Source organism: Ammospiza nelsoni, chromosome 2, assembly GCF_027579445.1.
Source record: "Ammospiza nelsoni isolate bAmmNel1 chromosome 2, bAmmNel1.pri, whole genome shotgun sequence".
Classification (NCBI taxonomy): domain Eukaryota; kingdom Metazoa; phylum Chordata; class Aves; order Passeriformes; family Passerellidae; genus Ammospiza; species Ammospiza nelsoni.
In genome coordinates this window covers 28,504,454-28,752,817 of record NC_080634.1, presented here as the reverse complement: position 1 = coordinate 28,752,817, position 248,364 = coordinate 28,504,454, and the positions used below count along the sequence as shown (strand labels likewise).

The 248,364-nt window shown below is 43.0% G+C and overlaps 4 protein-coding genes across 5 annotated transcripts in view; 3 read left to right on the top strand and 1 right to left on the bottom strand.

Annotated features, from left to right (window-relative positions):
- Window positions 1-11,165: 11,165 nt before the first annotated feature.
- On the top strand, window positions 11,166-27,075 carry GPR156 (G protein-coupled receptor 156). Its single transcript, XM_059466354.1, has 10 exons — window positions 11,166-11,294; window positions 11,406-11,547; window positions 14,135-14,271; window positions 16,427-16,562; window positions 17,409-17,519; window positions 18,541-18,666; window positions 19,094-19,189; window positions 21,906-22,142; window positions 24,251-24,409; window positions 24,965-27,075. The coding sequence occupies exons 2-10, from the start codon at window positions 11,443-11,445 to the stop codon at window positions 26,159-26,161; spliced, it is 2,304 nt and encodes a 767-aa protein (XP_059322337.1). The 5' UTR covers window positions 11,166-11,294; window positions 11,406-11,442; the 3' UTR covers window positions 26,162-27,075.
- A 17,104-nt stretch (window positions 27,076-44,179) lies between these two features.
- On the top strand, window positions 44,180-194,147 carry GSK3B (glycogen synthase kinase 3 beta). 2 transcript variants are annotated; one of them, XM_059466948.1, is made up of 12 exons: window positions 44,180-45,406; window positions 99,984-100,177; window positions 124,976-125,059; window positions 137,555-137,665; window positions 140,550-140,680; window positions 142,482-142,588; window positions 151,783-151,880; window positions 162,740-162,835; window positions 173,041-173,079; window positions 175,418-175,604; window positions 181,263-181,361; window positions 188,329-194,147. In XM_059466948.1, exons 1-12 carry the CDS (start codon window positions 45,319-45,321, stop codon window positions 188,394-188,396), a joined length of 1,302 nt encoding a protein of 433 aa, XP_059322931.1. In that variant the 5' UTR covers window positions 44,180-45,318; the 3' UTR covers window positions 188,397-194,147. The 2 variants fall into 2 exon arrangements, with proteins under 2 accessions (XP_059322931.1, XP_059322932.1); XM_059466949.1 differs by lacking the exon at window positions 173,041-173,079 and having other exon boundaries at window positions 44,187-45,406.
- A 7,296-nt stretch (window positions 194,148-201,443) lies between these two features.
- CFAP91 (cilia and flagella associated protein 91) lies at window positions 201,444-231,623 on the bottom strand. Its single transcript, XM_059466406.1, has 18 exons — window positions 231,488-231,623; window positions 230,958-231,031; window positions 228,739-228,890; window positions 225,814-225,897; window positions 224,450-224,515; window positions 223,353-223,561; window positions 222,478-222,655; window positions 221,984-222,141; window positions 221,559-221,741; window positions 221,286-221,428; window positions 215,050-215,163; window positions 211,982-212,053; window positions 210,545-210,691; window positions 207,802-208,023; window positions 206,401-206,549; window positions 205,140-205,231; window positions 201,710-201,956; window positions 201,444-201,630 (listed from the first exon to the last, which is right to left on the bottom strand). The coding sequence occupies exons 3-17, from the start codon at window positions 228,864-228,866 to the stop codon at window positions 201,727-201,729; spliced, it is 2,175 nt and encodes a 724-aa protein (XP_059322389.1). The 5' UTR covers window positions 228,867-228,890; window positions 230,958-231,031; window positions 231,488-231,623; the 3' UTR covers window positions 201,444-201,630; window positions 201,710-201,726.
- Window positions 231,624-247,333: 15,710 nt separating this feature from the next.
- Window positions 247,334-248,364, top strand: part of LOC132069826 (cytochrome c oxidase copper chaperone) — a 2,407-nt gene continuing 1,376 nt past the window's right edge. Inside the window, exon 1 of the mRNA XM_059466282.1 lies at window positions 247,334-247,572. Within this exon, the coding sequence (XP_059322265.1) occupies window positions 247,454-247,572 (119 nt within the window). The 5' untranslated portion in view covers window positions 247,334-247,453. The remainder of the gene's footprint in view (window positions 247,573-248,364) is intronic.

Genomic DNA, 248,364 nt, shown 5'->3' with positions numbered 1-248,364 from the left:
TCATAGGTAGTCATACATGAATTTGGCTTTTCCAAGGCATTCATTTTCCCCAAGATGAAGCAAAAAACAAATGCAATTCATCCTAAAGAAAACTCAGGCAAATGTAGTGAAATTTGACTGCAATGTGAGTTGCTTAAGAAGAGTTTAGCAGATGACCAAAAGCTGCAGTTAAGGTAGAGGGTATTTTTTATGGTTCTCTGTGACACCCTGGTTGGGTGTGAATCCTTGAGGATGGACAAAGCATAAGTGTTAAATGGGCTAAAACCCTGAGCCAGACCCCAGAAGAGAAGTGTTATTGCTAATGACTGGCAAGCAGGGAGCGGGTCTCAGTCCACAAAAATCAGCTCCAAGCCCCCTTTTTTCAACAGTAAACCTGAAACAAGGATCCAACTGTTGTATACATCTTGGAGCAAATGATGTGGGCCAGACCTCCAAAATGAGGTGCTGGGTCCTAGGTGATCCCAGCTCCCACAAGGGATCCAGCAGCTGTAATGTGTAAGTAGCTCCATGCAGGATGAACAAGGTGCTAAGGATGAAGAGCCAGAGCAGCAGTGAAGGGGCATGAGCAGGTGGTTTATCCTTCTTACCAGGTAATGTTGTGATGGATACTGAATCCCTCCAGGGAGCTCTGAATTCAACTCCTCAACAGGATGTTTAAAAAGAGCAAGGGCTGAGAAAAGACATGGAAGACAGATGGAGAAAATTACATCCTGCCTCCCCTGGAAGTTTCAAATGAGTTCAGCTTTTGCTTTCCCTTCCTAGGACCCAGCCTTGGGCTGAGCCATGCTGCTGCTGGGCTCCAGCTATTCTCTGGCACGGGGTGATGTGTTCCCAACACGGGGTCACTCACTGTGCTTTAAGCACAGCAGGACCCTCGTCCCTGCAGAGTTTGTAACACAACTCACCCTAACTATGGGCTATCTGCTCTCATTTGTGCCTTTCCAGACCTCCATTCCTTCCTGCTCAGCCGCACAAATCCTTCTTTGGTGCACACCTGAAGTGCAGCAGCACTTTCCTGCCTCCAGACAAAACACCCAGGCATTTTTCCTGGACTCCCCAACATCCTGGCTGCAACTGCATGTTGTCTGACAATGCCAAGTGACACTCAGAAGGATGTCCCAGCTCTTGTAGGGCTGCAAAGCCAGCTGGGATGAGGCTGTGGTCCCACTTCTGCTGGGTGAGGAATAAGAGGTGATGCACATCTGTCTGTAACAGTTGCCAAGGAACTGTCCATACCCCCAGCGGGTTTTTTTTTTTGGTGTTTTTTTTTTTTTGTTTTTTTGGTTTGTTTGTTTTTTGGGGTTTTTTTTTGAGAGCAAAACTGAAGCCCGCACAAAGCGGCCATTTCTCATTATCACAGTTTACTAAGGGCTTAGTAACAAGCATGAGTCAGTGGGGCACCAGGAGTGAGTGCTCCCTGCTAGCTTTGGGAGGAACCAGAAATAAGTCACTTCACTCCTGCTCCTGTGTGAACAGTTGGGGTCTCACTCCTCTCCCCTCACTTCCTGCTAGGAGATGTTTCTCCTCATGGTCCTGGTTTCATGGAGGCAGAGACCAGATTGTTAAATTCAGCCTAAGAGCCCGCATGTTTTAGAAGAGATCAGATTTCCAGAGATACTGAAACATGGGGACCTTCATTATAGCCACTGTGAGCTGCAGATAATCTGCACCTCTTCAAATTGGAGGCCTGCTTTCAGTGCCAAAATTCAGAATAAATCCATGGGTCTCCATATTTCAAATTGCTGGACCTTCGTCGCCCAAGGCTTTCCAAGGGGCTTTTTCATTATGTGGCTCCTGCCTCCTTCACCTGCTCTGGATGTGACCCTTGGCCCCACTGAGCCTTCATCACCCATCACTGCCCAGGCTGGAAAACACTTTCTGGAGGGTGGTGTTAGACTCCCTGGGCAAGGTTTGTGCCTCTGTTTAGCCTCAGAGGAGGATGGGAAAAGGGAGTGGAGAGGTCCTGTGGCAGCTTCTCCTCTGGGACATCAGTGAAATCTAGTAAAGGGCAGTGGGAGCTGCTAGCAGAGCCAGAGGCTGCAGACTTGATGCTTTTACCAGGCTTGGGGAGTAACAGGTCATTGTTTATTTCTGAGGGTGTTGTGGGGCACAGCGTGACCAACAGTGTTGTGCAAACCTCTCCACTCCAAGACCACAGCTGCCCCTTGTCCACAGCTCTGCAGGTCTGGGAATGGGCAGGAGTGAAAAATGAGCACTGCTCACACCAAGGCCTAGCAGAGCTGGGTAAATGAGGTAAACAGAACGGTGTAAAGAGAGAAAACCTGCACGGCCCTACAGCTGTCTGCCAACAGCCCTTTCCAGCAGCACCCGGCACTTGGCTGCAGGCTGGGAGAGAAACTACGGTGCTGGAGTGAAGCTTTTGGCTTTCAGAGCCGGGGAAAAATTCCAGTAAAATGGAGTGAGTGTCTTGAGAAGAGAGAGCACAAAGTTGATGCGAGCGAGCTGCAGGACCGTGGGAGGCGAGACAGGGAATGGTGAGCGCGGGGATGCTGCCAGTGGCGGTGGGTCTGTCCGCAGGACACCGAGCGCTGCTCACACACACATACCTATCGCAGTAGTCACGCTGGCCGCCACTAGCCATGGGGCGGCACAAGCAGGTCACGGAGCACGAGGTTGGCCGCCCTCGCCTTTACTCACCTTCTCGGGCCGGTTTTGCCACAGGCGCGGGGCTTTGTGCTGCCTCAGCCGCCGGGAGCAGCCGAGCGAGCGAGGCGGCCCGTTCCCAGCCGGGCGCATCCCGGGACAGGGCCCGGAGAGGAGCGAACGGGCTGCGGCGGGAACAGGCCAGCCGGGGCTGTGCCGGGGGCCGCTCTCCCGGCTCCGGGGCGTTCTGGGCAGGGCTCGATGCCGCTCTCGGCTGGAGGAGCCGCCGGCGTGAAACGGGGTCCAGCCCTGCCGGGACAGCCCCGGCCCCCGGGCATTTTCCCCGCTGCCGAAAAGTTTTGTCCCGGGTCAGGCGGCAGCGGGGCCGGTGCCACCGCCCCGGCGGGAGGAGCGCGGCCGCCCGGGCCCCTCCCGCCGCCCGCCCCCGCCGAGTCGGGCCGGGCCGGGCGGAGCCGGGCGCTGAGGGGCCGAGCTCCGCATCCCGCGTCCCGCCGCGGCTGAGGGGCTGCTCCGGGCCGGGCGCGCCGCTCCCGCAGGTTCCCGGAGGTACCCACAGGTTGGCACCCCGGGTACGGGTGCTGTCCCCACAGGTGGGTCGGGGCTCCGCCGGCGCGGTGTGGGGAGAGAGGGGCCGGCAGCCGTGGCTGGGGCTGTGAGCGGGATGGATGGGTCGGGGCGCCCAGGTTACCTCCCGAGTCGCTTTCCTGCTTTGGTGGTTTTGCTGCCCTTTGTGCCCCGTTGCCCACAGCCGGCCGGAGCCCAGCGCGGCGGGGCCGGGGATGTGCCGGCAGCCCCCGAGTGCTCCCGCCCTGCACGGAGCCCTGCTCGGGCGCGATTCTGGGGATGCAGAGCTCCTCGTTCGCCCTTCGCTGGCTTGGCTGTGCCCGGAGTGCATCCCTGAGCTCGAAAGGGCGCGGGCTGGGGCCGGGGTTTTGTAGCTCCCCAGAAAACACCGTCCCAAAGATTCCAAGCAGCCCCCGGGAGGCGCCTGTGGGAGCGGGAACCTGCCAGCACCTGGCGATGGGAAAGGGCTGCCTTGCAGGGTGCAAAGATGTGAAGCTGCAGTGCTAAGTCAATTTGTGCTAACCAAACTGCTGTCACCTGGGCGAGCCGTGTGCCTTTCGGAGTTCAAAATAGGGGGGAGAAAAGTTGCAACCAACTTCACATTGCAGCAACCTGCTGGGCGGAGAGGGGGAGAAGGGACCCTGTGCCCTGGATTCACAGTGCTGCTAAGGGGTGAGACCTCCCCCAGGAAACACTCAGGACCAGCTTGTTTGCTTCTCCTTGGCTGCCAGAGTTGGGCATGACACAACTCCAGGGATTTGGTCACTTCTCGGGGAAGGGCGGCTCATGGACCCAGGGCTGGATTTTCCGCTGCCCCACAGGTGCTCTGCATCCTCGGAGGGGCGGGAGGAGGCCAAGGGAACCAGATCCCGGTAACCGGGAGCTGCCAGTGTTGAGTTGCAGCTGGCATTTCCAATGCAGCCTTGGCAGAGCTGCCACATCCCCTCACCCACCTGCTGCTCTCACTGCCGACCCTGTGCTGACACAGTTTACGTGCAGCCCTTTCCACACGGGTTTGGTGCTGCCTCCAGTCTCAGAGCTGCCCCTCTGCACCCCTGAGCAAGCCTCACTGCTGTCTGCAGGGAGCCGGGCTGGCAGACCTCGTGGAAACCTTGATGTGGCCCTGGCCCTTGGTGGGGGGCTTGTTTTGCCCAGCAAGGAGAGCAGAAGCCTGAGCAGGGCAGCGCTGGGTGCAGTTTGGCAGCCTGTGTGCCCGGGAGGGGAGCCAGAGGAGCCGTGGACATCTCTGCCTTTCAGAGCCTTAAGTCAAGTCTGTCTCCTAGGGGAAAATATTCCCTGCTGCTTGGTCATCAGGGGTAAGGTGAAAGAGCTGTAGTGCTCTGTTTTCCTGCCTCTTTAAGGACTAAATGTGTCACTTGATTTCCAAAATCCTGCCAGATTAAAAAGAAAAAAAAAGTAAAATAGAGAAAAAAAACCTGCTGACCTTGTTAGGGCTAGAAGCTGTCCCCGTGCTTGGGGCTTTGTGGCTTTGCAGCCTGGCCATCCTAGCCCTGTTTGTGAAAACACAGGTGTGCTAGGGCTGTGAGGGGATGGTGTCTGATTGCATGAAGGAGCAGCTGCAGCTTTCTGCCAGCTTTGGAAAGGGAGAGCTCTTGAAGGCATATGCTTAATGCGAAACATAACTTAATGGAAATATTCCTTCTGAGGTCTCTTCCTCCTCTGCATTTGATAGCTCGGCAGCAAACAGCTTCAGTGGGAGTGAGCTTCTGCTTTTAATTAAGTCACACACACCTCAACCACAAGGTAGATCTCCCTTGTAAATCACAATTCTAAATCATCAGGCTTTTTTGCCTCTTATTCATGCTGGCTCTCTAAAGGTGGTACAGTTAAGAGAGAAAAAAATCGCAGGCTACACCTTCCTGTAAGGCTGTTTAGCATGTTCCTGTTTGTTAGGCTGGTGCTGACACCCCGAAGGAGCTGGTGGAAGGAAGGGAGGGATGTTGGAGCCTCCAGCAGCAGTGCTTGGGGCTGAGCTGTGCCTTAGAGCAGCATATTGGGGCACATGCCTAAAGGAGAAGGGAGCAGCAGTTGATGGGAATGGCCTGGGAAAAGGCAGGTTTCTGAGGCAGGTGGATGCATGGGAGCAGCTAGAAAGGCAACAGAGGCACCAGGAATGGGCACAGAGCCCTGAGACCTGGCTGCACCAGTCACAGCACCTTGAATCAGCGTCCTGGTGGAAAAGTGTGAGTGTCACACAGCCACAGTGAGTCCTGCAGCCTCCTTGTCCTGTGACAGGGTGCCAGCCTCTCTGGGGCAGGGATGTGGGTGTGATCCCTGGCAGGCATTCAGGATTGACCAGCCTGGCAGACAGGGGGGCTCATGGTTTGACTGCTGCAACTACCAGGGCAAATTGTGAAGCAGATGCTTGGGGATATTTGCACTCCTCCAACATTGCTTCTCTTTGGCTGTGCCTGGCAGTGTGGCAGGCAGGCAGGAGCTGTGTTTCTGGGGGCATGGGATGTGGTGGCCACGCAGTTTGGCCCTGTAGCCAGCCCTGGCCACCTCTGCCTCTTTGTGGTGAAGGTGCAGTGCAACATGAAACTGGCTGTGTGTTTCTGGAGAGGTAACCCCTGCTATCCCACTTCCAGATCATCTGCCACATGCCCAGTGCTTGGGATGGAGACCTTCCTGACTCAGGGCTTGGGAATGAGCAGAGGGGTTGTCCATGGAGGCAGAGCAACACCTACAGGTGTGGTCTCACACTAATAAATGAATTGAAGTGAAGAAAACCCAGGATTTTTCCCAAAGTGGTGAAAAGCCTCTGTGTGTCCTTCTTGTCCATGCAGCACAGCTGCTGTGGGCAGAGGTTTGGGCATGGGAACAGCACTGCTCCTTCCTTCTCAGAGGGGTGCTTGGGGTATGCCCCCTGCCCATTTCTGTGCCCTCCTGGGCCCCAGGTGGTGAGGCTGCTGTCTGGCAGCAGAGATCCCACTGCCTCCCTCCCTGGCTGCAGGAAGGTGAGCTTCCACCTGGGGGTACCGTGCTGTCACTAAGGTTCGGCTGGAAGGACTTTGCCAGCGTTTCTGCTGTGGCCTGGCTCTGTGTGAGGAGGTGCCAGGCCACCTGGCCGAGCAGGGATGAGCTCAGCATGAGGGGCAGGGGGGTCCCCACCCCTGGGCTCCCAGCCACTCTGGGGAGGCAGAAACCTGCAGGTTTCTGCTCATTTCATCCACGTGCTGCTCAGCAGCTGCTGCAGCTGGACACGAGGGAGGGCTCAGATCTTTGAGTTGCTCCTTGGCACCTCCAAGGATTTGGTTTACCTCCCCATCAGCTCTGGTCTTATTGGCCTCATCTGTGGCATGCTCCCTGTGCTTCTTGGTATTCCCTCCTAATTTTCCTTCCTTTGAGCATCTCCAATCTATTCTGTCTCTGCTTCTCACATGCCTGTCATTGCATAGCAATTATGGTTAGAGAGTTAAAAGCCTTATCAGCTCCTTAGTGGGAGAAGTGTGAGTCAGCTCCTTGCAGGACTGTGTGGTGGTTCAAAAAAAGTAATGTGGTTTTTTGTTTTGGCTTTTTTTTTCTTTTTTTGTGCATGGAGGCTTCTTTAATTCAAAATGTAAACCACAGAACTGAAAAAAGACAGGTGGGTATTCAGCCTGCACTTATAAAGTTAAAAAGTCCAGAGTTAGAGCTAAATGTGCCAACCTTGTGCCATCCTCCCAAGCTGAGGGAGCTACAGTGGACAGACAAGCAGTAAGATCAACATTCAGAAGTTATTGTCTTCATGATATTGGGACATGCTTTCCAAAATGATAGGAGGCTTGAAAATCTCACCTAGCTTCAGTCAACACAAAATGTCAGGTTTCAGTCACACAGCGAGCTCCCCATGCACACAGAGTCAGAAGCACCTTGTCCTGCATCTCCCTTCTTTGTGTGCAGAGGGTCCTGCAGCTCCTGGTGGTTTTCCTCACTGGGCTTGCTGTCTGTCTTGAGTATGAAGATATCTGAAGGGCCTGGAAGTGACTCTGGAAATCCCAGGGACAGGAGCAGAATGAAGCACAAGCACAGGGCAGACCCTGAGAAGAAGGGTGACAGCTTTGTAACTCCCCAGTGTTCCTGGGGATTGAGCCTTTGTAACCCAGGTTTTAGGGTGATGTGATGAGTTTCTTGGTTTTCTTTCTTTTTCCTTTTGTGTTTGCAGGGAAAAGCATGAAAGTGTAGGTGCCAAAGTTTTAAATATAAATTTAAAATAATCTTCAGATATGCTGTGTGTTTTAACTCACAGTTTTTAAATAGCTTCGTTGCGGGTGGTGTTGCAGTAAGTCGGGCTTGTGACTTTTTTTGATCACCTTGGGGATGGCAATATTGCAGGTTTCTCAGGCCAGACTAGAAGCGATCTTGTTGGACAAGAAGAGCAGAAGGAAAAAGCAGGAGCCTGTCTTGGGAGCACCAGATTTTGAATTGCAAAACCCCATCCCGCGGTGTTCACGTTGCAGGAACAGTTATCCGGCTGATTTCCCACTGCGCAGCCCGGTGTCCTGTCAGTCCTGGCTGCTCCACACCAGCAGAGCTCCATGTCCCACCAGCACTGGCAGCAGCAGCACAGACCCATCGTGGGTGAGCCGAGCTCCCTGCTCCCTCCTGAGGCAGCAGGGGCGGCTCTGCCCTTTGCACATTGCTCCTTCTCCCCTGTTGTTCTGCTCTGCCTCTAGCCACACTGCCGCCTTCCCAAAAGTTCTTCTCAGCAGATGTTTCTCCAGATGTGCTCCCTGCAGAGGTGTGCATGTACCATTTCTCAGGTACATGTCAGGGCTGGTGTGACTGGACAGGGTTGCAGAGCCCATGAAGACTGGCACATTTCTGAATGTGATTGTTCTGTTGTCTGTGATTTGACATCTTTGGTTTTGCCCTTTTGATTCACCAAGCAGCGATGTCACCCTTGGGAAGAAGCCTCTCTTTCAACACTACATCAAAATGAACCTGTTGGGGTGAAAAGTTCATTCTGCCTGCTCTGGGTTTATACATGCTGTACCAATTTTTCATCTTCTTTAAAGTGTTTTTTCCCCTCTGTTTTTTTCCCAAAAGAAATGTTTTGAAAGGGAAGAAACTTTGAGAGAGTCAAGATGTGCATTTAGATGATATCAACTGCATCTATTTTGAGGGCTATTTATGTGTTAGTCTACAGTTACTAAGCATTGTTAGATACTGGACTCAGTGGTTTTTGAGGTGTTTTCCAACCTTAGTGATTCTATGATTCTGTGTCTGTCCCTTGAAGTGTTCAACAAACATGTGCTTAAGGACATGGTTTAGTGGAGGGGTGGCAGTGCTGGGTTAATTGTTGGACTTGATGATCTAAGAGCTCTTTTCCAACCTAAGTGATTTTATGCTAAGTATTCCTCGGTCTCGACAGATCTAAGGAAACAGGTTTTCCAGGCCTGGAGATCCAACCATTGAGGTGACCACAAATTGCTTTTATCCAAATACTGTTTCTAGCAGTCAGTGCTTCCCTTTTATCTGAGAAGATGACAGTGCTAATATTTTTCATGTGGTCCAGTCACTTGTTTCCTGTTGACTTTTGTCTTTTTGGATCATGTCTGTGTGCAAGACAGTGCTCCTCTGTGGCCAAACACTCTGCACCATGTCCCAGACAGCCAGCAGGTGCAGGGCACAGGGACCAAGGGCAGAGCAAGGCAAGCAGAGCTCTGAGGTCCTTCCAACCCGAGCCATTCTGTGATTCTGCTCTGGAAGTGATCTGTCAGAACTGGTTGGCATTTTAAGTCTTAAAAACACCCCCAAAAAACCCAACCCCATAAGTCTCTGCTCTCAACAGACCCTTTCATTTTAAGGATGTGGTGTTTTACCTGTGGTGTTGTCTGTCCTGACAAACATTGCCCAGCCTCACCCTGAGGTCAGTGACCCCCTAAATTGCTGATCCCCCTTGGATCCTCTCCAGGCTACAGAGAAGCATTCCTGCCAGCTCTCACAAGAGGCAGGAGCTGGGCTGGAAATGCCTGTTGCCTTTCAGCGACAACTGCACTGGTGCTTGCTTTGTTGCATACTAATGAACGCTAATTAGCCTCGGCTTGTTATCAACTTAGTGTGGGAGCCGTTTGCAGAATGCAGAGGTGGGGGCTGGGGAGACCCCAAGGGGCTTCTGCCCTCCTCCAAGGGGTGCCCTCCTGGGTGGATGAGGGCTCCTTGTGGTAACACCTCTGTTTGTGAGCCGCAGGAAGGCTGTGCCTGCTGGCCTCATGCCAGCCTTGGTAGGGGTCCACCTGCCAGGAGTGTTCCCCCTCTGACCTGGCAGAAGGTTACAAGGAGTTATAGAGGTTTTTGTCTGTAAACCCACCAGGGCATGGGGAGGAGCTGAGCCCCTTGGAGGCTGGGCAGTGCTCACCTTCAGGTTTTCTCAGCATCAAAGCTTCTGTGCCCCTCTCCTACCCCCATCCCCACCCAGTCCCTCCACACTGTCCATTGGTCTCTGAATTATTCAGCTGGAGCCTGTCTCCTCCTCTCCACTGCACTTCCAGCATTGTAGCAATCCTGGCATTCGGTGCAGCAGCTGGATATCTCCTGCACCCATGGCTCTTGTCCAGTCACTCAGCCTGAGCTATGGAGGGCATGAAAACTCCCAGAGGATGAGCCTGCTGCAGAGGGGAAACACCACCACAGTTTGCCACAAGCTAGAGAGAAGGAGGCTTGATGGAGCTGGGTGGCTTCAGCACTCTTGAAAAACACATCTTTACACACCATGTGTGTAAACCCTTCAGTCTGGCTGATGTGTGATACTGTGTTTGTAGGACACAGTGAGCTGATCTCATGCTGGGGGAAGTTCTGGCAGGGGCAGGACGGTGCCAGGACCTGCAGTACCTGAAGGCTTCTGCCAGCAGGAGAGCTGGGGTTATTGCTTCACAGCTGGGCCTGCTAATTTTGGACAAGTAGCCCACTTAGCTTCATGTGCTTGGGCTGGGACTTGTAAGCAACTACTCTGAAGCTGAAAAATCAGCTGAGAACAACACCTGTAGCTTTTCTGGCATTCGAATCCCAATTATGCTCTGTGACAAACATCAAGTTTCAGACCAGGTCCTGGTGACCATGCTTCTTTTTAATTTACTCTTTCTTTGCTCACATAATGACAGGAGTTTTTCCAAAGAAAGGGCTTGGAAGGAGAGGGCATCAAAGTGTCAGGAGCAGTGACAGGGAAGGTTGGCCAGGTACAGGGGATGCTCAGCCAGGGACCAGCACCCAGGAGCTTCATAGGAGTAATTTTTTCCTCCCACCTGTTGTTAGGAGCAAGTAGGGAGTGAGCTGTTGTGCCTCCTCCCCAGCTGCTAACGACGAGAGACTCACTTATGGTCGTGTGCTGGAAGCTAATTAAACCTGGTGACAATGGTAATTGAGTAAGGATGCTTGAGGATAAGTATGACCTCATGTCTAAAATGGTAATGAGGCCTATTAAAATCCACACCAAAAAGAGAAATGAAAGGGGGAACAGAGGCAAAGGTGGTGCAAAGGGAGCAGGAGCAGGCAGGGACAATACCTGGCAGCCAGAGCACCGGGAGGGAGGGAGGGCATGGAGGTGTCAGGCTTCTCCATCTCCTTAATAAACAGCCAGCTCTGCAGGTAGCCAGGCTGCATCTGGGGCCAAGTCAGCCAAAACACAGCGTTAAGCACCTTCCCCTCTGCTCTCCCAGGCCTGGGTGTAGGTCCTGGTAAGCAATGGCAGCACTTGTTGCTGTTTGTTGTCTTCACTGGCTGGTTCTCTGCTGGAAGAAAGGGATATTCCATGAAACCAGCAGTCACTGCCAGCACAAGGAGGGTACTTGCAAAATGACCCTGAAATTGCTCCAGTGCAGGGAAATGCACCGGCAAAGGAAAGATGCAGTGGGTTCAGGGTGCCATGCTCCTTCTTGGACCAGCACAGCACCTCATTTCAGCTCCCAGCTGGGATACAGGGGCTGGGGACCACTGTGACCCTCCACAGGTGTTGTTTTGCAGGGTGGTGTGGCTGTGCTGGGGGTGCCACCGTGCTCCGTGGGAGCCCTGGTCCTGAGCTGACTCTCCTTGCTGCAGAGGAACCCAAAGGACACTGGAGGGGGCACTCCCTGTCCTGGCTCCGGACGTGCATCACATCAGTTTGGGTAAGCTCAGCCCCAGGCTGTCCACAGACCCTCTCCTGCTGGCAGGGGGGATGTGGTGTGTGCCAAAGGTGTCTTCTCACTGGAGAAAGCCAATGCTCATCCTCCCAGCAGGGCAAAGGTGCGGCTGGATGACGGCTGAGGATGTGCTATGGAGCCGGGACTCAACTGCTCTGAGCTCTGCGATGGCAGCTCCAGCTTTGTCAGCCAGGAGCAGCAGCGGCGGGCCCTGCAGGAGCTCTGCACTGTGACAGTGGTATGTATGGATGCAGTGGGATGTACGGGTGCAGGGGAGTGCTCTGGGACAGGAGATTTGCTCTGCAGTAGAGTTGGGGGAGGGATGAAGAGGGGATTGCAGCTGCCAAGCGATCCCAGTCCAGCTGAAGGCAGCACACTGTCACCTGGTTGATAGAAAGACAAGACACACCAGTCTAGGTGACACCCAGCAGTTATCCAAAGGGGAGAAAGCATCCATGACAGCCAAGTCATGTCAAGCAGTCCTCCCATGTGTCAGCCAGCTGCTCAGGATTGGCCTGTGATGGCCCCGTCTCCCCTTGACCTTTCCTGTCCCCTGTAACTTCAAAGTGCTTTTCAAATATGAGTAGAGCAGGATTTAATTAAAAGTCATCCTCTGTAATAAACAGCACCTTCCCCCCTCCACCAGTAAGGCAGGGGTAGAAATGACACTGGGATGCACTCAGTGGCAGCTGGCACCACGTGGGGCTGCTGGATGGAGCAGTGAGCTTGGCCTGCTCGGCTCTCCATCACGTCCTGCACGGCCATGGGCCTTTAATTAAAAGACTGTAAGCTGCTTGGCTCCTCTGGCTCTGGCAGCCGGCTTACAATTAATATTCCCCCTGCCAGGACCAGGATTTACTGTGCTCAGCAGCCAGCAAAGCGCTCCATCAACTTCAAGTAGCATCAACATCCAGGGAAACAGCAGTCAGGTGGGAGGGTGTGTGGGAGAGAAAAAATGGAGATCATAGGGGTGTTTCTGATCCCTAGGTGGTTGCTGGGAATAGGGTGCAGCAATACTTTTGACAGCAGCCAGAGGTGAAAAGATTTTGTTGGTGGGTGCATCTGGGGGTGAAGTGCAGAAGCCCCAGGATGCTGAGTTTGCCCTGCTCACCTCAGTGGCAAAAGCCAGGTGTTACCCTTGGGCTCGAGCAGGCAGGACACTGAAATAGAATGGCTTTACAGCCTTGCACCAGCCCTGTCAGCTCCAGCCCTCATCTGTGCTTTTCACACAGAGAGTCCTGGTGTGAGCAGGGCACTGACCTGGCTGACCATCTTCACCATTTGGTGTGGTCTTCATTTCCCAGAGAGGCAGACTCCCCAGGGAATGGGAAGAGGAGGGTGGAAGCAGTTTTCAGGAGGGAGATGAGGATCCCCCCAGGGATCCCTCCACACTGCTGCAAAGGGAGGCTGGGATGTGCATGCAGCTGTATCCCAGCAGCAGCAGCAGCTCTCAGCTGGATGTCTCTCCCAGGCAGGGGTTTGCCTTTCCCAGTTGCCCTGTGACCAGCGTGGCTCCAGCATGTGAGCTGCCAGGAGCCTGCAGATCAGCTGTGCTCATGTGGCAGTGACACGTTTTTGTGTCAAGAATTATGTGGTGGCTTTAATTCTGCAAGCTGTGCGTTGTTCTTGCTCGCCCAGAGGAGATGAAGCCTGGCTGGGGAAGAGGGACATGAGGCATTGGCTCTGAACAAATGCCTTTCTTCTGCCTGAAGATTTATTTCTAGCAAGGTTGGAAGCAGAAACAGCTCAGACCTTGAAGTAAAAATTGGGAGTTTGGGGCAGTGTTAACTGTCATGAAAAGTAGTCTTCTGCAATAGAAATTGGATGCAGGAATACCTGAGAGAGGACTCAGCACCAGAGAAGTTAGTGAGGAGGTGTGTGATCCCAGCTCAAACCCCATTCTCCTCCCTCCCCCCTTAAAGGGGATGTGCCAGCACTTTTATTGAAGTGATGTTTTTTTTAAGGAAAAAGAAGTTGGTAACCCACACATGCACACCCTGTTGAAAATGCTGGAGCATTTTAGATCAGCAGCGGAAGTTGTTTCTTGTTTCACGTGGGATCATTTTATCCATTTTATGTTAATAAGGAGATAGCAGAGATTATTTTAAATGGAGATTTAAACCCATAGGGTGGTTTGTGTGTAAGGGGAGAGGTGCCTGCATCATACCCATTTCGGGAGTGTCCCTCCAAAGCCAGTTCTCAGCTGATGCCTGCCTGGGACCAAGTTCATTTCCATCCGGCAGGGAGACGGGTGGATTCCAGCTCAGTGTGTCACCACCTCTGAAAAACGCTGTCACGCTCCCTGTGCTGTGCTCCTGCACCGACTGGCAGCTCTGCTGCTGGCTCCCAGACATGTCCTCCAGCTGATCAGTTGTCTGCTGCAGGGAGGGGTAAGGGGGGAGCCAAGAGACATCTAAAGAAGCATGATAGCAACTGGGGCACCACGGGGTCTTCGTCCAAAGATTTCCTTCTAGAGGACAGTGGGGAACCAGTGTCCATGTTCCTGTGTTTCAGAGGGAGGGTTGCTTGGGATTTATGAATCACTTGTAGAGCTTCATTATGGATTTGGCTAGTTGGCATAAGAGGAGGGCTCTTGGACTGCCATGTCCTCCTGAACACTCAGCAAGTGACAGAGCACATGTTCTGTCCACACACATCTCAGTGGCCCTACCTGCAGGACTTGGTCTGGTGCCAGAGTGTCTTCTTACTGGGAGCTGTGGGTTCTGGCTGAGCAGGATAACTGTGGATCATGCTGGAGTAGGGACCTCCTTTGCTAAGAGCCCCAGCAATGTCCTCTTCTTCCTTATCCTTTTTGCTTCCTGCAGACATCGTTTGACCACAGTATGAAGAGCTCCCCATCCTTCTCTGCTGGTCTCCTGGGAGTTGTATGGACATTCCTGACTGGAGGAGTCCTGCTAGCACTCTTCTTTTTCATCTTCACTATTCGCTTCAGGAAAAACAGGTAAGGATATCCCTCTCCTCCTGGGAGGTTTCCCCTGAGCTGGAGTAGCAGTCAGGCTCTTTCAGGAGCAAGCTCTGTGCTGATGACCAGCTAAGGATCAGGAGGGTGTAAGCCTGAAGGAGCAGCACAGGGCAAGAAAGGGCAGTGCCAGGGATGTTTCAGTTTCTTCCATCACACAGTTTTGATTACTGGTAGAGACAGTCCTGTTTGGACTGCTTCTTTCCTTCCCAAGGCAGGGAGCTGTAGACAGGATGAAAGGAAATGGCCTCAGGAAATACATCAGGGGAGGTTCAGGTTGGGCACCAGCAATAATTTTTTCTCCAAAAAGGTTGTCAAGCATTGGAACAGACTGCCCAGGGAAGTGGTGGAATAACCATATATGGAAGTGTTCAAGACTGGATGTGGCACTTAGTGCTGTGGTTTAGTTCTCACAGTGGTGTTTGGTCAAAGGCTGCACTTGATGGTCTTGGAGGTCTTTTCCAACCTTAATGGAAAGTTCTATGACTGTATGGGTGCCCCCTGGCACAGACAGTGCTGCATGGTCTCATCCAGGTGCTACTCAATAAAACCATCAACAGGAGTGGGTAAAAGGAGAGCTCTATTCTACTCCACATGCTTGAGAGCATTGCTCTGAGCAGCACAGCCCCACAGCAAGGCCATCATACTCCCCACAGTGAGCCATGTCCTCCCTGCTGTTGGGCCACTCATACTTTGAAGATATTGATAACCCTTTTTGCTCTTGGTGGTTGCTCATATTGGTGGAGAACATGATCTCTGATTACTCAGAGAAGCTGGTGGTGAAGTGTAGACTTTTTTTGGTGCTGTTCAGTCTGCTTTGATAAAAAGTCCTGCTCCTCTGAAGGCAGCATAAATCCAGCAGAAGGCTTGGCAGTTCCTCATAGCTCAACCTGTCTCAGCCAGTGCTGATCCTTCCTCAGCCATTCTGGATGTCTCTGCCGCCTCTTTGCCACCTTCTCCTCAGCCTCATTGGCCCCTTGGTATTTCAGCTGGTTCCTCCTCCAGGGATACATCCCTCTCCCAGGCTTCACCAGGCGAAGCCTTTGGTCTCCATGTGCCACTGTTTCACACAGAGGTACATCTGAGTGCAGCCTGCACTGATGTTGTTGGACTTCTTTGGCGGCTTTAAGGAATTTAATGCTTCTGACAACCATGGTTGGGAGGGTCCTGCCCATAAGGGTTTGTGTTGAGAGTCCTGTGCCTGCTGCATGACCTGCATCCCAACTGCATCCCAGTCTGAAGCACTTCATTTACTGAGTGGTGTTGAGTTCAGTGGCCGCTTGAATTTATGTTCTCAGAACGTGCTGTAATGAATGTGTGTTATTTATTTACCCTGCGGTAAATAAATACTGGTCTGCCTCCTGAACCTGGCAAGGCAGAGGAGACCTTTCTCAGCTGCAGCTGACAGCATGAGCTGGTGAATATCTTTCTCCAAGGGCTGAGACATGATGAGGAAGGCAGGGAGGGAGAACCCCAGGCTTTGTGGCTGGAAGACAGCAGGAAGGAGCTCAAGGAGAGAGAAAAGTAATGACTTGGCAGCAGGTCGAAGGGCCAGAGCTGTTGGGAAGGGTGGCGGGAGGTGCAGCTTTCACTCAGTAGGCTGGCTGGAGAAGGGTGACAGGTCATAAGAGATCAGTGGGTTGATTCTCCCCTCCCTGAATACAGTTACCGGATTATGAGTGATGAGGTGAAATTACAGAGGGGAGACTGTAACCTGAACATTGCTGGCAGCTTCCTGTGCTGAGTGTGGAGATGCCTCCTCAGAGGAAGGAGCAGTGGGAAGGGCCTGTTCTGGAGGCACACGTAGCTCTTGCACCTAGAGCTTGCTGCTAGGCACTGTCACCCTGGGCTGTGTTGGTGTGGTTTTCCACCTCTGTCCCTCTGCAGCAGAAGTGTTGGCATAGGCTAAATGAATACTTGAAGGATTGTGAAGCACTCCAGCAAGAAAAGGGAGAGGGTGGGACCATGGAGTGATGGCTGAGCTTTAGGGGCAGTGGTGAACAGCACAGGCTGGGGGTGGACAGTGTGTCAGCATTCCTTGTGACTGTCATCATCACTGTAAGGGGACCTCACCCCAGTGCTGCCAGGTCATGATGCTCAGTAACTGTCACCAAATCCCCTGCTTTGTTTCCTGGAGGATTGTGAAGATGTCCAGCCCCAATCTCAACATTGTGACCCTGCTGGGCAGTGGCTTGACTTACACAAGTGCTTACCTCTTTGGGATTCAGGAGCAGAGCCTGCCATCTGGAGACTCAATGGAAAAGCTAATTCAGGTGAGCAGGGGCTTGGCTGGGATGGGCACCTTGACACATGTACAGGCCGGTTTGTATGTGCTCTCTCCCAGCCAGCTGTCACCTGTACACGCTCTGTCCCAGCCACAGCCTGTCACCACCACATTGCTCAGCTGGGCTGTGGCTTTCACATACACAAAAGGCAGTCAGACACTTTCTGTCTGAATGGGGCCTTTGCTGTTTTGCAAACCACATCTGCACCGAGGTCCCTGGGGACAGGTCCTGCAGGCAGGCAGGCAGGCTGCTGGGCTTGTACAAGTGCAGCAGGCAAAGGGCAGCACAAAGGGAGATGGGACCCTCCACACAGCCACCACTGCCTGACACAGCACAGGTGCTCTGGGTGAGTTTTTTGGCTGCAGAGCAGATCTTCATCAAAACACTCGCCTGTGTGATGAGCCCCCATGTGCTGGCCTGAGGCAGCCACCCTGCCAGACTGAGGAGTGGGCATGCACCCATGTGGGAGAGTGGGATGGGGCACACCCTGCATCCTGCTCAGCCACTGGCCTGAGGATAATTAACAGAGGTGTCAGCAAGTGATTTATGGGTGCTGGGACTTTCTGTGCCCCTGCTGCTCACAAGCTGCTTGTCTCTCCCTGCCTGCCCTTCCAGTGAGAGTCTCTAGGTAGGCAGCAGGCATGCCTACAGAGGAGTGTTTGCCTTTGAATTTATTTCACCCTGTAGACAGCTTTCTAGTATTTGATATCACCCTCCAGAAGTCAGAAGACTTCTGTCTTCTGCTGTCTCCTTCAGCCATCCTCGCTGCAGCCCAGGCTGGGAGGGGTGTGTGGTGTCCCTGAGCCCCTTTAGCCCCTTGCTGTGCCCCTGCAGGTGAGGCTGTGCCTGCTGTGTGTGGGGACCTCGCTGGTGTTCGGGCCTGTGCTGGGGAAGAGCTGGAGGCTCTACAAGGTGTTCACCCAGCGGGTGCCCGACAAGCGCGTGGTGAGTACCCGGCGCTGAGGCGGGAAGGACTTGCCATGGAGGGCAAACACCAGCAAGTCCCAAACCAGAGTGGGATAGCAGATGGAACTGGCACATGACAGGGATGGATGCCACAATCACAGGTCTGGTTTCACACCTGGCTGGGCATGGGCCCTTCATTTATTCCTGCACAGCGAGACAGGAGCTTTCCCACTCCACAGGCAAGTGGGTGCCCTGCCAGGCTGCCTCTTCCCTAGTGGAGTCCCAGCCCCATCACCAAGCAATGTTCTCATTTTACATTGGCCACATGCCTTTGTTACACTATGCACCAATGTTTGTGTTCAGGTCTATTTTCATCCCACAAAAACAATCAGCTGTTTTTGTGGGATGAAAATAAACCAGGTGTCCTCAAAAGCATCTGATCTAGGGCCATCCCCAGGTGGATCCGTTCTGCTCTTGAAGGCAAGAAGGGAGTGCTGGGCTCTCCTCTGCAGCACTTAAGGATGGGGATTCAGAAACTGGGAGGGAAATGGAAAATTTATGCACAAAACAGTGCATTTACAGCTTTCAGTGGTCACTTTCCAGCAGTGAAAAAAGTAGGTCTCAGATGAAAGATGGGACAAGAGGCTTTGCAGGGGAGCTGGGTATCACAAGGATTCCTGTTTCACACTGGGATCTGTGTTAAACTTGCGAAATGATGCTCGTACCAGGTCTGCCCTTTTTGTCTCTGCTGGGGATATGGTCATAAGGGATGATAGTCTTGTTTTGGAAGAACTGTTTTCTGTCATAGCATTTACCTGCTATCCACACCATGAGGCAGAGTTTATACCTGGTCTCAAGCCTGATTAGGTCCCCAGTAATTTGGGAGTTGAAGACAGAGATTTGTGGCCAACTCAAATGTCAGTGCTAGACACCTCTCTGGGCAAAGTAGTAGGATAGATGTGCCACTTGAAAGAAACAACAGAAAGGGACCCAAGGGGGATGGAGGTCATTGGTGACCATTCCTTCCCCATAGTAACTCTGACTTCTTGCATGTTTGCAGATTATCAAAGACCTGCAGCTGCTGGCCATGGTGGCAGCGCTGGTGCTGGCAGACACTGTCTTGCTCTTGACCTGGGTGTTCTCTGACCCAGTCCAGTGCTTCCGAAGCCTCAGCGTCTCCCTGCGGGTAAAAGGATGGGGAGGGCAGGGTGGGGTTTTGCTGTGTCGTACCTGAGCTCTGTGAACAGAGTTAGTGGGTGGCCAGGCATTTGGAGGTGGTCTTTGAGAAACAACAGAAAGAAAAACAAAGCAGAAAACCTTCTGGGCACTCTGGGTTTGGTTTATGTCTGGTCTATTAAAGAGGTAAGAGTGCACTGCAAAATTTCCAGGTCTGTGCAGATCACCTGCATGGCACAGGAGGGCCCCAAGGCATCTGCTTTAGACAAATGTTTAACCAGCCCTGTAGGCAGCAGAAGGCCAAAATCATCTTGCTTTAAGACTCTGCCCCTGCTAGCACCAGCTTTGGCCTCTCCTTTCAGAAATTTACATAGGAGACCAGCTTCTTCCCATTGGTCTGTGCCAGCCTTCACTTGTGCCTCTGCCTCACCTTGTAGGCCACAGAGAAAGGCATGACGTGCTCCGTGAGCCGGGTGCAGTCCTGTGCATCGCTCTATTCTGACCTTTGGCTCGTTCTCATTTTAGGCTTTAAGGTATGTACCCTCTTGAGAGCTTCTTGCATTGTATCTCACCTCCTCCCTGTCTTTCAGCCTAAACTGTCTCGCAGCATTTGTCATTTCGCTGCCCTCCCAAGCTACGTGCCCATTGCAGATCCCGGCTACTCCTGTTCATCTCATAAGCCTTCCTATTTCCAGCCCTTCCCATCTTGGGAAGGGTGAAAGCTCTGCTAGCTGCGTTCTCCTTGCTTCACCATCTCCTCTATGTACGCTGTGCACTTACAGTCTCTCAGGATCTCTCCCGGCACCCCTCTGAGCTTCATCTCACTTCTTGAAACTCAACATCTTCCTGGTCTTTATGTCAACACTCCTTCCCTAAAGACTCCAGTGAATGGCCACTGCTGAGGTGGCTCAGTCCCTGTGTCCTGTGACTTCAAACCAAGGAGGTGCTGATGACAAGTGCTTGGTCCCCACCTCTGCAGGATGCTTATCGGGTTAATTATACTTCTGAGGTGCACTTTCACTGGTGAATCTCTGCACATGGCCAGTCTTCTTCCAGCAGTGTTAGTTATACTGATGTAACTATGTTGAATAATTATCACTGTAATTATCTGCGGTCTCATGTGTCTCTGGTATGGCAGAGGCTGGACACATTTCAGAAAGCTGATGTTGATGAAGCTTGTGAGATCACAGCCTTTTTTTTGGAATGGCTTAATCTCTGCTTGCAGCACAGGCACTTTCTTTGTGATTCACTGTAATGTAATACTCACTGACCATCTACCCAGAATCATAGGAAAAAGAGCAGAAAGGGACCTCACAACACAGCCAAGTCCTTCTACACCTAATTTCAAAGTCCTTAAAAGCCCTCTGCTGTTAGGGAATGTAGGCATTACCTGGGCTTTCAGTGCTGTGTCTCCACCTCTGATTTTGTCTGCAGTTTGTGTTAGGGTTTAGAGAGGTAATGCCTCTGCCTACAGCCCTTACAAAATCCTTTTGGAAATAAAACATCCCCATAATCAGTTCCAGGTAATCTTTTTAATGTTGTGTTGAATCTGGCCCTGTTCCTTCCTGCTTACTGGGGGTCATGGAGTATTTCCTTGGTGATTTCTCTGGAGTTAGTCTGGATTTACACTAATGTGAGTGTAGGCTTTATCTCTGCATACATTGCACTTCTTAGTATCCACAGCATTAATGTGCTCAGCCCTTTGGGAAGACACTCAGTGTATTATCCTGGTTTTACTGGCACAGAGCAATGAACAGGAATGACTTGCCAAGGACATGCCTGGAATTAGAAGCAAAGTCCTCTGCTCAAGTTTAAAACAAACAAACAAACAAACCACTGAGAGTCCTAGTTTAGGAGACGCTGTGCTGTTGTCTGTGTCCCAGATAGACTGTATGAATTTAAATGGGACTTTTGTGCTGGTTTTTTCCTGCTCAGGGATTAGGGGTTGCCTTGCCTTTGGGCTGTTTGGAGGTGCCCCATGGTGGACACAGTTATGATCCAGTGCAGATTCCACAAAGCAGGGTCAGGCACCGGCCCAGTTCCCAGCAGTGCAGGTTTCACTCCTACAACCCCACCCTGAGACTTCTGCTGCTTTGAAGTTGGAAGTCTCACCAGACATCTGGACATGAATGTCCCTTGCTTGTGTCCCTCTAGGCCTTAGGCCTGGCAGTGGCCATCACAGTCACCAACCAGGCACAGCACAGAGGGGTTCACAAGGGTCTAAAAACCATCTGCATCTCGTGTCACAAAGCACTTCTTGATGCCCAAATAACAATGACTCTTAGTAAAAGGCTGACACTTCCTGGGTAGTACAGGAATAATATATGTCACATTCCCTGTATTCCAGGTCCTTGCAGGAGCTGGGACTTTGTTAGATGGTATTTCCAAATGATCCTGAAGGCAAACCATGCTCAGTTCTATGGAGGCAGGCAAAAATACTTGGTGTTTCCTGCTAATGTCACCTAGGGAAGGAGATACTTATCCTGCTGGGTAGTTTTATCCTGAGCACACTGGCAAAATGCATGCATGAGACCCTTGAGGAGGAGGGTGGTGAGACAGCCTTCTCTGAAACAGCTGCTCTATTCGGGGGGAGGGAGAGCCTCTGTAGAGGCACTTCTGTAGTGCCCTTCCCTGCTGCTGGAGTCAGGAAACAGCCAAGGGAAGGGAAAAGAATTGCACCTGGTAGTTTCCTGGATTATTGCTATTTAAAGAGGCACCAAGTACATCCTCTTCCCTCCAGTCTAAACCTCCATATCTCTTTGCCTTCTTTTTTGAATTCCTTCTGGATATCTTTGCTGCTCCTTCAGAGGTCTGCTATTGGTCCTTGATGGCACCCACTGCTGCATCCCTGCAGGGACCCCTGCTTCCTCTCTGTCTGCCTTTGCTTCTCCTGCTCCAGGCTGCCCAAGGGGTGGTTTTCACAATTTCTCCCAGCCATGCCCTGCTCTGTGGCAGCACCTGCTGACCTGTGACTCTTGGCTCTTCACACCCTTTAGTTGGGACCCCCCCCTGCCCACAGTGCCCTCACTGCTGCCCTGTGTCCCCAGCCCCTCCTGGCCTGCAGCAGCGTGCCAGGCGTTTGCCGCGGCGTCACCGCCGCACGCTGCAGGTCTGCATTACAGATCAAAGAGCATTAATTAGGATTGCGCTGAGCGCGATCTGAGCTCACCGGGCTTGGTGCGACACGGGGCTTGACACCATCAGCCTGTAATTTTCCACACTCTGGAAACCTCTTTTTTCTGTTTCCAGAGTATCCTCCTGCTGTATGGGACCTACTTGGCCGGTCTGACCGACAACGTCAGCTCCTCTCCAGTGAACCAGTCCTTGACACTCATCGTCGGGGTCAACCTGGTTTTCCTGGCTGCTGGTACCATCTGCTTAGTTCACCGTTTCTTCCGTGCTTGGCACAATCTGCTGTTTGGTTTTACCTCTGGAGGCATCTTTGTGTGTACAACCACCATCAACTGCTTCATCTTTGTCCCACAGGTATGCTGCCACCTCTGTCCTGTCACTTGGCTGGAAATAGGAGTTTTAGGAGTTTAACAACAGCAGCAGTGGGCCTCAATGCATTCACTTTCCCGCTTTTTTTCCCCAAATGTTTGGACTCACCTGTACAGCTCGTTCTCCAAGCCCCACCCCACCCTGGTGGTTCTGCTTCCCCAAGCAAGTTCTCTGAGTCTCAAAGAATCACAGAATTGTTTGTATTGGAAGAGACCTAAAGATCATCTGGTTCCAACACCCCTGGTGTGGGCAGAGAAGCTTCCACCAGACCAGGCTGCTCATAGTGCCATTCAGACTGACCTTAAATGTTTCCAGGGATTGGGCTATCCACAACTTCCCTGGGCAAGCCTGATCAAGGGTCTCATCACTATCATAGTGAAGAATTTCTTTCTTGTATCTAATCTAAACTACTCTCTTTTCAGTTTAAAGGCATTCTCCTTTGTCCTATCACTGTGCCCTTCTAAAATGTCCAGCTCCAGCTTTCTTGTTCCTTGTCCCCTTTATGTCCTGGGCACTGCTGAGCACTGCTGCTCAGAAACCCTCCTGCAGGAACGTGCCCCAGGTGACAGCCACGCAGACAGCACACATGAGGCGAGGCAGCCACTGGCCTCCTCCTCCCGCTCCATGCAGGTGGTGGGATGTGTCCTTGGTGCACTTGTCCTTCCCTCATGCCTCACATGCCCACTTGCACCAGGAGCTCCTGCTCCTGGCAGCAATGGAGCCTGGCACAGGCCATCCAGATGGCCCAGCCACTCTCAGAGACTTCCCCAGGGGAGGCTGTCCTCCTCTGCACTTTTGGAGAAGGAAGCTGGGCTTTGCCACAAGCCAGGAGGAGGAGGAGGTGTTTAAAGGAAGCCTTTTGTGGTGAGCTGAGGCACTTCTGCTTCCTGTGTCCTCCAGGAGCAGCCTGGTGTGCCTGGCCGCCACGTTAGTGGGAATAATGCTCCCATTGTTACAGGGAAGGGAAACAGTTATTTACTTAGTTGAATGTTTGGAGGGATGTTTGGGCTCAAGGACATGAGGTGAGAAAGGGAGGAAGAGGTGAAGCTGAGGAAGGCACATCTGTGCAAGGGAGGGCTCAAGGGATCTCAGCAATGTATATAAATATCGATGGGGGTGGAATAGGGAAGGGGGAGCGAGGCTCTTCTCACTGGTATCCACTGACAGGACAGGGGACAATGGGCACAAACTGAAACACAGGAAATTATATTTAAACATGAGGAAAAGGCTGGATTTTTTTCTGTGAAAGTTGTAAAGCACTGGAGCAGAATGCCCAGAGAGGCTGTGGAGTCTTCATCCTTGGAGATACTCAAGGCCCAGTTGGACACAGTCATGAGCAGGCTGCTCCCTCTGACATTGCTTGAGCAGGGCACTTGGGATGATTTCCAGAGGTCCCCTCCTGCCTCTTGGGGCAGAGCAGCCTTTGGGAGCAAGGATCCAAACCCCCTCTAGTGAGCTCCAGGCCTGCTGGAACACCAGGTCCCTTGGACTGAGGGTAGAGAAGCTGATGAGCTGTACTTTCACTCTGCCTGTACCATTTTTCTTTGGGACCCTGGGGCCATTGAACATTTTATTTAACTTGGATCTTTTAATTCATTACCTTGTTTTTCCTAATGGGTTTGCTTTTCTATAGCTCATCTGAGATCAATAAACAGCTGGAGCTGGGCTGCACAAGGCTTCCAGGCAGACACTAGATGAGAAAATAGATACTAAACATTGCTGGTTTTCAGCTTGTCACCAGTGATTCAGGGATAAGGGGGCAGGCATGACACTGTCTTTGTCTGTCATGGAGTCAGGGAGTGGGGAGAAGAGGGAGGGGGCTTTTACAGTGTGCTCAGCAGTCTCGGTGCAGCCAGGCACTGACCCTCTCCTGCATTAAAAGCTGGAGCCAGGAACAGGGTAGGGCTCAGATGGGTGGGAGGCTCCAAGTGACACTGCAGCCCCTCGCCCAGCCATCTCTGGCTGGCTGTCTCTGCTCCACCCTGCCTTTGTCTCCCCCTCTCCATCCCTTTGTCTCCTTCGCGCTTGAGCTGCGCCTGCCTCCCGCTGTGTCGGCCGGGGCTCTGTGGATAACACCCTCTTCTACTCCCCAGCTCAAGCAGTGGAAAGCCTTTGAAGAGGAAAGCCAAACCATGAGCCACATGGCAAAATATTTCACCAGCCCAAGCAGGAGCTGCCGCTCAGTGTACAGCGAGGAGCAGCTCTACCAGCTCATAGGGGAGAAAAACTCTATGAAGCGGCTGCTCACTGAGGTATGGGGCTCTGCCAGCCCCCCCTCGTCCAGCTTCCCCCCTTCCCTTTTGTGGGCTGAAGGCTTTGCAGGGTGGGAAGCCCTTTTTTACACCCCTGTCCACACTGGTGATCCCTCACCACCCTCTTCCTTTCTGAGGGGAAGAGCTGCTTTGTTTTGTTACACTCCAAAGCACCACAATTTCGGCATAATTTGAAGGGCTTAAAAAAATTCTGTAGGGAGGAGCACAAGAGAGCCTGGTTCCCACAGCCTTGTCAAACATGGTTAATTTAGAGGGGAGATGCTCTGTCTCAGGAAAGCCCCCAGGCTCCTGCTCTGTCACCTGCACTGCATGGGCAGGAACACCCCAGCCTGAAGAGCTGCCTGCCCAGTGAGCCCCTTCCCACACACACGTCTGGGGGGCTGCAGGGGAGGCTGAGGTCACACATGCTGCTGGTGTGGCTCTTGCCATGCAGAGAGGGGTGATTTGTTTTCTGGCAGTGCCTGCTTCCAAATTGGCAGCGTTTTCCTCCTCCCTGCCCGCCCCACACTTGACAGGCTTATTTGTTTGACACAGAAAAACGCCGTGATCGAAAGCCTGCAGGAGCAAGTGAGCAGCGCCAAGGAGAAGCTGATGAGGCTGATGTCTGCGGAGAGCGGCTGTGACCCCCGTGTGCTGCCAGCAGCTGCCTGCACCTGGAGCTCAGGGCAGCCTGGGGATGCACCAGGGGACTGCTGCCCCCCGGATCCAGGGAGGGATGGGTGGCAGCCCCCCTGCTTGCTGGGTACGTCACCTCCTGGCAGCAATGCTCAGGCCCTCCAGAAAGATGCAACCCAGGAGCCTGTTTGTACTCAGGTGCTGCTTTTTAATGGAGGGGATAGCATTGAACGTGGCCTGAAAGATCTCCAGGAGTGTGGGACACCTGCAGTGCAGGAGCAGCCTCCGGTGCAGCTGCCAGGCCAGGACAATTCAGCTGGTGTAGCCTGGGAGTCGTCCCCTAAAATCAGCTATGTAAACAGCGAGAAGCTGTGGGAAATCTTGCAAGAGTTAAGCCTGGATGGCAAAAACCACAGCCCAGCCTTATCTGCAGGATCCCCACTCAGCAACCGGGGCACCTCAGGCAAGCAGGGAGAAGCACGGGAGGGCCGGGAGGGTTACCCAGGCATCCACACAGCCCTCAGCCCCTACCTGGCAAGGCTTCAACGGAGGATCCCATTGCCCCCTGCCTCCACACGCTTCCCTGGACACGTATCCCCTCGTGCCAGCTGCAGGCTGAAGGAGGTGGGCAGCTGGGGCCGTGGGGAGTCAGCACAAAACTCCTTGGGAAAGGGAGGGGACACGGCTGGCAGAGAGCTCCTTCACGGCCCAGCACCATCCCCTGCAGCCATCCCGAGGGAGGCCAGCCTCCAGCCAGAGGGGTGGCAGGGATGGCCCAGGGTGCCTCAGGGATGCCAGCGTGCCTCACCGAGCATCCCGCGGGAGCGGCGGCGGCGGCAGGGCACGCCCAGGGGCCCCGCGGAGCCCTCCCTGCGCTCGCTGTACTATTACCCAGACTCTGACTCCAGCAGCAGCAGCAGCTCTGAGGAGGTGTTTCATGGCTGCCACCGACGCTGCTGCGAGGTTTGCTTCCAGAGCCCTCGTGGCTCCCTGGACAGCAGCAGCACGGACACGGACACAGAGCCCAGTGACTGTGAGGATCACCAGACAGAGCACCACGGCGGGCCCCAGCCTGTGGTGAATTTCAAAGAGGATCTGAAACCCACTTTCGTGTGACTGAGAGCACCCCTGCTCCAAAGGCAAGTGCCCTCCCAACCCCAAAACACTGCGTGTTCTCTGCAATGCTAAAGCCACACATCCCTCTGGGGAATGTGCCTTGTTCTGGAATGTGGGGATTTGCCCCATTCTGATCTGCAGTGTCAGCCGTGCCTGCAGCCTGAGTTTGGCTGAGAGGGGCTTGGCAGCACTCGGGGAGGTGGCAGTGGCCTTGTCCTGGCTGCTCTGGGCAGCAGCCTGTGTCCCACATGTAGCAGCAGTTCTGTCCATCCTGGTGCAGCAGTGCAGAAACCAGGTCTGGGGGTGTGTGAGAGCCCAAACTTCATCTCCTCAGAGAGCTTTCCCTGTGAGACCTGCATGATTTGCTCTGGCAGGGAGCAGCATCCTGCCTCAAAAACAACCATGGCTTCTTGCACACCTCTCCATATGGACTGACAGGAGACTCCTTCCCCTGAGGCTGCCCAGGCAGAGCATCCCCCTGGCATCACCCCAGCTGGGGATGGGAGACGGATGCCAAAAGCAGCTGCACGCGGCCCTGCACCTGGGGTGTGCTGCTTCCAGGCAAAACAAGGACTTTGGAAGGGGGGGTGCACAGCAAACTTTTGGGTTTTGGTGGGGTTTTTTTTTTTGTAGCATCTGAACAGGAAAATGGAGTCCAAAGGTGATGTCTGTGGAGGTGTCTTTGCATTTTGTGTTCTTCAGGTGCATCGTTGTAGGTGAGACTCAGGTCAGAGCTGAAGGGAAAGACAAGCTAGCCATTGTAAAGGAGGATCTGAAAAGGGGTTTCTTTTTTTACCTTGATTTCTAGATCTTGTGCCCTTCTGTCTATCTTTGTATGGACGATATAGTCTGGAATAAGGTTTGTTTAAGTTAATATGCTCTGTTTAATTTTTATCTTAGAAACACCAAGAACAGTAAATCCAGTGTGTGTGCCTTTTTGGGATATTTATCGTGGCATTTGAGCTTATCGTTGCTTCCACAGGAGTTCAGGATGCTGAGACCTGATGCCTAGTGCAATATAAACCTTCTGGAGAAGGGCTTGATTAAAAAAGCAGGTGTCAGAGGAATCCCAGAGCTGCTTTTGAACAAAGCATGTTAGCATTGTCTCCATAATGATGGTGAAATCCCTCACTTCTCTCTCTTCACTGGTGTCACCTTTTTTTTCCCCTGTTGCCTCTGCAGTTTTCCAAGCTTGCATGTAGGGCAAATCATCAAACTCAGTAATCTTATGAGGAACAATATTGCCACAGGCCCTGTTTGCTTTTAAAATGGAAACACCCCAGACAGAGAGACAGAGTGTAATCCTTTTTTTTTTTTTTTTATGGTCACTTTTTTGCTAATAGAAACCGTTCTCTTTCAGTTTTGTCTGAGCACTTGTGGCTCTGGCGTGGGAGAAGTGCACTGACTGTAGAGTCGCCTGCGTGTGCAGGGCGAACCCGGGGCCGGAGGCTCCCTGCAGTGGGACTCGGGATCTACTCGGGATCTCTGTGCCCGTGCCCTGCAGCCGCCTGCAGTTCTGCAGCGCTCGCAGCAGGTGCTGCTGCTGCCACGCCGGGCGTGCCGGCAAACACCAAGGACATCCACGGCATCGCCACGCTGGGACAAGGGGGGGAGACAAGCACGCTCCAGGGACCCTGTTAAATGTGGGTCAAAACCTCTCCCCACCCCCAAACGTGTTTAGAATAACACTTTGCTCTGGGGCTGGGAAACACTGCAGCGCAGTTAAAGGAAAAGATCAACCATGAACCCACCGGGAAGCGGCTGATATAAAAATTAACTTGAAATCCACTGGTGAATGCAGAAAAACTCTCCACAGAACTTTGAACCTAGGGTTTGTTTGGAAACTCACTGCTGGAATTTGAGGTCGTTGCTTTTCTGTGCAGTGACCAGCAGCTGCCACCTGAAAACTGCATAGCCCGTGAATGCACCTACTCAGAAGGCCAAGAGCCCTGTGGTTTGTGTCATAAATAGTGTGCCCAGCAGGACCAGGCAGTGATCATCCCCCTGTATTCAGCACTGCTGAGGTCACAGCTCCAATCTTGTGTTCAGTTTTGGGCCCTTTTCTTCTGACTGCTGTTAAGGGGAAGGGTCACGTCAGAGCCAGGATGAGATCTCTCTCCATGCCTGCTTGGTGGGCCTTGGCAAGAGGCAGGAAGGTAAGGAAGCCCTGAGGCTCTTGTGCCACAACCACCTGACATGGCTCAGTCTGCCTCTGTTACCCCCTCAGCTTGCCACTGCTTAGGAAATAAAAAATTGATTGTGATTCAGCTGCCAATTAAAATTAATAAAAGAGAGGAAAAAATATGAAAAGAGCTTTGTTAGCTATGGCAGAGAGGGATTATGACAGGCTCTCTGGCATGGGAGTGCTCACCATTGGTGTGGAGGTTTCCCCACTGCCTCCTGTTGGCATTAGCAGCTGGGATCTCTGGGAACTTCTTGCTCTGATCTTTGATACTCGGTACAGTTATGAGAAATAATGAGTATTTGAAAGTACTGCAGGAGAGAGAACCTTCTGATGTCCTTTCCCTAGAGTAACCAGACCGTGCAATCCCTGGACACAGTGGTGCCACATCTGTGTGGAGACACTCCTGTGGCACAGTGGGGAGCAGAAGTCAGGGGCCCTACAACTCCAAGTAGCCTGTAATGCAGGTTTTGAGGAGGCGAGGGAGCACCCACATCTGTACATGACCTCCACAGGTCTGGAAGAAGCTCCAGAAAAGTTTTCCTTGAGTCTGGCAGCCATGAGGGCTGTGGAGAAGTGCTCTCCTCCTGAGCAGTTTTGTTCTCCTGAGCCAAGAAACCAGGCCTATCTCTTCCCTTGTCTGGTTTTTCAGGGCTGTCCTCTTGGCCTCTGCCTCCAGCTCTGCACTGCTGAATTGCCAGCTGCTGCTGTTACCCCAAGGTCTGCGCTTGCAGCCACTTGAGAGGCACCAAACCCATCAGTGTAAGCTGCATCCTGATTGCTGGCCTTGTGCTCAGGCAGAAGTGCTTGGGGAACTCCATGGAGACGGAAAAAATACCATTGAAAGAATTGTGGATCCTGGCGTGACAGGAGAACTGTGGATGGCTCAGTGGTTGGTGTTCACTGCAGGGACTTTCTGCTGCATGACATGGTCATGCCCTATGGACCTGATCGATCCCTGCACACACCTGGCTGGGCAAGTGCAGGGGACACTGCCACATGCTCCCAAGAGTTTCTTTCTCTCATGGACACTGTGTATTGAAGCTGCTGGAGCACATTCACCTCTCAGTGTTTACAGTGGGGTTCTTTGCTTTCACACCCACACCACCACCTTTCCCCTGTGTAGAGGTGCATGAAGCTGAGCTGGTTTTCTTCTAACTCAGGCATCCGTAGCTGCGTGCTTTGAGCTGCCAGAGCACAACCATTTACGTAAGGTTTGTTGGGGTTTTTTTGTCCTGGAAATTCTTGCAGACAGGATGGGTACAAGGGACTTTGTCCTGCCAGGCAGCTAGATAAAGCACTCAGTGATTCAGCATTTACTGCACCCTACACAGATTCCTCTGTTATCATACCAGCAGGAATGTGGGGCTAGAAGGGATCTCCTAGTCATCATCATATTTCCCAGCAATGACAAACAGTGAGTCATAAAGTCCCTCTTGTTAATTTATCACAGTCCATCTTAAGTCATTGGGAATTTTCTTGGCAGGTTATTCAAGAACTTCATTTTGACAGAAGGAAACTTGTTTCTGATCTGCAGCCCACATTTTCTCATAGCCTATTTTTGTCTACTTGTTCTCATGCCAGTGCTATCTTCTAGCTAGTAGTTGTGCTTCCTTCCCTTCTCCAACCTACTCTCTTACATGCCGATGAAGAATGTGGCCTCTTCTTCCCAGGATCCCTGGTCTACTCAGAGAAGAGACTGTCTATTTTTAGTTCCCTCTAGCAGCTCATACCTAACCCTCTTTCAGTCTGCAGGAAGGCTTTGAGGAAGACCCCGGGTTTTATTGCTACCAGGTCATACCCTTCCCTTGGCAGCCATGTGAGCATGGCTGTGTACACTGTTCCCTGCCTCCAGCAGCACAGGAGGCCCAGGGTTCTGGGACAGAATCCTGCTCACCTTTGAAAAGAGAAAAGAAACACTCATTGGGAATTAGGACCTCAGAAAGGCAGGCCAGAAGCAGGCAAAATTCCAGAGGGCCATCAGGAAGCTGACATTTTCTCTGCAATGGCCCTGGGGTTCCCAGCACCCATCGGGTCCTAGATTTACCACCAGTATGTTAAAAATCTCACAGAAGGGCTGTTCATCCCTGTTTCCTTTCAACACACCTCCTGCAATTGCTGAGAGATGCACCTCTGTCTGGTGAGTCCAGAAACCATGAAGAGCTTTTATTTCTTGGAGTTTCCCATGGCTTAGAAAATCCATAAGGACCTGAGTTCCTTAGAAAGCCCCTGGTACCTCTCAAGGGGTTCACAGAAGGGGAAAATGAAAGCACACCCCTGTGCAGTGTCCTGATGACATGATCCAACATAGGAATAGCATGGATGTTTTATTGGAAAAGGTGAATATAATGAGCAAGGCACCCTTCTGGAGTGTGCACAGGCTTCCAGGCAATTGCATCTCGTATCTAACCCAAATGAGTCGGGTGATATTTCAAACCAAAGAGAACAGCAGGAATAATATTAGCTGATGCAATCGCACCTTGAATTTACAGCAGTGCTAGGCTGCAAATGCTAGTGCTGGATCCATGAACAGTAGGGTACTCTGCACATGATTGCAGCAAATTCAAACCCTGTTTGAAATCAGCTGGCTTTTGGTTGGGTATTTTTTAACTGTCCCCCAAACAGAGGTGGTGGATAAAGACTTCTTTTCCTCTGACAGGTGAATCTTACATTGATGGTGAACTACACTTTGGCAAGAATCAGTTAATTTCCTTGCTATTACAGCCTTTTTCATGCCAGTAACAGAAACACATTTAGAGCTCTCCTGCTTCTGCAGCCCATTTTTCACAGCCCTCCAATGGTGAGGCCTTTTTCCTAGCTCTGCAAATAAGTGATAGGAGCGTGCTGCAGTCAGTGGGGGAGCCAGGCTCTCCCTTCCCTGGAAGCCCAGCATTACTGGGTACCTGCTGTGCCTCAGTACACCGCCTTTGGGCTAAATACTCACTGCCTTCTCCTGGAAAAAAGCTCCCAGCCCCCACTGCCTTCAGCCACAGCTGCCTGAGGGTGTCTGAATTAAGCCTTTAAAGCAGACAAACCCAACAACAACAACAAAGTGTATCCAAGGATGACATGGGGTCTAATTTACTCAAGGAGTCAACAGCCTTGTCTCCTACTGACTGTTATGTCCATCTCAGAGAGAAAAACCATGGTCTCTTCTGTCTCTCACTGGCGTTCAAGTGTCACCTCCCTGAGTTGCATCAAGATTTCTTCACTATATGTTTATAAAACTGGATCTGAGTGTTTCACCAGCAAGGCCTGAGTGACCAGTAGGACCCATGAAAGAACAGGAAAACAGGAGCTGATGCTCCCAGGTGGGTCTTCCTTAAACAGCAGGTTTTGGATGGCAGTGAAAATCCCAAATGTCCTCTTGAAAAAGTGAGAGGCCAGAGGAGATGGAGAAGGAGTTCAGACAACAGTCTGGAGTATTAACAGGGGAGACCAATGTTTTTGCTGTTGAGTAGTTGCTATATGTGGGTGGTTTGTTCACAACAGCTGGTTCTAGTGAATTGAATAATATTTCTGTGCATGCTCATGCATATATTTGTGTCTTTACACAGAAGAAAAACATCCCACTTTCTCAGGATCATCCCACCATCTGGAAAAATTGGAATTTGACAATCATCAATTAGAAATAGAAAAGAACCCTGCTCCCCATCAGCAAGTATGCAATTTCTACCATGAGGCAAAGATTTTTCTAGATAATGACAGCATTAGAAACAACCCCACAAGCATGTGAGGTATGTCTGGTAAAGCACTTAAATAAAAAAATCATCCTGCAGCTTTCCACAGGGAAAAATGAGTGTCCTGCAACACAATCAGACCCTGGGCTGCAGGGGGGCCACACTCCTACAAGGAGAGATGACACCTCTATGCTGGACACAGCAGGGGCTATTTATTTTACAGAATTGGGCTATCCTCCCCCTGATCCAGACATCATCAATTTGCAGCAGCAGCAGCAGGAGGTAGGGTAGGTTTTGCACTGACCACCTACCTCCCAGTACAGCTGGAAATCGAGGAACAATATCATTTCCAATGTTATTCAGCAGATTTCCAGATCGGTGCCAAGCCCTGTGAGGCCAGCAGCTGAGCTACAGAGATTCTGTCTCTCCTTTTACAGGATTATTGTAAAATAATTTCTCTCTGTGACCAGTTTAGGCCGTTCTAATGCACAATCATAAATGAGACATTGACTTCTAAAGATCTTCCTTCCCTGAGGGTGGCAGATGAAAGAATGGGTCACAGCTTTGTTCTGCCACAACATGCCTGGAAGCGTTGACAGACACAGGGAAATTTCCACTGTCTCTTTGAATTTGCAAGTTTGCAACCTACCTGTGGAGTATAAAGGAAATGCTGGGCTGACCAAAACAGATGTAAGAAATCGATTTGCTCATGCCATTCAAGCAGCAAGAGCTGTGCTGCTGATGTCTTTGTCTGCGGGAAAGTGCACAATGACTTCCACTTTTGACATAAATCTTGTGGCTTTTTTTTTTCAGCAACTTAGCAAGCAAATGCCCAAGACCAGGATAAGAGAAATACCTTTAATAAACCTGAATATCATCTTTGTTAAAAAACCCTGATCAGTGTAAGGGAAGTTCATGACACTGTGCTGAAAAGGATATTGCTCAGACTAATTCAGCTGCTCAAGCAGATTGTTCCTTTAACACTGCCTATGACTTAAGCCCTCAGTATAATACCACTATTTTTATGACTCAGCAGTCACCAATTGAATACATTAATTCAGGGGATGTTCCAGTTAATGAGGAGTTTGTCCTGCAGCAAAAAGGCCTCCAATGAAGAATAAAATATTAGAGGCCCACAGTATGCAGCAATTAGCAGATTTTGATAATTGGTGAGAATGGAAATGAAAAAAACACAGGTGAAAAAAGGTGAAATACTTTATGATTGCATTATCTAACAATTAACATTCCTTTGCATAGGGGTGCATAATATCCCCTGCATATTAAGGCTGCACAGCATTTCCTGTAAAAATATCTTGGATTCACTCGCTTATAATTTTCAGAGTGATGAAAAGTTAAAATGAAAGTGATTCAGGACATTACCAAGAAGAATGCTAAAAAAAAAGCATTGGTCCCATTTCAAGCATGTCTTAGTTTTTTGTCAGAGACACACCATACAAACTGGAAATCTAGCTTTTATGGATCTTGACAAAAGCTATCCAAACTGGACCACACTTTATGACTTTGAAAAATCATAGACCACATAGGTCTGTGGAGGCTTATTAGCACTTACAGGACAAAAAGTCATCCCTGGGAAGTCCTGGCTGAGGATATTCTGTGTCCTTGCAGCTGCTGGAGCACCTGGGCTGTGCACAGGTGGTGGCTGAGCCCACCCCACCTGCCTGGTACTGCAGTGGGAGGCTGCACTGAGCTGAGAGCAAAGTGGGGTTTATCTCATGAAGTGATGACCACCACCACACTGGCTGTGGAGCAGCATGGCAGGAGAAGTGGTTGTGATAGCCAGATATGGGAGGAGAGAGAGAAATCTGAAGTATCTGCTGTGACTGGGGCTGGAGTAGCTGGGGGAGGAGGTGGTGTAAGAGGGAAAGATGCTGTGACTGGGGCAGAGGCAGGAATGGGGGGAGGCTGATTTTCTGAATTAACAATGAACAGCAATGAGAACAGAGAGAAGGATTAAGCCACCAAAGATTCAGGGTTTGGGAGCAGCTGTTGGGCAAAAAAGAAGGTGAGGAAGTAGCACAAGTAAAAAAAAAAGCATGATGACAGGACAAGCCAGGGGACTGGGAGGGAGACAGAGTTAGGGTGTGGGCATGACTTGAGGTGGGATTTAATTAGTGGAGGCAAGGGTGGGAAGCGAAAAGACCATAACTTGAAAGTGGTGGGAGAGGGAGCAGAAGAGGTAGCAAAGGAGCTGTTTGCTTTCAAGGGTCTGAAAAAAGAATAGGATGGGAGAGAACATGGATGGCAAGAAGCAAAAAGCTCCTGGCACATATCGTTCTCCAGAGTTTGGGATGGAACCAAAGCAACCTTAGATTTTTATCTTATCTGCTCCCATCATGTGGATCTGAAAGGCAAGTTTCTGGTGCTTCCCCTCCCACTGCCACCCTAACCTTTGTTAGCTGGAGAGGTCACAGTCACCTTGGTTTTCTCTGCCAGTCCCTGCAAGAGGTCTTTGTCAGGAGGCTCTTTCAAGGGCTGAATGTGCATATCATGGCATCCTTGCTAAGCTGGGTTGGCTTTAAAACAAACTGACCAGGATCCTAAAAAGCAGGACACTGTAGTCTGTGCCAAAGTGGCTCCAAAATCAAGCATTCAGAAGTTACAGAAAACTAGAATTAAAACAATGTGCACAAACCTAATTTGGCTTAATTTTGGCATGTATGACTGTGGAAAAGAGGCCTGGAAGGGACCTCAAGGAGCCATCTGGGGACTACAGTTCATCTCTTTCTTCCAAGGCAGGAACAATTATTCCTAGATGATTCTTGACAAATGTTTCTCTAATCTTCTTTTGTGAGACAGACATTAATTACAGGGTCACATATTTTTTTCTTAATGGCATCCTGCCTTAGTGCATAAAATATACTGGGACCATGCTGTGAAGGAGACTGGGAACACAGCTGGAGAAAGGACAGGCTCATGGTTCAGCTTGTGGACTGCTGCCCTGGAGAACTGTCTGTGCTTCAGAGTTCTTGGGTGGTCATGTAAATCTGACTTCTCCCAGACAGTCATTAATTGTGTTTTCTCCATTTTCTGGGTGCACGGTTTGAAAACACTGACTCTGATTTATTTGTCCATGCTTGGTGCCCTGTTTCCATACAGTCTTAGGGCTTTAATTTCATCACCACCACCCAGACTGCCCAGACCTTGAGGCATTGGTTCTCATAGACTGGGAAATAAAACCAAAGTTCTTGTGTGCCATACTCAGCGCTGACTGTCATATGTCACTCTTCTCCCACTTCTCATCTGACCCTGCCCTGTGCACTTTGTCAGGTTCCATCTCCCTGGACCTTCCTTACTCTGCTGAAATGTCACAGTCATGAAAGTGATTCCCAGATCCTCTATTTTTTTTTTTTTTATGGATAATTCTTCTGAGTATTTTTTAAGTTCAAGTTTCTCCACAACCACCTCATTCTCAGAGGTACATGCATTCAGGGCAATTAATTACACCAATAATTAATTACCTCAGGGAAAAATCAGCAAAACACACAAGAACCAAGAGCATTCAGGACACCAGGAGCTACTGTAGTGGCTCACAGAAGCATCACAGGAATGTGGAGGATGGAAGTGACCTCTGGAGATCATCTGGTTCAACCCCCTCTTATGCAAGGTGGGTCAGCTACACCTGGTGATCCAGGACTGGGTCCAGTCAGGTTTTGTACATTTCCACAGATGGAATCATAGAATGGTTTGAATTGGAAGGAACCTTAAAGATCACCTCGTTCCAACCCCCTTGTTGTGGCAGGGACACCTTCCACTAGACCAACATGCTCAATGCCCCATCCAACCTGGCTTTGAACACTTCCTCCACAGCTTCTCTGGGCAGCCTCTTTCAGTGCCTCAACACCCTCACAGTAAGGAATTGGATACATGGTAAAAATGAGACTCCATGACCTCTCCAGATCTCTGATGACTGGCAGAGGAGGATGTTTTCTGGTGTTCCAGTGGAGTTTCATGTTTCAAATAATGCCTATTGCTTCTTGTCCTGTCACCAGGCACCTATCTCCCTCTTCTTCATTCTCTCCCACTAGATATTTATACACATTGATGAGATTCCTGCTAAGCCTTTTGTTCCCTGGGATGAATAGGATGAACATTCCCAGCTCTCTGTCTTCCCTCACATGAGATGTGCTTCATTCCCTCAACCATCTTTGTGCCCTTTGCTGGAGTCATTGCAGCAATCCCTGTCTTGTACTGAGGAGGCCAGAACTGGGCTCCAGGTGAGGCTGACTAGATTCTCATTCCCCAGATGCTTCTTCTTGTCCTGTTGAAGGCAGGAGTGGCCTTTGGCTTTCTTCCAGGCCTCAGGAACCTCTCCTGATCAGTGTGATCTTTTAAAGAGTGGCCTTTAAATTACATTATCCAGTTTCCTCAGCACTTTTAGGCCCCTTGCTCAGGGGCCTGGGATTGCTAAAGGACACTGTCACCAGTAAGGCTTCCTCCTGGGCTACCTACTCCTGCTTCCACCTTTTGTGCATTTCCTTTTTATGTCAGAGTTTAGGCATGACCTCTTTGCTCATCCACACATGCCTCCTGCCACCATTGCTTGATTTTCTTCTTGTCTGGATGAACCACTCTTGAGCTTTAAGGAGATGATTAAACAGCTCAATCCTTGGTTTCTAGTTCAAGGTCTTGATCCTTATTATGGCCAGAGCAAGATGTTTCAGAGCATTTTATTTATGTTCCCACACATCCACACTTAGAGAGTGATTTGAACTCAGACAGCACGTTTCCAAACAGCACTCTTTACCAAAAAAAGGGATCAGTGTTATCCAGGTTCTTGCCCATCAGTGATACTGTGCATCACTGGCTTTCAGAGTCCAAGCAGAAATGTAACTGTCTTCCTGTCACCTCGTGGGAGGCTTCTTACTCCAGAGGCCACTCACCAGGCAGGTCTTTCTGGAGTTCTTCCATGGGTGTAGAGGAGAGACAGGCTCCTCTAGGGCAGTTTAAAAGCAGCCAAACTTGAGAATTAGAATAATCTCCTGGAGAAGTGTCTCATCTTCCAGTGACTAGCACAAACTTCTACTTTAAGTGCCTGAAATATACAATAATTGCTTAATTTAAAAATATTCCCTTCTACTGCTTTTGAAAGTGCCGCCTTTCTTGTTAATTGCATTGTGCCTTTGTTCCTCTGCTATGAGGCAAAGAGAATATCCTTTTGAACTCAGAATGGCATCATCAGCTTGATATGGCTTAAATCCAGTCCAATTAAAAATACAGAAATGTGGCACTTCCCTTAAGTCAGATGTCCTGAAATGACTCCTTTATAAAAAGGCGTTGTTAATTCTGCCAGGCCTTTTCTGCTTGCAGACTCTTTTCTTAGGGGTCATTTGCAGTGTCTCCTGCTCCAGTCACGATAACCTGCTTTAAGCTCACCCATTTCCTTTCTGTGTCCTTACATGCCTGCTCATTGTTGCCTGTTGAGTTCAACCTTGCTCACGCTGCTGGCTTGCAGCCTCTGCAGGGTCTGAGAGGAGTGCTCATCCAAGTCTTGCAGAACAGCATGTGAGCAATAGCGCTGGGCTAGATCAGGAGATAAGCTTTGCTGACCATTAGCAAAACAATGGACTGTACGGCTCAGTGCTGCTAAATACACAAAATAAACAGGCAGAGGAAAAAAATAGGTTCCTCGTAACAATCACGGTCACAAAATGTTCAGGAGGAAAGGAGATTCTGGAAAAGATTGGTTGGGCTTATTTTTTTAAGGAATGCAATTGTTTCCATTGATTTCTAGGGCTTTTTGGTGCTTTCATGCTACTGGTTTCTTGTTTCCAGCTGGTTAGATCTTGCTGCCTGATCCTGAATCCTGCCTTTTAAAAAGGCTTTTGAATTATGTCTATTAGGCTGAAGCAAAAGCAACATGGGTTGTTAGCCTGATCAAATTAGGTGTGCAGAGTGTAAAAGATTTTATGATGTCAAGCAGTCTACAGGGAATTAGGGGAAAGAGTCATGTTTTATGGGAAACACCCAGGACCTGTGTTTTAAAGACATAGCAGAGAGTCTTCTCTGTTCTGATTCCTGTGTCTACTTTTAAGTTTTGTGTTTGCAGACCCTCTGGCCTGTCCACATATTTGCTAACTTTTTATATTTGATAGCTCAGTTTCAGTGCCATCTTTTCCCAGATGTTTTAGAGATTTGAGAGAGAGCTTTCCATTTAAAAACAGCTGTCTCTCCATCTCAGGGCAAGGACAGCTGTCAACACCAGATGTACAATGCAAGATGCAGCAACAATTAGTAACCATTTGCCAGCCAAAGATGAAGGAAGTAGTGTGCGATGGTGATTAGTGAGCAGCCAGGGACAGGGATCATTAAATCAATTAGACTGCTTGGCAAAACCTCAATGAACTAAATGAAAATACTGTTACATTTTTGGCCACTTCATAATTAGCTGTGCATTTTCTCCCAGATTCTGAAGAGAATCACCACTTTTAATGCAAGACTGCAAACCAGAGACCCCAGTTCACAGGCGAGATGTACAACAGTACAAGGTCACTGCTGTAGCTGATGTATGAGCAAGGTTTGATGGCTCTATTCAACCATTTTGCTATGTGTTGTCTTCTGCAGAGCAATCATTTCTCTCGGCAAACATCTATAGCACGGCTTGCCTTGTGGATATCAAGAATAGCTCTTACCCACCAAGCACTATTGTCCACTTTCTCCCTCACAGAGCTGGCTGTCCTGGGGAGACCTGTACCCATGCAGTTATTCTCAGCCAGGGTAAAAACAGCTGCAACAGCAAGAGCTGGATGAGCATTTCACTGCAGTTAAGGATGGCAATTTTGTTCTGCAGAGAGTCCTTCCAGCAAGGACGGCATCCCAGACAGGCTTCACCAGGCCTATTGCTGCTTTCTTTGCTTCTTTGGTGGTGCAAACACCTATTCTCAACAGCCTCTTCTCCTCTTGGCACCTTGCATTTGCATGTGCAATGCTTTCTTTCCAAAAACTATTTCAATAGGAACCAGCGAATCCTCTTCCTGCGTTTGTGAGAAGGCACAATAAACCTCATCACCCTGGTGCAACATCCCCCAGCTGTCTGAAGGAGGAAGTGGAGAAAAATCTCCTTTGTTGGCTGTTGTGCCTGGTTCCTGGTACAACTTCTAGGTCACTGTGATGACTTGGAAAGCCAGCCTGGCTCTTTTTCCCTGCTCATGCCTCTTCCATATGTCTACCAAGATCCAGCTAAAAGAGTAGTCTTAATCCTGGGGCTGTAGTTAGGGCTGTCTATCCCTCCAGGGTTTTCTCAAAAGAACTGAAGGCCTCAGGATCAGGCTGGCTTTAACTCTCTTTACTTTAAAAGTCTCCTCAACAGCCAGTTTGGAAGTTGATTGGGGAAGCAGGGAAACTGTGAGAATGGGATAGTCACAGGGCCTTCCACCAAAACTGTAGTACAGAGAGAGCAAAGGGACATCAGTGTTGGGCTGCTTGACTGAATCTAATGTGAGTGAGATGATACACACAGGAGAGACCAACATTTTTTCTAGATTCGAACCCTTTCAGATTCCTGAGGAAATAGGCATAAATGATGCTTTCCAGAAAACAAGAATCTGGAAGACTTGTCAAAAGCTCATTAGACTGGTAGAGCTTCTCTGGCTCTGGACACTGTTGTTTTCCAGGGTTATCTATGAAAACAGCGTGGTCAGACAAATTCTGGGGCAAAGGCAACTGTCCAACTGAACAAGATGTTCTTCTGGCATGATGGGAAACCTGATGCCTTTGTCAAGAGCTAGTGGATAAAACCAACCTGAAACGTGTGCAGAACATCAGCAGGGAGAACTTAATTCCACAGAAGGATGCATTTGCCTGAGTCACTAACGTTTTCCACGTGTTGCAAGATTGCCATGAACCTGTATTTGATGTCCCTGCTCATTCACCTCCCCTACAAATTGGAATACAGAAGTTGTCTGTAGCTCCTGTTACACTGAACTGTTTGGATCATTTGGCTTTATTGGTTCTGGCAAAGTTACCTGGATCTTGCAAGGACTAGGAGCACCCACGCACACCCAGATCAGCAAAACATCAGCTGTGCTCTGAAGCAACTGTTGGTGATGACATATTTTGTGACAGGAAGTGATTACAACATAGTGGGTTCTCAGGATTAAAAATTTGTGTCCTGCTCAGAAACATACATGCAACTGCTATGTTCTAAACATGGATTCCTTTGGGTTTTGTTCTGGGAGAAAAATCAAAACCACTTTTCAGGATTTATTGTTTAATCATTAACGCCTGGGCAATCGGTAAATTTGTTACTGTTACAATCGCTGATTTTCCACTGGAAAAAAAAAAGCAAAGTTAAAGTTCAACCATAACTATTGAGCTTGCCCATGCCAATCAAACAAGAGACAAGCCATTATAATGTCTCACTAAATTTTTCTCTAAATTGCCTTGGCAATATCGAAAAGTTAGACACAAGACTGGTAGATCCATTACTATAATTTAGATTCTCTAGCATAGCAAGGCTCAAAACAGCCTTGAATCATTTCATCCTTATCAGACTAGCAAGAGGTAGGCCTGTCACCATGCCTTTGTGATGGAATGACCCAGCAAGAGCTGCAAGGTAAGCAAACAGAAAATCTTCCTGCTGATCACTTGAAAAGGAAGCAATGGAGAAAGAAAATAGCAGGAGTTCCTGTGCAGGAACCGTCTCCCAGTTCCTGTTGGAGCAGGCCTATTCAGTGTCTGATTAAAATGATTGAAGTTTATGGCTGATATATGAAATGCAAACAAATGAAAACCCCTATAAAAGCAAACAAAACCCCTCCCCTACTCTTGTCTCGAGCTCCTTAGAGCTTTGTTCTGCCCAGAAGTTGTACCAATTTCCCAATTCACTGCCACCTTATGGCATTTCAGAGAGATAACACCTCAGTGATTTCTCTTGGACACCTCACGTATTCAGGCAACCTTCCTGGGCACTTGCACATCACAGAGACACAGCAGGTGTAAAACTGCCCCATGCAGCCAGACTTGGAACAATATTGATGCTCAGGATGCTGGGTTACAATAGCTTGTGAAAACTCATCATTAAAACGTCAATTCTATTTATATTTGCAGATTCTAAAGGGAGGTCATTTCATCAGCCAAGGGGCCAAAAATAAATATGGACTTTGCAATGTTGTCAAAAGAGAATCTTTCAGTCTAAAAAAGCAACTAGCTCACTCATGACTCTCACAAATGGTTTTAATTGTCAGTCCATTTTTGAAATTGAGGATGAAAGCTTAATAGATGCCATTATTGTGTGTTTAGGGTTTTTCTGAGAGTAGTCTTAGTTAAGGAAAGAATCTATGAACAGACTAACAGAAATCGGAGGTGCTTTATGCTTTTTCATCCCCTCAAAGACATCATAATTTTACTTTAAAACACGGTTGTGGTGTGCTGGTGGATGAGGAGATACTACAACTTGAATGGACAGGCTTTGGAGACTTGGTTGCTTAATTATGAAATGGAAATATGCGCAGGACTGCCGAATATAAAATACTGCAGCTGGGATTTTTGTAATATGCATTCCCCCTGTGGATGGGTAGGCTTGGTATTCAGAAAAGTGTCATTAGTAGGAACCAAGTTGTGGTTTTGATACAGATTACTTTGGTATTGAGGAGGAAACAGGGTGATTTTAGAGAAGGGCTATACCAGGTAAAGGAGAACAAGCACAAACTTATTTTCTTGAAGTAGCTTGTTCTCTGTAAGGAAATGAAGTTGATTTCCCATTTTTACTATCAAGTTGCAGACTCATTACCAAGCTTTAAGGGACATTTTTCAAATGGGCACCATCAGTATAAATTATGCATTGGTCTGATTTTTATTTACCACTATCATGAGTAACAGCAAATGCTGAAAAGCAAAGAGCTCACCCTCCCCCACCTGCTGTTTTTCAGACTGCCAACTTTTTCAAGAAACAAAGCTCGGCTGTCTCTCCTAAGTCAGTTCTCCTGTTTATGTAGTAATTTGAAAGAACTTTGTCAGAAAATAAGAAAATGTGATTTGTGTTAGCATTTTGATGCCCAAAGCCAGAAAAAATAATGACTGGAATGCCTGGTGGTACATTTCAGGTACAAGAGAGCTGGCCACAGCCTGGTGGCATATGTACTGTGTTGTTTTATGTAAGAATGTTCTTCAGTGAGTTAACCCAATCTGTAACCCTAATTTTTAACAACTGCTCTGCAAACAGTAGAGACAATGTCATTTTCACTGTTGGCAGCTCATTGAAGCTGTGTCTAAGTAACATTTGACACAGTGGTGCTTCAGAGGGGGTTGGAACAATGAGTAGGGTAGGGTGGCTTGGGGTGGCTGCAGTACCACTCCTGTGCTGTGACTTCAGTGTCTCTTAGCCCTGGCTAGGGCACAGCACTCTCACCTGTCAGGCTCCCAGCTGTACAGAGGTAGATCCTGAAGAATCAAACCTTAAACAGTCCCATGGCCTTTGCAGTAGGTAAAACCACTCATCATTTATCAGGCAAGAAAAAAGGCTTCCAGCAAGCCAACCACCCCAGGGCGAGCAAAATGTTGAACAGGATCATTTTGAGAGACTGGGTTTGTTTTTGGCTCTGGAAAACACCTCTTGTAAAGGATAAATTTCAGTTGCCTTTGGCCAGGTCTTTGTTTGGTCACACAGCAGTGGTGTTCAGAACAGGGCTGCAAAAAAAGTAAACCTGGCAATATTTTGCTGCCTTAAAAGAAAACAGCAGTCTTAGTCTCTAACACTGGCAAAATATGTTCGTGCTAGTCCAAGTTATTTTGTTTGTGGTATAAACTATTCTGGCAGGAGCACTTCTTGTTTTTTTTAATGGCATAAGCAAGCGGTGCTCCATTTTTGCTGATGTCTGCCGAGTAATTTCACTGAGTTCACAGCAGGCAGCAGGGCTCCAGTGCTGCCTGTGCCAGAGCTGGGAGCTGCTGCCCCCAGGGATGCTCCAGAGCCCTGAACAAGGACAAGTTCTTCCAGAACAGTGCCTGAAACTCTGGCCAGGGCCAAGCTCAATCTATGGTGGCAGTGGGACCTAACGATGAGGGTGTTTAGTGCCTCAATACAAGCTGTGTTTCCTGTGAGGAAATTCTGCTGTTAACAGCTGAACCGGGAGGACTTTCTATGAGCCTTCATCTTCTTTCCCCTGCTTGGCCCACTTTGTGCAGAACGGGCTCCATGAAGCACATCCATGACTGTTCAACCTCTCCGTCTCCTGCTGGGAAGCTGCAGAGGGACTCTTCACAAGAACTTGTTGTGACCGGGCAAAGGGAATGGCTTCAAACTGGAACAGGGTAGGGTTACATTAGATACTTGGAAGAAATTCTTCACATGAGACACTGGAACAGGCTACACGGAGGAGTTATGAATGGCCCATCCCTGGAAATGTTCAAGGCCAGGTTGGATAGGCTTGGAGCAACCTGGTGTAGTGGAAGGTGTCTCTGCCTGTGGCAGGGGGGTGGGAACTGAAAGGTCTTGAAAGAGCCGTTCCAACCCAAATCGTTCTGTGATTCTGTGGCAGCACTGCGCGCGTCAGCGCCATTTCCTTCACGGCTCACTGAAGCAGACCCTCTGTGCCTGCCGGGTTTTGGGCACAAACCCCACACTTTCGGGTTTCCTCTCGCGCTGCCCCTTAACACTCTCCCAGCGGGACGGGCCAGGGGGGCGCGCCGGAGGGGCGGTGCCCCGCCGCACTGCGCATGCGCGCTGCCCTCCCCCGGCCCCCGCAGAGGTGAGCGACCGTGCCCCGTCGGGAGCGGGCGCGCCCGTGGCCCCGCGCCTCGCGATTGGCTCCCTGCAGGCAGCCTCATCGCCGCCAGCCAATCGCAGCCCACGGGCGCTCTTCGCCTCGGGCTGCGGCTTGAAGACGTCCCAGGGCTGGGTGACGGAGGCAGCGCGCCTCCTGATTGGCTCTCCCTCCTCGCCTCCACTCGGGTTGGCCCGGCGATGGCCGGAAGAGAGCCCTCCTTTCCATTGGCCGTCCGCCCGCGCTGCTAGGGCGGCGGCGGCGTGCTCCGATTGGGTCTCCGCTTTTCTTCGGGGAGAATCGGTCGCGCCCGCGGTGCTTCCGTGATTGGTTCCGGCCAGTTACAGGCATTCTTGTAACAGCCTCAGGATTGGCCCCGAAAAGGCTCGGGAGTTTCCGTAAAGGCCTCGGGCCGGGGGCTCGCGGGCGCGCCGGGCTCTTCGGTCGGGTATTCACAGACGGCGCTTACGGCTGCTCCGCAGCGTGGGGCGGCGGCGGGCACGGGCGGCTGCGCGGCTTTGGCGCACGCACAGAGCGCAGCGGCGGGAGCCCGGCACGCAGCGGAGGGAGCAGCGGGGACAAAGGGACTGATCGGCAGGAACAGGGAGGGGGGCCCGGCGGGAGACTTCAGCCGGGCGGACGAGTCCTATGTGCCTTGGGCGCCTGGGGAAGCAGCAGCAAAAGCGGCGACCGCCGCCAGCACTCTGAAGCCGGGCTGAGAAGGAGCAGGGAAACTGCCGCCGTCATGGCCCGTGCAATCGCCGCCGGCCGCCGCCCGCAGTGCAGCTTGTCCTGCCTGAGCCGCCGCCAGCTGCCCGTGCGGGCGCAATGAGCGGCCGCACCGCCGGAGCCGCCGCCGCCTCAGCGCCGCACTGAGCAGCAGCGTCAGCGAGCAGCGAGGCCGCCCGGCCGCCTCACCCCCCTCCGCGCGCCGCGGATCCCGCCGCCACCACCGGATCCTATTGCGACTCGTTGCCGCATCGCCTCCGCTCGGCGGTGCCCTGAATCCCTCCGCCAGGGAAAAAAATAGTCCCGTTGCCTGCCGCCTCCCTCAGAGGCGAGGGGGAAGGAGAGGAACGGGGAGGGGGGAAGGAAGAGAAGAAAGAAAAAGAAGAAAAGGGAAAAAAAAGAGATATAGCAAATAAAAGGAGAGAGACGCGGCGGCGGCGGGATCGGAGGAGCCGGGCCGCGAGCCTCCGCCCCATGTGACTGGCGCCCGGGGTGGGGGCAGCGAGGCCCAGCGAACCCCCCTCGCTCGGGAGCGGCGCCGGGGGGAGGCGGCTCTCGGACCCACCGGCGCGGCCGGGAAGGATGATCGTGTGAGGAGCGGGCGGCGTGAGGAGGAGCAGCAGGAAGCAGAAGAAGAAGCAGCCGCCGGGCGACAGAGACCGAGAGGGGAGGGGGCTTCCCCGGGGGGGGAAGGGGGGGTCCCGGCGTTTCATGTGGCGCGTCCCACCCGTCTCCTGCAGCTGAGCGAGCGAGGGAGCGGCAGACGGGCCCGCCGGGGCGAGGCGGAGGGCGAAGGCAGGAAGAGGAGAGAGGTGATCGCCGTTGGGGCAGAGCGGGAGAGAGACCATGTCCGGGCGGCCCAGGACCACCTCCTTCGCGGAGAGCTGCAAGCCGGTGCAGCAGCCCTCGGCCTTCGGCAGCATGAAAGTCAGCCGTGAGTATCCTGCTCCCCTCGGGTGGGGGGGTGAGGGCCGGGGAGGCTGCCCCCGCCCTTCGCCCGGGCGGGGAGCGGCGAAGGGAGCCTGGCCCCAGCCCCGGCCTCGGCAGCTCCTTTCTCTCCCCTTCCCCCCCCATTAACCTTGAATAGGCGCACGCCGCCGCTCCGTTCGGGGCCTGCTGGACGGAAAATCCCGGTGGGTTTGTCCTCGTCCTTAGCTCCCGGTCGCTGCCAGCGGCCTCTGGCTCATTAAAAAGCCATTTTTCCCCCTTTGTGAAACGGATTGGGAGCTCCGTAGTCTGTATTTCCTTTTCGTTCCCCCCCTCCTCCCACCGAAAGGAGGAAGCGAATTGCGGGCACACAGGTATGACCGTGACATTCACGTTCATTATGTGTTTTTTTGAGGGTTTTTTTTAAAGCACTCCTGGCTGTTAAGGGGAGAGAGCATGGAAGGTTTTTCCATGCACCCGTAGATCGGGTGTGAGCACCTTTTAGTCCAGCCCATTAAAAAAAAAAAGGAGGGGGAGGGGAGCTTACAAAAGGTGTCTCTAATATCCTCCAGGCTCTGGTAAAATGCTCAGAAGAAGGCATAAGAAAATGCTTATTTTGAAATAACTACTCCGTGGGCTCACATGTCAGGCTTGGCATTCTTTTCCCAATTTTCTGATCAGAAGAATATTTTTTTAAGAATGAGGCCTGTGCTTTATTCTGCACAGACATGTCAGAAATGCTTAATGTGTGCCCATTCTTCGTATTCTATCCGTCAGGGTTAACTGGTTTATGTGAATTAAAAATATGAATTAAACCTGAACAAATGTACATTGCTGATACAAAAAGGCCCAGTTCTGAGTTGCTATAGATCAGCTATGTGCTTATCATATGGAATTTCTTTACTGCTGATTTGAATATGTTCACATTAAGACCTGAATTGTTCTTCCATATTCATATGAACAGTGTAGTTTTCAGAGATATTTTCTTTTTTCTTACGGAAATGCAGGATGACATTTTATGGGACCAGGAATGCTCGATATGCGTTCCCATTCCATTGATCTATTTGATATTCGTGTAAAGCCACACCTGACATGGCTCTGTGGCTACATGCCTGTATCCATCGCAGGGGCTTGTATGTTTCATGCCAGAGCGCTGACAGAGTGTGAGCTTTTTGACAGATGAGAAATATTGGTAGGTTTTTTTGCACCGAAATGTCTTCCACTGTGGTTGAAGCCTTGAAGAGAGCATTTGGCTCAGGGGCTGTAGTCCCCTGCATGGTCAGTGTGCCAGCAGCCCTCCAAAAACCATGGGTGCAGGTAACCCGTATTAGCAGCACGACAGCATAGGTTTGATCAGGTCCAGCATTAGTATTTATTAGGGATTATTGATCTGTACGGAGGAGAACTGTGGGTGACTCCATTTTAATTTAGTGGCTCACTTTATGTGCCTGTGGAATGGAAAGCAGGTCTTGTTGATCAGTATTTCTGCAGGTGGCTGTCTAAACCGAGCGAGACCTCAACCTGTCATACTCAGCAACTGAATCTGCCTTATTCAGGCTCTGCAGCTTGATTCTTGAAAGGTCATTGATGCTCCTTTCCCGTTTATTTGAGGTCAAAGACTAGACAGATGCTTGCCTGTGAAGGGGGTGCTAACTGATGCAGACTAACAAGTTTGCAAATACGATTCAATCCCAAGTGTACAACACTGAGGGAGAAACAAAGGCCGTAACAGAAAGCGCATGCACTTGTGATAACCCCCCCAGTCGCTCTAGTCATGTGCTCCTGGTCCTTCTGCTGTCTGGAAAAAAATGTCAGAACAAAGCAAGAGAACCACGTTCAAAGATTCTGTGGGAAGTGTAGTTTGTATTTGCAGTTAATCCAGCCATGTAAGACAGCCTGGGAAGTTAACTTTTTTTCTTTGCTTTTTAAGTGAGAAAAATTCCAGGGTGTCAAAAAAGGTTTTATTTTTCTGGTTAGCCGAGTCTTGATAACATCTTATCACATGATGTAGCAAGCTGTGTATTGCCAGTGTGGAGTGCTTGTGTGGTGAACAGTTAGGTCGGCTCTTTTGTTTTGATATATATTTATAGGCTGATACTTAGTTACCTTCTGAGCCAGTTTGAGTTAAAGCCGGGACAAAAGAGTCCTTGTGAGGAAGATGAAAATTGATGGATTGGTATCTTCTGAGTGTGTCAGACATCTTCATTGCTTCTGTCTTGGTGTGGGTCTTTTGGAAGCAAAACCTGACTTGTTTGATGTCAGCCTTTTTGCTGTCATTTGTAAGGAGGGGTGAAATCAGATGATGAAGTCACTCTTGCTCTGGTGTTTGTTGCAGCCATTGCTTCTCCTGGCTGAGTGCTGCAACTGTTACCTAGGAAGGATTGATCTAAGGGATGAGAAAAGGATTCATAAAATACTGGAGGAGGGTTCATTGTTCCTTGTGCTTCCTGGGAGGAGCAGAACTAGAACCCTGCTGTCATTGCATTTCTTCCCAAGGTGTATGGGCAGGAAAGAGTGAGCAAGGATTTTTCACCTCTTTGCTGAGCAATTTGTTAGATTGAATATGTTCTCAGAAGTTGGTAACTGGGTGAAGCCTTGAATGGAAGGATGAGGGGTTACCAACAGCTGCTTCTCCTTTGGCTGTTGGGGAAAATGACTTCTCATGCATGCTGCTCTCATTGCTCTGTCAGGGATGTTACAAGGGTTTTAACATCTCTGCAACAGTAGGAACCCCATGGCTTTCATGTATCTCTTTCAAGCTGTACCTCTGTCTACTGAAATCTGACTATTTTTATTTCTCTATTTATATTTTTGTGGTCGTGAAATCACTCAACCATATGGATTTCTACCTTGAAATAGTTCTCAAATAGGGTATTCTTTGTGTGGGTTTGTATTGCTGGGTTTGCAGGCTTTCCCTGAACAAAAAAACCCATGTGTACTCCTTGTGTTAAGCCTGTCCCTCAAAAGGAGGGAGCTAAGCTTCCAGTTTTCCACTTGCTGATACTATCAACCTGCTCATTATAGTAGGAGAAGAGATAGGAGCTTGAAGTTTTTTTTTGTTCTTCACCTAGTTGCTCTTACACTGCTTACAGATGTACCTTGTTTCTCAAATGGGACAAAAATGATCCTGAAATACAAAGGGTAGTCATGCAGCACATGACTAAAAATATCAGTATAAAAATAGAAGTCTCAAAGTTTGCAGTTTGAGAATTTTCATCTAATGACTGTAGAATTGATTTTTTTTTCCTTCTCTGAGCTTCTGGGAAATAGAAGTGTTTCAAGTAACACCAAGTCCTTGCAGACAGCAGTACTTATTGTAACTCTAGCCAAATGTCTTGATGGTCTGCAGTAAATAATGGCTTGGCTAACACTTGCCATGAAGAGTTTTTGCTCCATGTGTGACTGTCATGGGTCTGTAATTGGTTAGGCAGGGTTTGTCAACTTGGAGGGTGAGGAAGGCAGTTTTATTTGCTTTAGCTAATTCTGATGTTGACCACATACTCTTGGTTGCAAAATCTAAAGGACAGTCTTGTATTAATTCATTTTGGACTCTGCAGAAGAATGTTTCAGTGGTGCCAAACTTGGGATTTGTTGAAGTTTTTCTTTTCTTCTTAGGTTCACTGGGTTTTTTCTGTATTGTAAAATCTCCTGAAAGCACAATAGCTTGGTAAGCCTATATTGCTGTGTATTGTTTGGACAGAGTGTGATGGCTCTTTAGAAATGGTTCATGGAGGAATAAAGTCTGTGAGTTTGTTGCTCTTTGGTGGTTATTCCACCAGCCACTACATAAAAGTGACGGTGTTTGAGGTAGCAGTGGTGTTTAGGTGGCAGTTTGGTTTAATGCTGTGTGGTGTCCAGGTGGGTGTGTGGGAAGAGCCTTGGATAAAGGGCACCCTGGGCACCTTCAGCAAGCAGGAATGAGTGGGGCTGTTGAAACTGGCAAAGCCATTGAGATAAAACCACCTGGTGTTTCTCAACCCAGCTAGGGTAGGGCCCTCTCTTGCTTTGATAGCAGTTTCTGCCTAATTGGTTTCTGAAACTGAAAGCTGCCCATCCTGCTTTCCTTGCTGGAGAGAGGAAAATCACTCCCTTCCAGAAGCCTGCTGAGCGTTATGTGTCTGCCTGTCGCTCATCCTAGCCCTGTCCAGCTTTCTGACTGCTGCTGGCTGAGCAGCTTTCCTCATTCCTAGATTGGAAAGAAATGCACTGAGGGGGGCAGCTAATGGACATGTGTGCCTGAGTGGAAAGTGTTTCATGTTACAGTGCCCCGAAGTTGTGCCTTGCAGTCTGAAAAGGAATAGAACTGTGTGCTGTACGTAATTCTGATGCTGACACACTCTTTCCTCTTCATTCATACCATTAGCTAGTTGAGCATTCCATTTTTGTTCTGCGCCTTGCTCTTCCCTACACTGCTTCTTGGAGGTGATCCCCTCTTGTATTACCCCTTGATTCACCTTGTGTGTTTCCTAGCAATGTTGGAACTGTCTTGTTCACCTGTTGCCACAGCTATGGCTTTTGAGTGTGCTCCTTGCTGTATGCATCCTGGCTCTGGAGGTTGTTGTGTCACCTCATCTGTCAGCTTGATAGGGCCTTGTAGGTATCACAAGCAGTGCCAGGGAGATGAGAAAAGCTGAAGACCACCCCACAGCCTGAAGAGTTTCCCTGTATTGCCCCAAAAGAGTTCTTTCATTTTCTTGTATTCTATCTTTAAGAGCTTGTTTAGATAAAATATAAAGGAATTTTCCAATACTGGTGTTCAGTTTACTCATCAGAGATCTTCACAGTGATATGAATCTGTGGGATATTGGCTGTTGCTGTTCCCTCAGCCCGTGCTCTGTCTTAAACTGGATGGGTGGCTGAAGAAGATTCTGAAGGTGTACAGGGTATCTGTGTGCAAAAAGCCTGCAGTTCAAGCTCAATGCTGTAATCACCTGTAGCATTTTCTGAAATGAATTAACGCTAAACCCCTTGGTTATTTGAACACAGTAGCTAAACTGTGCCAGGTGCTTGTAGAACACTTGAAGCCTCTTGGTTCAAGCTATTGGAGTGTTTTTGTTTTAAATGACTGAGTCCCATTTTAAATTGAAGTCTGTTACCTCTGAAAAGTCTGTTACCTCTGTTATCTACATTTCTGTAGATAACTCAAAACTTGAATATTTTTCTGAAGTTCTCTCTCTTTAGATTTTGTTAAAAAAATTTAAAAATCAACTTTACTCTGAGGACTTTTAGTCACCCATAGCTAGTGTGGGAAGTGCTAAAGTGGCTGTCTCCTGCAGCAACGATATGGCTGGTGGAGTTACTTGGCTGCTTTCTGAATTTAATGAGCATCAGCCTGGAGCAGCCTTGAAAGACAAACAAACTTTTAAAGTCAAGCAACTAGGAAATGGAAAATATTGAGAGTTTGATTGCTTCACAGAATATCCAAGTCCACTCAAAATTCAAAGATTTGTCTCTTCAGAACTTGTTTTAGAAAGCTGCACGCATAGGTACTGTTTTATTTATGTATGTTGAAAATAAATGCCAATTACGACATTTACAATGTGATGAATGAGGGTACTCTTTCAGCCATAAAGGCTCAAAACCCACAGTGTACAGGTCAGACCTCCTTTCTTCAACACCAGACACCCTCTTGTCACTTCCCATCCCACAGGGATTGTTTCCAAAGTGCTGCATGCTGCCGTTGGGGGAGGTGGAAGTTTGGAGGCATAATGGTCTGTGCCAGTTTATATTTTTTGAATTTATTTAAAATGTAACTGCTTGAGTGCACTGTAGCAGTCTGATCTTGAGGTGAGAAAGGTGTGAGATGTGGTAGCAAGATGCAAATCTGTGAGAAGTGGCTACAACATCATAGTTGTGCTCAGACAATTGTTCTGGTCAGTGCTGCTGGATCTCATTAAACAGAAGCCTGGAATGAATCTCTACCTGAAGCTTTTATAAACTTTTGGGTAATAACGATTTGCTTTCAGCACCTCTTCAGAATCCTTCCAGCCCCCATAGGTGATAGCTTACCATGCCACAGAGACAGAGTCATTATTTAGGTGTTTTCCATGAAAACAGTGCATGTTGGACTCAATCCTGTATCCTATAGGTGTTGCTGTTCTGTCAGGGTAGTAGGGGAGGTGACATGATGGTATTTCAATAGAAATCCGTGTTGGAGACCTTTCTGAAAGCAGTCCCGTATCACTGTGAGAGCTGTCAGAAATGTGGCTGCCCAGAAGTCATACTGCTGTGCCTCTACAAGAAGTGGACAGTGATTTTTCTTGTATGTTCAGTGCTATCACAGAATCTTTTCATTAGGTGCTCTTGCCACAGATGACTTGTCTGTTGTTCAGAAAAGGAAATAAAGCAAAGCAGTTCACTCTGTACTTTTATCTCTTGCAGACGGGAAGTATATCTAAGCATTTAAGGCAATTTGTGTTCTCACCTAGTCTGTCTTATAATGGAAGAAAGGAAAGTGGTAAGATAGCTTGTCAATGTCAAGAACTCAGTGCTTTTTTTTTTTTTTTTTTTTTTTTTTTTTTTTTTTTTGTAACAAAAGCCATACAGCAGCAGCTCCTTCTGAAGGGTTGGCTCCACTCCTTGCCAGGAGCTTTGCTGTGTCTCTGTGGCAGGGACTGTGTGTTTTCTGGCTTGGTTACATCAGCTGAGGGAGGGGCTGTGTACTGTGTATCAGTGCCAGTGCTTCCTGCACAGGTGAAAGGGGGCTGCCAGTTATTTTCTACGTTGGTTAATTTCTAGATGATTTCCAGGGTTTGTGTGTGAGTGATACAGAGTCAGGTCTCCTGAAGGATCAGTGATACAGGGCTGCAGTGGGCCTTGGTGCCTGCCATAGGAAATTCACTTCAGCTTGTGAATTTCTCTCAGAAGTGAGAACACACAGCTAAGAAAAATACACCTTTTTAGCTTTGTAATATGTCTGAATAGGGCTGAGTTTCTCTTTCTTTGAAGGGTATAATGACCAATGTAGCATTGGTGAAAGTATATTTGTGTCTGAAAATGTCTCTTAGACTTGATATGTCACAGAAATATGTAGTGATATAGTTACATTGCTTGACATGTCTTTTCAGGCATTTGGACTGAGATGGAGAAACATTTTAGTAGCCCAAGTGCCTGACAGTAGATGATCATAATAAGAGACCTGCTGATGAAAAGGGAAAGGGAGGATGCTGCTCATTGTTGCCACTGGATAAGCAATGCTGTGGAGGGTATATAGGACTTAGACATTCTGGCTCTGCACTGTGCTGTTGTACGTACATGAGGGTAAATGTTGGAGTGCAGCTGCAAAAATTGCCAGTCTTGGGTCAGAGCACTTAGAAGGAGAAAAGTTGGGTGTTGGCTCTGAAGTTGTAACCGGAAGGGAAGCAGCAGCTGAATTTTTCCAACCAAGGCAGACTTCTTACAGCCATATCATCTCTTTTGACTTTTTTAGTAGGAATGTAATTCTTGTCAGATACAAGCCCTGTAGCTCATAGTAATGTCTTTTGCCAGGAATGCAGGCAATTGTTTAATTTTCAGACAGGCCAAGAATATGTTTTGCAGAAAGATAAACTGTGACTGTTGCTGCAGAGAAGAATTTGGTTATTTTTTCTGTGTAGAAGGAGGAAAACTATTTAGTCACAGTTGATAGTGTCAGTCTGGTTTTTTGATTCACACCCTCCTGTAAACATTTACATGCAGCATACAACGCTACTTGCACCCCATCTCATCTGCTTAGTTGTTTTAAGTGTCTGTTTAAGAAAAGCAGCACAATGAATTGACCTGTGTGAGCAGGTTTCCTAGAGGGAGGAAGGGGGTCACAAATTCATCAGCCTAAATAAACTGAATATTTGGATGTTGACCAAGTAAATGTGAATAATTTGGCACGGATCTGTATCCCCATGAATGAAGCCCATAACCATAAATGTATTTCCTCAATTTATGGGGTTCAGTATCAGCATCAGAAAAAATGTTTTGTGCCTCACTTAGAGAACAAAGCTTTCAGGCAGAGCAACCTCTGTGCAGGTGAGTAGATGGAATGTTTTGTTTATTTATATCCACAATTGCTCAGTTGAAACCTAAAGAAGCAGAAAATGCTGTTGTCCTTGAGAAGAATGAATCTGTTGGCCATTTCACTTCTAATCTTGCCATCTTACTCATGATTGTGTGTGCTGCCTTGGGAGCCACTGGTATGTATAGTCATGCACCATAGCAGTTGCAAGTTAATTGTTCTTTTCTGTCTTCCTCAGAGAATAGAACCTTCCTAATCAAATTCCAGTTCTGGAGACTTTGGAATAGATTTACCAATATGTTTTAGTAACCACAATGGATTGCAGAGCTGATCTGAGTCTTGGGGAAATGTTTTAGAGGCCCATGGAAAGCTAGGTGATATTTTTTCTCTTTGTCTGGGTTTTCTAGTGAAACATCTATTAAATGTACTGGAGACAAAAGCATGAGGTTTGTGTGGAGTGGGAGAACTTTACTATTCTGGAAATTGTGGGCCCAAACTTCAGATGATACTGGTCAGTGAGAGGGCAGGGAAAGCTTTAATTGCAGCTCCCAGAATAAGGTGCTGTCAATTTTAGATTGAGCTCAACTTTAAACTTGCGGGCATGGGTTGGTTTGGGATTGTGTATAGGTTCTTATTCAGGTGTTGTGGGGATGGCAGTTGGGTTTGATGGATTCTTGAAGCTCACCAGCAGGAATGTCTGGATGTCATTCAAGCAATCAGAGCATGTTTCAGAAATGTATTGGGCTTAATGGAGGATCCTAGGGGAATCAATGCTGCCAAATCTGCAAGTCTCTTCTGTTTTGGGATAGATTCAACTTCAGTGGACTGAAGTTCCCTTCAGCTGGAGTAGCTGGCTTTCAGTGTCCATGAAAGCTGACAAGGTTCAAGCATGACAAGTGACATGGGATCTCTGGCAGCAGAACAGCAGCTGTTTTCCCAGGTGGCACATTTGAAATGCCAGTGGGGTTTTGGAGACAGGTACAGAGATGCATGAAGCAGCGAGCAGCATTCTCTATTTGGTGTCAGTGCCTTGGCTTTAAGCAATAGTTTGTGGATTTATTTTTTTTCTTAATAACCCAGACTATTTTTTCAGCGGTAATGTTTGAGCAGTTAATGATTGACTGTAAATATTTATTACAGTGGGCCAACCCTAAAAGGAAGTAGTGCAGAAATATTTATGCTGTGACTATAACTTTTAATAATTATGGTACTTCAGAAATATTTACTGAAACAATGACACTGTCTGCATTTCAAAATATCTGGTGAAAGCTTAATTTTTATTCTTGCATTGTGGCATAACTGCAAAACATAAATTTTTTCTACCGTTAATTTAAAACATATAGTATCTACATATGCTTTTTAGGTTTAATTTATTCTGACATTGTAGGGTGGAGTTTTTTGTTTATTTTGTCCTTTTTACTTTTAAGTGATTTTTTTCTTAAAAGTGGATTTATGAAGGAGTTCCTGGCAGACTATTTCAAAATCAATAGATTCTAACTGAGAAAAGTCATGTTAAGTTGTCCTCTAGCAGCTCCTGTTGCTCTATTACTTTTTATGTGTATTTGATTATAGAGAGACACACACATATGCATGGTCAGAAATATGACATGAAGAGGAGGAGATGATCTAGAGTTCTGAGATCTGGAATTTAAACCTAGGCTACGTGTGAAGGCTTCTGCTTTAAATCAGACTGCTCTACATATATGATTGCAAAAGTTTATCTTTACATGCGAAGGTGCTCATGGTATTCTTGTCTGAGTATCTGGGAAGACTGCTAAGGTGTATCTTTTAACTTGCTTGCTCTGGTTACTCACATTTCATGTACAATCTTCTGTGCTGTGGTGCTTTCACCTCTGCCAGTGTTCTTGTGCACTGCTGTGCTTCCAGTGGAGTTCTGAAGTTGTGGTGCCCTGGGCCTTGCTGCAGAAGTGAGCAGCCCTCAGCTAGTACTTTACAGGTACACCTTACACCCTTCAGACTTAAGATATGCCAGTAAGGGGGGGAAATGCCAAGGCTGCTAGGGGTGGCATCTGTGTCTGGTCTGCAAAATATTTTTCTGGGAAATATGCGGAAGAAGTGTATGGAAAGTGTATCAGTAGCCAGTTAAATTGTAGAACTGATGCAGGGTGTTTATGAAGTAAGGAGAACAAAAAGTTGATGGGAAGGACTTTGAGCTCTAGCTTTCTCAAAGACTGCTGTACACAGGCTATTCCAGTTTTGCTTTGAGACTACAGATGCAAGTTTTTATGACTGTATTTGAAAGTGCTGTGATTTCTAAGAATAGTAGAGAATAAAGGCAAGTACTTCCAAAAGTTCAGGTAATGTCCAGGATTTTGTCAGGAAAAGTGGTTAATGAAGGGATAGGGCATTTGTCTGTAGATGAAGAGGAGTAAGTAGCTTTCATCTGGCACTGAAGAGAGCAGATGTTCCTGAACTCCTGGAGGTTTGTTTGTTGAAATCCATTGGATTTCTCTGGACATCTCTTGTGCTTTTTACCTTTGATTTCTTGTTTTGTCTGTGTTAATATGGAACCATCTCATACTTAGGAAATCTTCAGTGAGTCAAATAATGCTAAATTGACCATTTTTGTTTCCTACAACTTCTTCAACCCAACTTGGAGTTATTCTGTGCACGGAAACGGCTTTTCCATATATATTGCTAGTATTTGTGCATAGGTGGAAAGTAAGTCATTAAACATTAAATATACAACTACCTCAAAATACCTTTCCCCCAGTCTAAAATGAAGATATAAAGAACTAGTGCAATAATTCTAACATTCTACCAGATTTGTAAATTGTATCTGGAATGTTCTCCCTTATGAAATGTACCTCTTTGGATGTCTGGGGGTAGACTATGTAGAGCGTAACTCTTCAAATGTGAAAAATTGAGTGAAACTGTAGTGACATTATTGGAAGCTGGGCGGTCTGACTTGAGAGTTGGTGTCCCTACTGAAGGTTCAAGAGTGAATTTCTTCTCTAGGACACAGAAGAGTAGGCTGGTGCAGTTATGAATCACTTTTGCTTCAACTTGGCACAGATTTAAGAAAAAAAATACTTCTTTTTGTTACTAGCATAAATAGCTGCAAGCCTCCAGAAGTTGTTAAAAGATGCCCTTTTAAAAAATTTGGTGCTCCTCAGATTCTTACAAAGTGACCCATCCCATGGCTGTTCTTTGAAGAAAAGGATATGTAGACCACATAAATGAAACCTCTTAAAAGGAAATCAGCCGTGGATTGTGCTGGTAAATGGAGTCAGCTATGTGGCATGAAAGTTCTTGTTTAAAAACACATCATCAGCTAAAACCTTCAGATGTCTACTTGTGCAGAATACTGTGATTTTTTTTTTTTTTCCTCCAGTAATTTTGTCACTGCATCATTTTCATTTCTTTGGCTTTATGCAGCTGAGAGCTCTTAGTTCCCTTTAAGTTAAACTGATGTTGGATATGGGTAACAACATGCAGTGCTGGAGAACTATTGTTAGGTAAAATTACTGAATGTGCTTAAAATAGGTGGCATTATATACATGTATAATTCAAGGCAAATGTCTGTATTCACACCTCCTGTTAATAGCTTGGATGTTATTCTTTTGGGTGTTTCCTTATGTCAGCTGTCAAAGACAGGAAAGTGGATTAGGCAATGCCTTGATCTGACCCAATATGTCTGTTCTTACAAATGACCTATCTTTATATTGTGTATGCTCACTTTCACAGTGTTAACTACTTTATATATCATGGCAGAAAATGACTTTTGTGTAAGAACAGGTCTGCAGCCATTATAAAATAAATGTTCTTTGAAGTCAGGATTCATGTCAAAGCGGAAGGATGTGCAGAATCAGACCTTCTGCACTTTTGTTTAGTGTAGTAATGTTTTGTGTGTGAGTGATCTAAGTAAAATTTCTAGACTTATGGATTGCACTATCAGAGGTGCTCCTAGGAGTAAGAAGCACGTGTTCAAAATTATCTTAACCAAGTGGTACCCTAAGTAGGATGAAATGTAGGATGTCATCTGTTCTTCAGTCAGGTTTGACTGTGCTGATAATGGGTTTGGGGGTAACTGGGACAGTAGGAGATCTGCAGAGAAGAATCTGGGGTCAGGTATTTGCACAGTGGCCATGAGTCAGCCAATGCTGAGAACCAGCAAATTTTTTACTGGATATATTGATGGCAGTGTCATGTAAAAGACATGGAGTTAGCCGTCTCACTTCTTGGCATGCCAGTGAGCCAAAGTACAGCATCTGGTTTTGGTATTGTACTGGGAGAAGAGTAGTTGCAGGCAAAGTAAAATGGTCAGAAGTCTAAAAAAAGTGCTTTAGAGGAACTTTCAGTTTCCCCTAAAGAAACTGAAGCGCTTTAGTGCTATTAGGGGAAAACTGAAAACCCTTTGGATGATAGTTTTTTTTGTTTTTTTTTTTTTAGAGGAGGTGGAAGGGAGATTTCTTTTGATAATGTCCTTTCAGTACATAAAAGATAGCTGGAAAGAAAAGACAAAACTTCCCAACTGGAGATGAAACTATTTGTAGGCTTAAATTGTAAGCAAACACTTCACTAAGCTAGTTAAGTCAACTCTTAAGAACAGGAGCACTGGAATAGATTAGGGAAGGCTGTCAGATTCCCTGTAGTGCCTGTTTGAAAAATGAAGATGCTTGCCAGGTAGTTTATATATAGAAGTTTGGAGAGGTTTTAATTAAGACAGCCTGTAGTCCCTTATGGTATTACTTTGTCATTCCAGTTATTTCTGCGTGGTCTTGGGAAGAATTTCAGTTACAGCACACTGATCCTCTTGCTTCTCCCCTTGGGATGAGGTAGCCTTGTGTTACTGGCAGCTTGCTGGCAGTGAGTGGATGTGGAGATAAGGATTTGTGAAACTGGTCACAGCTTTAACACTTAAAAGCAAGGTAGATTCTTGGAGAGGTCATCTAGTCCAGTCCCCCTGCAATGAGCAGGGGCATCTTCAGCCACATCAGATTGCTCAGAGTGCTGTCCAATCTGACTTCAGAAGTTTCTAGAAATGGGGTGCCCACCACCTTTCTGTTCCAGTGTTTCACCACCCTCACTGTTAAAAAAAAAAAAATTCTTCCTAATATCTTTCTAATATCTAGACTCATAGAGCTTCCTTAGTGTTGGAGTTTAGGTAAATATACTGTATTTGGAAAAGCAGTTGGGGAGTATTTTTAGTTAGAGGTTTAAATCTGCTCTGAATTTCATTTTTTTGTGCAAGCATTGTTGAAAGGAAAGCTTGCTCTTTGGTAGTCCTGTACTGCATTTGACAACCATAGCCTTTCTGTGGGAGATTTCTAGATCTTGCTTCATGTGGGTCCTGAGAAAAGCAGTGCTTTCCTTCAGGTTTTCATCCTGTGGTTCTTGCTTCAACACAAAAGAATTTTGCACAAGTCAAGAACTGCTCAGAGCTTCAGGCAGAGACCAGGACCACACTGCACCAGCTGCATAGGTACCAAGCTTATGTTAGGGATGTCTGTCTGCTCCAGACAACTTGGAGTGTATTGCTGTGTGTGTAATGCCAGTGCAAGAAGAATATTCATCCATTGATACATAACTACTGGCTGTTCACAGCAGTTGCTTTAGCTTTAATCTAATAAAGGGACAAGTGTTTGAAGATTGCGTGTAGAAACCAGATGTTGCATAGAACACAAACTAAGAAAGAAAACACATTCTTGGTCTTGTACATTTGTGGAGTGTAGATAGTTGTTACATTATTTTCATTTTATTAGCTCAAAATTCAAAGATTCAAAGAGGATCTTCAAGTGTTGCCTTTTGTCACTTTATTATCTAAATTTTTTAGGGATTTTAATTGACTTATATGTAGCTTTCTGGCAAGTAAGATGGATGTGTGAAACTGTTAAGTCTAGAATTGTCACATGAGAATCTATAAAGATACTTAAGAGCTGAAATGATCATCTATATTTTGGTAGATGGTTTCCCTTTTGATACAGAAGCTTTGACTAGAACTAAGGAAATGCTTTTTCTGTGCCTCGCAAAGCTATAGTCTTATTTTGTACACATGTGAAGTTACTGTGGAAGGTTGGAATCCTGAACTGTAAATACAACTGAATTGTAAAATTCTGTGGAGTCCTTGCTTCCACATTCCATATGATTTTGAATGTGAAAAAGTTAGTAGATGTCAAATTAATGGGTTTTTTTCCCTTTTATTCTGCTCAAAAAAAAAAAAAAGGTAGAAGAAATGACTCACTAAAGTCCTGCTAAGGTACAGTGGTAGTCCTAAATGCCTTCTATTTGTTCCATTTGAAATCTTTGGCTGATGGAAGGATTAGAAGGTTGGCTGTAAGCGAGGCTCTTGCTGGAGAGGGTCATGCTTCATTTCTAGGCAGTGCTTGGCTTAAGGCTGTGCTTTAGTGTTTGATCTGACTTCAACAGGCACAAAATAGTCCCATCTCTTAGATGGCTTAGACTGCCAGGGCGTACAGTTCTTTTTTTGTCTGCAGCTGTCATTATCTGAATGATGGAAGAGTTTACAACTTGTGTATTGTGGGAAGCTTGTTCCCCTTCCCTGTTGGTAGCTGTGAGAGACTGGGATGCTTCTGCTGACATTCTTCAGTGCTGTGACAGCAACAAGAAGTCAACAAAGTAACCTGGCATTAGAAGAGAGAGCAAGGAAAGAAGTAAGGTAGAGCCTAACCAAGTGGTCTTTTTGGGTTATGGGAACCATTCAGATTGAGGTTTCTGAAAATGAGGCTTCAAATTAAGTAACAACAACAAAATTAAATGCTTAAATCCCCTGTCTTCCCTGAACTTGGCTGTGGGCATTAGATGAGTATGAGGCTGTTGGTGAGCTAACTGAAATTTTAAGTTAATGCAGTTATTATTAAAGTGCCTTTCTCATGAAGAGGAAATGGAGAAAAGTACTCACTCCTTCCCTTCCATATTTGTAAAATACTAGTAACTTGTCTTCATGTTTAAAGTCTCCTTTGGTTTAAATGGTCACATGTCACTTTCTTGGTCCTTTACATTTCTTGCACTCAGTATCTGTTGAAAGTGCAGGCAACCAGAACTCTTGAATGGAGTTCTCTGGAAAATGTTGATTTTATTGTTTGCAATACCAGAGTTCAGCTGATGTTACATTCACAAAAAGGGTATTTTCTTGTGAGTTTCAGTTCTGTGCAAATCTGTTTTACAAATACAGTGGTGTTTCTTCGAGGGAAAAGAGTAAGTGGAACAGCAAGCTTGATAATAGGTCTGGTTTAAAGAATGCAGCAACACACCTTTGGTTTAAATAAAGAAAGCAGTGAGAATTTAAAGTTTCATATCCTACCAATGTTTTAAATACATTTTTTGAACAGAACTTTGTGGATACTGTCTTGGTGCCTTTTTAGAGATGGTGGTAGAAGCATATGTAAGTGGGCTAAGTTTCTAGATTTGGACTAAAATTCATGTGCAGATCAGTGGATCCAGCTGGGAAGTTTTTAATTAAGCATGCTAATTAAGTCATGTGGTGTACCCAAAAGCAGCACTTTATTACAGGGGAGAAGAACAGTTTTCTTGGAGGCGAATGAAGGAGAAACACTTCATTGAGCCACTCTTCTAACTCCTGCCAGTGGGAAGAAAATATGGTGTCTAAAGTCACTCAAAAAAATCTGACTACAGAAGCAAAATTTATACTCTTATTTTGCTGCATCTTGCCTTTTTCTGTTTTTAAACAGCCTTTACTATGGGACAAATTGTTTACTTTTGGCAGTCCAGGTGCCTTAGCAATAGCGTGCTGTGGAGAGCCCGTGTGCTGAAAGCCTGGACAAGGTTGTGCACAAGGATGCTGGTGTGAGTGGGACAGGTGAGCAGCACAGCTGTCAGGGGGATAAGGGATTGTGGTGGGTGTTCTGCAGAGGAGACAGGGAAGTGAGCAGAGTTGAGCTGCAGCTCAGGATACATGTGGAGAGCTAAACACCCACCTGATTACTTGAGCTTCACAAAAAGAGCGGTTCAGTCTGAAGCACGAGCTGGGATATCAGGGAAAGGCGAATTGGGAAGTGAAACTGATGATCTTTGTCTTAACTTTAGTAAAACAGTCACATGTAAATGGTATTTTCTTCTCTGTAAGTACTATGGGGGCAGAGTGAGCAAACATTAATTGCTGCTTTTACTTCTCTCAAGTACACTGCCTGTGTAAAAATAACAGCACTGAAGTTACCAAAGGATATATTTTCTAGTGAAATGTCTCTATTTTCTGTTCTCCCCACCCAGTGGAAAAGGTTTTTTAGAATGTTTTTCCTCAAGAAAAACTATGCATCTTAGACTTGTCTTGACTGAGTGCATACCCAGGGCTATACAATATAGCATCCTTCAGCAAGAAGTTGCTGGACTTGAGAACCTAAAAGATATTTTTTACTTTTCCAGTTATTGTAAGATATATGAGAAGTTAAAGCTGATAAGTTTTCATGATTATATAACACTAGCAACATAAATTCAAAAAACCAACCTCCGACGTGCTCAGGGGACGTTCTGGTGTATATGGAGACATCCTTTGTTGTGGCTTGAAGAGAAAGCCTTGGTTGCTCTTGTTAAAGAACAATTGTGTGCCTTCATCCAGACCACTAAAGTGACTGAAATAAAGCTAAAGTGAATAAATAGAAACATTCTAATGTAGTTATTCATGAACATGTATGAAATGTTTCTTTGTGGCTAGTAGTAACTAGAGCAGCCATGAAGCTTTATCAGATGTTGAATTGTCTTGACTTGCATTGAGTTCAGGAATTTTCTATACCAGCAGACTTATTTTCCAGTTTCCTGTTTAGGATTTGAGACCTCTACAAAAGCATTTTGTCTGTGGGATAGCATAAAATTTTCTCCTGAATTTTTTCCATTAGGAGAAAATAAATAAAATAAACTCTATCCTCTATTGGATTTGTCTGACTTGTTCAACTTTTCTGCCATTCTTGAAGAGACATTAATATTTTTTGCCATTGCCTCTAGCATATTGGCAATGCTCACAGATAATTTAGGGGAATCCCCTTCTCATTTTCAAGTCCATAACTACCAATGTTCTGCTTGTATGCCAGGTTAGGGATGAATGAGTATTATGCAAGGAACATGTATCACTTGAAGTTTAAGTTGCTTCTCACTGTCACTGTCCCTGTTTGTGCAGCCTGGTTGGAACTTGGATTATTTGACATTTAGAGGGGGGTTGGAAGTAGTGTCTGACATGAGAGACTGTACTGACTGGTACTGCATGTTAAAATGTGGTGGAAACCAGTTTGATTTGAAAGTATTACAGGCATGTCTTACCTTCTCAATTTTAAATTATTGCAGTTATTTTTCTGTGGAATTCCTGAGATAAATGGGGTTATCCTGTTAGAACAGCCTTCTGTAAGCCATCAGTGTGACACCTTAGACTTTTAAATTCGGTGTTTAGAGTATTTATGTATGAATTCACTGTATTGGAGAAAAATGGGGGACAATACTTAAAAGTCATAATGAAGTACTGATTTTTCATTGGTTTTTGGAAAGTACATGTCAGGCTTTCTGCAGAATATCTTTATCAAACTTGTAAGCCTTATAAATGAAGGCTGTTAGATAAATTTACTTGAGTTCTGTTTTAAACAAAATTTTATGTCTTAGTCTGATTTTTTTTTTTTTAGTCATTTTTTGTATGGTTTGTTTTGATTATTTTTTCTTCTTGTAAGTAATAAATTAAGTGTGCCTTTTGCTTTTAGTGAAACAATATATTGTAGGTGTGGACAGAAGAGTTCTTTCTCTGATCTTCTTGACATGTTTTATTAAAGAATTTCGTGAAGGGGAAAAGAATTGAAACCAAAACTGGTTTTGGTCAGAATGCCTCACTTATTTCCACTTACTGTTCTCACATCCCTGACCTACTAAAAGCAACACCTTTTCTAGAAAGCTGTTTTTCTCTCAAGGCATTAGGCAAAAATCTTGGACAATTAAGATTGTTAAGAGTGTTCAATGTGGTTGATTATGAAAATGATCAACCACATTGAACCTGTTTTCTAATGCTTCTGCAGGTGAGGAGGTTCAGCATGATAAATGCCGAGACAAGAGCAACAGAAATTAATTTTGGCAGGGTCTTAACTCTAATCAAGTAGTAAAACGTCAGTACAGTTTGTGCTGTTCCCAAGCATAGGTAGCCTTGATGAGCTTTCGTTTGGATCATGACTCAGTACACTTTTCTTTATTTCTAGTTCTGTTGGATTTGGATAAAAGTGCATGCAAGTGTCTGCTTATCATGTTGTATTTATTTTTAATGCAGTGTTGAGATGTGCCAGTTTGTGTTTTTATTAAGTATATTTTTTTCTCTCTGACTCTTCCTACCATGGTTCTTTTATATGCAACATTTTGGCTTAACTCATGGTTGTTGGTTTTATTGTGATTTTTCTTTCTCCAAGTGGCATTTCTTAAATGGATAAGCACAGCTTCAGAGGAATCATTCAAAGGAATTTCTGCTGCTGTTCAGTTCCTTTGGTAACGTGGACGTGTTGTCCTTGGATGGTTGAGCTCAGTGCCTCAGCCAGTCTGGTGACAGCGTTGTTGTTGTGGGACAGACCCTGCCTCTGATCCTACAGGATGCTACCAGATATGTAGCACTGAGCTCTTGTTGTAAATCTCCTTGTTCCATGAAAATAACATGCTTTTTTGCTCCTATAAAGTAGTCCAGAGTTGTGTGCACTTTGTTTGTAGCAGATAAAAAGAAACTGGGATACATAAAAATGAAGCACCTCTTTAATATGCTCTTTGAGGTTATTTCTGGTCTCCTGGTTATTGTGAAGCTTCAAGACTGCAGGCAGTGAAATTAATTGTATTTACAAGGTAATCACCTGGTCATTTGAAGTAGCTTGATCACTGCAGGGTTGAGAAGAAGTTTGCTCAGCTCTTGGCAGAGCCCTTTGAAAACTTCTATGAAACCTGGCAGGTCATGTCTTCTGGTTATTAGGTGTCAGCCTCTTCCAGTGCTGTCACATATGGTTTATAACTGCATGTAAACAGTCTTGAACTTCTGAATTCTGGCTTAAAGGCTTCTTGTTTGTTGTGGTTTTTCTTTTTTTTCCGTTTTTTTTTTTGGTGAAAACCAAAATGCTTAGCCTTTTTGATGTAGCACCATCTGGTTTAGTTGACCAAAGTACACCTGCAGGTGTAATCTGAGGTGCTGAGGCATTTAAGTTGCTGCATATATCTGAGGGTGATGTTCCACCTTGTAGTAAGGCTATAAAATAACCACATTTACTATGAAGGTGAGAAATTTTGCATCTGAATTTTGTGTGTGGCCAACTGTGGCTCTCCTTGGTTTCCTCTTGGCTGCTAGTACATTTCCTGCTGGTGGCTCCAGAAAGAGGAATTGAGATTATTTTGCCTGTGTCTATCTTTAAAATGTGAATTCAACTTAAATGATCATCTACACTCTAGGAATGGAACTGTTTATTTTGGTGTAATTTTGTAAGTATGCTTTGCTTTTTATTTGCTGACAAATGGGGCTCTCAATCTAATTTTTATGTAAGAAAATTGTTGCCAGAGAAATAAAAACTCTAATCTTATTGGTTGCTTTTTGAAAATATATTATTTTAGATAAGAATTTTATTTTTTGAATAATTTCCAGTAAGAATTAGCTAGCTGCTTGATCTTAGTCAGAAGCAGACAGAACATGTGGGCTGTATGTCCCTCTGCTCCCAAATCTTGGCCTTCATGTTTCTTTGTGTGTTCAAACTCATTGTTTTGCCTCCATACTTCTTCAGTATACACCCAAATTAGAGTTGTTGTTTTTGGCTGTGATTCAGGACTCAGAATTTACTGTTTTACAGAAAAAAATAACATGTTTCTACTCAGAATTCCTTGAAATATAATCTGGCTGCAGTCCATTGTTCTGAATATGAGGCTAAAACTGTACTTAAATAAAAATGCCTGCATTCAAAATCTCCTATTTTTCTCTCTTCCCAAAGGAAGTATAGTTAGATTGCTATAGCAAGCATTCTTCATTGTGGTACAGTACTACTAGAAAAAAACAGTGATTCTGAAAGTCAGTGATTATCTATAGGATAATAGATTTTTGTTTGATACATTGGTGTCTGAAGTGATGGCCACAGTTACTGTTCCAAGGGTTGAAGGGTTTCATGTCTTTCAGTATCAACTCAGAAAGAATGCAAATATATTTGAATTTTGTAAACTTTCTTAAACAACCATGCTCTGGGATCTCTGACTGATGTGGAATATTAGGCTTTTTGAGTCATCCCAGAGGACTCAATTACTTTAATATTTACGATTTATATCCAATTACTTTAATATTTACAATTTAAAAATCTCAGAACATGTAGTGTGCTTAGGGAAAGCCACTAATTTGTTGGGACAAGACTAGATTATTTACACAGCAGAGTGTTTGAATCCTTGTTTTAATGGTAAAAATTGCTGTACACTTAAATATCTGAAATAAGAAATGTATTTTTGTTCAAACTTCAAAAATATATTCAGTGTATTTGTCTTGTCTTTAGGACGCTTTATTCCAGCAAGAAGCATGGTGAATTTCCCTTACTTTGGACTATTGAAATGGTGGTGCACTGAATTTTCTGCTGTGGAAAGACTTGTGAAGAATGCATTTATTGCTTTTTAGGAGTTGTTTCTTGTGTTGTGGTAATAGCTCTAAAGATGGCAGCTTTGGAGTTACCAGAGTGTAAAACCATTTTCATTGAGCTTCTGTATGGCAACTACTTACCAAATCTAGTTGTTGATAAAATCTTGACTTCCATTCAAGTTCCTGCTTTGTCAGCTCTGTCTCGTGATTTAGTTCCTTGTATGTGGAAGTCTGAGATCCAAAAAAGGTAAAATGCACTTTTTCTTCAGAGAGTTGTGCTACGACAGGATGAGTCTTCAGTGTAAAATTGTATTTTCATTTCTAGGATTGCTGTACTGTAGCTGCAAGCCTTTGCAGGGCACTTGAGTCAAATTGTTGCTCATTGCCATGGAGCAGGTGCAAATGTGCTCCTTTTTGGCAGAAGTTAATGTTGCTTCACTGTGGCAGTACATACTTTGAAGCTGAAGGAGTTTATAAAAGTTGGAAGCTGTGTAGACACCGAACACCTTATTCATAAGTTGTTGAAATTCCTTTCTTCTGAAGAAGCTCTGGTCTCATGATTTTATTTTTTTCATACAACTGTGCTTTACTTTAGCAGTGGCAATGTTATTTCTTTGCTACAGGCAGAGGAAAAGTTGTTGGACTTAGAGATCTTTTGTCTAAACCAGCTGTTCCTGAATTTGGATCACCAAATGGATTGATCTGGGGTTGGCAGGGTGCTGTGTGCTGGGGAGGCTCCAGCTCCAGTAAATATCTGTATGGTTACATACTTTTTTCCTTTGTGGTAATGATGGGAACTACTATCCAGTGTTTTGCCTGAGTTTGTGGTAAAATCAGTTTGTGGTGTTGTGGTAGCTTTTTATATCTTCTAGCCTGATTTGATGTTATAGACGGGCAGTGTTGAAGTTTTCAGCTTCCCTGGCTGAGCATGTGCATTTCTGATGAGCAAGACACCAAGGTTTTCTGAGAGGCTGTGTTTTGTATGGCATTTCATCCTTCCATTCCATCTGGTGTACATTTTTATATTGGCTTTACAGAAATGGTGTGACAAATATGTGGGGTGTATATGGGGTCTTATCCTAAACTCAAGGTATACCAAAGTTGTTAAAATGATAGTTTTTAGAATTAAAAAAAATAGGTGATATTCTCTTTTTTACTGCTTTAGTTGACTTAAAACTGCAACGTTTGGTATAATGGCATTTTTATTTTAAAACAGGTGTTGGTTCCTCTTTTGGTTCATAATTTTTTTTGCTCCATGTGTTCACATGTGCATCTGTAAAACAGAAGATGCAATTTTGCTGTCTTTTGGGATGTTGAGGTTCCAAGTCACTTGTTACTACAATTCATGTTCTGCAGCCAGCAGTCCTGTACATTGTCTTCAGCTTATGGAAGAACCATGTTGGTGGAGAAACCTACATCTGTTCTTTTGCTCAGATCCTTAATGATGTGGTGTGCCATGTATTACAAGTCCTTTTGGTAGAAGTCTTAGATATGATATAGGTTGATGTCTGAATCAACAAAGACTGTGATTTGAAGAAGCAGTGAGGAGTTCTTTAATGAGTAGTTGTTCTGATTTGTTTAGACAACGTTCTACTTAACTATTAGCTTGTATCTTTTAGCTGTGATTATGAAGCCAACCTTTTCCTTGTTGTGTAGATAAAGCAGTTGCATTGACCTTGGCTGATCAGGTCAAGGTATATTTAAAGGTGAGTTGTGTATACATAATTTGAAGTGAGAATATCTGTGTATAATGTATCTTACTTTAATTGTACTTAATTTTCCTCAGCCCTGTGTAGATAAGACCTTGGTATGTTTTTTATATTATAATTTACTAGTTCAGTCAGCTGGTTATGTTGTTAATACACACCAGGAAGCAAATACTGCATAGGTACCTCACAAGGTATTGTGAGGCAGAATTCAGGCATTCAGAGTAAATTATGCAATGTATACAGAGCTCTTAAAGTCATCAGGTTGGACAAAATGAGTGGGGTAAATCAAATTATTAGGCGTAATGAGATAAGACATCAGTGTTCAGTGCATGCTTTTACTATAAGTTGACGACCAGCAAAGAATTGAAGGTACTACCAGGTGTTCTCATAACCTAATTTTCCCCCATAAACATTAATATATTTTTTCTCTTTTTTTCCCTGTTCTTTCTCTTTTTTCTTCTGTCTTCGAATTACCACTGGAGGTGAGGACAGGGCACTTTGACATTAATGAACTGACATTCAGCTGTAACCAAGTAAAGCTGTAGCTGCCTTGAATTGACCCTAACTGGTGACGTTATCATGTGTGAGTGAGCTCATAGGCACCACCACGCACTTCTAAGAATGTGCCACTGTGGAGTCATTCATAGTTCAGAGTCCTCTCTGTTGAATTTCACATCCTCCTACAAAATGTTTACAGGCAGAAGCAGCAGGGTAAGCAGACAGAAATAGAAAACCAAATTGTCAGTTCTGTAGATCTTGAACACTTTACTTGGAAACATGTTGGCTTAGCTTTTGTATGCCTACAGCAGCAGTCTGTTCTAACAATGTAAAGGTTAGGAAATTAATTGTTCTGCTTGCTGTCCTCCTGAGTAGGAGAAATTGACCTTTTTTTTTTGAGATTTTTTTTTTTTTTTGCTAAAGATTCCCTTGTCTCACTTAGAGCTATTTCTCATTCAGTGATGTGTTCATCTAGAGCATGTGTGAATGCTAATTTCCCAGGCTGTGTGTAGGTTGGTTCCTGCCTGTCTCTGAAGTATTTCTCCCAGAAAACCTTGAGCACTTGTGGGTTGGTGGCTTTGCTGTTGAAATCTGTTAGGTGGCAGTAGCATTAAGAAAATGAAAGTGGTCAGTCCTTAGCAGTTTGGAATTCTCCATAGGGTGTAGAATTGAGGTAGATTGGTCAAGTATCTCTTTAATGTAGATGGGTCTGCCTGAAGTCTGTTTTGCTTTGTTGCAAAAAAAAAAAAAAAAATTAAAGCCAAAGATTTCTACACCACTTAAGAGATTATGGCTTGGAAATAAGGTCTCATGCTAGATTACATTTATTTATAACCTCAGATGCTTTTGTAATATTTTTCTGTCACTACTTTCATTATGGCCTGTCATACTCAGATGTAGGTAGCAATTGGTGGCAGAGGTGTCCTCTGGTATAGAAACCCATATCTGGCTTGCAGTTATAATTCAGTTTGCAGTCTGAATGTCTACTTCATACACAAACAGGTGCAAACTCGGAGTGACCGTACTGCCCAAGACATGGCTCTCACTATTACCAATTTCTTAAGGGTGTGTTGTCAAGATATAAAAACTTGTGACGTGAGACGGGACAGGTAAAGAAATTTAAATCAAGTGTCAGTGGAAATAGCCCTGCAGTCCTTCAAAGCATAGGTTCAGAAGTTTGTGGGCAGAAGTTTTGTATGGAATACAGTTCTGAGCAGTTGTATTGAGTTTGTATGGATATGTTTTGGTAGCAGGGAGGCTGCAGGGGTGGCTTCGGTGAGAAGCTGCTAGAAGCTTCTCCCATGTCCAATAGAGCCAATGCCAGCTGGCTCCAGAACAGGCCAGCTGCTGGCCAAGGCCATCGCTGACGGTGACAGCAGTGATGACATTTTTAAGAAGGGGAAAAATGCCTATGCAATAGAAATGGTAGAGTGGAGTGAGAATCAGCCCTATCAGCCCTGCAGATCAAGATCAGTGCAGAAGGAGAGGCAGGAGGTGCTCCAGATGCCAGAGCAGAGATTGGCCTGAAGCTGGGGATGAAGACCGTGGTGAGGCAGATTATGCTGATTGAGGTCCATGGGAGAGCAGAGATCCACCTGCAGCCCATGGAGGAATTCATGCTGGAAAAGTGGATGCCCAAAGGAGGCTGTGGCCCTGTGGGAGTCCTGCATTGAAGGAGTTCCTGGCAGGACCTGTGGAGAGAGGAGCCCATGCTGGGGCAGGACTTGTGACCCGAGGGGCACCCACAGTGGAGCAGTTTGTGCAGAGCTGCAGCCTGTGGGCAGTAGTGGCATTGAAGAAGTTCATGGAAGACTATTTCCAGTGAGAGGGAGACCATGCTGGAACAGGGGAAGAGTGTGAGGCCTTCTTCCCTGAGGAGGAAGGAGCAGGCAGAGGCTGCAGGTGATGAACCAACTGCAGCCACCATTTCCTGTCTCCCTGCACTGCTGTCGGGAAGGAAGTAGAGAACATCAGGACGAAAGTTAAGCCTGTAAAGAAGGGAGGGTGGGGAGAAAGCGTTCATGAGATTCATTTTTATTTCTCATTATCTTGCTCTGGTTTGATTGGCAATAAATTAAACTGATTTTTTACCAAAATGAGTTTATTATATCTGTGACAGTAATGGGGGAGTAATCTCTCCCTGTCCTTATCTCAACCTGTCAGCTTTTAGTTATATTTTTTCTCTTCCATGTCTAGCTGAGAAAGGGGAGTGATGGAGCAGCTTTGGTAGGCACCTGGTATCCAGCTGGAGTCAACCCACCACAGCATTGGAAGTAGTGATGCCCCTTTTATAAGGATTTGCCTGGTCTTATTTATGTGCTGCAGCTTGGTGACCTTGGTTTCATCCTCTCCCAGGCAGAGAAGGCATGGACCTTGACTTGTCTGGAGCAGAGCATGTTTTTGCTGGTGCCTGGTGTGTGTATGCTGATCACTTGGCTCCCTGCTGTCAACCAGGATGAAAGAGCTGGGGAGTATTCCTGGTTTGCTGATTGACAGGGGATCCGAAATCTCAGATTCTGAGATCCAGAAATCTCAGAGATTTCTGCTCTATCAGACTAGGCTGACAATGACCAGTGAGGTCCAGGTGTTTGTGTGGTGGGGAGGAAAAAACAGATGGGCAAACTAGTGACTAAATGAGCTTAATTAGCTCAGGAAACCAGTTTTAAGAGCAGTGGGGTAACCAAGATTCTGAATCTACAGAAAAAAACCGGAGTAGAATACAAGATGCAGAAAAGTAGAGAGGAACTTTGCTTATAATTTGTCCCTTAAGGCAAAAGTTTAATTTTTATATCCAACATATCAATTTGCAAGTAGTATTTTAATCCCTGTCATTACACTGAGTGCCTTGCAAGCATTTCCTAATGAATCTAATGAATCTGTCATGGAACGTTGCTTCCTAAAGAAATTGTCAGCCAGAAAGACTGGCTCACTGTGTGAGGCTTTCAGTTCAGTCCTGAGGTCCTTCCCAGTTTTTACTTTTGCGATCTTTATCCCAGTTTTTTCTCTTGCTTTAAGTCACTGGACAGTTTTTCATTAATGGTGGAGAGACAAAAGTTGATTCATAGTACTTCTGTATGGCAATGCCTGTTGTGAGGTGAGCTCTAAACAAGTGCTTGGTTGCAGAGCTTCTGAAAACTTTGGATCTTGTCATCCTGACAGGGAAGAAAATAATGAGAACGGTGAAGAGCATCAGCAATATTTTACAGGTGAATAAAACATGGAAGCTGGGAGGTCTGGGTTGATTTGCTACCTCCTGCTATTGGTGTCCTGGGACCCTGAGCAAACTGTGTGTGCCTGGCTGCCATCCTGCTGACTCTGAGTTTTTAGGAAGTGGTGCCTATGCTGTGGAAAGCACTGGTGTGGTCACTGTGCCAGTGTAGAGAAACTTTATCTCACAAGCAGTTTCTTCTTCCATGTGAAACTGGCTCCACCCATGTAAAAATGCCTTTATCACCTTTTGATTTTATCCATGGTAGGGTTCTTACTATTCAGGCAATGCTGCTGTCTGATGCAGGCAAATAGTGTTTTGTCCAATGCCTCAACTCAAACAAGTGATTAATGGCCTTTTCCTATATTATCAGATATTCTGAGGCCAGTTACAGTTTATGAAGCCCTTGTGTATTACAGTGATAGGGACCCGAGGGTGTGGACACATGGGCAAGTCTTGCAGGTCAGCTGAGTGAAATGCTAAATTTCAATAGCTGTGTGTATTCATTCAGAGCCACAGCAAAAGAAAGTCAATAGAGAGTGAAACTATCTCAGGGCGTGATGGAAAGCTGTAGCACACTATTCTATAGTAAGTTCAGTCACATAATTTCTACATGGTGGGTTGTTTGCATGTCTATTTTCTGAAGGAGAGAGTCACAGTCCACCTGGGACTGTTCCTTCATAAGACTGGGAAGGAGTTGTAGCATGGATTGTAAGTGTTTTATATTTAGGACCCACTTTCTGTGGTAACGTGTGGGGGGAGTAAGAAGTAAGACAGGAGGATGCTGCCAGAATATAATCCATCCTGAGTTCACACTCCAGTTCTTCCCCTTGAGCTCAGAGGTACAGATTGCAGTGTACATAGGACTTCTCTGTACAGCCAAGGGAATGGTACCAAGGACTGCTTAAGATTTGTACAAATCTGCTTTTTCCAAAGGTCATAACGTAGCTGGAAAATAGTTCGTAAGTAGTATGTGATAAGTTATTTTTCTTTTTAGTTAAGTACTGAGGCACTGTAGTCCAGCATGCATTGTTCTATACAAGTTTGAAGTAATTTAGGTAGGAAGAGGTAGGGCAGCTTCATCTCAGTAGTTCTCAAAAGTAGTGACTAAACATCCTCTTCCTTTCTTTGCTCCTGAATCCCTGCTGAGTACAGTTACTTCATACTGTATATCTGTGGTCTCCTCCCCTCTTCTCTTCCACATTTGTTAGTTTTAGTCTGTTTATGGGAGAGAAGAAATCTTTTGAGTGTACTTCTGAGAAGTCTGGGTGATTTCCTTTCAAGCTAGAGGTCTTCCCTACTCAGATGTGCCAGTATAACTCAATCTGAACTGAATCAACAATCTGAGCTTGAAGCCTGACTGCTTTAGTCCCTTTCATCTATTCTGTGTTTTCAGTCTTGCCAAGCATGGTAGTTTTCCCTTTGTCTTCCTTGTCTAAATAACTATTTCTTACCAGTTGATTGAAAGTAATTTCATTACTCTATTTTAAAACTTTAATAAGGGATGTGGCATTTTTTTTCTCCTTTTTCTTTTGTAAGCATATTCTCATTTTCCTTTTTGGCATATTTGCTCTCTTATTTGTCCTTCATTGTTCTCATTCTGCCTTCCACAAAACATGTTTCTTTTTCTCTCCAGGTATCACTCCTTCTGTGGCTACTGAGATTTCCTTTGTTGACTTGGCATCTTGCACATCAGCTCCTGTTGTTACTAATGAAGTTTCCTTTCTTGTTTCTCTTTGTGGAGTGTGTGGGATGCCATTCTTTCAGTGCAGTCTGTTGTGTGATACATTGGCTGTAACTCTTGTTTTTGTCACTACTTGTTTACCACTTGCAGTAAAGATTGTGAGAAATGGTGTCTATCCTGACTTAAGGATGAGTCATATTCACACATAATAGAAGGCTGAACAAATGAATTTTGGTCACAGTATCTGTAACAAAACACCTGATGTGAAACTTCTGATAAAGTCAGTTTTGATGAGCCAGCTGCCACTGGAATCAGTGAATTATAATGAAATAAGTTACAACAACAAAATAATTAACTACTTCTCTATCAGCACCTTGCTCATGAGACAAGAGAGAGCCAGCACACTGTTCAGACTGTTCTTCTAAGCCTTTCTATTTTTCTGAGAAGTGGTGACCAAATAAGTTGATGCCCTCAAGAGGGCATTGAAATGACAAGCCTCTGTTGTAATGGTTTTTCTACTCACAGTGCACACCTCTGGTGTATTTTAGACCTAGAAATTACTTTTCTTAGAGAACTACTCAGGTCAGAGCCTATTTGAGTTTACCCCGAAAGTCTTCTAAATCAATGACATTATGTAACAGATTCTGAGCCACCTTCCCTGTTTTCTGTGCAGTGATTTTTCAGGAACAACACATAGTAGCAGTAACTGGTATGGTAGGTCAAAAAATTCCCTTATCTTAAAACCCTTTGAAGTAAATGATACATATTTATGTTTGAAGATTTTTCTCATGCTATCAAAATGCACTTCCACTAGTGGTCATATTCCTACTCCTTCTTATATGGTCTTCCTGGAGCTTAAATGACCTCACAGTGAGCTGGGTGAACTTGCTCATTCATCAGAAAGTTAATTCTGAGAGTAAACAGTTTTCTGCCGGGGTAGTGAGTTCAGTTGGCTTATTTTTGTAGCTATGATGACAAGGGATGGGACAGACTGTATGGCTGGGGGGAGAGGGAGGGCAGAAGGGTGTGTCCCTTCTGATGACAGCAAAGTAATAAGTATTAGGTCACCTTAGCAGCCTTGTGTAACCACACCCGTGACAGCATAGTTAGAGACTAAAGGCACTTGCATGTTTGTCCTGGAGGGCTGGCAGACATCCTTCCTTGAGTAGCACTTTCCTTCCTTAGATGGAAACCTGCAGTCAGATTCTCAGACACAGCTCTGTGTGCAGATCACTTGCCTCATATGATGGTGACAGTAGGTTAAAACTGCTTAGAGCTGGGCTTTATCAGGGCAGGGGCTGGAAGACACTACTGAAACAGTTTCTCATGTTGCAGTCATACTGATAGTTGATAAAACCAGAGACAGCAAAGAGTGGGGATTTTTTGCAAGTCAATGTCTATAGTTATGACTTGAAACAGCAAGGCCTCAGCTTCATTCATTTACATAACACTTTCTTCTTAGTGATTTTCGATGTGTTCTTACCACCCCTCTCTCCTCAACCAACAAACAAATGAGGGTGAAGTGCTTGCTTCAGGTACCAGTGAAGATTACACTTGGATTACAAATTGTGTCAACTATAAGGAAAGGAGGGGGATGGAAGATGGGTGCACTTGCCAAAGAAATCCTGGCAGTACCTACAGATCTCTGTTGGCATTACCATTGCTTTTTAAGATAATGGAATAGGTAAACAGGCTTCAGACAAGCCCTAGTATGTGGTGAGCTGTACTTGGCAGCTGTTACTTGTACCTGGAGCTTTTCATGGAAGAGTAGCTGTTCTGGCATACCAGTTGACTTGTTGAGTGTAGAAACTTGTAGTCAGGTTTTATATTTAGGGATTGTCTTAAATACAGACATGATGCCTAGTCAGATACTGCTGTCTGTATATGACCTAATTAAACTATGTGGTTTGTGTTTTGTGTGTACTAGTCATATTTTGTGACTAGTTTAAAGGTGGAATTAACAGCATTTCAAAGTCTGACAGATTTTTGGTGGAGCAATATTAAGTTAATTTTTTTATAACTGCAGATAATTCTTAGGAGTGATTTTTATGAAGGAAATGATTTTTGTGTTTAAGGGCATTCAGATCTTCAGCTTTTTGCTTTGCAAGGTGGATATCGAGCCTAACAGAGACCAGCTGGCATTTAAAATAATTCTATGCACATGAGGCATTCACCTCATGTGCTGAAACTTGTACTTCAGGGGAAGAATTGGAAAGCTCTTGCATAAAGCTTACATTCTTCAGCCTGTGCTAGTGGTGGTGTAGCATTCCTTCTAACTACACTCAGCTTGGAAAAATCAGTTGAAAGAAGCTGATTTCTTAAATTAAGCAAGCAGTTCCAGAAATGATGCTCAATCAGTTCTGCTGTTTGCCATCATGGAAGTAATCAGCTTCTCTCTTCCAGACTGGCATTTGGAGATATGGCAATCCAGTGAGAAGTGCGAAGCTGTCGGAGTTTAGATGCATTCACAGAAGTTAAGTGTTGTCTGTAAGCAGTAGCACTTGTTCCATGCAAGTAGCTGGAGAGGTAGTGCAGGGTGGTCTTCTTTCTTACTTCATGCTTCATTCTCCTGATATAAAGTGTGAATATTTCATGTTTGTGTGCTCTACATGTTGTTTGTATGGTGTTGAATGCTGTGATAAGTGGAAGGCGTATCTGCAGTTGTCATATGACACTCTTCTTCTGAGAACTTGTCTGTATTGTAAAGACATTTTTAGCAGCTGTGTGAATTACAGGATGAAATGAAAAATGTGTGTTAGTGAAGGGATACTTTAAGAAATAGTTTTAGAATTTGGTATCCCTCTTGGGAGAAGATAATGTGTTTTGCTGTACAAGAAATAGAAATGATTTGAGTTGCTTTGTTTCCTAAGTACAGAAATACAGTTTACCCAGTGCTTTCTAGTCCATCCTTTAAAAAGCATCTATGCCGAAGGCATTAAAAATGACACTCAGAAGCTGCTATAGTTGCTCCCATAAACTTGGATTAGGAGCTTTTAACTTCCCTATGAGTTCTGGAAACTTTACAAGCACTTGCTCAACTTTTGAAAGAAGAATATGTTGCAAAAAAGAGGTGTTCTCTTGAGGCATATACACATGCAAGTACCAAAGAGGTGCAGCGGGTGATGTACCTGGAGATCTCACCAAATGGAGAGGACACCAATCTTACCAACCTGAATGGGTTGTTGGCTGCCAGGTAGTTTGACTTTAGGGGTTGGAAGCACCTTTTAAAAGGTAGCCAGAGGGTAAAATTGACTTGGATTTTAATGTAATGACAGTCTAATAATTGACTTTGTGGAAGCAGTTTCCAGGTTGCTAGCTGGTGGCCTTCTGTCTGGTCCTGGCATCAGACTGGTTACTGCAGGTATGGTCTGTTACCTCTGGCTGGTGTGTTTCAGGAGTGCCAGAGCTGGTGAGGGGACAGCAACTTTGTGTGCCTCTTGGTCTGTATTTCTTTACAGTTTGGGAACTGATTTTTTGCATCCTGGCATTTTGGTGGGATGAGTTTAAATTGTGGGAGATTTTAAAGCGCAAAATGAACAATTATTGTCCCCATGCCACAGGATGTTTGTGATTGTTCAATGAATTTGCAGTAAAGCAGGGTAGATGTTGAGTAACTCTGCTGGGAAGAAGATCATGCTGTTTGCACAGAAGTTAGGGAGTATGAGTTGTGATGGGTTCTTTCCCAGGTGCAGGGTAGACACTCTGTAGACCAGCATTTGATTGTGCTCTTATCTGAGCAGCGGTGATTCGTACACAAATTAGGATTTGCCTTTAGTCACAGGGAGGCTGTGTAGCTGCAAAGAAGGCTGAAAGAAGGTCAGTGACTGTCACTCACCTCTTGAGATGGACTGGAGTATGTGGCTGGGTATGAGGAGACATGCACTTGCCCATTTGAGGGCATTGAAAGGAGCATACTAGAGGCTGGCTGTAACTCTGGGTCACAGATGGGGATGAAGCAGGACAGGAGAACAGCTGAAAGGAGCAAAATAGGTCTGAAGAGCAGCTGGAATAAATGGAGAAAGGATATGGGAATACAAATCAGGCAAGAGATATAATGAAACTGGGTAGAATAAGGTTTAGGTGGACATAACTAGTCTTGAACATTATGCAAGTTGGAAACATTCATTTTGGTTTAAGTTCAGTAAGCCCACCAGATTTGTGAAGCAAATATAATGCAGTTTTATAGGAGTTTGAATTTGTGCTTGCCCTCTGAGTAAACCAAAATGTGCTGAGCTTTAGTTGGGCATGTTTTGCAGTGAAACAATCAGAAGCTGCCTGTTGTGCCTACTGTTGTAATTGTCAACTGTTCAGAATTGTAACACTCCACAGGCTTGAGGTGGGACAAGGAAGTTTTTGTTTTTAAGGCTAAGCCTCTTTGTATTCCCCAGGGTTCTTGCTTAATTATGAATGTGGGTTGCTTTTAAGGGGAGCTGAGTTTATGGTATGATCAAGTAACTTCAGACTCTGTAAAAAGGAGTGCTGCCTATTCCAGGTGGTAGTAATAAACACAGGGCTTTGTAGCCTTTTTAACTTCAAGGGATTTTATCACTTTTTTTCTTATCTCTGTTAGTTAATTGACAGAATCCTAGTGTTTGTGTTAATTCCTGGGCTCCTTTGCTGTTATGTGTTGTTTCTACCCATTACAATAAGTAATTCTTGGTGTTTTCCTTTCTATTTTTGTTACTCTGATTTGTGTTTGGAAAAGCCCCCAGATTATCACTTAGAATATTTCTCCAAACAGTATGGTAAACTTACCTGAATAGGCGATTCTATAGATAGACTGCCATACAATTTAATCAACCATGGAAAGCCTTCCCAGTTCCTCCAGCTGAGTATGTTATGATAAAAATAGTACAGAAATTGATCATCTTGCTGATTTCTGTTCGATGGAAGAAGGCTGTTGGTCTTGTCATACAACAAAACTATGATTTCATTTGGACTTGTATTTTTTATACGACAAAGTTTTACACGACAAATATTTTTTATATTTTTTTATACTTACGTCACTTTATTTGAAAAAAAAACATTATTTAAGTGTTGGAGTTAATCACAAAAGTTACCCTGTTAAACTGTTAAAGGGTATGTGGTCAGGCATAAGTAACACCAGAAAAATAAAATGAGCTGAAGGCACACAAGCAGAAGATGTAGGTGGCCTCTGGTAACAGGTTCAGTGACTTTCATACTGTGATATCATAAACACTATGTTCAGGAAACTGCTTGCATTTGAGGAATAAAAATGTGCAATGTGTGTAGTAAAGCATTAACAAGTCAGCATTTAGTGTTAGTATGTGGAAAATCCTGAGTTACATACTTAGAATGGCTTGGATATATTGCAAAACTCCACAATCTTAACATTGTTCTCAACACTCATCCATCAAAACACTGAGGCTTTTAATGTCCTCTGAATTGGAAGAACTGTGTATCTTGTGGAGTAAACAAAAATTCATAATTTCTTCAAGGAACTTTTATTGTGATCAGTGATAAGGATTTAAATTGTGTGCATGTAGTGATTACAAATGGGCTTTTGAACAGTGTTTTCTGTCCATCATGCCTTTGCAACATGGCAGCTCCATCTGTACCTTTATTAAGGAGTTGGGAAGGTTGCATCCTGCTCCACAGGACTCTTAATATGGCTGACCTTCTTTTTATGCTTGGACTTGAAATACTCTTTCAGAAAGTTGTAAATCAAATTTTTGCAGCGGTGTTGGGGCAAAACAAATGAAATTGATACCCATTAGTAAATAATTTAGTGAATTTTAGTGTATTGTCATTTAGGAGTTTTCTTTTAAAGGTCAGGTTGACTTTTTCTTACTTTGGTTTGGTGTTTATTTTCCAACCCAAGGTGAGCAAAAACGTTAGAATGCATGCTTATCATAGTTATATGAAGTGTAATGTTTGAGAATTGTAGACCTCCAAGGTACCCTAGTTTAAATACATGGACAGAAACAGACTTATTTAAAAAACCCCACTTTTCCTAATTTAATTCTTTAGTAAAACAGAACTTGTTGCTTTTATACCTACTTGTTGTTAAATGTGTGGATGTGTTGTTAGAATGACAGTTGAAGCATTTAAGTGGGGATGAAACCCTTGGTGTTTAGTACCTTTGTAGTGTTTGGGGATTCACAAGTGCTGGTATTCCAAAGCAAGTGGTTGTTCTTTGTGGTTATAGAGCTTCAGGCTGAATTCTGTGTTGCCACTTAAATGGGCAATTTCTTTCACTAGAATCTAAAGACATTTGGGGAAAATCCCCAAATAATGTTTCCTACAGTTTCTCTGTTGTTGCCATGGGTGCTTATTCCTCACAGCCTGCAAAAGGAGTGAGAGAAAGCATGGTCTGGTAGAAGATTCTGCTGGTGGATGGTTTGGTCTCCACAGCTTCCTAAGGCCCTGGAAGGTGCCACTGAAACCCATTTCCAGCAGGGCTCAGGGTGCTGACCCAAGGCAAGAACTGCACTGGATTGCTTGGTCCTACAAGTGCAGCTGTTTTTGCATCCAGCATGGCTGATCAGAGCAGGTACTCATTCAAGGTGGGTCTGTGTTGCCAGGTCTCAGCTCAGTCCAGTGACTGACTGCTAGGTAAGAGTTTTAGTCTATGGAAGCTCTTGTCTCATGGGAAGGAGAGGTTGTCTGCTCCAGACCTATCTTCTATGTTATCCATCCCAGCATGGTGTGGTATTGAAAGCTGTTTTCAGACCATCTTGTAAAGAACAAGGTAAAAGTAATATTAAGGTGTACTGGTTGTGTACTGCTGCCCTGAAGCTCAGTCCAGAGGAGGAGACAGCTCTGCCCAGCTGCAGAGGACCCAGTAAATGAGGTTTGGGTCAGAAGAGCAGGCTGTAGATCTGTTCAGAAGCAGAAATGAGGATGAGAGCCTCACTATCACCCTGCTCTGTGGCACTCATTTCCAAGGCAGAGGGGAATACTAGTGAGGCTGCTTTGTTAGTACTTGAAACCAACCATGTGCAGGTGCTTGATGTGGCCTTGTCTCTTTTGAAGAAACTTCTGTAGCTGAGATACTGGCCTGTGACTCAGTGTTTTAAGCTTGTTATTTTTGTTCCTCCTAATTTAAGATTGAACTGGAGAGGATGGGCATTCATGAAGAATCAGACAGCCATTTAAAGGTATGTTTTACTCTGGGTAGAATTCCCTTGAGATGACATCAAGGAGCAGTAACTGTGGTTGGTCACACAGCTGGGAGCAGGCAGCCCACTTCTAACCTGGGCTGCCTTTGACGGTGAAACTCTGAGATGGAGCCTGTGGCACAGAGGTGTGTAGCTGTTTTGGAACCAAGCTTTTCTTGACTCTTAAGTATCCAGAGTAATGTGTAATTGAAATACCTAAGCTTTGTATCTTCCTTCTCATTCTCTATCCTGAAAACCAGGCTTCTCACCACACCTACTTTGGAATCTCTGCTTTTCTGAGGTCTGTCTCCTTGTAAGAATACAATGAAAATTAGATAATGAAATTGTATTTTAATAAGCTTTCCTGGTATATTAAGCCCATTTGAAATATTTCATTTTAACATTTTCTTTTCCAGTTTTGATTTAGAAGGTAAAAAGTACCATATGAGTCAGGTATTTGGTGTTTGTATGGCCAAAAATGCAGTCTTCAACTGTGACAGTCGCGTTGCTGTTTAGGGAGTACTAGTGAGCATGGCCGTTCTGTGACTCACTATCCTCCCACTTTTCTAGGATCCAGTCATCAGACTGGGAACATCAGAGGCTGCATCCTTGTCTGCTCCCTTTAGTGTCTGCTCACAATCCTGAGAGAACAGATTTCCAATGTTCTTTACTAGCTATGTTGAGCTTACCTACTTCCATCAAATATTTACTGCCATTCAAATAAGCTTTGAATGTTACACCCTCCCACCCCCATCATCTTGCACTCATATTGAAGAGCCCCAGCCTCTTCAGTCTTTTCTTCCAAGGCAGCTGCTCTGTCTTTAATCCTTTAGTTGACCATTTCTTTACCTTTTAAAATTTTGCTTTGCCCTGCTCATATGCTATTCTTGTCTCCACATCTTGGTTCTTAAGACTGCAGCTCACTAAATTTTTACATAGCAGCACAATTACTTTCGGCCTTGTTCTGAGCTCTTCCAGAACTGGTTATGTCCAATATATAGGTGGCATTTTAGTGCATATTGCACAGTGAGCCTGTAATTTCAGGGCTGTCAGTCATGACTTCAGGATCACTTCTTTGAATTGTAAACTCCAGCTATAAATTCAGTATGGAAGCCTAATGTGTTTTTTCCCCCCTTCTATTTATTTTCATAGATTTGTTTGCATTCTGCATTGAAGCTCATCTACCACACTTTACTTACTCAATTTAGTGAAGGCCTTCCAGAGTTCACAGTTAGTGCCATTGCAGCTGGCTGACCTGAAAAAGCTTAGCTTTATCTGCAGACTTGGAGGATTTCACTGTGCACTTCTATCTAGGTCAGTGAAGATGTTGAATAGGATGATTGCTAGCAATGCTGCCAGGTCAGTTCCACTATTGACTCTTCTCTGTAGTGGAAAGTTGACTATTAAGTCTCACCATGGCTTCCTAGTCTTTAGCCAGCTTTTTTGCCTATAATTGGATCTTTCCTCTATAGCCTTGACTTTTTGCCATAGGCTGTTAAAGGAGTAGTCTGAACTTTTTGGAAGTCCAAGTATGTGTTTTCCTTGGATTTCTTTTACCTGTTTGCTTGGAGTGCTGGCTGGTTTCCTCTTAGCCAAAGGCATATTCAACTCGTTTCAGCAGGTTGTTTGCTGTGCTCTTAATATTTGCAGTCTTGCCATGGATGGAGATTGCATTTACCCATCTGTACCCCTAGAGACTCTCACTGGAGAATTGTTTTGGAGAACCAGTTGTTGAAGAACTTGAGAAAAACTTGCAAGTAATGAGAAGTTTCCTCTCCTGACTCAGTGTGCCCAGAAGCATAGGTTTGGATAATAAGAAGTGAAAACTCAGTTATAATTAGAGCATTCCTGCAGATTTTTAACTACACTGTGTTACAGGGCAGATTAGACCCAAACTGGGCAGATGGCTTCATGTAAATATGTATGTGACTTACAGTTCTAGTACATTAATTCTGGTGAAATTAAAAAAAAAAATTGACACAATTGCTGAGCCATTCCTAGCACTTGTGTTACAGGTTTCTGATAGTGACAAGAATTATCTGTGTTAAGACTAACAAACCCCTTACCTCTTGCTGCCTTCTTTTTTTTTTTTTTTGTACAGATTTACATTAGTTTTCCTAGTTGGGAAGGCTGTCTGACCCGGACCTGTTCAATCCCCAATGCCAGTTTTTTTTTTTTTTCCACAGCTGTGCTGTGAAACCAGATAGTGAGATGATCCAGACTTGCAAATGTATTTTTTAATTAAAAAACATAGGTTGCTTTCCTTTTCTTCATTGGTATTTATAGCATAGTCACACAAACATTTTCATCAGCATGGTTTAGTGTGTGCTGGATTATGACAGAGGGGAGAGCTGTCAGTGTGTGGGAGACTTTTTAATCTGATTTTTTAGCTACCAGACAAAAGCAACATGCAACTGCAATATCAACCAGTAAGTTTCTATGTAAAACCCATCAAGTTAGGAGTGCTAATCCTGTTCTTTGTAAAAAGTTGCTTTGCAGTTGTGGCTGCTGTGACAACTGTGATATTATTTTCATGAAGTTCACTGCTACCCTTTTCTGGCAAAGTGTCATTGTTTAAGTGCAAATGTGTAATATGCAGTAAATGTTGACTTGTGGCCATAGGCTATGGTAATAGAATATTGAACTCCTGTAGCATTGCTTTGATCTAGAAAGACTTGTGTTGGTGACAGTGAGTCATTATTGAATCCTCATAGGAAATATGGAAGACAGAAAATTGCTCTTCTGCTTGAATTAACCTTTATGTTACATTCAAATTGCTCTCATTGATGCTGAAATAATAGAATGTGCAAGACCACACACGTGTGAAACTGCAATACATTGTACCAGTGTGTGATTACCTACTTGGAAGGGATGTTCTAGTGCCAAAGCTCAGCCATCATTTTGGAGGTGGGAATGATGGCTGTGAAACCCTGGAACTCAGCCTGTCTGTTGGAAGCTTACAGGTGTCTGTATATTCACTAATTTTTGTCATAACGGAAAAATCCTGTTAAATATTTTGTTTCTCATAATTGGACTGACTTCAGGTGATTTTTTGGAAGATGAATTGTCTGTGTTGTGTTGATCGTGGCCGCGGATTGAATGTGTTTTGTAGACAATGTTGCATTGATCTGTCCTGTGTGGGTTCTGTGGAGACTTCTGTATCTGGTGGGGTTAGTGGTAGGGGGATGGATTGTGAAATTTAAACGAGTAACTTAGAACTATTAAAAACCAGTGTGTATCTGATCTGCTATGCTGAAAACCACTGCAGCGGTATTCTCAGGATGTTTTTCTAATTTTGTGGAAATCTGTGAATGCTATCCTCGTTTGTTCTGGTGACTGATTTTTTTTTTTAGTGATGTTTCTTACATGAGCATGAAGACCTAAGATACTTTATGATTTTGTTCACAGTTTTCAAAGCCTGTGTTTGGAGAACGTGTTGCTATCTTAGCTGTAGATCTTTCTGTTTTAATATATCAAGGAAATAAAGAACTTCTTGGTTTTAAGAAATGGCTCTGTAGTTAATTTGATAGAGCTTTCTTGCATAAGACACATTGTGCTTCCAAGCCTTAAAGGCCACAGGTCTTGTAATTACCAAGGGCGTTTTCTCCTCTGGATACAATTTCTAATTCTGTGATAGAGTGCCCTGGCTTTCTACTCTGAAGGCCTCATTTTGTGTCTAGATTCTTTAGTGGTGTAGGGACCTTCTGAAGTACTTGGAATTGTGGAGAAAGCCAATTTTTATTCATCCTATACAAATATGATACCTCACGTCCATTTATTCATCTGATCCCAGTTTTCTGAGGAGTAATTCTGCTGCCCTGGCAAATGAGCTAATAGTAAAGGTTTATTGCCATCTGTCAATGGGATAGATGACAATAAACTAAAAACCCCATCTTTGAGTAGTGTCAATACTGCCATAATCTTTGGTGTTGGAAACGGTGAGAATTTGGGCTTGAATATTTCCCACCCATCTACTTCTGATGAATGCACACATTAACCGCCTCTGATAAGAGCAATACATATAAATATTGAAAGGTTTTCCTTTGTTGCTTTGTTTGTGATGCAGGCAGCAGGCACTACATCCAGTAGTTTGTATCTGCCATGTTAGCTGTCAGACTCTTGGGATGTGACAAACTAGAAGGAGCAGTATTTGGATTAAAAAGTAAACTGTATTTTCAGGTCCTCTTACAGAGAAAATAATTATTTTGCAAACATTTTCACTAATTACAAAATTATGTACCAACTCAATTACATGCTTCAAGGAAGATACTGGGAGAAGAGCTGGCTCTTTTAATTGCACACTGAATTGTAGGGCTGTTTGATTTTTATCAAGGATCCAAAAAGTGAAGTATTAGATGCTTCCTTAAATGCAAGTGTAAAGAAAAACAGAGTCCTGGGTTCATTTCTTGGCAGATAAAGGACAATTACTGATTTGATTGTTACAAAAACATGTTTTTTCAGAGAACGTTTCTACTAGAAGAAAAAAAAGAGTGTACTTCGTCATAACTTTATCTAAGCTGAAACACAACCAATTTTTTCTGCTTTTTGTTGGGTTTTGACATAGCTTTTTAAGATGATGAGTCTCATCTTGCCTTTGCCAAAATCCTGCTCCCATAAGTTTGATTTATGCATTTGTTATCTCTCCTACAGTGCCAGGCTGTAATGTCTTAATGAAATTTCATTGTGGGTTTGTGGTTCAGTGGCTGCTACTGTGGAAAATAATTTCTGTTCGAGACTTCCTGTCTCAGCCAAAATGCAAGCATTCAAGCATATTCTATATGCTCCTTTTCAAGAATTACTTTCTTCTCAATTCTTGCTCGCTGCTACTTGATCTTTATTTTATGTTGTTGTGACCCTCTCCTATTCCCAAATTCATGCTAAGTTTATTTAGTCTATTTAAAGACACCTGTTTAGATTATATTGTTTCTGTCCCAAGATGAATTTATGAGCAAGATGGAGACTAATCCCATGTAATAAAAAATGCCTGGATGTTGAGTAATATGCCTTAGCTGGCACATGCCTTAGCCATCCTGGTCTTTGAACAGAATTGTCACTACTTGCTACTGTAGATGTTGAGATAAAATTTCAGCTTTCTACTGGATAGTCTTGACACTGATATTATTTGGAGATGTCCCTTCTGCTTATGTCTATGTAGAAATGGTTGGTTGGCTCACTGTGTGTATTATCTTCAGATCCTGGGCTGGGTTTGCAAACTCAGGAAGAAAAATCCAGAGATGCTGCCTCTGGCTTAGGAAGTTCCCAAGCCACCTATAGCTGAGCTCTGGGAGAGTGCTGGGGTAGCTATCCCTGCAAGTTTGTCCTGTTTTATACTCTTCCTGAAATACTGTTTGCTGCTGTAAGACAAGGAAAAATGGAGTAGATGAAGCCATGTGCTTTCTTTTTCTTGATCAATATCATATTTGAGTATCTTTTTTTCTTTTTTTTTTTTAATATGAGTCCTTATAATAAAGGAATTGTGTTCCTCAAAGTGCTTTGTTACTGTCTTCTGAGGCAGGTAATGAAACCTTTGTCTGCAAGAATATTAGGTTGTTCCTCTGTATTTACTCTCCTCTGAGACAGATGTCTGTTATTGTGTTGCAAGTAGCCTCCTTACCTGGACCAAGGTAAAGCATTGCCATTATTCTCCAGCTGTAACAGCAGCAGAAAAATATTGGGCTCCATTTTTTCCTTCTAGAAAATGGAAATCTTTTGCATGCAGTCAGTCCTGGCTTCATAATACCTGGTTTATCTTGCCTGAGATTCCTAGGACGGTGTATGCAAGAAGACAAGGAAAAGCTAGCTGTGTTAAGACCTGTTTTGTCTTCCCTCCAAGACAGTCAAGCTTGTAATTAAGAGAACTTGCTGTACTGCTGGCAAAAAAAGCCTAGGTGCCTTCAAAACCTATGTAGGTTTGGACCAGCAGCCCTTGAGAAACTGCCCCTTCTGGATAGGTATGACTTTTGCAGATACATACACACACACACACACACACACATATATATATATATATATATATATATATATATATATATATATGTGGATAGATAGATAACAGAAATGTTCGTTGCCTTAAAAACTGTTCATGTTTTTTCAGGCTTTTTACTTAGTAGAATTTATTTTCTGCTTTGTGATGTCTTCAAGTGTGATACTGCCTTTGTCCAGTATGGAAAGCAACAGTATTTGGGAAAGGTCTGATTTTGTTACTTATTTTTCCTCTTACTGGCAAGATTGAAAGGAATCTTTCCTTAAAAAAGTGGTGCTCTCTTCCCCCTGTTTCCAGATACCTGTCTCTATTTTAGGATTTCAAGCCTCAGCAGTCTTCCTTAACAAACAATTACAGGAACAGTTCAAAAATTCCAGCTGTATGTGTATTTTTCCCTGAAAGCCTGTCTGCTCATATGCTGGCAGAAGGGAATTAAGTCCCCAGATGCCTGGGCTTGTTCTTAAGAGAAGTATTACTTTTGTTCATGTTTTTCTTTCTGGAGAAAACTTACTCCCATTTTAGAGGATTTTATTTTCCTAAAATCTGTATATTGCAATCAAATATTTGGAGACATCTTCTGTAGTTTGAATTATATTATTGTCCTTTCGCTGGGGCAAAAAATTGTATTGAAATAGGTGTACTGTTTCTGAGAGAAAAAGAATAAACTTCTTAGTAGGTTTAAGAAACCATAGGAGAAAATGATACTTTTTATTGTCTAAAACATGCATTTTAAGGCAATATAGTTACTCTCCAGAGTAGAAGTCTGTGCTGGTGTAATGTAACTTGGTTGTTGAGCTTTTTTTAACCATAATAGAAATGTCAGTAGTTTGACAGTATGAGCTTGTGTTTTGCTTTGAGAGTGCAGGGGATGTGGTGCCCAGGTGCTTCCCCTTTGGTTCACCCAAGCCCAGAGCTTGGCTGATCCAGCGTGCCCTTGGCACAGGCTGTCATGGCAGGGAATTACTCAGGCTGCTTCCATCTCCTCGCTCTGCCAGCCCTAGTGCTCACATGGCTTTGGGCAGGCCCTTGTGTTCCTCTGGAGGAGCTGGGATGCAGCTCTCCTTCAGAGGGCAGCCATTCGATACCTGGTTCCAGGGCAGTGTCAGGGCGCGGGGAGGGGCGGGAGGGCCAGGGTTGCCCCTCCTCCACAGCCTGCCGCTCTGCCGCGCCTCTGCTGTGGGTTTGTGTTGCACTCAGCGTGGCTTTCCTGGGAGTACAGGCAGTGAGGAACATGCTTGTACCCAGTCCTTCCTTTCCCCAGATCTAGCAACTGCCTGTCCTCAGGATGAGTCAGTTCAGCTTGCTGATTTGAGGTTTGCTTTATTTTGGAGATGGATTCGTTTGTCAGATCAGTAGGCTAAACTGACTCATCCTCAGGCTACAAGATTGCCAGATTTGCTATGGCAGGAACATAAAAGTGGGAAGTAAGACCATCTTTTTTTGGCAGTGGCCCCCACTTTGATCAGATTACGTACAATGTGAAAATAAGCTGTAGTTTCTCTTGTTACCTTAAATAGCTTTAGAGATGTCCAACACTTAGTTCTCTTGCTCTTCGTGCTCTACTATTTTTATTACTTTAAAAAATAAATAAATTTCAAAAGCAGGACTTGCCAGTGGTGAATAGCTTATGCATCTGGCTTCTACAATGCTGCCTCATCTATAATAATAGCTCCTTCACCAGGATAGCTACTCCTGCCATGGAAGATATCTGCATTGCACTGATGGCATGCCTGCAGTTTCTTAATGTTAATTGAGATAACGTTCTCCTTTAATTCAAAACCATCTTTAACCTAAATGGACTTGTTCCATTCCTGTGCTGCTCTGTGGCACAATCTGAAGCAGTAATTCAAGATGGGTGCAGAGGCTGTTGGAGTCTCTTAAAGATGGTCTGTGCTCTGCAGCATGGTTTGAACAGGGTAGCACAACGATTTTGCTTTCTGGAGAAGCAGTTGGCAATGGCCTCTTTCTGTCTTAGAATGGTGTTTAACCTCAGCTCACCATCATCGTAGGGATTCAGATTGGCTCCTACTAATTTTTGACATTTTATTTACTGTACTTCCTATCCAAAGTGGATGTTGGTTCTCAGCAGCTGGCAGTTCTCTTACTCCTCCTCCAGTCTTAAAAGATGGTCACCAAATGCATAACTAGCTTCATCTGTCTTTCTCTTTGAGATTTGGTTGCTGTCTCAGATTCCAAACAATCTGTTCCTCACTGTGATTTTGATCTGTCTCATTCTCTGTCTTGGACTCTGGGTCCAAGATGCTGTTTCTTGGTCATAGAGAGAATAGCATGACAAGTATGTGCTGTATTTTTGTGATGTGTTCAGTGAAGCAGAAGAGCAAGAAAACATGTCAGGTCCTAATTGGATGACATAATTATGGAGTACTTGACTGAAAGGAGAAATTGCAAAGGAAAGGAGAGTCCTCTAATACTCCAGAGAGCAGAAAAATATGTTAGAATCCATGGCTCTCACAAAGTGAGAGCTTCATCCTTTGCTCTGCCAGGAAAGCTTTGCAGGTTAAGTTGGCTGTTGCTGTTCACTGCCCCTGGATTTCCAAACCCACCTATGATACCCATTAATACAGAAATTACTCTTCATTTTTTAGACAAAAATTTCAAGGTTTAAGAGTGCACCTTTGTGATAAGGATTGTCTTCACAGTGTGGCAGAAGGCACCTGCCAGGGAGACTCCAGCAGATGAGGAACTGCTTGCTTTGTGCCCTCCTTTTTCCACAGTCTGGCAAGGCTTGCAGAGGCCACAGAACTACCCTGAGGCTCTGCTGGCCTGGGCTGCCTGCAGAAGTGGTGACAGCAAGTGTTTCACACCCCTGGAGAACTCACTTGTGGGTTCTCTCAGCTCAGTGTTAATATGCTTACAGTCGTGCTCCAAATCCTCTCCTGGATTCTCTGCTCTTGCTTCTGCTTCTCTGCACTTTTCAGTGCTAACATTTTGGAGGGTTGGGACATTTTGCATTTTTTTACCTGTGTTTTTGCTGTTCCTTACCTTTGCTTTATTTTCTTCTTTCTTTAGCCTATTTCCTTTTTGGCCATCCCTCCCAGCAGGGGCAGGAGCTGTCTCTTATTCCTGGTGCTGTGCCTAGCGCAGTGGGGTCCTAGTCACACTTCAGACTTAAGCACTGCTGTAATTACAGCTGAAAGACATTTTATTTAAACCTCCACTAGGAGAATTGAGACTCCCTTTAAGATGTATTAAGATGTTCTTAATTTGTGTGTGTGGTAGAGAGGGTCTTGGCAACTTGCAGCTACTGCAGGTGGCTTTCTGTGGGTTTTGCTTAATGGTGCGTTCTTTCAAATTGAAGCCTCTTGGTGGGTGCAATGACAGAATGAAAAGGAAAAAACAGTGGTGATGTCTGTTCTCAGGGGTCAGAGATGTGCTTGTCTCGGTGACATGTACATTTAACTGGATTGAAAAACTCAAACAAGTGCAGTTAGGGAGATGTGCAGCAAGTAGACAGCCTCTCTACTTAAGCAGTTTGCAAGAAACTGCTTCAGTGAGAAGTTTGCAGGTCATACCAGATATTTGGATGGGAAGCTTGTAGGGAATTCCCCAGATGAGGTGTTTATTATTTGGTATTCTTTGGGGGGTGGGAGTTCTGGAGTCTCTGACAGTGGTGTTAAAGTAGGTGTGTCAGTAGCCTAACAATGGATTCACCCCTCAGCCCTGCTGGAAGACACTGACAGGCTCGTTCAGGGTCAGCTGTTGAATGGCACTAACAAGTGGATAAACACGATATGTTTGTAACTCGGGGTTCTGCGTGTCAGGGCTCAGTTACAGGGGTTTATAAGGTACTCTGTGTCAGCTGAACTGCTATAGCTGTCTTTAGCAAATATTTGCTAAATCATGTCCCTGATGATGTAAGAGGAAAGAATAACTAAAGGGAACTTCAAATAAGAAATCCTAGTACTGTATGGGTTGAATTTGTCAGCTAGCAATTAACTCAGAGCTAAAAAGCAAAAGAGAATACTACTGAGGCTGCAGTCTTATGCTAAAATGGTGTCATTCTGTTTCTGTTCATTCCTTATCTCTGTTCTTGTCTCTTGTGCTGCATTTAACCTGTAAGCTTTTTGGGCTCAAATTACCAGGATCATAAAAACAAAATCTATTATGAATGCTTTGGTACTTGCTTCCTAATCTGTGGAATCACCTTATCTAAGTTTAAATTTTATTTATATAGCTAAATAGCTTTTGTGGGGTGGGTTCTTGTGCATGTGGGTGGAGAGAGAGGAGAACAGAAAGAGTGCCTACTAAAAATAACTTGTTAACAAGCATGAGACTGCTTATGAAACCCCACTGGCAGCCAGTGTTTAGATTACCTTAATTGTATGTTTCTGTGGTTTTTTTCCAAAGCAGAAATATAAGTGTAAGCATTCTTATGGATATATTTTGTTTAGTCACAGAAAAAAATTTTCTTTTTATGGTACTCCCCAAGGTAATTGTGCAGAATTTTTTCCCTACCTGAGTGTTATGTGCTGCTCTCTTTGTAAATGTATGGTTTTGGTCTATGTTTGCCATAACTGAAAGAGTGCTTGAAGCAAGCTCTGTGTTAGAGATGGGTAGCACAGACCTTAAATGTGCCTCAGAAAGGTGTGGGCACCACATTACACATTGGTAGGAGGGACAGCGTATAGCAAAATGAAGTTGTTTTTTTTCATGCACTGTGAGTAAACATCCCTTCTGGATTCAGCTGTTTGGTTTATAAATCAGTGGGGTGTTAACTTGCTGGGATTTCATGGTGGCCGATGTAAGCAGCTGATTGTTGGAATCCCATCTGCCACACTTGGATCCAGGGAGGTCATCTGATGGCCAGTGTGATAGGCATCTGGGCTAGATCAACAGGGCTCTTCCCATCCTTTTTCCTCTTGGGTTTTTTGTTTTGTTTTTTAAACTGTTCACTGTCAAGTTTATGCTGGAGTAGGGAAGCACAACTGCGTGGCCAATACCGTGCTGTGCTCACTTTGACTTCCGTGGTCAAGATACAAAAATCTGTAGAAAGTCAGTGCCTGAGAACTTCATGTGACCTTTCAGTGGACATTTTAACAAGCTTATCATGTGAATGTTCTGGAACCTGCTCGCTGCTCTGCTTATTCTTTAAATATTTGTCTGCAATCTTTAGCGTTAAGCTTTCAAAGAGAGTGAATTGAACACGCTCTCCAAAAGTCTGTGATTACCTCTAAAGAAAGACTTGAAGCCCCAATGGCATTTTGAATGTCTGAACTGGGATGCAGTAAATGCAGATGCTGTTCCAGCTACTCATCTTGATGTAATTTTATGTGTTTATTACATCAAATCTAAGCATATGAGTCATTCCATTACTTGTCACAGTCTGCTGGAAATACATTTAGTTTCTTTTTTTGTTTTTAGTGACACAATGACCTCAAAAATAGGTCAGTTGAGCTACTCAGTTTCATTTTTATAATAATGTTATATCACCTTTCTAAACAGTTGACTTTTTTTTGTAGTGATAGGATAGTTTATTTCACTAGACAGAAGTCAGTCGCTGGTATTCTGTTTACTTTTTGATCAGTTTTTCAGTTCTTTCTTGCATAAACTTCACCCTTAGTGCTTTGAATTTGCCATTTTAGAAACTGTTGAGCAAAATGTAGAGCTATGGTGTTTTGAGGTTAAGGTTTGGCCTTCTGCAAGATAAATTTTAAAAAAAAAACAAAATTACTTTTTCAAATGATTGACATGTAAAAAGCATTGTTACTTGGGACAAGTGGAATGAACAATTTTGCTTTTACTTCCTTCCTATGTGTCCAGCTAGAGGTGATGGCAACTTTGATTTCAGGCTGTTTTAGAAATCTTTTCACTTTGTGATCTTTGACTTGGTGGTTGTTGCTGAAATTTGTCCAGATAATTTGTCTTGGGATTGAGCTGAATTGAATTGACACATAATTAACTGTGCCTATAATTTAATCATTAGCAATAAAGCCAAAGAATGGCCTGCCAGTCTTCACATTTTCATTATTTATCACGTTATTGTGTTTTTGTTTAAATTGAATGCAGATTTTGGATTTTGACTGTTGTGGAAAGTGGAAGATTTAATATTGAGTTGTGACACCATTACATTAGTGCTAAGTTGAAAGAAATTATTTCTGTGGGTTTTAAGCTTTTGTGACCTTCTTAAGGCCCTAAGAGACATCACGTTAATTGTATGTATGCTTTCTTATTTCAAGCCTAGCAGTTGCAGTTCAGCAGTATTTTTTGTTTTAAAAAAAATTGTAGTCTAAAATAAAAAATCTGTGTTGCAAAAACAACCCTATCTTTCAGAGCTTTTAGTAAGGAAATAATTTTTTAAATTTTTTTTCCACCTACAGTTCTATCCCAAACTCTTGCAATTTCTGTTTCTAGTCATTATTTGCAGTATGTCCTCCACCTGCATATCAGAGCTCTCTCTAAAGTGTCTGTTCCTTCTTCCTTTTAGAGATAATCCTCCAGCTTTCTCTTTGACTTAAATTGTTTACACTCTTAAGTTTCACTCAAAGTAATGCATTTTTGCTGACCTTATGATGTCTGAGGCTTCTTTGTGAATCTCTAGTGTTTTGAATCATCACTGCTGAATTTCAGCTATCAGGATTGAGCATGCTATTCCAGTAGCTGTTCAGTGAGTGTGAAATAGCAAAGAGTTTTTGAGGTATTTTTGTCTGTCTGATGTACTTCTGCTTATACATCTAAGGATTACTTTAGGTCTCAGTAGCAGTGTGCGCTTCTGTCTGTGTTGGGATGTCCTGCGAGTCAGAGTTGATGACTCCACTCTGCGGATGACTTTATTTGACTTGGCTGCATGGCCTATGATCTTGGGTTCTGGATCCCGTTGCATAATTTGCTCCTGGGTTACTAAGGAAGGTCGGCTGCTTTTTCATGGATCTCTACCCTGTGCATAACTCTAAATCTTGTGTCTTAGTACTTCATGGCTTTTCTTTCAGGTTGTCAATAAAAACAGTAAGTGTGAGGGCAAAACGTAATGCTAGTGGCACCTCTTATTATATTTTATTTTGCAATTATGGGCTAGTGTATTATCATTTGATTAATAATAATTTTTCTTTCTGTATATGTGTTTCTTCATTAATTTGTGATGTGATGGCAAGTTAGAAACCCTACAGAAGTCACAGTACTTGTGCATCACTGTGTTTATCTTTTTTTTCATTCTAAATGAACCTGTAGTCTCTAACAATATGGAATCCAGCAGCTGGGTCTCTGAAGTACCTTACTGCTTCTTTATTCATTATTAATGTAACCGATGTGGTCCTTAAGCCAAAATTGTTGTCAAAAGAACAGGATTGTATGAATCATCCCATCCATCTTAGAAGTTCTCTGAGTGTTCTGATTCCTTTCAAAAATGACTCCTTAGTTAGCTCTTCCAAAATCCTTGGGTACAAATCATGAGATTCTTCTGATCTTAAGTAATGTCTAATGGCCACTCTTTTATTGCAGTATTCAGTTACAGTCAGGAAGTCAAGTGACGTTTTCGGTGCTAAAACAAGTGTGTGGGTATATAAATATTCAGTGAATGCATCTGCCTTATCTGGGTGATGATTGGCACACTTACAGGTTTTTATTCAATGCTTGACCTGAACTATTTTTGGAATTCCAAGGACTCCTTTTGTTCGGTGTAAATTGAAAAACCAAATGACACTGTGTTTTGTAAGACTCCTTTCTTTGATTCCCTGAGTTTTTCTGATTTGGTCTATGAATGTTCATTTCAAGAAAGCTGGAAAGGGACTTTTTACGAGGGCTTATAGTGATAGGGCAAGGGGTAATGGACTCAAACTGAAGACTTGAGATTATACATAGAAATTTTTTCCTGTGAGTGTGGTGAGACACTAGAACAGGTTGCCTGGAGAAGCTGTGGATGCCCTGTCTATGAAAGTGTTCAAGGCCAGCCTGGATGGGACTTGGAATAGCTTGCTCAAGTGCAGATTCTCTGCTGATGCTTGCAGGGGTTGCAACTGTATGAGCTTTGATGTCCCTTCAAACCATTCTGTGGTTCTGAATGGTTCTAGGTTTATCTTGTCTCCCACTAGGTAACATTCTTGCAGCTCCCTGATGAGGAAAGGAAGTTGTCTAGTAAAACAGTTCATAAATACCATTTTAATACTTTCTCCCCTGTACTGACTCATAATAATTAGCTCTTCATGAAACTAACTTTTTAAAAAATGTAGTAGGAAAAATTATTTAGAAAAAGAAAATTAGTAGTGATTTCTGCTGCTGACACTGTTTCCTCAAGCATACAATGGCCACGTTAAAGACTTTCAGAGCAGCTGCTGACCTCCTTCTTCCTTCACATGCCATGAACAATTATCTGAGAAGTCAGGTGTTTTATTCCATAGCCTTATGTGATGATGAGCACCAGATTCTAGCAGATAGCTCAAGACAAGTTTTCTCTTAAAACATTTTTTTCACAAAGTAGTCAGATCTTTTGACTGTCCAGTTATCCACAGCTGAGAAGAGCTACTGCAGTTCTGATAAACTTCCATCCCCCTCTGGTTGCTCATTTCTTTCTAGGTAGTTGTGTCAGCTCCTGGTTGTAACCTAATCCCATCAGCAGGAGCTGGATCCAGCCGTGTCAGATTTCTGTGGAAGTGACTCCTGACTGTTGAGCACTGAGCAAATTAAGATGAAGCAGTGCAGCTAAGCCTTATGAAGGGGAGAAATAGTCAAGTGACTTAATATTGAGCCATGTCTTAGTAGGGGGGTGACACTGAGATTTGAAACAAATCAGTGAAGTTATTTAAATGAGCACAGTTGTGTGACCTCAGACCTTGTACAGAGTGTGTTGTATGTCTGTAAAGTTTTCTTTTAGGACTTTAAAACAACCTAGGTAATATCTAATGGAAAAGTCTGTGAGCATGCTGGTGAGGAGGAGGGAAGCGAGAGGAAACAAGTAAAGTCAAAAGAGAGGAAAAGGTGGAGTTTGTAGACAGTGCAAAGGATCAAGGTTGCATTTGAAGTAGAAGTAAAGCTGCTGTAATCATTGTACTAATACATTGTTTCTTCAACTGTAAATCACATTGAAAAGGAGGAAGGGGGCACCCACATATAGAGTTGAGAGCTAAAAAAGCACTCTTAGATCTCTGCATTAAAGTGTGGTTTCACTGCTCAGTCAGGCACTAAACAGCTAAAGGGATGTAGGGCAGACATAATTTTGGACTTTCTCCAGGCCCATTCAGTAGAAGGTGTGTGTGGATGATCAATAGCAAAGGATGCCTTTCATGGTCCCTGAGGACTGAAGTGAATTTTACTGAGTGACACCTCATTTGGCACAGGCCAAAGGTATACATGCAGTGCACTTACAGGTGGTCACTTGTGAGCTTAGCAGAAGGAATCTGCAGCTGGTGGGGTATGTGTGACAAAATGCTTCCCAGTAGCAGGATCCACAGTCTCACATGAGTAAAAACAAAAACATATGCCACCATAGGTTTTATTTTTTTTTTTTTTTTTAGATGCAAAAATAGGGTTGTAGCTTGCACTGATGGTCTGTGGTCTTCTAAGTGGAGTATGCTCATTTCTTCCCACAAGCTGATGAGTATTCTCTGCTTTCAACAGTGCTTTTATGTAATGCTTGTGATTTGTCCATGTAGTCATCATGTACTACAGGTAGAAAGTGAGCTAGATTAATCAGAGCACTTGGAAGTTGAAATGTCTACATTTTGTTTTCAATTTCACATCAGAATTGTGGAAAAAGCTCTTAATCAAAAAAACCCAAACCCAAATACAACATCATGGATGCTAAACATCAGAACTGTGTGAGGAAATGCTTTAAGGGTTTCCATAAAATACCAAATGCAAGTGTATTATAATGTGATAACTATTTATTTATCCTTTTGCCTATACCCTGGCTGTTATAAAGGTGGTTAGCATAGATGATGATTTTATAGTCACATGCATTTGCTTTTTGGTTAGAGTAAAGCAAGGTCATATTGCTGTTGGCCCTAGAAAACAGCAGCCTCTGGACATGTGCTAGTGATGCATTTCATGTGAAACTGTGCTGTAGGAGCTGTTCAGTATTTTGCTATTTAGTCCTTTCTTCCTCCTTTAGTTTTTCCATTTCATGTCCTAGTTCTGTTGTAGACCTTACAGTCAAAGGTGTGGAGAGTATTCAGTGTTTGGTGGTGCCTGCCTGTCTGCTGGGGTCACAGAGTGTGACAGTCAGTCCTAAACAAAATAAGAGGTGAAGGGAATGAGATAAGAACTGTCTAGGCTTCTCTTTAAGACTTGCTGTGGTGTAATGCTGTTAGGAGTCTGTTTGGAGGTACTGAAGATTGCTGGGTAGGGCTGTTTCCTCTCTACCATTTTCCATCATGCTGAGGCTAAACCCAGCATTTCTGAAAGCTGTTTAGTGAACTCCTTCCTGTGCTGTTTGGCTGGCAAGTCAGTGCTTGCTGTCCAGACAATTAGAACTGGGATAACCATTCTGAACTGTGTATGATCTTGGGAGCAGTACCTACATCTATGTTGTGGCAAGGAGTGGCGAAACAGGCTTGGATGCTGCTGCCATACAAACACATTATCTGTGTACTTTGAGCAGCAGTGAGATGTTTTATTCTTGGAGATCAAAGCTGTGAAGGGTGCAAGGTGAATTTTACCCTATAGTCCCTCAGGTTCAACAATACTGAAATAGAATATAACTGAAACCCTAACAGCCTTAACTTTTAAAAGATTGGAGCCCTTATGGTGTGTTTTGTGGATGGTTTGCAAAACCTGTTGTTTCCTGAAAGCAGGAAGCTGGGAGAAGGCTCTGTGAGGCTTAATGCTCTGTAAATTCTGGTAAAGCAACAATGTAATTCTTGGTGTAGTGTTTAAAGTGTCAGTGAATACACTTCTAAGCGCTGATGATTTCAGCAAGTTCAGGTAGGAGCTGTTTTCCTGTGGAGTTAAAGGAAAGTGTCTAAAGCTGACTGGTTTTTCATTTGAGCTCTGGAAGAGTTGGCTGGATGGCTGCAGCCTGTGTGCTGCATGTTGGGATAAAACACTTGGCCTGAAATTCAGGGTTTGCTTTTGTGGACAAGGAGGTCCCTGAGAGAATTGCAGCTCTGAAGAAAGTCCTTAGAGCAGATCGCTTGATATCAAGTACTTCAAATCTCAACCAAGGGTGCCAGGGGCAATTATTTTTATCTCTAAGAGTTCATTAGTCTTGATTTTTGGAAAAAAGGAGAATAAAACTCATTAACAACAATCTCAATACTCTAATCTAGTGAACCCTGCCAAAAAGAAAAAAAAGATGCACCTCAAAATTAAGCAGGTAGGGGATTACCTTTTATTTGATGAGGATTGCTGCAGTACAGCAGATATAACTCATTTGTATATTTGGTAGGTTAGAATGATAATCACAGATTAATTGGACAAATAAAATGCATTGCTGCTATGAGAGTTACACTTTCAGTTTGTTAACAAAAACTGAAAGAAGGATTTCTATGTATTTGTGACTTCCTTCTTTTATTTCTTGCAGTTATCAAAGAGGAGAATGAATTTTCCATGCAGCTAGTATGCTTTTATTTATGCTTCTCTTCCTCTCCCTGTAAGAAGATATTAATCTGTCTAGTGTTCCTTTCTACCCCCTACCCCATTTTCTCTCCAAATCTATAAATCTGCATTTCAGCTTCTTGTGACCATTATGGGGAAAGTGTAGATCAACTCTGTATTGCTTGGCAAGTAATTGGCGCCTTTAGCACTAATGTACTTAATTTATATTTGATTTGTTAATTTGTTTCATGGAGCAGTTGTACTCATAAAAGGAAACAAGTTGTAAGAACCTAAGAGGCAACATAGGAGATGAGTAGTAGTTATTGTGGACTTTTCAGAAGGAAATCGTGTCAAGCCACCTGCTTTTCTTCTGAGTTATGTAGGTGCAGAAGAAGTAGTAGTAGATGTAGGTATCTTGACTCTGAAGTTTGCAAACTGATTTTCTCATGAGAAAATCTAGGAGAACAATGGACTACGGGAAATCCCATGAAAGACATACAAAATGATTATTTTGTTAGAGCATAACAGGAGGTCCAAGAAAAAAAAAAGGATGAGATATTTTGTGGTTTTTTGCAGGGCTTTTAGGCAGTCTTACAGGATTCACCAGTTTTCACCAATTTCTTAGGTAAATTTCATGTATCATTGGGAAAAAAATCTCTGGATAGTGACTGATTAAAAGGATTTGACAATCTGGCAAGAGAGCTCAGTAACCTTGGATGCAGTTCAGTCAGGACAAAATGCAGAATATTAGGCTTTGATAAGAGCAATCAGGTGTGTAAGTGGAGAGTGGATGAGGATTGGACAGGCAGCAGCTCCACAGAGGAGAGTTTGGTACACAAGCTGATCATGAGATTGCAGCATTGCACAAGCTGCAAACATTGTGCTGGGCTGTGCAAACAAGTGTGTTGTAAGTCAGACCTAAGAAGTCACCAGCATGCTGGGCTGAGCTGAGATAAGCTTCCCTTGCAGAGCCTGGGTTTAGGTGCTGTACCTGAGTAGTTTTTAGCAGTGAGGTTAGAGGTTTCCTAAAGAGAAATAACTTCTCCATCATAATAACTTCTTTGCAACAGCACTCATGTTTGAAGCAGGCAGTGGGGGGAAAGAGAGTGAGCTGTGCCATTTTTTTCCATGCCCTTTTTGGAGCAGAACAAAGAGCATTTTGCCTGAACTACACTAGCGCTATTGATCAAACTGTCTCTTGGAAAGATTTTTCTAAATGCATGAGAAGTGAAGAGAATTCCTGGAGAAAGTCATGGAGAGAAGGTTTGTTAATAGGCAGGTGTGATGGGCATTTCTTGAGAACAGTTTCTGTAGAATTGTGGTGACTGCTATGCAACAGCAGGTTCTGGTTTTTCTTGCAGCCCTGTTTGGTTCTGTAACCCAAGCCTGAAGGGCTCTTTATTGCAACTAAATGGCAAGAAATGCCCAGACTGTGCTTGTACAGTGCCTAAAGCTTTGCTCCTATTATGAACAAAATCAGACTTGAAACAGGGTGAAGCACTACTGGTAGTAACAGTGGCTTGCACAGGGTCTTTTGATGGAAAGTGGCTGGAGCCCCAAGCTGCTGCATGTGTGCCACAGCACATTCACCTGTGCAGCTTCCACTGTGCTCCTGCATCCTGAGCACTGTCCCTGCCTGTGCTCTGGTTCCTGTTGAGACACCAGTTAAGTGCCTGCTGTTGGCATCCTTCTCCCCCTTCTTCCCCTGCCCCAGCAGGTGCCTCCCTTCTGTGCAAGGAAGTCCAGACATGGAAGAAGGGAGGAACAAGAGTGTGCCATCTGATGCAGCCTAGGTTTGGCTTCAGGTGCACGCAGCCAGGTTTGACAAAGGTTATGCTTCCTAGTGCTGCAAGCTGAAGCTGTACATCTGGGTGGATTTGTAACAAACCTAAAGTGCTCCTGGTTTTTGTTGTTGCCAGATAAATGCCTGTAAAGATCAGAGTGCTGAGCTGAGCTCATACTGGCAGTTTGGTTTCCTCAGTTATAGGAAAAATATGGAAAAATGCTTCATTTTGGTAATGCAAACAGTGTGTTTAATATCACTTACTTGACAATCAGATGTAGGGATAAATACTTGGCTTCTTTGTGCATTACATTTTATTGCTCAATTATTTGCTTCTGGAGAGCAAATTTTTCTTAGCAATAATCTAAATGAAAAATTGTCATCACTTTATATATATATATATATATATATATATATGTAAAATAACATGCCCAGTGTTTTCTTTGCATTTTGTCGGAGGTTTTCTCTATAATATTGAAGTACATATGCTGATCTAAATCTTCGTCTTACCCTCCTCTGTTTTAGTGTTGTTGGTCATCTTGTTTACGCTTGTATTTTGATTATTTGTGTATCTCTTGCTTTGCAGGAGACAAAGATGGCAGCAAGGTGACTACAGTAGTTGCAACTCCTGGACAAGGTCCAGACCGACCACAAGAAGTCAGCTACACAGACACCAAGGTGATTGGAAATGGATCTTTTGGTGTTGTGTATCAAGCCAAACTCTGTGATTCAGGAGAGCTTGTGGCCATTAAGAAAGTCCTGCAGGATAAAAGATTTAAGGTGAGCCTATGCATAAGTTCATAGTATTTTCATGAATGTTATCTCCTTTTTCATGTCTTTGATGGCAGTGTTTTTGATTTTATTAATATATTTTCATTGAAGAGCATAAATATGCCTAAAATTTTTTGGGACTGAAAATTAAACAGATGGATTATGATAAAGCAGTAGTTAAACTTGAAAATCGGTGAGTCACTATGATTATTTGTATTAGTGCAAATCAGGAAGCTAAAAATGCTGAGTTGATGTGCTGTTTCCAGGTTGCTGGCCAAATTTCTCAGACAGTGAACTGTGGAAACAAAGGAAAAGCTTGTCTTAAGGTTACTTTTTTCTAGCATAAACTCTTCTCCAGTCATTAATAATTAAACTGCTGGAAGGAACAGGAGCCTTTAGGCTTTGTTTTTTGTTGCTGCACCTATAAAGTTGAAAGCTATATTTGAGTAAATCAGAAATTATAAAGGCCAAGCAACAAGATAACAAATACTGAGCCCAGGGCAGTTTGGGCTGAAGATCACTTATTTTTTTTTGTTATTTATAAATATGTTCTTACCCTGGTGGTTTTAGTAGACTAGTGGTCCTTTATTCTAAACTGGTAGCCTTCCAAAGAGATTGTGTGATTTTTAAACCAAATAAATTTAAGAACCATAAGCCATCTCAACACTTCTGTTAGTCCACAGCTTGGTACTTAATGTGCTTGACCTCATTCCCTTATAGTCAGGTGGCCTGCAGATCAGCTTGTGCAAGCAGTACATGATTGCAGAGGTCCTGGTTTTAATATATCTTGTTTTCACAGCAAGACCTCATACACATCTAGTTTCACTGGTAATATTTGTAGTTTGTGTCCTTTTTTGGTGGCAAAAACATTGGTTTGAAGTACTTCAAAGGAAAATGGGAAAGATGCATTTAAATTAATGTAATGCAGAATTGTTTACTTCCAGTTAAGGAGGATTTATAGAGTTCTTACATACTTCTTGCATCTGAGTTATTTCTGGACTGTATTATGGGTTGAAGGTAATTAGTACTTGGGAAGCATGCAATATGATGTAAGAGTGCCTTATTTTAGGAGAGGAAAGAAGAGGTAAAACAGAAAAGGAAAAGCAAATTCTAAACCTAGTACTTAAAAGGAGCTTTTTGGTCTCTTCCCATTGCATAGGTTTAAGGGGAAAGGTCAGGATATTTCCTATATCCTGTCATGATTGGTTGATGTCAGCTAGTGGTTTTGACAAGAGCCTTTGATTTCTTTAGTCTTGTAACTGGGGTTTTGCAGTGCATCAAAATGAAAACTTGGCCAAGCATTTTAGTTCCTGACCATCAGATATTAATAATTTGTGACATCTTAATTAATCTCTCTTGGGCATCTAGAATAAAATGTTGGTCTTTGATTGCTTTTTGTTTTGATAGTTGGTTTAGTGACATTTTGTTACCTGACTATATATCTTTTTTTAGTGTTTCTTTAAATGATAGAAAAAATTGTTTCTTGAATATTAGCCCTTTGTTAAAGCAAAACCGCTGAACTGAAAAGCTAAGTAGGGTGTTTCCAGTTTGGACTCTGAATTAATTGTCTACATTTGATAATATGAGCTGAGAACATCCAATACCTGGAGGCTTTAATATCCCTAATCTAGGTGTAATTAATGCTTAAGTCCATGTATAGATTTGCAGAGAGACAGCATTAATTTAAAAATAGTTTTTTAAACTTCATAATTTGTATGGGTCACAACTGCAGTAATAGCCAATTATGCATTTTTTCATATTCTTATCCCAAACTTTTATCCCAGCTACACATCATCATCTACCTTTGGTCTAAGCTCCTTAATTTTTCCCATCATTTGTCACTTCAGTCCTCTCATTTTTTTTCACATTCTGATCTAGAAGTGTATGTTATGTTGGCAGGAGGTGTAAATTCTTGCAGGCTGGATGGCAGCCTCTACCTGGGCAGATTTGGAAGCTAGACAGATGTATATTACATTAAGAGCAGCATACAATTTCTCCAGGGAGTGCTACTCTTTGGGAATGCCTGATCTAGGTAGTAAATACTGGACCACATAATCTACAAGTTACAGAGGGAGCTTGGAAAGTGTGTTGGCTGAATGGTTTGAGTGCACTGTAGGAGCAGACCATCCCATGTGTTCAGAGAGCTGGGCTGTGGGTGCAGCTCCGCTGGGCTCTTGCAATCGCTGCTTGGCTGCCCAAGTCCAGATCCAAGGCCTGCTCAGTGGAGTTCCCTGAAATCTGCCACTCCCCTCTCATTAATGCATACTCTCACTTCAGCAGTGACCGAGGGGAAAAAAGCAACCTTACTGCAGGCAGCCCAATGTGGTGGCAGCTTGTTTGATTTATTATTACTTTGATAATGAATCAAACAAGGGAGGGAAGAGAGGAGGGGGCACTTCAGAAATACCAGTCTGCACTGATCCCAGTGGTGAACAAGCAACAAGAGGAAAGGGATGTATGGAAGTTGCTTCCTGAAATTTGAATCATGAACAACATTTTCAACTGTATGCTTCTGCCTGGTGCCTGCTTATCCCTTATCTACCTGTGCTTGTCTATTGTGATATATTTCTCTTGGTACATGCAGTATAATTCCTTAGTCATGATTTCTTCAAAAAGTGCTTTGAGAAGAGCTAGCGGATAGTCTTGAAATTGAAAATTCAGAAACTAAAGAGAGTCCCAAGAGACTGTAACCTCTAGGCTCTTGCTGCATTTTGTGAATGTAGAGGGCCATCAATGTGTAGGTCTGGAATATGTGCCTCAGTTGCCAATTTTAGATCTCTGTCAGGAAGCTGAGATGCATTTGTCCAGGTTTGAAGCTAGCTTGAAAGCTAGAGGGGGGTCGCCTATTTTTCTTTTTTCCTTTTCCATTACTATGACAAGTCAGCCTCCTAGCACTGGTCCAGACCAGAAAGAAGTTGAGTGTTAAATCAGTGCTGAAGAGTTGAATCTTACAGCTTCTGTGATGGTAAAGATAGTTTGCAATGCTCCTTCTTCTTTCTACTCCCTCGTTGCAGTTCAGTGGTTCTTCAGTTTGACATTGCAGTTCCTGCATGACCGTGTTTTTTAAACAGGGCCTCTGAATTGCTCTGGATTTTAGAGTGTGTGTGTCTAGAGTTCAGTGTAATGTACAGCAATAGTATTGGTAGGACTAAGTGGTAAGTCCCTGAAGGGAATAAATGAAATATCACCTAGAGATTTATGCTTAATTTCAATTTGCAGTTCTGCCTTCAGTAAAGTAGTTCTCCATACTAAGTGTGCGGAATTAAGTAATGCAATTTTGGGCAATTACCTGATACTTGAGTCAGTAGTTCACAAACTATGTGCTGTTTGTCAATAATCTGTGAAACAATTTAATTTGTTTACTTTAATTAACCAACTCTTAAGGAAAGTTATATTTTTGGGGTGGTGGATTTTGGATTTTTTTTTTTCAGTTAAAAGTTTAACAGGTGTGAGAGGGATGTTTCTCTTTGAAAAACAGTATAAGGCAGCTGCTCACAAACTTTGGGGCCAAAGTGCTTTCAAATCGCAAAATTTCCAAAAGACAGTGGCCTGGCTTTCACAGATCTATACTAAATTTCTGCTTCTATTCCAAAAAAGTGTAATAATAGGTTCTTATGCAAAGCATCAATAGGTGCAGTTAAAAGGTTCATAGTATTTTCAATTATTTTCATTTATGTGTCTGTGCAGGCCCTCAAGTGACACAGCCTAATTGTGATGCTTGAAAAGAAAATACTGGTAGCATAAAAATTCTTGCACTGCTGTTGTTAGTATTTTCATTGAAATATTCTTCAGATTAAGAGTCTGTCATGTTGCTGTCTCATTACTTATTATTGGTTTTTGCACAGAGGCATGTTAGCATAAATAGTTATTTTTTGTTATTTCTGCCATTCCATTAAGGTTTCTAAGAAATCCTTATGAAATGAATGTGTGAATTGCTAGAAGTATTTCACAGCTGACTGAGAATAAGCAGTTAAATTTCTTGCATCTGAATTGCATACTTGATGTTTCTGCTTTTAGCACTGGGCTGCTGAAATCTAAGTGATGAAGAGAGTTTGTACTCCTCCTGCACCTTTTCAGTCTAGATTGGGCATCACATTTTTTGTTAATGGCTCACAGAGACATAAAGTGTGCAGCAAGAGAAAGCCAAATTCTGTAATGGGAACCATTCATGCCATCCAGTCTGTCAGATCATTCAGAGACTGCCTTGGTTTAACCATCCAACCGTGTGTGTCCTTGGCTTAGCTGTGTGAATTATTTAAATAGGCAGATCTTCTGGAGTGTGAGAGGATGTCAAACTAGGGCCCTAATGGTCCATAAATGTGAAGCACTGCATTGCTGAAGCTGAGGCCACTCGATTGTAGGCAGTGGTCTTTCCTGTTTTTAGTTAGGAAGGAATAGGTGTTGTGAGTATTTACATGTTTATTGTTTCTTTGTTTACTGGTTTGGGGGGCATTTTTTGTTGGTTTTTTTGGGGGGGGGTTGTTTTTGGTTTTTTGTTTTATTTTGTTTTTGGGTTTTTTTTGCTTTTTAATATGTAAAGTCTTAGTTTTAATTTGAGCCTTAAAGCTCAATAAAGCAGCAGAATGGAAAAATAAGTTTGTGTTGAGGTTCTGGTTTCTTTCTTTCTCTGCTGGTGTGTGTACTTTTGTGAACTGTTTGAAATGCTTCTCAAAGCAACAGCTTTCCTTCAGGTCCTGCCTCAGATATATCAAGCTGCTAAGTATAAAAAGATTCTTTTCAAAGTAGCCCATATCTGCTGTTTGTGTTACCTCATTTATTGCAACTTTGATCATAGCAGCTCCCATGAAAAATGTAAAACCACAAGGAAGACTTTCCATTGAAAAATGACTAGGTGTTTAGGTTTTTAAGTTCTGCTAACTTTTCAAGAGAATTTTGTTTAAAGCATTCAGAAATCTAGAGCTGATCCAGTTTGTTTCTTAATAGGTTTTGTGTCTCTGCTTATGGTTGAAGGTATAATTCTGTAAATATGCATGTGAAAAAATGAACCTGTTGATTAATGATTTGTCTCTTTTGCTCTCAGAATCTCAGTGGTTAACAGACCACTGTAAGAATATGACTTCAAATTGGGTTGAATTAGTTCCATTTTTTCTGACTTCCCCCAGCTTGTTTCTTAGCTCTTGGTTATTGATGGCCATTAAAGATACAACAGATAGTAGCATTATACTGGGAAAAAAAGGCTTCATTTCAGGGGGCTTCAGTCTATTAAGGCCACTTTTGGTGTATCTGAGCTGTTTTGAGGAGAGAGGTACTCAAGTTACTTGGGTAATGTGACTGAAAGAAGATATAAAACAAGTTTTGTTTTGCAGTCTGTAAGCTTGGGCTGTGGGTTGTCATGTCTATATACTGACAAGCAGACAGGAGTTTGACACCCATCTTCTTGATATGTGTTGGGCAGCCCAGTTGTAAAGCTTTAAGGGAAGTGGTATCACTGTCTCTTCTGTGCAGGTTTGTTTTCCCTTTGCTGGGCTCAGACAGGATGTGTGCATCCTCTTGCTTTTTAATGTTTTAGCAGGTCCATCTTCCAGACTCCTATTTCTGTGTACCACAGCTTTGTCATGGGAATGGTAAAGGTACGGTTGAAGAGAAGCCATTGTTGCTGCTGGATATCTCAAAGAAGCCTTGACTTCCTTTGTATGTGCCTGAGTTGTGGACCCATTCTTTCAAGCACACAGGTGGATATTGAAGTCACAGAAAAGACCTCCAAGATTGATTCCAACCTTGTACTGATGACCACCTTGTCAACTAGACCATGGCACCAAGTGCCACATCCAGTTTTTCCATGAACACCTCCAGGGGTGGTGACCCACTGCCCTCGGTAGTCCATTCCAAACTTTAATAACCATTCTTTGAAGGAATTCCTCCTGATGTCCAGCCTAAACCTCCCCTAGTTCAGCTGGAGACTGTGTCCTCTCATTGGGTTTGCTGGTTGCCTGAGAGCAGAGACCAACCCCACTTTGGGACAAACTCCTTTTTGTAGTAGTTATAGAGAGCAATAAGGTCACTCCAGATCTTCCTCTTCCCTCCTACTTGACCCCTTTCTAGAAGGGAATTGAAAGTTATTACAGAGGTTCAGAATATGAATGCTACCTTCATCTAAGTCAGTGTTTAAAGTTTTGAATACAGTGTAGAGGTTGGATTTACTCTGATGTATTCATGGTTATCTTTCACTGTGACCTCTTGTTATCTGCACAGGTTTCCTCTGAACTAAGGACTGAACTTCCTTTTTTAATTTAATCTGTGTGTGAGTTAGATGCATTCTCTCATCTCATATCTCCATCTAAGGATCACTGAATATTCAAACATTAATCTCTAAGGCCTTCTCTTAGAAGAATCCCTTTATTTACTGCATCTCAGTTGAGTTGGAAGCACCCATGGGATAAAAAGTCACAAAGGAAAAACATGGTGATGAGAATTAGTAACATTTAAGCACCTTTCTTTCAAGTCTTTGAGGGCTTGCACATCATAGCTACTTTGAAGATCTGAGGAATAGTGAATCACTGTTCATAAGACTGTCATGGAGGTTTTACTCTCTTAAGGGTGCCTTAATTTTATTGTTAAATAGCTAGAAAGTGCACTTAAAACAATAGATCTGTCTTCTGACTAATGAGATGTTTTGTGTTTGGATCAGAAGTGGGGATGGAAGGCTGAAAATATTTTTCAGTGACTTCAGCAAATATTGTGAACATTTGTTAAACCAGTAGTAGAAAGATAATTGAGCCTGATGAAGACTGCCTTTTACTCCTAGCTGTCCTCATTTAAGGGAATACAGTCCCTCTTTAAGACTGGGGCTATCAGATAAGATTTCCAGAATGGGAGATGCCTGGGCATGTGTTCAGGTTGTTTTTCCATCTTCTAAACAGCTGGAGGGCTATGGTTGCTTTCAGAGAGGTTTTTTCTAATCTATGCTTTAACTTTTGTATAGAGGCCAGATTTGTAGCTCTGGCCCAACTTACTTTATCCAGATTATCAGAGACACTTACCAAGATAATAGCTTTTCTTACAGCAGTACTTGATCTGGCTGTCTCCTGGAAGCTTACTGGAGGAGCCAATCCTATCATTTAACTGTAATTGCAGTTGCAGTACCTGTCTGTTCACAGCAACCAAAAAGGCTCAGTAGAGATCTGAATTTTCACTCACAACAATTTCATTCCATTTTCCAATTTTCTCAAACTTTCCTAATGGATAAAAAAACTGTTTGCTCTTGCTTTTCTTTGAAGAAAGCAGTGCACTGTTCAGTGTATCAGCTGTAACCTTCCTGGGCATACTTCAGTGGCCTAGAACATCTAAGAATTCTAAGAATCATATTTCTAACTATGTTTTATTTTAAAGTCTGTACAATAAAATTATTTGTAGTTATGGCTACTCCTGCAGATGTTTTCAAATCTGACAGCTGAACTGGATGCATAATAGCTGTTAGTACAAAATAGATCTTCAGTTTGGCACGTGAGATGACATGGAGTTTGTACTATGAGCATTGATTTCAGTTTTCTGCTTTTTAGCAGAAGAGTCTGGACTGATAATGAATGTCCAGGGAATGCAATGTCGTCCAGCTACAGCTGGCCTAGGATAGAGGAGGAAAAGCTCTTCATCTGCAGACGTGCTCTGTGCGTGTTTAGACATGTGTTTCCACGTGTTGCCATGTGGAAACCAACATGTCAGTAGGGAAACCAAACCAACATGTTAGTAGGGAAATAGGCCCTAGGAGTGTGTTCTTTGAAAAGGGAGGAGTCAAAAGAGGGCTTTTCTGCTCCTACCCCGTGGGTGTTTGCATGAGGCCTTTTATAGATCCACACCACAGTTTAAGTGGTGCATTTATTTTGGATTCTGAGCTTTTCTATTTCCGTGAGTTTTTCTGTGGTACTCCTTAAACTAGGACCAAGATGGGACTTTAAAACAAGATACCTGTTTTGTCAGTTTTCTCTGCTCTTGCTCACTTAAATAACTTAAAATTAAATCTGTCTGTCCTATGTGAATTTACTGACGAACAAAAAGAACTGGAAGATAGATTTATGAAAAGTCTTTTGTCCCACTAGTCCAGATAACTCATAGAGCTGCTCCAATAATGCTTTGGTTTACTTCCTCTTGTCTCTCAGGTCTTCTAAAGGAAGTGAGTTCCTATGTCTGGTTCACATAAAATACATATATATAGTGTATGAAATATATATTCTGTGTATATACATTCCCAAATTAGCTAGACTGTTTTGAGAGACACAGGTTAAATGGATGCTATTCTGAAATAATGACCTTTAGAGTGGAGAGTACAGTCTAAAAGAATTCCAAACCCATCAAGGTATGGAAATGCATAGTTCAAAGCACATGAATAGATGTAACTCAGCCACATGCTGTCAGCACATTATAACTGTAAGAGTGTACTTGGACATTGCAGAATTCCTGATTGTGGTCAAATTAAGTTCCGTTTTGAAAGATAATTTCCTTTCCTTTGACTTTTTAACATTGCTGCCTCTAAGTGCCTGAGAAGGACTGGGATAGAAAAACAGTAACCCTGCATGCAGTAGAAATAACCTCTCCATTTTATATTTATAAATCAGTTTTACATCTGGGTCACACCTACTAATTAGAGGGAGCCTTGATTATGGCATGGATTTGTAGGTCTGTGTAACAAAGGTAAAAATTGATTTTAATGTTCTTCATTTTGTACTGTTTTATGGAGAGATCTTTGGTAGCCTCTCAGGATCACTACTCTAGGAGAGTATATAGGAGACTCTATATCTTTGCATTTTGAGACTGGCAGATCACAGGCTGGTGGAGCAGATTTGAGTTTTCTCATCTAAAAAGAAAATATTTAATGCTGACAGTCTTAGTGTGGCAGTGGAGTAGAGCTTTCTAAGTGTGCAGCCAATTCAAGTAGAGAATCGAGGGCAGTCTTTGTTTTGTGAATGGAGCCTGAACTTTGTCAATTAAAAAGTCACAGTACAATTTCTGAAGTCCTTCTGAAGATCAGTGATTTAGTGGTTGACTGTGTATGAGGCTGTATATAAATTCTAAGCTAGTTTGGTCTTTTTTCTTCTTAGAGTAGATGCTGAGATGGTCAGGCAGAGAGCAGGCTCATCTAATGCTCTTGAGAGCTTGGTAATGCTGCTGCTGTAGGGAGCTTGGGCATGAATGCAGGTGTTGGGTGGAAATGGTGTCCCAGGAGGAACCTTCCACACCTGTCTCCTCATTAGGGAAGAGTATTGTGGAGAGTATAAATAGAAGATTAGTTTGATGGGATCAAAATGGGGCTTTTGAGACTACTTGGATGTTTGGGGTGTGCAGATATTTCAAGGCTCTTGGTTGTACCATTATGTATTCTCTTTTGGAAATCCCACAGCATGAGATTGCCTGGCTACGGAAGATTTAGCTTAAATAGTCTTTATATCTAGCAACATTACCTACCTGTGGCTCTCACTTGCTTATTAAATTCTTACTTGGTTAAATTATTTTTGGTGCAACGTTCCAGTCTTGGAGCATGATTGGAATATATCATTAAATAATTTATCTTCAGTTTTTGCCAGGGAACACTGGGGTTTTTTTGTCTTTAAAATGCATGGCTGATAATCAGGCAGTGGCAACCTCTGTGTCCTTTTTGAACTCAGTATTTGTTATTCAAATATCCTGCTGTGGCAGCTATTAAGCTTGAGGGGAAAGAAGGGATAACCTATAAAATGCTAGTCATAGAAGGGACAGAAGAGATCCACCTGCTGCTCAGGGGGGTCTTCCTGAAGCAAAGAAGAGGGACAGATCTTCTCATTTTTGTGTCAGCAATACAGCTGTGCCGTCCCCTCCAGCACTGTGCTGTAGTTCAACCCTTTTGGCTTTGTTTAAAACCTTTTAATTGAGCTGTAATTGAGGGTTTTTTTGTCTCTTCCTTGAAGAGGATCAGCTCAAAGTCAGCAAACAAAATGAGGAAGGTTTAAGTAAATGTAAAAATGGGAATAATTTTTGTTTTCCACTTGTTTTGTTGAGTAGACCTGAGTCTTTATAACCAAATGGCATGTTCCTTCTGGGAAGTGTTTGGAACTTGGAGAGCCATGGAATGGGTAATTGTTTTCTTTGCTGCTAAAGGCAATATTTGCACTGCCCATTGCTTCTTGGAAAAGTAGTACCAAGACATGGGAAAACAATAAAAGGAAGCTCTTCTAAATGTTTTGTCAAGCATCTAAAGTACAGAGACAGTTTAGACTGTTGAGCATATTCTAAAATAAGCAACGCTGCCTTTTTTTTTCCTGTGATTTGGATACTTCCTGGTCCCTGATGACTGAGAAGGTGAGATGTTTGTGACCAACAGAATTATTTTCAGCATACACAATACAAATAATTACTTTTCTACTACTTTACTTTGCATGTTGTTGAGGAAAACTTGTTTGGGCTTTTTGTTCCACTTTGTTTTTTTCCATCACATTTTCTGTCTGCATTATGCAGTGAAATATGATCCATTTTGAACATTGGAAGATTAAATTTGAAGGATAATGTAGACTGAGGTTTTGTTGGGTGACCTAGACTCACCTGTATGATCTACCACAGGAAATAAAAATGAATCTGATTTTTATTGGAGTGGTTTTGTAAGAGTTGTATCATGTAATAACCCAAAATAAGAAATGTTTCTGGAAAGGCAATGAGAAACTTATTCTATTAATGAATATTCTAATTACAGTCCATGATGCTTTGGCATGGTGTTGATACTCCTTTTAAAATACAGTGAGTGATGTCAAGGACGTGGTCGTTGAGCGTTTGTAATGTTTTTCTGGCCAGGAGCAAAGGGACTCACTCTTCTTCAAGGTGAAATGTGAGGCGTGATGTTTATCATATTTTAAATACATGTTACAGACTTTTAACTAAGGAGAAGGCAGTCTGCTTTCTTCAGGGTGGGTTTTTGTTTGTGTAGTGCTTAGTACAGTGAACTGAGATGAGTAATGGATGCTCTTATATGTGTCATGATGCAAATAAGCAGACTACAGACATCTGTATTCCCTAGTTCTTCTAAGATTTGAAGCCAGGTCTAATTGTTACAGGCCCAACAAAGGTGCTCGTTTCACATCTTCATTTGTGCTGTTCCTTTGAAAGTCCCAGCCATGGTGATTAGACTACTTAGGTCCTGAGCTAACTAGTCAAAATACAAACATCCAGTCTGAATCACTGAAGCATAACAATGCATGTGGAAAACAACAGCTGGATCTAATTTCAGAGGTTTTTTAATTTCAAAAATCACTTTGTCACAAAAAGCTCCTTGTTTTCCCTCCTAAGCTTTATCAGATGATGAAGACAGAATCTATAACTTGATGTCTTTTAAAGATTCATCTTCTTTTTTTTCTTCATTCAAAGATATGTCCAAGGATCTGCTTATCAGACTGAGTTGGCAGGCCCTTTTGCATTCATCTTCCTTTCATCTCAGCAGGCACATTGAGTCATGAAGGTTGTACCAAGTTTTTTGGGCTTGAACACAGGCATCTCATTTATACCAGATGAGTTTAACAGGGTAGGCATGTTGATTGATTGTAAATGAAGTAATTAGTTGCAGGCTGCTTAGTCCCTGAAGGGGGACATTGGAGCTTATAGGGGTGTTGCAGTGAGACATGAATACTGCTTGCAGAGCTGTCCACTGGTTGCACTGCTCTTCCTGCAAGTGGACAGAAGAGGGTTTTTAACTTTCTTTTATTTTTTTCCTTTTTAGAGTAAAACTTCATAGTGGATGTTGACATTTTCTGTGGGCGCTTTAGTGGAAAATTCAGTTTTGCTGTTAAATAATAGAGGAACCTTTGAAAAGATGTGTTGCTGACTACCATGGGAATTAGTAGTAAGTGTGCAGGTGTGGAAATGAGGACATAGCAGTTTGCTACTCCAAAATGTAGTGCACGGGCTAGAGAACATTAGGAAGATTCAGTTCAGTATCTTATGTGGATGGACTTGCTTTATTTTCTGATGCTGAGCAACTTTGTAAGCGCATTTCAGATGAAGTCTGGCAGGCGTAACAGGATGTAGAGCAGGAGAACTAAAGTGAGCACAGCTTTCTGAAGAACTCCTAAAAATAAGGATAATACTTCTTTACTTTGTAGTGCCCTGCTGAACATACTTTAAAAATAATGAGCAATTCTGAATTGTAAAATTAGAAGGTGGTAACAGCTTACAACAACAGATAATAATCTTTAGTTGAGGCAATGGTATTAGAAGCTCTGTAGTTTTTTAAAAAGTACTTCTATATTCTTTCTAGGTTAGATTCTTCTGGTAGTGTATCACAGTAACCTGTACTAGAATTGCCTGTCTGTGAGACCTGGGGTTCCTTGATTACACTTGATTTATTAACCCTATCTGCTTGTCACTTAGATATCTGCAAAAGCAGGACTATGAGAACATATGGAATGGAAATGTTCTTTCCCAGCGTGCAGGAAACCACAACAGGTTGATTGGAGTCAGCATTTGAAGAGCCACAGCAAATACTCAAGAACTTGGTGCTATCTATCTTTTTTTTTCCTTTTTTAATTAAGTCAACATAAGGGCAAGAAAGGACATGGTTTGTAGATAGTATGCTGGATTTCCTGGTAGGCAATGACTCTGTTTCTGTAACTGCATAACAGGCATAAAGGTTATCTGCTTTCATGCAGGGCTAACAGATCTAGTAGGACAAGAAAGTAGTATGAGACATAGGAGAAACTAGGGCATGTTGAGGGTTGCCTGGAGTGTTGGAGGCATAACAGAGTCAGTGTGTTCATTGAACAATTTCTGTGGCAGCATGAAGGCCATCAATTAGCAGGAAGGATAAACAGTGCAAGGACTCTTGTTTGGATTTAAACTGATGAATATCTCTTGGAAAGAATCCTCCTTGCTAGTGGGAACAGCCTGTACACAGTCCAAAAGCACAACGCTGTGTGCAGGTGGTAGTAGAAAGTCCCTTCCTGGTGGAACACTGAGCTGTGGCATGCTGTCCTACTGGCTTGTCTGCATAGATCTGCTTGTGGGTGATAATGCTGTAGCTGACTTCTTGAGTAGATAATGAACTTTCCAAGAGAAACACATGTGTCTGAGACCTTTCTGAATTCAGCTGTCCACTTAAACAATGTAGGAAGTTTTAACTTATTCACCTTTAAAATTCATTTGAGTTTTCCTGAATGTAAGTAGACAGTGAGCAGAAGATGCAGTGACTCTTGTTTTCACCTAACCTTATGTGCAGAATGTGTAGGGAGTGATACTGTCTTGCTTACATAAGCAAGGCAGGCAGTATCACATCCTCAGCAGACAGTAATCTTCATTATTTCATACCATTGGGATTTTGAATACAAAAGGTTTTCAGCACCCTTTGTAGAAAGCTTGATTTCAACAAAATGGGAAAAAGATATTTTCACTGGTTAGGTGTGGGGCAAGGAAATTAATTCACAGAATCACAAAATGGGCAGTATTGTAAGGGACTACAGTGGGTCATCTGTTCTTGTATCCCTGCTCAAGCAGTGTCATTCCAGACCACATGGCATAGGATTGCTTCCAAGTGATTCTTGAGTATCTCCAGTTAGGGAGATTCCACCTCTCTGAGCAGCCTGTTCCAGTGCGTAGTTTACAGCACAGTAAAGAAATTCTTCCCTCATATTCAGGTGCAACTTCCTATGCATCAGTTTGTACTCATTGTCTCTTGTCTCATGGTTTGTACCACCGAGAAAAGCCTGGCTCCATCCTCTCTATACCCTCCCTTCAGGTACTTACCCTGGTGAGGTCCCCTCTTAGTTGTCTCTTCTCGAGGCTGAGCAGGCCCAGACCCCTCAGCCATTCCTCATGAGCGAGATGCTCCAGTACCTTCATCACTTTTGTTGCCCTCTGCTAAACCCACCCCAGGAGCAGCTCCTCTCCAGGAGCTCCATGTCTCTCTTAGACTGAGGAGCCCAGAACTGGACACAGCACTCCAGTGTGGCCTTAGTGAAGCTGAGTAGAGGGGCAGGATCATTACTCTACTCCTGGTCATCTCCACAGCGTGTCTGTTTTTCATGATGTGTGTAGTGGGAGATCTTCTTAAGCCATGAAAGTAAGATCATGTAGTGGGAAATATTTGGCAAGGTCAGTGAAGGTTTTGCCACTTGCATTATTATTAACAGTGGACGTTTTAATGAATTAGCTTATGAGAATGCTCTTTAGCACTATGTGTTAAATACAGAAGAATGCATAGTCCATTGGAAAGGTGGTGTAGGAAACAACTTCTGATGTAATTTGTGGTTGACTTGCATTGAGCTTCTTATCTCCTTCTACAATTGCATTTTTGGAAACAACTTACAGGTTCAGTAAAGAGAAGTTAAATGTCCATGTCTTCAGGTTTTAGGGTTCCAGATGACTAGGAACTTCCTTGGAAGCATCTGGTGATGGCTGCTGACAGACCTTTGGATGAGGTCATGCCAAGATGATTGGTCTGACCAAGTCATCTTTGTTCCCTCAGTCTCTTGTTTTCAGTGGTTCTCTTCTATTTACTTGCTACAGGGTTATGTGCAAGTTCTCATTTTATTCTGGAAGCGAGGTGGAAGTCAGGATGCTCACAAAGCTACCTGGAGCAGCTCTCCTATGAAAACAGGCTGAGAGGGTTGGGGCTGTTCAGCCTGTAGAAGGCTCCAGGGAGATCATAGGGCAGCTTACCAGCACCTGAAGGAGGTTGTAATAGATCTGGAGAGGGACTTTTTATAAGGGCATGTATGATAGGACAAGGGGGAATGGATTTAAGCTGAAAGAGGTTAGGTTTAGATTAGATGTTAAAAAGAAATTCTTCATTGTGCAAGTGGTTAGATACTTGAACAGGCAGCCCAGAGAAACTGGATGCCTCGTTCCTGGAAATGTCCAAGGCTGGGTTGGATGGGGCTCTGAGCAACCTGGTAATGGGAGATTCCCCTGCCCATGGCAGAGGTTGGACCTAGGTGATCTCAAAGGTCCCTGCTGACCCAAACCATTCCATGATTCTGTGATTTTTGCACCTACTGGGGGAAGAAGGACTGGGCTTTGTGGTAATTAGGTTGTCCCTGCCCTGAATTTGTCTAGCTGGATCTGGTGCTTGGGAACTCTGAAACTGGATGCCCATGAGGTGGTAGTGTAGCCTTTTGAAATTTGCTGAAAGTGTGCCATTTTAAATTCATGGCGTTCACCTGGCATATGAAATAATTTCTTTCTGCACCTTTCTTTTTTTGGAAATTTCTATTCCTTTTCAGTGTGACTAAGTTGTGAATCTAATCTTAGTGCTGTGTCTCTGCTTTTAAATCTGTCATTAAAAACACACATTGTTATGCAAATAGTTACTAAAACTTGCTTTTCTCTGTACTTTTTCTTTTGGGGCAATTTAGGCTAGAAATGAATGTGAAGTTTTCCTAATCTTTTCATTTTAGTGCTCTGACACCATTTTACTGAAGGTAATGGTTTCTTGAAAAATGGGACAATGTTTGAAAAGCACCAATGCTGACTAAGGAAAAAACCCTCAAGCACAAAGTCTGATAGCCTGTTTTATCAAACTTGGAACACTAATTCTTCAACAGCTTATAGTAAATTTGTACTTTGACATAGCTTGCTTTCCCTTTCCAATTGTATGATAGGTTGTTTGTATCTAGCAAAGGTCAGCTGGTGAAATTATGCTGCAGCTTGGGGAAGAATGTGCTGTTGCCTTTTAATATGAAGATATATATTTGGGGAAGCTTGAATTGCTTTTATATATAAAATTATGAAGGAGCGTTGAAGCATTCTTAAATGTCAGGCTATCATCTGAAATTTGGTAGGGTATTTATTATTTTAGTTTTATCCTAGACCTGGTATTCACGTGTGATGGTTTCTTAGCTATAGCAATAGCTAATAAATTTTGTTATCTGCTCATGACAAACTTAGCATACCAGGGGGTGGGGAACCCAACGTGGATATGGGGAGAAAAGCTTATTGTGTGTGCACAAGGTAAGGTGTGTAAGTTCCAATTTGAACTTCACTACTGGAGTGAATTTCCTCTCCCATTCCCCCAGCCCCAGAGGAGGAGGTGCCCAACCTCTGAATTCAGCAGGGGATGCTTATGCTTTTGAAAGCTTAGTTATTTGGGAGCTCATTATTAAGAAATTGTACTTCTTGAAAATTTAATTCTGCTGGCTAAATAATCATCTGCAGGCTAATTCCACTTGCCAGTTCCACTCTGCCTTTACTCCCTCATCAGTCTCCACCCATCATTTCCCTTTTTGTCTCTTCTAATTTGAACCTTGTCTCTCAGGTCTGAGGGAGTAATTTGGGTTGAAATAAAAGCCCCACACGACTTATAACATCAGGCTTTTTCATGTCATGTAGCAATAGGCCTGAGACAAAGAAAAAATAAACATTGGAAGCAGTACTTACCTGTTCCCTAAATAAATAAAATTTTTTTTGATGGTGAGGAGAAATTTTTGTTTTGCAAGTCCTTTGGAATCTGTTTGCATGAAACATCTGCTACATCGTATGTAAGAAGAGAAGGCCAAGAGTAATAAAACATTTCATTAATGTTTAATAACATAGTGATTAGCAACCCAGCAAATGTCTTATGCCTGTGGGAGATTGGAACTTAGTTGATTAGTCGATTAATCGCAACCTGTTCTGGTTACAATTGCAGGTGTAAGGTTCTGTGGATGTTGCAGACTCCCTGAGGACTGATGTTAAAAGCATTTTTATGCTTACTTTCTTTGTAGTTAAAGAGTTAAAAATCAAAACATGAGGAAAAATCTCACTGCTATTTCTATGAAAGAAAAAGGATTTTTACTGTAAGAGTGTTTTAACAGAGACCCTCTGTGCTTCCACTGAAAAAGAATGGCTATTATTATCTCTGAAAGCATAGGGCTGCCTTTTACAGAATACTTTTCCTTTCAGTTCTTCTTCTACTACACTTTATTTCAGTCTTATAATGGACTTGAGCAATGTCTCCAAATTTCAGACTTAATTCTGGTTTTCTAACTTTTTTCTTGGGTACACTACAATTCCTCCTGCACCTGGCCCTGCTGCTGGCAGAGCACAGCAGATGCTATAGAACAGAAGTGTAGAACTGAGCTGTTTATCAGGTCACAGTGTTTGAAACAACCACTTAAAAATTATTCAGTTAATTTCAGGTTGTGGTCTAGAAGTGACACGATGCTGGAAATCAGTTTGTCTTCCAAGTTTAGTCTCAAGCTTCCCAAGCTGGAAGGAATTTAGAGATGGTATTAAGTCCCTGAGAGGCTCTTAAACTCCACTTCCATTCAAAGAGGCAATAGTGAGCTAATGAATTCATCTTCACTGTTCAATTAACTGCTGAGATACAGGAAGAAAAGGAAAGAAAAGTCAGATTTTTTTTTTCTTCTCTTCTCCCAGGAGAGATCAAGGCTTGTTTTATCTCTTAAGAACACAAATAAGCCATTTCTGTTTCCAGTTATAGGAAACTATGTGTAATAGCTGTATGAAGATCAACTTGTCTGCTTAAGGACTGTTCTGTGTTGGAAAGAGCAGCCTGGTAATGACATAATATGGCACTTGCCATTACTGACTATCTAGGGGAAGAGTTAGGAACTGGGGAGCATGTGGTCTCTTCCTGAGAGGGATGTATTGCCTGAGCTTATTGGGAGCAGTAATAGAGTAGAAGGAATCAATAGGGTGAAAAGAAGGTGTGTGTTAGTAGCTCAGATTTTCATCTAGTACACCTGTCAGCTCACTCATTACTGCCTGGTTGTGGCTCAAATCTGTCTAGTTCTGAAGGGGCAAATGAAAACTAGCCCACCTCTGTGGTAGCTGTGTGATTTTTTTTTTTTTGTTTTGTTTCATTCATTACTCTAGATCTTTAGTTGAAAGCATATTTTTGACTCCTGCAGCCCCTGCCCACACTTTAATTTCAGTGGAGCTGTTAATAACCAGGCTTTGCAGGTTGGGAGCGTGCTGTTGGCCCCACCTATGCTTGCCTGGAGCCTGTGCCTTCAGCTTGCCCTGGCCTGGCTCCAGCTCAGCCCAGCACGCTCTGCCCACTGGCTTCTTCAGGCCGGTCCTGCCTGCTGCTGCCGCTGACACTTCTGGCCCTGCTCTGCAGGCCTGCCAAGGCTGAAGGTCGCTGTGCTCAGTAATAAATTCTGGACAGAATACAGCTGACGCGGGCGTTCTGTGCCTGTGCCTGCTTCTGGGTGTTTGCAGGCCGGCGGATCAGGAACGCTTTGCGGTGCGGCCGTGCTGAGCGCCTCTGTCGTCTGCTGCTTCAGGATTTCATTAGCAGAGTTTAGGGGATGAAAAACAGCAAAAAGTGCAGCAACATTGTGGATCTTGATAGCAAGATGTAGCTGGGCTTGGAGCCTTTGGTTCCTTCTGGTTATGCAGCAAAACACAGCATGATGCAACCACAATGTGCCGAGTTGCACAGAAGTGCATACACAAGCATTTTGTATCTTGGACCCCCTGGCAGCTTCCTCTGCTCATGCCCCTTGTGTGGCACGGTGCACATGCACTTGTTGTTCTCATGTTGTATAGGTACTTGGGTTTTTCCTTTGGGATTCCTGTGAATGGCAAGCAGGAAGAGATGTAAGGAAGGGGTGGAGGGTGAGGGTATTTAAAGCAGCAATTCTATATTTGAACTGTAAACTGCTGATGGCTATCACCAATTTTTTGTTTGTTTTTCTTAGTTTTGTGTCTTTGTTTTTTGTTTTCCTTAGGGAATCTCATAACGTCAGCAGTATATACATTGGTAGTTGATCTACATTTCTAGGACTTCCTGGGTCATAAATTTGAAGTGTTTCTACAATTGCTAACCCTCAAAACTGCTTCTGTGCATGTGTTACACATTGGTAGAGGTTGCAGCAGGACAGGGTATGTGGACTTTCTGACCTGCTGGGCTCCAAGTATTTACCAGTCATTGATGGGACAGCAGGAACTGGGTGGTGGTGCTGTGTCATTACAGCTCTTGGTATGTCATAGATGCAGATATTTAATAGATAGTATTTGTTTGTTGGCATTGTCCCCTGTTTTTGGATTAAAGGTCATGATTGCGTGAGTTTGAGACTAATAGGTGTGCTAAAAATGGAGACCACCCCAAATTAGATCTGCTGGTGCTGTAAATATGCCATGACTGACAGGAGGGGCAGACTGAGGCTTTGTCCTCATCCACACCTCAAATGTAAATGAGGAAAACTGTGATCCCTGTTGACATTTATCTCTGCATTCAGTTGCTTGCCTAAAAAATGGACTTAACGTGGGTGGGTAGCTATTGATGACCAGCATGGACACATTCCCAGCCCAGGCTTCTGTAGTTACACTTCTGCACTACTTTTGCCTCCAAGTACTGATGTGTTTGTGATATAACGGGGCAAGATGGATGTAGGAGTTGGCCTTTATTCTGTAAAAAGCCTGAATTATCATATATCTGGTAAAGTCAGTTCAGTGAGAGTAGTTTCTATAATACTTGTGCTGACAGCAGGACAGTGTTAAAAGCACTTTGGTGATTGATGGAGTTTGAAATCCATCTTTGGAGGAATGGGTCAGGCAACTTCAGGAGGTTTTAGAGAAGATGCAGTACAGCTTGTATTTTGTGGACTGACTACTAAGCTTAGGACAAACCACATACACTAGGATTGGAGCTTCAGTAACAATATTAGTGAAAATGTGCTAAATATGCTGGGGTTTGTGATCCCAGGTTACCCCTTGGTAACCTGCAAGGTGGTATTTAAATGGCATTCTCTGTGATCTTGAGTCTCTTTGATTCAGTAAGTTTTGCAAAGCTTCGTTTAGGAGGGGTGGCTTCATTGTTGTGCAAGCAGCTGTTTCTGCAAGGCATCAAGCAAAGTTGGCTAGGATCACACTGAAAATCCTCTCAGCATATGTCTGCTTCCCTCTGCTTGGAGTCCAGCCTTTTTCTTGTGGTGGGAGGGGGTCAGAATAAAGAGGTTTTTTGCTGCTGGATAAAAAATGCTTCGAATCTCTCAGTGTTTCAGCCTGAGCTTGTTGTCAGGGCAGGCTCAGCAGTGCAGCAGGTGAAGGTGAGTGGATGTGATGAGTCATTTGGGCTGTAGAAGTGGGAAGAAGCAAGCCCTGCTGGCTCATCACTGTCTTCATGCCTCCTGCTGGAAGCTGGTTTCTTCCCCGGTTTGCCCATGGCTTTCTTTTCATGCTCTTCATTGTGGAAAAACCTTTATGAAGGATAAGAAATGTGGTTAAATGGAGAAGATTATGTTGGAAGCAGGGAAAAGGAGGAAACAGTAATCATGACCTATACAAGAGCAGGAATAGTGTGTATACTGTGAAATTTGTATCTACCTGTACTACTTCCATCTATCTGTAATGCCACAGTTCTTGCAGTTATGCTCCATTTTCCATTTTTTCAATCTGATAGAACACAAGGTATTGAGCTTCATCATCTGAAGGTATTACACCAAGAATAAAAACAATTACTTTAAAAAGTGCAAAAATAAGCATTAACCTTAGTTGCCGTTCCTATTTGATTTAAGCTGGAAGTCTGATGCTGAAGGTACTTGTTGAATTAGACTGGTAGCTTATCCTGCCTTTCCATCTAAAAGATATCTTCTCTAAAAGTTCAAGACTTACATAATTTCATCTGTTTGAAATAACCAGATCATGTCCTTGGTGTGACAGAAAGCAAAAATATAAATTCCTAATTTCTCCCATTTCATCTGCTCTGAACATAGTCCTCAAAGAACCTTGCTGAGACTTTAAAAAGGTGATTCAGAAGGAAAACAAGAATCAAAACCCCTCATGTCCTTCACCTAAGGAAATGGAGGCACTCTGTTCCAAACTGGATCCAGGTTATATTTCTCCACTTCATTGTGTGCATATTGACAATGTCATGCTGACATGAGCTGTACAAAACCTTTCACCTTCATTTGCTCTAGTGCAGTTCAGGAACTTGCAAGTCCATAAAGCCTCATCTCTGATGAGCCAGTCATTTTATCCCCTGCTGTAAGAAGGGGAGGGAGAAGGGGATGGGGAGGGTGTGAGGCAGGGAGAAGCAAAGAATCAGACTAAGAGTCATGAATGCAAACTGGTTTAGCTCTGGAAATCCCTGGATGGGGAGGAAAGGGAGTGTATGTGGCCGGGAGTGACAGTTATCCTCTTTTGTAATAGCAGATTACAGTAGTAATACAGGCAGGAATGACCTTGCTTTGGTGGTATCACATGCAGCATTAGTACAGCTCTGAGGGATTGGGAATGTAACCTAAGAGAGAAGGCACGAATCTTCCTGCATGAACTTTATTGGCTGTGCTTTGAAGTTCTAAATCTGATGTCTTGGCAATCTTTAACCAAATCTTTAACCTTGATGACCAACCAGTTTTCTTCAATTTAATGAACAGATAAGAGGCAGTCTGGTCTAGGAAAGTTGTCTTCCTAAGTGATGTGATGAACAGGGTTTTGTCACATGGCATCTGTTTTAGTAGTTAGTGAAGGGCTTAAATGCACTGATCATAGAGCAGTCTGCATCAGCAGCCTTTGCCTTCTGGATAAAGAAATCTATTTTAGATAAAGAAATTAAGCTGCAGAAACTTTGCTGAGTAATCTGTTCATAGTCCCATTGGTTTGCGGCTCCTCAAAGGAACATGTGCCACAGCAGCACGTTTTGGTGGCAGCAGGTGTCTGCTGGGTCCTCTGCTGTTTCCAGGCTGGTGCTGAAGGGTATTGCTTTCTGCAGTGCTTAGCAGGCCTGGTGCACTCGTTCAGTTAGAAAACTCAACCCTTTCCTTCATGTTGAATGGCTGGGAGAACAGGCAAGTATAACAACTTCCTCCTCTTTGAGTCTTTGACTTTGCATCCATGTTTCTTGGAAAACAAATGATGAGTTAAGGATAAGCATGAGCCTTAGGTTTTAATGTACCCTGTATTTTGAATGTGCACTGTCAGCCTTTCTCATCAGCATGTTTTGAAATTATTTTAGTTTGCATTATCTTTAGACGTGCATTTTGTCTCCTGCACTTGGTGCATGACATCTGTCACTGTTCATTTCACTAAAGGTTCCCTGGTTATAATCTGATATTTCCTCTCCATGCAATTCTGCACTGGTATTTAATAGCCCGCATCTTAATGTGAAAAGGTTGTTACTTATTTAAGATGTATACCGGGAAGTATACAGTAAAGTGAGACTACTTGAAACATTCATCTGAGAAAAAAGTAATTCTTGAACATGAACATCAGTAGCTGTTCCCCTGCCATATCCAATTTGAGCTTTGCAATTGTTCAAGTATTTCCAGTTTTAACTCCACCAGGGAGTGGTGATTAGAAATCAGTTTGGTTTTAAGATAGCTGAGGTGACTGTTTGGCTAAGATTGCAGTTTAGATATGTTTCCTTCTGCCTAGTCACAGGGTGCAAGATATAGGTTACTGTGTAACTGGTTTATGACTTAACCCTGATATTAGCACCTCTTGAAACGCTCTTTGTGCAGCTGCAGCAGATGGTCAGGATGAGAGCCGAAGGAGAGGGATCAAAGTGGAAGGCATCACAGTAGGCAGAAACTGCGCTTGTACTCGGATGAGATACCAGAGTATAAATATAACTTCAGCCTAGGATTAGAATAACTTCTGCTGATTTCTTTTTTCCAGTGTATCCAATCAGCACGTACACCCTCTCTAAAGAACACGAAGCAATAACCTGACTTGGAGTATGTATGGGTATTTTAAGAAGCTAGTAGAGATATTACCAAAATAATATTTGCACATTAATGCTTAATGTATTTATGTTTCTTCCAGTAAATCCATGAGATAAAAGCTATTACTCCCATCTCACAGTCAGTTGAAGAAAGGGAAAAATAAATGACTTGCCATATGTTGGGCTATGAAATGCTGGTGGAATTAGGTTGAAGTGAACCTGCAGTGTTAGGTTTAGTCCTATAATAAAATGCTGTAAAAGGCAACATGAGAAATTGATTTTCTGTCATAATAGGTGATTCTGTAATCAGTGGGATCTCAACTCATCCTTGCTTTCACTCATTGATTGAAATCTGCCCCATGTTGTAAGGTCCAGGGAGATGGCCAGCAGTGGTTTGGACCAGAAAGAGGAGGGAATTCTGTTGATCTGAAGTTCAAATTGTGCTATGCAGCACAGTAATCCCAGCCATGACTGCCAAAATTAACTTTTTAAAGACGGATTTAATAAAGAATGAGTAAGTGGAGAATATGTGAGCTCCTGTTCCTACCAGGATAATGCTTTACTCTGTGAGATGTGAGGCATATTGACAAGGTGATGTGGTGAAGCCTATACTCCTTTTTCACAAATTCACACCATAAGATTTCAGGAGCTACATGAAAACCTCTCTCCTTGCTTTCTCTTACTTTCTCTCCTCACCTTGCAGTATAGAACAGGCCTGTGGTGGTATGTACTGAATGGTCTTAGGCTTTAATCAGCTCAGAGGCCAGGCAGGCTCAGGGAGGGACTTGCTTTCTCCTTAACCACTGGCTGGGTAATTGCCACCTGATAAGTGTGTGAGATGGCACTCGTGTTTGTAAAGAGCTGCCTAATTCTGAAGTATTTTTTCAGTCAGCGGGTGGCAGGGCTGATAGGATTAATGATGCTGCATCTTATGTAGCACCTCTTTTTAAGGCTACATGGCTTAGAGGAATTAAAAGCAGAGTTTGTAGGCATGTTCACATTAGAAGCTCTGAGTGGTTCTTGTGGAGTTCCTTAATAATTAATTGTAGTGACAGACACCGTATGTGACCCTTTGATAACACAGCATCTGAAATCATTGTTTTGACAGCAGCACTGCACAAAGTGGGTGTTAGCTTTGTGCATTTAAGTGTGAAAATGTGTGGTGGCTAGAGTTCTCTTCCCAAATATTTCTGAACTTGGCCATAGTTAATGATGCCAGTAAAGAACAGTGAATTAGTCTAGTGTATTAGTTCTTGCTCTTTTAGGATATATGATTAGCAATCCCACGGTCAAAGTCAGAAATGGAATGCCTTCTATTTTTGTAGCTGCAGATTGCGTATTAATTGAGAAGGGAAAAACAGCGATGTGTAAATGTGACTAGAGGAAAGAAGTATTGTAGCAACAGCTGTGGAATGAAGTGTGACAAACATAGCTGTGCTAATTTTACTTGCTTGTTTTTACTCCTACCTGCAATTCAAAACTTCATTTGTTTTTTTCTGCTGGGCTGCAAGATCATTCATTTGTTCAGGCATTATTTATGCAATGGATGTGGCAGTAGGTTTCCCAGTTTCTTACGTGTCATGAACTGATTTTACTTTAACAGCTTTTTCAGGTTGATATAAAATAGGAAAATAATGCTATTATTCTGTTTGTCTAAACTGGTTTAAGCTTGGTTGAACAAAAGTGGAAATTTGAGTTACCTCATCAATTTCAGGTGCTTTATGTGGTATTGCAAAAAGAATGGCAGAGGAAAGGATCTTTGATTACAAACCTCTCTTGCACTGTAGAGGCACATAGGTGAAAATTTTGTTTGCTTTGACAATGTCTGCATTGTTTTTACAGTATTCAAATGGGATAGGCTTCCTATCCTTTTGGTTGATATATTGTAGTATCATAAGATCGGAGGAAAAAAAAGAAAAGTTAATGTCTTCTTGCCTTTTACCACTGACCCTTTGATAATGCAAATAGGTAATTCTTAGGAAAGCAAATAGGAGTTACTTGATGGATTTTTGGATGTTTATTTTAGAGAGAAAATGTAGTCGAAGGTGGCAATATTCTCAATAATAAAGCAATTGCAATAAATACTAATAAACATGTGAAAGCTGTTGCATTTCCAACTTACTTGTTCTTTGGTTTGTCAACTTCTGTATCTGTATGTTAAAATGTTCATGATGGTACCTTACCTTTTCCACAGAAAGTTTTTCTAATTGTTTGCTTTTCTCTTGTTTCAGAACAGAGAGCTCCAGATTATGAGAAAGTTGGATCATTGTAACATTGTCCGATTGCGTTATTTCTTCTACTCTAGTGGAGAGAAGGTAAGAACAAAAATCAAAGGGATGCATCCTGGTAACTGTCTGGGGGTATAACTGGACTGTGTGAATGTATGGAGGCAGAAATGTGAAGGTATCAGACATTTACTACTGAGCAAACTCTGAAATGGTGCCCAGCAGGTCATACTGGAGCAGATGTTTTTCAGTATAGAAGTGTGTGGTCCATAAGGAGTAGTGTTACACTAAAAATACAGCAAGGCTGCCATAGATTTGCATGTGCACTGCCTCTTTCTTAATCTAGTGGATCACAGCTGGGCTTTGTGTTCTAGCACTACCTTTCTATCTGTGCAGATATATGTGTTTTCTAGGATTCAGTGTTAAGCACTTTAGATCTAAAAGATTTATTGACTTTTCCCAAAACCAGTCTTTGTATGCTTCTGCCTCCCTTCCTTGTGCATCTGTTCCAGGTGCAGGCTGAGTTTCAGAGCCTGAGGAAGGAGGAATGTATGATCATGTGATTGTATCAATTGTCAGAATGTTTGCTCCAGAAGAAAGAGCAAATAGCTGGATTTAATAACTCTCAAGAAGTAGATACTGACATTTGTTTTCGTTCAGTCCAGGTTTAAAAGTTCCTGAGTTTTTTTAAGAAGGGGTTACAGGGTTTAGTTTTAATGTGAAATTATAATGTATTCCTTATCTAAGTATGTATCAGTATTTTACAAATCACAGGAGAATTCAGGATGAAATGGACTTCAGGATGGCATCTGATCCAACTTTATCCTTCAAGCAGGATCATCCACAGAGTAAAAGCAAAGTCATTGTGGTCTATGTGGGAGTTAATGAAAGCTGTGAGGTTGGGAAATGTGCCAGATGACCTTCTGAATTTTCTCTGATCTTTCTATATATCAAATATTTATATAATTTATAGAAATGCTGCCATTTTTTTCATTTTTAAGGCAGATCGCATCCTTAGCTGTCTTCAGATGGTGATACACTTGTCCACAGAGCTATAAAGGGCTGTGTATGAGAGCTGATAGCTACTGGCAGGTTGTTAGCTGCAGGTTCATGAAGTGGGTCAGCAGACTGGGAGAGACAGCCCACCCCTTTCATGGTCTTTGGAGCCAGAAATGGAGCTGATGTCTCCAGGATAAGTTGCTTTTGTCTTGTGCTGTGCACAGGGGGATAATTGGAGGAGATCTGCTGTTACCTGAGAGGTGTTTTGTGGGGGACCTGGCCCTGTATCTTGCCTGTGCCTATAGAGAGCCTGCAAAACCACAGCATTCAAGAAGAAATATAATTTAGGGGTTTAATTTTTTTTATCAACCTTCCCTTTCCTTCCTCACTCTTGGATGGTGCTAACAAGTATTTTCAGCTATATATGTTTTGTTGGTAGTGCAGTGTTGTTTTTTTAAGCTGTATTTTGTTTGTAAACAGAAATGCTTCAAGCAGCATGAGTACAAAAAGGAAAATGCTGTGAAGGAGGGCTTGGGTTTGGGATTTTTTGTTGGTGGCTTGGTTGTGATTTTTAAAACAGCTTGTAACTTGAGTGAAGTAGCATTTCCTGGACAGATGAGACAGCTGCCTTATCTAATAGCTTTCAAAAACCTCCTGCAAACAGTGGAATGTTAAACTGCTCAGAACACTGTCCCAGGAGCTTTTGTGTAACAGCAACTTGAGAAAAACTCTGTTGGAAATCTTTACATGAAATTGAGCTTGAGACTGGATTTTCCATTCTGCTGTTTCAACTCCTTGTGGCTGATTTTTGGCAGCACTAATGTAGCTTTTAAAAATGTCTCTATCCATGGCCAATGAATCTTGATGCTTCAGTGAGAAGTTCTCTTTCATGTTACTTTCTGCTCCTTGGTCTTCATGCCTCTGCTCTGTGCCTTTGAAATCCCCACTGCTTCCCTGTTGCAAAATAGGGCAAATGGGAAGCAGCCTCTGGAGCCAGCACACGCCCAGCAGAACATCAGCCGTGTAATGCTGCAGTTCAGGTTGCAAGGTCTCTTGCAGTTCGGTACAAATTGACGCATAATTGGTTGCAAGTATTTCCATGTAGGTGGCAGCATGTGAAGGTAACTCTGGGATGGCGTGCGTGACTCCTGCCCATTCTTGCAGCTCTCAGGAAACACCTGCAGGAGAAGCTGTAGCAAACACAAGCTGTGTTGCACAGCAGCTTGCCCCAGCTTTTCCTGCTTGGACTCTGGGGTATGACAGGTTGCTGTTCTTGCCTTGTAGCAGACTGGCTCTCTGCTAGGAGGAAAGGGGCTGGAGTTTGTTTGGGAAAAGCTCTAGACAGAAGCAGGTTGGTGTTCTCAAGCTGATGTGGGAAGGAAGGAGAACGTTTCTTATCATGCTTCTGTCAGTTTTGGGAAGCAATAGCATCTTTTCCTTCATATTTCGCTGATAATCACACTGTCTGTGGGGTGGAAAAGGAGAAAAGTGTAATGTCCCATCTGGTAACCAGGAAACTGTTAAAAAAATGTTTAGGAAGCAGTTGCAGATACAGATGGTATGTCCCTACAGGTTTATATAAACTGATTATTGAAGGCAAGTCCAATGGGAAGAGTAATATAAAAATGCAAGAATTGTATAGCAGAAAATGTGGTGGTGTAGTGATGAGTTGGGCTTGCAGTTGTTGACAGTCTTTGTGAAGAACTTGATGATCCTCTGCCATTAATTTGTGTTTGTGATAATTAACTCACGTCTAGCAGCAATGGGAAAGTCTCAGAGATAACTCCTATACTGCTGCTGTCATTAATTAAATTTTGATACTTATATATATCAAGCATTCTTTTGCATAAATGTTTTTATGCCACTGTGTACTCCATCTGTTCATGTTGCTTGGACTTCTCCCTTCTTCCCTGCTGCTTGACACCAGCATCCCTAAGCCCAGAGACTTCTTTTTCTGGATGGGTTTGGGTTTTTTTTGTTTGCTGGTTTGGTTTTTCTGTTTGTTTTGTGAGGACTTTTTTTGTTTTTGTTGTTATTGTTTTTCTTTGGTTGGGTTGAGTTTTTTGTTGTTGTTGGGGTTTTTTTGTGGGGGTGTTTTCAAGAAGCTTAAATCTGACTTAATTTAGATATACTTCAAAGGATTTCTCTAGATCTAGTCAGACTGACCCTCTTTGAAAGCCATGAGCCTAACAATCACTTCAGTTCATTTCAATTGCTAGGTATTTTTAGACACTGAGGAACCTTAAAACTGGCTTCATTCTAGCAAAACAGGAGGTTTCCTTCTTGATTGGAAAACTGGAAAAGTATCAAATTGAAAAACAAGTCTAAAAACCACTTGCTGGTACAACCATTCTTTAGCTGTGTCCAAGTCGTAGCAGTAGTTTGTAGAGATTTGGAGCTCTCCATTAGCTGTTTGTGCAAGCTATGTGGAACTGGGTGAAGGGTTTGAGCTTCCTATCTTTTCTTTTTTCTTGTGATGAGCTCTCCTTTTTATGTCTCCCATTTCCTTAAACTTCTTTCCTTCTTTTGACAAAAGCCATCAAGCCTTAGCAGCATGAAAAATCTTGCATCAGACATGGCTTTGACTGATTTCTTCTCTTTTCTTTTCAGTGACTGGGTGACTCCCTCTTGCCTGAGCATCTTTGAATTTATATTGCCTTTATATAGCAAAGTGTACGTGTGTGTATATATATATACACATGCACACATATTTATACCTTTGTGTATATATATAGATATAAAAAGTTGTTCTGAGTACTAAGTATTAATTATGTTTGACTAATAATTTCTAGCCTAAAAGCTCAGGGAAGGTACATAATTTATATTAAGATGACAGTTGACAGGCTTGGCATTCAGGTTGCCTCTATAAGCTCTTTCCTCCTCCATTCATTCTTTTTGAAAGTTTACAGACATTTGTCAGACCTGTTGGATAACCAGTTTTTTCAAAAGCTGTTTCCTTAATGAATTTGTCAGAGTAGATTCTGACTTTTTCTTCTTTTGAGGCTGTATGAGATATCTGATAGCAGGGCACTGACTTCCATAGCTGCAATGTGCTTTTCAGTAATCTAAAATGTGTAATTATATCTGGTGGAATGAGCCAGAGGGAAAGAAAGTACAACCAAATAATGGGTTGAATGGTGTATGAAAGTGTCTTCTTCTGAAAGTAGTCACAAGATTTTTCCATGCTGTATTTCTGTGATTTATAGTTTTCTAGGTAATTCTTAGAGAAAATGAGCAGGATTTTAGGACTAGCCAGCTCCACTATTTGATAGCTTTGGTATTATGCCTTAGGATAAGATCTTGAACAAGATGCCTGGTTTTTCTGTCAGCTTTCCACTGCACATCAGACAGTATTAGGAAGGCATATATTTCAGGGTTGATTTTTGCTAAATTTCCTTAATTTCAGGAACTGCTTTACATTTAGCATGATACAAAAATGTAGGTCTTGATTTACTTTTGTGGAGGGGCTAGTCTTGCCACTTGTTCTTTCTAGCCTAATTCTGCTTGGAACCTTTCAAGCCATATTCCAAGGCAGGGCAAGCATGAATATAGGAAATTATTCCTCTGACTCCTTTGCTAGGAGTATTCCCTGATGTTTTATAGAATGACCTAACTTCTTAAATCAGTGGCTGTCAAGTAAAATTACTCAGCTGTGTAAAACCTGAAATGAGTTCCTAATTCTGCCTTTTTTATCCCTCTCTATTTCTGGTTAGATCTTTGTGGCATATCATAACTGTCAGTTTTTCTTGTATGGATACTTTAGAGTGTTGAATAGACTGATTGATCCATACCTTTGTCCAAAAGAGGATGAAAAGTTACTGAAGTGATTTGTTTCTGCATCAAATCAAAGTAAATACAATTTTTGTTGAGTAATTGCACCTGTGGTTGTGTCCTTTAGTTTTTCCTTCTTAAGGTGGCTTAGTATTCAGAGGAGTCAAAGCAAAAATATAAGCACAGAGAGATCACAAACAGGCAATATGCTGACACTTTTTTGGAGGCTGAGCTGGCCCTTCTGCATGCTCTAATTGATGTCAGGTCTTATTTAGCCTTAGCTATAAGGGCATGTAGCCAAAAGTCCATGAAGACTCAGGATGGAAATTTACTCCCATAGACTTAGGCTGAAGTTTATTTTAAACATGCAGGAGATAGATGTTGAGCTGCATCTATAAGCTTCTGTGCACCATCTCATGGGCTTTGGCAGCACTGGATTAAATGGCAATGAAGTCTGGAAGAAGGGGGCAACTGTCTCATTTGCAAGTTAAATCCCTGTTATATCCTCCCCCTTCAGAGAGGCATGAACATCACCATTATTTCTTGCAGGAGTGTTCTGATGAATCCTCATGTAAGAACCATGCATTCTGTTCCTGTTAAAATGGGAACTATTTGGTTTCTTAATTGAACTTAAAAGAAAAAATAAAAAGTTACTGCATAAAAAGGGCAATTACCAGAGCCTTGAGCCCAGTTTTGCTCTGATAGTCTATGTGGATGTTTTTCACCAGCCTAGTAATGTGCTGAAGGGCCATCACTAGAGATGAATTTAGTAACTACCATTCATCCAGTCCCTGGCAGATCTTGTGTGTTGTCAACAAAGAAGCAATTAATGCCAATTATGAGGAGTTTTGTGATGTTGGTATCTCTGTAGTCCTTGCCTGAGGCCTGCCAAGCTCATTTCAAAAAGGGCACCAGTCACTGTATAATGATTATCAGTTACTGCCGTTGGGATTCACAACAGGCTGGGAATTTCCTTCGTTGTAGTTATGAGCAGTTTCTGGTTTTGAGTGGGTTTTGTTATTAGAAATAGCAGTTTTGTCTGCCTCTGGTAGGGCTTCACAAGAGTGGAGTAGGCAGCAGTGGCTAGATCCTTAGTGTGGGAGGTGCATGCAGTGAAAATAGGAAGCTCAGATTTCTCTTTAGGCCAGTGAGCCATCCAGTGCATCTGGTTGGTCGCTCTTCTGTTCTGGAGTCATTCCTCTGCCAGCTCTAGCTCCTGCTCTCATCTTCCCAGTGTTGGATGGCCGTTAGGAAGGCAACTTGTGTTTGTCCTGAGGCAGACATGTAGTTTGAACCATTATTGTATATTGTCTTGTCTAGCTTTTTGTCATGGATGTATCCTGATTCAGAAATTCATACTCGCTCTGGAAGGTAGTGAACAGTCAAGAAAACAGGTGGATCTCCAAAGGCTCTGCTTTTTATTTCATCACGAGGTGTGCAGGACAGTCCAGTGATTCAAACATCATCTGTTCATTTTCATCTTCCAGCAGACCTATGGCAACAGCTTATGGCACAGTGAGCCCCTGTTTGGGAGCTGGGGTTCAAGCATCCCCAGATCACTTATGTCAGAGAGGATAGCTCAGTCCTGCCTTTTAGGTGTTGGGCAGATGTTTCCAACTTCATAGAAATTCTCCTTGGAAGTACGTCTGTAAGCTTAAGGAATTCACAGGGCATAAAATAAACAACAATCATCAGGGATTCCCAAATTATTTTAATGTGTCACCTTTTCCTTTACAGTAGCTGCTCTTTAGATGGGAAGACAGGTCAGAAAATGTCTTTTTTTTATTCTGATAAAGAATGTCTTAGTGCATCACCTAAGAACCTCTACTCTTTCAGTGATCAAAGGTAGATAATATAAACCAGCTGGCTTCAAACAAGACCCAAGAAAGTTCTTAAATACCAATTTCTTAAATACTAATTTTATTGGAAGGGTTGACTTCTGGCCTTATGCTGCCATCACAGCTTACCCACTTGGCAGTTCATACCTACCTAACATGACTGTGTTTTGCTGAAGAGTGATGAACATTACAGAGCAGTTTGCTAAGTTTTGACAAGTAGACATAGGAACAGAACTTTTGGTACAGATCTCAGTTCTCAAACTCAGTCATGAAGAGCGAGGGATTAGAAAAGAAGATACTTTGCCCAATATTTGCCGTAGTATTAGAAAATATTGGTATCTTTATGAACACTGAAGTTGAGTCTTCAACTGTTCTTACACCCCTGCATTTATCTGTGTGAAACTGCAACTGTATCTCTGGGTTTACATTCCCTTTTCTTTGGTGGCAGCCAAAGCTCTGGTTTGAAGTAGATGTTGTTGTAAACTGCAAGTAAAAAACAGGCACACGTGGCCACTGGATGTCACCATTCCTTCATACAAATAAGGTCAGCTAGCAAATATTTTGCGTTTTCAAATATTTCTTGAGTATCACGTCTACTCAGTAGTTAGAGCATGAAGGCAGCAAATTTTTGCTTTGTCTCTTGAAAGTGTATCCAAAGTCTTTGTATCCTTAATGTACAATGTCAGCCCTCAAGATAAGGAGGGTGGGTCTCTCATGGTGCTTGATAAAGGAGTGTGAAGTGTGTGCTGGTTGTGGCTTTAAGAAAAGTAAAATAACATTTTTCTGAATCTAGGGCAAAAACTGTGACTTTTGTGTATAGTCTAAATCTAGATGCCTGCATCAGGGTGAAGGGCATATTTTATCTCATGTTGACACTCCAGTGTTCAAATAATGCACTCTCAAAAAAGACATAGTCTGCATGAAATGCTGAAAGGCATTTTCTTGCTTTCAACTCAAAGGTAAATCCCTCAGGTGCTTTCTGACAGAACCCTTGCATTGCTGCACCCTGTCACTAACTGCTCCGTGCAGCACCTACCTCTGAAACATCAGTGGGGTGCTGTCATATCCTAAATAAAAAATCCTCCTGGATAAGCTGATTGGTTTATTTACCTCATGCAGCCCTTATACTGAAGCCTTGGGGTAATTTTAATAATGAGAAGTACATTTTGGAGGCATATTACTTAATTTTAGGTGCATTGCTTGTCTGTGTGCATTTAGCCTGAGTAGGCATATGAAGTGAGTTTCCTCAGAGTGCAATTCCACATTTATTTCTCCTAATGCAAATTAGCTTAAGAAACTCCTGTGTTTTTCATGTCCTCTCAGTTATGCTCATACAGCTGATCAGGTGGAGTCCATCAAAAACAAGCAAAAACCCCTCCCAAACCACACCAGAACCACTGTTACTGATTTGCCAGGAGATGAAAACTGAAATGAGCATGTTCACCACTTTTCCCAAATGCTGAGCATTAAATATGGTCACCCTAAAGAAAGAGCACCCAGAATAGTTTCTTAACCTTTTTACCCTATTACTTGATGTTCAGAGAAGTTTTCCTTCAATTCCACATAGGCCTTGACAGTTCAGGAGTACTTCCAATGTCTTACTAGATGCTGGCATATTATCAGAGTAAGAATTTTCCTTTTGCTGTTAGTTTGGTGTTTGGCATATATGACCTCCCTGGCTTCTATCATCATGGTGGTAAATAGGGGAAATAGTTGGACTGTGACTGGCTTAATGTTGGTTGCTACTTTATATGTGCATGTTGTAAATGTAGTGTGTCTGATAAATGAAAACAAAAGCTTGTAGGAACCACTTTGGATCAATTTGAGGTTTGTCGAGGTAGGAGATGATCACAGAGAAGCAATATTTTAACTATCGCTGCAAGGAACAATCTAGAAAAGTGAATCTTTTAATTCAATAGCCATTGCTTTATTTTAATTCAATAGCTGTTTCTTTATATTGGCCTCAAGCACAACTGGAGGATGCTTTAAACAGATTACTTCTGTGGACTGAAAGAGACAAGAGTTTTAAAATGGAGTTGGACACCTCCAGCCTTTCCTTTTTCAGTAAGGCAGTGTTTTCAATTTTACTCAGTCCTCAGCCACATTGTGTGTAATACCCATGTACTTTCATCCTGTTTTGTCTCCAATTTCTGGCACAAGAAAAAGAATGAAGTTGCTAAAATGTTTTGGCTCTTGTGTCCTAGTCTTTCTCATGCCTCTTATTATGGTACAGGTTGCACGAGTATTTACTTGCATTAAGTATTTCCCACCAAAGTGAAGCAGTGCCTGAATTGGTGCTTCTTGAGAGGTGCAGAGCAATTTGATGGCAAAGCACTGATTATTTTGCTATGGCTCGTTTTGGAGCAGTGTTTGTCAACTGAGGATTCATCTGCCAAGTGACAAAAAGAAGCTTGTAGCACTTGATGCTGGTACATGAGCTGCATTGCTGAAGTCAAAATCCTAATGAAATACTTTTGATTCTGGGTTTCAGGATCTGCTATTCTGCCCTTCCCCTTATTTATTTTTAACTGTACATGGTCATAATCTTAGCAGCAAGCACAGGAGAATAAAAATACACTTGATCTGCAACAGAAGGCTAGTAAGCCCAAGGTCTTTAAGGAGAAGTGAGTTATTTAATCACATCTTGTGTTTGCTTTCTGTATTTCGTATGCTGCAGCTTCTCTGTTCTTTTCTGTTCTCTGTAGGTAATTTCAGACATGCTTGTGACAGTCAGGTTACCTTGTTTTGTTCCCAGACCAGCAGTTTTGAAATAGCAGTATGGAAACAAGTCACTTGTGGAATATGTGGTGAGGTTCCCTGTAATGGAAAGATAAGCCTTGATCGTCCCAGTTGATCCTTGAGCAGTTGCCCTCATTTGGCAAGCTCTTCAAGCTAACCCTGTTTTCTACAGCAATACATCTGGGTCACTGGAAAAATATGTGTTTAGGAGGAATGCATGAGGTAGGCAAACCAGGTTACATCATGCTCAGAGCTTGTCAGGCCATGACTGCTTCCTAGCTCGTCCTGAATCTTGTTCAGGGGAATCCAGGTAACTTGGATATTATTTTCATCCAATTCATGCTCGCTGAGAAGGATCAGGGGTCGTGTAAAATCTTTCCTGTATGTTTATCAGACCAGTGCCAGATGACATCAGGAGGATGCCACTCAAAACACCTGAATAGTCTTTAATTCATTATAGCAGTCATTAAGAGAACCTCTGGAGTCAGTTGTGTGTGGCAGGGGTGGAGTATGCCAGCACTTACATAGCCTATGGGATAAGTCTTGCATTTATAACTGCATATTGGAGTTCTGGGTCCCTCAAGTGGTACATCAAAACTTGATAGTTGATGAGGGGGGGAAAGGTGTTCTTGTGCCTTTGTGTTCTGTGTGATACACATTTACACAGGAGCAGCACCACACAAAATCCACGCTGTTTGTTCCGGTACTGCGGGATGGCATCAAAACTCAGAAGTGAAGCCTTCATCTCTAAAGATGCAAATGCCTCCAGGTTTTTTGTGCTTGTGTCATGATACTGAATTGGTCCCATTTTTAATAGCATGTAAAATTAGAAATAAAAATGGAGGCGCTGAAAGCAAAGCAAAGATGATATGAACTAGAGAGTAGTTCTGTAGTTCTAAAAACTCTCTGCTGTGAAGTAACGTAGACAGGGTTTATTGATCATATGTTTTACTGTTTTACATGTGTCCTTTTGTTTGTATTATGAGAGGATTATAAAATCACTATAATTTCATTTTTACTAATTTTCTTCCTCTAATCTCTCATGTAAATCTTTTTGATACATGAAACATGAATACTTGGATCAAAGTCACCAACCTCAGTAACAGTACTCGGTGAAGTGATTTGTCACCAGTAAGACTTTCCCATCCTCTGAGAGGCAGACATTTAGCATATTCATCAGGTTGTACCTACACTGAAGCAAACAGCATTCATATTCATGTGACTGTTTTCTCTCATGGTTTACAGATTGCCTTACCAGCATAAGCTAACTTAGAATTTTTTAGGACATTTATTTTTGGTATTTTATAACTAAACCTTGAAAGCTCTGACCTAAGAAGAGGCGGTGGATGAATTTTATTGGCTTGAAGTGAGAGTCAGGGAAAGAAGAACTTTCCTTGCTGCAGGAAAAGTGCTAAAATACAAGTGGTTTTGGGGTTTTTTTCCCTTGCATATATTTGCACGTCTGTGGAGTTCCAGAGCTGTCTGGTATTTCCTCTGCACTGCTGGTAGTTGTCCCTTCTCATCCATTTCAAAAATTTTCTTCTCCCCAGGTTGGTCCCTAGAAGCCTTCCCGTTGTTCCCAGTTCCTGGGATGGCACTGGGAGAAGCACCAGCATAGGCAGGGTCTTGGAGGCCACTCCTTGTCTATGTTTGAGAAGTATGATAAGACCAGATAGATACAAGTTGGTGGGCCATTGTAATTTGCTTGATACTGTGCTATTGCCACTGTCATTTAAGCAATGATATTAAGAAAAGAGCTTTTTTTGTAGGGAAGAATGACATAGGCAGGGCCATACAAGGTGACTTGGTCTATTAGGAGGTATTGGTAAGAGCTATTAAAATGTCCTGAAAATACAAGCCTTTATTGTCAAATAAGGGCAAGCAGAGATCTTGAATTCTGAGCCTTGAAAACACACAAAGCCAGCAGTTCTCTGCATATGTATTCAAGGTGTGTATTTCTCTGTGTGTTAGCATGTACCAGACTGCTGCTCTTTGCTGTGGCAGGACAGCAGAGCCCTGTGACAGAGGCACACCTCACTCTGTGCTGTAAGTGCTGGGTCAAGTCACAGTAGAGTAGTATTAAATTGCTGTAGCTAGATGAGGTTTAGGTTCAGGTGTTAAGATGTAGATAGCCAGTGGATCTTCTGACAAGGGCCTCCAGTTGAAGACCTGAGAGCTCTGTGCTGTTTCCATCTGTATAAATTCTCTATGTATTATCTTTCTCTGTAGAAAGTTCTAGGTGATAAAATAACAGGTACAGGAGAGATTACTTCTGGTTACTTCACTAGCTCTCAAAATCATTTTTTATGCTGAATTAATGGATTTTACCCATTCCCCACCATTAGATGTATTCACAATTCTGGTAGGATTTGCACTGAAGACTGCATTAAAATATCAGAAGTCTCTTTAAGACCTGTTTCACTGCTGAAAATTCTCAGCTTTGCAGTTAGGCACTATATGATTATAGTACTTTGTCATTTAAGTCCTCTTTGTTCCTTCTTTCCTTTGCTAATGTATAATAAGGTACTTTATTATGTAACAAAGTACCTTATTATAAGGCTACTTTTGTTGTTTCTCTGTGTTATGTTCACATGAACTTCTAACTTAATCCTAGATATTAAAAATTATACTTGAGACTTTGGTTTTGGCTTGTTCTCTTTTGTAATGAATAAGTTCATATGTTAAAGTTGGAAATAACTGGGACATAGAAATACCTGCAAACAGAATGGTTACAAATTTTAACAAATGGTTAATGTGTGTTAATCTCTTAATAGCTGGGAATTCAGTAAGATCAAAGTAACATTTCTAAAAGATGAAGGTTGTTTGAACTTTTTTTGATGTGTTGTTGGGGGCTGAATTTTGAGCTTTTAAATTTGCACTTCTTGGGTTTTGGCAGGTAAGGGACTAATGAGTTAATAGGCTGTTTTAACTTATTATGCAGATGTTACCTTGAAATACTCTCCTAATGAAAATATTGACTGGGCAGAACAATTATATCCTTGTCTCCATTTATAATCAGAAAATATCTTACATAGGAGACCAGAACAATAACGTGATCTTAAACATAAGTTTGACAAAAGTATGAATGCACAAGTGCAAAGCCTAAATAGTTCCATGGTAAAGATGGGACTTTAAATGTCCACAGCTTTCTCATCTTTTAGGTTGCTTTTAACACTTTGATTGTACTTCATGCCTCAAATCTAGTGCTGATTTGTTTTTCTTCTTTATTCTCTTTCAGAAAGATGAGGTGTACCTCAACTTGGTGCTGGACTATGTTCCTGAAACAGTATACAGAGTTGCCAGACATTATAGTCGGGCCAAACAGACACTCCCTATGATTTATGTCAAGGTAGGTAACTGACAGATGTGGTTAGGTGAAGCAAGATCGTACAGAAATACACTGTGGATACTCTTTTCTGACATAACAGTAAATTTTCAGAAATTTTTAGAAGCAAATAGATCTTGAGGCAAGGAAAAATTTAGAATTACTTGTTGTTATTGTGAAGGAAGAATAGAGGGTTGAGACTTAAACACTCCCAATTTCTGACCTTACAGAAATCTTGGAGTGGGTTGGGGATACAGAGTGTGGGGGGAGTGTTTTGTTTTTGATGCAGCTTGGACGGAGGCTGAGACCGGCCAGATTAGCAGCTTTCAGTTTCCTGAGATGGTGAAGACATAATAGAACAAAGGTCAGGAACTGAAAGAGGATGTCAGGAGGATGTTCTCTAATCTGTTATCTTCCCCTTTTCCTGGCATATGAGTAAGAGTTCATGTGCTTTTGTTGTGGTCATGAAAGCACATTTTTGTTTCTCCTTGAAGCTCATTGGCTTATGTCTTCAAAAGCTACATGGGGTAAGGTGCTTGTATGCACATTGTAGTTTCAAAAACTTATTCAAGTTGTATACATCTTTTACACAGGAGTTAAAGTAAATAAAATTTCTCATTTGCTGTCCAACATGGGACCCATCTGCAGCCTCATTGTTTCCTATATTGTGGTGAGCACAATCCACACACTAGTAAATGATGTTTTCACATGGCATTAACTTGTTAACATGGCACACAGGTAATATTTAATGGAAATTACCAACAAAATTCCCTGATGCATATTGATTTCTCCAGATACCTCCTTAAAAGTGTAATGCTTAATGTGAGGGCTGGCTTAAGAAAAAACTTCATTTTGGTTGAAAGAAGATGAAAGTTTCAAAGGTGAAAGCTACAAATAGTAATTATTTCAATAATGAAGTTTTGTGCCATAACTACATGCATAAATTGTAAATGGCATGTCTCTGAAATAGGCATTATGTTTACCTGATTTTTAAGAAAGGACAGAAATTTATCATCCAGCAGACTTCAAGGTCTCACTTTGGTCTGTTGGTGGAACATCATGTCCTCAGATTATATGCTCCCCAAAATCTGTAGGCTTGGCTTTTGATAACTTGTTTATATATCTTTTGTTAGTGTTCTTGCCCTAATTGTTCTCGTTGTGGGAACTTGAGAAAATTGTTCTTCCTTACACTTTCAGAGAAAAATCTGCTTCAACTCTTTCATCTTGCAGGATGCCTGGGACTTCCTGTTCCAGGTAGTCTGGAAAGCTATTCTTATTTTTCTGGCAAGGCTTTTATATAATCCTGTATTTAAAAAGATCATGTTGCCTTAATGTCATTAAAGATTTTGCAATTTTCCAGGCATCTTGGCTACACAAAGGTCAGATCATACCTATTTGTTCACTTCTAATGGATAACTAGGCAGGAGAGAGCTGCTTTTCCCTGAGTAACAAAGAAACTTAAAGCTGCACAGAAGCTGCTCTAGTAATCTTCTGGTTAATTTTTATGTGTAATTTCTAACCTGCTGTAAGGAGTCCTTGGAAATTTTGGGTTTGCTTTGTGGAGATGAAAGGCATACTTTATAAATCCCACATGTGTTAACTTGACCCCTCAAGTTAGAGCAGTCTTTTGCATTATTTTGCAATACACTTGCACAATACATACTTGAGGGACTAGAACAGGCAACTCGGAAAAAATGTTTGTTTGCTTTTCTTTGTGCAGAGTTGTGGTTTTCAGAAACAACTATGAAAACCAGAGGCCTAGAGCCAAAATTCAAGCAATTCTCTTCCCTCTCCTACTTTCCTGCCAAATAAACAACAAAAAACAAGGGGGAGAGACAGTGTGACAACAAAGATAATAGTGAAAGAGAGGCAAACATGACCTGATATCAATATCAAGTAATTGCAGTTGATTATATAGACCATTAAAGGTGAACTGTGGAAAAATGTGCTTGTGAAAGAAAAGTGTGGAGTTGCATCCCTGGTATAGTGTCCTGCCTGTGACTTGATTTTTGTTTGTGGGGACACAACAAAAATAAAAAATAATCTGGCAGCCTTTTGTCAACCTTAAAACAGGGCTTTCTATGCCTTTATGACTGTAAACATCCTTAATTGTATCCAGCAGCTTTTCATTAGCCATAGCAAAAAGTGTGTATCTCCAGAAGCTGGACATCCTCCCCCTGCCCTGTAAGCTTCCTGTGAAGTTTTTGGCTTCATAATACCTCCTCTTGCTGTGTTCTTCCTTGCTAAGGGGTTAGCCAGCCCTGGAAAGTAGGCAGAGAAAACTCTCCCTCAGCATACTTGTTTGTTGTGCCTTGCATAAACTTATTTTGAACAGTTGGTTTTATTTGCCTTCTGTTTTCATCCAGAGATTTGAAATTAAAATGACTCTGTCCCCTCAGCAAGAAACACTAGGAGATTCACTTCAGTGACAGGCTGAGACACTACCCTTGTCTTTGGGCTATATTTAATATAGCTTCACTAACTAAAAGGTTTTCTTTTGCATTTTGTGGGGTGGTTTTTTTGGTTGTTTGTTTGTTTGGGGTTTTTTTAATAACCTGGAATACTTCACTGCTGTAAGAGGCTTATTTGTAGAACAAACTGAAACTTTTTTGTGTATGCTTTTTATGATTGCCATTATTTACAAATGTTTGAAAACTGGCACAATTATTTCTTTGGAATTATGCTAATTATACTATCTGAAAGGACACATGAAAAGATTTGGACCACATGTGTCTGTATGTAGCAAAGGGCGTGTGGGGAAGGTATGCAAATGCCTGGCCCACATTCATAGCTCTAATAGGCATTCAGTATGGTCTTTTTCTCAGTGATTTTGTTTTTCTTCTAATAAGGGTTTGTGCTAAACTGATTGATTGTTTACCCTGATTTGACTGCTATTTCTCTGTTCCAGTTGTACATGTATCAGCTGTTCCGGAGTTTAGCCTATATCCATTCCTTTGGGATCTGCCACCGGGATATAAAACCACAGAACCTCTTGCTGGACCCTGATACAGCTGTTCTAAAACTCTGTGACTTTGGAAGGTAAGTGCATTTGTGGCCTGAAATCTGGTGAAGAGGTCTTCCTTCAAAGTGAACCTTGATGCAACTTTGCCAAGAAATTCTCAGTGTCCCTTAGAAGGTTTTTATTTGTAGCTTAAAAGAGGAATTACTGCTATTCTATTTGCCCCCAAAGTGAGTTCAAAGGAGTGGCAGGGAAGAGCTGGAAAAGGGTATTAAGAGAGAGGGAATTAAACTTCACGCCTCTTGTTTTTGTAGGTATTAGAAAATGAAATAAATATACCATGACATAGGGAAAATACTGCAGCATGGAAAACCAGAACCAGTTATTGCAGTGAAGTGTGTTTGGGCAAGCGAGGACAGGCGTGGTGGCATTGTAACTTAAAAAGGATGATGTTACACTAGTCAGTCTACTTGCACTTAAACAATTCACTTAATGTTGCAAATATCATAGAGGCTCAAAATCAGAAGCAGCACTTGCAGTTGAAGCTCTTGGATAGTGGATATCTATGTTCTAGTTTCCAAAGGCACATTTATTTCCAATATCCACTCAGAATCACCTTTAGAGTCCAGCCTCTACCTTAGAACTGATACAGAAATTGTTGCAATCTGCAGTGAGGCAGGACATAGATTTCTCTCTGAGAAAGTTCAGTCTTTAGATTGTGCTGTAACTTTGCAGACTAAAATAGTTGGGGTATATGTGTGAGAGGTTACAGAGGCTGCTGTTGCTAAATTTGCTTGGCCATAGTGAGTGGGAATGTCAGATGGGGGTTATTCATGCAGTGCATTGTCGTGGCTGTGCCTTGGGATCTCCTCAGCTCTACCTCACCAGCATTGGGGCAAAGTAGGAATCGTGCTGAAACTCAAAACTGACAATGCATAAAGGGAATACATTTTTTTTAATGGGAATTTGTTAACTGTAGTTTCTATATAGAAACCTGAGACTTTTTAAAATGGGTGATGGAAGTTCTTCACTGAAGGCTGAGAGGAGTGTCTGGAGAGCTGAGCAGTGGATTTGACTGGCTTGCCACTCTGCAGTGTTTGGTGCTATTTAGGTGAATGTCATATTTCCAAAAGGACAGTAAGGGAAGTTTTGTCTTCCAGCTCCTTTTTGTCTTGCACTTGTTAATTAAGAAAGAAGTGTAATATGCCCATAGACTCATGTTCCTAAAGCAGTGGGATCTTGTGGCCCATTCTTTTCTTGGATTCTTTTAAAGAGAAGTATTGAGGCAATACCATAGGTTAAACCCTCTGTGGCTGATAGATTACAGTATAAGAGAAACCTTCATGTTAATTGTGGACCATGAATATGTGAATACAATGGCAAAGGTTTTTTTTTTTTTCCCTTTGTCACCTCATACCAAGCTCCCTTAAGTAGCAAAGGAGCAGAATATTGTGATGGAAATTAAAACCAAACAAACAAAAACCCCAAACAGACAAAAATACCCCCCTCAGTCCTTGTGAGTATCCAGAGCTTTTAAACCTTGAACAGTGACTACATTTGACCAAACTGTTTTCTGTCCTCCTTCCCACTGTAAACAAGCCTTTGTATCTTTCAAATGACAACTGGCGGCCAAAAATTTGACCCTGTTTTTCACCTAGATTGTACGTGGAATTTCCTTTGCTGTCCCCAGTACGGAGTAGATGCTTGATGGATTGGACTGATTTCACAGTTAATCAAGGAGTCTGTTTGAATCAGCTTAAAAGAATATTATACCTCAACATTTGAGAATAGGGAGTGGGTGAAGAGTGACAAAGCTTCATGTTGGTGTGCACAGCAATATTGCAGGTGTTCATGACTGAAATACTTTTGTTTTCTTTGCAGTGCAAAACAGCTGGTTCGTGGAGAACCCAACGTGTCGTACATCTGCTCTCGGTACTACAGGGCACCAGAGTTGATCTTTGGGGCCACCGATTATACCTCCAGTATAGGTATGTGTGTGCATTTCATTGGCATCTGTACCAGATTTTATCCTCTGCCTCAGTTTTTATCCTCTATTTAAGTGTAAAGGTTTTCAGAGATCTCAAACATAATCCCTGGGGACTGAATTTGGTTGTAAATTATTAGATACCACTTTTTAAAGAAATGCAAATGGTTTGTAGATGGCTGCTGTGCTTTCTACACCTTTTGTGATTTCAGCATTAATTACACTAGGAAAGGGGCTTTTTCAATGTAGAGGGGGAAATCTGATTACAAGTAAAAAAAAAAATTCCATGTAATGTTGCTATTTAGTTTAAAAGTAGGTATGAGATCTCAAGCCAGAAAAGCATTTTTAATAACTTGAAATAACTGTAAAGAATGTCTGCAGAAAACCAGCTACTGCTTCTGATGTGATGTGGTTTAGACATAAATCTGTAATTTATTTACTTGGCTTTTAGTAAAGAGTTTATAGGGGGAGGTAAGTGTGGCCTAATGATTGACTTTAAATTCTCTTTACAACTTTAATATATTGTGTACAGCAGTCCTTCTAATTCAACTAATTCTGCTAGCTCTTACTGTCCTTTAGTCGTTAATTTTGAACACAAAGAACTCTTTCTACATACCTGTCACATGGCTGTGTCATGGAGATACTAGGGAAGCTGGATGTTTGATGGAGATCAGGGAATAGCCAAGTTTTCTTACAGTAGAGAACCAAAAATGGGCAGCAAAATGAAAAATCTTGGAAATGAACAACAGTGTGTTGGCTGGTTGTTGGTAACTACTTCAGATTTTCAGTCAAGATACTGCCTGGGCTCCTTCTGAGTTCTAGTGCGAAAGAGAGCAGTTTTGGCTCTCCGCACAATATTGGGGAACCTTTTACTTTGCTTATGGCCTTGAGTCATTTAGGCGAGGTTTAATGTTTTCAAAAGGATTTTGAGATCATGATCAACTCTTGGCAGACTATGTTTATAACCAGTATATTTAAACTCACTATGTTTGAACTAGAGTGAAACTCAGTGGCTGGCTGACTTGTTTTAACTCTGCAGTTCTTAAAGAGGAACAAAAAGCCCCACTCAGCATGTTCCTGAAGACTTCGCTGCTCTCATAAATTTTTTTCACATTAGTTACTGTTCAGTATGTATTGTAGCAACTCTTGCATATCTTCCTGGTAGGAAAAAGAGGCAGAACCAAGAGTAGTCTAGGGCAAGTATGGCACAATAAAGATAGAAGGGCAGAACTTACTGTTGGCTGCTGCCAGAAGTGGCAGCCCCACCCCTGCACTTGTCCCTGGATACCCTGGCTCTCACAGTTTACTGTTTAATTTGCTGATTCAGCATCAACTGACAAGAGATTTTGGCAGGTTAACTTCCTGCTGTGTGAGTGAGTGAGTGAGTGCAATCAGCAGTATTGTGCAGTCCAGTAAGCAGCAGAGCCCAGGTAAAAGCAAAGTGTTGTGAGCTCGTGACTGAGGGGAAGGTGGCTGATCCCATTTGACATCTTTTTGCCAGCTGAGAGCTAATAGATTGGCTCAGCTGCATTATCAGAGTGCACTGCGACCTCTTGTTTCAGAGGATAGCTGCATAAAATGTGTATTTTATGTGTCAGCAGGAGAAACTGCTTTTCAGATAAGCCTGTGAAGTGTCTCTTGCTCCAGCTGCAGACCCTTGTTTAATTTGTGCTTTCCATTTTTGTTGTTTTACCTGCTGGTCTCTAAAATGGTTCTAATAAAAATTGTATTCTGAAGTGCAATTTTTCACTTGCCTTCAAAAATATCTTGAATTTCAGTCATTGTTCTGACTGTCTTGTGCCAAAAACCCCACCTGTCCCCCCAAATCCTTTCTTTGAAATTTGCACTGAATTGCTTGAAAATTAAGTTCGTGGTCCTTCACTCCTTCCTGTCCTATCCACCTTCCTCTTCTTTCTTAGCAGTCTTTGGATTTGAGAGATGAGGAGGAATAAAATGCTTTTACAAGCTCTGCAGTTTTCCAGTGTTCTGCAGTACGCTAATTTCTAAGGGTTAAGAAATTCTAAGGGTTAATTTTGTAGGGCTGCTGTTTGTACATATCCCTTCATTCTTGCTGGTAGGCAGCAATTGTGCATAGTGAGAACTCTTCCTTATTTCACATGGGATTGTTCATCCAAACTCATCCAGCTTGTTGGAATACCAATCAACAAGCATATAGAGATTTACTAAAAGAAGGAAAAGAGCATGTAATTCTTAGTGCTTTATCCATAGCTCAGAGTGTAGGGAACTGTGAAATGCTTCAGTGTTGTAATGCTGCCTTTTAAACTTATATGTTGGCATGCTTAGTTTTTTTAGTTCTTGTTTTTCTTGTGAGTTGTTAGCATAACAACCTTTTCCCACTGTAGTCTTTATCACCCTGTAAGAATCACTTGTGTGTGTGGTAACAAAAAGTGAGCTTTACATGTAAGGCAGGGATCTTTATTCCCCCAGTTAAATATCCTCTAGTAAAACTGTGGTGAAAGTAAAATCAATGAAGAATACAAAGCCAAAAAGTGTTCTAAGTAGAAATTTTCCTGCATTATCTGCAAGGCTTCCAGCTGTTTTTGATGTATGTTAATGTTACTGCAGGGCTTATGATTATAATGCGCTGCAACAGGATAATGACTGGAAGGATTTCAGAGCAAGAAGTCCTTTTTAAGACTAGGCAGTGGCACTGGTGGCCCAATACTTGACTGCACAGCCAGCTGCATTATGGCAATGTCAGTTGTTAGTCATCTTGTTTGGCATTGCAACTAGGAGTTGCATTAGGCTGTCTGACTTCATCCACGTTGTCTTTAAACACATGAATTTGTCCTCATGACATTACTTGCTCTTCAGTGTAGCAGTTCATTCCAGGATGTGTCTCTTCATCCTGGATGTCACAACAAACTGTAAACTGGCATTTAACTTCTAGGATCTTGATTGTTTCATTGAAGTGCATTACTTCAATTCTAACCCATAGATCCCTTTAAAAAATAAGTGAGCCAGGGATGTGATGTTTGTCACATTTCTGTAAAGTACCACATTAGTGCTGCATTTAAATATATGCCATAGTAAGAGCAGCATCAAATCACATTTACTGCAATTAGTGCCTCCAGCAGACCTGGGACTCTATTTTTAAAATAACGACCTGGGAAATGACCTGTTAGAGTTCTTAAATAGTCACTGTTGCCAAATAGCTACAAGTCCCTACCCATAATAGCTGTTATGTGACTGCATTAGAACTTTACAGGATTTTTCAGTGGTCAAGCACAAGTATTCATGTCAATTGGGTGCCTTCATAGCTTGAACAGATTGGGCCTTTGTGCACCTTTGGCTATGAATTCTGCAAGTGTTTGTCTCTAAAGCTTGCTGGGAATGAACATAGTTTACTTCCTGCAGCTGATTTGCAGGAGTTTGTTGGTGGTTGTTTGGAGTTTTTTGAGGGAGGTGAAGAGAGGGAAGTGGGGGGCTGGTTTGTTGGTTTTTTCCAAACCAAGCCCTTCAGCTGTGCCTTGACAGCGTTTTGGCTGGGGTTTCGTCTTTGCCAGTCTGTGTGTGTTATAGCATCCCAGAGTATGTTGATGGCATGGTTCTGGCTGTGCTGGTCATATGGGTGATGCTGCTGCTGAAAAACCCTGGAATGGATGCCCATGTTCCCCTGCATTGTCCTGGGACAGGCACTGGAGTAGGGCTGGATGCAGATGTTTTTGTTGCCTCGAGCTCCTTTTTTATGGAAAGAAGCTGTGCAGCTGAGCTTTGCCTCCATCTCATGTGGTTTTTTCCTCAGGTGAGGTGGCAGGGCAGGGGAGGACTCAGCAGATCCTGGTGGTGCTTCTGCACAACAAGGGACTGCTGCTCTCAGTGCTTTTGTTCCACCACTGCGCTGGCAGGAGTTGGGAGTGTTCCAGAGGGAACATTTATAGCCACTGGCAGGGAAAGATTGGTCTGCATGACCATTGCTGGCTTCTCTTGGGGTGTCTGAAAATAAGTATCATCAAGTTGTTCATGCACTTTCCTAGCAAGCGTGTTTCACCTCAGCAGTCTGGAGCAGAAGCTCTTCTACAGGTATGTGTAGTTGGCCAGTCTCAGAGTTTCTTGAGGAAGAACCACCACAAGGTGTGTCCCTGAACAGTTGCCAAACAGTCAGAAGGATTTGCTTCTTTCTCAGATGGCAACTTCCAGTGCTGAAAGGAAGCAGGTGTGTTAATTTACTGAACTACTCTGCCACCTGTCATTGTAGTTTCATCTCTTCATTGCAAGAGAATAGAGATACCTTTGTTTAGTTTTTGTTCCAAATACTGGAACAAGCATGTCTTTCAAGCATTTTCATGTTTCAGCCTTTCTCCTTCTCATCAGTCCATGGATCTGTGGTGGCTTGATAACTTCTACCAACATAGCACACCTGCCTGTAATCCTGAATTTTGCTCTTGTTCTGACATCCCAAATATTGTTTCAAACAAGCAGGAGTGAAAAGCACTTTGGGTCTGGCATTTGGCAACTAGAAGCTGTTTTTATGACTTCCCAGGGCTGCTTTTCTGACTCTTGGTTTGTTTCCACAGTTTCCAGAGCAGCAGCTTTGAGTCACCTCCAAGATGGAGGAAGTCTATCAAGATGAAGGAATAGTGAGGCAGAGATGAATAGATGTGGGTAATAAAAAAGTAGGAAGGTAAATAAGCCCCATAAAGCATCAGATAAATGGAAGTTCTTTATTTGTACTAAGTGGGTTAGAGAAACTGTCTTTTTTTTCCCCCCCCTTCCTCCTCCATGTGCTCCAAATAATGAGTAAGAGGATGTAGAGTGTAATTCAATGAATAGTGCTTCTGCTGTGAAGAATGGGGCCAGCTTTTCAGCTTGGAAAGACAGAGTTTGAGATCAGAAAAATTTGTGGACAACTCCAAATGGCTATTGCACGCTTACAGAATTAAAGCTAAGGAGGTTATTTTGCACTGTTTCTCCCAAATGCCTCTTCCTGATTTAAAGATAAATACTTGTTTTCTTGCCTTCTGTAATGCTAGAATGCATTCAAAAGCAAGGCCATTATGAAGATTATATTATTAGACATTGTCCATCTAACAGCTCTGAAGATCAATAAAGTAGTAGAGACTTAATTTAAGAAAAGTTTTGTAGTACAAGAAGCTGTATGAATTTTTGTGTGTTTAAATTAATGGAGGTAGGCTAGGTGATAATGGTATTTGTCTGTGTTCTTTAGTCTAGGAAAGATATGGCATTAGCTACCATTGTAATGTGTGACTACTATCTAAAATAAGCTCATTTGAAGGTTGCTGTTGCCTGGCAGTTGTATTTATTCTCTGTATTGTTTAGACTACATTTCACTGAAGGTATGAAGAAAGTACCCTTGCCTGCTATCTTAATATGAATAGTTTTCAGTATTTTCTCCTAAAATTTCACGTTGTCCCAACTAGTTTGGTGTAAGGACCATTTGTTGATGTATTTTCTTTTAAGATTCTCTCTTGTTTATTAGCTAATTTAAAGTATGTGAATGAGAGTCCTAGATGGCTTTAATTAACTTGCACATACTGAAAAGAAATAGTTCAGAAAATGCTTCTTCTCCCATGGGAGCAGGTAGTTACACCACATATTAATCTGTAGCATTTAGCTCTGACTGTATGAAGACATAAAAGTCTCTGGGAAGGAACTACTGTAAGCTGATCGCTTCCTTTAAGTAACATGTCTTCAAATACAGAAATTAGTACTTGTTTACTTCAGGCTTGAGGAAGAATTTTACCATCCTGATGTGGTAGATATATTTTAAAATGCAAGATATAAAGGGTGTGGAGGAAAAAAGAGCAAACTATCCTGGAACCAAATTTTAGTCAATGGCATAAATTCCATCAAGTTTCAGCAGAGATGAAATTTCTTAGTTTGTTCCTTGTTGTACATTGCTTATCAAGAGTTGTATAAATACCTGTGTATATTGTGTTTTGTTTCTGTCCCTCCTTGGAGCTGCTCGAGTTAGCCTCCACTCTCTGGATTTTGTTGAGGTTGCTTCAAGGATTTGTTCCCTTCCTTGTCCAGGGAACATTGCCCAAGTCCTAATTTGGAAGTTGGTGAAATTACATGCCTGGAAAAAAGATGGAGATTTTGAAATGCCTGTGTTTTGCTACACTGTGTATTTAAAGTGTTAGCAAGCAAAATAAAGGAAAAGTAAATAGACTTTAAACAAGACATTAGATTGCCTAGTTTGGAAGGTTTCAGTGCATAAGGAGCAATAGGTTTCTGATGGATTTTGATGTATGTTAGGGGGATTAAACCCAGCATGAATGCAGCAAGTATTCCTCAGCCATTGCCACCTATTTCCTCATGACCTACATCCTTGCTTTTTTTCCTCTGTTCCCATGTGACGCCCTCAGCTTTCTCGTGTGCCCTCTGCTGTTCGTGCTTGGCTTTCTTGAACAAGGACCTGCACATTGTTTGACTGGTTTGCAGTTGCAGTTTGGCAGGGCTGGGGAATCCCAGAACTTCCCCAAGGACTGAACCCTCCTCACCTTGGCACCAACACTGATGCTCCCTGCTGTTTTTGTAAAATTTTTATATTGCATTTGAGACTTCTGCCCTACAGACTTGCCTGAAATAGACTGGTGGAGTGCAAAAGCATTTAGGGAAACTAGGAAAAGCAAAAACAACTCAAAGCCAACCTAATGGAACAGTCAGACCAGAAGGCTATTTAAAACAGTTTTAAAAAGCCACAGTCTAATCTGAAAAAAGTGATGCTAGCATGGTTTCAAAATCTTAAAAGGAAGTGAATTGTGATTAAAGACTTACTCTCCTGACAGCTCTGTGTTTGTATATATTCTGTCAAATATTTGTCCTAGCCATATATAATATTTTCAGTGCAAAATAAGGATTTGAGTTGTAAATAATGATTACAAATTTGGTGTAACTACTTCTTTTGTAAAGGACAGTCTAAAGGACTTGGCTTATTTAAAACCCTTTAAAGGTATCTTTAAATAGAATTTTAAGTTACAACACTCTGACTGCTGAGTACATTTAATCTATCTCTTCAGTACCTCTGGAGAAATCTATCTGTTGAACAGTTATGTAATTCCTCTAAACCTAATATGCATGGGAGACACCAAAAGTGATGCTTTGCATCATGGTTTTGCAGGATGTGTTGGTCCAACAGCAGGAGCTATCAGAGAGAGACATTGATTAGCAGTTAGATGCAATTAAACATTCTTTACAGGATTCCTTCTTAGTTTGTTGTCCAAAAGAGATCTTAGCACCTCAGTGGCCATATCAGCTTTTATTAAATGTGACTAAAACATTAAAAAGCATCAACTTGTATGTTTGCTTGCTAAAATTCAAGACTCAAATGTCAAATAATTTCTGGTACTGTTTACATTGTAAGTAGTTACTTTTTAGGATAAACCCTGATGCAATGTTTGTACCAAGACATTAGGTAGAAGTGCATCCATTTGATTTAGAAGTGAATAATTTCAAAAGCTGAAGTAATGACAGTGGTGTTAGTCTACTGTATGTTCCAATTGAACCATATTCTGGAGGAAAGGAAGTATTTTTGCATAGCCTTCTCACACTTTCCTTTAGAAATGGGGGAAGGAAAACTGTGTTTTAACTTGCTGATTATTTTGATATAAATCTTAAACTCCTGAAATCTTTATTTGATTTTATTTTGCAGTACTCTGTGGTGGTTGTGATAAAGTGATAAGAGATGCCTTGGAGAACTGTCAGAGGTGTTTTCCTTAGGCAGACCTTTAGCCATAACTGGCAGGGCTGTGTATATCCTGCTTTACAGTACCATGGATCATAGAATGGCTTAGGTTGGAACAGACCCTAAAGACCACCTTGTTCCACCCCCTTGCCATGGGCAGGGACACCTTCCACTAGACCAGGTTGCTCAGAGCTCCATCCAGGCCTCAAACACTTCCAGAGATGGGACATAGTTTAAATAGACGAGGGAGTAAGGATTTCTGTCATAGCATAGATTATCTCAGTGGAACAGGTCTCAGGAGATAAATTCTCCTGGGGAACAAGGCTAGCTCATAAAAGTAGGTGAGAGTTTAAAGACATATGGGTGGAAGGGGACTGGTTTTCCCTTTTGGGGTGTTTGTTTATATTCTAGGCTTTATGGCTCTTCTGTTGCTGATCGCTTCTTTGAGATTGGATTTTAGTGTAAGGTTTCAGGTGTTCATTCACCATTTGAAAACTTTCTAAAAAACTTTACAGTGAATCTGTTTTTGGGGAGAAGCAGTTTTCTGCATTCAAGTACAATACTTCTACTGTGTTGAGCAGCTTAAAATCCCATTTATTTGCTGTGCAATTGCATTAGATTCTCACAAGCACTGATAAAGTGTTTATTGCATTTGCTTTGTTAGATTTTTCTCTTTGGTTAATTACATTCCAAAAATAAAATGCTGTATTCTGTAGTACACTTAGATACGTTCCTAAGTTGCTGCTGTAATATTTAATTGCCTAATTTTTTAAGAACATATACCTGCAATAGATTATGAAAATCACCTTCATGTAGGAGGAATAGCTCCTAAGGACTTCTTGAGGTTTTTGGTATACATACAAAAATTAGATAAAGGCTTCTTCTGTAGATGCTGTTGACATGTGATCTGTGACTTGCAGTTCTCTTACTCATCCAAGTTGGCAAATGGAATTGGGATAAAGATTAGATCTTGAAGTGACTGGGTAGAGAGGCTGCCTCCCAGATCCCTTAATCATCATGTACTTCAGGGTACCAGTAGTACTTGCAGTACTGGTTCATCTGTCAGTGCATGTATGCTTTCAATATATGTATGAAAAACTGAGTCTATTCAACACTCAGAAACAATGAAAACATCAGCCACTGTGTTGCATGCTACCTATGCACAGTTCATAATCAATGTGATTTATACCAACACAGGGAAATTCTCAATTTACAAATGGCAAGCATTCTCTGTTCTTTCACCTGCATGTGTAAGTTTTAATGTCAATATATTATGGCATTTAACGTGATTTTCCAGTTCTCATTATCTCACAGTTTGATTTCTAAGACTGTCTGCACACTGTTGTTTTATACCAGGTATCTGGTAACGTTAGGATAGGAATGGTTTTTATTTTTAGCTGTGTTGCATACACAATCAAACATGGCAAAGGATAAAGTAAGTAGCTTAAAATGGCTGGGTTTTTTATGAAAGAGCTTAATATGTATATTTTACTGATACCTTTCCCTGTCCTCCACCTTTCCCTTTTTAGATGTGTGGTCAGCAGGCTGTGTATTGGCTGAACTGTTACTAGGACAACCGATCTTTCCAGGTGACAGTGGTGTGGATCAGTTGGTGGAAATAATCAAGGTATGGAATCTTAAGTGATGTTTTGACTGCATTATTCCTTGGGAATCAGTATGAAAACATGCACTGTTACAAACTGGTGAACATAAATATCTTCTGACATGATTGTACAGGTTTTTGCATGTAAACTGTGTTTGAAAACACTTCTGCTATTTTGAGAACCTGATGATCCTAACTTTCTCTTCTTGCAGTAATGCATAATGATATGTATTGGGGCTTTTTCCCTCATAAAGGATTGTGCTCCAGTGTGCTTAGATACTGGGCCAATATTTATTAATGTATGATTTTCATTCTTTAGGAGTCTGCCTTTTTTTCCTTTGTTGCACACAATTAATACTTGCCTTTGCAAGTATTTTTAAATTCCTAATGCCAGATTCTTCACATATGTAGTTGGCTTCTCTTCTTCCTTCCTCCTCTTTTAAAATTAAAGGTGGGAAAGGGCACTTGGTTTTGTAGATAAAGAATCAGGACATGTAGGACTAAAGGTACCTTTCACCTGAAGAGTCTTGTTTTTAAAGGTAAAATAACTAATGTGTCAAAATATGTAACACTTATATATCACTGATGTCCAAGCACATCTTGATGAATTTCATTGGAAAGCAGTGAATATTCTGAGGTTCTCAAATTGAAGGCATGGAAGAATAGTTTATAGACAGGTGTCTGACTTCCCAGCGCCCTTGTCTACCTTTTTCAACTTCTGCAGTGAAGGAAACAAGATTTCCAGAGAGAACACCATGATTTTCCTCTGAATATATACTATGCACATAATAAGATGGCATTATTACAGAGGACAAGATGTGTACACATGCTGTTCAGCTTTTTTGATTTCATCACCATGAGGGCACTGTAGTCAGAGAATTTCCTCCTTGATTTTGCCATTTCCTTAATACATAAATATTTGTGTGGCATGCATGTGAAAAGCCCCTCAAAACCCAAATTTGTAGATGGAGAACTTCCTACTTGTCTGTGTCATTGACTAGAAGAGCTGCTGGTGTCTTTGTCCCTGTCCTAGGAGAGTGTATGACATGAACCAACACTGACTGGTCATTCTCCTGCCTGAAGGACATGGGCTGAGGCTCAGGGGTGTGCTGTGACATTTCCAGACTGTCACCCTATCTCTTCCAGGTTTTGACCACATAAACCTGGCTTTTGTTACAGTGAGTTTGTCTGTCCTGCTGGACATCCTTCAGTCAGCAGCTTGCCTCTGGAGACTCCATGTCTTGCACATACTTCTGTGACTTTCTTGATGTCTTTTATTGCATTTCTGCCCAGTATATTTCAAACTTAGTGTATCCAAGTTGGGTCAGTTTGCTTAGGAAACACAAAAAAAACTAGAGTTGCTTTCAGATATAGGGCTCATGATGATACAAGTGACAATATTTTTAACTTTTGAGAAATGTCTTGGAGTGGTGTGCTGCTTCTTCCTGCATTGCTTTTGTGACATGCGAAGGGGTCCACGTCAGATGAGCAGACCTCCTCAGGATTCTGTGTGATAATGTGTGGTATTTGCTTTTGGACATTTCTGAAAAGTCCTGGTTTGTTTTTTAATGAATGTCTAAAACCCTGAAAAACTAAAGCTAATCAAAGAATCAGCGAGATTGAAAAAGACCTCTGAGATCAAGTCCAACCAATGACCCAACTCTGCCATGTCAACTATACCATGGTGCTAAATGACACATCCAGTCTTTCCTTAAACCCTTCCAGGGACAGTGACTTCACTACCTCCATGGGCAGTCTTTTGCAATATCTAATCAACCTTCATGTGAAGAAATGCCTGCTGATGTCCAGCCTAAACTTTCCCTGCTGTCCACAAGAAAAGCCCAACCTCCACCTGAATTTTTGTAAATAGAACTTTATATCATGGTGACTGTCCATGGCTTGATCAGAAATCTGAGTGTAGAGAGACCTTATCGGCAAAACTGTAGTGCTCTGCCCTACTATTGCTTTGATTTCACTATGTGAAAGTGAAATAATGAGGAGATAGATGGTCTCTTATTATTGACATGCTTGGCAAGCAGAAATTTGTTGTTTGGTTGAAAGTTTGCTGAGAAGCTGTTAACATCAGTTCTGCACTCCTGAAGAAAATATCAATGAGCCAGTAATTTCACAGCATATATATTCTCCAATTGTGGCACTTTTGTTTGCACTTCAGTTGTATTGAGGCAGAGGAGTACTTCAGTAAAATTGCTGAAGTAAAATTTCAGTAAAATTGTACCATCTGTGGTGCTAAATTTCTTGACTAACTCATAGTAGTGATGATATATAGTACTGGCAAACTGATGATATTTCTCAAGGCCACTGAAGGAGTACCCAGTGTAAAGGGTATTTCAGTAAATTGCAAATTGAAATTATGATACTCACCCTCACAGAAACAAACTTCTGACAAATTTCTTTAAATATAGAAATGGGGATATTTAGTGACCATTCACACATATGTCATGCTGGTATTTTCTCATCTTCTGTTACATATGTAGTCCGCTACAGACAGAAGTGAAGTGAAACAAAATGTACTGCGGCAGTATGTTTTAGGAAAATCTGGGGGGAAAATACTGTAAATCTCAACAGTAATCACAAAAAAGGATGTTCACTAAAACTTGAAGTTATTGTAGAATGTGAGCCTGAATGGATGGGTACTGTGTTCTTCTGTCAGTATTTGTTACCAATGCAGCATATATTCTGAAGGCAAGACTGGAAGAGAAGCTGAGTGCAAACTGGAGAAATAGTTTGCTTTTCAGTGCCCTTTTCCCCCTAATCTTCTGTTGTGAAGTTTTTACAATACTATTCAGAAAAGCTCTAGCAGAAGGTGAAGGTGGGAATGCAGAGAAAAGTTAATAATTGAGACTGTAGTGTTCAAGATCAACAGCTGTGAGAAATTGTCTAGGAAAGGGATGGCAAGGTGCTTCCCTTGTAACACTGTATCCATCTACAAGTATTTCTCGTAGTGGAAGTAGAGGGGAAAAGTGTGTTTACCTAAAATTTTCCTCACCTTTTGAAAATGGGGAAAAAGTAGACAGTAAGGTAAATTTTTTTCCATTCTGACAGTTGTTGGGATGTATCTGTCCCATCTACTGTGTATCTTTTAAAAATGACCAATAATTGAATTAAGAAGATTGAAACATTCTGCTCTTGGCACTTCCAGAATGGTGCTTGAACTCAACTCAGATTTGAAAGGATGGTATAAGAAGCAACCACGTGAGTGGGTTTAAGTTTCATAGCCTCAGAATGGTTGAGGACATGCAATTCTGCAGCATAAAAATTATCAGAAATGCTAAGTCTTGGCACAACGTGTAAAACGTGATGTTGTATAAAGTTTCCTTTAGGGTGGGATTCATTAAAAAAATCTGACAGATGGCATCCACCTCTTCCATTTGCTGCCATAGAAAATTAGTATTTCAAGCTTTCATTGTAACACAGACTTATTTTAATGCTAGCTGGCTGTGGGAGGAGCAGAGCTGTGGGATCTGAAATTTGTAGAATAGCAGTGAGCTTGGTAGAAGCTTGCAGGTTGAGACCTGGGAGCTGCTCTTTGACTATCTGGGGTCCTGCTTTTCAGATAGCTTCATTGGAACTGTGTGTCTGAAAGTTAGGGGCAGGGAAGATGGTGTATTTTCAACTTCCAAAAATGGGCCATAGCAAGAAGATACTTGCTCACATGTTGGGAAATATGTCAGACTTTCATCCTTTTTATTTGGTTGATTCCACTGCAGGAAGAGGTCAGCTTAGAAGCTTTACTGCTGGTTCTTATCAATTCAAGATGATTGAATCACAGTTACACTTGAGGAGGTTTTTTGTAAGCCAAGATAAACTTTCCAGTTTTCTCTTCAGTTGCTTACTCAGCTATGGTTATTCAGAGTTTATTTCACAACACAGCAAGTGAATGCTACACCTGGCTGTGAAGTTTTTTGCATTAGACTGGATAATGACTTCAAAATGCCATCACATTAAATTAGTTCTCCTTTCTCATGCAGTTCTTGATGACATCCTCTCTTTAGCTGTTCATGGTGATATATCAGTTGGCAGAGTTTGCCCTTCCTGCAGGCCATATGCTCAACATCCTCAGTCCCTTGCTGCATCACAAGCATTTTTGGCTTTTGACAGATTTTGAGACACTTTCAATGGGCTTAATGTAGTTTCATTTCAAGCAGTCTTGCAAGATCTTCTCTATATAATTGCACCTGGAGTTTTTCCAGACCTACTGTGTATTTGCAAACTGCTCTGAAAAACTGTGCGCCTCTAGAACCACAGCATCACAAACGTTGAATTGCATCAAAAGACAGTCCTCTTTTAAATTTTTTTCCACTTGTTCCTATTTCTTTAAATATGGTCTTTCCACATGTTCTCAGTCTGACTGGGAGAGATCTTTCACCACTTAGCCCTGACAAAATGATATTTGATATAGGTGAGTACTGTCTTGGAGCTCCATCTGAAGAAGTGGTTTAACCCAAGTACACTCTCCTTGAATACTTATGCTATTACAGGAGAGAAATAATGTTCTTTTTCCAAATTTTGATCTAGAATGGTGACTCTTAGTTTCTTTTTTTTTAGCTCTTGCTTGCTGTCCCAGATGTTAGGTTGTCCCATGTGGGGAATATCTCAAGTGGGTAACCAAATATACTCATTAAAATTCATGCCCCTAGTGGCTTTCAAGTGACATCTCCTTCAGAAATGTGCTCAGTTTCTGAAACAGTCACAGTGGCGGTAGTGTGGATTTCATCGGTGATCCCATAAAGAAATTATGTACAATTAAACACTATGCCTCAGAGCAGTCTTGCAGCCTGGTACCTGATGGATTCTTCCAGCAGCCCAGGAAGGTGGCAGTTGCCATTTCACTATTTAAAATCCAGTGCGCAAGTGGGACCCTGCTGAATACAGTTTGAAAGAAGGAGCACTTAGACCACAAGAGTGATTTTTCTTTGAGATGCAGTCAGGGCAGACTCCTTCGTAGATGTCCAGTCTCTTGTGGATGGGATCTCCAGCAGTGGTGGATGGGAGGACTGCTCCCTGTAAAAGCTTGGGAGTTTGTTGGCATTCCTGGCCTCACAAGCTCTACAGCATCCCAGAACCATCAAGGTAAAACTGGCTGGCATATGCTTTCCAAACTTCAAACCTCTTCAAGTACAGTTCCTGCAGACAGTGGTTACTCTATATTCCTCTTGCAGGAAGTGAATCTCAGAAGGGTAATTTGGTTTGTTTCTAAGATGATAATCTTCTCAAAGTTTATGTTTGGTACCTTCCCCATACTCCTCTCAAAAAAAAAAAAGAATCTGTCAAAAGAATGAAGCAGCAGTAATTATCTGAGCAGCCCTGGGACATGGGGAGGACAGCATCAGCCAATCTACCCGGTGTTTTCTTTACCGGAAATATTTTTTCCATGTGCTGCTATTTAGAGTATGAGATGAATCAACCAACTTGTGAAAACTGCAGGAAAGAAGTGGGGGTTACTTGGTGGGGGTGGTGTTTGCTTTGAGTTTTTTGGTTGCTACTGCACTGTGATTATTCCTTGCACCAAAACTGACATTTCACGGTAATTTAAGAGGAATAATAAAATCTTCTTCTCATAGTTCCCTGGGTAAGGGGGAGCTAGGGGGAAAAAATGTATGAAAAAGCAAGTTCAATAGTATCAGGAATCCTATTCATGTGTAGCTTTTTGGGCTCTTGACAGTTTTACTGCGCCTAATGCTAAGTATAGACTGCAATTATAATATATGGCTCATGCTCAAATGTCAAGGTACTATTTTGGGCTCAGTTTTTGAAATAAAATAAATCCAGAGTAGTTAATGGGCAGAGAGGAGCCTTCTCTTCCGGGAGAGTAAGCCATAGGAGAGTATTTGATTTTATTGGATGTGGTCCTGTGCTGACGACCTGCATGGGCTTTCACATGGATTCTGTCCTCAGCCCTAAGGGAAGGCTCCTGGCATTTTTTTCCCTGATGTCCCCCCCACATCACAACTTGGCTGTTCCTGTGCCTCACTTAATTCATCACTTCCAGTGCTTGCAGGCAGGCAGTATAAAAAGTTGATGGGCAATTATATTCATGTCAGCGGTGACAATCAGTTTCTTCCTATTCTTGGTGTATAGCTCCTTTTGTGTTATGAATAGAAAAAATATCTATATTTAGTTGGCTTTCATTGTTTGGCAAGAAAGTGTTTTTGAAAGGAAGTGTATATAAAGTGGGTAAGTTTATTTTACTTTCTACCACAGACCTCTTGAAGTATTGTCTCAAGCTGTGTTAGCTGCTTGAGATGCTACAGTGTGAGTTTTTAAAATAACTATTGGCACACCTCTCACAACTTTCTGAAGAGGTGCAGTCATGTTTGCAGAAGTATTAATTATGCCATCTGGTAAGCCATAAACATCAGACTTTAAGGAATACATTTCCTCATAAACTTGCACAGTTTTCCCAGGGAAGACCACTATACTACTGCAACCATGGCTTTCTAGAGGTTTCTGATTTAAATTATCACATTCTCCCCTCTCTAGTTCAGTTACTGCCACCTGGAGCTTCTGCACCCTTGGTTCTAACCAAGGTCCCTCTGCTTCTAACTGATTACATTTTGGCAAATGTTCAGCAGTAACAATGGTTGTCATAAAGGGCCTTTATTCCACTGGGATTTGTTGAAACTCTTGCAGTTTTCCTTTTCCTCTGCTGTTGCAACAGTGTGGGTTTGGTCATAAATGAGTCAGCGCAGTTTTGCATAGTGAAGCAGGTGTGGGCAGCAGCTGTCTTGGTACTGAGGTGTAACTGAAGTGTCTTTTGGAGCTGAATAATCCATCTTTTCCTCCTAAAAAAGCTGATTGTAAGAACATAAACTGAGAATCTTTATTCAAGTTCAGGGCTTATTCCAGGTTCATAAATCCCCCTTCTTGTTTGGTAAGGATGACATTCTTGTGAGCCTTTCTTTATTGTAGCTTTTCTTTAACTGCAGGGGATACATACCATTACCCTACCGTCATGAACCCGGTTTGTGGAATAAAAATGTTTTGGGGACCTTCATCCATTCCAGACTGATGTCAAGGAAAAAATTGCTGTGAAACCTGTTGTGTTCAATTTTTGTCCTCGGAGAATCAAAGCAGTGTCCACTTCTCAGCAAGTGTATTCTTTAGTTAATCTTAGAAGATAATGCTTCTTTATTTTCATTTAAGAGATGATGATAATGACAATTGGTAATGAAGAGAAAAACTAATTGACCTGGCATCTTGACGTGCAGGAAGATGATTTGTATTTTCACATCGACCTCCCCTTCATTCATTTGAAAGTTGACTCTTCATTCTAGTTATAGTTGATTCCATCAGGCAACTGCACTTCTATTATTATACTACTTACTTTGATTCTCTTTTTGTTTTTCAAGTGTTAAAGAGAAAAAAACTTTTCTCAAACTTCAATTTTTTCCTTGCTAAAATTACTTTTCATAAGATTCCCCAGGAATTAGAAGAGTATGTGCCAATCTGCATTGACCTGAATCATTCAGTATTGGACCCTGTATTTCTCTGACTTTTCAAGATTGGTGGGGATTTTACCAGTGTACAGTATGTGAAGGGAGGGTTCAAAGAGGGAGCCAGCCTCTTTTTTTTGGCATCCTATAACAGGACAAGAAGAATGGGCACAAATTAAAACACATGAAATTCAATCTGAGCGCCAACCAGCTGTTTCATGAAGTAATTCTGCCAAAAATGAGCACAGTAATTCATGCTTCTTTCTCAAAAGAAGAATTTTGACCAATTTTTGCAGCAGCTTAAGTGATTGCTGTTACCAAGGTTACTTGAAAGTATGCCTAATATACTGAAAATTCGGTATAAATCAGTGAGGTACAGTTTCAAATCATGTAGCAAACAGAATTGGTATTTTGAGGGGTGAGGAGAGATCCACTGCAGGACTTCTTCAAGATAAGTTAGGTACTGGTACAGTTTTACAGGTTATCACTTTATTTATCCCACTGTTCTAATCTGTAACTTGAATTTGACACAATCTTCAAAACTTCTGTTCTTCCTTCCAAACTACTTCTCTTTTCAGTTTTTGGTTGGATTTTGAGGAGTGTTGTTTTGTGGTTGGGTTTTCTTTTCCTTTAATCCACTATCAGTACAAATTGGAAGCGCAGTCTGCTTTTACAGTCTCGAGAGAACAGAGTAAATATAAATACACTGTGTAGCTGCTAGTAGTCACTTTTCCTTTTGTACAGTTATTTTATGTGTCAAAGGCTGCTTGCTATGTAGCTGAAAGGTCAGACAGTCCCTTCTTTTAGCTACCATGATCCCTCTTCAGTACCTTTTCTAAGCATTTGTGAAACCTGAAGTGCTATTGCTTAGATGTCTGTGCTTGAGTTTAGGAGTTGCCCTCTACCATCATCTGGAGTTACAGCTGTGCTTTTAGTGAAATGCTTGAATAGACATTGTCTGTGGGTTCTTCCATGAAATTGGCCTTGCTTATCTAATCTGAGTTATCTGATGCTATAGGTGGTCTTTAAATATACTTTCACTGTGTAGGCTCCTGTTCTGAGCAGCCTTGGCAACCAAGCGAGTTTGATATATTTGGGCTAAATTTAAAAGAAATCTACTTGCTGCTTCTTAGAAAAGCTATTGAAGGAATTTTTTGAGGAGAAAAAGGGTAAAGAAGGTAAACATGCCTTTAAAAAGTATTCTTTATACTAGGGAGGCATGAAAACTTAGCTTTTAGAAAACATGAGAGAGCAATAGAAGGTGCCCATCATTTTTCAGAAAGTTAATTTAAGTAACCTCCAAGGTTCTAAAAATCACTTTTATCCCAAAATCAGATGAAAATAATATTTAGGGGTGGGAAATCCCCTCATCTTTTAGAATGGGAAAGGTTTGAGAGTGATGGTCATGAAAGCTTTGAGAGCAGCACCATCCTGGCAGGGCTGGCAGCTGGGTGGCTGATGCCCTTGTGGATGCCAGATAGAAAACCAGCAGGGAAAGGGCACATTTTCCTTTAAATTCTTTTTTCCTTTGAAACTTGAGCAGAATATATGGAATCTGTAGACATTCTCTTTTTTTACCCCCTAAACAAACCAGTGTTTTCAGACGCACCCAAAAAAATCTGCTGACATTTCTGAGAGTAACCCTTGACTTTTAGAATTAGCTGGGTTTTAAATCCTCATGAGCGATGTGATCTACAAAACATTATTGTTCATTTTATACAATTTGTCAGTCAAATTTGTTATCCAAGGAGCAACTATCTGAACAAGTTGCAGAGTTTATTTCCTCTGCTGCTGCTCTTTATTTAAAAGGTTGCTTTGTGGATAGTATATTTTTGTGTTGTGCAACTCTTATTTTAAATAGCAAAGAGATATCAAGTTTTGTTCATAATACCTGATGAAAGTTTCTCTGTTCCACACATTACTCAAACAGCAGTTATCTTGCTCTTTTACCTCCTTACCTGACTTTCTGGAGTGCATTTTTGTAGTTTCCATTCTTCTAACAGAATGAAAATGTACACAGATACCAGATATTTCTTTATCAAGCAGCAAGGTAGAGTGCCAGCATTATGTGATCATTTGTTGCCTGATGGTGACAGTGCAGTCTGATGAGATGAGGTGATAACATTAGGCTAAGCTGTGTGGAGGGATTTGTCATGGGGCCAAAATTGTGCCTCTACAGGTTTCATATAGATGAGCCTGAGCCCAGCACAGGGGAGCCACTCCTGCTTTCTGCCATCTCCTCTTCTCTCAGCAGAGCAAAGAGGTGCCCAGAACTGGGTGGAAGCAGAAAACAATGGGATTTCTTGCAGACACTTTGCAATTTTCACATATAGCTAGAAGACAATGGCTCTCTCACACTTGGTGCTAATTGAAAAGAAAGCACTAATGCCATATTGTCAGGCTTATTCCCTCAAGACATTTCTGAAATCCTTTCAAAATGTACCCACCCCTTCAAAGAGAAGTGCAATTGTTTGTTATTTCTCATAAAACTAATTTGCATCCATAAATAACATTGTGCAGATTCTGGGAATGCGAAACACGGCTTGGTGAAGGTAAACCACAGGTGGTATGCCTTTCAGATACTTCCAAGTTAGAATTAAACTAAGTCTGTCCTCCATGTGGAAATATTGAGATGAGGAAGCACCGCCCAAACCCACATGGTTTTGTTTGTGGGGAGAGCAGGACATGCTCAGCAGTAACTGGCTGATCTTTTAAGCTTGTCAGAGGACTGCTGTTTGTGACTAGTAAAATGCAGTCTGTGCTGCTTGTCTAATCCTGAACCATATGCAGTGAACTGCAATCCCTGAATGTGTTTGGTAGTACTGTTTTATATAAACCTAATGAGAGTTAATTCTCTACCCCCCCCCCAAAATATTGCTAAGTTTGAGAGAGATGCTTTAATTTTGTGAAAAACTCTTATAAGATGTGGACAAATTTTTGACACTGAGGTTGGAGCATGAACTGAATTGCCCACAAGAGACCACTGATGTTGGAGTAAGGGCCACAAAGGTGATTAAGGCACTGGAGCATCTGTCATATGAGGAGAGATTGCAAGAGCTGGAGCCTGAAGCAGGGAAGGCTTGGCTGGGGATGAGGGATCTCGTCAGTGTGTGTAAAAGCCTTGTAGTGTGAGGAAATGAAGAGACAACCAGGCTCTTCTTAGTGTTGCCCACTGGCTGGGCAAGTGGCAGCAGCACAGAGTGCAACACATTTTTTACTCTGGACAGTGGTCAAAGACTGGAGAAGGGTGCCCAGAGAGAGAACTTACCTCTCCTGGGTGCAAAAGTTTTGTTGTCTTGCTCTCCACACTCTAACTTACTAGTTACATAGATTGACTTCAGTTGTCTCAATGCCTGATAGGTTATACTTCAGTCCTAATTCCCTATGAAGCATATCTAAACAATTTGCTTTTTTTTTTCTCTTGTATAGGTTCTGGGAACGCCTACAAGGGAGCAAATTAGAGAAATGAATCCAAACTATACTGAATTCAAATTTCCTCAGATTAAGGCACATCCATGGACTAAGGTGAGTCTATATGATCTGAATAATAAAGACATGGGCTGAAAGTAAAAATTCAAGTTGTTCAGTTTCTTCAGTTATTTGGTGGCTTTCAGTCTAAACTGGGTGCCTTTAACTAAGCTGGGGACCTGCAAACTTTTTATGTAGCTGAGGAGAAGGAGATATTGAAGCAGTACATTGTAATATCTGTTGGTCTGGGGGTTGCCTGTACGTGGGTTGTTTTTTGTTTTGTTTTTTTGATCATGGTGTGTGTGTTAGTAGCAGATTCCAATATTCTGCATGCTATTATGGTATCAGCTGAAATGTGCAAAAGTCACATAGAAATGAGGAAAGTGTTCCAATATGTTCCAGCACTTTTGTAGTGCTGTTAAATAGCGTGATGAGGGCTGAGAGTCACTTTCTTAAATGCTTCTCTCATAGATAATATTCTGTTTGTACTTCTGTAGGTGTACTGTTGAGTGGAGATGTTTTTTCTTGGAGTTACTTCTTAAGATTTCTTGTTATCTAGCTTTCATAGGGAGACACCAATGCAATACATACAGGCAATAAATACTATGACCTCCATGACCAAAGAGGAAACTGCTAGCAATGAAATAAATACATTGCTGCATAATTAATTGGTCTTCCACATATCAAGCAATGATGAATATTTGACTTCAGACAGAGTAACGATCATTTAGTCAAACTCTTGGGTGTGGAATAAGTTAATACTGAGTCTCAAACAGTTGAAGCCTGTGTAGTTAACATTTCCTCTGGCTGCTTGAGAAACATCTGTTATAGTCACAGTGTATTTCCATCCTGTCTCAGCACTCAGGTGTCCTTCTGCTAAGAAAGTAATATCTGTGTGTGGAAGGGTTGCATGCCTAGCTAGCACATGTTCAGGGCAGATTCTTTTCAAATACTCTATGGCAGTAGAAACATTGAATAAACTAATTAGGGGTACTTGATGGCAGGCCATATATCAGACAGGTACATGGCAGGGCAGTACTATACATAACTGTTCTTGTGATAGATTCTCCAATGAGTTATGTACCTTTTCCCCACTAATCCATGGTTTGTGTTTCCATCTCAGAGTCACTTTCTGTGTATTAGTTAAGTGATGTATAATAGTATGGGAGGTTAGTAAATCCAGCAAGGCTTTTTAGTACCTTATGTGACTGAGGGAATAAATTAGAGCAGATGAAGTCCCTGGGAATGATTTCTTCAGTTGTGAATTGTATCCTGGCAAAAGTCACATGAAGAAGACCAAAAACCTTGTAGCACTGAGTATTAGGTTCTCATCTGGATTCTTGCATTGAAGGCATTCAGATTAGGACAGGTTAAATTAATGTACAGTGGAGAAGTGCAGAGCTGTACTGTAGGACGTGGAGTTGAGTTTCATAGTTAGTTGAAATGCTTATCTTAGCTTGAACAGTCTTATAAATCATCTCTTAGAACACAGCTTTTAACAAATGGAAGCTTCACAAAAAGACTGAACTTCCTTCTATTTATAAAGAATGGGGTTTTTTTTTGTTGTAGTAGAGGATCACAGATGAAATTAAGTAGTGAGATAAGCTTGCCAGAAGATCAAATTTGCATTCTCCATTAGGTCGTAATTAGTTTTGGAGAGTTGTGCTTGCAGTGTAGCTTCTCATTCTCAAATCATTCTGCGCACAGCCCTTGCTGATGTCAGCTGGGTGTAGAATAGCGTTTAAACCAGTTTGTTGCAATTGGGTTACATGAGACTTCATTTGTGAGATCTGTTCTTATTATACAAAGGCTAAATTTAAAAATGGATTACCCAGCTTGATGCTGGTAATGATGCTTATCTTCTTATCTTCTCGGTGTATTCTCAAGTTCCTTTTCTTTCAACGATTTGAGCATGTTGAGCCATGATAGATTTAAGTAGTAGTATTACATAGAATTGGTTCTTCCTACCCAATTGTATTGATATAAGGTCTGACAACATGTCAGTGGGCATAGCCAATCCTCTCAGAGCTTCTCTATCTTAGTCTTGAATAGTGACAGAAACCTCCTCAGAGCTTTGGCTTTGCAAAAACAGGAGTGTCTGAAGAAGTGAAAGTGATGATGTTGTTGGTTGTTTTTGTTCTTTTGTTACAACTGTATATGTAACTAGACTGCTGCAGCTAGTTGCCAGCAGGACTTGAACTTGCAGCTTCAGAAGCACAAATCTTTGCCATCTAAGCTGAAGAAATATTGAAGATGACAATAGGCAGAAGGTGGCTATTTTTGTTGAGTAGTTATGACCAGAGGACTCAGCAGACAGAAGGATTTTTTCTATGTGTGAAATTACTTCCAGGCAGCTACTTTCAGCATGTTTGAAAGAGAACTACTGAGAATATGGTCAGTCCCTGCTGTAAGCTCTTAGACACAAGACCATTCTCCTTGTTTTGTGCTGTGTAATAGAACATAGGTATTTGTCAAAGTTGGGTTTGTAGGCCCTGCCTGGAGTTATTTTCATGCATTCATGGTGCCCAGTGCATGTTTCTATGCAGTCCTGAACTAGTTGTTTCCAGTGTCTATACAAAAATAAGGTCTTGTTTTCAGGGGACCTCCTTGGTCTGCAAAAGTGTGCACAGATGGTAATTAAGAATTTTCTTTGGAAGCTGTAGTATCTGTAGGTTGCACCTCAAATTCTGTGGTGCTGACTTGAATAGGATGTATCTGGTTCTGGTCTGCTCTCAGGCATTTCTTGGAGGCACAGATAACTCAGTATTGCTGTGATGATGTGTAATCTGCTTACAATTGCTGTTACCTACTTGTGAAGAAGAATGGTGGCTGGTGCTATAGTGCAATGTAAAATATTCTGGGTTTTTTAAAGAGACAGAGAAACTGTTTAACTCTGAAGACAGACAAATCTATGAAGGAATATTATTTTTCAGATTCAGTACATTTTGGGCTAAAATTGGAATTTTGAGCACAAGTTTTACAGATGTTTGAATCCTAACTTCATAGATGAATCTTAGGCTTTTTAGTAGAAATGGATTGATATTATCCTAACACAGTATTGATACCTTCCTTCTTCAATTATGAGAGAAGTCTAACACTCTAAAAAGTACTTTTCTATGCTTCACCAATAGTATGAGTTTGCAGTGCAAACTGTTCTCAGACTGATTGTTCAATTTGTTGATAATTTGAGATTGAAGTAAATTTGTATCTTAGGAGTTGGACTCTCCCCTTATAAAACTTACAGAGGCCTCTCTCTTGTCTCCACTATAGTTTTGTGTTGGCCAAGCATGTGTGTGTTTTTATATCAGTTTACATACATGAGGCACCAAATGATGGAAGTTCAACATGTCCTTGGCTAGCCAAAGAAAAAAGAATCTGAACTTTCCAGGAATCTCTCAAACCATTCTTCAGAAACAGGGCTTCCCTCTTCTTCTCCTTTGTCACCAATCCCTACAAGCCCAGCCTCAACAGGAGGAATCTAATATATTTTGGATTATATTTATCAGGGGGGTCCTTTTCAGAATACCAGTGTGTTTAGTAACTGAAATGTTCTTTTCATCCAAACCTCCCTTTATTTTCACATTGCACAGACTATTTTGTATTCATGGAGGTGCATCCTACTTACAGTCTATCTGCTTTGGTCTGTGAAGTTACGGGCATCCTGTTAAAAGAGAAGCAGTGTTTTGCAGGGGTGTGAATATGGCTGACTTACAACCGTCAGAAAATAATAGGTAGGCTTTTAAGCACACAGTCATGCCTTCAGTTATATCTTGGGTTGGAAAACCAGTCCATTTTTTCCAATGATGTCAGCTCATAAAATAAAAGTTACTACCCTTTCTGGAGATTTGCTGCTATTGTTTTTACTGGGTCATATTTTTGCTTCTGTGTCTTTGAGCCACCTCGATCCCTTGAGCCTTCTTTCTTCTCAGAAGTGCAGTCTGATCTGTGCTACTAATCTTTATACTTGTTTCTGTTCTTCTGACTAAGCTTCATCTACACCATATAACTGTGACTGGAAAGCCAAGGAGGAAATCCAGGATCACGTGCAAGACTGTAAATCACAGGGTTGTTGAAATTCAGCTCTGGTGATTAGTTTTCTGTGGATCTTTTGGCCCTTTTGGAAGGGGGCAGGGACAGTGGGACAGCCAACAAAATGTCTAAAGGCATTCTTCATAAGCTGGTGGTAGATTGGTGTTACTTACCATGCTGCCCTTTATCCTGGCATTACTCAGATGCTGCCTTTAGGTCTCAGATCCCTGCAGGAATGATAAACAAAGGCAGTGCTGTGATAACTTCCAGAAATATATAAAATGTCCAGCTGTGGCAACCTGCCTTTCCTCTTGCATCTAGGCAGTAAAGGATCTTAATAAGGATTGTAGTAAATGTAATAGAATTATGTAGTTCAGGCCCTTTCTGTGTAGGGAAAATTACTCTCTTGGATTTTTTCTTTTCTCCACCCAAGGATACTGCCACATGTTTGCAAATATAATGTCAGGATAATGAAAGATATGTATGCATATATATGCCCATGTTTCATGATGGCAGAACAATACAAGTTGTAACAGCAAAGGCAGTTTTCTTTACTTAATCATAACCTCTGCCTTGTCTCCATTGTATAGACATGGAAACAGTTCCTTCTGCAGGCAGCTCTTAAAAATGGAAAGTGAATTTCTTCAGTCTGCTGTGGTTTGGTTGCCTTTGTTTCTCCTGTTCTGAAAGTACTTGCATGATTTCTCAAACATGCAGGCATTTTTAAAGTATACTTTTGGTGAGATAAATTCAAGTGTAGTCAAGAGAATGGCTTTATTCACCATCCCCAAATCTATACTTAGCTGGTGTCTGAGTAATAATTTCCAAGTAAGTGTTGAGTTGGAAAAAGACAGGAATCATTTGCCTCACAGGGGAAGAGACAGAGAGAAAAACTGTCATGTTTAGATTACTTTTGAGCATCTCTGCCCCTCTGTTGTGCACTCTTGTGGATAAATACATGAGGACTTTTCTCTACATTACTTTGCCTTCACAATAAACTTGTGGGAGATTTGGGCAGGATCCCTCCCAACTTTGTAAGCACTTCCTTTTTGTTTTAGGGGCTTTTTCATTGTTTGTACTGTTCAGGGTGGGTTTTGTTTTTTGGGGTTGTTTTTGTCTGTGCATTTAATCCAAATGGTTATAGCATAGGAAAACAGTGCCTAAGATGAGACTTCAGACTCCAGCTCATCCCTTCTGGCACTTCTCCAAAACTATTGGCCAATTCTGGCTGCAGCTGAAGTTGTGCAGAACCACAGTTGGGTTACGTTAAAGAGTAGTTTCGGATAGTGACTTTTAGAATTCATATTTCTGCCATATTATGAAGTAATTTCTGCTAATACTGTAAATTACTAGCCTAATATTTTAGTCTTGATATCCTCTTGTATACATGTGTGTTCTCTATGTGTGTTTTTCCAATACTACTCATGGAACCTTGAATGTTGAATAATTCTGTGCTTGTAGCAGACAGTCCTGTTGTCTTCCCTACACTCTGGGACTGGGATGTAGACCCTGGTCTCTCTCATGAACATGTTTTTCCACCCTTCAGAATTGGTTTCATGTCTTCATCCTGTCCTACTCTTGCTCTCCTTGTTCTTGTCTAGTTTTTAAGCAGATTGTTTTGCTTGTAATGCTTCCAAAGTGACTGCTCATACTGTAGATTCAAGGAAGAATACCAAACAGTCAAATGGATAAACAGACAGCTCATTTTGTCACTTCTAATTATAACTGATGACAAAAGAAAGCGAAAACTCTTTTGTCAGAAATCTTGTAAGTGGACTTGGATTTGGATTCAATATGAAAATTCAAATTCTTCTTTCTGAGATTTAGACTGCTCTTTTGTAGAAGAACAAAGATACAGTGAGGATGAGATGTTTCTTTGGTTGCACTTCCACAATTGGCATTAAGTTCATCATGGAGCGGTCAGTTCTCCACCTCCCACCTGCATATTCCTGAAATGCATTATGTTTTGCAGGGTGGTAAAAACCTCTTGAGAAAAACGTGTTCAGGATTTGGATCAATTTCTTTTATCAGACTGAACATTCTGCCCAGACTGCAGATTTTGGGACAAGGGACCAGGGCAGACCTGCATGCCCAAAAGGACAAAACTCTCATTTCCAGCATGAACTGGACTTGATTTATGCCTGTTGTGAAACGGTGCCCTGACCTTCCTCTAAAGAGTACAGCTCTGTTTTTTGCTTTATGTGTAATGACTTACAAGCAAAGAGTGAAAGCAGCTTTTCTGGAGACTAACTTAAAAGAAGAAAAAAGTTTTTCTGGCAAGCTCCTATTTGCCAGCTCCTTTTGCACCAGCAATGATTTTTGACAGTGCAAATCTCCTATTTTACATGGCTGAGAAAAGAAGCCAGGTTTGCTGGGTGGTAAATTGCCCTGCCTCTGCCCAATTCATATGCAGTAAAGAAAATACTGCTTAACAGTAAATGAGTGAGCACTAATGCAACATTAAGAAAGGATTTCCATCAGTGACTACGGAAATCAAATAGTGAGTTTAACATGTCTTCTGCAATATACCAGCTGTTTAGCCATGCCACTGCAACACATCTGTCTAGGCTATTCATAGCAGCTGTCCCAGCAAGGGTGAGAGCACTGAGGTACATTTTTGGGGATTCTCTTTCAAGAGAAGGAGAGCTGTTTTGTTCCTCTTAGTTTTGTTGCTTTCCTTTGGAGCTCAATAGAAGCAGAGCACATGCACTGGGTAATAAACGCGAGCTCGTTCTGTCTCCACAGGGTCCTCAATGGAAGGAGCCCAGTAAAAAGTGTGTGGTCTCAACAAGAAGTAGCTTTGAAGACAGGTTCCTGGTCCTGTTCCCAGTTCTGTGTTGGCTCATTTGTTAGCCACTTAACCCTTCTGTCTTTACTTCATTTTCCCCTGCCTAAGTGCTATCAGACAGGAATTCTTGACTAATCAGTCATTTACTATTTCTGAGGTGCTTCAAAAAAAAAAAAAAGGGATTTAATCAGAGAAGGAAGTTGGGGAGCTTATATATATTTTAAAATATCTCCCAACACCAGTGCCTCTTTTGTGGACATCTTTTAACCTCTGTTTTTTATCATGTGAGTTTTACACACTTCAAAATAGCCAAATGGCGTATATCAGAAATCCCATGCTGAAATTCTCAGGCATTTGGAACAAGACTAATCCCAAGAGCTTCAGGTGCTGCCTTGGGGTTTTTTTGGGGTTTTTTTGTGCCAGGTAGAGCTCTGTGCGTACATTGCTGTCTTGTGTGTGTCTCTTCCTTCTTCTTTTGTTTGTGAATGTGTTGTGTTTCTCATGAACCTTATTGTGTTAAACTTGGGTGATCAAAATGCTGCTTCACAGTAATTGTATCGTATGATAGCATTTTTTAAAAGTTGATTTGAGGGTTGTGTTCTACATTGATGACTTGGCTTGTAAACAGTACAAGCTTTTGGTTGAAGGGAGGAGCTTTCTCTCTTACCTAATGTTCATGTGCAATAAAAAATGTGCTTACAAGCCGAAAGGATGTGCACAGACTGTCAGCCTTGAATCGGTGGTGTGGGTGGTTCTTGGCAAAGTGTGTGAGTCTGAGGCTGCTGAGGAAATTTTTAACCATGGTGTCACAAACTTGATGTGTTAGCAACAGATGTCATTTTCCTAAGCCTCTGCTCTCTTAGGTAGCACAGCATGCGGGCAGCATTCACAATCTGCATGCAAGACACACAGTGGTTGATGGCATGAAATCATGTCTTTTAATACACACTGGCTAGAAGAGCACCTTGGTGTCACATTGTGAAGCTTTGGCTTTGGGGCTTAATTACGCCGAGACGATGGAGCTCGTGTTGGAAAGCTTGTGCATGGAAAGTTTGTTTGAGGAATGTCAATGAATTGAAAGTCAGAGCAACCATTCTGTTAAAACAATACTTAGCTCTTGCCCCATGTGGTTTTATTTGAGAGTGGAATGCTGATGTGAGTGAAGTGAAATAGCAGAATTCTGTGCTTTCCATCCTTTTTGTTTCATCTTTCCATATGTGCAGAAAAATAAAATTCAGAAGGGGCGTAAACTCCACTGCACTGATAGGAACTATTTCCAATGAGTAAGATAAACTGTGACTGCTCTGCTAGTGCACAAAGCCTTCATCTGAATTGAAGTCTCTTGGGAATGAGGGCTGTGTAGTGAACTAGAGATACTTAAGCTGAAATGTTGAAGAAGGTGATAGTTCCAGAAAAATTAACGGGGGGAGTGACATAAAAAAAAAATTGCATTGATAGCAGTTCAGCTTAAGAAGGAGAGAGGAGTGTGTCAGGCCTTGCTGGCTCGCTCGTATGGTCTCTCGGTGTTTGAGCATCACCAGCATGCCTGAACAAAGAAACAACTCACACTGGTCCCTCAGCTTTTTGGTGAGGTATAGATTTATTGGCATCTGAAGGGGGGAGGGAAAAACCAACAAAAGCACCAAAAGCTGTGGCTTTGGATGAGTCAGCATTTCCATTTGACATGATCATCCAGAGATTTTTGTAACTCATCCAAAAAAACCCAAAGAAAAAACAGCAACCTGGGTCTCAGCCTGAAATTCATTTGCTTTGCAGAAACAAGAGGTTTTGAGTTATTCAAGTGCAAATTTTTCTTGAAGAATATTGTATGTAAAGCCTTTTTTTTGCATTTGTTTATCTCCAAAACAGGTTCATTTTTTAAAATGAAAACTTGAGCCTTCGGTCCCTCCTGTGGACAAATAGCCTTACACAAGGTCTTGTTTCATTTTAGAAAAATGAATTGCTGCGCCGGTGGGGTAGTATTTGATTGCTTTAAAAGTTCCTGTCAGTGTTTTATTTTTGGTTTTGATTTTGTTTGTGGACTTGCTGTGCCTTTTGCCCGGCCGTATTTAGTCTGCATACTAAATGTTAGTCTACCCAAACACTTTGTGCACTTAGCTTTTATTCTTTTTTTTTCCTTTCTCTTTTTTCTTTCCTTTTTTTTCTTTTCTTTTTTTTTTTTTTTTTCTTTTGCTTTCACCCGAATGTATTTTAGACCGAGACAGACTTTGCTCCGATGGGCCGGATTTTAGTCCGTGCACTAAATTTTAGTCCGCAGACTAAAAATAATCCGCGGATTATTTACTAAATTGATTCCCTCACTGAGAACTACAGAGACTTTAAACTCCTGCTGAGACGTACGTGCAAGGGGCTTCACGGCTCACAGGTCCCACTGTCTGTCCATCCTCCCGCCCCTTCCCACCATGGAGCATCAGCCCAGCGTTGCCTTGGCGTCGGTGCCCCGTGGCAGGGAAGTGCTGGCGTAGCCATTGCCGTGGGCGGCAGCTGCTCGTGTAGTTCTCGGTGGGTGAATTTGGGCAGCTTTCCCAGGGGAACTTTGCTGAATGGGAAGAGCTAAAAGACCATACAGGGCTTTGCTTTTATTTCTTAGGGTGTTATTCAAAAGGGAGGCGGGAGGGGACAAAATTGAGGAGAAAAAAATTTCTTAAGTAACGGGTGCAACGGGTATGAGGGGGAATAAACCCACAGTAGAGAGAAATTTAGTCCATACCCGCACTCCTGAGGTGGTACGTGCAGTTCCTGAAGAATCCTAAAGAGATAATGCCAGCCAACAAAATCCAGTGGAGGGGGAAGTCAATCCAAAATGGAGAATAATCCGCGGCGGCCTGAGGTACTTGTAGTGCACACAAATTAAAAATATCCAAATTTAAAGTATAGATCTCAGATTTTTACCTCGTCTTCAGCAGAAATTACAAATTGCTAGGGATTTGGGGTTTTTTGAGAAAAACCCAAAACCGTCCAAAAGTTTACATTGTGTGTCTGGGACAGATTTACAAGTGGGGTGCATCTTTGGAGACATACTAATCTGGCCACTTGGTTCTGTGGACATTTATATCCAGGACCGAGGACTGAAAATTCCTTATTATGGCAATTTCAATTACCCTTTTAGTTCAAGTTGGAGTTTTGATTTCAATTTTTTTTATTTTTTTAGTAAATGCACTGGCATTGGAACATAAATTTCATATAGAAATGTTTCTATACTATGCCTCACCATTGCACAATCGATTTTTTTGGCATACACTGTGGTGAAGTTGGACTTGCTGCTATGGAGACTGATGTTTAAAGTTTCTAATTGTATAAACATTTACTATGTCCCCCACACCATGGATTTCTTATAATATTGGCTATATTTTTCCTTGCTGGACTATTCTCTTTTGGATTGACTCCCCCTGTTTGGATTATTTCACTGCATTATCATCTTTAGGACTCGTCAGGAACAGGACATTTCACCTCAGGAGTACGGGTATGTACTTAAATATTTTTTCAAATTACTAGGCCTAGCCTTGAAAAAAAAGGAGACAAATGCTAGAAGTGGCATAATTGAGTTCAAGCTACATTGCTGAGGCAGCAGCTAGGCAAATGTAACACAAACTGATAGAGATGAGATGAGATGGGCACACACCTGTAACTTGCTTCCTGTTAGTCACCACTTGTTGCAGGGGAAGGCTATGTGAGCCCTCCTAATGTATATTTCTTCCCCCCTTCCTGGTTTGAAGCAGTTAGGGCAGACTGTGGGAACTGCCTACCCCAAATGACTAATTCCAGATCCAAAAGCAGGCTGACTAGTTCATAACAGGGTTTAGGAAACATGTTAGGGTTTCAAGGACTTGAAAATTAAGAGTTTGTGTGGACAAGCAAGTACTCCTTTTACATATGTCAGATTTGTGACTGTCTGCCTACTAATTTTCTCAGTATAAGGCTTGTCATCTTTGCCTTAAGGAAATGAAATTGTTTTCTTTTTAAAATCTCTATAGTGGCTTATATGTGAGCTGTACTGAGGAGAAAAACACAGTTAAGAGTGAAGTACTAAAGTTTCAAGCTGTGATAAATCAAACTTGTTAAAATATTACTGTGAAGGTGCATGAGGGTGACCTCAGTAATTGTACCTCTCGTTAAATACAGAACAACTTCACTTCTGTGGGTTTACCTCAAGACATACACATTTGTGCTACTTACCGTGTGGAGGTGGGGGGAAGCCACAAGGCTCTTTTTTTTTTTTTTTTTTAACTGGAGACAATCTTGGATTTTGTTCTGGTCAGGCTGTGACTTGGGAGTAATAATTGCATCCTCTGTGTGCTGTGGTCACAAGCTCTGCAGGCAGCGGGCACAAAGCAGCTTCTGCTGCCTTTTCAGTAGCACAGTGGTCAGTACAGGCTCTCTGCCAGCAGGGTTAAGCTAAAGCCTTTCTTTCTGTCATCATAGGCCTCGTGTGAAAACTTTTGCAGTTTGTTTTGCAATAACCTGGTAATAGGAATAAAGTCAGGTCTTCCTGTACGTGGCTTCCTGACTTCGCTAGTCAGGATTCTTTGCCACTCAGTTAGCACAGCACACACTGCAGCAAACCCAGTGCTGCTGGCCCAGCTGGCTACCAGGGTACCAGGGGCAGGAAATTTCAGTCCCTGCAGAACTTGGCTTTTGTGTTTGATTCTCATTCTAGAGAGCATATATGCCTGGTTTAAAAGCTCTTGAAGAAGTGCCTGTGAAGTTTTTCATCTGTGATTAACTAGCATGTCATGCACTGATTTTTTTTTTCTTTCTCTCCTTGGTGCTGTGTGGCTTGAGTTCACACTGCACTGGTGCAAAGGCATTTTGCATTATCTCAATTTTTACCAAAAAATGATAGCATGAAAACTTAACACTTGTGCCCACCCTACTCCCTTTACCCTAGACTGGTTTTTACCTGCAACATAGCAAGAGACAACTGCTTGAGGAGTCCATCCAGGTCATGTACATGATTAACTCCTATTTTGCTTATAATGGATTGAGAAAGGAGTATAAGAGAGTGTGGTTAGCAGTGGGTAGAACCATTCTTAGAGGCTTAAAACAAAGCTGCAGTGTAGAACTGCTTTTTGTAATCACTCTAAGTGAAAATCTGTTAGACTAAAATAGTTGGTTTTCTTGACACAATTTTCAGCTGTCCTTATAAATACCAAATGCGCAGGAATTATCCCTATAAACTTACGGAGTAGCTTGCCAGAATAAGGTCACAGAAGGAGTAACTTGCAAATTGGAGCTAGACATTTCCTGCACCCCACCCATGCTTTCCTTGTTGTTCTCCAAAGCTGAACAGCAGCCTCCATAGCAACAGTCTGACCTGCCTGCCTGCAAAAGTCCATGTTAGAAAGACTTCCTTCACTAGCCAGAAAAACCCCAACCCAAAACCGTAGCAGGCTGTATTATATTTTTACATTCAGTGAATCCTGCTCATTTTGAACCTTCTTCCCCACCTTCACTCCACCCCATATGCATGGCTGGTAGCACCTGTGTGTGTTTGTCATGATTTTTTGAATGAGTTTCCCCTTCATTCTCAAAGTTGTTTTTCCGAGTGTGCTCTCATGAAGTCTCTTGCTGGCATTGCACCTTCACTCTAGTGCAAGGCATTGCAATTAACCCTTTCTCAACCCCAGGAATGGATTTTCCCACACTTACTGCAGGACTTTGATTAGCACAAACCGCAAGTTTGTTCCAGCTTGCTGGGCAGTGAGAGGTTTAATTGCTCTGACTTGCTTCTGGTCAACAAAGAGACGAGACCCAGCCAGACAACGTGTTTCTCCTTGCTTGTTTCCTCGCTGTCCCCGCAGGTCTTCCGGCCCCGCACTCCGCCCGAAGCGATTGCGCTGTGCAGCCGCCTGCTGGAGTACACCCCCACGGCCCGCCTGACTCCCCTGGAGGCCTGCGCGCACTCGTTCTTCGATGAACTACGGGACCCAAACGTCAAGCTACCCAACGGGCGAGATAAACCTGCACTCTTCAATTTCACCACTCAAGGTAGCCTGAGAGCCTTGAAGGATCCCTTCTCTAGGAGGAAGTGGTGGGATAAATGTTGGTAGTAGTGCAGATGTTACTCCCTTGGAAGTAAAAATCTCTGAGTGGTACTAAGTTTATTAAGTAATTGGATAGCCAGCTGTACTTTTCAAAAGAGGAGGAAAGGGTCTTGGAGTTACAGAATTTTCAGAGTCTTTGTTCTTCCAATTTAGTTTTGCTGAGGTCCTGAGGGTGGTTGTTACTGGATTGCATCAGGAAGGATTACGTGCTTATAGCATGTGTCTGCAGAGTATGAATATGAATAGCTCAGACTCTGCAGCTGGGCTGATGGCTTTGTGTGCAATATCACAGTCAGTGGAGCATGCAGGTTAGAATATCATTTGGAGATGGACCTGCTTCTTCATACCTGAAACACCATAGCCAAGTAGTCATGCATATTAGGTTTGGCAGGGAGGTTTGTAGTGTTGCTGCCCATTTTAATTCTGGATGCAAGATAAATACAGATGCTTTACTGTCCAGATTTTATATGCTGTACAGTTCATCTGGCATTACACTGACTCAGTCATTTAGAAACTGTAAAAATAAATGTACAACTAACTTTCTTATTTGAAGCCAGGCTGGTATCGGATTTTAAAACCATTCATCTATTTTTTTCTACAGAAGTCAGAAATGTAAAACTGATACCCCCCAGAATAGTTTTGCCTGCCAGGACAGAACATGTGAGAAGTATGGCATACAAATATGCTTGTAATTAATTTTGGAGCACTTTTTCTGTTGTTTTTCTTTAAGTGATTAGCTGCCAACTCTCACCCTTTGAGCAAGAATAGTTCTGTATGCATTTTCTGTTGAAAGTTTAAAAAACACCTTTTGGCCCATTTAGCATCAATATAATTTTTCAAACTCTTTAGTGCATGCTGTGCCCTTCTGCCAAAATGTGAAACAGCTCTCTCCTTCCACTTGTGGAGCCCTTTTATTTTAAAAAAAAAGGCATTTATGAAGCATAAACACATTAAAGTGGTCAAGTAAATAGCTTGTGCTTCCAGGTCACTGTCCTCTGTACTGATTTCTACATCTGTTGTTAGAAATTTAGTAGGTATGTTACAAGTGCTTCCTTGTACTCATGGATTGCCTTTTGTTTTGCCCTTCTAAGGCCATCTTCAGCAGCTAAAATACTTTCAATCTCAGTATCTTAAATACAGATTTACTGCTGTTCTTTTTGAAAGTATTGATTGTTTCATGATGGCATAAAGATTGAACTTACCTACTACACAAAACCAAGGTTTTTAAAAAGAATTGGAAAGCTCTATAGTAAGTCAATTCAAACTAGTTTTTCTTAGGGGAAAAACAGATATCTGTATTGGGAGTGTGTCCCTGGATCCCCTCAGATAGTGTAGAAGCTGCTGGATAAGCTACCCTAATGCTCAAGCAAGTTTAAAGCTCCTCTTTTGCCATCCTAAGGAGCTCATGTGCCCTCCCTCACAAAGCAACTCCTGGGAATGGTAAGAGAAAACAGTTCCTGTGGAGCAATTTCCTTAAGATAAAAAAAGCAAATTTCTGTCATCTACAGGTGCCGGTTTTACCATCTGTAAGGGGAAGGCAGGACACAGGCTGATCATTAATGCATTGCCAAACAAGCTCTGTTACAGGTGACCAGTCAAACTCAAAAAAACTCCCCAAATCAGAGTTATTTTTAAATACCTCAGTACATTGCTTTGCACAGTGATTAGAAGAACTTTGTAGTTGATAAATGTACAGCAGTCCTGACTATGAACCCAAGATGTGCAAGAAGCTTTTGCTCCTTCTGTGACTACTGTTCAGTCCTTGTTCTCTGATCTCTTGATGGTGCAAGGTTCCATCAACTTGGCTGCTCTAGAGCAGAAATCCCAACTGGGAAACAGATTGTTACATGGATAATGAGTCATGTTAAGTCATCTGTGGTAATTTTAAAAGTAATGAAAGACAATTTTGTTTTAAATAGCATTTGTTTTCAACAGGCAGTATTAAGTTCTAGAATGTTTGATTTGGCTGTATCCAGTTGCCTGAAACCCATGAAGTGGGAGGTGACTGCAGAGGGCTTGAAGGCAAAACTGTTAAAAATGACAAGATAAATCTGACCATTAAGGCATTGGACTGATTTTCAAAAAGAAGCTAAACTTCATATCAAATCTGCTGATCTGAGCACTGATGCTGCTCAGATAGTCTAGAAAAAGAGCAGTGAGGATACATGGAAGATCAAGATCATGGTCTTTGGCAGCCAGCTGTGGTTGTGGGTCATGTGAGTGTTTATCTTAGAGATTAGCTCTGTTGAAGAGACCATTGTCATTTGTAATGTCTTGCCTGTAAGTTTCTCTTAATTTGTTTAAATTAGCATTATATGCTAATTGGGTTTTGGAAAAGTTATTTTGGCTAAGGAAGTATCTCTACCAGCCACAGAGCTGCAATTCAGTTAGGCTTTTAGATCTGCAAGACAAAAAGCATTTTTTCTCTTAGAAGCCACATTTTCAAATAGTCTGTGAAATGACTGCCATTTGCTAAACTACTTGTAACATATCAGCAATTTTGCTACATTCCAAAAGTTAATGTCCATGTTGGCCACTGAAGTCTGTAAAATTATTTCAGTGATTCAGCACTTAGGAATGGTTATCATGCTTCTCAAAGATAAATTACTTTTTTATTTAAGGGGGAGTGCTTTGGGATTTTTGTTTATATTTTTAAGCACCCTAGCCTGTGACCCTTATTTATTTTTTTTATTTAGAGAGATATATATGTATGTGTTTATGTGTATATATAATGGAAAGTTTGTTGTTGTGACCAAAAAAAAAAACATGGTAGAAGAATAATTTTTCTAGGGAATTCTTGGAGTGTTGATATATCAAGTAAAATAATAATGAAAAAGAACACTGTGCTATTTCCCAATACCAGGCATTTTCTTGTGTTTGGGGAATAAAGGTGATCTGGTCTTCTAGTAAAACTGGACATTTTCATTCTTGCTCCTTCTTGGAGATCTTAAGTGGCTGTAAATGGTATGATTTGATCAGCAGAAAGGCAGAGTTATTCTTCCAGGTGATGTGAATGGGAGTTGGGTCTCATAAATGAATTGTGATAGCTGCTCTGTTCACATCATGATATTGGAAACTTCTGTCTGGATTGCCTTGACCACAATAGCTTCTTGCAGCTGTACTGGTTGTAATTAACCCAGCCTTGAGTTGCATATTTGGTTTCCATAACCAGGCTACAGTTGAACACCCTGCCCAAATACTGTGGGGGAAATCACTAAGGACAAAGATTCTCAGTATTTTGTAGACTGCAGATAATCACAGGTCAAGCTTTCTCCTCAGTACTGCCATGTTTCATCCTTAGACATGGAATAGGTGCAAAAATATATTATGGCAAAAATTCAAACAAGTTCTCAAGCAAAGCTGCTATTAAACTGTAACCAAAAGAGTTCACTTTGTTTATATCTCCTCTGAATTGGCCTGCTCCTCTTAAGTTCAAGACATTCAGAGTATGCTGAATTGAAGGAACTTCATATCAAGAAAGATAATGTGAGGTTTGAGAAGGGAACAGGATCAGTCTTCTACTCTTCATGAAAGTTCCTTAAGGTAGCTTCAGAGAAGTGGTTGCACTTGCATTAAACACAACAAAAAGCGATTATTATTGCCATAATACAAAAGGAGGTGTTCTGACAACATAACATGACAACATAAGATGAAGAAGGAATGGGAAGGGGGTCAAAGTGCCCTTGCAAGGGTGGTGTTCTGTCTGATCACCTGGTTCTTGGGCTACAGCAACACTGACAGTCTGTAGCTGCACCTGGAGGCACCGTGCAGCACCAGAAGGTAGCAAGTGTCATGGGGCTTCCTTGTTTTAGTTCTCCTTTTGTTTGGATCACAGCCCCATATTGTTTTGAGTGATGAGCAGAAAATAATGCAGAGGTGATAGAAACTTTCAATAGAGCAATGTAAAGAGTAGATTCCCAGTAATAACAGATTTAGAAAAAAATACTAAGGGAGCGACATTTTCTAGCACAAAGCAGCTAATACCCAAGATAGTATTGAAGTATAGATTTATAACTGGTGTTGCACTTTGACATGTAAGGATTCATGTTTCTTCAGTTTATTTTTCCATTTAAAATGGAGATTCACAAATTCTTCGTAACATTATGAATATATGAATTCTGAATTACTCCCGCATGAGTTGAGGATTTTGTATTTGTACAAGTGCTGTGACTACTGAGGCTTTCTAAAAGGACTGGCTAGGTCTGCTTAGACCTGAATGGAGTATTACAAGATAGAGTAGATAGGTTGAAGGTAGTGTAGCAACCTGCTTGCATTCATAAGTGCTGAAATACCATCTTAAAATGTGTAGTAATAAGAAGCTTGTAATCAGGGGAGTCTTCTGCCTCTTGCCCTCCCAGCAGTAATGAAACTTAAATAACAGCAGAGAAAAAAAGATCATCAAGTGGACTACTGCTCTCTGTAGGCCCTGAGTTTAAAGCTAGCATTAAAAAATAGCAATAACCTCTTAAAAATGAGCCCAAATAATCTGAGACTTTTCAAAAGTGCCTTACTGAACCGATGCCACGATTTGGCCCAGCTTCTGTACAGCCTGTGCTATCTGGAGGTCTTGCGTAAAAAGCTGTCTGTTCTCCTGTTCTCAGCTCTCCTCCAGATGACCTCCTGGAGCTCCAAAAGTCATCAGCCTCCTTCCGTGAGGTGACTGTTCACATCCTTTTTACCGGATGTTGCTTTCTCAGGAGACAGCCAGTCACTCCTGTTTCTGAAACAAACAGGACCTGTCTTGTCTCGGCTCAGTCCCACCTTCTGTAAGCACAAGATTCTCTTGAAAGGGTGCCAGAAGATTGTCATTTGTTGGCAGTGTGTTGCCCTTAATCCTCCCACAGTTGTGGCTGTAAGATGCCTATTTCTCATTCTGATACACACTGAAGCTATATTAGATTTGGAGCCTAAAAGACATGACTATTTTTTCCCTGGTTAATGTCTTCAGACAGAACGATTGCATCATTTTGTTTTCCATTTAAATTGCCCAGCTGACCAATTCCCTTTGCCTTTCCCTGTCCTTTTAAAGGATACGTTACCTCTTTTTGGCCTGGCTCAAGGAGACTGCTGTGAGAGATTGGTCTTGGGTTCCTGGGTCCTTGAGAAAAAATGATGCTTGAGTGAGCCAAAGAACTAATCTCTGAAGCTCTTGGAGCACCTGTTGCAGCTGCTTGCTTGCTGAACCAGTGCCCAAAGCAGCACCACTGTTATCAGCCTTCTCCCTGGGACTGATTGCAGGTGGGCTTGTGAAGAAGGGGATCCTTCTCCAGTGCTCAGAAGGAAACAGCATTATCAGGCCATTGACAAGGTACAGGCTTGGCTGGTTCTTTGCTCACTCCCAAGCCACTGTCTTTCTCTAGGAAATTACTCCTGTGCCCCACTCTCTGTAGTTTTGGCAGTCTTGCTCTGGAGACTGCATCGCTAAATATTGCTGTGGTTTCCTCTCACTGGTTGGCAAAGAAGAAAATGTAACGTGACCTTGGGCCGTAAGGGCACATGTTTGACCTGAGGTGCCGTTACAGGGGGAAACCCTAGGAGCTGATCCTGCATGTGGAGCACTTTGTGGATGATGAGCTAACTGTTTGTTCCACCTCCCCTCCAGAACTGTCAAGTAACCCATCTCTGGCTTCGGTCCTCATCCCTGCTCATGCCCGGAACCAAGCAGCTGCTTCAACCCCTACAAATGCTACAGCGGCCTCAGGTGAGAACGTGCAACTGCCTGCCTCCCTCCCTCCCTCCTCATCCTCCCCCCTGCTGCCCAGGCACCTTCCCTCTGCTGAGGCCCACGAGCCACCTCAGCCCACAGAGTGAACTGGGAGGAAGGGATTGGTTTAGTATCACCTGAACCTTGGTCATGGTAGGTGGTCATTTGTGTGCTAGCTGTGGTCACCAGCCCAAATCTCAACCCAAGCCACTCAAACTTGCATTTGATTGTGTAATTTGTTGGTCCTTCTCGTGATTGGTTTGCACCTAATTTCTGTGCTCTGAGCCATCCTGAAATTAACTCTGAGTTGGTGAATGAGTTGTGATGCCTAGAAAGAAAAGAAGCAGCTAGCTCAGAGCATGTGGCCTCCATGTAGTGTGGATGAGGAGGATTTTTCCCTAAGGGCATTGGCATCTGAAAGTCTAGTTAGGGAGTTCAGTCAGCGTGCTCATTGCCTCACTGCCTTTGTAGTTGCAGTTGCTTCCTACTGAGTTGGCTTGTGTCATCTTCAGGCACAAGGCAGATATTTTTGGGTTTTGGCCAGCACGGAGTGAATTTTTTGGTTGCCTCCTGCTCGCTCTGGTTTCTGTCAGAAACCTTTTAAAAGCTCACTGTTGGCCTTTAGCCACTCCATATTGTATTCTGTTTCCAGTGAAAGTTTTAACACGTGGTAATACCAGTTGGGAGACTCCCAAAGAAACTCCCAGGTGCTGCAGGATGTGGCAGAGGTGATTCAGTACATGGCATTCTTCCTCTGAGTCAGCCCTGATTCAGCACACCAGAGGCTTTCTTGGGGCTTGGGCAACCAAAGACAGGCTGCAAAACAGGTGTGCTTGCACATGTCCTGCCTGCACATCAGCCCCAGCCCACAAGCCATTTTGCAGTGCAGGACACTTCCTTAGCATAGGATAGCTGAGGAGAAGGCCTGCTTCAAAAGCTGCTCTTGAAATGTGCGGGAAAGCATTTGCTGGTTGATGTGCTGGACAGTTACCTGATATTAGATGCACTTGGTCCAGCCAGTGCTGTACAGAGAGAATTTTGATACTCTGGGACAGATGCAGCCAGGTTTGAAAGATGAGATTTCTCTCTGAAATTGCAGTAGCACTAGATTAAAGGCACAACTTGTATCATTTATGTACTCTGAATTTAGGAGAAAGCAAAACTGCTATTTTCAAATTTACTGTTTGTTTCATACACTTGGCAGTGTTTTGCAAATAGTCATGTTCTCTGTTTGCCTCTTATGTGCATCTGTTGCTCAACAAGTGAGAAAACAGAAAGTAGTAAAAGTGATTTAAAAGTATAAAATACAAATGTGGAGAATTATTTTAAGCCTTTCTGAAAAATATTGTTTCACTTAATATCCCTTTCATGCCTTTTAAGGAGTTCTCTCCACCAAGACCCAAGTCTTGAGGAATTAATGGGGTTAAGAAATCTGTTTTCATTCAACTTTCACTCAGCCCTTTTCAAGGGCTTGTATAGGGAGAAAATGCATTAATCCAAGTCCTAAATGGGAAGTATTAAAAAAAAACGCAAAGCGAAAAAACCCCAACCCATCCCATATTATTGATGTCAACATTTTTAAAGCTTCTGTTTGCAAGCACTGCACTGAGTTGGGATATGTCCTCCTATTTGTGGTTCAAAACCAAAAATAATATCCTTACTGATTGGAAAGAAATTGTGAAATTAAGTTTAGTATTGCACAGCTCTGGCTTTCTACAGTTGGTTGTTTCTTACTGACATGGGTTTCTCACAGCAGGTGGTGGGAATGTCATCAGAGTTATGATGTTTAGGATTAGGTCCTGTTGAGGTTCTTTTATTCTGTTTTGCTTTGCATGCTGATGCCACACTTACAAAGAGGTTTTCATACAAGGAGTCCCATCTTTCTCTCTACCCCCTGGTACCTCCCAGAGCAATAAATGTTAAGTTCCTCAGTAACTGCTAAAGCAGTGTGGGAACAAGTCTCCCACCTAACCCAGGGCATCCTGATAGGCCTGGAAACTTGTCTGCAAAATGTTTGTGTGAGCAAGCAGTACAGGTTCAGAAACTGCTTTTCTGAGTGACGATGATGCAGCAAAATGTAGCTCTCAAAGCAATAAAGGGAAGAACAAATATATCTGCAATTTGCATTACTAGTGCATAACGTGTGCCTCTCTCTGGCAAGCACTGTTAAAAAGCCACATTTGTTGTCAATTTCCTCTTCTCTTGAGGCAAAGCTGTACTTGCTCTAGTAATGGAACTGGCTTTGCAGTGGGAGTGTGTAGCCTTGCTGCTCTGGCATTAGTAAATTCTCCTAAACATTTATGAGAAGCACTCTGACATAGTGGCATGTCTAAAGCAAAGTGCAGGGAAAAAAAAGATGAGATTTATTGGCCCCTGCTTGAAATGACATGCTAGCTTTCTGTGAATTATGCTGGCCATGGATGAAAAATGCCAGTGCAGTCGTATTCCCAGGGATGGCTAGAGGAGGAAGAGGATGCTCTCATAACTGTGCAGCCACAGCATCTGAGAGGGGAGCCTGCAGACCAAGCTGAATGCAATGCATATCTGCTTGTGTGACTCTTTTTCTTCTGGATTAGCCAGCAGTAGTAGCTACCTCTCTTTAGTCAGCATTAAGATGGGAAGAGCATAATTGCCATCTGCAGGGAAGTTGTGCCAGCAGGGATTCTGGGGTCATCATCTTAGGCATCCTGCTGCGTTGATCCCATGTAATCCCAAATGCAATGGTGTGACTGAACTTTCAGCAACAAAACAGATTAGAGCTGGTGTTACCTGCCAGTGTCTTGTAGTTGAAAAACACCACAGTGCTCCATCAAATAAGATTTCGTGCATTTGTGGTATTCACATTGAAGGAATTTTGAAACACTTGAATTCCTTAACCAGGAGAAGATGGGCAAGCAATTCTCTCAGAGATCTACAAGCTCAGAACAGGGATGAATCCATTATTAGAGAAGTAAAACTTGCACATTTTACCAGGTTTGCTCAGTCTGGACTTCTACATCCATAGTTAGGCCCAGTATGAAAACCAGGCTATCCTCCTCCTTCCACTTGTCTCTTCAGCTGTCCTGTGAGGATTCCCAGGCTGGTGGTGGCTTTGTTTCTGTATCTTTGCAGATGAGCAGCACAGGCTGTCAGCATCACAAATGCACCCAGCTAATGCTGTCAGCAGTGCTAATGGGCTTTCTCAGTCTGAGCTGGCGTCTCTGTCGCTCTCTGAACTGTAGCCCTGTCTTTGCCTTTCAGGAGGTTTTTAAGGAGTGTCACGTACCTTCCAAGAAAGATGAGGCACTCCTTAGAGGGAAAAACTGAATTGGAAGAAGTTCTCTATAATGATGAGAGAAGCTTTTGCCCTCTGTTTGAAAGAACTTTTGGAAGCAGCTAGCACTTAATGACACTTCTTTGCCTGCACAGGCAGAGGGGTCAGGCAATGGTCCCGGACAAAGAAGCTGCCCTGACCTGGAGCTGGGCACTCGTCTGTCCTGTGTCACAAAGCTGCGTGCCAGCTCCTAGCTGTGCTCCCTAGCAGGGCTTTGCTGTCCTTTGTCAGCGTTGCTGAGAGCCTAGATTTCCTTCTCTTCGGCCCAAATGCAGATTTTTCATGGTGAGAAATGAATTTCCAGAGAACCTCATACTCCAGTTGTGCTTTTTTTCTGGTGCTTCAGCAAAGCAATGCTGGAGTAAGCCCCCCTTTGTTCCTCATACCCTGTTGAAGCAGAGTCAACAAATGAGCTGAAATATTAAAATACTGCATTTTCTTGCAGGCTAGGAGCCAGGGCAGCCTTGAGCTTGTTCTGCATTCTGTCTCAGCCTGGGGGGACTTCTGTATACAAGTATATATTGTTGTAAGAAGCCCCAAGAAAATCTTCCTGGCCTGCATCACCTGATTTATTTTAACATGTGGCATATATATTTCTCAGGAACTCCCCTGTTACAGCAATGACAGAAAAGGAGCATATGTTACATGAAATAGCTCCATCCCCTCCTCTTTTTTTTTATCTCTATGTAGTAGCAATGCAATGATAAAAATTTCAGCCTCTACTGTCTTCAGGAAATTGAGATCAAAAGACATGTTTCATTTCAGCAAATGAAATACAAGCACTTTTTGTAGACATACAGAGAAATCCTCTGCCAACAGTCCAGACTCCAGCTGGACTGCTCGCATCAGGCACTGCCAGCAGATGTTGCATTACCTGCAGTTTATCCAGACTTGAAAATTAATCTAGAACAGGCATAGTGAGAGTTTAAAGTGTAGAAACTTTTATCTGGCTAGCTGGGTCACATCTGTTTTCTGTGGTCATTTTTGGTCTGCATGCATGTGGAATTTGGGAATTGCTCCTTCAGGAGAATTCTCCACGTAGGAGGGCGTCTCTCTCCTGCAAGACCAGCTTCCCACGTAACACTGGTACTGTCAGGATGCTGCCTTGGTGCTTTAACTGCATGAGCTTGCTTTTTGTCATGGTGGTCATTCCTTTGTAAAGGAGGGGATGCAGTTAATTTGGGGTGAGATGAAAGGGAATCAAAAACTCCCAGGGCAGTCATCTGGCATCTTCTGCCCACAGAACGATTTGTCTTTCTTCCCACACATTCCTTGCAGCATTTCCTTTTCAAATAGGCATCACCCTCTCTTCCCACTTGTCAGTTGTGTTTCTGGATGCTGCTGATTGTTTGATTTCCTATTTTTGTCGCTGTTGTCGATGTTACTTAAATTTGTGACTCAGCAAGTGCTGCCCATTTCTGGCTGGCCTGTTGGCAGACTGGAGGGGAAGGGATGTCATCCAGAGGGACCTTGGAAGGCTTGGGGTGGGGGGGCCCTGTGTGAAACTCTCAGAGTTCAACAGGACCAAGACCTGCCTCTGGGTCAGGGCACCCCAGGCACAAACACAGGCCAGGCAAGGAATGGATTGAGAGCAGCTGTGAGGAGGAGGATTTGGAGGTGTTGGTTGATGAGAGGTTGGACATGAGTTGACAACATGCACTTCTAGCCCAGAAAGCCAGATGTATCCCAGGCTGCATCAAAAGCAGCTTGGGCAGCAGGTCAGGAGAGGTGATTCTGCCCCTCAACTGTGGTCTGTGACACCCACCTGAAGGGCTGTGCCCAGCTCTCTGGCCACCAGCATAAGGATGGGACCCTGCTGGAGCAAGTCCAGAGGAAGGTGATGAGATCATCAGGGTCTGGAGCACCTCTCTCTTGAGAGAGTTGTGACTGTTCAGCCCAGAGAAGAGAAGGCTCTGGGAAAACCATATAGCAAACTTCCAGGACCTAAAGGGGGCCTACAAGAGAGCCAAAAAAGGTCTTTTTACAAGGGCATGAAGTGTTAGGACAAGGGGAAATGGGTTCACACTGAAACAGAGTAGGTTTAGATTAGGAAGAATTTTTTTAATGTGAGACTGGTGAGGCACTGGCACAGGTTGCTCAGAAAAGCTATGGCTGCCCCTGGAACTGTTCAAGGCCAGGATGCTTGGGACTTTGGGAAACCTGCTCTAGTGGGAGGTGTCCCTGGCCTTGGCCAGGAAGTTGGAACTGGATGTTCTTTAAGGTCCCTTCCAACCCAAAGCAGTCCATGCTTCAGTTCCTTGCCTTTGTTCGTGGCTGTGGTCAGGTAAGTGTGGCTGAAGAGGAGGATTTGCTCACAGGTGACTGCAGAGCATTGCCCAGCTCGTCTGTGATGGAGAAATGTTACTGCACACCCAGCACCCACCGGTGTGTTTTGCTATGTCTGGTATTCCTGCTAGACACACAGCCCTTCAGGCTGAGGTCACCCAAACTGTTCTTTCTTTTTAGAAACCCTTTCCATGTGTCTTTTCAAATACATGGTTTGCCCAGTCTGCCCTCTTCTGTACCAAGATAATAAGTCTTTCTGATGTTCTTTGCTGCTGCAGTATCAATAGCTTTGCAGTTAATCTTAGTCTCTTGGAGAAAACCTCATTTAATACCTCTTTCTCATCTGTATTTTACACATTTAGGTGGTTACCCACTTATCTATAAGTATCTTACAGTCTTTCTGACTTGGCTAATTAGATACTGTACAGAATGGTTCCAAGTGAAATTGGTGCATTTTTTTCCCCTACCTATTCTTCTAATACTAAGAATATATTTTTTAGAGGAAATACCTGATGCATTCAGCCTATGGAAACACAGTTACAATTAATTTCTTTTTGGTATTTCTTTGCAAACCCTGCATTTTCTTGAAATGTCCTTTGACACGTGCCCTTGATCCTGTGACCTGTCTCTCTGTGAAGCACTGTCCCTCCCTGAGAAGGTGTTGGAGGCATTTACTGCAGAGATCCAATCCTCTAACATATCATGTGCTTGCATAAACCTCATTACTGGCTTCAGGCCTTGATGTTAATCTGCTTCAGCAGTTCAGAGGGTGGCAGATCCAACTTGGGTTGAGCAACTGCAGCAGACTTGAAAGACTTTCTCAGGCAACAAGTGCATGTATTGCACATTGGCACACCAGCTGTTTCTGCCAGGAGAGCAGGCTTGTCACATTCCTCATCTGTGCTCATTCACACAACTAACAGGCAGACTTATTATAAGAAGGACTAACTAACAATGTGAAACTTTCACATTCACCAATGTGAAACCTCATAGTGACCACAGACACCGGTGTTGGCTTTAGCAATGCCAGTGTGCTTTGTCCTGCAGCTGTGGGATGTAACACGGGTGACTTTGCACTGCACAGCCAGTGTTACAAACTGCAGAACTGGCTGGAGCCCAGCCTGCAGCCCTCAACCCTCCAGGTTGCTTTTTCCCTGCTTAAAGACCATCTTCCATCTTTCCCCAGATTGCATTGTTCCATCTGCATGTTCTGAAGTCAGGGCAGTCATCCTAAGCAAACACCACCTTGGTGGGAGCTGTGGGTTTCCCCTTGTGCAGAATGTCATAGCTGTTGTTTCCAATGTGTCTCTGGAGGTAATGCTGGTTGTTTTTTCTCTCTCTCCCCTTGTTGTCTGTTGTTTGCAGATGTTAACGCAGGAGAACGAGTTCAGACCAATAGTGTAGCTACAGCATCAGCCTCCAACTCCACCTGAACCAGTACCAAGCAGCCAGCTGCACAGGAAAAATCACCAGTAATTTGAGTCTTGCTCAGCAACACTGGTCACATTTGGAAAGAAAATTAAAAAGAGGAAAAAAAAATCCAACAAAACAACAAACCAACCAACCTGTTCATTTTAGTGTTCAATTTTTTATTATTATTATTGTTGTTCTTATTTAACCTTGTAAAATATCTATAAATACAAACCAGTTTCATTGTATTCTCACTCTGCAGGGTGTCCGGGGCAGGGGACTAGGTGGGGGGAGGAGGGAAAGCGGAGCAATACAACACACCAATGTCTCCCCTCGACAATCTCTTCATGTTGGAAGTTTGCTGTTGTGTACTTCAGAACCAGGACTCTTGCCTCATATCCCCCTCCCACAACAGAAAGAAGGAAAAATACTAAACAAACAAATCCCAAACCTCATTCTCTGCTGAAGTTCTTCTTTTTTTTTTTTACCCTCTTTTTTTATTTTCTTTTTAAGTGGAGTTTCGGACTTTGATGTAGTGCACAGCTTGAATTTGGTCGGGAGCTTAGCAGGGGTCATTCAACAGAGCTCAGCGTTTCTTGTCAGCAAATCCATATCCCAGGTTTTCTGAAGAACTGCCCTGGCTCGGCACAGGGAGCGAGCGACATGGTAGGAAAATAGGTTGCCATGGGGTGGGGGGGAGGGTTTGCCATGTGTCTAAGGCTTGAACCGCTAGCGGAAGCCTTTCATTTAAAAATCAGTGCTAGTGATGAGGAAATCTGCAGCTTCATGTGGGAAAGTCTTGCCCAAGTGGGTGATATATAATATAATACACACACATGCACGGAGGGCAGCGGTCGGCTCTGCCGAGGCGTCCCCTCTGCCCAGCCGGAGCTCCTGCTTTCCGTGCCTCGGGCCGGCTCCCAGCTTCAGCAGAGAAGAGCGGACGAACAAAATCCTTGGCAGGGGCAGGGGCCCAGCTGGTGGATGGATGTTAAGGGACTTTTTGGGAAGTGGCCACTGTGAAAGTGTGTTTGGTTGGGTTTTTTCTCTCCCCACCCCTCGTTGGCTCTTGATTTGAACAGGCTTCCCTTTCCTAAGGTGTATACAGGAAAAGGACACCAGGGTTTATAATGTGAACTGTAACAGGCTACTGGTTTATTTTGTAATACTTTTTTTTTTAACTGCAGTGTTAACTTGCAGGATGCCACATTCTCCGATAGTTCTGATTTTAAATCCACAGGTAGAATCTGTATTTAATTTTCATCTTTTTTAACCTCTTGCTTTTTCTTTTTTCTTTTTTTTTTTTTTGATCTCTATTTATTGATGTGTGTTGCCACGTCGCCATTATGTTTTTACATTGGTAGAATATTAAAAATACACATCCGAATGCTCTTGATGGTAATTTGTACCTGCTGACTTGTAGGAAAGCTGGCTCTATATGAGTGTGTGTGTATATATATTATATAAATATATACATGTATACATAGATACAATACTGCTTTTTTTATTTTGTCGACGATCTCGAATCAGTCTGACTGAAGCGTGAGGTGAATGCTTGTTCTAGTCCATCAGTTCAGGGTCCAGGTTTCCTCCCTGCGACGGCGTGCGGTGCGAGCATCCACGTCTCTCTTCCTGAAGTCAAAGCAATATTCCTTGCGAAAGGGTCAGGTGAGCGGCCGGACGCAGCCCCGGCGCGGAATCGAGACTTTGGGAGACCTGATCTTGTGCTAGGCTTGCGGTGGGTGTCCGCTCCAGCCTTATCCTTCTTCAGAGAAACTGTAGTCGCCTTTGGTGCTTACCGAGCTGTCCCTCGAGCTGCGGATCTCTAAGGCAAGCAGTTGCTTTTCGGGAGCACGCGGAACCTCGTGTGGCCCGGGGGGAACTGGCAGTAGCGGCTTTGGAAGCTCGGCCGCCGCAGGGGCGGCAGGGGCTTGGTCACGAGCTCGGTGTGTTTCTTCTTGTACCTTTTATGCTGTTGACGTGGGATTTTTTGGAAACTGTCTCTTAGCAGCCCCGAAACTGTTAAAAGCTCTGCCCTCTCCCTCCTGCCTGGCACGCGGTGGGTTTGGGGACGCAGGAGCTGATTGAAGAGGTGAGTGACCACCTACGGTGAAACCGATAAACCCTCAAGTTATACCCCTCGGCGATTTGCTGTTGGGCACACACACAAAAAAAAGGTTTTAAAAGCTTTTTTGCATTCTGGCTGGCTGCAAAGGAAAGCACACCCACGTTGAGAAACAAGGCTTTCCAAATCCCTACCTGCAACTTAATAGATAAGGGCTGAAGAGCGTCTTAACACGTGCGCTCGGCTAGTCAGTGTCCTGAAAGGTAAGTGAAGGGGCTTGGTTGACCCAGTGATCCAAATTCATGCAGGAGACTCAAAAAGTAGGACAGTGGCAGGGTATGGATCTGCTGTATAGACAAGACTGCTGAAGCATTGGCCACAGGTGCTGTTATTTGGAGGCAGTAAATTACAGAGTCTTTAAAAAAAAAAGTAATAAAAATATATCAAAGAAAAATGCTGCTTGTGCCAGGACATGTGGCTTTTCTTTTTCATTTTTTTGTTAAGGACTGGCGGAGGGGAGTCAGAGCGTTTCTCTCTGGTTTTGTGGCTGTGCCGGCGTCTGTGTGTGTCTCGTGTGTGTGTTAGGCTGGGGGGAGGGTCAGGGGTGCCCCTCTGGTTTTATTTCTGTTTTCAAGGATCATAGCAGGATCACACACTCTTTTATACAAGTTAGATCCAGGTCTTTGAACAACCTTTTTTTGTAAATAAGAAAAAAAAAGAAAAAAAAAAAACACATAAAAATAACAACAAAAAACAAAGCTCCTCACCAAATTCAAGCTTGTACATTATTATTATGGTTGTTTTTGAATTTTGAGTTTTATTGTTTTGTATGTAAATATGTGGACCCAGGAACTGTTATTAATGAGCAAAAAGTTACCGTTCAGGGCAGTGATTCTGTTTAATAATCAGACAAAATGTAGACGAGCTTTTTAAAGCCATATAGTTTTAACTCTGTACAGTAGGTACCGGCCTGTATTATTGTAACAATAACTCTAGCGATGTATAGTGTATCTATATAGTTTGGAGTGCCTTCGCTTCCATGATTTTTTGAATTTTATTTCCCTTTTATTTTTTTCTCCTCCTTCTTTATTAACAATGTCTCCCACCCCAAACCCACATCTTTGCTCCCCCCTCCCCACCCCGCTTTCTAACTCTTTGAGTGCTGTAAGGTTTTGGTGATACCCTGATTGGTAGCGGAACGAAAAGAAACAGTCTCCATTGTCATTCTCTTCATTGGAGCCATGGCATTGTTCTGGGAGTCTCCAAGGTGCCCACCCTGCCCTCCTCCTCCCACTAGCAGCAGCTGGTTTCATTCGGACCCTTGCCCTAGCAGCCCATTTAGATTTTGCGTGTCTCTCCCCTCAACCCTGCACCCAGGAGCATCTGGGCAGCAGCAGCAGCTTCCAGGAAGCTCAGCCTTCCCACCCTCCCTGCGGCTGTGCCGGGGGCAGCGGCGAGTGGAAAGGGCCCCCAGGGAGGGAAATGCCCACATCCTGCAGGGCTGCTGCGCTCGGAGCCATTTGGCATTTGGGCATCGCTGTAGGAGATTGCTGCGGTGGTTCTTTCTGCCGGAAGGACTTTCTGTTCCCTTTCTTCTCCCTGTTTTTCCCCCACATCCTTCCCCACGTCACTTTTGTTTTCTTGAGATAAGTTTAACATGACTCTTGATTTCTTGTGCCCAGCACGAAGGCCTTGTTTCTAAAACTAGTTTGCTTGTGTTTTACTACCTTGTTAGTATTCCACATAAGATTGTCTTGAATGGGAAAACACGTAACTCTTTACCAAACCAAAGGTTGCTGTTTTATTTCGAAGCATCTCGTGTTCATTCCAGTGAAGCAGAGGCTGCACTTTCTTTCTGGTGACACGAAGGTCAGTGATGCCAAGCTGTTGGTGACAGTCTGCTCAGAGCTGTCCCTCTCTTCTTTTACACTCTTTTGGGCTTCTTTTTTAACCCAGTGTGGTCTTGATGTGTCCTTTACGTCAGCCCTGCCGTAGTGGGTCCCTGAGCCGGGCTGGATGCAGTCTGTCTCCCCTGATGGACGCTCCATCAAGACACTGGTGTTCTTTACTATTAAACTTATCTACCTTGCTAGGGAAAAAGAAAAAAATTACCTGAAAAAAGAAAATTGAGTGGTAGAAGACCCCTGAACACTCTGTCCCCTTATTTTGAAGCCAAGCTTTACCTAAAATAATGGCAGGTGCCTGCGACTTGCAACCTAAAATTCCCCCCCCAGTTTTCAGTACTTGGAAAAGCAGAAGTCAAGCAGCCTGTCAGACTCGTACTCCTGTACTAGGAACCTCAGCCACCGCGGAGCAAAAGGAAAAGCCGATGAGGAAAAGCACAGTAGGGTATTCGGTCCGGGCTCTGCCTTCCAGAGACTGCCAGCCGGTACCCCTGGGGTGGCAGCTGATTTCCACGGGGCTCTCGGCCGGTTCTGGTCGTAGTTGGCTTCGTTTTGCAACACTGCAATAATGGCAAAACGACAGGAAAGGAAAACAGTACCTAAGGGGTTAGCTCGAGAAAAGTAGCTTCCTTGTGTTGGTCTTTCTCAATTTATTTTTAATATATATATATAAAATATATTTATATATATATAATTTGCTTGCCTGTAAAATTTGCGTTCATTAATGTGTTGCTGATGGATCACTTGGGCCTGTACACACCAATTAGCGTGACCACTTCCATCTTAAAAACAGAAATCTAAATATATATATATTAAGGACTGTGGGTTGTATACAAACTATTGCATACACTTGTGCAAATCTGTCTTGATTTAAAGGAAAAGCAAAACCTGTATAACATTATTACTACTTGAATGCCTCTGTGACTGATTTTTTTTTCATTTTAAATATAAACTTTTTTTGTGGAAAGTATGCTTAATGTTTTATTATTTCCCCCGCCCCATTCCCCTTGTAAATACGTTTTGTTCTGTGTGACTCGGTTCGGAAATAGTTAACTGGTACTGTAATTTGCATTAAATAAAAAGTAGGTTAGCCTGGAAATGAAACTTAAAAAATACCAAGTGTGTGGTCTTTATTTCAAAAAATTGTCCTGTTCTTCCCTCCTCCTCTCTCCCTTCTCTGACCCTTGTTCCTCACCCTCATGCCTCTTTCCACTCTGCGAGAATAGGTGGACGTGAATCTTTGTAATAATAAAGAAAAACCTCAAGAAATGAGCATGTTTTCTTAAATGAGCTGTGTTATTCCATGCTATTTTTAAAGAGATGCCAGCTTGTCTATGATACCGTTTGATTTGATGGAGAGAGGAACCCTGGGACATAAATATTTCAAATTGAAACCAACCAATCTTCCTTTACCGTCCACCTATAGATGCAAACTTAAGAACCTGTGTAAACTGCTGGCTTTGAATCCTGCACTCATGGTTGTTTGGGTTGTTTTTTTAAATCATTGGATCCCATTAGTAATGTTATTTGGTGGTGATCTGTAAAGTTTGTCGAGACCACGTCCAGTGGACCGTTCCTCCAGCAAATCAGCACATAGCTATCTCTGAGTTGGGTTTCCGGTACTGGATAATGTATGTATTAAACATGACATGTCTATTAGCGCAAAAAGAAAAAAGAAAAAAAAAATAAAAATCCTTTTTTGGGCTGGCTGACCTGGCCGAATCCATTCTGTCGCTATCCTAAAGGCTAGATGCGAGGTCATGTGACTGCTGCTTCAATAAAAACAAATTTATATTGCAAAGAGACTCCTCTTGCTTTGTTTGTGTGCCACGAGCCGCGGGTGTTCCCATGAAACCTCTGCTGGGCTCCGGGCCAGAGCATCTACTCCAGAGGCCCTCCAGGACAAGTGGGAGCAGGGTAGGAAGGGGCCCTTGCTGGTCCACACTGTGAGTGCTGAGTCAGGATGCCCTTGATCCTCTCCTGATTGCCAAATGTGTGTCTGGGAGCTGCTCTGGCCCCCCTGGGTGCTGGAGCTGGGCCCCTCGGAGCAGGTGCTGGCATTCCCTGGCTCCCTGAGTGGGATCGGGGTTTGGGTTGTGCAGGCACTGGGGTGAGAGGGCCAGGCAGCCACCCACAGCCTGGCTGCTCCACAAGCAGCACTGTGAGTAGAGGGTCCCTTCACTTACTCTGTCCCACAAGGTCACCAGGATTCTGGATGCATCCACCTTGTGCTGAGACCAGGACTGCTCTCCTCAGCCAGTCTGATGGTGGCCACTTGCACCTGCAAACACATTGCTGCTGAAATTACAGCGCCTCTCTGAGTGAGTTTATCTGTTTAAAGCTTGCCTCTGGTGGGAGCTCATCACAATCCCTGATGATTTGGGGTGGTGGTCAGTCATCCTTGGGCACTTCTCTGGCTGGGCATGCACTGGGACCTCCTGCCTCTTCTGACCCTCCCTCATCTGGAATGCAAGTTGTGGGCTCTCTTTATGTGTTGTCTTTGCATGGGAACTCTCAGCTGCAGTCTCAGGTCTCACTTCTGAATGTCAGAGCCAAATGAACAGAACTCAAGCACCTCATAACTTCTTGCTAAGCTGACTGGAAGGGGATCTTCAACTCCTTCATATCTTTGTGATGTTTCCAATTTGATCTCCTCTGCAGTTGTTTTGAACACCCTCCTTAAGCTGTAGTACCAAAAGCAGGCAGTGGTTCCCCACAGTGCTCTCCCCCATGTCAGTGAAGGCACTGGAGAGCATCTGGTAGCTGCTGTCTGTCTGTCTGTCTCCTTACCTGAGGATTGCATTCACTCTCCTGCACGGAGGCTGCAGCTGTCCAGTTTATCGAGCTTGCCCTCCCATTGTAACTCCTGCAAGCATTGCCAGTGGGACTGTTGCAGTTTCATATTGTGTTTATATTCCAACCACCCTTCTAAAACACGTAGCACCTTAGTATCAAGAGCCAGTCCTTGCACAACCTTCCAGGGAACATCATTCTGTCACTCTGTGGGAAAACACTTTTTGAGACCCATCTGCGAACCAGGGTCAAATCCACTTAGCTGTCGGTCACCAACGCTTTGGGATGATTTAAAATGCTAATCCAAGAGAAAAGCAGAATGAACTGCCGAATGTACTACCAGAGTCTGCTCCACGGATGTGCTTTGTCTTTATCGAGCGAGCTGCCAGCCATCTGCGTTGGAATTAAAAGTCAGTGTCAAGGCTACTGGCACCATTTGTTATCTGGAAGGTGGCAGCTTTTGGGCTGCTGGTGGGAAGGTCCAAGTGGCTTTCTGTGTGAGAAGAAGAGCCACAAAGAAGGAGGAGGAGGAGGAGGAGGGAAGCGAGCCACAGAGGGGAGAGAAGAGCACTGCAGTTTGTCTGAGGCACCACGGCCAGTTGCTTGGAGACGGCGAGCCCAGCAGATGGTACCCAGCAACCTCAGCAGCCAGCCTGGAACCTCCTTCCCTCCCTGGGCTCGGGAAGGGCTTGGCTGGGCCCTGTCCTGTTATCCCTTGCTCGTCTTGAAGGGTGACGTTCCTGGCAAAGGACTGGCTTTGCTAAACCAGCTGAGCAGGAAGGCTGCAAGACCCAACTGCTGCCAAATCAAAGCTCTGCTAGGAAAGGAAAGTGTGTAGTAGGTGTCAATGCCCCACAGGGCACAGCAGAAAAGCCAGGCTCTGTCTGGGTGTGAGTGTTGGACAGTGCGAGGCTTTGGAGCAGAGACCAGACCCCCAAAACAAACTCCTGCTGGAGCTCATCTCAGGTGAGAGCACAGGTGAGTGCTCAGGGCTGTTAGGGAGAACTGGACCTTATAGCAAACACCTGCCTTTGGCCAGGGCAGGAATGCAGCCCTGGATCTTGCTGCACACCCAGCTAATCCCTGATGCCCTGGCACAGATATTTCTTGGGGTGTGTGATTGCTCCCTGAGTCTGCATGCAGCTGGGTAGTGTCCCATGCAGTCAGTAGAGTTAATGCCTCCTCTTCCAGGAATTCTCTGCATCACCCCTCTCTGCTCACATACTCCAGAGGTAGGGCTGGATCCTCCAGGACAGCCTCTTCCCTTGTGGAAGCTTGCAAGGCTGCAGCAGGGTGTTTCTGACCAGGGTGCTGTGCCCCAGCCCAGGGCTGTCTGCAGAGCCCCCTCACTTGCTGCAGAGTGAGAAACTTTGGCTGAGGGCAAACAAGCCCTGTCCCCAGCAGAGCTGCCTGGCAGAGCACAGGCACCTGTCCCAGCAGAGGAGCCACAGGCCCTATGTATGGTGGCAGGCTCAGGGAACTGGGAATTAAATGGATTGAAAGGTTTGGGGTTTTTGGCTGGTATGTTTTTTTCCCTAAGCAAAGTTTCTAAAAACTGGTGGAAGGCAGGGGTTGGAGCAGGACTGTTCATTGTCCTGACCTCCCTGTGCTTTACCTCAGCTCCAAGCACTGAGCAGTCCCAGGGTCCAGCACCTGCTGCTGACAGAGGGACAGGGGTGTGGCAGGTCCTGGCAGAGGGACACGGGGGCTGCAGGAGCGAGGCAGGGTCAGGTGTGTGGTGGGAGCAGCACGGGAGCTTGAGAGGAAGCAAAGGGCATTCCCACCCCTCTCAGCAGATCCCATTATCACTCTCCACCACTTCCCAAGGGCAGGCTGCAGCCACGTGGGGGTTGGTCTCTGCTCCCAGGTAACAAGTGAGAGGACAAGAGGAAATGGCCTCAAGTTCCACCAGGAAAGGTTTACATTGGACATTAGGGAGAAAAATTTTTCATGGAAAGGGTTGTCAAGCCCTGGAGCAGTCTGCCCAGGGAAGTGGTGAAGTCACCCACTGTCCCTAGAGATACTTAAAAGATGTGGCACTTGGGGACATGTTTAGTGGTGGATTGGCAGTGCTGGGTCAGTGGTTGGACTTGGTGACTTTAGAGATCCTCTATATCCTAAATAATTCTATGATTGTTTCCTCTGGCATAACAGCAGCTGTGCCCTCCTTCTCCCTTCTGCAGCTCATTCCTGTGACCAAATCCTTTGCCAAGCCAGAGTGCTCAGGAGGAAGATGGTGCTTACTGGAAAAACCCAGGTGGTTTGAGAGTGTTTTTACTCAAGGAGATCATTGATGTTGTTTGGAATGCTACCATAAGTTAGCAGTCTTGGGAAAAGGGACCGCCCAGCTGGGGACTCTTTGGACCATCTCAGTTACACCTCCTTTAAGATTTTAGTTTCACAGCATCAGGCCTAGGAAGAGGTTGGTCAATGAAAGCTGTTTCTGCTGGAGACAACACACTTGGGGCCCACACAGCAATGAAAAAATGGTTTGCATTTGGCTGGAGGTGTAAGAATTATGTTGGCAGGCAGAGAGAGGCTTCAATTCAACAGGTAAGGAAACAGCAGGGTGATTGCAAGCGGCTGTCACTGGCTCAGTAACAAACAAAAGGGAGATTCTTAGGATCAATCCTGAGCAGCAACCCATGGAGAGAGCAGCAAATGCAGCTTTCAAGTCTCTGCCCCCTTTATCTCACTGCAGTTGGCACCACAGACACTCCCCGAGGACAAGGATCAACATCCCCAGCCCTGACTGAGGAGCTCCAGTGTGGCCAGCAGTGCAGGCTGCCATGCCAGCTCCCCACTGGGAGCACTAGATGGGATAAATCTCATCTGGCCAGGCTCTGCAGTGGGTCCAAACTGTTCTAGAGCAGTTGGCAGCTGCAACAGTGGGTGCTGGCAGGAGCAGCCACAGCTCTCTGGTCCATTGGGGATGGTGTGCTGAGTGCATGTGGATACAGGTAAGCAGCCCTGCAGGAAGGGCAATAGGACATCACTTCCAAGTGCTATGTGAAGGATTGGGATGAGGCACATGAGAGGAGGCCAAGAGAAGTGGCCTTGACTCCAGCCAGAAGTGGAGTGAAAGGTGTGTGGGGCTCTGCAGCGTGTGGGAGAAAAGGAGGAATGAGAGGAATGAATGATAGGATCAGAGCAGAGATGGAGCTGCCCTGCTCCATGGGTTTCAGCGCACACCCTTGCCCTTGGCCTGCTGCTGTTTTCTGTCTCGTGCAAACAGTGGCTGCTGAGGTGCTTTCCTTGCCAGTTCTGCTCCAGGCAGTGCCTGGGAGGAGAGGTGGGAGCCTTGGTCCAGGGTGGTCCCGGGAAAATTGAATTTACTAATCCAGGTGTACACATTCTGTCTCGGGGAATTGGCAGTTCTGGCAGGTGTTCAAACCAATTCCCGCTCTCTGGTGGGCTGGGAGGCAGGCACAGGAAACAACAGGTCCCCATCCAAGCCCAGGCCCGATTCTGGAGGGCACTGTGTGAGCAGGCTGGATGCCAGCACAGTACTGAATCGCCAATCATTGAAACACAGGAAAAGCTGCATGGACAGGACTTTGGTGAAAGCAGGGAAACAGGACATGGAGGAGATCGTCAGCAATAATGCAATTAGGCCTTGTTAAAGCATTGAACATGTGAGGACCACACTTGTAGGGTTAATCCCACTCTCCTAAAAAAAAAAAATGCTGTGAGGGCTGAATTGAGCTCAATGAAGTATCAGGCAAATCCCGCACACTTGCAGGAGCAGAGGGAACAGCTGTGCTCAGAAAGTGGCAGGAACTCTTTTAACAGCACCACACCCACGTCTGTGGCTGCAGCTTTTGTGATGGTCATGTTGCTTTTAAGGGAGGCAGGAGAGAAGGGTGAGTGTGGGTTTGGTGTGGTTTTCTGTTGACAGAAATGCAGACACTGTACATTTCCAGAAAAGAAAGACCCCAAGTCCTTTTTGCTGAACTGGATTTTCTCCTTCCACACCCCCAGAGCCGTATCGGCAGGGAAGCCCTGGGACAATTTGCATTCATTCATTTACTGCAGAGACCAATTTTTCACCATTCTCAGGGCACAGTGACCCCAGAGGCCCGTCTGGCTCAGCCTTGTCTCCGCCACCTGCCAGGAGACAGGAGCCAGCAGAGCAGCACAGCCAGGCTCCCTCCCTGTGGGCAGCTGCTGAAAGAAAAGGGACAAGCTGAATTTTCCCCGTGTTTGCACTGTATTGGTGCAGCCCTGGAGGCATCTGCTGTGTTTGTTTCAGGTACGGGCTCCTCCCCAGGGCTGTTCTGTCTCCTGCTAGGAGAGGGAATGGTGCATTCTTATGCTGTTGATTTATGATCCCAATTCCCTCTCACTGTGCTCATTTTCTTTCTCAAAGCACATTCTGCAAAGCTTGAGAAAAAAACCCCACATGACAATTGAAAGCAGTTTCTACAGAAGAGTTTCCTGCAGGAATCCTGCCGTGGCCTTCAGTTTGCCTGCTAGGCAATGTCATGTGGAAAAGATGGCTTTACCCTGATGGTGTCCCTTAGATCATGATAGAAGCTGAGACATTTATAGCTCAGCCTGTGCACAGCATCTGGAGTCCCCTGCCCCCTCGTTGTCATGCAGAGCTGTGTCCCTACAGAAGACCAAAGTGCTGCAACCTCTGTCCATTCCCACACCTGTTGGAATACTTATCTTTCTAAAACCCCACCAAACTGTACAATGAGCCACATGCAGAACATTTATTTTGACAGACTATCCTCAGAAATACAGCAAATGCCTCAATGGATGGGTCTTCCTGTTCCACTGTTCTGCTGCATCAAGTTTTCCATGTCTCTCCTATTACACTGGATCCTGTGATTCATGTTATCCCCCCTCCTTTTACCCAGGCTAAATTTGTCCAAGGTGGCCTGAGGCTACAGAGGCGATGCCTGCACAGCTTCTCCTCCCACACTGTGGAGAGTGTTTTGTTCTGTATTTTTGTATTTCCTACCTTCCCTTTCACTGACTAGCTATGAATGCCATGAGAATTGCTCCAAATCCCCAGTCCCTCATGGGATCATCCTCACAGAGTCCTAACCAGAACTGGTCACCCTTCTCTGACTCCTACCAGATTTACAGAGGCTGCCTGACCCCAGCATTCCCCTGGTGCCCCTGGTTCAGCGACCTGGAGACCAGCAGTGGTTTGGTGCAGCTCTTTTTCCTCTCTCCAGCTGTTATTCACTCCCCAGTGGAATACAGGGGTATCCAGATTCCTTTCTCCTCCCTCTTCCCTTCCTGTAAATTCCTTTTCCTTTACCCTGCCCCAGCCTAACCCACAAAACCAAAAGACCCAATGCAGAATTTTACAGGAATGCATTAATGAGCACCATTTCTGACCAGCTGCTGGTTTGTGTTATGTAGGAGAGGCACCGTGGCTGGGATGAGCCGAAGTACACCTGAGCTTTACAGACCCGGCACAAGGAAAAGATGATCCACAAGATGATGGCATCAGCCACTGTAGCACTGAGGGCCAGTTCTGCTGCTGGCTGTGGAAGCTGCAGCTATCAATGAATGAGCATTGTGGGTGTGGCGGTGAGGCTGTGCCCGCCCCTCCAAACTGCGGTGCCTGCTGTAAATGTCCCTTGATGCGCTAAGGCCGCAGCCCTCGGGAATTCTGACACGTGAGTGCTGGGGAGCTGAGCAAGCCTTGAGCTCTGTGACAGAGGCACTGCGCCTGTCCGAGCCCGCGCTGCCTCCCGACATTGGAGCCGGAGCAACCCCGTGCCTGCAAACGCGGCAGAGCCAGCACACGGCAGAGCCAGCATCCCTTCCGTGCAGCCCTCGGAGCTGGAGAGCCACAGGGACTCACAGTGTTCCAAGCAAAATCAGATTCTTTCCAGAAGTGCTCTTTGCAGTGATAAAAGCAAGAAGCAGTCAGCCCAAAGAGGAACACTTCTGGAAAATGCATCAGCCCCGCCATGCCTGTGTCATCCTGCTATCACCTAGGTTTGTGCCAGACACTGCCTGCTTGTCAGAAACCACCCTGATGAGGTCAGGGGCACCTTTTGTTTCTTCAAGGACTAATGATGTGAAAAGATGATACAAAATCTGACTGGTTTTGTTCAGCTCCTGTGCTTTATTAATAGCAGTGCTAATGCAGGAAGCCCCTGGGCCTTAAACCACTAAGGAAATCAGTGGGACACGCTTGTCTGTGGATGGTCGCAACTCAAAATTTCCCACTTATGGACTATTTTTTCATTTAATGTTATTGAAGCAAGGAAATACCACCAAAAGCCCAAGTGCAGATCTTTATTGGTCTGTGCCAGGAAAACAAACAAGGAATGCTAACACTGCTTTCTCACTCAAGCTTCTCTAAATAATCAGAACAGAAAAATTACCTAATGAAGTCCAAAGCAAGTTGGGGAGGGACAACTGGAGGGAGCTGCCACACCAAAATGCATACAGAATGATTCCAGGACAACACTGCTGCAGGAGGGACAGCCCAAGGGAGAGAGACAGTTTTCCATTCAGGGTGCCCTGAAAAAGCAAATATAATGTGCTTCCCTTTCCCTCACCATGCTCCAAACTCAAATCACAGAGGGGAAGGGAAACCCACCTCACTCATCTTCTCTTCTATGAGGCTGTGGGATCCTTGTGGAAGTCGTGTCCAAGTTCACGTGCAACTGTGGCAGGGTGAGTGCTGTCAGCTGCACTTGGTCCAGCAGCTGTCCCAGCAGGAGAATCCTCCTCTCTCTCGGTGGCAGATGTCTCCTGATGCAGTGCCAGATGAGCCAGAGCCCTCTCTGTGCCCCTGTGGATGATCTGATGAGCAGCATAGATGTGTTTTCTTTGGGACTGCCTCACTGCATAAAAAGAGGTAAGGCTTTTACTTGGAAATGTACAGCAAAGTGTTCTCTGTAGGGGAGAAGGGAGGAGTAGCTTTTAGCAATCCTGCAGCTGTGGAAAAGTCTGTCTCAGGAAAAAAAATCATGCCCTTCTAACTTTGGCTGAAAGCGTTCTACTGCCACCTAATAGCAGCAACCAACTTTGCATTTCATTTTGAAGACTGGCCCCCACAGTGGGAAGCACAGCCAAAGTGTTCTGCTTTCTAGCTTTGGGAACAACTGGCCAGGATAAATTACCAGGCTTTAAAAAAACTTCTCCTTTACTGTCTGTTAATTGCAGCAAGCCTCTGGAAGAACCCAGCTGAAATCTGCCATCTCCTGTGCCAGGATTTGACCTGCACTGGGAAACCCTTACTGAGTTCAAAGTAAGACTCAGAGCCACAACTGACACGTGAAGTCACCTGCCTACCTTATCACCTCCCCTCAGCTACTGCAGGATTGCCTCCTTTCATCCAAAGTCATTTGTATGTATTCCCAACCCACCTCCTGGGAAATAATTAGCCAAGCCTAAGTGTTCACCCTACAGCTCTCCTTATTGCTCTTCACTGTTCTTTGTTCACTCTTTCCCTCTCTATTTCAGTCACAGGACTGAGGTACCGTGTGCCTTACAGAGGGCGTGAGGAATGATGCAGAACAAGAGGTGGCTCTCATCCTGTCACTTCCCTACAGAAGTCCAAGGCTTACTTTGGCCTGTTCCAAGGCTGAGCTGCACTGAGACTGTGAATCTGGAGCACTGGTGTCCTGCATGCTGGCACACAGTCCTGCTGTCCCTGTCTCAGTCACTGAGCGTTACCAACCCACCCTGTTTATGTTTATCCATCTCCCAGGCCCACTTTGTCGACAATGGATGCAACTGGATCTCACTTGCACTTGAAAAGCTGAGCTTCACCAGCCCTCATTCCCAGGAGAGGTTTCTCTACCCAAGGCATTTTGGCGTCAATCATGTTTGCATCAACTGCATCAGATATACTGGGAATACTCCCCTGGAATTGCTGCAGTCCCTTTCTCCATCCACAGTGAATTCCATCTAAAGGACAGTGTGCTGAAATTGGTGAGTGACTGTCCCTTTCCAAGTGAGGTTTTTCATATCAGCACAGTGACTTCTACTTCCACTGAGGAGGCAGGGCTCAGAATTGAGGTGCAGAGGTTTTTCAGGGTGAGCCAGCATTGGATGGATAATGCCTGCTTTTATGCATCAAAATGCAACAAAATGAGGAGGGAAAAAAATCCCAAACTAGGTAATGGCAAAACAGGTGTTTAAGGGGAAGCTAAAGTGTAGGCAAAGACTGAACCTGCAGCCCTCAAATCTTTGTTCTACAAATGGATTTGCTCCTTTGACAGGCCAGATAACTGCTCTTAGATAATTTCCTGATAGTTTCAAGGAAGGTGAATGCTCAAGCATGGGTTAGGTTGCTAAAACACAGTTTCATAATGAAAAATTTGGCTCACTGTAGGGAAGGCTTTAAAAGCCACCACAGAAATGCAATACACTAATGTGTTTATGAGATCTAATGCCATTCTTTGATACTATTTCCTTTGGATTTCCATGGAATAGTTAATGATTCTGCTTCCCTGAAAGTATCACTCTGCAGCAGGTTTACAGCAGGGTGTGCTCCTCAGAGTTTACATAATGTAGAATTCAACTGTCTTAAGTGAATGGAGCCCCCTCCACCCCATGCAGCAATAGCAGAAGAGAGTATGAGCCAGGTCCCTTCCTGACATTCGATTTCTGCTGTCACAAGAATATTGTGACAAATTTCTCCTGATCACATTAGAAGGAGCTATCTTAATTGCCTGCTGCTCTATTCCACCAGCATCCACTTTAATTTTTAATTGGGTCTAGCTCTGCTTTCCAGGCAAACTCACTGTAGCTATCACAGATTCTGAAGATTTTTTTCTTCTGTTGCTTGAGAGTGCATCTGAGCTGCTTTGTTCATTAGCTGCTGCTGCATTTAAGCCCAGTATGTATTTTGAGCCTTGATGTATGTCCTCAGTATGTCCAGAATCCTAAGCCATCTCCAGGTCTTCCTTCTGCTCTCCTTCCTGACAGGCTAACCTGTGTGTGTCAGTGCCTGAGCTGCAGGCTTCACTGACTGCCATTACATCACCTGCTCTGGAAGGCTGGCAGAAGCAGTGCAGGAGTGAAGGGAGCTGATTTAAGCTTGTGCAGAAATGCCAGCTGCAGAACAGGTCCTGTTCTTGTGGCAATACACAAGCCAGGAAGAAGAAAGTTTGCACAATTCAGAGACCACAAAATGCATACTCAGGACTTGTGTTCTCATCCACAAAGCAATAAAAGAGGCAATGAACTAAGTGCCTTTGTTCTCAAGGCAGAGAAGTGCACTGCAGCAAGGACCCCTTCAAGCTCTATTGTGATGCACTTGCTTTGCTTAGGTCATATTCACCACCTGTGCTGGTCAGTGGAAACATCCCAGTTAGGAACAGCCACTTACTCATGACATTACTTATTGTAATACACATTATTCTCTTCTGTATTTTGACAGATGCCATTCCATTTTTGTTAAACAGAAACATCCTTTACAACTGCAAGGTTATCTCCTTACAACATGATGCCACTACAGCAACCTTAGAACTTTACCTCTTGCTCTCAGCCCACTGGGGAGGAAAGGGAAGCATAGGAAAGTGCATAACCTTCCTCCCAAATATGACATATATTTAAGTAATTTGCTTGTTAAAGTCTTTTGCAGTTTTATAAATTGCCATATAATAACACAATTCACAGCTGTGCTGCTTAAGGATTTTTACCAGTTTGTTTCTGAATGTGCAATGGGCTGCTTCTTTTCAGGTAGTTTTATTGTTGCAGATACACCAAATTTATCATAGCAAGCTAGGTTGGAAGGTACCTCAAGGATTATTTGATCCAAACTTTCAAAAGCACAGCCCAGATCTTACAGCAGGTCTGAATTTCAGCTACCATTTAAAAAGACTAAAGCTCATAAGATAAAAGGGTGAAAGCTCAGGGAGAAAAAAGGGTGAAAGAGCTTAACTTTCTACCTGCAGAGTGCCAAACAGGAATCTCAGGGGACTGAGACAACTCTTGGCTGCATCATTTTTTTCAGGGAGCTAGAAAAAGGAGAGTGAACCAGTTCACAAAGAAAATAAAGTTACTGGACTCCTTACCTCTTTCTCTCATAAAGTTTTTCTCAGCTTCTGGGATCAGGAAATTATAAACCAGCTCTGCTACAATCTCTTCTGACTGTAGGCGAGTTCGACTACAGGACAGATGCACAGTGGTATTAGTATTTTAATTTTCTCTCCAGACCACCTCTGCAAAAACAGATCTCCCTTGTAAATACTCTTTCCAAGGGTAGCAGTTGTCAGTCGGGTCTCTCTTTATCCTACAAACAGGTGACAGTGTGACTGTTCCCCTTTGCACTGCCAGTGTGTTCACAGTGCACTGGAAAGCAGGAGCACCTTACATTCCTTATCCTCAAAGATACTGAGAAGCTCAGTTTCCTCTGATGACAAACTGAATTAGGCACACAGAAATCGCTGAGGCTTCGTGTCTTTGTCCATTTAATCTTTGGTCCATTGCTGAGTTTGCTAAATTCTTCCCTTTTGTGACTCTGCACTTGGCTGGCCCCGTGCTCTGTTCCATGCCAGTGTTTGGTGGGTTCCCAGCTGGCTCAGGGGCTGCATGCATTATCCACGCTTCATTCCCCCAAGGATTCCAGCATTCTGCTTGTATTCATCTAGATACAAAATACACAGCTGCTCTGCCATAGGAGAGTCACTGTGTCATTGAGATTTTTATGGCTCAATACCAAAAACAGAGCATAGAAACTGACTGGGGGTTTGGCAGGTCCTAAGAAGTATTCACTGCTGATGCCCCAGCCAAACACAGACTGGGGTGTTCTCAACAACTTACTTTACTCAAAGTGCCTTGTCAGGCAGCCAGCAATATGAGTGACCTCCATGGAAATTGGCAGTTCCTTAAAGAACAGCCACCCCAGAATGAAAAGCTGTGTATAGCTGTATCTTTTAGGATCTCTTTCAAATGGATTTTCTGTAGTAGTGTAAATAAATGAAAAGATCGGTATGAATGGGTATTGCTTTAGGCAGTTCCCAGATTCACTTAAAGCTCAGTCACAGCCTCATACTGGTGTGGAGAAATCTAAAAAAGGTGATTCACAGATCACACAAGTGATTTGCAAAGGGAACCTGGCACACACTGTATGGAAATAAGGCTCTGATGGATTTATATGTGTGTAGCAGGTAGGAGCAGCGTGGTTCCCATACAGCAGCCACACAAATGAAGTGACCACGAGCAGCACTGCTCTGCCCTGCCCATAGCTTGGGTGATGCACACAGACACATGCACATGGTCAGGCAGGTTCTAAGCTGCTGTGAACAGCCCCTCATGTGCTGTTTAATCACCTACCGACTCTCCATTTCGTAAGCAATGTCATTGATTTCTACAGCCCTTTTCTGAACCTCTTCCCTGGCTTGCTCTTCAGCTGTCCTCTCCATGCTACTCAGGATAACATCTTCCAAGTAGGTGTCAATAGTTCTGTCCTGAACATCCACCACCTAGAACAAAACACCAAGATATTGTTCCTCTGCCTATTGCTGTGCCAGGAACAAAGTGGAAGATTTCCAGAGCAGCGTGAACAACAGATTTTCACAAGACTCTTTGTTTTGGGCAGGCCAACCTGAGATTTGTTTTCAGAGATGCTTTCTGTAAAAATTTATTCTCTAGTAATTCTTTCTGAAAACTGATTGAACGAGTTCAGGTGAAAGAAAACCAATTCACAGATCCAATTCTGGTGCAGCAGGTTAGTCCTGTGAATGCAATGGCAGTTGCTCCCTCAGTTCTCACGGTCCCCTGAGCAACAATTGCCAAGTAATAATCATGGATATCGACTTCAGTAAATAAATCATCTTTCATTCAAGCAAACCCTGAAGGAGAAAATTCCATCAAGCCAGTCAAAAACCAAGATAAAATTATTGGTTTCTTTATAATGGTTGTAGAGCTGAGATTCTAGAAATGTGTGTTTTCCATCTGCTAATCTGCAGGGCATAAGCTTATGGCACCTTGGCCTTACCTGCTTACCACTCAGAAATACTTAAAAGATGAGAAGCTAAAATTTTAAAAAAATAAACATGGTGCCAGACCCTTTTGGTATTAACCACCTCCCACAAGGTTTGAAAATTATTGGTTTAGTCAATTAGACTCCCACTCACGTCTTTCAACGGGGAGAAATATGCTTCGTGCAGTCAAAAGCTAGGAAAAGGAACAAGACTATAGAATAGTTACGGAATATGGTAAACCAGTATTTTTTTCTTGATTTCAAGGTTACTTTATCTATTATTGTTACTTCAAAATAAGTGTTGTACCTCTTGTTATTTGCAGTCCACTTTGGCCGAGGCAGGGAGGACCAAAATCTTTCCAAACCCTTGCTTAAAGGCATCCTTCCTGGCAAAGCACATACCAGTTCTGATGGGCAAAACAAGTGCTGAGAAAACTCCCTAGAGATGTTATCCCTAGAGATGATCTAGGTACATCTGTTCTCCATTGGTGTTTACTGGAGAAATTCAGAAACCTACACCCATTCATGACAGGCCTAACAGGACTGTCTGTAGGGGTATTCAGATCATCCTCAGTTTAATGGGCAGGACTCTCTCAGGAAAGGTTCACCCTCTCTTCACTAAGTTTCCCCCTCAATTTTAGAACTAGCCACCACCAAAGTCAGCCCTGAAGCAGCTCCCATCCATCTGGGCCTTCCCACAAGGAGGCAGCTCCTACAAACTGCCTCCAGTCCCAGCAGTGTCCCTCTCTTGCCTGTCTGAAAAGCTCATCTTCCTCGTGCCGTCGGCTCTCCTCCAGCTGCCGCCGGCCGCTCTCCTCGGCTTCCCGCATCCTCCTCTGCCTCTCAGCCAGCATGAGCAGAGCATGGATCTTCTGCTCCTCTTGCAGCCTCACCAGCTCTTTGGCCAGAAAATCAAGCATGTTCGCCAGTGCCCTTCCTTCTACTGTGGCCAAGTCTCTTTCCAGTGCTGACAGCTTTCAAAAGAAAAATGCAAAGAATTGTGTTACAAACCCCAGGAATGTTGTACAAAGTCCCAGGACTACCACAGGCATGTGAGGCAGCTCTGCAGCATCCACGCAGACCAGCCACGGGACAGTCCCAGGAGTTTGGCACTCTTCATGTGCTACATGCCCTGACTGGTTTCTGCACAGTGCAACCATGAGTACCTGCAGCTTCAGGCATTGAACCTAAAACTGTACAAGTTACTAACTGCTGACAAATTCAAATTGACAGTAATTATATGAAGTTTGCAGAAGTGCAAATGAGACCTCAAAATTCCGGGTAATGGAAAATCAGAAAGTCTGTGACAGAGTTGAGACAAGATTCCAGGTGTTCAGCATTACTGTGCCATTCACTCCTTGCTCCAGGCACATCCTGTTCTATGGGCTGGGTATGTGTGATTGCACTACAGAAAGAGACAAGATCTATGGGGAGTTCATTATCTCCAGAATGGACTCTGAAGCCACAGGCCTTGGCAGGAGGAAATGTCTGGAACTGGCTGGGATGTTGTGTTCTCTTGAAATAAATAGGCAATTACAGAATAGACCTAAACACAAAAGTTGAAGTGGAGCTGAAATATCCCAGACAAGTAATAATAAATCAGCTGTGCTATACAGCTGATTTATTTGGTGCCGTTTGTCCAGGCAGTGTTTCAAAGGAAGTGGAATTGTCAATGTTGCACAGATCTAGAAGTGACAGCACTTAGCCCACAGGTGTTTCAGATGGAAGATGGTGATGCAGTAACTGCACCACCCCACAGGGAGGGATAACATGGAACTAAAGTGCTCCCTCCTCTTCACTGCTCCAGGTGCTGTATATAAAACAGGTGTAAAATGGAGGAAAACAACTCAGGAACACTCTTGTGTTAGATTTTTGTTGTATATGAGTCCAAAATTTTCAGCTCCTCATCTTTGACTGTTTTATGTGGTGTTTCCATCCTCTTAAGGCAGGAAGCATTTATTTTACACTAAAATGGTCAAAAATGTGAAAAAACCTGTGACCACCAAACCATATAGAACTGAGAGTCATCAGTGACTTTCTGAAATAGCCACACACATAGAAAACTTCTGCACATGCATTCCAGAGAGTTTTGAAGTTCACAATGTTTGAAAACCTGAGCCCTGGACTGTGAACCTACAGAGATAGTTAAAAAAAAAAAAGTGAGAAGAGGCCAATACCAGCAGAGGGGGATAGTGGCACTCCAAAAGGGAAATTCTGAGATCAGAGGTCAGTATCTTACCATTTGCTCGCTCTCCTTCTCTAAGAATGTCATTATGATGTTTGAACTGCTTTCTCCTTCACTCTCACCTGGGCTTCCAGAAGAAATGGAGCACTGCAAATTTCTAATACCCAAGGCTTTTATTTTTCTCTTAATTCCTTAGCAGAAATATTCTGTATTCCTGCATTCCACACCTGGACTTGCTGTGCATGAGGGAGTATCTAGAAATGTTACATGATAAATGATAAAACACAAGCCCTGTTCAATTTTTACTGGGATCTAAGGGGAAATTTTGTTGCTGCCCAACCAGCAGGAAACAGTGGTCTGGCTTCATCTCCACCAGGTCAACTTGCCAGTGCATGCTGTTATTGTAAAATGGAAGCTGCCAAATTACCTCACAGCTGGTCATTAAAAATCAGCAGAGTAGTAAAAATTACAAGAAAGCTTGCAGGAATGTGATAGATACTGCATTCTCTGAATTGTAGTGAATTCTGGCAAAATTTCTTTATGATCTACTCCTGACCAGCATCTGCCATTTCATTCACTTTCCTCTGGAAGGTTGTGACACTGTAAGGAAACAGGATGGAAATTTGCATCCCTGGATCTCACCAGATCCTTGGCAGAGAATGGAGCCCAAAATTTCTTTGCTCTGCATATAGTGGTAGGTACCTCAATGGTGACCTTAGTCACCATTGCTAAGGTTCTAGAAGTCTTGAGCCCAACAGGATTTACAAAATAAGTTGGCTTTGGCTGCCTTTGTGAGGTTTTATGTGTGAGGAGAAGCCTGAGAGGGTGCCAAGCCAGAAAAGGGACAGGAAAATGACAGAGCAGTAACAAACACTCAGGAAAACATCCAACAGATGTGAGTGACAAGCATGTATTGTGATACCAGGTCATAGTACCCGTCAAATGGATTGAAATGTGGGAAAACTGAGGGTCATCTGACACTGCCGTTTGTTCAAAGCCCTGTAAATATAAATAAGTGCTCTGTCTGCAAACAAAGCAAACACTGGCTGCATAGCAGCTGTGGTCAGGGTGCCTCAGTCTGTTTCTGAGATTCCCCAGAACCTCCAGAGCAGTAAGAGAGCAATTTTAGCCCCTCAGGCATTCAGTGCTTGGCCTGTGCTAGGAGAGCTTTATTGCTATTGGGATGCCTTCTCTGCTGTGGATAATAGAAAACATAAAAAATTAAATGTGAGAGTGTTGTGGTGCTGCAAGCACAGAGTGTCTGGTCAGGACAGAGCTGTGAATCAACCTTCCCATCTATGCAAGCAAACCTGCTTCATTTGTGAGTCATGCTGTCGCTGTAAGGACAGTGTCATTTGCTTCTGTGCCTTCACGAGCAGCTGTCCATCCTCCTGGAGCGCGTGAGTGGTGCGCAGCTCTTGGATCAGATCCAGGTTCCTCTCCTTCCCTTCAAATATCTTTAAAATAAAGGTGAACAACTGAGCATATCAAAAGGAGAATAAAGAGCAACATGTTTTTGCCAGTAACACGCACCCTTTTTCTCCAAGTTGCAAGGCCAGCTGTTACCAAGACCTCTCTATAACAAATTTGTGGTTGCATTTAGGCAAACCCTACAGCTGTCAGGTAAAGCTGCTACTTTTTTTTTTTTTTTTTTTTTTTAATTTTTTTTATTTTTAATTTTTATTATTATTATTCTGTTTGGTTTTACCCAAACTCAAACCACTGGAATGTGCAACAACACTACCTATGTCAAAAGGGTAATAGTCTTCTGCACAACCTGCTATATCAGCCTCAATGTCAAAGCTTCACAGTGTTTCAACACCTCATGTCCTCTGACCTTCATTTTGAGGGAGCCCAAAGCCATAAACTGGTGGGGAGTTTGCTGAAACTGCTGCCATCCCTGTTATGGGGTTATGTGGCCCAGCCCTCCCTGACACTGTGTTACTCTCAATCCCACTCTCCTCCAACAGGACTTCCAAGAGCAACAAAAGATCACTCAAGCCTGCTTGGTCATTCTCCAACTCAGTAATGTACTTCTGATCCAGCAGTAGCTGGAAGAAGATTCCTTAAATGGTGGGACATTTCATGGTCTGAAAGTCAACGATCCTTCAGTGGCCTCAACCATCCTTCTCACAGATCATCAAACAACTGGAGAACACTTGGGAACTCTATATTCCACCTCAAGCCACTTCCACAATACTGTATTGTTTGCTAAAGCTCAGGGTCCTGCATGAGAACACTAAAAACCATTAAATAGTTACTTTAGGAGAGAGCATCAACTCTACTTTTTGGGGACACAAAAATGACCCTTCAGGACTGGTCTGATCACAAGGGACAGACTTGCTTAATAGAAAGCCCACAAGGCATGGCTACTGAATTAATTTTTAGTTCGATCCCTTTCTGTTCCCCTGAAAGCAGAATGATGGGTCCTGCACATCACGGTGGTAGGCTTCAGTTGCTCCTCATCTGGGGCCAAGCTCACCACCAGTGGAAACCAGAAAGATGGTATGAAATACAAGTGCCTCGCTGGGATATGGGAGGTTTCTTGTGCCTAGAACCTTGGCATAATCATGGCAGAATGTACTCATGGTCCAGATCCAGTCTAGAATTTGCCATTTGAGTAACTCTGCTGTGAAGAGCCTCACTACCCCTGCTTAGTGCTGTGGAAGAAAGATTGCAAACACCCTTTGCAATCAGTCATTCCCACCATCATTCTGAAGACTGACATAAACAAAGAGACACAATACCATGTTCTGAAGAGCCCTGCCTCGGAGCAACTTCTGCAGACAGATCACTGCCAGGTCTATTTCCTCTTCCTCCTGCCAAAACATGACAAATATCCACACAATAATCAGCTATTTCTTTGGAGACTGGGATTTCTGTAGATTATCTGTTTAACTGTTAAACAGTCTAACTCATATCCTGTCTTTCCTTGCTTGTTTCTGAACACCATTCTTTTAATTTCCAGAGAAAGGAAGGTGAGTCAGAATAACATGTACTTTCATGTTTTACAAGGGATGGAGAAGAAAGATTGTATAATTAGATTCTATTTGAAATTTTAGAGGGTCTTTAGAGATGAGAACCTAATGATAAGGAGATGTTGATGGAGAAAATTACTGTATGCATTTTAAGTACTATTTGTAGCTTGACTGAATCTAAGTTTGCAAAAAAAGCATCAGCTACCTTAATTTAACAAGTCGAGACACTAAGAGGACAGAATATGTCCAAGAGAGCTGTTAACCATAAAAAAGGATTTCAAATTAAAAGGGAACATTTACAATTTTTCTTTTGATATTTATTCCAGTGGTGATATTTATCAGAGTACCTCAGTAAATTTAAGACTCAGAAAGTGATAGTTTGGAAGCAAAATTAACCACAGTCCATTGTGATTTGTCTCTTTAAGAGCTTTCCTGGCCTAGCGTTGTGTGATTGATAACAACTTGGAAGAATGATGGAGCATGGTGGAAAGGGAACATGACCCCTGAAGGTAAAAAAGGGGGCTTATTTTTAATAGAGGAAGTAGACAAAGCACAGATGGCAGCACTTTTTCTAGGTGAGGGGTTTTCTAGTGGAGTTGACAGTAGGAAAAGGAAAAAGTTCATTGGGCACCTGGGAAAAATAAAAAGAAATCTTAAAACTGGAAGCATGTTTTTTTTTAAATAAAGAACCTATGAGGTCTGCATTGACATGTGGTATTTAAGAAGTGCTGGAAAAACAGGGAAGAGTGTGGGATGAGAGAAGTTGTGTGGGCTTGAATCTTAGTTATCTGTTTTTTCTTAGGTGTTGAAGATTAAGTTTTCCAAATGCAAAAGGAATCATTCCTGCCTTTCCACACCAGCACTCAGGAGGAGGAAAGCAGAACTAGTGAGAGGACTTGTGATTTGGTATGTTTTTCTTCTCTGGAAAGAAGGAATGAATTTCCAGTCCTAGAGAGCTAAACTCTACCACATCACCTGGCTACAGTGTGAAATCCCTTCAGGACAGTTTTGGAGATGGTGATGGCACACATACTGGTAAGCCAAACTGCTTGGTGTGATACTAACTAGGATTAGGTTTGGATTTTTATGAGGAGCATTTTTCTGTACTTCTGTTTTTGAATGCTGCAAATGATGCTTTAGCAAGTGTAATCATCAGCTTGTCCATCTGCCTGCTACAGACCAGCAGGAAAGAATGAGAGGAGATGAAAAGCTATCATGCCCTGCAGAAAAAAAGGAAAAATTAAGGATATAGAAGAATCTAGGAGATGGCTGCAAACTAGAGGAGGCTGGAAGAAAGTTTTAAAGTAACAAAGGAATTCAGAGGTGCTCTGTGAGCTTGTTGTGGCTATTAAGTCCATTAGAAATGACCAGGGGAGAGAAGCCTCCATTCTCTCCACTTCATCCTGGCACAGTTTCTTTCCAAGATCCTCAGTTCCAGTGGGAAGCACTTAGCAGTTGGTACTTGTATGGGTGTGTGGCAGGAAGAGAAGCATTAACAACACAGAAGAGCCTTGTTTGTAGTGCTCCTCACAGCCACCTGGTAGGAGAAACCTTACTTAGATTTGGCAATGCATGAGATGTTAGTGCTGCTCTTCAGTGGCTCAAGTGGCCTGATTTTACAGAGGGAGTTTCACTGAAGAGCTCCATCTTTTATGTGTTCACACCTAAAAATTCTTGAAAATAAACCAAACGTTGACAAAATTAATGAAGATGGAATTCTATTGTATTGGAATTTAAAAAAAAAACCACCCAACTATAATCTGTGACCACACTCAAGAATGCCTACAAGTGGTAGAAAAATTTTTCTGATTTCTTTACATGTTACCTCAAAGTACTTAAAAATCTGCCAAACTGGTAAGCCTAAACAGTGTAAACCCACTACTGCAATACAGTATCTAATGCTTAGAAGTTGGTAAAGCTGTGAAAAGCTCTCCCCAAGGAGATAAAAAATTCTTGTTCCAGTCATCTTAAAATAGACTGCATAAAACATAGAATATCATACTGCACAAAGGAACACAGCAGCATGGATGATTTAATAACACTTTCTCTCTTCACTTTCATGGTTGTGTGACTCTTAAATTCACAAGTTTAAATAGTAATTCTGTCTGATTCTTAGTACATCATGAAAATGGTGTTAGTTAGAAGACAAAACAGTCCACTGGGGCAACCAGCTCTTAAGTACCTTACTTTAACAAAGGAAAGGAAGTTGCAGCTCCCCTAAAAAGTAATTTTTTCCTACAGCATATCACAGCCCCCATGACACATCATTACTGCTGTTTCAATCTCTGCAGGAGAATCATTATCTGTGAACTAGTGCATGTTCATCAAACACTGCATCCTGCATGATGACAAGAGCTCCACTCCAGAAAATTAATGAAGTGCATGCTCAGTGCTAAGCAGCCAATGTCTCTCTGACTTCAGTAAGTCTAAACTTATTTGCCTCACTGGATTATGATAGTGTTGTCAGATCAGAAGGTTGGAAACTACTGAATAATAATGACAATAATAATGATGATGAAGATGATGATGATGATGCCTTTTTGTCCCCCAAGAACAAGAAAATAACATGTCTACTAATTTTTGTCTTTTTAAAATAAAATTTACTTCAGGATTTGGCCAACAGATACTGTAAATTATTTTCAAATCTTTGGCTGCCAGTATCCTTATAGAATAGAGACCAGGAGAGTCTTGAGAAACAATGATGGCTATTTTTAACAGGGATGCACACAAAAAAAGATAAAACTCCTTTCTTTCATTCCCTGGGCATTCCTTTAACAACTGTGTAGGAAACAATCAGGGATCAAAAGGGAAAAAAGCGCTAAAACCAGCTCACTTACAATTGATGGTTTTTCCAGGATTAGAGTGGGTGGTTTAGGAACAGGGCTTTCTACTTTTTCACAGACAGGGGGAGGCTTCTTTGGCTCCTTGGCTTTTTTCTTCTCCAGAAGTTCCTGCAAAAGACATCCAATTTAATATGAATGTGGGTAGATAGAACAACATAACAAGGCCAGTCCTCTAGATGCTGACTACACTGACTACAGGGAGCTGAAAGCTTTTCAGGCTTGTGGCTTCTCCTTCTCAGATCAACTGAAAAACTGACCATAGTCAGTAGATGAGGTTATTGGTTGGTCAGAAGCCTTTGATGGGAATGTCAAAAATCGTATGTAAGAAGGAAGCAGGAGTTATTTTACTGTATTTACCAATAAGTCATCAGCACTTGTGAGTCACCTAAAATAATGTAAAATGGATATGAACTTCATCTCTAATTCTCAAATAATTAATTTTCTAGGAATGCCATAACTATTTTCCTTTAATGATAGGTAATGCTTTTTACTGTGGTTTAGAAATGTTGTGCATTTGGGAGGTTTTATGAAGGGGTCACTTGAAGAGGGTATTGTCACTGTTCTGTGACAGTGAAATGTCTTTGTATGATAAGCTATTACTGCACAAGATTGAACCAAATGACCCCTTCCTAGCAAAATATGTTTTGGAACTCTGCTCTGCTCATTTACAACTGCTCAGCAGCCCCATGGCACACACAGCAACTGCACAGGTGGACTGGGGGCAAAAGAGAAACTGTCTTGTCCAAAAATTTCCTTCTACCAAGAAAATGCAAAAGCCCATTAAATGTGGGTTTATCTTGCTTGCAGCAGATGCCACACTTTGTCAGCAGACTAGACTGGAAGTGCCACCACATGCTCAGCTCTTTCAAGACCTCTTCAAACTGTTTAAAAAGCCCAAGTCCTGCCAATTTCCCACCACCAGCCCCTTAGAACTAGATATTCAGATAAGCATTTCCAACTGCATGACTGCTGCAGGACATGACACTTTGGCTTGCACAGAAAGGCAAGGGAGTATGTCCATTTAAAGTTCCTTCAAAACTATAATCCTGCTACTGTATGGTTGGATCTTTAGCCTTATTATTGAAAGTTCATATTTTGGCAAGGGAAAGTGTGCCTTTTCCTTTTTTCACTCTCTCTCTTTCAAAGGTTCAAATACAGTATTGCACCAGGGAGGGAAATCAAAAGAAAAACTTAAGAAAAAAGTTCAATGCTGAATTTAGCTCTCCAGTAACAGGAAAATGATGGCATTTGCACAGAATTTAATTGTGAAATTAATGAAGTTTTGAAACTCCAGCAGTCATTGTACAAAAAACCTTCTTGCATGTAGGATCTGATCTTTCAGGTCAGGATAATGAATTGCTCCAGAAAAAAGGTTTCTAGGTGGAGGGGACAAAATACTTTACTATTGAAAGCCTCTTAAATAGTCTGTGTTAATAATGGAAGAATCAGAGCCTATAAACTGTTTTTCAGCCATGTGAAATGGTTATTGCTCAAAAATGTTGAGAGATTTTCTGAACTGTGTTTTGTATGTAGAGACCTTAGAGCTCCCTAGCATGAAGATTATAACAGAGATTTATAAGGAGATTTGCATGGCAGGGCAAGGGAAGCAGAAAGAAAAAGCTGCTGAAGTTGTGACTCTCTTGAAAACAATGGCTACTATGTTTATTAGTACAATCTTGCATTCATAAGAATTTTTCCTAATAAAACTGTGGCCTCCAAAAATGTTTCCTGCTAACCAGAATAACAAAATATAACCAGACTAACAACTTTTAAAGACAGAAAAATCTATTATTAATTTGGACAAGAGGGAATCCTTACTAATACAGACTTGAGATATACTGCAGTTCTTAGAAGTGGCTTTATGTTTTCATGTCAACAGTATCTAGTGCCTGCTTGACTATCTTTACTAAGTAAAAAAAAAAAGCTTACCATTTACTTTCTCTAATCTGATGCTCTGAATGATTTTAAGATTTAACAAAAGAAAAAGAAAATATAGGGGATTTGCCTAAACTGGTTCTGCCCAACTTAACAAGTTCTCATTTTTGGAAACAGAGACACCAGGACTCAAGAATCACTACAAAAATACTTGATTTTAAAAGCTAAAAGTGCTAAATTTCTGAGCAACATACACGAAATGTTACTGTCTACATATCATACTCCAATTTTCCTGATACAGACTACATTCCTTTATTCAGGTAGCAGCTTCAGAGTCAAGGTAGGATCTGACTGGACTGGACAGTGGAAGAACAAAAGTAATCTCTTTTCCATTCTCCTGGCAAATGCAGTGAACAGCAAATGGCACCCATGCTTTTCACCAAACACCTTGGCTTCCCAGCCAGCTCCTGAGAGAAGCAGAACTCTTCTGTTCTGAACAGGGTAACAGCTTAAGAAGCAACTCTCCATTCAAAGAAACCATTCAATCCATTCTTTAGATTCCTCCATTATCTTCTCTGTGATCCTCTCCATTCCACAAGATCCTAGGTATATTTGATTTTTGTGTACAGCACAAAGTATGGAGTCATGGTTCTCCTTCTTCCTCTTTGCTCACAAATGAAAGTTGTGGGATTACAGAATTACAGAATCAATGAGGTTGGAAAAGGTCTCTGAGATCATCGAGTTGAACCTATGACTGAACACCACCATGGCAAGCAGACCATGGCACTGAGTCTGTCTTTTTTTTCATGTCCAGTCTTTCTTTGAACACTGCCAGGGACCATGACTCCACCACCTCCCTGAGCAGCCCATTCCAATGTCCAATCTGTGAAGAAATTCCTCCTAATTCCAATCTAAACCTCCCCTGGTGCAGTTCAAGACTGTGTCTTCTTGTCCTGTCACTGGTTGCCTGGGAGAAGAGGCCAACCTCCCCCTGGCTGCAGCCTCCTTTCAGGTAGGATCCCTGAGGACAGGCTGCCAACCTGCTCAGCAATGCAGCCTGGCTGCTGCATCTTGGCTGATCAAGACTGACATAAAAGCTCTCAGAGCCTGTCTGAGCATGAGCCAACCAACCCTGTGTGGAGATCTGTTCTTGTAGAAAGAACTGCTTAAACAGCCTTTCCTATGCTTTGAAGTTGGCAGGGATTTTCTTCAGAGACATTCCTGGCCCCTCTACTTCTCTACTTCGTTCCAGCAACCAGATGGAGGAAAACAGACATGGTGAGAATTGCACTTAATGCTGAGGCGAGAAGTTTCTGGTTCTGACCTCATCTTGATACAACACTTTGGAACCACCTGATGCTTCATCTCTCTTGAGTCACCAGAGCACAGAGGGTCTGCCTGAAGTCATGTATTGTTCTGCACTGAGATGTCTTCTGCCACCTCCTCCACTCCTTGGTGTATTCACTATACCTAGCTGCATTTACTCCCTGCAGTAGTTATCTGTATTGGGATGTTATGTCCTTAATGTCTTGGATTTTCATACTAGGCTGTCTACATAATGGCCCACTTGCACTCTTAAAGCACTGTTAGCTGTGCTGGCTAGGAACTATCCTTCTCAATCCTTTTACTGATCTGGCTTAAGATAAATATTTTTGTTTTTACTGTAAATTTTGGGTCATTTCTGTTTCTGCCATGTTCTCTTATTTTACAGAATTATTCAAAGATTACTGAGTGTACATAATACTTCTACAAAAGGTTTCAGGATGGTCCTAAAATAAGTTTGCTTCTAAAATCCCTCCTTTTGGCTTAGTTTCATGTCTGAAAGAAGCAGCTCTCATTCTTACGAGGACACAGATCCTTTTTGTAGTTACCTGGACTATTGCTTATCCCTTCTAAAAAGCATTAAGCCTAGGAATACCCTCAATATGGCAAACAAAAAGGAATATAATGAGGAGAACTCATCCATCTTTCCTCATGTTTGGCCAGAGAAGCAAGCCTTGACAACTTCCTTTATTAAAACTAATTACTTCTGAGGTCAGTATCTAGCATTTCTCCTATATTTGTCACTTGCTTATAGATAATCCAGGAAAAAAATTAAAAACTCATTGTAGAGCTAGATCTCCATGTACTCTGAATTTTCTAGGATTCCACTTTATTTCTAGGATTATGGGAGAGAATTTATGGATTAAGTGTGCTAGGAGAGCATTAAAATAAAGCTTTAGAATAGAAAACTGATCTGGCTACTCAGCTATAGAAATACAGCAAAGCAACACAGTGCCCTTGTAAGATGATCCCCAATTACCTGCTTTAAACTTCTTTTCTGCTGTGTGATGGAAGGTTTGTTGGCACAATTGGGACTGCTTATTCCAAGTGGTCAGAGAGCTCCTCTCAGGGAGGACTGCCCTAAATTCTGTTAATGCAAGTACTCTGCATGCTTTACTGCTCTGTTTTTGACAGCTCCAGCAGCATTCCAGCTGGGCCTGTCAGCAAGGCTCTGCTAAGCCAGAACATGCTATAGCCATTGAACTTCAGAAACAAAAGTCTCCGATGGGAGAAGTGACCAGGAACAGCAGCATAGAGCTCAACAGCTAACTGGGCCAGTCATTTCTTGATTCTCTGAACAGAAAGTTTGTTTAAATGTAACAGTGGAGGCAGTCTGGGTGTTTCACAGTGTCAGTACTTTCTGCTTGTCTGGACCAACCAGTCTGGTGTCTTTTTCTGTATATCTAAAAGCAGCAGTTAAATTTTGCATAATGGATTTATTTTATAATTTTTGTCTGCAAAGGAAACAGTTTGTGATTTTAAAAGAATATACATTTGGCTTTTTTGTGGTGGGGAAATGAGTATTATTTATGTTAGCCTCTCAGTTGCTATAACTCAATGCAGACCAAGGGATCTACACCAATTTGAGAAAAAAAAGTGCAGAATTGTCTGCATTTGTTCTGCATTCCATCTTCCTTTGTCCACCAGTTTTTCTTTGAAGAGACATTATTGTGTGAGCAGCCAGCATTTGGCTGCTCACACTTCTTCTCTGTGGCTATAGTTTAGACACTTCACCACAGTCTTTCAAACAATGAGGAGTATTTTATACAGACAGAATACAAGTGCTGTAACTGGAATTCAGCTCCAAAAGCTTGGACTAACATTCTGCTGACAATGACAACCATGTTATGATGCATATTACACAATTACTTCTTGAATTTAATGCATACCCACCCAAACTCAAATCTCTTCAACACTTCTGTATCTTTAAAACTACGAGTTTTGTCCTTACTCTTGAACAATTCCTGTGGCACTCAAGATTTTTTTTTGAAAGTTTCTTTCTGGATAATAATGAAATGCAATACTCCATCTTTACAAGATCCAGCAGAATTTAAATTTGAGACAATATGACTGATTTTTCAGACCAAGATTTCAATTTAAAAGTCAGCAATAGCAGATTACTGTCTGCTTTGACATTACTATTGCATTACACTAAAACAAAAGAAGTGTGTATATATATATATATATATATATATATATATATATATATATATAAATGTAAGTGAAACTTGCCAAACTTTACAAATGAGAGTCACTATTTTCCAAAGACACAGAAGCCAGCCAAGAATATTCCTGATTTTACATGAAGGTAAACCTCAACAGCATCACAAGAGGTGTACTTAAAAGTACATGTAATTTACAAATATTGTGATTGCAGATGCAAATGAGGCACTTCTTTCTTTGGTGGTTAATTGCATATATGGATACCTCATCTGCATGAACAGTTGTGATAAATTAAGATATGCAAAATGTTATTAGCATGTTTGCAAATCAGATGCTGTTCTTAGGGAACAGCGATATACATCCACCATAGTGACCTGATTTTATGAGTGGGGTCATTTTAATCTTGCTTTGCTACAGATGCTTTTACAATATGTACTTAAAATGTACTTTTAAAATAATGTACAACATTTTTGGAATATGAATCCAGATTTGCTTTCTTTAATTATTGGAAGCTCAACAGTGTAGGCAGTAGTGTATTATAAAATGGAGAAATGAGAATGAGAAAAGGGTGAGAATTTCAAATTGACATAACATATTCCAATCCAAATACCTGATCTGCAGGAAGACAGATTTGTTTGTGCTTGTTGACTATAGGATTGGAGCAGAAGCACGAGTGTGAGTACTGATGGGCTGAGTATCAGAGCAGCACTGGTCAAGCCTGAAATAGTCTGCATGTTTGATTCATTCTGTCCTAGAAGCTGTTTTACAGAATAAGAATTCAGTACAGAAAAATGGGAAGAAGCTTACACATCTTCCCAATTGCATTTATGAGCGGTTCAAATCTAAGAGGAACTGACATGTGTTCATACCTCGTGAACTTGTTTCAGGACTACCTCTAGTCTTCCTGACCTTTTAATATAGCCAGTCTTAGTGATATGGCATTTAGGTTTTGGAGCTTTAATCTTGATCGGGAAGAAAGAAGGCGGGGCAGATTTTTCCAGTTCACATAATCCTAAGATTATAATATGAAGAAAGATCATGATATATACAAGGATTTTAATACAAACAGTGGTTAAGTAGTGGAGTGATGGGGAGGAAAACTTGAATTTTGGCAGTATCTCAAGTCTTCCAAAATGCCTTACCTGCAAAGGTGTTAAGATAGTAGTTTTTTACCGCATAGTAGTCAGAATTGTTGTCTGGGAAAAAGCCAATTCGAGACAAAGGAGCATATGTTTGTGATCCAAAGTCTTTATACTCTCTGATGATATCTCGTCTCTCCAGCTTTCCCATCCAATTCTTCCTCTTAGCTATCAGTTTCCTGAGCACTGAAAAGGAAATACAAATGTGAGACAGTTCACATAAATAGTTCTGTAAAAGCCGTGTCTTTGTAAATTCACAAGAGCTTTTGCTAGATAAAATAAAAACATGACAAACCAAATGCTGGCCATGCACATTGATATTGTGGATACAACCTATTTCATTTTGAATAGATGGTAACCTTGTGAAAATGGAAATGGCTTGTCTGAAAACTGTCTCATACCCTTCTCTTCCTGTCTTTCAGACTTACTCAATGCACAGTCATGCTGAATCTTTCTCATTTTCTCTTTTTTAGCCTTCTGATGATTTTCCCAGTGGTCGTTCAAGCGCATGGCATTCAGCTCATTCCGATTCTCCTCTCGCCTCTGCAGCAGCTTCTTAAAGGCTTCCATTTGAACCTTCTGCAACCTGCAAGGAAAGAAAAGGTCAGGCAGTATTGAGTGTACTCTGCAGTGTTCTATGCAATGCTGTCACCACCAAATCCTACATACCTTTACAAATAGCTCATATTGCATTTCTCATATTCAGTCTTTCATTTTAAAAAGGGAATTAAGCACTGGTAAAATATATTGCGGTAGCAGACCTGGAGACTAAATTTAAGAAAAATATCCCTTCCCAAAATCAGGGTATTTTCACAGAATTAGAAGGCTTGTTGTACCCTTCAGCCAATCCCCTAAACCTTCTTGCTCCTCCTCTACTCAGCAAATAATTAAAAGAAATAAAAGAGCTTAAGTGGACTCCTACTTATCTATTTCCGCTTCTCTGTAGGCCCACTCCTTCCTTTCCATAGCCTCCATCATCTTCAACCTCTTGGCAATGTTTGAGGGACTGTCCATGGGTGGCAGGGCTGCTTCCCAAGCGCGTTTTTCCCGGATGCGGTCAATAATCTCCATCTCAGCTTGTCCTGCTGGCAGCCCCCGACCTTACAGGGACAAGAAGCATTACCTCTTTGGGAAATTGGCAAATCCTACAAATAGCCACCACCAAAAAGTGTGAGAGGGCTGTATGGGTACAGGACCATGTAGTAAACACAAGCAGAACTGTCAAAAGCCAGAAGTAAATACTTCTAAGGCCAACGAGATTCTACAGTACGAGGAGTGGTAACAGCTGGAGTTGCTACAGTTCAGTGCACACTAACACTGGCACTTCATTCTTCTACTGCAGGCTGCAAAGGGAGAAAAGCTTTTCTAGGAAGATACTTCCTGAGAATGAACAATTTCTTTGGCATATGCCGTGTCCATCATTGTTACAGGTGAGACACTGGGAGATGAGGATCACAGGTATGTTCTGGGGCAGCAGTCTTCATACTGTTTTTTTGTAATGATGTTCAAAACTCGGAGCAGCTGAAGAACAGTGGGTTAATGGAAAAACTGTTCCTAGTTTCCATTTGTGAAACATGACCTTTTTATATTGAATGGTCTTCAAAACCCTTCATGAAATGCCCCAGAACCATTAAGTAGTGAAATACCATACTTATTTTGGAAACAAACAAAATAATTGCCCCAAATTTGCACACAAAATAAAAGACCACCAAAACTGGCAATAGCATGACATTGAAAAGAACTTCCTGCTAAAGAGGTGACATGATTATTTTAATTTATCTTAATTTCACAACTCACCCCAAGTGAGTGTAGCAAGTGCCAGAATTTCAGGGACTGAGCCACTGCGGACTATATATTCAGGGGAATAGGGATCTGTCTGTGCTTCACCATCCCTGTAATCTGTCTGTGTCCCCAGGGTTCGGAACAAGAGGCTGAGGACCTGGCTGTCCCCTGCATCCCCTGCATGCCCTGCATCCTCTGCAGCTGACAGGGTACGCGACTCTCTCCTAGAAAGAGGTGCAAGATGGAAGATTGGTCACATTCGTTAAAAAAACCTCCAAGCTAACAAACCAGAAACATGTCAGTCAAAGGTGGGAGTCTTAAATATGTTTCCGTTTATCTTAACATTATTCCCGTTGATGGTAACTCCATTATCTTTGGTAAAAGCAGACTGAGGCTACACTGAGTCTGAAATACCCTTCTTAGGTAAATAATCCAGAAATCTTCTAGTTTCAGCTCTCATGATTATTACATACAAATCTTCCCTATCAATCAATTCTAAAGCATTGCATTTAATGGACACAAAATTGTTGAAGTAACATGAAGTAGGACTGCTTCAATGTAGTTTACATGTTTCTCTTCCCAACAATTAAATAAAAATTTAATTCTGATATAAGCATGTGCAATTTGCATCAACTCTACCAGGAAGTGAATTTTTTAATGTGACCTCAAAATTTGATGCTCTCTGAAAACCACATTAGACTACATTACTGATGTTCTACATCTCTGAGCAGCACTGCATCTATCAGAGATTGTAATAAAATATCAGAAGACTTTCCAACAATATCGCTCTACTAGAGAATCTTTGCAATGGTATCTCTTCTAGAATTCAGAGACACCAAGCTTTCTATTTCAAGCCTCACAGTCTTAACACACTAGAGGCACATCCTTTATTCACAAAGCACTACTTATATACTGCAAGCAAATTCTGAAACAGTCCATCATCTATTTCCTCTAGAATTCTCAATGATGAGAGCAGCACCTTACCTCTTAACAAGCTTTTCCTGTTGGTTCATTATGAAAAATAGTGGTCACCAGCTAAATCGTTTCCTGATCTTTTTCTGGTGAGATGTTACCCATTACAACAGTAATTTTCTAAAAGTCTTACTACTTACCCTTTCTTTGTATCAGCAACAGCTTCTGGAACACCTGCTGGAAGCAGCTTAGAAAAGCTGAGAGGTCTGAAGAGAGAGAATGAAAGTAAGACAACAAGGAGGAGCCTAAAAGATCATTATGGTTCAGAAAAAACGCAGTCCACTAAATTCAGTGGAGTTAATACTGATTTTCCACGACTGTGGTTCTGTTAGTTGCATGTTTAAGAATTGTGCCTAAATATTAAAGAACTCTTTCATAGCCAAGGAGGAACAGAGTTTACAGTTTCACCAATAAACACCAGGACTGAGTGTTATTCTTGTAAGTCAAAGCAGAAATTGGAGTTGCAAAACAAGACAATTACTAAAGTTAGTTTTGAGTGTGTTCCCAATATTTTGTGTATATTTCACTAAGTATCTTACTTTTTTTACTTCAATTTCACTTTTTTAAAAGAGTAGTGTTTTTTTTTTAATAACTGCTTGAAATCCTGAAATTCATTCCTACAATTAGCTGATAAGATGGTTTGGACTTATCTAATTTTATTGTTTCATTTTTTCAAATACTTTATGAGGTATCTTGAAAGTGATTTGGGCTCAACTACATATTAATAATTCCTTCCTAGGCATTCTTATAGTTTGCATATTGCAGTTCTCTGTCAATTTCCCTTAGCCTTTGGGAGACTTTGAAGCTTAATTTCACATTGCAGAAGATAACATCATCTTTGTTCTTTTAAAACTGTTGATAAAGGAGCAATAATAAACTTCAACTTATCAAACTTTGCAATTTTTTTTATATTTAAAGTGGATATAGCGGCCAATAGCTGCTGAGTAAAATAGTGAATGCAATTCAAAGTGTATGTGACTAAGCCAAGAATGCTTATGCGGTAGCTGTTGGTTCAGATCTTGAGTCCATTGCTGACCTGCAATGTCCTTGTGGAAGGAGCAGAGCAGTCCTGCAATAGAGGACATGGATGAAAAGTTAACCAATGCTTCCCTTTGCTCCCTTTCTGCTCCTGGAAGAAACTGGGAGTTAAAGGGTTCCTTCTTAAGAAAACACCTTTCTAGGGTCTGGAGAACCACACTGCCTTTGTAAATATCTTCTTCCTCTGCAGGATGATCTACAGCCCAAAGCTTTCTTATTAAGTACAGAATGTCTGATATATTTGCTTATATGGTAACTCAGAACTGAAAATTCTGTCATTAGTGTGAATTTAGAAAGATCTTGTGTTTTAAGACCTGGTTACTATTAAAATTTTCTATTTTATCAAAGAACTGATCAAAGTACTGACAGAAAATATAGAAAAAATAATGCTCTGGCCTTTACTTAGGTGCTCTTGAAAATGCACAGAAAGAAGCTGAACCCTGTTTCAAATCAGTTCATTCCTTACCGTGTAAAATATTTGTAGCGATTCCTTCCATTAACTTCAGGATCTTCATACACAACCTGAGGCAGATGAGGAGAAGACTGACCTCTGAAAGCCAAAATACAGGACATCATTTAGAAAGGACGTTCAGAGCAGTTATCTTTTTTCCTTATGCCTTTTTTTTCTCTCTCTCCCCTCTGGTTGCACTATCCAACATGCACACTAGAAATTCCCCCCAGGCCTCACACTTATACAAGCAATTTTATTTTGGTTTCTTCACATTTACCTATGTAGCAAAACAGTTTGACACTTTGTTTCCCACTATGTGTGGTCAGGAAATGATCTCTACTGCCTTTATTAAAACTTTTGAGCTTGTTATGAAAAGCATTAACCACTTGTACATGCTTTACTTTGTAAAGGAAACCACTTTTATTGGAAGTGGGGGGAACAGGCTTATTGTCTTAAGAGTGAAACAGTTTCCAAATACATGTAAAGACAGAATGAGCAAAGGAGAATACACTTTCTACCTTTGAAAAGTAGTTAAAGAGATTTTTGAGCAAATGTTTAAAAATTTAGAATCAGCAATTTCAATTTGAGTTCTCCAGTAAAGGAGAAAAATTAGGACAATCATTGGAATGTTTCAAAATCTATGCTGGAACAACCATATCTTTTGCAAGAACACTTCTTTTTTTTCCCCCATTTTGAATTTAAATTTTGCAGATGGTTTAAATTTTTCACTGTAACATCTTGAAGAGTCTTCTTTAAGGCTTTGGAAGATTATATGGAAAACCTCATTAAGGCAGGCAGTGAGATAATGGGTAGAACTGAGAAATTTGAAAGTTATTAATCAGGATTGCTATTTAACAACTGCTTTATACTCCATTCTTACTCTTCTCAACCTGCACAGTTGTTAAAGACAAAAAATAGAAGTTCTTCCTAGAGAAGTTGTGGATGCTCCCTCCCAGGAAGTGTTTGAGACCACACTGGACAGATACCTTTCACCTGAGTGAAAGGTATCTCTGCCCATGGCAAGGGGGTTGGAACTACATGATCTTTAAGGTCCCTTCCAGCCCAGGCCATTCTATGATGATTTTATTTCTTTGAGCTATGTACAAGCCAAGTCCTGAAGGCCAGGTTTTCTATAAAACCATTTTTGGCAACTTGTATGAATTCTGACCTCAAGATGTACGGGCTTGTGGGTACTGGGGTTGGTTACTGATGCCTGATTTTAATTACAAAGGAATATTTACAGAGATACAATTAACAATACTTAACATTGCTTGACAGGTGAGATCAAAACAGAGGGTTACATGCTGAGACCTGTTGTCTTCCAAGCCCTCATCTAATTCCTGCAAACTGTGCTGTGGAATCTGGGGAGGCCACAGGAAAGCTTCGAGCGAGATGCTTCATTAACCTCCTGTGACACACAATTTACTGCCAAGGTAAGTTTAAAGTCATCTCTTCCCAAGGCTTTCAGTCACATCACATAAGAAAAGAGAAGGGAATATTTTGAGATGCAGTGTCATAACCTGATATACTTGCTCAGCACTAATCAACCTATTATTGTGAGGTTGTGTTTGTAATTCAAATGAGTTAATTGAGCTGATGGCTAGTTCCATTAGCTGACTCTTTACATATCAGACTGTTGCTCCATCCAGATGGATTTGTGGTTCATTCAGCACAGGTGGGCACTTATTCTTATGATCTAACTTTATTAGCATAAACCGTTCATCCTGTTATGGTATAGTTACAGGCACAATGGGAACCCAGGGAAATAGCCCTTTTTATTCCACATATCCTGCCTCTTGCATGTCCTTGACTTATATTTGCTGACTTTGCTGAAATAAATGAGCATTTATTCCCAGTAACCTTGCAGAGGCAATGCAACTACTGAGAAGACAGCTGGGAAATATTCTGTCTTCCATATCAGCAGCACTGTCAATCAGTGCAGGTTGAAACACAGGGGATGTATTACTCATTTTTTGTTAATTGCAAGACATTTTGCAAATACATGTTGTTGAAATGTAAATTAACTTTAAAGCAGTGCAGGTGTCAAGCTGTTACAGAATTGCAGGCAAAATGTAAGAAGTGACTGAGGTACTCATGCACTGGGACAGTCTGAAACACTGAAAATAGTATTAAGAAAAAAATACTCTAAATTTTATATTTTTATTATGGTAATGAGAAGAATATGTCTTTAAAACTGAACAAAACCAGGTATGAAATCCACTGTATCACTCTTGAGCATCTTTGATTATTATCTGGCATGTGGCAGAACTCAGTTACCAGCAACCCCAGAGTAAGCACCATCTGAAAAGCCCATGGTCTAAAGTCAGTTGTTTAAAGCAGAAAGAACCTTTGAAGACAAAAACCTAGGCTGATGCCCGCAGTCTTGAATACAGCTACAAGAGGAGTTAAAAAACCTGTGGTGTGGCAAAACACATAAACTTTTGGTTTTTTTTTAATATCTGCTGAATCAGAACCCAAATCAAAATCAAAACCCAGACACCAGGAGATAGCTCGCTCAACTAAGAAACCCCTGCAGTAAAAATGTGGCGCCCTGGTTCAGGCCCCACGGACTCTGGAAGGAACAGCAAAAGCAACCTAACCAGCTGCAATTGCACAGGACTAAAATCAAAGAGCTCCCACTGAAATAACACACATGAGTCACTGAAGTCTTCATAACTCCTCTGATCTGTAAGAGATTGAAATAACTCTTTATTTTCATGGCAACCGCTGCAAAGCAGATAGCTCAGGGATGAAGGAATGTGCAACATCCACCCTGTAAGAAACAGATGGGTAACCATACTCCACAACAGCTGCAATCTCTTAATTTCAAGGGAGATATAAGTAGGAGCAAATTGCAGTCATCTCCACTTCAGTGTGCATGGCTTTTTGTTGGTTTTGTTTGTGTGTTTGTTTTAAATTGTCCAACCATAGAACACTTACACAGCAAGGCGCTGAAGAGCCTCCAGGCGCTGCTGAGCCCTCCATTGTCGACCAATATATGCAGGCACTGGATCTTCACTCTTTAAACACAAACTGCAGGCTGGAAAATGAATCACTCCGGTAGCCATGCTTCAGAATATCGGTGCCTTCACCTAGCATTTGTGTGGACACAAAGAAGAGAGGCTGCAATTTAGCCCCTTCAAACAGCACTAAAGAGAGCAGAATTCCAGCCTGCTGTGATTTACAGGACTGCACATTTGGGATGGGGAAAGAAGGCGGCATACGTATGCTAATGATGTCAGCTAGTTAGATGCTTCTTCTCAAGATGTGGAGCATACCAGACTAGCAGCAGATGCACAGATTTGTCTTCTGGCTGTTTTCCAGTGCTAAACTTGTACTGAAAACCAAAAGGTCTAACGGTTTGTTACATAAAGAAGTTAGTGTGCAGTAACTGTGAATGTGCAGCAATGTGAACTTCTAGCACATTACCCCATGTAACTCCCTCCTATTTCTAGTGCTCTAGAAATTAAGTAACATATTCCACTTGCAGGGTAAAGTTACATTATTTTATACTGGAACAATTTTAGCATTTGTTAAAAATAACTCAGGGAGCTAGCATACAAAAATGATCACATTAAACATCTACACCCTTCCTTTTAAGGACTAATTTCCCTGGGTAGATATGCCTTAAATTGCTAAATTTATGGTTGCCAATAAATCTTTGCAATCATAAATGATGTAGCTCTATTGGCTTGAGCTTCTGTACAGACTAAAATCAGAATTGAGTTGTGAATTGCCCCTTTCATTTCAGCAGGTGCTAACTCAAATGCATACAGGTGACATTTCAGAAATACTCACCAGAATGTAAGACAGTGTCAGTTGATGAAGATCTAGGCACCCTACCATGAGTAGCTGCTTGCTGTGCACAAAATTGCATTTTTGTTCCATTTGTCTTCAAAAGGAGTTCAACTTTTGAGCATTTGGAATACCCTATGAACTAATACTATCACAACCTCTGTCCATCCCAAATTGTGAAGATACAGATTAAGAATTCAAGGATGTAGTGTTTTGAATTGTACATTATACACTTGCTGATTGATTCTAAAACTGTTTCATGCAACAGTCTGCCACCACACCCATCTACACCATTGACATGGCAACACACCTGTGACATGTCAACTTTAGTGACAGGATGCCTGTTTACTTCATCTGGCCTGAACTGTTGGCACAGCCATATTGTTGCAAGGGTCTCACTGATGACAGGCAATGTTCCCAGCTCTGTCTCTCTAGGGACAGGCAGACAAACACTTGTTTGTTTTCGTGTAGATATAAGAAATATTCTGAGATAATGTAATAAGGGATATCCAGCAACATTCTTTAAAAAAAAAAAAATGCTCCTTGACTCCGTTGTTGGAAAGCTGCTCACGGCTTTTCTCCTTGCTGTACAGCAATGAAGTCTGAGTTCAGAATATCTGTCTTGCAGCCCCAGTCACATGCATAGCTTCAGGAGGACTCTGTGTAAAATCCAATTCATTGTGCAGTTGCACCAAGTCTGTTTTCCTCTGGCATTCTACCTGTATGCATCCTGTGCAACTATCAATCACTGCTGTCTGAAGGTGTGACTGCAACCTCCACAGACATGCCCTAGCTGCTTTTAAACTAGCTAAGGGGAACACGGACGGCTAAGCATGGGCTAGCTAGGTAAGGATTAGCTAGGAAGTTAAACTCTGCTAATTCTGTATGAAGAACTAGCATGGATTTGCAGTCTTTATTGGCTGCTTAGATGTTGCTGGATATTTCATTTTAGTCTAAGTAGGCTACATGGATCTATAGTGTAAGTATCTCCCAAGGTAAGTAAGGAACTGACAGCTCTGCTTGAACAACAGCCCAGCAGATGCCCACTGATTTTATTAGATCTAAGTAACATATACAAGCTATAATTAAGAGTATTTGAAGATAGACAATTAAAAATACTGACACACAGCTTAGGAAATGACTCAGAACATGAAGCTGGGTATTTCTAGGCTGGTGCTATAGAGTCACCATAGGCCAGCAATCATGGCTACTCCCTGTGTTGTCTTGTTTTAGATAAAACTTCTTTCTCTGCTTTGTATTTTGCTGTTCTAAGGGAGCAGCTTAGGACTGAGACAGAGTTTCCACCCATGTGTATGCAGAAATAGACAAGGTGAACACGTGAGCTGTCTTTGGCCAACACCTACCAGTCTATCACCAAGCTGGGCGTGGACATTTCACTTTGGAGGGTCCTTCTCACTTCACAGTGTGTACAGAGGGCCTGAAAGACAATTGAACAAACATAACTAGTTACATATTTGAGGAATCAACATGAATCATCAGGCTCCACTTCCTTCTTTAAAAGTGTCTATAAGAGAGAGAATGAAACAAACTAGGAAGAAAGAACTGATATATATGTCTCTGTATCAAACAGATGTCACCATCATGCAAATGAGCCTCAGAACTGAAATCCTACTGCTCTGTGGAAGATACAGGTGAAAAATCTAGTAGAAAAATCGGCTTTCTTTGGAGGCACCATCAACTTAAAGAGAAACTGTGATGACATGAAACATTAAAAGGAAGGCATGGTGGAATGGTAATCAGTGGAAATACCATACTGTACATGATGCTTCCCTCTGGGACACAGAGCTGGCTTTGCTCCAGCTAATGTTTCACGGTCCCAGCCTCGCCGGAGCCGCCAGCCCTATCGCTTGCCCGCTGCTCGGGCGGCACCCACCTCGTGCCGAGCTCGGCGAGGGGCCCGGGGCCCTGGGGCGGGGGAGGCCTCACGCCCCGTCCCGCCCAACTCCCAGCCCCCGGCCGCCCAAGGGCTCGGCTTGGCCCTACCGGGGCTGCAGCGGGGCCGGGCCGCGGGCGGGGCGCCGCCGTCTCGGCCGGGCCCGGTACCGAAGGAGCAGCCGAAGGTCCGGCCGGGAGCCCGTCCCCACCGAGCGGCTCCCGCCCGCTTGCCGTTCCCATGGCCACGGCGGGCGGGCGGGGCCGGCAATGTCCCGCCCCTGCGGCCGGGCGTTGCTTCGGGCCGGACCCTGCCCTGCCCTGCCCGGCCCGGCCTTGGGGGCGGCCGATCGCGACTCTACCGGGGACAAACGCGCCCCTCGGGGTTTTTCCCGGCCGCTCCCGGCGTGGTGCTGCTTGTGCTCCAGCTCCGTCCAGCAGCCCGCGGCCGCTCTCCGCAGTTCCTAAGGCTTCGCCCTGCCGCCTCCATCTTGTGCCGCCTCCCGAGAGCGGCGCGGGCGTGGGGATGTGGCTGGACTCTGAGGAGGACAGGGCACGGGCGAGGCCGGGAAAGGAAGGACACGTGTATTTCTGCTTTTCAGCAGCTGCTGCTCGAGTTGATTCATGTGATGCTCCCAGGACCCTCTCTTAGTGCTTAGGAAATCTGGTTTAGCAGTTACACTTAGGGACAGGATTCAAGGCTGGATATTCTTATTCTTGGCTTTGCTTGTTGTCACCTAGGACTTCTGCAACTGTAAAGTGCTGAAAGTGAGTCCAGAGAAGGGCAAGGGAGCTGATGAAGGAGCACAAGTCCTGCGAGGAGTGGCTGAGGGAGCTGGGCTTGTTTAACCTGGGGAAAAGGAGCCTCGCTGACCTTATTTCTCCCTAGAATTCCTTGAAAGGAAGGTGTAGCCAGATGGAGATTGGCCCCTTCTCCCAGGCACCAGTGACAAAACAAGAGCACACAGCCTTAAGATGTGCCAGAGGAGGTTTAGATTGGACATCAGGAGGAATTGGACATTGGGATGGACTGCCCGGGGAGGTGGTGGCGTCACCCTCGGTGGAGGTGTCCAAGGAAAGACTGGACATGGCTCAGTGCCATGGTCTGTTTCACACAGTGGTGTCTGGTCACAGGTTGAACTCAGTGATCTCAGAGGTCTTTTCCAACCTAAATGCTTGTCTGGTTTTGTGAAAATGGTACCTAATGCCCACAGAGGCTGCAGGGCTTTTTTATCTGTAGAGCATCTCAAGAGGCCTGTAAAAAGCCTTACAAATAAGCATCATGCTTTACAAAACATTGTTATTTCCTCAAGGAGGGGGCCATCCTTTTCTATAAGAAACAAAGTTGGAAGCTTATTCATGCTAAATGTTAAAACCAGAAAAGGCTAATGCTTTTGTGAACATAAGGAGATTTGCAGGCAATGCTGCCTAGGAATAGGACACAAAAACCAAAGAAATTGAAAATGGGCCTTCTCCTCTGTCTATAATCTTGAAGCAAGTCCCTTATGTTAGTTATTGTGTGTATAAAACTGTATATCAAAGGGTTTTTCACAGCTTGTCATGTCTGACATAAAATGCTGGCCCCTCAGTACCTCATTACAGGAAAGCAACTTTAGGACTGTAGTTCCAAATTCATTGGCTCTGTGAATTTACTTGTAGACAATTTAACTTTGAATGCTAGTTTACTTTCTTAAAGGCCCATCCCTTGCCTGAAGCAACAATATTTTTAGGTTAGTAGGTCAACTGAAGATGTGTCTAAACTAAGAAATGCTGCCACAGCTTTGTTTCTGACGGACATCATCTACATCTGTACATCTGTAGGATGTGACTTCCCACAATGGATTGATCCATGTTCTGAAGATACCCAGCAGGCTGTAAAGACCCTCTTTTTACTAAAGAGCTTTACAATGTGATACTTTATTATAATTTTTGATGTGGCAACAAAAGCCACTTTTCAATAGAGTTCCCTGGCATTTCTCATTATCAAGTTCAGTTTTCCTTCCTTGTATCATGATTTCCAAGCTGAAATTTTTCCATGCTCAACATCTGCCTTGGGGTAATGAGGTGTGTAAACTGTACTTTGGCCAAGAAATTATTCTTTGTTGGCTCCACCCTCTGATATTTTTCCATTTTAAGGTTTTCAGAGATGACTAAATACAGGCAGCCTGGACTTCTTTTTTTCTGATGTGGAATGGATGAGATGGAAACCAAGTTGAGAAGGAACAATGGAATAACTGAATGGGTTTTTGAGAATCCTACAAGATACCAGGGCACAGATAAGTATTCTCTGGAGTCATGTACAACCAAAAAGGTGCAATCCCCTTATTAACTTTTACTGCATTACTGCATTAAATTGGACTAAATGTGAGATGTTGCCACATTTTTTTGTTCATCATGAGCTGCCTGGCCCTGCTGCCTCTGATCTCTTGAGTGGTGGCACCTGAAAGACTATGTAGGGAACCTAGCTTGTCAAAAATAAAAGATAAAAGTTTTTAGGTCACTGCATAGCTGCCTGAAGAGCAGTACTTATTCATGGGAGGTGACAGGTATATGTAGCTGAATGATAAAGCTCAAGGTTAAGGTTCATGGAACTTGCTTTGATTAGAATGTATGTGTGGGTAAAATATTGGCTAATATTTAACTATATTTCTAAAAAATCTCTGTGAACTGCAGGTATAAACAGTGGACAGCCTTACAAATGTTAAAAGTTATGTTGATTATTACTATATCAAGTGTTCTTTGCCTGAAATCTCCATATTCTTCTGGACCTGAAGCTGTGTGAGACCTGGCCAGGGCCCCTAGCACACTGCTGTGTGCTGTGGAATGCACTGTGAGGGCTGAGTGCTGAGGTTTGGTCTGAATGGATCTTGTTTATTTATTTATTTGTTTGTTTGTTTTTAATATAAACCACACATTTCTGAAGAAAAATATTCCAAAATACACAAGGCTCTGAGGAAATATTTGATCCCAGGCATTAAACTTGGCAATCTTCTCAATGATCAGTACCTTTTGGAAAAGTACTCAAAGCTTATCTGGTAGCTTGATCTGTATATGTCAGGAACATATCTTGTTGCTCTGGTGAAAGGGAGCTGCAGTCAGCTGAACTGTAAGCAATCAAAAAAGATTCCTATTTCCTAAAAAAAAAAAAAAAAACAAAAACTTGACTGATGAGCCTTCTGCTTAGATCTGTGGGCCATAGGGTTGGGGTTTAGTTTTTTGGTTGTTTTTTTTTCATTAATAACTTTTCCAGAACAAGACTGTGTTGGTGAGGTGAGGTGTTGTCTATCTGGATATTTTTTTTATACCCACTTGGCTGCAGGGCACACCAGGTGCTCAGATGTATGAGTAAACTGTCCACACCCGTGAGAGTTACTGCACAAAGTCTGAGTGGATTAACTTTGCATGTTGCAAAATGGCAGAAAAGTGCACTAGTTTAGCTGCCTGTGACAAAGGCTGAGCCAAATTAATTTTACCTCACATTAACCTTGAGATAAGATGGTGTAATTTGCTGCAAAATGAATTACTGCTGCTCTGTTGATGGACTTGTTATGCTGTGATGACTTGCTGATGTGTTTGAACTGTAAAATCAGACAGGGGGAAGTAGAAAATTTAGCAGTGTAGGATTAGGCACTAGATGGGAGCAGAGCAGTAGCTGAACAAAGACAAGATGGATTGGACATGAATGCATGATTTTAGAGGAGAAACTTGGCTGGCTGAGCAAAGAACAAATAGTGGGAGAGTGGGGTGGTAGAGAACCAGTATGGCACAGGGAGAAGGGAGAGACAGGGTGAGCAGCCAGTAGAGCAGAACTGAAGACGTTTGGACAAGAAAATGGGAGACATAGGTGAGGAGCTGAAAAAGTGAGGAAGGGTGTGGAAAGAGCAGGATTAGGGAGGATAATGCAAAGAAGTTGAGCTAAACAGATGATGAATCTCTTGTCTGTTTTCCTTCTGTCCTCCAAAGCCTGGGAGGGAACTGGGTTTCTTGAATGTGACTTTTATCCTGCAATCCATGACAACCTGTGAAATCCCTGGCAAGATGTCATCCATCTGGCTTTAAGTTTCATTCCGTAGATGGACATCTTCTGCTCTTAAGCAGGGGTCAAATGACAGCACTGTCATGGTGTTGGATGACTGTGATGCTTCGTGGAGACCTTTTCTACTTATTAAAAAAAAAAATCTAAGCTACAGGCAATAAAGTTGTAGCCTCAAAAGCACTGTTGAGGCTTTGCTATCCGGAAGTTCCAAAATAATCTATTTAAAATAGGTAACCGTTTGTGTGCCATTTCCCTTTTTTGCCACAGGATGTCACAATTCGTCCATGTATGGTCCTGCCCATCACGGGCTCTAACCTGGGTGCCACCAGTTCAGCTGCTGTATCCAAATGTGAATTGATGTAAAATAGATTTGGACCCATCCACAGTAATCCCTGGGATTCCTGTTTGTTCCCTGTCCATTCCACACAATTGACTCTCTGAGTATAATAAACATCTTTTCCGGGTGTGTTTTTCAAAAGGAAAGGAGCAGCACAAGGCTGCAGTCCATGTGATTGCTAAATTTTTAATCCAGAACGGAGCCTTCCTTCCAGCCAGCAAAAAGGAGGAGGCAGATGTGGTCACTATTTCCATCAGAAAGCAGAGGTAAGTGCCAAAAAGATGTGAGGAGACAGATGCTGTGACATCTACTGCTTTGTGGATTGAGGCCTTGTCTCTGTGTTGACCACTGTGGCATACCTCACTCGTAACTTATTACAACGACCTGAGTGGGCCGCTGCTGGTGAGAGAGAGACGGTGAATCTTGCATCTTGATCAGAAGGCTGAATTTATTAATATATGATATAATACATTATAGTTATACTAAAAAGAATATAGAGAGAGGTTTGCAGAGCTGCTAGCTAAGCTAAGAAGAGATAGAAAAGAACCCACAACAAAGTTGTGGCCAAGGACTCAGTCCCCTGGCTTGAACTGATGATTGGCTCTTACTTATAAACATAGAAAATGAGCCAATCAAGGTGAATCCTGTTGCATTCCACAGCAGCTGATAATAATTGTTTACCTTCTCTTCGGGGGCCTCTGGTTCCCGAAGACACAGAAATGTGAAATAAAGGATTTCTGTGGAGAAATGTCTGCGACATCTCACCTTTCTAAATTGTATAAAAATAAAAGAAAAATGCTGATGTGAAATGAACAGGAAATTCCTTCACCTATAAAATATAGAATACTAATAAATCACTAAAACAATCCTACAGTATAAGAAAATTGCAAGAAACAATGCAAAGAGAATTTGAGTCCATGCAGCTGAGTTTCAGGAACAGTCCATCAGCTGAAGTTGTTTCTTTTGGACATCTGAGAGTCCTTAGAGTCCTTTTTGTCCTGATACAGCTTGCTGCAAAAGGAATCCCATCAATAGGTATCAAAAAACCATTTACAGTCATAACACAATTTTAAACAATATGTACAATTTTGAAATGTCCTTTCTGCTGGCCTTTCAGTGCTTTCAGTGCTTCAGCGCTTCAGAGCTGCTGCCCAGTATTTTCAATCTTTTTTATTTAATTTTTTTTTTTTTTTTTTTTTTTTTTTTTTTTTTTAATCGAAAAGCAAAAGAGCAGCAGCCGAGCAATGCCAGAGAAGGAAAGGCCCTGGGGGCCCTGGCCCATACTGGACCAGGAACCCCAAAACTGGCTCACACAGGGGGACCCGGACCGGTAGGACAAACCAGAATCCCCAAAAACATCAAGAGGCCTCGCAGTGGGCCCGGCCCAGGAATTTCCTGAGCCCAGCATCCCCGGCCAAACCCATAAGAAAGGCTCTGTATTCCTGCTGCAGGCCTGAACCTTTCTGCCAGCACAATGGCAGCACGGGCAGTGAGACGCTTCCTTTCCCCTAAACCACTGAGGCATGCCAGCAGCAGGGAAATAGAAGCTGCCCCGAGAATCTTCATCTCGGGTCTGGGAATGTTTGTTTCCCACAGCATCACAGCACCACCCCCACTGGGCTGGGGACCAAAGGCAAAACTTTCGGGAGCCCCCTCCCCCTCGCCGCTAGGGCACAAGAGGGGCGGCAGAGATGGCAGCCTCCATGGGACAGCAACCGAAACACCACCCCCCAAACCGCCGAGCTTGAAAGCCGGCAGCCGGACTGCTGCAACAGTGAGCTGACGGGCAGCCCCGGCCCCACTGAAGGAGAGACCCCCCGCCGGAGCGACTGCTGGGACGTCCGGTGGAAGCAGCGGGGACGGAGCCGGAACCGGGGGGGGAACCGCGCTGAGCGTGGGATCAGCCGCGGGCTGCTTCGAAGGTCCCGCGGGCTCAACTCCGTTTTCTGCTGCTGACTCTGGGGTCCGCTGCGGAGGTGGCGGGGACGCGCGGGAACACGCTGTTGCTGCGTCCCTTGGCTCTGAAAGCGGCGGCGGGCACGGCACCGGCACCAGCGGAGCTGGGAGGAGCGCCGGAGCGTCGCCGTTGCTTAGCAACAGGTCAATCGGCGGAAGTGCTGTCTCTTCGGCCTTCTCCGACACAGGCTCTGGCGGGGGCAGGGAGGCCGGTGCAACCGCGGGCGGGACCTCCTGGAGAGGCGGAGACGGGATCTCCTGGAGTGACGGCTCTAGCAGGGCCATGGAGGAAACCTCGGAGACCGGTGCCGCCCCCGTTTCTGAAGGCGGAGTCTGAGAGGCCGGCGCTGGCTTGAGCGGCCACTCCCATCCCCCCGGAGAGAGAGAAGGGGGGGGAGGAGAAGGCTCCATCTGAGCATGCTCCGGAGCAAGAGTAAAAAAAACTTCTTCGCGCCGCGAAGTTTCAGCCCCCCCCGCCGCGAAGCAGGGGGGGAAAAAAAAACCAAAGTCGTCCCCCACCGGGTCTTCTGCCAAGGGCGGTGGAAACGGAGCTTGGCCATAACAATTAGATATCCATTGAAAACAAGCTGCTCTGCGCTTCAGGACTGGGAAAAGCTTTATAAATGCTGGGTAGATGGAAGGCAACACGCGTCCCTCCAAGTAGACGCACTGGATAATCGAGTCCATGCACTCCCAGACAAAAACATCCAAAGCATACAAAATATCAGCAAAGAACCCAAAAAGCTTTGCCCATCGAAAGAACCCATAGATATCTGTTTTTGACAAAAAGCAACCATCTTCTCTGCACCAATGTTTCCAGAGGGCTATGATTTTTTCCTCTGCAGAGGAAAATTGAATCTCTTCTGGCAAGGCATGGGTCTGCCATACAAACAGCCACAAGCTACGAAGGGCTGGTTCATCAGGGATAGAAAAGTGAACAGTACCTTTTGAAAGAGTCCAGCTTGCTCTGGCCAGCTCCACAGGTCTGCTGCTCTTTTCCATCATCTTTCCTGATGATTTTCCAGAAGAAAGATTCTCTTTGTGGTCAGCCTTGGCTGTGAACTCTGTCCGAATCAGGATCTTCGGTTCTTCAGCTCCTGGCTTGAATCCACTTTCTGAGGTCACTTCAAAGCAACCCTCAAATGCTACACATACAGGATTTTTACCCAGTGCAGCAATTTTGCTCCTCTGGTCTTATCAGATTAATTTTTGCTCTGACACGAGGTGTCACCAGATATTACAACGACCTGAGTGGGCCGCTGCTGGTGAGAGAGAGACGGTGAATCTTGCATCTTGATCAGAAGGCTGAATTTATTAATATATGATATAATACATTATAGTTATACTAAAAAGAATATAGAGAGAGGTTTGCAGAGCTGCTAGCTAAGCTAAGAAGAGATAGAAAAGAACCCACAACAAAGTTGTGGCCAAGGACTCAGTCCCCTGGCTTGAACTGATGATTGGCTCTTACTTATAAACATAGAAAATGAGCCAATCAAGGTGAATCCTGTTGCATTCCACAGCAGCTGATAATAATTGTTTACCTTCTCTTCGGGGGCCTCTGGTTCCCGAAGACACAGAAATGTGAAATAAAGGATTTCTGTGGAGAAATGTCTGCGACAGTAACTTGTGACATCTCTTGTAAAAATGGCCTTGGAGTACTGATCATGGAAAATGGAGCTTCACCAAGGTGAAGTCTGTGGTTAATTTGTGCTGTTTTTACTAAGAGCCGTGCTAAGAGAGGCATCTTCTCACACAACAGCTGAAATGAAAAAAAAAAAAAAAATAGATGAAAGTGTTTATAGGAGACCTGTTCTCTCTTGCCATCTTTTTCTCAGTATGACTGTAGGCACATTTCCTGCAATAAAAGCAATACACAGATGAGAATAGCCTAAAAAGTCAAAGTTCAAAGGAAATGAAGTAGTAGTACTTTGTGATCACAGTTAAAGAATTCACTTCAAAGCCTGCTAAAAGACTTTTGTAATGATTTTGATTAGCACTTAAAAAAACTAAGAAAAAGAAGGCAGAATTAAGGACATTTTCAGCCTATGGTTCAAATTGTGACAAAATCAAAATTTTACCAATATTTCAGGCATCCTCTGGAGGACACTTATATGCTTAATTTCACTTGGATTGGGTCATCTTCTTAAATGATTATTCTTAAAGAATAGAGCTAACATTTGGATGATTTGCAGGGCTGCAGTCAGGCATGTTGTCTTGCCTCAGGAGGAAAAGGATCTTGGATTGAACTCCTTAGGGAACTAGAGAATTTCTAATGTTCTCACTCCTCTCATGTAATATTCAGAGGATTAAATGACAATACCATTGTGTTAGCTTGCAGGTTCAATTCTCAGTGTATTAAGACACTTTTCTGGGGACTGAATTTTTTTGCTTGCCTGATCTCAACCAAGCATTAGAAACTCTCGATCTTCTGTGACTATTTTATCCACTTCTTTTGCAGGAGTATCTGGACAGAAGTGCTGCAGACATTAATTTCAGTTTATTATGACACAGTATAACTCTTCCATATATTATACTCTTATTTACTCTTAAACAATTAGTGCAATATAATCTTAATACAATCTACTAAAGCTTTCAGCATTTTCTTATCATCTTTCATCTTTAATAAAGCTTTCAGTATTTTCCTATAATCTCTCAGCTTTAATTGAAGTCCACCAGATGAAGGTCAGGTGAGGGCTAGCACACATCCAGGGGCCCAGGGGTTCAGGCCTACCAGAGACAAAAAGGTGAGGGAGCAGTGACAGGACACTGGGGCCCTTGACAGAAAAAAGCTAGAATTGGATGGGGCGTCCACAGAGCCCTTTCAAGGACTGGGGAAGGATGTAGAAGTATCACTTCCCTCATGTAAGAGAACACAGCCTGCACTCTTTAGTCTTGAAAGTTCCTCTATCTTTCCCCTCTGTCTTTGTCTGCATGCACACAGTCCTTCCCTCATCACTTCCCAGTCCCTCATGGTGGAGACTGAACCAAACAGGATCTAGAGCACATCATCGTTGTCTTGACATACCAACTCTGAGAATATGATAAGAGTTCAGCCTCTAGCATGCTGATCTGGAAACATCCTCTCTTTGATACAAAGTTTTTGTATGCATGGACCCCTAGGAGAGAACCAGACTTTGAAGAATCCATTCTCATTTGAAATAAAGGACTTGAACAGTTAATGCCAGACCATACAGGAAGCATTGATTAAAATGTAGAGTTACACAGAGTAAGTACTAACCTAAGACAGTGCTTGGATAAAATACTGTGCAGCATGTTGAAAGTCAGGGCAAAACAGTCAGGATGTGGGCTTGAGCTGGGTGTTTAGATGAAATTTTCTGCCATGTAGATGACATATGTTCCCATGTCACTTAAAAAAAATTAATTGTACTCCAGATAAGCAATGTATTAAGAGAGACGTCAGTGTAAATAGACTTTCTTGACAATCTCTTCACCTGCATATGGAGATGTCCTAGTGCTTGTTAAAATCTGACCATTAAGCACTTGATAGTCAAGTCCCATTGATTTTGGTGGGAACTAGGATTCTAAAGATCCTTGAAAAAAAGATCAGCAAGAAGAAAAGCAGAAGTAAACAAGTGTAAATGAATGAGGTGCTCAAAGTTGAAATCTAGAATGACCACTGATGTGAAAGAAACAGCTTCAGAGTGACAGAACTTTCTACATTATCTAGTAACTTTGTGAAAAACAGCTGTAGGAATTCTGAATGGATTCAGAAGATATTGCAGGCTTTTTAGAAGCAGCTTGCAGCACTGCACAGCATATGTCTTGGTGCAACATTTAAAAGAAGTGAGATGCTGGAATGTGAGTACATAGAAGTATGCAGCTGCAGACAGTGACATCTCAAATATGGAATGACTCGTGTATTTGTAAATACTAATGATTCCTTCCAGGCTTCCAGTTAGGTCCTGCAGTTCATTGAGAATGTTAAACTGTTTTCTGTAGTGGAGCTTCACATTTCAAAAATATGATCATGAGAGACTTGAATAGATTCAAACAAACCAGGTTTGCCACTGGCACAGGCATCAAAATGGCCTGCCATCAAGCAGAATAAAATTGTTAATAGCAGCAACACTTACAGGAAAAAAAGGACAAAAGGGATGTGTGCAGTGGAAAAGAAGTGGACCTACAGTTTTGTTGCTTCTCAATTGACTGACAGCTTAACACCATTCACTAGAGTTGCAGAAACACTGCCTGGTTTGCAGCAGAACTGATCAAGGTTATAAGTTTGTGTTATGGAGGATTTTATGGAACTACAGTGAGATGTTTTTTCTTTAGTACACAGGCTCCTGGATGCGGTTTGGGCTCTGAATGCGGTTTGCTGTGACGTACAAGAACAGACCTTAGGCAGCATTTGCTTTTTGTGGGGTGACTAACTGGAGATGCATGCATGTTATGTTTATAATAACAGTGGCTCAGCTGTCTGATTCTGGTCAGTTCTGCCAATTCATATAGGTCTTTTTGCAGAAGTTTGAAAATCCTGCTCTTTCAAGTAATGAGAACTGAGAATGGAAGAGATTTCCTCTTTGGAAAGATCTTTATAGGCCGCTGTCTTGGGTAACTGCAATATTGGGGGGAAAAAATCCCCATGGATGACTATTGCGTATCTGGTTCATGCATAAGTGCTTTTAAACCTAGGCTTTTTCTGATTTTTAACTGAAAATAGTGAGCCTGATTGCAGTATAGGGACAGTCCTTTGCAGATTCATGCCCTTTGGAGGACTAGTGATGTTATTTCCCAAAAGCAGATTAAAATTTTCTAAAGTTACTATGTGTAGAGACTATCAGAAAACAGACAGTTGTCTTCTATTATGCTATTTTGGTGTGTTGGTAACACATGCAGCCATTTGAGTGCAAACACCTGTCCTTCCCATGAGTGCAATAAGATTTATTCCAAAATGCTTAGATTTTCATGGGTGTTCCCTCCACAAAAGGGAACAGCTGGTCAGTCACCCCAGCAAGCACTGAAATAAGCCTGACTGGCCTTTAAATGCACATTGAACATCAGCTGCTGCATATCTGCATTGTGGAAAAGCTGCCACATGTCATGTGCCTAAAGGCTCATAGTTCCTGCTTCTAACATATGTGGAGCAGGCAGGTTATTTTGTGGCACAGAACAAAACACCAGCTTCCTTCTTTTGCCTTATTACCAGGGAGACTGCACACTGAACCCGCTGATCCAGATTTTGCAGTGTTGCATGCATGGCAAATTCCTAATCTTTACTAATATGTTTGGATATGCTTTCAATGGACAGTGACAAGAAGGGGCATAATATGAAAGTGAGGATAGTCCCAATCCTAGCACAAACTGGTGAGAGATGTGCAGAAAACAATGTAAGGAAGGCATTAATACCTTCTAAGTTTATACCAAAGCTTGTAGGAAGGTCACTGTCTTCTTTACTGGGGAGGGTGGGGCCAGAGTCCAAGTCCCAGAATGAGGCCCCAGAATATCTGTGGGCTGAGTCTTGCTGTTAGAGACAGCAGTTCTTGTTTTTAAACTGGAAGGTGACTTCATCCTTTCAAACTGCCTTCCACCTCCAGGCTGATGCTCTGAAGATTTGGCTGTTTTTCTGGCAAGAGATGATCTGTTGCAATACTGGCTTTGTAGAGCATTCAAGATACACAAAAGCTTTTAAAGTAATCTTGATTCTGCTCTTGTGTTTTTAAGGGCTTGCTTGCCAGTATGCAAGGAGACTTCCTCCACTAACTTCCAAGGTGGTCTCCTAGGTAGGGGATGGTTCAGTCCTATGGTAGAGAATCCTTGTGTACAGAATTCATGCTGTAGTCCTGAAACATGAGGATTTGCCTCTTCAGTCTGGGAAAGGACTGGTGCACTGCTTCTTGAGGTGATATCAGTCCAGTGTTTGAACCCCTTGCCTTCACCTAAAGGTGGAGTTTGAAGCTTTGAGGGGGTGTAAATAATGACCTTAGAGTCTCTTCCATGGTACTAGATTGGAGCACTTCTATCACAGCATTCATTTTCTATCTGGTCCCACTGCTGAGTGATAGCAGTTGGTAGTTGCAGGTCTGCAGCTCTGATCGGAAAGAGAAACTCTGCCCTGTCCTGTTCTGCCTAAGAGGCAGCAGGGTCCTGATAAGACATCTTGCTCAGAGCTTTGAAATCCTTTATTTTCATGTTATCTAAGCATTGACGCAAAACACAAACAACTTCTTTGACAGTAAAACACAGCATATGGTTGACTGGGCTGCTGGAGCATTGGCTGTCTTATGTTTATACTCAGTCAAAACCAAAAATACTTCTTGAACAGGTTTCTTTTTTCAAGATGATGAAGTGGTTCCCAGAATAGGCACTACATGGAAAATATCAAAATGTCTTCAGCTCAGTTTCATCACACAAAATTTCCACAGCTTAATGTACCTTCTATCATGTATATTAGAAGTGAAAAAAATCTGGAAAACCCCAGACTACCCCAGACTGTTACTTCCAACTGACATTGATAGGGGCTTTCTCAACCTAACAGTAACAATGAATGTAAATACATTTTTGAGGTTCCTTGAAAAATCTGTCTACTGGAGACAAGTAGATATTTATTTGAGTAACCATTCTTTTAGTGGGTGAAACTGAAGGCACAGGAAGCCAACGGCAATGACTGCAGTGCTGCTGTGATGTTCACACATCATGAGCCACTGCTGTATGTTCTTCAATTCTGATAAAAGGCTGTACAGGAGAAATAATTTGGAAACCCATGACAGCTGGGTAGTCTCTCCTTATTTCACCCATTAGTCCTCTAAGTCAAGAGCTGTAAATGTTCAGTGCTAGCTGGAGTCCTTGTACTCTCACATGTGGCACCAGGCTGCCAAATGATATGGCAGCTTGAGGAAGGGTCTTTTCTCATTATCTCTTTCAGAGACTGATATTTTTGCTGGATTTTTTTCCCTGGGTACTTGTTCTGACAGTTTTCATCTCAGTAGCCTGCCCTTAGCTATTCCTTCGTGACTGCTAGATAAATCTGTTCATTCTCACACATAGCTCTCTAACAGAATTCTTCTGCCACTGTCAGCAGGCAGAGGAGAAATAGAAAACAAAAATCACTGAGTTAACAATCAGTTCTTATGCACAAAGCAATGTCAGAAGAGAAATGGCTGTGGTCTCACCTCTGCATTGTACTCCAAATTGGTGCAATCAGTATCACAATGTGCTAACCATGCTTTAATGGGTATTCTCTTCCTTCTCCTCCCTTCCAGCCTCTTTCCTTTTATCCCACCAAGAAATTATTCCTTCTTATGGGGCAATTCTGGTACAAACTGTTACCCTGCAGGGAGCATGGCCAGAATAGCAGTGCTCCTCCTTAATCTAGTTGGAAGGCTACTTCCAGAGATGTTTAGTCTTCAGAGGCCATACCTTTGTGCAGACCCATCTCAAGTCATCTCTCAAGATGACTAAATTTTAACCTCCCTCTGCCCTTGGCATTCTAGAACTTGGTCCAGAATACAAAATGTATTTTATATACAGAGTATAAAATGTATTTTGTTTTGTGTCTTTCTGGTTTCTACAGGCCAAATCAATGTCTTTCCAACTTTCTTTTTTAATATTAAAGAAGCTAAAAAAAGATACCATTCAATCACAAACTTGAGAAATCCTCTTGGAGGTTTTATGACAGTCTTTCTCTCAGAGTTTGTGTTGGACAGAGCTACCAACAGCTCTGTCTAGGCCTTTGGAAAGTGGCCAGCAGATAAAGCTTTCGGAAGGAAAGACAAAGCTATTTAATTTTAAAGGAAAACATGCTTAGTATGTTTAACAAACTAGGAACAAGGCACTGCTTTGGAGAATAGATGTGTGCAACCTGTGTATGTTCAGCTCATCACACTTGGCTGCACGGCCTCACAATGCACGTGTGCTGTACCAGGAGGCTGCATGGGTGCCAGTCACCTGAACAGTCTTGCCAGAGATATGGCATGGTGGGGAACAGAGATCCATGGATAATTCAGTGGTGATTAGGTGAGTGAGTGTGTGTTACGTGACACTTTCTGTTCCTCCTTCTTCTTGTCAGTGTTCCTACAATTCTGAATCCCCTTAGTACACAACAGAAATTGCCAGTTCTTTTTTGACTCTTGCAACACCCCACTAAAAGGCACAGTAGCTGCATCCTGATGGGCATATTAATCTTTTCCCTTTGCAAGGTCTCAGCAGTGTCCCATCCACGCTGTCCTGTCCTTCCCCACATTACCTGTGTGGGTCATTCCTTTGGATGTGGGCTTGTGTAAGTATCACACTGGAGTGGTCAGGACTGGTAGCAAACACAAATTAGCACTGGGAGGTGACAGACTGTGGCCTAAGAGTTAAGCTGTGGCTTGTATGTGGCAGATATCTGAAATACAAGAGTGGCTACTGATTACTTCGTTTGGGACAGACTACAAAGGAAAAGCAGCTCTGTATCCTCTCCCTTACTGCCCATGCTGTTGTCCACAAAAGTCAGATTCATTACCTGGTGTGCAACAACCCAGTAATTACACAATCAAGAGAGACATTATTTATTTATTTTAGAGTTGTGCAAACCTGGGTGTTCTGTGGTATTCCACAGATCAAGCACACCAACTACCAAAGCTTTTTACTACTTACACGTTTTAGCAAACAAAAGAATTTGTGTTCATTGGCTAGAAGTTACATAGTTCTCATATAAATTAGTATTCTGTCTTCTATTGGTTGATTTTCAAGACTCAGTCTTCTACTTGAGTCAGTGGGTTTCTGGGTTCAGTGGTACCTGACTTGGTGGTCACCATCTCCCCCTCCCAAAATTAACTTTTACCCTGTTGGAGCTATTTTAACACAATTGCTGACTTGGCTTTATTATTTTCTTCCTTATCTTGGCAGTTCTGCCAGATGTCCTTGTGGCCTGTAAATTCTGCATTCTTTGTGTCCAGTATCAGTACACATTCTTCTTTCCAAGACTTGTTACTACCCCATCAGGTCTGAGACCACTGAAGCATGTCAAGCATGGACAACACTTGGAGCTCGTTAGTCACTCTCTGTTTCACAAACTAAATACCCCTTCTTGTTGCTTAGGCTTGAAAGCATGAAAGATCAAGCATCAGAGCACATCTTTTTGCAGCAATGCCAAGGGCCGGCCCTGCTGGGCCGCGGCCATGAAACCGTGACATTAATGATCCCAGTGATGGTGACTGTGCTGTGTCCGTGTAGCCACCGCCACAATGAACTGATTCACTGTTTTCCCCACTGGCTGAGTAGAAAGAACGAGGTTTATGTGCTGGCCAGCACTTTCAGGGTGGAGCCCGGCGCTGGCAGGGCCGAGGGCGTCACTCGCTGCTCCTGCTGACCGCGGCGGGAGCCGGCTGCTCTCGCCTCACGACACCATTTTTCCTCCCCGCTGCCAGCTCCCTCCTTCCCCTTGGGGCTCGTTCAGTACCGAGTGTCCCTGGAAAATGTCACTTTCGCCTCACCACAGTGTGACAGCCACACCCGCCCTGGGGTGAGGGCCAGGAAGAGGCGGGGCAGGCGGAGGCAGCAGGCCCCCCCCACCATCCGTCCCGGCAGGCCACGGGCCGGGAAGGGGCGGGCGAGCATTCCCGGAACCAGCCGCGCTCGCACCGCCGCCGCCGGCCCGTTCTCCCCGCGGCTGAGGGAGCCGGGAACTGCCCGCCATGTCCTCGATGGCCGCCGCCAGCTGCGACGGCAAGGGCGCGGGCGAGGCGCAGGAAGGGAAGAAGCCGCTGAAGGCCTGCTGCGCCTGCCCCGAGACCAAGAAGGCGAGGGACGCCTGGTAGGGACCCGGCCCCGAGCCCCCGTGGCCCCTCCGCGCCCGGGCGTTCCACCCTCCTGCCCCGCCGGCATTGCCTCCCTTCCCGGGGTTTGTGCCACCGTGCGCCGGGCATGCTGGGGGCGCTCCCCATCCCAGACGGGGGTGCTGGAGTGTCCGAGGGAGGAGGGAGAGTGTGGAGAAGGAGAGGAAACTGTCTTTAAAGGATTACTTAGAAATTAGGAGTTTAAAACCTCATAGCCCGTGTTTAAAACAGGTTTCAAAGATCAGCTTTTAATGCTGCTTGTAAATCTTCACTATTGTTGATTGAAGCAACACGTACCAGCCGGTGATAACTTCTTTATTGTTCACCTGAGTATAATTACATTCTCTTTTAAATAAAGAAAAATACTCCGGTTTTTTTTGAGTCTCAGAGGATGACATTTCCCAGAGAAGTTCAAAATTCGACAGTGACCTATATAGCTGCATTGGTAATTATAGGCTTAGTCATGATCATAAGACCTATAAAATGGTATGAAGTGCACCCTCCAAATGGAGCTCCTTTGTCTTTGACAGTCAATCTTTAAAGTTTAAAAAACTTTAATCCGATGACCAAGTTGTCTTTTTTTTTTTTACTTTGCTGGTGGTATGGATGGTGTTTGGCAGGTGGCATAATACTGAACATTGGTTTTGCTAAATTTAGGGGAGCATGTCTAGTTACACAGTAGAGTGAGGTGACTCCAGGGCACCCTAAGAAAAGGGTGGTAGGATGGATGTTACTGCTCAGATGGAGTTGCCCTGGGCAGCCAGGGGATG

Bases quoted from the DNA above. Each gene is read 5' to 3' on its own strand.
- GPR156 (XM_059466354.1), top strand. From the start codon at position 11,443: ATGGAGCCGGGACTCAACTGCTCTGAGCTCTGCGATGGCAGCTCCAGC. The intron at 14,272-16,426 runs GTAAGGATATCC...TGTTTCCTGGAG, and splicing joins ATTCGCTTCAGGAAAAACAG to GATTGTGAAGATGTCCAGCC. The intron at 18,667-19,093 runs GTAAAAGGATGG...CTCACCTTGTAG, and splicing joins GCCTCAGCGTCTCCCTGCGG to GCCACAGAGAAAGGCATGAC.
- CFAP91 (XM_059466406.1), bottom strand. From the start codon at position 228,866: ATGGCTACCGGAGTGATTCATTTTCCAGCCTGCAGTTTGTGTTTAAAG. The intron at 222,656-223,352 runs GTGAGTTGTGAA...TGTCCCTGTAAG, and splicing joins ACTTGCTACACTCACTTGGG to GTCGGGGGCTGCCAGCAGGA. The intron at 205,232-206,400 runs GTAGGTGATTAA...TCTGTCCTGTAG, and splicing joins GCTTACGAAATGGAGAGTCG to TCGAACTCGCCTACAGTCAG.
- GSK3B (XM_059466948.1), top strand. From the start codon at position 45,319: ATGTCCGGGCGGCCCAGGACCACCTCCTTCGCGGAGAGCTGCAAGCCG. The intron at 125,060-137,554 runs GTAAGAACAAAA...ATTCTCTTTCAG, and splicing joins TCTACTCTAGTGGAGAGAAG to AAAGATGAGGTGTACCTCAA. The intron at 140,681-142,481 runs GTAAGTGCATTT...TTTTCTTTGCAG, and splicing joins AAACTCTGTGACTTTGGAAG to TGCAAAACAGCTGGTTCGTG.